This window comes from Syngnathus leptorhynchus, chromosome 15, assembly GCF_054491065.1.
Source record: "Syngnathus leptorhynchus isolate UIUO chromosome 15, UIUO_Slep, whole genome shotgun sequence".
NCBI classification, from domain to species: Eukaryota; Metazoa; Chordata; class Actinopteri; order Syngnathiformes; family Syngnathidae; genus Syngnathus; species Syngnathus leptorhynchus.
Genome location: NC_141209.1, coordinates 1,831,988 through 2,107,638, shown reverse-complemented (window position 1 = coordinate 2,107,638; position 275,651 = coordinate 1,831,988). Strand labels below are relative to the sequence as shown.

The following is a 275,651-nucleotide window of genomic DNA, read 5'->3' as shown; positions in this document are numbered from 1 at the left end:
GCGCGTCGTCGTAGCCCTCGTCCCCGGGCTGGGGGAAGTGCGTGTGGATGCTGGCTTGCGGGGAATAAGGGCCCTGCGTGGCGTACTTGGCCGTGACCGTGTGGGGGTGGATCTTGACCTGCTTCTTAGCGCCGCCCAGGAGGTGAGTGGACTCCATGGTGGAGGTTGGCAGAGGACAAACCTGCTGGACAAGTGAAGAATAATTAGAAATCGCCCATCATTGTGACGCGACCACCTCTCGGAACGCCCATCATCCTTGACATTTCAATATTCAATGGCACATGCGGTAATAATAGCCGAGGGGAGGGGGGGGGGGGGGGGTCTCAGCCTCCAAAGTCTTCTGAAAGGAAGTCAAAGCTCCAGAAGCCAAAGAGTCTGCGTATTTCCAAGCTTTTTATTGAATGAGTTTTTTATTGAGTTCACCCTGATGTAGGATCTTTGCCAATGACACGAATACAAGCGCTTATCTCGCGAGCAGGATAGACATTATTTAGAGGCTGTGTCTCGATACCAGTTTTGGTCTCTTAGGTCAAGAAGAACCATTTAACTTCTTATGGCCAATTTGCAAAATAATAAAGTCAGTGATTGCGGTACCCTCCCCATGTTGTTCCAAGCCGCGACTGCTCTTTCTCTCTCCTTCTAAAAAAAATTCATTTGTTTTTTACAGTTTGCATTTTCAATTAAAATATAAATGTCTTATACTGCAATGATTGAAATTGGAGGAAAAAAAAAAACTTTAAGTATAAAAAAAATTCTAATATACTACAATCAATAAAATAAATTAAAATAAATTCCAACTAAAATTTCTGAAGCTAAATAATAATAATGCCTTCCAAAAAAGATATTTGATGCATTACACTAGCATTTTAATTTCTAATTTCACCTTTGCACTTTTTGTTCCCGCAAAATCTAATGTCTCTGGTTCCATTTAATCATCTCCTCAGCAGCGGTTCACAATGTTCTTTTTACAATTGTGCTCCATCACCGCACGTTGCAATGGAAGGAGATCTTTTTCCTACTGCGTTGAAATATTTGTGTGAGCATGTGTGCCATTATGTAAATGTGCGTCTGTCTGAGTGTCTTGCTCATCGGGTGATCATGTGATTCTCAAGGTTAAACAGGACACACTGGCATGCGTGCGTATTGACATAACCCCCATTCTTTATTTCTTATTAGTATAAAAGACACTCACCTGCAAACAAGGCGCCGGTCATTCAGTCATTGAGCATCTTTCCATCCATTTGCTCCCCCCTCCTCCCTCCCCCCCACTTTGCCTTCATGCGGCAGTCTAGAATCAAGTGAAAAGGAGGACCACCCGGACCAGGATGAGACCGCAGAGGAGCCACCTCAGGACCGGGAGGAGGAGGAGGAGGATGTGTGTTATATGGCGACCTGCTGCTGCTCGTCCATCACTGTCTGATGCAGAAGATGCTCCGCCTTTCACAGAGAGGTAGAAAGGGGGAGGAGGGGGGGGGGGCTAATTATAGAGTCTGAGCATGCGTCGACGGGAGCAATGCAAGCTATTTGTGATTTGAACAAAGTGATTGATGAGAACAGCATGAAATATTACAAGCAAGTCACCATTTTACGAGAACATGGTCATCATATTAGAAAAAAAAAAGAACTCCTAATCTTATATGAAGTAATATAAAAAAATTACACTTTTTTTTTTTATGGGATCCTACCGACTCGATCTGCTTGACCTTATCAGTCAGCGATCAAGCTGTCACATCTTTCCTCTAGCGTGGACTGACAAACCACAGATGGCCAAGAGACGTCCAACACAGGAAGCGCTGAGATTTAAAGCAGCGCAGACGCTCAGAAAAGATCATCATCAAAGTCTAACAAGCGCTGAGGAAAAAAGTCACTGTTTTTATGAAAATGGTTCAAGCAAATTTGCGCCGAGTTGGGATTTTTCTTCCGAGCTTCAGTTAACGACCTTGGCGGAGGTCTGAGCTCGGCTGACGACTTGGCCGTTCTACTTCAGCTATTTAACACAACGGCCGTAATAAAAGGCCTCGCACATCCACGCATTCACTTTAGGCACTAAAAGGAAGAAGATCCATCTGCCGTTGCCATGGTGACCACCCAGAGAGAGCGCCACAGTTGCGGCTATTTAGGGCACGTTACAAAAAAAAACTGACGACTCTGCGGCCTTGTCGTAAGACGCTACCATGAGGGTCCTTTAACGGCAGAACTTTTTGAGAGCCGTGATGGAGCCGAGCAGAAGCCCATATTGTACTCATTCGCCGGGTTTAAAAGGGCGGAACCGAGCCAGAACAAACATTTCTACCAAGCAGATTATCGTCACCGTTCCTGAATGGAGAGGGAGGTCACGCTACAGCGGGCACTAGCCGAGTATGTCGAGTACACGGCTGGAGGCTTACATCACAACATCCAAAGAAAGCACATTTGGGCTTATGTAGCTCCTCGGGCCTTTTCTGTCCCCCGTGGAGATGAACAGAGATGGTTATCTCCACTGTAATCGACTTTGGGAGTGACAAGCTGTAATTGCAGCCTGGAAAAAGATGATGCTTATGTTGCCACGGTTACAGCCTTGCCAATGGGCACAATGTGTGTCTACTAAGGCTGCATGAGAGGAAAATAATGACTCAAAAACAATGTTGATTGGAGCAAATTGCACCCCGTGTTAGATGTTGTAGTTTATGATCACCTAAAATATGACACGCAAAGATAAAATAGGACGCTCCATTGCTGTCAGTTTTAAATAGTGTTTTCTTTTTGTCAAGTTAGCAGCATTCATTCCACAGGCTCATCTGGATCAGTGCACCGAGCTGCACGAGGAGCGCTGCAGGTGACTGTAAATTATTAAGTGCTCACATATTCTGGATGTGTGGAGATAATACTTTCATTGATTTAATAAGCACATGCTGGGGGAAAAGATATGAATAGATACCAAGTAATATGTTCAAATACAATGCGTGACACTATATATGTTTTGTAATTCATAAATAAATACAGAGCATCTGATATCTATATAGGTCAACAAAATTGACTATTGGTTCAAAAATAAGGATGACGTCACACGACGTTCGCAAAGCACAAGTAAGGCTTTAATTTTAAAATGAATGAGAAGAAAATTGAATTAGTCGCCCGTGAATGTTGTTTAACACAATGACTAGTATAAAATATATTTTTAAGGTTAAACGAAAATAAAGTGGCATAGACGGGACCACCGTCGCCACTCGCGTGCGCGTCCTCGCCCATTTTACGTGAAAGGCAAGGCGCGTGCCCGTCACAGCGGATGTCGCGGAGTGTCCGCCAGGGGGCAGCCGCGTCCCGGCGTGAGGCTGCGCCGCTCCCCCTGCACCGCAGAGAGGAAAATACCACCAGATGGCGGTTTAGGATTGCTGCTCTTCTCTGCGAGGCAAGCCTCCGCTCGCACGGGCCAATTTCCCCAATATCAAATAAGACCAAATAATAAAAAAGGGGATCGATTCGTCGCTGCGGGAGGTGACGCTCGAGCCGGGAATGGTCGTTAAAGGTGAGTACCCGGTGTTTTTGTCGTGCTTTTTGTGAGGCGGGAAAAGGGGGGTGGGGGGGAGGGAGGGAGAGAGGAAGACGGCCCACAGATTCAAGATGGTGGACGCGCTGGAAAAAGGGAAGGCTGCTGCTAAGGGAGGGGGGATGGGCGTTCGTGGCGGCTAACGGAGGCCATTGGTGCTGTTTCTCTCCTCGTCAGTTAGCCTAGCCCGCGAGCTAACTCGCCTCCCATCCCAAAGCAAAAATGTCGCCGGCGGGTAGAAGTCTCTCGAAGGTGGCTCTCTCTCCGCCGCCTCATCCGCTAACATAGTCCGTCCACCTGTCGCTGGAGTTGTCAACAAATCCAACAAGCCACGCTGTGTGACGTCTTTTGTTTGTGTGCGTGTTGCGACTCTCGTTTGGCAGCCTAGCGTGTTATCAACTGGCTTCTCTCTCTCTTTTTTTTTCTGTTTGCATCCTTTGCTTGTTTGAGTGGATTTTCTTCCATGCGGTTCTTGACCTGAGACAATTTATGAATTGGCGCCATGTAAATCAACGTTTCTGTCCAAAGCGTGTGAAGACCATGAGCTTCTTCTCACTGTTTTAAATCCCCGTGTGTCAACATCACATGTCACCATCCAAATCTTATTTCTTCTCACTTTGGGGTTGGTTGTGAAGTGTGAGCCAAATTTTGACAAGAAGGTCCCAATCCTGTTCAACTGGCCCAAAGCAATATTTGTGTTGACAGTGGAGGTCACGATGTACCTTGGTGGTTACATAACTGCTTTGTTTACAGTCAGCATGTGCAAACGTGTAAATTGAGCACTTTAAATTGGCGCTTGTGAGTGGTTGTTTGGCTTCGTCTGCCCGGCGATAAAGCCGTTCAGATAACGAATGGACTTTAAACTTCTAGATTCAAACTCAATATCGATTATTCCCTCGATTAATATCCAAATTATTGCAGTACTATCAAACTTTTCCCCTCCAGTTAGTGTTGTTTATTTGGCATTCAAAGAATAACACACAATGTTGTACATTGTAGTGTAGTATAATGTGCAATGTTTTTTTCTATTAAGCTCCTTTTTTGGAAGACGCCAGCCCAAAGCAGTTTCACTGACTGTTACAACTTTTGTCCCTTTCTCGTTTTACTTCCCTGATTGTGAGAGCCTCGCTGTGGCGATGAATGATTGATAACGGTGGGGGGGGAGGAAGCTTTGCTATTTGTTAACAATACAAAAGTGTCCCCCGGTCATTCATCACAGGTTTGACACGGTGACTGGGCGCCGCTCCAAAATGAAAACTCCTCTCTGGTTATGAAATGATTGTTGCATCTGTTTTGGCTTTGTTTATGTCTCGCTGTCAGCTTGCCGTGTCTTTTTTTTTTTTTTTTTTCTGTCGTTTTCTTTGATTATGATGTCATTCTTGTTCTGTGGGCTTTAGGGAGGCGCGCCTGCTGCTCGCTCGTTTTTCATGTTCCATGTGTCTCAGCGGGTTTGGACTGCCGACTCAAAAGCGGTTACTTTGCGTTGATGCCGTACGCGGCCGCGCCGTGAGTCATTGTTGGTTGTTTGGCGGTCGGGCGGGCGGCAGCCTCGCTCGCCTCGGGATAGTTTGAAATCAGGCCAGAGCGCGATGGCTCTCAATGTTTTCGGTGACCGCCTCCGAGCGCTGTGCTATATTGGTGTTGGCCTTACTTGAATATTGATGCGCTCACCTGCGTCTGTCGAGTGCAAAAGAAATGAAGAGCAATGCAATACTTGGTGTGTTAGACGTTATGCCCATTATAAGTCACACTGAAGTGCAATTCAATCAACTAATGCTGATATGATCTCCACTGCGATGCAATCAACAGGTCAGAGTGATCAAGCGTCGGCTAGCGTCATTTATTGATTTTTATCTCGCTCGCTCGCTGTGCCCTTTAGTTACCTAAGCACACTACAATAAATCCTGCCTCAGCTCAGCGGTCGTCTTGTGTAAATCTCAACGTCATTTGTCGTCTGCGGTGTTGTTGGCGATTTGCATGAACTCCCCGGTGCTCTTTTTTTCAAATCAGCTGACATCTGTGAAAAGCGCAGCGCTCACCACACCTGATTGTGCTGTGACGCAAGGCACATCTGTGCCCGTCCTTGACGCTCGGCAAGGAGGTCCGGAACGATCCTTTTGTCGTGTCTGACGGTCTGGGCTGAGATGAGAAAGTGCAAATCGGTCAGATAAATGTTTCTATTCTTTCCTACGAATCATGGAGCTGTGACAGAGGATAAGAAATTCCAAATTGTTGTTAAAAATGACCTTTCAAACTCAAGCATATATCCTCAAATCTATCCTCACTATATTTGTTGCTCGCTGCTTGTAGTCATGGTAACCAAATTGCTCGAGTCATCTCAACCAGATCGGATGTAAAGTATGCCGTTGTCATTCCGTGCATTTCGTCGGACGACCTTTCATTCCAAAATTGGCGACCGTTTTTAACTCGCACAGCCTTTGCATAACGCCACCAAAATACAACACGCTCTTCCAAACCTCTGTTAAGCTTTGTGGAAATTTCCCAAGTCACCCCCCATATGATGATCAAAACATTAAAAAAAAAAAAAGGAATAGAAGGTCAAGCAAAGCTTTCACTCGAGACGTAAACGGCCCCTGAGGGAATCGGCGCCCGCCAAGACAATCATTGCTCTTTTATCACACTACCAGCCTGTGCACACACACACACACACACACACACACACACCAGACAGAGTAAATGTTCTTTTTGCTTTCAAAAGACGGCTTGCAAGGAGCATTTTAACCAGATTAGGACCGTGTCACACGGGAGATCAGCCATTTGACACACACACGCTCGCAATCACACGGCCATCTGCCGCCGCCGCCACAAACTACTTACTGTACCCTCATTCTTTCGACTACACTCAGTCTGGAGGAGGAGGAGGAGGAGGGGTGAGGAAAGATGTAGTGACAAGATCGCTACTGAAAAATGGAATCCCTGCTTCCGCCAAGCACACACACAAACACTTTTGTGAGTGTGACTCAAAGATACATTATAGGGCGACTTGCAATTATTATTTTTTTGCCTTGAATAAAACATTTCCTCTTTGCAATCACACAGTTGGGGACGAACGGACGGCGTCGTCAGGAGCGTGAAGTCACGTGATGGTTTTACGCTCCCGCTCGCATTTTGCCCTCTCGCTGATGGATTTTGCAGATTTGCAGCAGCTGCCGCTCTCCCGCAGTCACAAAGCAAATAAGTGTCAGAGAAGGTGATTCAGCAGCGAGAGCCAGGGCCGAGCCGAGCCGGGGCAGAGCCAGCGCCGAGCCAGCGCCGAGCCGCCTCGCGTGATTGATGCTGCTGTTGTAGTAAAACGCAAGCGGGCAACGCTGTCACGCTGACATTGTTAAAGCGCCCTGAAAAGATAGCAGCTGCGTGGCTTTCAATTAAACAAGTCCAAATTTCGTACTTAAGAGGCGAAATCGAAACGAGCTTTTATTTTACGATTCATCGGTTTTCTTTTTTATGTATACATAGGGACAGAACTCGGTACGCTGGTCCCGCTGTCAATTCTGACACGCAAAACGGATATCTGGTGCCGAAGTTTGGAGTTTCCGTCGTCCGTCTTGTCAAATTGTGCATCAACAAACAATAAAAAAAAGTTCATGAATAGATCAAATCAATGACTTGCTCAACTGCAGGCAGAGCTTCAGCCTGCTCCGTTTCCACATTCTCACTGGCCCGAAACGCAAAATAGTCTGAGCAACCATTGACCCGCTAGTGCCTGAGGCCAGCGAGCCAACTAGTACTCATGTTCACCAAATCTATTTCAATCCATACGTCGCAGTCTTGCTACAAAACAGCTGAGAACCATTTAGGGAAATTTACACCACAAAAATAACGCTAGTGACAGTCCAAGGTAGTAAAGGGGGGGGGGAATTACCTCATTTGAGCTCTCCACTGGATACGTTGCCACGGAAACCAGCCTTGAAATAAGACATATGTGCACATCGGTGACTTCTTGTACCATTTCTCTCGATTCTTAATTTGGTTTTATATGCATAGAAGCGGCGCTCGCCGATGTAAAATGATGACGCAACTCAACATTCATGCCATAATGTCTTAGCAAGCTACACTTAAAAGGATTTTTCTGTTTGTGCCACTTCTGATATGAGTCATTTTGCATTCTGTCTTGTCTCCTCTTCCCCCCCCCCCCCCCCCCTTTCTGTTTTTTTTTTATTTATTTTTTTTTATTCAGGAATACACTTGTTCCAGACGTTCCAAGGGATAGTCCAGCAGGGACGACACACACAAGGTGCTCGGCGTAATCACCTCGCCGTCACCACTCATTAAACTCTTGGCTGTCTGCAAACGCTGCAACAACGGTTTATAAAAAAAAAAAAAAAAATCCTCCAGTGTGTTTGGATAAGACTTATTTTTTTTCCCCACACTTCTTCCGTTGCCTTCTGGCGCTAAGTCGTTAACAGCACACAAGTGTGACTGAACCCGTAAAGCTCCTTTTATGGCATAACACACTTTTGCAAGCGCCAGTGATGATGAAGCACACTTCTGCCAGGATATATATATATATATATATATATATTTTTTTTTAATGAATACGTTATCCAATAAAAGGAAGATTCAAAGCCATAAAATGTGGACAGTAAAATAAGTCATGTTTAATCATCATTTGTTTGGCAAAGTGCAACAAAATTACTTTGTTGGTTTTTCCCAAAAAAGTAAAACACTAAAATAATTTTTAAATATATATTTATTATTAGACAATGAATTTGATCTCTTAAGGAAGGTGCCATAGCGATAGCTCGTCTTCATCACATTGGTGTTACCAAATTTGACACACTGCCAAAAGCGTTTCACTCGCCAGAGGCTGAGCTGCGCTGTGTTTGTTCCACTTCCACGCTTGGTCTCTCTTAACATATATCGTGGATATTTCTTTTCTGCTCGTAACACTTTCTCCATATTATCTTTTGAGTAATGTCGCGCTTGTCATTAAGGCGCCGGCCGTGCCAAACTAAACACGTTGAACAAGTTTTCCCTGCTGGCGTTGACAGTAAGGCTGCTGCTAGCGAATATTTTGCAATTTCAATAGATCACAGAATAGTTGGATTAAGTCATTCAAATACTTTTCCTTTGTTAGATATATATATATTTTTTTACAAAAATGCAAAGTAGCAAACTATTTTCTTCTCGATAAAATATTTATGAGATTTTGGGCAAGTGACATCAGATAGTAAATTCAAAATTTCAAAATTCATTTCAAAATTTGTCAAGAATACATTTTTTTTGAATGAAGCAGCCCTCCCTCCCTTTCTTTTTGTCAACTTGGTCCCTCCTGTCCCCACTTGGCACCCAATCAAACCAGCTCTCGGCGTCAGGCTTATGACCCTCGCCTAGTCGCCATGGCAACGAGGGCCTGCCTCCCATAGAACACGGCGTGCATGTTAAGTGCTTTCTCGGAGGCTCGTTGCCTCGCTCGCTCTGTCTTGTGGGTGCGTGCGTGCGTGCATTCTCTCACATATGCACTCAGGGCTGTCATCGAGTATTTCAAGAGTCGATCAATTCAATGATTCAGTATTCTTATTATATTTTTATTGCAACATAACCCCCCATTTTTTTTTAAATATTTGTTTTTTATGAAAACTAAAACATGCATTCTTTTAATACATTGTTGTCTTGACAAAATAATTGACAGATTAATCGAGAATAATTGTTGCAGGCAACCTCACATAACATATTCTGAATACAGATTTTTTTTTTACACCAAATTCGCTTTGGTTTGTGTCTCATTAGTGCAATTAGTGACAAGACCAAATTTTATGACTAAAAAGCCGACGTTATAGTGTAGTGACAGACAATCCCGCTATTATTGTCACATTTCAAAAGTGAGAAATGAAACTGAGGTGCGGCATGAATGGCGATGTCAACTTTGGTGCAGTCCTCACAAAAAAAAGAAAAAGTATGCCCCCCCCCACACGCATTTCCTCTTCCTCAGTGTGGACGTCAGCACTGGGAAAAAAAAAAAAAAAGTGTGTTTGTGTGCCTTCATATTGAGATTGTGACGTTGGGTCGGCTGAGGGCGTCTGACTCATTTGGGTCACACTCGAGCACCGTCGTCATCTTGAGAAGTCGCTTGAATTTTGATGCATGCAGCTCGTAGTCAGAGTATTGTAAAGAATGATATTAAATGAGAAGAAACAAGTGTCAAAGTGCATTATGAGAAATTTTGTATGCTGACCTTAATCGGCGCCCTTTATTCTTAAAATATGTCGGCAATATACAGTAATCCACCCAATAAGGATTTACCTGCAAATAGTAAACAGAAACCCCCATATTTATATTAATCGTAGTGACGGCCGAGTTCCGATATCATGTATCGATACGGCCGATATTTGCCTTATTTCGATCTGATACCGGTCCCCGATACGAAAGCGCCCTATTGTGGCCAATCAAACAACAGAACGTTTTTTTTTTCTTAGCGAGCTGGGAAAAACTTCTCGATATATGCCCAGTAAAATGCAATTTATGTAACTCGTCAATTGTGAATGAATTAATGTTTCTGCTATAGCCATGATTGTTCATTTACGGTTAGCATTTATACGTGTACCAAGTTCCTCTTTTACAACTTTGCATTGACATTTCACGCTGTTCAAATTTGCATTGACATTTCACGCTGTTCAAATCCTCTTACACACCAAACAGAAACACACACACACACACACACACACACACACACACACACACACACACACACACACACACACACACACACACACACACACACACACACACACACACACACACACACAGTCTATGCTTGGCAGATTGGGAGTGTGTGTGTGTGCGTTCTCACTTCTTGGCTTGCTACGTCTCCATATCAACAGTGTGTGAGCGGCAGTATTTAAATCCACACTCTCTTAGCCTGCCCCCTACTGTTGCCCAGACCTACTTTCAAACACACGTGCATACACTCACACACACTCTAGTGCTAAAAAAGTGCACGCCTGAAGTATTACAAGCAAACCCAACCTCACTTTAATTTAATTAGCTTTAATTAGCATTCTGGAATTTTCTGCAACATGTTTAGCTCAATGATGGTCCTCTTGATGGAGTTTATGAAGAGACCGGGGGGTGAAGGACTTTGTGGCTCATACTGCTCGCGGTGGTTGTTTGGAGATACTGCGCCGAATTTGTGCTTGCGCTCTCATTAGCATAAAAACAGGTAGACATTTCATATGATCGTCAAGTCTTCACGGCTTTGTGTCTGCGATGGTAATTAAGGTGCAAATATTGACCAAAAATTCAAATGATTCCACAAACATGCTTTTTTTCCTCTTTTGGTTGAAGTATGTCTTGTAAGATGGCTGCCTTTTTCAACATTGAATTCATCTTGATCATCTTGATGTGTGAGGGCCAGCAAACTTTTATTGCCTTTAAAATATCTACTCAACTCTTGGAATTATTTGATTCTGTAGTTCCTAAAGTGGCCAGTTGGTGTCATCCTCTCTTTATACTTTGTCAAGGAAAACAGTGAACTGTCCCGAGCTCCTAAAATGATCATTTCTATTTACTAATGATCATCATCTGTGACTTCTTTATTTGCCTCTCTGCAGAAACAGGAGAGAGTTAAGAGCCAGAGCGCGGTCCGTCCTGGATTCTTTCCACCCCCTCCCGCCCCTCCGACTCTTCCCCCCCCATCCGAGCCTCGTGGTAACTTTCGGACCCGAGAGACGCGTCATATTCGGACACCTCGGCGCCGCCCCAAAGTCGCTAGGATGATAACGTCAGAGCTTTCTGTGCTCCAGTGAGTGACGCTCTCACAGGAATGCAAATACTGCACTTTGATACCTTTTGATAAAAAAAAAAAATTCATGCATTTCCAGAGACTCGTCCAATGAGTCGGGGGCCACGGATGCGGTGGGTCTCAGCATGGGCATGGCGGACATTGAAGACCCCGAGGTGAAGGGCAAGAAGAAGCGAGGGAGGCCCGGCAAGCAAGCGCAAGTGAGACAAAAATATATTTTTTGGTATTTGGATGAATTTTCAGTACGATATATCTAACCGAATGTTCCTTTCCGCGCAGACGGCCAATAAGAAGCCCCGCAAGATGCCGGTGGACAAGGGTGTGGGCGGGGCCAGGGGGCGGGGCAAAGCCAACGGCGTGGCCCAACACAACGGCGACAGCTCGGAACCCATCACTCTGTTCGAAGTGGTCAAGATGGGAAAGAGCGCCATGCAGGTGGGATCGACCGGCACCAGCGTGACAAACGTCTGGAGACGTTCGACCGGCGGCTAAGCGGACATCTTTCCGTGTGTGTTTTCAGTCCGTGGTGGACGAGTGGATCGAGTCGTACAAACAGGACCGAGACTTGGCCCTGCTGGATCTCATCAACTTTTTTATCCAGTGCTCCGGGTGCAAAGGCACGGTCAGGATCGAGATGTTCCGCAACATGCAGAACGCCGAGATCATTCGCAAGATGACCGAAGAGTTTGATGAGGTAAAAAAAAAATAGTCTCGCTTCTTTTTTATTTTGATGATTCCACCCCCTCCTAAAAAGACGCCGTTACGCTCCGCAGGACAGCGGCGACTACCCGCTCACCATGCCGGGGCCCATGTGGAAGAAGTTCCGCTACAATTTCTGCGAGTTCATCTGCGTGCTGATCCGCCAGTGTCAGTACAGCATCATCTACGACGAGTACATGATGGACACCGTCATCTCGCTCCTCACCGGGCTCTCTGACTCCCAGGTCCGAGCCTTCAGACACACGTCCACGCTGGCCGGTAAGGAGACCAAGGCCTGCTCAGAAAAGCAAGCAAGAAAAAAAATTATTATTATTATTTTTTTTAAATGATTTGCCGTCATGTGTCCTGGCCGCAGCTATGAAGTTGATGACGGCGCTGGTGAACGTGGCGCTCAACCTCAGCATCCACCAGGACAACACGCAGCGGCAGTACGAGGCGGAGCGGAACAAGATCGCCGGCAAGCGGGCCAACGAGAAGCTGGAGCTGCTGCTGCAAAAGAGAAAGGAGGTTCGTCAAAACGGCAAACTTGCACCGCGTTCATTCTTTTTGCGGGAAACCTATCGAACGCCTTTGTGTACCGGGCAGCTTCAAGAAAACCAGGACGAGATCGAGAACATGATGAACTCCATCTTCAAGGGCATATTTGTGCATCGCTACAGGTGAATTTTGACAAATTGAAATGAATTTTGACACGTTGAAATGAAAACCGCCGACTCCTCTTGGCTCGCAGGGATGCCATCGCCGAGATCCGAGCCATCTGCATCGAGGAGATCGGCGTCTGGATGAAGATGTACAGCGACGCCTTCCTCAACGACAGCTACCTGAAGTACGTCGGCTGGACGCTACACGACCGGGTGAGTCGAGCTGAGAAAACCCGGGGGCTCATTCCGCTCACATATTTTGCTGACTTTGCGCTCTTTGTCTTCCCTCCCAGCAAGGCGAGGTGCGTCTCAAGTGCCTGAAAGCTCTGCAGAACCTGTACACCAACCGGGAACTTTTCCCCAAGCTTGAGCTCTTCACCAACCGTTTCAAGGTAACGCCGCAAATGAGAAGTGTGGGAAAAGCCTTTTTTGGTCATGCCCCCCCCCCCCTTTTTTTAGGACCGTATTGTGTCAATGACGCTGGACAAGGAGTACGACGTGGCTGTAGAGGCCATCCGACTGGTCACTCTCATCCTGCAGTGAGTAAACCTTGAAGGACAGACCACGTATTGGCCGAGGAGATGCAATTCAAAATCAGTTTTCCACCTTTGCTTGTGCTTTTGTCGTCCCAGGGGCAGCGAGGACGCACTGTCCAACGAGGACTGCGAGAACGTCTACCACCTGGTCTACTCTGCCCACAGGCCCGTGGCCGTGGCCGCCGGCGAGTTCCTGCATCGCAAGTGAGCCCGCACTGACCTCACGTGATCTGGACGCAAATTTACCGGCTGCCGTCTCGGCTCAATGTTTCCCCCCCCCCGTCGCTGCCAGGCTTTTCAGTCGGCACGACCCGCAGGCGGAAGAGGCGCTGGCGAAGCGCAGAGGCCGAAGCAGCCCCAACGGGAACCTCCTACGCATGCTGGTGCTCTTCTTCCTGGAGAGCGAGGTAACTTTGGAGGCGCTCCGGCCCCGCTTTTTTGAAATCACACGATCATTGTTTTTGCTTGTGTGCGCGTAGCTTCACGAGCATGCGGCCTACCTGGTGGACTCCTTGTGGGAAAGCTCCCAGGAGCTCCTGAAAGACTGGGAGTGTATGACCGAGCTGCTGCTGGAGGAGCCCGTGCAGGGCGAGGATCGTAAGACGCGCTATAATCGTCTTTGGATCGTCGCCCGCTCTCTTGCCGACTGTCAATGTCCGTTCCTTCCCCGCCAGTGCTGTCGGACAGACAAGAGAGCGCGCTGATCGAGCTGACGGTGTGCACCATCCGGCAGGCGGCCGAGGCACATCCGCCCGTGGGCAGAGGCACTGGCAAACGGGTGGGTGGCAAATCCATCAAGTTATCCATCCTTAAGATTTGTTCCGTTCTCTTCATGTTGATCATCTCCGTGTTTTCTGTTTTGTTTCCGCGCGCCCATCCAGGTGCTAACAGCCAAGGAGAGGAAGACGCAAATAGACGACAAGAACAAACTGACGGAGCACTTCATCATGGCGCTGCCCATGCTGCTGTCCAAGGTGAGCCAAGCCGCTCGCCGGCGCCGCCATCCCATCGACCCTCCTCGTTCTCCCCGCAGTACCAAGCCGACTCGGAGAAAGTGGCCAACCTGCTGCAGATCCCGCAGTTTTTCGACCTGGACGTGTACAGCGCCGGGCGCATGGAGAAGCACCTGGACGGGCTGCTCAAGCAGATCCGGCTGGTGGTGGAGAAGCACATCGAGATGGACGTGCTGGAGGCGTGCAGCAAGACCTACAGCATCCTCTGCTCCGAGGACTACACCATCATGAACCGCGTGGACATCGCCCGCTCGCAACTTATCGACGAGATGACCGATCGCTTCGCGCACTCCGTGGAGGACCTGCTGCAGGAGGTGACGCGGCGTTGCTCGCCGAAACCGACAAAGCCACGTAAACTGTCAACGTTTTTTTTTTTTTTTTTATTAATCGCAGGCTGAGGAGGCCGACGACGACGACATCTACAACGTTTTATCCACCCTCAAGAGACTCACGGCCTTCCACAAGTAAGACTCGATGGATTCCCATTCCGACGGCACTTGCGACCTTTTTCTCATCTCGATGTCTTCCGCCGCCCACCTCAGCGCTCACGACCTGACGCGCTGGGACCTATTTGGCAACTGCTACCGTCTGCTGAAGGCCGGCATCGAGCTGGGCTCCATGCCGGAGCAGATCGCCGTGCAGGCGCTGCAGTGCTCCCACTACTCCATCCTCTGGCAGCTGGTCAAGATCACCGAGGGGGCTCCCAGCAAGGTAAGCCACGCAAACACTCACTCCAAGAGACGGACTTTTCCCGAAACGCTACTCGTGCGTGTTCGCGTAGGATGACTTGCTGGCCCTCAGGAGAGTCGTCAAGTCGTTCCTCGCCGTGTGCCAGCAGTGCCTGTCCAACGTCAACACGCCCGTCAAAGAGCAGGTACCGTTTCAGAAAGCCGCTTCCCGGGTTTCCGATCTCCTCACGCCGTCCGTTCCGCTCAGGCCTTCATGCTCCTCTGCGACCTGCTGATGATCTTCAGCCACCAGCTGACGACGGGCAGCCGCGAGGGCCTCCAGCCGCTGGTCTTCAACCCTGACGGCACGCTGCAGAACGAGCTGCTCAACTTCGTCCTGGACCACGTCTTCATCGACCAGGACGACGAGAGCCAAAGCATGGGTGAGGTGGAGCTTTGAACGAGGCGCCGAGGGGCAAAACGCACAATATTGACTTTGATGGCCTCTCAGAGGGAGACGAGGAGGACGAGGCCAACAAGATCGAGGCCCTGCACAAGAGGAGGAACCTGCTGGCAGCTTTCTGCAAACTCATCATCTACGACATCGTCGACATGCCGGCGGCTGCCGACATCTTCAAGCACTACATGAAGGTTTTTTATTTTTTTACATTTTATCAACTTTTTTTATCTTTTTTCAAATGATCACGTGTGTGTGTGCGTGTCTTTCTTACTGTCGTTCTTCAGTATTACAACGACTACGGCGACATCATCAAGGAGACCCTGAGTAAAACCAGACAGACTGACAAGATCCTCTGTGCCAAGACGCTCATCCTCAGTCTGCAGCAGGTAACGGATTCACCACAAGGCGCAAATTGGCTTCACACCGACGCAGGTTATTGACTTTGTCGTACGCGCTTGTAGCTCTTCAACGAGCTGTTGCAGGACCAGGGCCCCAACCTGGACCGCACGTCGTCGCACGTGAGCGGCATCAAGGAGCTGGCCCGTCGCTTCGCCCTCACCTTCGGCCTGGATCAGATCAAAACCAGGGAGGCCGTGGCCACGCTGCACAAGTGAGTTGTTAATAACACTAGTGGGTCGGTGGCCGTGATTTAATTTATTTTTGTTATCGTACTAATTTTCTTTTCTTACTCTTCTATTCTTCCTCTTGTCAGAGATGGAATCGAGTTTGCCTTCAAGTACCAGAATCCTCGAGGACCCGACTTTCCTCCCATCAACTTGGCCTTCCTGGAGGTCTTGAGCGAATTCTCCTCCAAGCTGATCCGCCAAGATAAAAAGACAGTGTAAGTGATTTTCCAACTTTTGAAAGCAACTCGGCCATGTACGTTACGCACTGTAGCTAAACGCGGCGCATCCCACCAGTCACTCGTACCTGGAGAAGTTCATGTCGGAGTCCATGCCGGAGCGGCGGGAGGACGTGTGGCTGCCGCTGATCTCGTACAGGAACAGCTTGCTGACGGGCGGTGACGAGGACCACATGTCGGTCACGTCGGGCTCCAGCAGCAAGACGGGCTCCGTGCGCAGCAAGAAGGGTCGGCCGCCCCTCCATAAGAAACGCGTGGAAGGTGAGCTCGGGCAGGATAGGATGCTCTTAGAAATGTCGTTTTTATTTCTTTCACTGGCAACACTTGCTCTCGACATTGCAGAAGAGAGCAGCAGCGTGGAGGGCTCGTGGCTGATGCGCAACGACACCTTACAGACGTCCGGCGCGCTGCCAACCCCTCAACTCACCTCCACCGTCCTCCGAGAGAACAGACCCGCCGAGCACATGCCCGACCCCGACTCGGAACCCGGGTCGGAGAACGACTTTGTGCACAAGTGAGCGAGGACGCCGGCCAGCCAGAGAATCTTCTGGGCACCTTTTGCCAGTCTTTGACGAGTCACGCCTTCAGCCCTCAGATGCAGATGTCGTGGCTCGGCCAGCAGAAGATGGAAGAGGTGAGCAGGAAGGACCGCATGGCCGTCAACTACATCAAGTCACGAAGCAATCAGGGCGTCCGGCAGACCGTGTAAGTTGGACCACCAAAAAAGAGAATGTGTCGTGGCTGCGTGGGCGTAACGCATGCGCTCGGCTTCAGGCGCGGGCTGATGGAGGATGACGCCGAGCCCATTTTCGAGGATGTGATGATGTCATCGCGAGGTCAACTGGAGGACATGAACGAGGAGTTTGAAGACACCATGGTCATCGACCTGGTCGGTGACGACGCGTCACCGTGCTTTTTGTTATTAGTCTTGATGAAAGGTTGAGTTTAAATTTATTTTATTTTGTAAACCCTGCCAGCCGCCATCGAGGAACAGACGCGAGCGAGCAGAACTAAGACCGGACTTCTTTGACTCGGCAGCCATGATTGAGGACGAGTCGGTAAGCAATAAAAGACATTTTTTGAAGGCTTTTTTTTGCTTGACTTCCTCTTTAAAAAAGAAAAAAAACTGATTTGTGCATCCAAAATTGAGGGGTTTCTTCTCCCTTTCCAAATATTTATTTGCATGAACGTTTTGTGAATTTGTGTTTGTACAGGGGTTCAGCATGCCCATGTTCTGATGGCCGCAACGGTTACAAAAGGAATTGAGAGAGAGAGAAAAAAAAAAGCGCCTTCTGATCAGGAAGTCAAAGGACAGCGGTGGTGTGGTAGATCCACGTGAGCTGTCAATCACACTCCTTTCCCAAGAAGGTATTGTACAAGTTCTTCACCTCTGGACACCTGCTCTTCTTTCGCGTTGGACAGTTTGAAAAATTGTTGGCCGGGTGTTCCGTTCTGTACAGCCCCGTGCCCCTCCCTTCTCCTTCCCTCGTGTTGCACTTTGGTCCACCCACATCCGTTCAAACAAAGAGTGGACGTCAAGTCTACATGGTCTATATCTGTGGTCTTATCACCCCTCCTCGACTCCCCCCCCCCCCCCCTCACCTCCCTGTTGCGCTCTTGGAGTTACTCTGCACACAAATAACAGTTTTTGTAAAGTAAAAACAAAAACGAGAAAAAGACATTTCTAATTCTGTAGCTTTAGTACAAAAAGTTTTAAAACCAAGTGTTTGTACAGCGTTTTCTTCTCGAATGTGTATTCTTGTTTGTTGCCAAATGGTGGCCTACATACAAACATTCTCTTCTGGATCTTATCCCGATCCCTTCCCTATTTTTTTTTTTTTTTTTTGGGGGGTCCTGTCCCTTCCCTCACTGCTTCAGTATTTGCTGTCGCTCCCTCGCCGCCGCAGACAGTGTTTGATTCGTGTCGGTGCATCACAAATGTGGTTTGAATGTGTCTTCGGGTTTTTCTTGTGTAAATATCACAACGGTCCGCGGAGCCCTAACGTGCTCTCAAAAGCCTCTTTTTGTTTTTTTTCTGTCGACCTTCAATTGTTTTTACGAAAATAAAACGTGTACTCAATTTACCGAGTTGTGATCATCTTTCACCCCAAAAATATATCTTAAGTGGCATTTTAGCAGTAAAAAAGTAAAGCAGTAAAATAGATTGGCCTATATTTAAATCTTAACATAGAAACGAGGTCAACATCGAATTTTTTTTATAGTTTACAGTAAACACTCTTCAACAACAAAAAATCAATGAGGTCTTTTTTTTTTTTTATTAAAAAAGCATTAAGTCGTGTCAAAAAAACCTCGATTATATTTTCATATTGCATCTCCTTCCCAATTAGACAAAAAATCCAGTTTTATTAAAGTTCACTATTTATTGTATTTCAATTAAAAAGGCACCATTTCTGTTTGACCTAAATCCACACATGAGGAGTGAAGTTGAAGGTAGAGGGAGGAGGAAAAAAAACAATAAAAATATTGATACTATGAATGAAATTCTTCAGGTGATAATGACAAGAATGCCATTAAAAAAATTGTACAGATTCGATCTGGGATTGACCTGCTGATGTTTTATGTACTGCGGGTTTCCAGTGGGTCGGGAGGGGTGATGCAATGTTTTACAGAGGAATGTTGGCGTGCTTCTTCCAAGGGTTGACCTGCTTCTTGCTGGCCAGCACTTCCAGGTCTCTGCAAATCCTCTTGCGCGTGGCGGACGGCTCGATGATGTCATCCACGAAACCTGCCGTACAAGTAGGGCGGAGATTTCTGTTTCGGAAAAGTTTTTTTTTTGGGGGGGGGGGTCCAAATTGTTGGTGGTACCTCTGACTGCAGCGGGGAAAGGATTGGCAAACTTGTTCACATATTCCGCTTCGGCCTCGGCCTGGTTCTCCTTCCCTCTGAAGATGATCTGAACGGCTCCCTAACACACAGATATTCAAACAAAAGTCTACACACCCCTGTTCAAATGCTGGGCTTGTTCATCATTTGGATTCATGTTAAATAGCGATCGGCACGACAGCTGTTCAAGCCGTGAAACTTTGTACCTTGGCGCCCATGACGGCCACCTCCGCTGTGGGCCAAGCGTAGTTGACGTCTCCTCTCAGGTGTTTGGAGCTCATCACGTCATACGCTCCGCCGTAAGCCTGCAATGGAACAAATTCAGAATTAAAGAACGACATAAGCCGCATGCCCATCCCAAATGATCATCAAGAGAAATCTGAATGTCGTGCAGTCTCCCACCTTCCTGGTGATGACGGTGATCTTGGGCACGGTGGCCTCGGCGAAGGCAAACAGCAGCTTGGCTCCGTGTCGGATGATACCGCCGTACTCCTGAGACGTGCCAGGCAGGAAGCCCGGCACGTCCACAAAGGTGACGATGGGAATGTTGAAAGCGTCGCAAAAGCGTACGAAGCGAGCGCCCTTCACAGAAGAGTTGATGTCCAAGCAGCCTGACCAGAAAAAACCCCAAAATATTACAAGCGGATGTGACTCGTACAAACGGGAATGCGCACAAAGGCGTTGGCTCACCAGAAGCCACTTTGGGCTGGTTCCCTACAATCCCCACCGTGCGCCCGTTCATGCGGGCGAACCCCACCACGATGTTTTTGGCGTAGTCGGGCATGATCTCGAAGAATTCTCTCTCATCTGCTATCTAGCGAAGAAGGCAGAAAGAAGCACTGATTTATTTTGACTCAATGTCAAAAGAACGTTCTTTTGAGCACTTTACAGCGTGGATGATATCCAACATGTCGTAGGCCTTTGTCGACTCGAACGGGACGATGGTGTCCAGCGTAGGAACCAGGCGCTCGCTAAAATAAGAGCAGATTAAAAAAAAAAAAAAAAAATCATTCAAATGTTCATTTATGAGCCCATTGCAGTGGTGCCGTTTTGTCTACCTGGAGTCGTGACACTCCCTGACAGGCGCCGCGTCCTGATTGCTGAGCGGCAGGAAGTTGAAGAAGTGGCGCAGATGCAGCAGAGCTTCCACGTCGTTCTCGAAGGCTCGATGCGCCACGCCTGGACGAGGACCGCAACGCACACTCAACATTTTCCACCTAAGGTTCAGAATAACAAGGCAGAGGACGCCAAGTTTACCGACCGGACACGGTGGTGTGCGTCTTGGCTCCGCCCAGCTCCTCCTGAGTGACGTCTTCATTGGTGACGGACTTGACCACATCGGGACCCGTGATGAACAGGTACGACGTGTCCTGTGTGTACATGCTAGCGGTTAGCTTAGGACAATTAGCAGATGATCTCTCTCACCTTGACCATGAAGGTGAAGTCGGTCAGGGCGGGCGAATAGACAGCGCCACCCGCACACGGTCCCATGATGAGGGAGATCTGAGGCACCACCCCGGACGCCATCACGTTCCTCTGAAAGAAAAAAAAACTATTTTTCAAATCATCATTCGGTTGACTGTGTGGCGTGCAACTAACCAGGAATATATCCGCATAGCCGGCCAGAGACTCCACGCCCTCTTGGATGCGAGCACCTCCGGAGTCGTTGAGGCCGATGACGGGCGCTCCCACCATCATGGCCTGGTCCATTATCTGAATGACAACACGCAGACGTGTAACCGACGGCAACGCATCCGCCTGAAGTACTCCTCGGCGGATGCTTACCTTGCAAATCTTCTGCGCGTGAGCTCCAGACAGACTGCCACCAAACACGGTGAAATCCTAAACACCACGTTAAGCAGTCACGACCTTTTTTTTTTTTTACTGCAAAGCAACATTGCTGTGATTTACTGCTCTCAGCTATCATGACCCCTGTACTGTATACAATATTTTTTATGTCGATTATGCTGCCCCCAGGTGGCCAAGGCTCGCACAACAGGAAGAGCAGCACAATATGACTATGTCAAGTCAGGCAAGATGAATCAATAGTTTTGATCAAGTTTCACAAAACGTATGCACTAAATTCTTTGAGAAGCCCTACCTGGCTGAAGACGTACACCAGGCGGCCATTGATCCTCCCGCTTCCCGTCACCACGCTGTCACCGGGAAACTGAAGGCAGAAGACAGGCAGTGACATCACGCAACCTCAGAAAAGAGGAAGGCGACAGAGACAACCACCCACCTTGTTTTGATCCTGCTCCATGCCGAAGTCGGAGCAGCGGTGCTCCACAAACATGTCTGTCTCGCAGAAGGACTCGGCGTCCAGCAGGAGCTCCACTCGCTCCCGAGCCGTCAGCTTGCCCTGTGGGCACGCTTCAACTTTTTATTTGGCTTCACCATAGAAGCGGGCTGGCAAAAGTGACAACAATGGCAAGAGGAGGGACCACAAATGAAAATAGACCTCAGCTCAGCGAGCATCTAAATAAGTACGTGTCTTTTGATGAAATTGAATTTTGGGGTGAAGATTTCACCGCTGAGGTAGAAAACTCTGCCAGTGTTGACCATTGTTTGTATTGGGTTATACAACTTGGGTTACAACTGACTTGGGTTAAGTCACTTTTCGAGATGTCACTCAAGGCTTCAGTAAGTTTTCCGATGTTCTGTCAATGCATTACATTTTCAAACTGCATGCATTTAACAGGTCATGTAGCTGGTGTAGTCTAATAATGACGTCCCGACATCGTCCTTACACACAAAGACGTCAAAGTTAGCCGCTCTCACCCGTTTGTGTTGCGCGTCGATCCTCTTCTGACCTCCCCCGACCAGCGCGGCCTCTCGTTTCTTCTCAATGCGCTCCCGCACGGATAAGTGGCTGACCGAGTAGCATCGTTTCGCCGATAGCGTCGGCGCACCACGCTTGACCGGCGCCAGACTCCTTAACGACAGCCGAAAACCATCAAGCAATCCGCGGGTTCCCCGAACAACACTGTAGGCCGCCATCATGGCTGCGCGTGCATCTCCGGTGTCAGAGCCGAATCCATCGGGTCATACGAGCCAATGGCGAGCAATGGGCGCTCTCTTGCAACCAATTGGACTGAAGGTGAGAGTCGGAAAGGGCAGGACTTGTTTTATTTACAAGCTGTTGGGTTTATGCAGTACCTACTAAATTCGCCCTAAACATATTCTTTAAGGTTCATAACCCTTTTGAGTCATGCTTTCTTTGTTTGTTTGTTGATGAGCCATTCACATTAGAATACATTCTTCTAGAAAACGTATATAACTTTGATTTTATAGAGCAGTGCGCAAGAGCAACCAAAGAGGGCGCTGTCACGATACAGGAGCCCCATTTCTCACTTCCGCCTACCAAAAACGGTAACCACGGTGACTGGCGAAATCTCGCGCGATGTCTGTTCGCGTCGAGCAATATCTATGGAGAAGATAGAGGGGGAGCTTGCTGCGAGGAAGTGCAATTCAAATGACTGATTAAATTTCCAAAAGGCACAGCGAGCTTAATGTGTCCCTTCGCCCGGCGGCTGTTACGGTAGCTCACGCGGAATAAGCCACCACCGCCGGGGTATCCAGACCCACCCTGGCTACAAGGCAGCACGGGGGGGGGGGGGGGGGGATTTAAACATTTCCGATAGCTCTATTTTTTGGGGGGAGCTAACGATGCTAACTTTAGCTTTGTTTACATGGAGCGCGCGCCTGGTACATGGTAGCTAACTGCTAACCGAGTCTCTTTAACCACCAAAGTATTAACCGGACGCTCACATTTCACTACAGTTGAGCTCATTTTTTGGAAGATATGTTATTTATGGCTGAGTCGAGCGACTTGTTGCCCGAGGCGACGAGCCGCCGACACATCCGTGAGCGAGCGAGCTAGCTATGCTAACGGTTAGCCTCCGTTAAACAATGCTAACCCCTTGAAGATGGCTCGATAACTTCTACGTTCGTTCCGACAGTGGAGGAATAATGTGAGTAATTATGACGACGTGCGAATGAGCGTTTCCATCAAAGTGTAGTGATTCCGATATAGTTTAGATGTATTATAAATGGCTTTCTGTCTACTCTGATATTGTACTGATATAAGAAGCGTGAACAGCCTCTTTGCTTCGTGTGGATATAATCCCCCTCAACACACAAGCCGTACCCCAAGTCCTTCCCCCGAGAGGCGGCGATGAACCCGGTCAACGCGGCCGCCCTGTACGTGTCCGCTAGCCGGGCCGTGCTGCAGTGCGACCCGCGGCATCCGCACACCTTCTCGGACATGTACACGCTGCTGCCCTTCTTCAGACAGTCGCTGGCTTGTCTCGTCTGTGGTAAGCGCCTCAATGATGAAAATCATAATTTTGCGGGTGGGCGTGTGTGTTGCAGCGCTCGACTCGGTCTGCCGTCGCCCTGGCAACCGAGGACATGTGTCTCCCCCCCCTCTCCACTCCACTTGTATTTACTATTCATGCTTTATTTCGCTAGAGTAGCCGGGCTCACTTAAAATAAAACATTGCAGAGTTTTAAATATAATTGCACAATCTATGGAGATAGCTTTCCGTCCCGCTTACGAGGTATTTGCTGTTTTTCAGGCGAGCTGGTGCAGGACCCGGTGTCAGCGCCGCACCCCGGCTGTCCGCACCACGTGTGTCTGGGCTGCCGTGGCCAAAAGATGGCGGTGCGACCGGCGTGCAGCCGCTGCCGAGACGCGGCAGGCTTCCGGGAGGACAAGCAGCTGTCCCTGTTGGTGCGGCTTTACCGGAAGCTGTGCGTCTACGTGGCGCACTCGGCACTGCTGCCGTGCGTCAGCGCTAATGCCGAGTTGATGGCGCTGCTGGAGGAGGCGCTAGTGGCACCGGCGGAGAATGTGGAGTCCACCTGTGCAAGTAGGCATTCTTATACAAGTTATACAACCCTCGTTTGAGATACTAAAACTCAACTCATACTAAACAAAGCATTTTTGGAGTAATAAAAACTAACTAACCTGCTCTGTAAAGTAATTCAAACAAAATGAATTCAAAAAGTCAAAATGAACTAAAAATCAACCATGACCCTGGTAGGAACGCTGGACGGCAGGTTGATGGATAGCGAGCCTGTACAGGACCACGAGCTACTGGGCGGTGAACCCATGCAGGACGGCGGGTTGGCCGGTAGCCACCCTGCGAACCACGAGTTGGCGGACGGCGAGCCCGAAGGGGACGGCGACTTAGAGCCAGACGCCTCCGCCGCCGAGTTGTCCGTCCGCACCGACGTCGTCGAACTGTACCAGGGTGCGGGGGCGTGCAACGGAGCTCTCCTGGAGAGCCTGGAGCCCTCCTCGCCCGAACTAGAGGTGTGCGAGCTGATGGAGGAGACGCTAGCCCCGCCCCCTCCGCAGGTTCTCGCAGCTTCTGACACGGCCACCCTGGAGCTGAGTCTCACCACTGGACCCTTCACTGCCGAAGCCTTCGCCCCCGGATCCATCCCGACCGGAGCCTTCCCCGCCGGGGCCTTTGCCCCTGCGCCGGGCAGCAGGGAGTTGGAGGAGGGTGAGGTTCTTCTCCTCAGCGTCGAGGAAGTCCTCCAGACTCTGGACCCCCTTCAGCCGCCCACCGACAGCGCCCCGGACCGCCACGCCCACATGTACCTCCAGCTGGACGCCACCCACAACTACACGCAGCTGCACGCGGACAGGACTCACATGGCCCTGAGCCCCGCGTTCGCCCCTCCGCCTCTCGCCACCCCACTGCCCCCCTCGCCTTCCTCCTCCACGCCATCGTCACGTCACAAACGCAAGCGCTCACGATCGGAGAGCGACCGTGAGCAGGTGAAGCCGCTCCCCATCGCCTCCATCCTGCAGGGTCCCGCATCGCCGCACGGACAGCACGCCGCCGCGCCCTCCTTCGTCGCGCCGCCCCACGCCTACTCGTCTCTTTACAACGGGGTGGCGCCCAAGCCCGCCCGCCAACACCACCACCATCATCACCACCACCACAGCAAGGGTGCCCGCAAGCACGGCGAGCTGGGGGCCAAGAAGAAGGCGCGCACAGGTGGCAAGAGCAAGGAGCGCAGTAAAGAGCAACGGCTGCAGCTATCTGGCTGCCTGGTGCCCCCCGCGCCGCCCCGCCCCCCCTACAAAAAGCCCGTGGAGAAGAAAGGCTGCAAATGCGGACGTGCCACCCAAAACCCCTCTGTGCTCACCTGCAGGGGGCAGCGCTGCCCCTGCTACTCCAACCGCAAGGTGAGGGAATATGACCAGCTATGTTATACGCTCATCGTAAATTCCACTTTTTCCATCTCCGTGTTTAATATTAGAACTTGTACAAACCAAATGAATGTTTGCTGCGGTCACCATCTGCAGGCGTGCCTGGACTGTATCTGCCGCGGCTGCCAGAACTCTTACATGGCCAACGGCGAGAAAAAGCTGGAGGCATTCGCCGTGCCCGAGAAGGCGCTGGAGCAGACGCGGCTCACGCTGGGCATCAACCTCACCAGCATCACGGCGGCCGCCGCCCTCCGTAGTCCGTCGAGCAGCGGCCTCCGCGCCGGCACCCTGCTCAACGTGGCGGCGGCCACCGGCGCGCCCGTTGCCACCGCCTTCCTGTCGGCCAGCAGCCCGCCAAGGGATCCCACCTACGAGGACAGCCTTGAGCTGCTCATTGGCTGAACCCCATGAGGAGGTGGGCCAGATTTTTTTTTTTTCTCGGTGCTTGTTGAATGTTTCGGCTGCTCGCCACCCCTGCCCCCCTGAAGGGGGCGCACTCTGGCAGCTGTTTTTCTTCTGTGGTGGAAAATGCGCAGTAGCCGGACTAGTGTGGGTGTGCCAAACCCTCCTGTAACGGTGCCTGTGTGTATGTGTGTGCGTGGGTGTGCTGCTCTCGACCCCCCCCCGACATACAGCACCCTTGAAGGCAATAGGATCCCCCCCCCCTTCACCCAATACTCTCCTGCCACAGCCCCATGGCTCCCTTTTTTTAATCTGTACCGCTGAGCAAGCAACCGTGACATGGAAGTACTTGACTAACATCTAGCGTCGTTAGCACTTAGCGTGAGACACAAAAACTCCCAAGGTGCGTCCAAAGACAACACTGGCGCTTCTGTTAAAAGCCAAGACACGAGTTGTTTTTAAAAGTTTTTTTTTTATCTCTACCCCAACTCCCAAAACAAGAGTATTGTGTGCGATTGTGTGCGTGTGTGTGCGAGTGTCATCCTAATGCGTCATCACTGTATGGGTCCAGTATGCGAGGGACCAACAAGATATTTATCGAAAACCAACAAAAAAATAAATAAAAGACTAATAACGGGCCACAGAGTGAGGAGGACTCTCAGCGCGAAATCAAGCAGCTCTCCGTTGGTAGCGGGCGCGTTATGACCTCACAACCATCAGCATAAATAATGTAATCTTCCCTATATGTGTGCGTTGATGTGTGTCTTTTGGGGCATTACTTGAAGCCGGATTAGTTTTAGGTTGTTGTTTATTTTGTATCGCTAAAATCATTTGAAGATGAAAACATTCACTGCCGTGACATGGACTCGATCAGTAAGACAGACACGTCAATTAAATGATAGTTTTTTACTTTTTCACTGGTGTGTGTGTGCGTCTCTGTGTGTGGCTCCTAAAATGCTTTCCAGACAAAAAAATGAAATTGCAATGAAAAAAAGGAATGTTAGCTTCCAGTGTTAGCATCCATCTGTTAGTTTCCAAAGCTACCGCTAATATTAGCGGTGAGTCCAGCCTTGGCTTGAAACCTAAAGTTCGTGAGTGACTTTAGCTTCCACAGTGGCTTGAGCTTGTATCCTGACAAACTCAAGGCATCGCCGCTTTTCTATTCGCGTACGTAAGCAAAAGCCACGCTTGCCGCCATCGCAGCCGTTCCGCTTTCCAGCTGCGGGGGGGGGGGGGGGGGGAGCCCTTGCGGCTTATCCTCACTTGAGCACATTTTAGCACGCTGACTGTTGACTGTAAACATGAATGGCTCATTATCTGCCTAGCGCGCCGCGTGATCACGACAGCGTGATTTAAGCAGTCAATCCCGTACGGAGGCTGCGGACCACGAGGTCCCGAGCTCGGGTCTAGCCCACCAGAAAAGTCCCAAAGTAGCTGGCCCGGCCGTCCGCCTCCACGGTGCTGGCGTTGCCGACGGCCACAAAGAGGCGGTCGTCAGGCTGCAGGAAGGCCGTGCCGGCCTGGGTGAGGGAGAACATGCCGGGCTCTCGGCCTCGCGGCCAGCAGGCGCTCCGCGAAGACTTCATGAGCAGGATGGGAGCCGTGTACGAGCTCATCTACGCAAACATCGGGACGTTTTTAACGGGTACAGACAATCAGACTTGTACCGTGATTCGGACCTTTTTATAAATATACTGGACCAGCTGGGCCGCTTCTTGCTCCTCGTCTGAGTTGTGCTCATGTTCCTGGTCCTTGCTCCAGGTGGAGGAGAGCCTGAAGTAGGTCTGCGCGTAGATGTAGTAGAGCCCTGCCCGAGGCACCAGCAGCTCTCCCCCTCTTAGCTCCACGTTGCGCAGGAAGGACTCTCCTCGGCGTCCTTCCCACGCCGTGACGCGCTCGCCCAGGTAGCCTTTGTGGCGCTTCGCACCGTCTGCGAGACAATAACGTCAAGCCAAAACCTTTGTATTGTCAACAGATCCCACCCCTTACCTTCTTGCGTCTGTGACCATGAAGTGGCGGTCACGTGGGCCGCCACATCAGGACGAACGTGGCCGTCGGGAAGGAAAGGAAGGACGTCTGTCAGCTTATCTGACAACCACACAGTCGCGTCGTTTTATTGAGGCTGAAAAGATCATTCCTATCGGCCTTGGTAACACTCTTACTTGTCACGCCGGGAGACGTCTCCTTCTCTAATCTCGCCGTCATCGCCTGCAAAATAAAAGAAGGAATTGACCAAAAAAAATGAACTCCATCCAGAAGCGTGTGTCTAAGGTAGATGTGTGCCTTGGCCACCAGGGGGCAGTACTTTGTTATTATAGGACTGCAAAAAAATTAATTGCAAGATAGGTTTTGGTTCGGATAGAATACGATCAAACCTCTTCAATGTGGTAGCGGAGTTGTTGCAAAACCTGCCAGCAGGGGTCACTCGTCTTCTCATCGGTGGGGAACTGGAAATCGACGTCAGTCAAACACGACATGCTCCCCCCGGAGAAACTGTCCTGCATCTAGTAGACATGAAGCGAAAGTGAAAACCACAACAGAACTTGCTCCGGTTAAAGCTAGCTAGCGGCGTACTTGAGGTTGAAAAAAAAATAAAAAACGATAAAATACCACTGTGCTCTTTTTTTAGCCCCTTAATGGTTGAAGCCATGCGGTTGTCAGCATAGCCATTCAGCGAAAGAGGTCTTAGCCAAGGGTCAGTTGAGCGGAGGAGGTTTTTTGGGGGGTAAAAGTGAAGATTGTGCATGGAGACCCCCCGAGGCGCCGTCTTTCCCAACATTCCAGATTCCAGACAACAGTTCAACCTTCTGATATTTTTCTACATAATGCGACCACAATCACAACACAAAGAAACTCTTGTAGTGATTATATATATAATTGCTTTTAGGAGATATCTTGACATTCACAACATATATTTATTATCTTCCAGCCTTATTTTGTTAAAACAAATACTAAATGATCACCTGTCGTGTACTTCAGTTCAATAAATTGGTGCCTTCATTTGGAAAATAATTGATTTACTATATATTGGGGCCCGACCGTTTAAATGGCTGATATCAGTCATGCAAAATATTAATCTGCACACAAAAAAAATCATCTGATTCAAACAATTAGTTAAATTCCAATTTATGCGACTTGGCCACCGGAGGGCAGTATAATCATGTCATGGAGATGCATGAAGACTTTTACCACTACGACTGCAGTGAGGATAAAGAATATATGTCTGTATATGTGGATGTGGTGTTATGGTTCTAATATATGTTGCTTAAAACCAGCACACCACGCTTGTCGTTAGCATGTGGCGCCTAAGCAAAACACTGCCCCGTTTCCTCCCATTGTCGGCCGGCACACCGCGAATGTTGGCAGCCGTTCCGCTCTCGCATTCCTGCTAGATGAAGTGCAACTTTTGACAGCGTGTTTAATCCGTTCCACACCGAGATCGTAGGCAAAGCTCCCCTTACCGTGTGCAGGACTCTGTTGAAGAAGACCACGCTGAGCACCAAGGTCAGGGTCTGCACGGCCACGGCGGCCAGCACCAGCAGCCAGAAGCATTGCGGGGAGCCCCAAGAAGCGCTCATGACCAGGTCCAGAAGGCGCAGCCGCTTAAGTCGAGCAAATGAGAAAGAGGAAAAAAAGAGAGGAGGAGTAGTTGGAAGATGACGAGGAGGAGGAGTGTTAGGGGCCTGCCTGCCTGCCTGCCTGGCTGGCTGTCTTATTGCAACTGCAAGCCGGCCCGGTTTCTCTGGAAATTTTAAATAACTTCCAAAAATAGATGTCAACAAAAAAGTCCAAGTGAGTCATTAAAGATATATTTGGCAGCTTTTGTTCATTTTCAAGGATTTTGACACATTGGGGGATTGTTTAGAAAAATATTACCCAAGATGTGTTTTTTTTTTTTTTTTGGAACATTAATCATTTTATTTTTTCGTTTCAAAGCATTTGTAAACATACTTTTATATTTTCATTATTAAAAAAAAATAAATAGGCAGCACATTCTCCTCCTCCTCGTAAAAACCGGGTTTCCTCTTATTGATTCAATGATCCACAGCCAAATGACCCTCTCTATTGTTTGGCAGGTCATCGTACTCTCTGACACGAACAGTGGATACCAAAAGTCGGCACACCCCTGTTTAAAAAAAACAACAACAAAGACCCGTTTCACCATTTATGTGAGCTGTAAGCTTTACGTGTTTTGAGATGAACGGGAAAAAAATGAACTGAAATCATGTTTGCAAAAGTGTGCACACCCTCATACGTTTTTTTTTTTCTCAAATTTTAACAGGTCATATCAACGGTGGGGACAGTTTGATCTTATTTTCTCTTTTATATCACAGAAACTTGCCATTTGAACAGGAGTGTGTATACTTTTTTTTATCCACTCAACTTGAAAGTAGATCCCGACGTAATAAGTCAGGGCCTCAACGTTATTGAGTGAGTCACTTCCGAGGTCTGTCGGGAGGGAAGGAGGTGATAAGCCAGGAACGTATTCCCCTCGGGGAGGGAAGTTGACACCCTGAGAGAACCCCCGCGTTTTCACACACACACATTGTGGGAGCGAGTTTCAACGTGTGTTGCAACGTGGAAAACATCCCAAAGAATGAACAATATGAACGCTTTAAAACAAGTGGATAACATCGTAAAAAATTTGCAGCACCTGTGGGATGAGCAAATCGGTCAGCATTTTTCTTTTATTCCTTGAATCACTCCCCCTTAAAAATGTTGAACTGAATTTTATTCTCCATTATCCAAACAAACAATGGAGCTCAATGTCTTTTCGCGCTTTGATATTTTTAACAATACCTAATCCAAATATTCACGCTAGTAAGAGAAAATACTTGCCATTAATATTCTGTTATTAACATTTACATGAATTACACAGCCATAATTGATATGTCTATTTATCAGCATACCAAAAACGTTAAGTGTCCCTTGAAACCAAGCGGAGGCTCCCTCTTGTTACATTCGGACATCTTTTGGCTCATGTCCAACGAGACATCTTGTTCACAAATTGGATTGGAAGATTGCAGGAAGATTCTTTCCGTTACCTCCCCCGAGGCTCGCTCTCTTCCTGGGAAAGTCACGGAACACAAAAGATTCCTTGACTCTTTGCTTTGTCGACTGTAGGAATATTTTCCCCATTTTGATTGATAGAACAGAAATGCCACTTTAAAAAAAAACATTTGTATATATCGTTTTTTTTTATGATTAAACCAGAGTACAGAAATATATCTTATTATATTTTAATACTCAAATGTGAATAGTAAAGATCCCCTCGACTGCAAAGGCTTTGCACCAAACGAGGTCGGTGTATTTTTTTCCTCAAATCATCTTTACGCCTACAAAAAGTGTTTTATAATATCCATTTATTGATCAAATATATTTTGAGATGATACATTTAGAAAGATGAAGTAGAAGCCCCTACAAGTTGTCGCGTAGCCACCGGACGTAGTCCGCGAAGGCCCTCACCCCGACGTCGAACACGAAGGGCCATATGGTGAGGCTGAAGCATGCGTGAAATCCGTCAAAGTGGTTCTCCGTCGTGACCGCCACGCCGGCGTGGCTCAAACGCCGCGCGTACATCAGCCCGTCATCTCGCAGCACATCGTGCTCGCATGTCATGATGTAGGCCCTTGGGCACTTGGCCAGAACCTCGGGTTCGGCCAAGAGGGGCGCCGCACGCACGTCTAGCAGACCTGGAACCTCATCCAGAATTCCTGCGTGGGGCAAAATTTCACATTGAGTTGACTTTTGCAGTTATACCGCCCTCTAGTGGCCAAGGTGCGCACGCCATTAAAAACTCAATTGTATTGTGTATTCATTCATCTTGAAATGAATCAACATTTCCATACTTTCCATCCTACGCGGCCCCTCGCCACGTACTGGCAAGTAGTCATTGCGCTCCTTCGGATGAAGGAGGGTGGTCCAATCCAGGCGAGCCATCAGCTCCGGCGCCACCTTGGAACTGTGTTGGTTAGCCAAGAAGTGTGACTTAAGGGACAGGTCGGCGCCCAGGTATTGCAGCCAAAACTGGACCATGGCCGAACGGTTGAGGATGACCATGTCCCGGTTTTGCTGATAGGACGGCGTGTTGAAGTCCAGAGCCTGAAGGACCGGGTAGATCAAAGCCTGCACGCTGAACTTCACCCTCATGCTGTCGTCCAGGGCAATCTGAACAACGACACATCACATTTTGCAGAGAAAAACTGATTCAGGATTTTGTTTTTTTGTGTGTCTAAATGTTCCCGCCTTACCTCTTGAGCGATGGCGGCCGCCAGGTTGCCGCCGGCGCTGTCCCCCGACACGGCTACACGCCGCGGGTCCACGCCGTACTCGGCCAGCACCTCCGCGGACAGGAAGTGCTTGGCGGCCGCGAGGCAGTCCAGGTACGGAGTCGGGAAGCGGCTCTCGGGATACAGACGATAACTTAGCGGTGGGAACGAGATGTGCGGGTGAAAAATAAGAACAACTCTCGGATGGGTTGAAAGTTGAAGACTTACTCGACAGAAACCACCACCATGTCGAGTTCTTTGGACATTTTGCGGCTGCCTTCATCGTACGCGCCGTCCTCTGGGGAACAACACACACAATTCAAAGATCTTTAGGATTTTGGCAGAGAAGTGTGCTTGAACAGCATCTGACTTGAAGGTAGAGGTTAGGGTCCCTCAGGGATCCACTCGAAGCCCCTTTATCTTTGCAATAGTGATGGATGGAATAATGATGAGGAAGAGCGACTAACTGGGACTGCCGTAGGCCCAGCCTCCTCCATGGATGTAGAGCAGACCCCTCCTCAGCCGCCCTTCGCCTTCAGTGTGGGGCTGGTAAATGCGTACGGGGACACCGTCGAAAGCCACGTCGCTGACCGCCAAGTAGCTCGCATGGGGCCCGGCTGTCAACTTCTCCAGGCCCTTGGAAGTCCTTCGGCTGGCCGTGATGTGGTGGCCCAAGCCCAGCCACTCCATCACACGCGCCTGATGGGGAACATCATTATTTCTTGATTCTTTTTTTCAGGAAATTCAACATTGGCTCGTGTGCCCATATTGTCGGCGTGGTAGCCTTTCACCTGCAAAGCTTGTGACGCAACGAGGAGCAAAGGCGAACATTGACGGGAAGGAAGTTAGTGATGCAAACCTGACTTGGCTTTCTCAACGTTAGTACGCAAAATGTTGCTTTCTTCACTTAAGCTTTATTGCGCAACGGCTTCTATTTGTGGTTCGGATTGGAAACCTGACAAACTGATCTTACAGCTCACATTTTTATTTATTTATGTGTTTGCTTAAACATAGGCGTGTGTTTGTTCACTTTTTATGCAGCATAAGATGGAAATTTTACATAGCACGCATGGAACATGTAAAGAAAAGAAAAAAAGGGTTGAGGCAATACCGGGAAAATAATCAATCATTCATATGCCATTGCAGGGAGTTCTCGGTTTACAACGGTCTTGCAAAGCAACCTTCAAAATGCATTTGATTATTTGACAAATTAGCCGTGGGCAAGAAAAAAAATGCAAGACAATAGACAATTTCCAGACTCAATCCCTAGAAAGCACATTTTCCATCGTCATTCCTTAAAACACAATCCGATTTCTTCTATTTTTTATTTTTTTTTTAACTCACCAGACGTATGACAGTCTTGATCATGTCGTCTAACAGCCAAAGTTTCCATTGCTGCCGAATAGCACCAGGCAGCGGCTTGTACAAGCACAAGCAGAAGCGCACGGCCGCGGCCAGCGAGGCGGCGATGACCGCCGACACCAACCACATCTCGGCGCTCCGGCTGATATGAGTGAGCAAGGTGGCGACAGACAAAGACGAGTGGCCAAACCAGTTTCAAATACTTTTGCAAAGAACTTTGTAATTACTCCCGTGTTCAAAAATTAATTCGAATAATTAGAATAGCTTGAGGTAGTAGTTTTATAGTATTTCAAAATCCACGAGTTTCTGTGGATGTTCATCTGGCTTTTGGCATATTTAACGAGCTTCATTTGACTTTTTTTTTTTTTTTTTTACCTGACAGCTTTTATTTGAAAATGTACAAAGGGAAACATCCGGGACTTTGACTTTAAAAAATAGTTGCAATATACGTTGTCGCCACACGAGGGCAGAATACAACTGTTGATCGGTTGATTTGATTTGATTCGACTTTTTTTTGTATGAATCTTTTACTGGAATATTTATGCTTAACACCTTCCACTATAATGTATTTGGTGTATTTCTTAATTTGATGTATTTTCTAATCTTTTTCAAGGCAAGTTCGAAAATGTTTTGGGTTATTTTATTGCAACTTGCAAAGACATGCAAAAAGACTGGTGTGGTCCATAAAAATGCGATTTTTTTTTTTTTTTTTTACAACAATGCCAGCAATAATTAGGGGTAATAAAGCGGGTGCCACTCTTGCACTCCCTTCCCACGAGTTCACTCCAGTTCTGCGTCCCTGGTGATTTCCCTTGTGAGAACATAAACAGCGACCACGAGGGCCTGACCCCGGCCGGCCACTGACGGATTTTCCAAAACAAGCTCCAGCGGGACGGCCCGGCCGACCGTGTCAGATTAACCTCTGGGGCTCCCGGAGGAGGTGCACTCCAACATTTAGATACCGAATACTCTCATAAAGTCGGCTAAAAAAGGAAATCCAAAGCGAGGGCGGTTGGACTTTTGGCCGAGTTGTGATGGCGAACAAACTGTGTATTTCATGACCTCACTATGTTGGCAAATTTTGTTTTCCTACATCACATGTTCTTGTCTGGCTTTTTGTTTCTACATGTTCTCATCAGCGCCGTTCCTCGTTTCAACCAATCAGTTGCCTCGTCACTTTGCTTGTTGTTACTGCCCTTTTTCTCCAAGTCATGACATGGTGAGTCTTTTCCTTGTTTGCTTGTTACAGTACTTTGCTATTGAATGACTTTTTTAATCAGATAAAAAAAAAAAAAAAAAAATGAAGTTATACAAGCACTTTGACCTGTCCCAGCATGACGTGCAGTGTTTGTGCGGCTATATTTGAAACCCTAAGCAAGATCCGTTTCCCGAAGCTGCAAGCGGATGCCAAAAATGTGTCCGAATAGGAGAGTCAGCGGAATGCTAGGAGTTTAAACTTGAATGCCATATATACGTGTCTGTCGAGCATAAAAAATGGCGTCTCCTTGTAGTCTGCGGTACGGAGGCCCCAATTTCAGGGGCGGCCTCGACTGGAATTACACTTAATGGTCATTTAACGCCACTAAATACAGGAGGCACGCGCTCTGGGTTTCTGTTTCAGGCTGCCTTGCGAACCCCCCCCCCCCCATTTTTGCACTCAGAAATGAATAAAAGTCTTTGAGGATGACTTCATTCAACACCCCATCAAAAGCAATTGGCATACTTCGGTCATCAAGCGCAAAATGGGATTTGAATTTTCTAAAATCCAATTTTCTCTAGTTGACTGAGTGAGGCTTTGAAGCTGAGTATTGTGCGACCATGCGGGTTATTGGGGAAAGTGGTAAACAACTTCATTCAATTGACTGGATCAAACATGAGACGAGGAGTAATAAATAAAATAAATAAATAAATCATGAATTCAGCACCGGAGAATTGTGGCGGTCGCATGATTTGAAATTGGTTGCACGGGGCGGCCGAGGGTGTTAAAAAAACGTAAATTGGCACGAACTGTCAGGATTGTCGTCGTCGTCACCGGAGCGGGCCTCACTGCTAACACAAATCTGGGAAAATCCATCCGTCTAGGTTGGGGGTCGGACATGAGGCCGACTGCATGCCTCAGCCCTGACCTTTGACCTTGTTGTGCCCGGGAGGAGAGGGGGGGGACATTTGGAGCTGTGAAAGTCATCACAGGGGGAGAGTTGGAGGTTGCTGAGAAGACACAACATCCAAGCTTCCTTTGCAGCCCCCTTCCCAAATGGGATAGCGATGTTGGGTCAACCCCCACCTTAAACTGTCAACCTCCCCGTTTGGCTTCAGCTGCTGCGCAGACAGCACGACAAGAAGCAGCTGTTGCGGCAGCAGCACTGCAAGCTGACCGGGATGCGCTTTGACATTCCAAACATTTGGAGTTGAATTGTGCCTGATGTTTAGGGGGGGCGTCAACGTGAAAAAAAAAAATGGATACAACGATGAGGCCAAGCAATTAAAATGCTGTCGACTTCAAATACGCGCGCCACGCCACGCCACGCCACGCAGCGACCGTGTTGTCCCTCTGCTTTGCGCGTATTTGTGTCATGCGAGGTGTCCTCAAGGCGAGGTGGCGAGTGACGCTCTCTGTTGCAATTTATGTCAGCAGCTTCCATTTCAGCTCATTGTCATCCCTCTGGAGTGTTTTTTTTTTTGGTGCTATGTACACAAAGTCTGCAGCAGCACTCTTCCTAACATGTTTTTTTTTTTTTTGCAAATGTATTTTCACTTGACATGAATACAAAGCAATTGTGAATGTGTCAGCAATGACTAAAAGTCTTTAAATTGCCAAGCTGACCAGCCTGTCCGTCACTCTCAACGAGCCCCCGCCCCGACGCGCTGCACACGGGAACTCCCCCTAAGTTCCCCCCGGTTCTCCTCACTCTCACTCGGCCCAGTCGCTCCAAGAGCTGTCACGCTCACAAAGGCTGACACGGAAACAAGCCCACCACGCGTGTGTTAGGTAGTCCACCCTCTAGTCGGGCTCTGCCGGTTCGCCGAGGATCTCCTTGCCGCTCGATTTTGCAGGTTTGCGGCGGTCGTGACTCGGCCAAGACAAGGAGGCGGCGGCGGCGACGGCGGAAAGAGCGAGCGGCTCGCCGGTGGAGGTGAAGGACGAGGTGGGGGGACAAAAAAGGGGGAAAAGGTAAGCGGCAATTTTGTCTTTACATTCCTTTCGCTCTCAAACTTTGCGAGGGGCTTTTTGCCATTGATTTTGAGGTTCCGACAACCAGGTTAGGTTCCCCCCCCCCCCAAGTGTTTAACCCGCCGGCTCTGACTCATATTTGTGCCCGGGTTGAGTGCGTGGAATTCGGCGTGCGCGCAAGCTCCCCCATGACTCTGTGGGGTGTCTCCTGTTGCGTTCAGGTAACTTTGGACATTATATTCTCACCTTGTCGTGATTGATCGGAGAGACCATCCCACGTTTATTGCATATCTGAATATTCTCCTGCAAAAATTGCTTGTTTTGTTGCGCCTGAAGTTGCACATGTGTCGTGGTGGGTTTGGATGCAAGTCGTATAAAATCCCACTCTGTTTCACCACACTCGAACGCCACATGGAGTTAAACCTGCAGGTGTGTCCGAGCGTCACATGCGTGTTTCCTTCAATTATGTTGTTTAAATGATGTGCGTGGGTGCATTTGCGTGCATGCGTGTGCGTGCGTGCGCGCGTGAGAAGGGATGTTTGTGGCGATTCCTTGTCAGATCCTGTGAGGTGGGGGTCAGTCACTAGGTCTCCTCTCTGGAATTCTCCTAGAATAGATTACAACCCCCCCCCCCCCGTTTGCACACACGGAAAATGAGTGACATATTCAGCCAGCGCATGTTCCGGAAGGAAAACAAAACTGGCCTTTGGTGACTCTCCTTCCTGGCATCTTCATGGATTTGTCTGTTGAGATGATGGGAACCTACCTCAGTGTGTGTGCAGTAATTTGAGCCTGGCTGGACCTTGCAATTGTGAAGGCCACTCAGGCTGTGTGTGTTCCTGTTTAACACATCAAGATCAAAGTATCAGTAAAGTGCTGCCGTGCTGTGTTTAAGGCTCGTTAGTGGTGGGAAACGACATGGAAACAAGCATGTGAGTTTGTGTACAGAGCCGCTGGCATCTTTTCCTTAAATCCACAATTTTAAGAGACGGAGACCCAAAAGATGGCCGGCCCCAAAGAATGGCGACCTTCCTATCTGGATTTGTTTGCCATGCCACTTTTCCCCTTGGCCAGCTCCCTTCAGGAGTGTTGGAATTTGGATGAACGCCTAATAAGTAAAAAAAAATAATACAGTATGTTTATTTACATGATGACATAACAGCTAACTTGTTGCGACGTATTTCGGTGGCTAACAGTTGTTATGTAACGTCGCCCGTAATGAGGGAATAATGTGTTTGAACTCAAATGGACACCGACCGCACCCTTGGGATTAAACCAACACCCTTCCCAGATTTGTCATTTGTCCAACACATTCACATAGTTGCTCCAAACAATGTGTGTTTTGTCAATATGTCGAATTGTGCCACCCGCTGTGAATTGAACGGGTAACGCACACACACACGCGAGCGTTGCGAAGCTGTTGCCTTACTCATCAGCGTGGAGCACAAGGTGATAATTGTGTCTGGCGTCTTTCGGGGACGTCGTAGTCATTCACATTTCCCAGTAGAATGTGTGTGGGCTCGGCTCGTATTCCGTGCACTGCTGCTAAAAATGAAGATGTCAAAAGCTAAGTTACAGTGTGTGTGTGTGTGTGTGTGTGTGTGTTGGCTGTCTAAACACAGTGGCTAATCATCTTCCGTGTCAGCAAGAGATCTTTGTTTACATTTTTTAGCATTGTGTTAAATGAAATTTTCGAGGAAGAGTACCATTTGGGGCTATTTGACTTTTCTCGGATCATGACACACACACACACACAGACAGAACATAGGATGTGTACTAAGCTCCAAGACACAAAGGGGTGATTCATACGTGTGTGTGTAGGAGGTTGACTCCTTGGCTCTTCCTTTTAAATCACCTTCAAAGGGCCGTGAGATCTGCTTTGGGAAAAACGCTGAAGGAAAGAAAGAAAGAATGAATGGATGGAAATAGGCTGAGTGAGGTAAATAAAATAAAAAAAAATAATCACTCACTGTTCCCTCATTGACTGGCTCCATTGTGGCGGCTGCGCCGATTGGTCGCCGCGCTTCTCGCCCGTCCCTGCACTCTGGAATGCGTTGCTCTCGCTTTTGATTGTCTTCTGTTGTCCACACTGGCTCTCTTTGTCCACACCACACACACCCGCAGTGAGTATCTGAACCCAACATTCCTCCCACTTCGGCCTGCACTTGCCAAGAAGGGAAAGAAAAAAAAAAAAGAAGCAGTAAATAGCAGTACCATTCACGGTCATGTTGGTGTGGTTTCTCCCTGGCCCCCACTTTAAGACACGGCCGGCTAAAAATATTTTATTGCCGTTTTTTAAAAAAAAAATTTATGAGTCTTACTCCCTCTGTCGCTTTGTGCGCGCTTATTACGTCTCTCATGCATAAAACATCATTTCCTATGCCTGAAGACAGAAAATTTTCCTTCCATTGCGATTGATGGAAAGTCAGTTACTGTTTTACTCCAAGCCTGCGGGTGTCAGTAGAGTGTTTCTAATTGACAGTGTGAATTGCCCGAATTTGTTTGTTGTGGCATCACAGGGAGATCAGAAAGTAGTTTGTTCATTTTATAATTAAAGAATAATCAAGTTAAAGTATCACAAATCGTGATTTGAAGCAAACATCGCTGTCTTCTGTGCGCTTAGCGCTAGCCAAAGCTAGCAGTCCCAAAAAGCGAATTGAATTACATAATGTGATTGTGTCGCTCACGGCTTTTCTCCAGTGGACAATTCAAACTCTGTTCTGCCTATTTATTATTTCATCTCGAGCGCAAACATTTGAACGAGTAATTTCTGCAAAGTACCGCAACGCTGTCACCTTCAGATGATGTCAAGCTTGCCCCTGCTTTGAAGGAAGGAGCGAGGCCGATGGAAGCCCCCTGGCCGGGCCTTACCACATCCTGAGTTGTGCAACAGACACGCTGCGAGCGTCTGGACTAAAATGACACCGGGCCACGGACTGCTTTTACTGCCCGCTGTGGCCAGACCATTCGTCTCATTCTCCACCGCAGTAGCAAAAAAGGAAGAGTGATACAACAGAGTAGGAAAGACCAGTAAATCTACCATGAAGACCGCAGAGGTCTTCGTCAGGCTTCGCTTTTCTTTCTTATGCCAGTCAGCATCTGAGGGCAGCTTAAGTACATTCACACGTGAGCCCGACTTGGAGTCCCGAACCTTTTCAGAGGCTTTTAGTGACAAGATGAAGACGTGGCTTTAATGAGTTCAATTGGCTAAAGATGGCAGAAAGGGGCCTCGAACGCACGCTGTCGACAAATGGCGCGGCAATTATTCTGCAATTATCCGCACGCACGGGGAGGCGTTGAGTGGTTAGTTGAGTATACGCTTATTAGTTTTCAGGCGTGGAATATATGCTGGTGATTTCTGACAAATGTTGGAGAAAAAATAAATGGCAAAATAAAAGACATGTCCCATTAAATTTAGCACAAATGGAAAACATTGTTGTGCACCGAGATGTTTTTTGCATTTAGTGGGAATTTCATCAATGCATCCTTGAGGTTGCCATGGTTGCAGACACTACCGGAACCCCCCCCCCACTTTGAAGGCTGGTGGGTGAGTCATTTTGGAGGCTGACGAAATCTCCTTTTCTTCTTTTTGATGCCATCAAAATGCTTTCACTTTCAACAGGTAGATTTTCCTTTTTGGTCCTCGTATGTGCGATGAAGACATCTAGCTGTAGTAGTCTTGACAAGTGGATGAATCACGCTGTGTGAACTTCCTGAAAACGCAAATAAATCACGCCTTTGTCAATACACACGGTCCTTCTACACAATTTTGAAGCTCTTTGGTGTTTTTTCATTTCAACCCAGCTGTTTTCTCAACTGTGTGACATTTGGAAAGTTTCCTTTAAAATCCCCTCGACATTTGCGTGGAAAAATTGTTTCCCCTGCTTCCCACCCACCCAGCTGTTTTTAAAAGGAACCGCGAGAGAGAACCGCCTAATAACAGTTTGCCGCTTATCCACATTCTCAACTTCATGTTTGTTCCACACTGGATGAGTTAGCTTAGCCTTGTTGCTAGCTCTTCAATTGCTAGCTAACTGTCCTTGTCACACCACAGGATAATCTCTCAAGATAATCTTTCAGAGAATTTCTTTACAGTGGGAATACTCAAGTTTGACCTGATAGCCTCAAATTACTTTAAGCTAGCGCTAGCCAAAACAAACAAAACAAAATTGCAGCTCCTGTCGCGGGAAATCGTTAAGATTGAATTTCTTAAAGACAAAGGAGTTTGTTATTGTGTGGATTGTTGCATTGTAAGGAAAATAATTTCAACTCCGCCCGCCCACATCACGGCTGGCGGCGTGTTTTTGGATGGCGGGCGACTCATCTGCTCTGCCAGTTGGTCAACCGCTCGCGGCTGAGCCAGAGCTGCGGGAAGCGAGTACGCGGTTATGCCGGGGCTGCGTACCGACACCCGTCACAACGTAGTTCTGGGATTTTACGAGCTAAAATGCCAGCCACCCAGTTTTTTCTCGCAGGCCTTTTTGACGGCCTCTTAGTTGGAAGGATGAAGGAACAAACATCACTTGGACGGTGTTGATGTGGTACATGTGTTGTCATGACTCTATAATTTCATCTTGGTCGCGTTGTGATTATGCAGTGATATACTGGAGACAATTCAAACTTGCAGTCATGGGAACCAGAATATAAAATAGTTTTCTGGGTCCTTGTTTTCTTCTTGTGTAGGCCCTGACCGTCGGAAGCCATTTTTGCTTTTAGGGTCCCGGCGGATCTTTAAGAAGTCTTTACCGGGAAGTTAATGAATCTAAAAATAAAATCTTAATTGCCATTGAGAATATCTTTGAAAAGGTCTTCAAAATTGTCCAATTGAGACCCAAGCAGGTGTCCTAAACGTAGGCCACGCTGACTAATAAAGCTATTTTGATCTTTGTCCTTTACCGACGTCAACATTTGATGATCATCTGGAGGATTGGCGATAAAACCGGAGCGCTCTAGCCTGCTCCTCGCTCGCTGCTTTAATTGTTGTTGACGAGAACTAGCCCAGTTGGAGAAGAGTCTAAACCAAAATAAGCAGCCTTGAAATATCACCAATTTGTCTCGGCATAAGTTCAAAGCATACTTTTAGCGCCGAGCTCCATCTTTTGTCGACAAAACTACAACTTTGAGACGGCGGTCTGACCTTTAAACCTTTCCATGTTTGCAAAACTGCGACCAAACTTGACTGTCGCGGCTTGTGTTTATGAATCCACGTCACGCCATCAAACTCATTGAAGGCTTTGCCTGTCAAAGTCATTCCAAGCATTTTGGAAGGCTTTGGGCCAGCCAGACGATTCCAGTGAAAGCGAGAGAAGGCGATCTAAGGTATCCATCATTTCGGCTGAATCAGGCTACCGAGGCTACCTTATCCTCTCTGGCGTCAGCTCCTATTTATAGGCCCCCAAAATGTTGACCCCCACCCCTTCCCCAAACCACCGCCTCCTCCTCTCAGGGCTTGAACGTAAAGCTGTCGTATATATTAATCACGCTCTTGAAGGGGTTGCCAGACGAACCGCGTTTTCCCTCGGGGGGTTGTTTTCGTCTGTCGCCGGGCGCTTAGAAATTCGGCGCTGATGGATCGCATATAGGAAAAGCGTCGACGTCGCTTCTGGAATGTGAGTACAAGACGGTTTTGCTTTTCCTATTATCGGACGTCGATGGGCTTTGTCAATGTTAAAACTTGCCCAATTTAAAACAGTTCAAAGAGTTTTGGGCTATTTGTAGGAATTCCCCCATGCTCCGCAGTCTCCACTTTGCTGCAGCACTCCGTTTCCTCAAAAGTGAAGTACAGGAGGCCGTTGGAAAAAAGCAAGCACCCAAACGATTTCCTTTACCATGTTTTTGTAGACAGCTGAGGTCAGTCGGCACTTAAAGCAAGAGTTCCATTGATCTCCATGCGAAGCATTTGAAGAAGCTGAGGTCATGTTGTTTGAGCTAAGCCATATTTTTCTCAACTCGTGCATTTTCGAGCCAGGATGGAATGGATTTTAACGGACGGGCCCCTTTGCTTCATTGTTGTGGAGTGAGCGCCGGACTCCTTTGCATTTTTGAAGTATCCGCCTTGGGTTCGCATTACACCGAGCGTGCGAGATGGCGAGTCGTTCGTCGTGAAGACTCGACGATTTAGCCCTTCTTGACGTTATGCTAATGTTGCAAGTTTGAGACACAAACTTTGGTGTGAGTGGGTGTTTTGTTTTTTTGTTTTTTTGCTCCAGCCGCGTGTAGGCGTTGGAATACTGTGTACTCGACCCGGTTTATATGGCCTTCAATAAAAAGTCCAATTTTAACACACCACAATTCTTTTTAATCTTGACACACAAATGTGCATATTTGAATCATCTTTTTTTTTTTTTTACTTGACATTGGCTGTGGCGATCCATAGTATGTTTTCCGTGTGTGTGTGTGTCCGTTTGCAATGAGTCACTGGCGTTGCAACCATTGTCTTTGTTCTCCTGTCACGCCAGCCCACTATCCTTTTCCTCCAGGTGTCAAAAACATGCCAGAAGCGTGTTTGCCTCCTTGTGTGTGTGTGTGTGTCAGTTCCTTCACTGGCATGTACAGTACATACTGTATCCCCCCCCCATGAGATCACTATGCTGAAAGCAGGCATGCCTATCGAGTGTGTGTGTGTGTGATGACAGCAGAGCCCCCCCCCATGTTGTGTCACATTATGGACGTCCAATAAGCCATCTTCAGACATAAATCTTTGCCATTTGTAGGGCCGCATTACAAACAGATGTGCGTAGCCATCAGCGCTCTCCTTTTACTGGATGCTAGCCGTGATTCCGTCCAAAGCCATTTGCAACATAGCTAGCAAGTTAGCTTAGCATTCCTGCAGTGAGGAAAACGCCAAGACTCGGTTACAGCTCCACAAGGATGCAAATTTTGTTTTTGTATTTTGGACCAGCTCGCAGCTGGTTAAAATAATAGCGCGAGCAACTTGATGGCGGTAAAGCCGTTGATGCATCCTCGACACCCGATTGATGACATTTCGGCCAAATCTTCCTGCACGTAACGTGGACACCGCACGTCCCTTCTTGTGTGTCTTTTCATGTGCTTCCTTTCTGATGTCTATTTAATGACACCGAGCTCAAGCTCAGCAGATGGCAATTAGAGCGGGCACAAGTCGAGACTTTTTTTTTTGGGTGAACAAGCGACCGAGATGAAATGCGGCTGACGATGAAAGACTCAAAGTTCCATACAAGGCAGCCTACAAATGGTTACAATAGAGACGCACACAAACGCACACATCCTCTGTTACTGGGCTATTTTCTTCCCCGGTGTTTAGAGGCTATTCTCGGACCAGTGTTTGTGCATGTGACCTAAGTTGCCCACCCTCCTCCTCCTTGGCAAAATGTCCGTCTGGCTTTTCATCTCAACTTCTGTATGTGTGTGTGTGTTTTCATCACAAGTGAGCAAGCCCATGTTGACACCTTCTGCTCCGTATCACACCTCAGCGTCTCCAGCCCCTGAAGGGCATTCCTCATCTTTTTGTTCTCGAATGATGGATTTTTGGAGGACATTTTCCTCCGACATTCGAAAGGCACCGATATATTATTTCCCGGATTGCCCGATGCCGATCCAATCGTAAATGTCTGAAAAGTTTGACGCCGTCGAGGTGAGAGTCCCGATTTAGATGAGGGTGCTGGAACATGATGGCTCTCCTCGCCGTCTCCGTGACAACGGGCGGTGGCGACAAGGGGTTTGTGGTTAGAAACCCTAATCTGCTCCTCGTATGACCCTCTGATGGACGGCAACAGCAGTGTCTGGCTTCACTGGCGCAGTCTAAACATGCACTTATATGGATTCTAATTCATTTCTGACCACGTCAGAAGACCTATTCTTCTTTCTTTTCTCTCCAAATGTCGTGCAGACGTGGTGTGCCGTTTTTGAAGAGGCCACTTGCGGATGGCCGCGCTGGTTTTTGGGACTGGAGAGTGTCAAAAGTGAGCTCTCTGCTCATTTACTCAGTCAGGGAAAGTTAGAAAGGAACTTGGATGCACTTGAAAGAAAAAAGCTTCGTCAGCAGTCTCGAAGAGCCGTTCATAAATCATTTTTAATCAATAAAAAAATAGACGGACGGATTCATGTTTATTTTGCTGTTTCTTTTTTGCACGCGCTATTCGTGCGCAGTCGCCTGCGCGTGTGTGCCTTTTAAGGCTTTTCGCGATAAGAAAAGCTGTGAGTCAGGCTGCCTAAAAACATCCTTTTCCTTGCTCGCCCTCCTCACTTCCCCAAAGAGTAAATTTGGTGCGTCTATCCGATCCTTCGGGGCCGCTTGCTCATAATGAGGTGTGGAGCTATTCACACGGTCTTTCTCCAGAGGCGTGCGCGTGCGCGTGCGCGCGCGCGTCTCGGGCTTCATAATAACGTCTCAACTCTCGTGCACAGCAGTTGCTCGGGTGGCTTCCAGCGTCCCGTTTACGCATGTTGATTTATTATGTATGGGAATGTGCTGAGTCTCGGGAAGAGAAGAATGAGAGTGAGACAAATGCCATTTTCAAGCTACTGAAAAGATCATTTTCTATGAGCTACAATTTACATTACCCTTGACTTTAAAATGTGACTTGGGACAGATGGAGTTTTATTGTCTTGTTGCTATTAAGAAAAAAAAAAAAAAAAAAAGAAGCCCTATGGCAAGGCATATGCTAGCAATCGGTTTGAAAGGTTTCAAATGTGTCACGTCGCAGGTATTTGTCCTATTTTATAGCTCTGTGATGACTAAACGATAAGAATTTGGATTTTATTGCTCATCAGCGTGCACATTTGATAGTCCTATCAAGTTTTTGCAGTATTCACAATTGATAGACTAATGAGTCCCCCCCACCCCCTGCATATCCCCCCCAGGTCAGAGAAGCCCAACACGAGAGGCTGGAGAAACGAGAGTGACGGCAGACTTCCAGACGCAACATAAGCGGAGCGAGAAGAGGGCAGTGGGCCATCTGCTCTCGCTCCCCTGCTATTCTGCAGCTGTGGCCGCCGAGTCAGCAACTACGTCTCGGCTGCCTGGGGACTTTTAAAAGGAGGAGGAGAGAAAGGATTTCTTCCAGCCAGCCACGGACCCGCCAAGTCCGGAGCCATGCTGAAGCCTCGCTGGCAGCGCCGGAGGCCCGCGGGGGCCCAGCTGGATGTTCCGCCGCCACCGCCGCCGTCTTGCCTCGCTGTCATTAGCGGATAACGAGCTGCCACGGGAGAGGAAGCGGAGAAGCGACCCGTGGAGCCCAGAACCAGAACCTCGCAGCTGTTATTGAGATCCCCATCTTCACAACGGGACTTTTTAAAAATTGGACATTTTTTTCTTGTATGCCCTGACGGATTAGTTCGGTGACATCGGTCACCATGGCGGCAGCGTACCGTGTGGTGGTGAGCAGCGTGAGCTGCTACAACAGCGTGGTGGTGGACCGACGCAAGCATTCTCACGCTGTGCACTATTGCTCGGGCCCGTGCAGGACGCTCTCGCAAGGGCTGGAATGTTCCGTGGCCCATCACGGCACCTGCTCGGAGCTGCTGGTCGCGCCGGACTCGCCCGTCAGGTGCTTGAGCGGCCAACATCACGCTAGGACCAGTGACTGCGGTGCTCTGGAGAGGGCGGGAAGCAATGGAAATTTGTATATCGGTGAAGAGGGCAACGCCTGGCGAGGAAAAAAGTTGCCCATTGGCGGAGGATCGACGGGCAACCTGAGCTGCGGCACCTACGGAAGTCTCAAAGACATCACGGAAGAAGCCATCAATCTGGCCAGCGGGAAGCTCAAAGAGTTTTCCTTCGACAAGCTACGTCTCTCCTCTTCCAGCCATGTCACCTTCCGGAAAGGTCGTAAGGTCCGCCCCGACTCCTTCAGCCGTCGCTCCACCGATCTGGAGATCATCTACGGCCACTTCAGCTCCAGTAACGCGTCGACAAACGGCGCCGCCGTCCCGCCCGCCGACGAAAACTCTCCGCCGCTTTTTGAGACGAAATTGAAGGGCGGTTCGTCGGCCGTTACGAAACTAAACGCTTCAAGCGGCATCGGGTCGCTGGAGCAAAGTGTCAACACTCTGGCTTCTCTTTACCGCAACACTCTCGGGGAGGAGAACTTGATTGCCCGTCTGCTGGAGAAAACGTGGGGCGAGGCGGCTGCCGCCGGCGGCGGGGAGGACATCCGCGCCTGCCTCGACATCCTGCTCAAATGCTCGGAAGACCTGAAGAAGTGCACTGACATCATCAAGCAGTGCATCCGACGCAAAGCCGGCGGAGGTCCCCAGGATGGAGGTGCCAGTCCCGACAGCGTGTACCGGGCTTTGATGACCCAACTCAGCATGTATCTGAAGAGACTACCTTTGGAGCTGGAAGGAATCGGAGGTGGCGGACAGGGCGGCGGGCACGGCGATCTGACGGAGCTGGTCAACAGTCTCCACTCGCTCCAACAAGCGCCCTTCTCGCCCATATTCGGCGGCGAGCAACCTCCGCGTTACGAGGACGTGGTGCGTTCGCCTCCCAACGCAAAGCCCGCTCCTCACGTTTCCGTCCAGAGCTCGCCACCCAAAGCACTCACCAACGGACTCCAGCATTCACATCCCCCTTCACCCGTCACGCATCACAACCTGTTCCCCGCTCCCGTCACGAGTTCTCCGTCCAGTCCCACGCACTCTCCGTCCCGTCTCGGAGTCTCGCCGACGCCGCCTCCGGGATCCCCCATGGAGGCGCTTTACATCGAGGAGGAAGAAGTCGATACAGGTAAGACGTCTGGACGGGTCGCATCTCCCAGAAACAAAATACGGAATTCATTTCTTTCTCGTTTAGACTCGTGCGGCATCGGCCACACCCCCGCGAGGCCTTCGACGAACGCTCCGGCGCACCGGAACGACGACATTGACAAACTGCTGATGGATTTGGAGAATCTATCTCAGAGCATGAGCAACCCCAGGAGTACCGAGCCACCGCTTCCGGTCAAAACCCGCAAGCGAGGCGGCGGCGGAGGCCTTGGGATGGTGTCCGCCGAAGCTCAGCCCAAAATCTCCCAGTTCCAAAAGAAAACCAGCCACCCGACAGTGAACGGCACCAGTTCCAAAGCCCCTCAGGGAGAGAGCCGCAATGTTCTCGCTGGTGACGAGCCGGAGGACGGCGCCTTACTCTTGAGAATCTTGGAGAGCATTGAGAGTTTTGCCCAGGAGTTGGTGGACTCGGGGGCGGGGAGCACCGGGAGCGCCGAGAGGAGCAGCGGCAAGGAACGCGAGGTGATGAAGCTCCTGCAAGGTACGCTGGCCTCCACCGGCAGGCCCGACGTTGACGGTTCCGCCGGACAAATTGATCCGGCAGACCGTCCGGCGGAAACGGAAACCGCTCCGGCCGTACCTCCAAAGCTCTCCGCCCGAACACCCTCAGTTCCGCCTCCCGTCACGCCAAAAGTTGCGGACGAAGAAGTTCGCACGGCGACGTCCGCGCATCCGCCGACCCCCGAGGCCGCATCGGCGAAAACAAAGGACGGTGTTTCCGAAGCCCCTTCGCTCCATCCCAAATCCTACCTTGCGCCTCCTGCCGGTCCGGGGAACGACGCCGCGCTCAAAGTCCCGCCCACCAGCCCGACCGTGGTCGTCGAGAGAGATCCGGTCGGGGACGTTCCGGCTTTGAGGGAGACGGGCTCAACTCTGCTCATCCAGCAGACTCCCGAAGTGATCAGGGTGAGCGTCAATCCTGTTATTCTCCTCTCCAGATTTGTCGTGTTACGAGAATTTTTGTTTGTAATTGCTGTTGGATCGTTGACCATAATTGATAGTTACTGATGAATAGCGGTAATTAGCCACTCGTCGGCGCTTTGACGCACTCAACGGAATGAACGTGAGAGGCTTGAAATATACATTTCGGGCTTTCAAGCCATCCCGCCTCATGTCCTGTTGATGTCAAAACATTTTGGAGGTTGTCATGGTTACTGACAGCCAGAACTCAATAATAACAGTACCTGAGTGCATCGTTAATAACTGATTCCAGGAATTTGTCCAAATACTGGATAAGTGTCCCTCAGTCACCTCCGGCCACGTAGTCAGCCTGCGATGAGCCAACACTTCACCCTTGCCATTGGCCCGCATGCTTCGAGTATTTTGGGCGTGTTGAGTAACACTTGTTGCCGTGTGGCGCCGCGACCCAATCGGAGGCGCTCGATGGAGGGTGCGACGCCTTCGTAGGGGGTTGTCTGTTGCCACCACCGGTGTTAAGTGTATGCTTAGCCTGCTTGCTCCCCTGGCGGGTGGGGGGGGGGGGCACCTAAATCTGTCCGCCCCCCCCCCCCTGTACTATGGCATCTCGCTAACAGACTCGCTGTCGCCACAGTGTAAATGGACCTGAGCGTGTGCCACTTGCCTTATTGTGTTTCTCTCCTTCTGTTGCCATGCTTGAAATATTTCCCAAAAAATAATTGAGTTTTATTTTAGGTCCATATTATTCCCTATATCTGGTTACATTGCCATTGGATTTTTATGAGTCCGAATCCCCTGACCTAAACCCAAACGGCGCCCGCAGGCGACGTCAAATTGGAGGCAGGCTCTTCTGCTCGGCGGGAGGTCGTAAGCGGAGCCGCCGCCATGTGCCCGTGCTTCACATTTGTGTTTTATAGGCGGGCGGGAATCTAAGGAGGCCTTTTAACGATTTGGCGGGCTCACTGATCCGATTTAAGTGCGCCCCCCCTTCGTTGGCCGTGACCCTTAACTTGATAAGGCAATTTTGGCGCCTGTACATTTCAACACAGGCAAAGGTGTCACGATGTGCACGTCAACTCCAAAAAGGCTGATGGCTCTATTAAGACCAGCGCTTCTTCAAATATATACGTATGAAGGAGAAAATTGAAAGAGTTGAGTTCCAGATTCTCTTTTTCCTTCTCCAGCCTAGTCAACTGTTGACAGCTCAGCCCGCCGCGTTTTGGCACAAAGGATTTTTTTTGGGGGGGGGAGGGGATGAAAGGGGAGCTTAGGAAAAGTATGCCGATAGGAAGGTAATAACTGTCTGTCAGAGAAGGCACGAGGAGAGGATTTGCACAAAAATAATTTATACAGGCAGGGATATTAACGGGTGGAGTCCACGTAGTTTGGGGGCCGGGGTGGGGGGGGGGGGCTTTCCAGCACTCTGCTTGGCTGGAGGATGACATCACTCCTTCTACAGGAAATGAGGTCACAGGAGGAACACGTGCCAAGTGGGGGAAGACGCTTGTTTGGATTAAATGCGCAAGTTCAAGGCCCGGCAAGCGTGCTTTGTAAAGAGACATTTTTATTAATTGAAGGAAAATGAAATTCTGGGTCCAGACCAAAATACTTGATGGATTTGTGTGAATTGGAACAACCCTTACTCACAAGGACAGAGAGCACATGAGCTCTTTTCCAATGTCGGTCACAATCCAAAATTGAGGTGCAACACTTGGCACCCGGCCGGCGCTCTGCTCGTACTGGTAGCTGTTAAGCCGCTGACATCATCGCTCGGCCCAGCCCAACCCGTCCCGGCCCGGCCCGTCCCGGCTCGCCGCGCCCACTGCAGCCTGGGATGTCCTCCAAACGGCTGTTCCCACTTTAGCGTCAAACTTTTTTTTTTCAAGCGAGTCACCTTTTCATCTGGAAGCTTTTAACTCAGCTGGAGGCTGTGTTACCATGGCAACTAGCAAAACATGTTTTGGAGCATCAGAGGTGGGAGGGAGGGAGGTAGGGAGGGAGGCTTTGCGGGACTCCCCCACTCTACATGATGGGACTCCCTCCCAAGAGCTCGCTGTTTTGGGAAAGGCGTTTTTATTTTTTTTACAGACAAGCAAAGTTGTGATTGTACAAGCAAAATATTTGACCTGATCTCCATTCGGGTTTTCTCTTCACTGTTACAGTCAGATTGCGACTCACTTATAAATGAGATTGAAAGCCATTTATTGCAAATAATAATTTAAATCATATCATATTTGTTTCGTATACAGCATTACAAATTTAAAAAAATAAAATAAATACAAGAATAAGTGGTTTGGAAAATTGACGGATGGATAGAATTTAGAATTGTGTTAAAACATAGCCAGAATTTGTTTCTCGGTACCAAGTGGTCGTCTACTGCCTTCTAGTGGGTGTTTCAAAACTAGTCGGTCTGGTCTTTAGCTCCATCTAGTGGACATTCTGCCAAATAACAACAACCAGATTAAAAAAATAGACGACGTAAAACACATTTAAAACAATCAACTTCACGTTGAGATCATTTTGAAAAACCATGTGACTTAAACGCTTACAAGGAACTTATCATATCTGCTTTATTTCTGTTCCCAGATACTCAAACTTTATTTGGAATCTTCCTTGTGGCTAATATTTCAAGTTTAAGTCGACATAACGTGCCACAATAAAGACATTGATTTTGAATGAAAGCCCAACCAGAAATTTGAAGGCATATGTGGAAGCTCTCAGACTTTAGTGGAGGCTGTGGAAAATCTTTGCTTGCTGACTAGCGGGCGACAACCACAACAAACCTCTTTGATGACTTTAGCGTTTCCCGAGCGTGGTTTCGAGTCGTCTGAAGAAACCATCAGCCTGGCCTCCATCTCCCCGATGGGTCGTTGGTCCGTCTGGCTCTCTGGAAAGCCAAATGAAAGCCGTATTATCATTAGATATGAACCACAAATCCTTTTTGACCTTGAATGCCTTTTTTTTTTTTTCATCTGCACTCTTTGCCCTTGAGGTGATACCTTTTAAAGTGTTCAATTTGGAATACTCACTTGTAATGCTAATTGACTTCCTGTCTTTGTCATTGCCTGGAATCTGCCTAGTAGCGCCCTAGGCGAAAATAACGCGGATCATTTTACACACAGCCGCCAGGCACTCCGAGCAGGTGCTTTCGGAAGTAGCACACAATTCTCTACTTCCCTTAGAAGTGGCGCACACAGTTGGCACTGCGGAACAGCTGAACGAATATTCCCCATCATGCGTTCAATGGGCTGACTCGCCTGTCGCCGTATCGCGGCGTGAAAAGTGCGCACCTGTCGTCTTGTCCTTCTACGACTTACGCTATGATCGTATTCATAAAAACAGATTTGGAGAAATATGATCATCGGTTAATGCCCTGCCACATTTGATTCATAACTATTTTTCCTTATATTTATGATCAAGCAAATCAAGTCACGTGCAGCATTCCGATAAATAGATTTGAGTCGACGTAACGTCCTCTTTGCATGGCGCTCGTTTGTTGATTGTCACAAGATATTGGGATTCATGTTTCCTCCTGCAGCACATCAGGAAAAGTCTGTTTGTGTGCGTGTGTGTGTGTGTGTGTGTGTGTGTGTGTGTGTGTGTGTGTGTGTGTGTGTGTGTGTGTGTGTGTGTGTGTGTGTGTGTGTGTGTGTGTGTGTGTGTGTGTGTGTGTGTGTGTGTGTGTGTGTGTGTGTGTGTGTGGGATTGGTATGCGACCTTGGCTTCAGTACAGAGTGGAGTTGTTCCAAAGTATTCAGCAGGGGTGCGCACAGCGGAGTTACCCGAAAAAAAACACAAGGTTGTATCTGGAAAAGTCACTAGCACACGTTAGATATTTAAATTTTTTTTTAACCATGACCGTAAATATGCTTACAAACAAATCTTTAATGAGTCATTTTTGCATCAACTTTGTCCGAAATGTTGCTGTGACCGCTAGAGGGCGCCAGATTATCCGCTAAACTCACTTGTGCGAGAAAAAAAAAAAAAGAGGGGAAAGGTGTTTATTCCTTTAGCAGATTGCGAGAAGGTTGTTTTTCTTTTGGAATGTGCACACAGCTGCATCGCAGACATTTGTGACATTCATTGGACATTTTATTAGGTACACTGTCTAAATCCAAGGGAAAAAAAAACCCATAGTAAATCTGTAAAAGTGCTCATCATGGTGAGTAAGGCAGTAATCCAGTTTCAGGAGCAGGTGACAAAGTTCCTGGAACTTTACTGACGTGTCATTCACTGATTCATCACGCCGTCTCAAAATTACCTCTTTGGAAATAGTTCCTCTTTGATTGCCCCGCCCATTCACATGGAAGTGGCCTTTGCTGAATGGGGGGGGGGTCTCAAAACGCCGCCCCCCCCCTGCCTCCTTCTCAATCGGTGAACTGCGTGTTGCCCGACTCTAGCATGGCTCAAGTTTCTCGGTGCGCTCGGTTCTGAACCTAGCTTGGGACTAGAAAGACCTGTGTGAGGGGGACACTGCAGGGTTTGCTCCCCCCCTCGGATGGTAGATCATGCCCGGGTGGTCTTCTTGCAGCGGAACCTTGCATACTGGATTACTACCACAGATTCCGGAGGGAAAGATTCTGGGCTACTTTCTGGAGCTTTTTTTTCGGAACCCTAACTGGAGTTTGGCGGGAGGGGGCGTTTTTGCATGCGGAGACCCCCGACCATGATGATCAAGGAGACGTCATTGCGCCGGGACCCCGATCTGAGGGGTGAGCTGGCCTTTCTGGCGCGGGGCTGTGATTTTGTCTTGCCGTCGCGATTCAAGAAAAGACTCAAGTCTTTTCAGCAACAGCAGGAGCAACAGGTCAGACACGCAAAACAAAAATGTATCCAATATCTTGCTGCTTTTCTCATGAACGACATGCTGGGAACGACAAACTATTCTGAGGGAGATACCAGCAGGTTATTAATAGACGGGAGGCGCAGGAATAGAGTGATAGAATGAATGGGGGGGGGAGTGTTACAGCTGTCAGCCTCAATATGTGCAAAATGGCCACTGGAAGGAAATTTTGCAAGCTAACAACTTCCTGTTTCATGTTTGTTGTTTTGCATCTACTAGATACGATATTTCGCATATCACGCTCCTCATTTCTACTTCAGGTCCAGTCCAAAGCGGAGAAGAAACCCGGCACGCCACCCCCGGCCCCCGCCCAGGCGTCCACCGTCCCGCATGCCCCATCGCACCGCTCGCCCAGCCCGCCGCCAGCAGCTTCGGTGGTCATCTCCCCTCCTCCTCCTCCTCCCCCTCCTCCTCCTGCCATCAACATTCCCAGGTTCTACTTCCCAAGTGGGCTTCCTGCCGCCGGCCCGCCGGCCAACCACGACGCGGCCGTCGCCGCCATCGAAGAGACCTTCGCCGAGTTTGAGGAAGAGAAAGCCGACATTTACGAAATGAGCAAGGTCGCTAAGGTAATGATTGTAACATGCGGGTGATATCAAAAGTCTAGATTTATGTGATTTACGAGAAAAGGTCAAAGGACAAATTGTTTCCCCCCCACAGGTGTGCGATTGTCCACTGTACTGGAAGGCGGCCATGTTCTACGGCGCCGGCGGCGAGAGGACGGGCTTTGTCTCCGTTCACTCCTTCATCGCCACTTGGAGGAAGTAGGTTGCATTTGCGGCCGATCGGAATCGAAGTGGCGGAAATGCTAACGCGGCTCGGCGCTCTTGCAGGTTGTTGCACGGTTGCCACGACGACGCCTCAAAGTTTGTCAACCTGCTCGCCAAACCCGGCTGTCAGTACCTGGAGCAGGAGGACTTCATTCCTCTTCTGCAGGTCAGCTCTTCTACTTTACTTGATGTCAGCCTCCACAATAAAATAAACACCTTACCATACCTTAATTAGCCGTTGCTGATTTTATTGACTATATATTGAGTTATATTGAGTATATTTTATACGGCATAGACTATTTTATTTTATGTCAAATTATTTTAAGTCGGTAGCAGTCTTAGTAGTATTTTTAAATGATATTTTAGATTTAAATTTTCATTAAATATTACAACTTGTCTTTTTTTATTTAGGACATCGTGGATACGCATCCTGGACTCACATTTCTAAAAGACGCACCCGAATTTCATTCCCGCTACATCACAACGGTAATTGATAAATAAAAAATACTAAAAGGTTTACGTGTGTGTGCCTGTGCCAGGTGTGATGCTTTGAAAAACATCATGGAAACTCTGATGGCTAGTCATGCCTCGTATGCAGCACCCCCCCCCCCCCATGGCCTCTTCCATGCCCATATTAGGACACTTCCTTCCGTGGAGTCCAGCTCACCGGTTTTATATTCATGTCTGTGACACATTAGCTGCATGCTACGTGAACCAGGAAGTGGCTCAGCGTCATTCTGAAACTTTTTGAATGGATTTTAAAATGGACATTTGGTTTCTTTCAAAAAATGAATTTTAAAGAACAAGTCAAGTCAAGTCAAGTCAAGTTTATTTGTATAGCCCTAAATCACAAGCAGTCTCAAAGGGCTTCACATAGACAATCAATTGACAATAATTCTCAAAGCAAGCAAAAACCAAAGAATATTGGGAACATTAAATCCTATTTCTAATAGTGGTGTATTACTGGCAGGTCATCCAGCGGATCTTTTACGTGGTGAACCGTTCGTGGACGGGCCGCGTGTCCATGACGGAACTGCGGCGCAGCAACTTCCTGCAGACGCTGGCGCTGCTGGAGGAGGAGGACGACATCAACCAGATCACCGACTACTTCTCCTACGAGCACTTCTACGTCATCTACTGCAAGTTCTGGGAGCTGGACGGCGACCACGACCTCTACATCGACCACAAGGACCTGGCCCGATACAACGACCACGGTGAGACGCTTTGACACATTTGTCACAAAATGGCCGCCTTTGTTTACACGCACCGTCCTCTGCTGTCCTCCCTCAGCGTCCTCCAACAGAATCATCGAGCGGTTGTTCTCGGGCGCCGTGACCCGGTAAGCGTTAAACGGGAGCAAGTGAGCCCGATCGCTATGACGACGGAATTAAAGGTGTCTGTGTGATTGGTCGCCAGGGGCAACACCGTGCAGAGAGAAGGTCGCATGAGCTACGCTGACTTTGTCTGGTTTCTCCTTTCTGAAGAGGACAAGAAAAATCCAACTAGGTGAGAATGAGATTTTTTGCCTTTTTTTTGCGGCCATGCCAAAAGCTAAGTCACCATTCGCCTTCCAGCATCGAGTACTGGTTCCGTTGCATGGACGTGGACGGCGACGGCGCTCTGTCCATGTACGAGTTGGAGTACTTCTACGAAGAGCAGTGTGAGCGCATGGAGCGAATGGGCATCGAACCGCTGCCCTTCCAAGACCTGTTGTGTCAAATGCTCGACTTGGTCAAACCAGAGAGTCCGGGTAAATGTCAAGTGGGACGTTTTCCCTCAGCCACCCTTGCTTCACCTTAACACGTCACGCCATTTTTATTTTTTTGTCCAGGCAAAATCACGCTGAGTGACCTGAAGCGTTGCCGCATGGCTCACATCTTCTTTGACACCTTCTTCAACCTAGAGAAATACTTGGACCACGAACAGAGAGATCCCTTTGCTGTGCAGAAGGTGAGCACAAATAGTGGGCCATTGTGGTGCAAGTGGCCATCATTTTGTAGCAAGGAAAATTTTGCGGGTTTTCTTATTAAAACTCACGTGGCCCTTCCAGGACCTCGACAGCGACGGTCCAGAGCCGTCCGACTGGGATAAGTACGCCTCGGAAGAGTACGAGATATTGGTGGCGGAGGAGACTGCCAACGAGCAGATTCACGAAGGGTATCGGCGCAAATAATCTCCTCTAATCTTCATTCAAGGAGTTTGATCAGCTCGCTAAAGTTCTGAAATGTGATTCCAGGTCATTTGAGGACGACTATGACCTGGACGATCTCCAGGTGCCGGCTGAAATCGGGAATAAGATGGAAAAACTGGTCATTTCGGATCTGACGGCGTGAAAATGGCCATTGATGGATGCGCTCCATCCAAACGGACAGAAAATAGAATATGGACATCCGTTTTATGATGATGACTCTTTTTTTTTTTTTTTTTTTTCCCCCTCAGTGAAGATGGACTCACAACAAAACGGATGAGTGAGACATTGATAAGCTCTTATAGAAAAAAAAAGCTATACAGAAGACGAATGTATTTTATTTTTTTTATCAAACATTGACAATCATGCGCAGACACATCACATAACACGCAAAAAAAACTAATTTACTCAAGTCTTTAGGTTTTTTTGCATGACTTTGGAAAGATTTTATTAACATGTAAATGTTCATGCAATATTTTTAGTGAGTTTTTTTTTTTTTTTTTAATTGCAATTTTTTTCATAAAATGTATGCAAAATCTAACAAAAATATTTTCACAAGGCTTAATAGATTTTACCTGAAAATGTTGACTGAAAAATTTGGCCCAAACACACTTTTTTCAAAATTTTTGCACGACTTTAGAGATTTTGGCTCATTTCTGAATTTGGGGGTTTATTTTATTTTTCAAAGAAGCTGTTATTTATTCTTTTATCTTATCTTATCTTTGTTGTTGTTGCCAAAGAAATTTTATTTAAGCTCTTCATTGCAACTACACACTCACCGGACACTTTATTAAGTACACCTACATAGCCTTCATGTAGCCAAATACAGTGTTAGTGCTCTTGGTTTATTACGCGAAATGAAAAATAAAAAAAATCAAATTATAATGTGCAGGTGAACCAAATGCTGTGTCCAGGGAGTGAGTGTCAATTTCAGTCCCTTTAGTTCCTATTTAATATCCACAAATGAACATGTGTGTAAATATGCCTTTTATAACAATTCTAATGCTCAACATGCACAGTGCAGCTACACAATATCATGAAAAAAAAAAAACCAGGTTCATTGATGCGTGCTTGTTGTGTTAACACAGCTTAGAGATTGTGTGCTTGGGAATCTAGAGGTGTGTGTTTATGGCTTTGTGTCCATTTCTGTAGCTACATAGCCACTGTAAATGTGCCTGGCTATGTCTTTATTGATCATCATTATTATTATTATTATAGTAATAATAATAATAGTAACAAGAAGCCATTTTAAATGTCTTTTTTTTTACATGATTTTTATTGCAGTGCCACTGTGTGGCTCGAATTCAATTTTATCTGGTGTGTGTGTGTAACTGACAATCATTACGACTAACTCCACACAAGCACACATTGGATGTCAGTTATGTCAAGCCATGTCAGGACTTTTATTCTGAAACTACTGTGAGAGGAAGTGAGTTAGCCTTTATTTGGATGAGCTTCCTAACATTAGGGTTTGTGTAGCAGGCATGTTTTTTTTTTTTTTTTTGGATTCCCTGTTTAGTTTGTGGCATTGGCTGCTTTGGTTTGAAGCTCAAAAGGTTCAAATAAAGACATTTGCGAACGAGAGAGTCATTTTTAAAATGTCCAATAAAGTGACGGTTTACAATTAAAGATGCAAACACCATCTCCCCAAAAATTCTCAATAAATTCCCAACATTTTTATTGGGTTTTTTTTTCCCCACCAACATTTTTTTTGCACATTTTTCAATACAAATTGAAATGTGTGTGTGATTTGCATGCATATGCCCGGTTGAGTCACTCCACACTGTTGCCGTGGCAAAGGCACCCAAACACACCAGGACAGGAAGTGGTAAGCGTGGCACATTGTTGCTTGTTTTCCCCACACAGTCACATTCTCCCACTTCCTGCTCACACACAAGCCCAGTGGCGAGCCAGCCAAGGACATTCCGCCAGGGTTAGGGTTCGCTGTTCTGGGTGACGCCATTTAGTGGAATTCCGAGAGGAAATTTTGGGGGTGATTCATTTGGGATGATGCGTCTTGAAGAGTCATTTGTTATTCACAATTTGGCTCCGGTAATACGCATACTTTTTGCTATTCGCAGGCCGGCCCAGTCCTTGCCCTCGTACCCAAATAATCTTTTTAAAGTACACTGATACATGTTTTCTACACACACACCAAAAAAAAATCTGAGAATATAGAAATCCAAATGTACTTAAATATATAGGGGTTGTACATTTACAATTTAGTTGTCATAGATTTCATCCCAATTGATTTTGCTTCTCATCACAAACTTTAGTCAGTCCTCCTTTAATATTTTACACGCGTTCCTTTCTCATGACATGTCAACTCGGGCAAATCATGACACCATCAATGACCTCATCATTCCATCAACGGGTGAAGCTTGAAGGTCGGAAAAAGGCTAAACGTGTGGCCCACCAAAACCAGAGAGAGAGCGAGCGTTACATGCCCGCTCTTGCTCAACTCTTCTGAAGTGAAAATTCCATCGTCACCTCCTCGCGCGCGTGCACGTACAGCGTGTGCACGTTATCGTCCATCGGCCGGTGGTCCTGCATGATCCCATCCCAGCCCAGCCCCTCATAGACACAACACGTATGCAAATGCACCCCAGCCTGCAGCTGGCTCACAACTCGACTATAAAATACTTTTTGGTGGTCAAAAAGTACAATTTTAAAGGGAAAATCAGGTCAGTAATTGTTTCAGTATTTTTGCATGGCAACAGGTTTCTTCAATGTTCATGATGACTCCTTTCAATATACATAATGAAATATATACACAAACTTTGTTGATCTTTCTCCGAACCACAACGCTGATAGTGGCTTTCAGTAGGCTATAAAAATCTCCGCTCCAGGCCGTGTTCCATTTAGTTGAAAGCGACTCTGGTGATTACAGGGAGGCGAGAGGCTTTCAAGTTATAAAATGGTACGAGAGAGCAAGAAAGAACGAGAGCGAGCAGCTGGCTCGCTGTTAAACATCTGGCGCTCGCTGACGTTCCTAGCCAAGACCTGCCTCCACAACCACTGCCCCTCCTACTCAGCACTAGAACTTATCCAACATCAGTTTTTTTCTCATACTTAACATATCAGTTTGAAGGTTTTCACTAGAGTTGAATCAGTACTTCTACTGCTGCAATTCAATGTGTTGCTCCTGCTGCTGTGACCGCCCTGACCACCAGGAGGCAGTATAATACAGTCGTGCAAACAAACACATGTCATGCCGTATTAAACGTTTTTCCATTGAGGATAAAGAATATATGCGTGTTAAAACTGTGACGATCGAAGCTAACTGTTAGCATTTCGATGGCATTCTTCATTCTATATCCACATGAAGCTAGCAGAAATTCCTAAAGCAATGTTGTTTGGTTGTGTGCAATATGTTTTTCAGGTGGCTTGTATCTCAAGATGACCCTGGAGTTGTTCTGTTTGTCAGCTCTGTCTTACATTTCGCCACTACGTCACTGGATGGTTGCCCCAAGTTGATGCTTTTGAGGCCCTTCCCTGACTCATCTGCTTTCATTTATCTGCTGTTTGAGTGTGCGAGAAGCAGCGATGGAAAATGTCGGTAGCGTACTCGTAGTTCATCACATTTGAACGTTTTGCTTCAGCCAAGCCAAAAATGTTCTCCCCCTCCAAAAATCCCCCAAAAGATGACATTTTTTATTTGACAAGGAGAAAAGTTGATGAAAAACAAAACAAAAAAAACCCCAACATTTCATACAGCTGATGCAAAGTCCGTTTTTTTGTTTTCCGTAGAAACTTCTAGTCTGACGAGTTGGAGATTTGCGTTGCGCTTTTAGTGTGTGTCAGTACGGTAGGGGCGGGCTCTAAGCCTTCCATGTGCGTGGCCCGTTTGATTGACATGGCGGAGTCTCGCTCGCACTAGTCCGCGTCGCGCCGCGCCAGCAGACAGGCGAGCAGGCAGGCAGGCGAGCTCCGGAGCCTGGGAATTAAAAAAAAAAAAAAAAAAACACGCACACACGCACTCATCGCCACCATCACCACGACGAAACGCAGCCAACGTCGCCGTCCGCTCTCCACGTTGTTTCATTCGCAGTGAGGTGAGTTTCAACTCTTTCTCAACAAAGGAGGCCATGTTGGAGAGGGAAACTTTTATAAAGTGCGTGCGTGTGTGAGTGTGTGTGTGCGTGTATATATGTGTGTGTATGTTGGTAGCGCTGACGCCGGCAGTCTGAGCCACTTGGCCAAGCAGCGTCCAAAAAGGAGAGCGGAAAAAAAAAAAAAATGTCACTTTTGGCTGCACTTACGCGCTTTCGAAAAAGTGCGTCAAAGTAGAGTTTTGCAACTTTTTCCACCGCCAAAGTATCGTTTTGCTGACTTTGGTTTGGATGGAGAGTGAGCAGCAAACTTCAGTTTCTACTGCTAAATCTCTGTTTTGCTTTGCATTCAAAAGTGAACAATCCGAGTCGTAGATGCTGACGAGGCGATTAACTCGTTTTTGCAGCAAATGGCTTTTTTTTAAACCAAGCAGAAATGTCTCGTAGCTTGACGTAAAAATACTCTTTTATCCCTCACAAATTAGTAACATATCCCCCCCCCCCCCTTTTTTTTAAATCTCTGATATTTCCTAGTGATATTATGGAGACTTTGTTGCTTTTGGGTCATTTTGTGCTTCCCCCCCCTCTCCCTGCACAATGAGGCGTTTAGGGAAGGAAAGAAAAAAAAAGTCTCCACTCCAGCAGATCCTAGCATTCCTTCCAGCCAGCCTCCCCTCTCTCTCTCTCTCTCTCTCTCCCTCTCGCTCTCTCTCTCTCTTTTTTTGCCTCCACCTCTCAGAAACGACTACGTGTCTGTTTGTGCACCAACACATCTTCCAAACTATCGAGCCACATTTTTCTTATTTTTATTTGTCATTTTTATGCTTCTAAAAAAAACAAAAACAAATCCCCAAAAAGTGGAATACAATGCACGCATGCACACACGCGTGCAGTTTGATCGTATTCCCAAAAGTTTGGAATCTGATTTATCTATCGATGACCCCCCCCCCCTTTTCCCTCTTGCTTAATAGTGGACTCTGGATCCAGGGGGCACGTTGGAGAAAAGAAATGACACGCACACGCAGATTTTTGTCAGTGCAGAAAGAGAAGAAGAGAAGGAGAAATCTGATCCCAAATACATGACGTCACATGACATTCCTTTAGTGCAAAGCTGATGTGGCCGTTTTTTTTTTTTTTTTTAGACCTTTTACTTTGCTTAGGAGTAAAATGAGGGGACGGGGAGTGATGATAATCTAATAAAGTGATAGTTTTTCTCCTTGCGTGATTATTTTCGGACAGAAAATAGTTATTCGTATTTGCCGTCGTTTCTCAAAAGGTTGACAAATTGATGTCTGCTTGGTATAAAGTTACGGTTGTCTGCTTTTTGTTGTCGAATTAGGACAAGCTAATCGTAGCATGTGTGTTTTTGTCTCTGTCACGTCGGTGAATTGATAAGGATTGAAAGTGAGCAGCAAACATTTGATTTTATGGTGTCAAATTGTGCTTTGGCTCAGGAGACGGCTTTAATTGACAACTTTTTGTCATACTTTGGCTCCGTATGCGATCCTCTAAGTGGTACGCTAGCTCCCACTAGTGGTATGGGGCGGAAAAATAAAATCAAAGTTTGTTTTGAAACATTTACTTCAATGTGCAATGTATACAAATTGATCCTTTACATTTATTCATGTTCTCATATTCAATCGTAGCGCCACGGCGGCTTACGTACAAAAGCTACTTTTTAGATGTCGAGGTTCGAAATATTAGGAACAACTGTGATGACATTTCGATGCACCTTTGCTCCACGTGTACTCAATGTTGTGGCCACTTAAGTGTAATTAAACTTGGCCCCGTTTGACGAAGGCGTTTGTGTGCCCCGGGGCGATTCCATTTGACTTTCTGCAAGCTTTCGCGCCACTCTTATAGTGATGTAAATAATCCCCCTCCCGCCTCCGAGTGTTTTCCTAATGTTAAGCCTCAGCGGCCTTTTGCGTTTCTGCGCAATCAGAATGTAAACAAAGCGTGTGGAACGGTCCAGAAGATGCCGAGGCAGGAATGCTGGGATCTTAATGAGTGCGATTTTTTTTCCGTCCTCTCGTTTTGGTTTGCGGCAAAGCCGGGAATGCGTACAGCTGTCGGATGTACGTGGTGTTTAAATAATAATAATCCCCCCCCCCCCATTTTTTGGTGTGTGTTGCCCGTAAGAGCACAGAAGCTGTTGTTCACGGTGGAGTCGTATTTCGGTGGCCTTTTTCTTCCGTGTGCATAGGTCAGCGGGTTGAATAACACTTTATATAAGTCAATGACCTGAGTTCCATAACCGTTGCAGATTTGTCTCCCAGGTACAAGCGACCTCGCTCGGGCTGTCTGAGTGGCAAGCTTAACATAGATTTTTATAACAAGACAAAAATCTTTGACTATTTTTTTTTTTACTGTTTTTTTTTTATTTTTTTGTCCAGCAATTTGACAAGAACCAACAACTCACATTCTTCACATATTCAACAAGTAGACAAGCATTTGGCTTTGTGGTTGGAGTTTCTAAAGCTACGCTAATGATAGCATAGTGGCGCTTGTCAAAATTCTGTAACTTATTTGGATCTGAAAAGCAACAACCTTAACGCATCTTCACATAGGTCGCATTTTGCCATCACGATTGCCACCAAGGTCACCGACATTTTTTTTACAATCCAAATTTCTTTTCTATCTCTGCTTGCAACGTAGTGACGGGCTTCATAAAACCTTGTAGAGTTTTCAAAGCCTTCAGTTTTGCACAATGCAACACGTGAACTTGTGCTCTTTCCCCTCCGGCGTACACGCGCAGACGTATCCCGCGGAGAAGCGGACACAAACCCGCTCTATAACGTAACCCGACTGTGCTCCGCACGCACACAACGTATATGTTATGCGGCCCTCGTGGGGAGCTCTGGAAAAGTCTGCGCGCCGCGTGTTTGTTTAAGCTGCTAGCGGCCGCTAACTGGCGTCTATTGAGTCGCACATGAATGCCAACCTTGATTCCCCCTCATCAAAACATAACATCGGGGCTGATAGAAGACGCCAGGGTCGCCGTGCCCTCGGGAACCTTTGGCTACTCATCGCATCGCAGAAATAGAAGCTCAGCACTTTTGTTTTTACACCGCCCCCCCTCCCTTTTTTTTTTTTTTTTTTTTAGAGCTAGACTTCAAAGAGCCGCGACTTTTTCCTATGTATACAAACGTCCCGTTTCTCTCCCTAATATTGTAAACAGATCAGTCTAAGTCTGTTTTCTTTCAATTTTAATCTTTTGAGAATTCTCACAAGAATAAATTGGAACATTGTGAGAATGTATTTCTACAAATAAATGTGGCATCTAGAATGAAATCGTAAATTCTGATAAATGTTCCAAAACTATGGAATCTCCGAAGGGACATTTGAGGGAAAATTAACTAGCAATGTTAGCATTGGCTAGGTGTCGTGCAGGTAAAAAACGGGGTCAGGGAGGGGTCGAGGCTTGGAGCGCATGGCCCAAAGGCGAGCAGCGCTTTTGTGTTGCTTGCTTGTGTGTTGTCCGAAAAGGAAGATGTAGCGGCTCTCAGATTACTCGGGCAAGACAAAGCTTCCCTGCGTCGTGTGTGTCGGGGTGTGTGTGCAGTCCCCCCCCCCCCCCCCCCCCCCCACCATTATCTTTGGCCACCATCATGTTTTGGCTGTAATTGAACTTATAATAACTCGGGGCTGATCGATAAGGCCTTAAAATAAAATCTGGGCACAAATTTGTCCTTGTAATTGATTCCATCGCCTTTGGTAACGGAAAAAGGAAATGCCGACGTTCCAAATCAGTTTAGCTTGATTTCTCGTGTTACCAAAGATGCCAACCGATGATATTTTAATTTGCGCCCAAAAAAACAAAAATGTTGTTTTGACTAATTCTTGTTTTATATGTGGAACTTTTTTTCTTCTTTTTTTTAGCCTGTTGTCTCAATCTCTTAAGGATTTTCAACCCGCAGGTGTCATTGTGGGAAAACCTGACCCAAATGTTGCAAACTGGCGGGAGTTTGGTGTGTGTGTTCTCGATAACCTCGCTGGTGCTTTCACTTTCCACTTCCCAGCATCCTCTTGCGCTGTGTTGAAGTATCCCAGCATCTCATGTTTGCTTGGCACCGAGCTGCAATGTTTGTCCTCCTCCCCCTCATCCCTTCTTTCTTTTCGGGTCCATGATAGCAAGCCCTCCTTCCCTCGCCCCCCCCCCCCTTGATAATTTCCTGCATTGTTGACCACCGCTTCAGGAGGAGATAAAGAGCAGCCTTTCAACTTCCCCCCCCCCTCCGTATTTGAACATGAAAGCTCTTATGAATGAGTTTATTTGCGCTCGACGACTGAGAGCGGGACGATAAAACCTCCCCAAAGACTTTTTATGAATTAAATGACGGAGGGAAGGAGGGGTGTGATGATTATTGCTAGCAGATGACTTGAAAAGAATGTGAAAAATGCACCATAAAAGGAAAATGTCACGTTTCTCTCGTCCCCTCCCATTGGAACAGCAGATATTAAAAGTCTACACACCCCTCTTTAAGTGCCAGGTTTTTATCATTGGCAAACGTATTTTCCATAACTCAATTGATTTCTTGAAGCAGGAATGTAAGCGACTAAGATAGCGTGTTTGCACAATTGTGCACACCCTTGAATAACGGAATCACGCCACTCAAAGTCCAGCTCAGTCAAAGATGTTGATGAGTTTAACTTATTCTAAGATCAATATAATCAATAGTCAACCGACAAGTTGCACAAGGGAAATTGACATTAGCACGTTTGCATTAGCATGTTGCTAGTTGATCCCTCCAGACTTTTTATTTTTTATTTTATTTTTTTAACTGCGTCTCTGAAGCGTCAGCAGCCGGTCGCCATCTTCCCCCGCTCGCTAACCGCTTATTTTTCCAGATTATGCGGCGGGATGAGTGTTTATGCAACCCGTGTGTGCGTGTGCGTGTGCGCGTGTGGAGGAAGTAGGTGTTATTGAATGTAAAGCCACATGTTTTATTGCGTGTCAGCCTCCCCCTCTCAGGCATGCATACTGGATTGCCCCCCCCAAATCACCCCCGCCCTTGTTCACCCCTCCCATCCTCACATACCTGTCATTTTTTCCCCCCCAAGTCTTCTCCTTGAGCCTCTTTTGGCCTTCAGCAGGTCCTCCTCGGGTTCCACTTGTCTGACGTTGCCCCGCACGACCGTACGAGATTTGGATGGAATGATTTTCTCGGAATATTTTGGTCGGTTTCCAGCAGCCTTTCGTGCAGCAACTCTGACAGCTGTCAATCAAATTGTCTCCTCATTTTCATCTTTGTGGCACAAAGGCTTTCCAAATCCATTTTGTTCTGCTTAAGTCCACTCAGAAGCGTGAAAATAGAGTAAGATACCTGTCCCCCCCCCCAGCCCCCCCCACCAAGTCACACACACACACAGGCTGGCGGAAATACACACCCACATCCCCGAATGACTGTGTGAAATCCTGAGGCTGATTGGGGAGGAGGAATGCAACCTTGTGACCCCCGGCTGTGGGGGGGGGGGAGGAAAGGGATGGGATGTGGGTGAGGGGCGGGTACAAGGCGTTCGTCCGCGCTTGTGCCTGCATGTTTGTGTGTATCTGCATCAGGTACGACACATTATGGACAGCAAAGTCCATGTCACTAAAAAAAAAAAATCTGCTTATTCATTTCAACTTGCTTTTTTTTTTCCATACATAAACACACACACACGCGCACACACACGTGCATAAAGCTACACTCATTCATAAACACAAGTAGCAGTAGGAGGAGTTAGTCATAGACTGAGGCATGTAAAGGACCATTCAGGGTTTTCTTGTTCAAAGCTTGTCTGTGCGTGTGTGTGTGTGTGTGTTCTCGTCCGTCAATATTGAATTGGGATCACTTTTTATTAAAGAGGCATTTTTCTTTGTGGGAACATTTTGCCTGGTCCACGCAAGAAAAACTGCTCGTATGTGTGTGTGTCTGTTGTCGTGTGGCATTAGAAGAAAAACATATTTGTGTTGTTGTGTTTGCTGGTAATTTGGCCTTTCCCATATTACAATGTTTCTTTGTGAGTTATGGATGGAAGACAAAAAAATGCTATTGTGTGCACAATTATGTTCTTGTCTTAGTGTGGTACATTTTTACCAGGTCAAGAAAATGGTTGTGTTTGTGTTTTGTTTTGTTTTTTCTATCGAAGTGTGGCACGACCTTTAACATCCCACTTTAGGGCACAAAAGAGAAAAGTATGTAAAGATGTTCTTAGTGTGGCACCACGGGTTTATAGAAACACCCAAAATACTCTTATGAGCTTCTTCTACTCTTCTAGACTATTTTGTGTGTTTCTCAAGTAACTGCGACTCGACAAGCTTTTTTCACGGCTCATAAAGCCGCGCGTGTGTGTTCTCGACTCGGCATCTTAATTAGGAGCCGTGTCACGGAGGCGCGGCAAAATCATTAGCCTCCGTCGTTTCCGCCTGGCCGCGCTGCATAAACGCCACGGAAAAGTCCAACCGTCATGTCTGGCCGTAGGCGAGGCTTACGACTACAGTAACAGTACACTCTCCGACCGAGCGTATCGGTTACATCCAAAGGCACACGCAACGGTGACGTTAGTTTTGAATGACGGGGCGAGGAGGTCGCTGACGGCACGTCTCGAGGGCGAGGAAAAATCTTTTTTTTTTTTTTTAATGGCTTTCCAAAGTTATGGCGCTTGGCTTATTTGCTGGAGGCACAAACTTACTTTTTATTCCCTGCAACTGTAGATGAGAACTGGACACAGCATTAGGTACACCCAAAGACTGGAATCCCTTTGTAAAAACTTCAATTTAGGGTTGCAAGTTTTAATCGATGATTTTGTCTATTCATCGGTTTCTGAGCGCAAGAATCGCTCCGCTGTGATTGAGCTTGATCGTGAGCGCTTGGCAAAATCCAAATCGTATATTGCAAATATGCCGAGTGTGCACTCCTCGTGCTCAAAACGCTCAGCTGGGAGAAGGATTGCACACACACACTGTATTGTGTGTGTGTATTTATATTGTGTACGTGCGGTTGAGCGTTGGAGCCAACGCATGCATACCTTTGTGACTATTTCATGTACGTTTGTGTGTACGTGGATTGAGGAGGAAGTGGCCGTGTTTGTTTAAACTGCGCACGCTCACCCATGTGGGACAATTTAGCGGGAATGAGAAGCCGCCAAAGCCACTCAACCGGACCGCTACCCCAAAACACCTCCTGAATGGGCGGTGGTCTGTTTTTTTGACGGTTCCGTGACGAGGGCAGGTTAAATCTGGAAGTAAGGGCACGAGAGCAATGGGAGGAAAAGAAGGCCGCCAACCTTGTTAGTCAAAATAATGTGCTACCTTGACGATTCCAAGAAGATTCGTCGTTCCTTTGTGAGAACGATACGACAGAAAAGAAATGGAGTTTAGATGTTTGGAATTTTTCAGGTGGTATCAGAAGCCAAACAGTCTGAAGTTTGTGTAAAGATGCGCCTCAATGCTAGCACAGGGATTTCAAGTTTAGCACTGGCTTCTGCCTACGCTCGCCAAATAGTGAGCCTGAAGTCAACGAGGGCGTTTGGGATTTGAATGCCAATGGTACCCAATAAAAAAAAAAAGGAAGAAAATCTGGAAGCAGTGAAGAAGATTTAGAAGAGAAGTGAGTCACGGTCATGCGCTTGTGCTTGTGGGAGAGTCGGCACTTCCTCAACAACAACATCAACAACACCTGTCGCACGCCGACTTGACAATAATGATGTTTTCAAACATGGACGCGAGCCGTGAAGAAGAGTGTGTGTGTTCAGGGGGGGGGGGGTCATTTGTGTGTGTGTGTATCTTGTCTGATGTAACAGCTGGAAACCCGACTTGCGATTGGATAAATGTTGTTAGGTCACTTTGTCTTGTTGTCTTTCGATTAAAATTGGACTCTTCCACGCCCACCGGCTGACCTACATTCCTCTTTTCCTTTTCCTCTTTTCTCGCCTCCTCATCTCCTGACCTAATCTTCATCTTCCTCCCTTCTCCTTCCTTTTCTCCTAGCCTTCTTCTCATCTTTCTCCTTTATCCGTTTCCCCAACCTCTTCCCCTTTTGATGACATCATTGTCGTGATTGCAAAGCGATGGCGACAAAGGACTACTTTTGTCTCAATGAAGCTCCTCGACTCACTAGGAATAATTTCTTGCATATTGCGTTAATTTCTAATATAGGTTTGGAAGTTGATCCGGCCCTTTAAATGTGACCAAAGACAACAGCTCTTAATGTTTCCATATGTGTGTGTGTGTGTGTTATGTAACTGTGGTCTCTTCCTGCCAATGAGGCCGCCGCTGCCTCTTCTTCTTCTTCTTTTTTGGAACCGCCAGCAGCCAGATGAGGCCCCGCCGACGGGCTTTTTCCCGGCAGCCGGTTTGGAGTCAGGGCACCGTGTTTTAACAGGGAGCAGGAATGCAAGGGAGGCGGGGTCTTTCCAGGAAGTGCATGGCAATAGCCAGGGATCCAGGATTCTTTTGGTTTCCCTGGAAAAGAAAGATTTAAGTTGGATTCCCTGGAAAAGAAAGATATGAGTCGGAAGATGCATTAAGCATTTGCCTTATCAATATCTCTATAATTTCCATTGCATTTGTTTTGCTGTTTTTGTTACCCCAGAAATTGCTGAGGTAAATTGTATTTTTTTATTATAACAATAATGAAATATGAAATACTCTTTAAATAAATATTTGTAAATGTACATGTATATCTATTTATTTTTTTCTCAAAATGACGTGGACTATTCATCCTTTTTGATCAAAGGTTATGTGATAATAAATGTTATTTATAGCCATGAGCTGTTTTGAAAATATCACCAAAGTCACTTTGTCATCTGTTGTGGTTGATGTTCCTCGAAAACCGAGCTTGATGGGAGCACGACACGCATGGCTGCTTGTTTAAAGGAGGCAGAGAAGTGCTGCGGAGGTTTTTTTTTTTTTTTTTAGATTGGGATGCGTCCCAACTCGCCGCCCGCCGCACTTTTCAGAATTCTTTGCATTTAAAAAAAGGCACCTGAGAGGCAGCAAATGAGAGAGTGAGCTTAAGAGCAAAACGCTATCAAAGAGTCATCCAGGGAAAGTATAATTGCAACTGAGACGCCCTCTAATCTGCAGCACAGCTTCGCGAGGGCCGTCCCGGAATGTTCCGCTCGCTTCAAACTGAACCAGCCAAGTAAAAAAAACGTTTCTTTTTGGTAAGGTTTTGAATTGACCATTTTAGCTCCACCATGGAAGTTATTTTTGCATTATCACAGGTTTGTTTGTATGCAACTTCCTGGTCACACTTCCCTTCAAAGCTGTCTCTTTTTTTTTTTTCTTTCTCAGGAATAAGAAGACTGTAAAATCATCAAGATACGTTCACACTGCTAAGCCAGCAATGTTCCTTTGGCCAATTTTCAACTTTTTTTCTTTTTTTTTCCTGGTGTGAACAGTAAAAAGTCAAATGTGTGTGTGTGGACATTCAGTTCATTCAATGTTGGGAAGGCTTTGTAAAGATTAACAGTCACTTCCCTCATCCTATTTTAATTTCCAAGTCACACCCTGTCCTCAGGTCACCTCAAAGTCTAATTACGGAAAGCTGTTTTTTTTTGCTTTTGGCTGTGCTGTGCCTGTGTTAAATCCAAAATCTGGGTTCTGTTAAAGCAAAGCTTCACTGTATTTTTTTATTTTTTTTTTACTTCACACCAGATGCTGGTGTCATCCAACCTTCTTGAGACATTAGTGTAAGTGCCTTCCTTCTTCCTTGTAGCTAAAGCCAATTCCCGCCTGGTGGGCACATTAGCATGCAGTCAAAGAGCGACAAATTCTTGTTCATGGCTGGAATGTGTGACGTGGACCCCCACCCTTCTTCCCGTCTGACCGAATGCCCAAAAAAAAAAATCCCCAGCAGTTCACTTTCTTTTTTTTTTTTTTGTCCACAGTCACTTTATTGTCTCGTTTTTTGTATGAAAGTGCAAATTAGATGCGCAGCTGAGCGTCCAAATTACAGTCGTGACATTTTCCCGGGGTGCACAAGGTTCCTTAAAAAGCCTTCGTCATCCTTTAAAAAGAAACGTCAAATTTAAAGCTACATTTCGGTGGTCTTTAAATGCACAATAAACACAAGTGTGTGATTTGGCGCACTAACAGCGGTCATATATATTGGACGGGGTAAGGAAGAGAGAAGAAGCTGCAGTTTCCCTCCCACACCTGATTGGAAGTAGCGAGAACGAAAAGTTGCACTCCTTTAAAAATCTGGCCTCACTTCTGAAGGAATGTTTTTGTTTGGGCTTCCAGCCATATCTCGCATCGCTGAAACATTTGGAATGAAAAGCAGAGACGCTTCAGATGCGCTTTTGTCACGGCCGTCCGTCTTTGGACCCCGGCCGGAGAAGTTGCTTGTTGCTACACGGTGTGATTGTGTGTTTGTTTGTTGCATTCCGTTCCTCACCGTGGACGACCACGTATCATTCCTGCACACACACACACACATGCACTTGCTGAATGCAAACACACTGCTGCTGGCCTATGTGGGAAAGCTCTTTTATAAATCCTCCCTCTGTCTTGCCCAAGTGTGTGTATGTGCGTATGCATGTGTGTTCACTTCAGCACAACATTCCTTTCCACCCTTTTTTGCCCCCCCCCAAACCCATTTCGCTGTATCTCGATGTCTCCTCCACTCCACCTCTGTTAAGAAGGTACACGCACAATCTGAGTGTGTGTTTGTGTGTGTGTGTGAGAGAGACAGTGAGTCCCTCCTTCACTGAATACCTTTTGTAAAAGGAGCTGGGCTTGAATGGGAGTGGTGTCAGTGGCAGTTTCCCACCATATTTAGCAGCTCCGCCTTGCCCCCTTCTTTTTTTTTTTTTTTTTTACTACGCACACACATACATGCTAAATTAGCAATTAAATGCTAACCCAAGAAAAAATTGTCAGATGATAGGGAATTCAAGGGACTTGAATGCACACCAGGCAGGTGTCATGTCTATGCATTTATGCTGAGGCCAATGGAGTTCATAAAAGATTGAGGAAAAAAAAAAATATATATATTTTAGTGTTGTTAATTAGCAATTGAACATGATTGTAGGAAGATGTTAGGGTGTTGATATTGTGTTGCCCCAAAGATGCTATTCGTTAGCCCATCAATTTTGCATTAGCTTTAAGCTAGTGGGGGCAAAAATTGCAAATTCATCTCATTTAATGTTCATCTCAACTGGAATTGGCATTGAATAGTCTCTTTTTTGATGAAGAAATATCCTGCCAAACCGCTTCTTGTTGTGAAGCGAGCCGAGTCGAGCTTCCGTTTATCATTTGCGCTGGGTGAAGAAGTCATCAGCACGCCTCCTGGAAGGCCACTTAATGGTGGCAGACACAACAAAATGAGATTAGAGCAAGTAACCAGACAAAAGCTCCCCTATTCATTTTCAGGCTAAGTTGGACTTAACCTTTTTCGTATTTGCTGTAAATGCTCTTAGAAGTGCCAATCAAAGCTCCTTACACATCTACGTGCACTTTTGTTTTGAGAATCTGTGTGTGGCGGTGCTCTTCAAATAACTTTGCTGCAGTAGCGGAAACGTGGAAGCTAACTTAAAAGGTGGTCTATAACTTCTTTCTCCCTTGTGTCTCTCCTTCGTCTTGCTCTTCTTTTTCCTGGCGGCGGCGCGAGTTGTGTTCCCATCTGTCTACGATGTGTCCTGGAAGCTGCATAAATGTGTGTGTGTTTTGGAGGCTGGATGGCCAGGCCGAGCTGGGAGCGGGGCTCGGCTGGAGAAAAACACTTTGCGGTTGGAGCGCAACTTGGGAGGTGGAGCCAACATGGCAAGGGTGATGTTGGCGTGTGCATGCGTGCAGACGCGTTTATGGGTCAACAGTGCGAGCCGCAGCTGTGGGATCTACTAACCCTTTGAAGACCTCGTCGGTGCAAAATGCGTGGCTTTTTTTTTTTTTTTTTTTTTTACAATTATGAATAAGAAACAAGTTGTGATATTGTCTGTCTGTGTGTGTTGCACCACCGTTTGTGTTCAAATATCCAGTTTTTTTTAGTTTGACTTCAAAATTGGAAGACCTGATTCTCTTCATGTCAGATTGGTTTGTTTCCGAAGAAAAAAAATCCAAAATCTAACTCGCCATGGCGATACGTGCGCGTGATGTCAGGGGAAATACATCCAACATGACTTCCTTGTTCATGCATGTGTGCCTGACTCATATGTTTGTCTGTACTTTCCCAGGTAGGGCAGTTGAGTGAATTTCTCCATGAATGTACGTCACAATGATGATGACAGACCAGATTCCACTGGACTTGGCTCCGCCGCCTCTCCTGAACGGGGAGGTCCCGCTCATGCCGCACATGGTTAACGGTGACGCAGCGCAGCAGGTAAACACTCATTTGCCCTCACCCTCATTCTGCTCATTGTCAGATTGTCCTCGGGTTGCAACATGCACACAAACACGGTCTAAAGAAAGAGTGGTGCTCCTCAAGGATTAGGCCTCACTAACCTAGAAAAACAAGACAACACACACAAAAAAACGTGCACATTTTCCGTGAAGATAACAAGTAAAATGTCACATTTCCACGATAGTGTCACACGAAGATCGGAAAAACACACACAGCAACACTCAGCAAAGTCTTTTCAAGCTGAGTCATATCCTGTAGGGACACTGACATGTTCGTTCAGTTCTAAAATGTCTATTTTTAGTTTCATTACAAAGCGCTTGTGTGACGTTGAGGTCCCCCAAAATCTTTTTTCCTGACTTTGTGCGTGGAGCGAGCCACGTCGTCCCGGTGTGGACCTACCTCCTCTCCCTGCTTGGCGGGGGAGTTTTTGGCCGCGGCACGCTAGCATTTAGAGTTTTTATTTTTATGTGACTCCAAATCCCTGCAGCCTAAACTTAGTGTGCAACCAGAAATGGAGACCAATCATTATACACTTTTGTGTGTGTGTGTGTGTTGAGTCTGGCGGCTTGTCCGTCATATCAGGAGTCGAAAAACTTTTTAAAACACTATATAGTAAATGTAGAATATGGGAATTTTAGTATATTTTTTAGTGGGAAAATTAAAAAATATATATATATTGAATATTTTTTTTATCCCAAGGTGAATTAATTAAGCTGCATATTGTAAATAATACCCTGCAGTGCGTGATTTTTTGGGGGGAATATAATAAAATTGGAATGATGTGAGTCAGATGAATGAAGTAACCACGTGTGGAAATAACAGGCAAGGAGGAAAATCCAAATAGGTTCCTGTGCGAATGCTTTAAGGATTCACACAATGACGTAAACGCCAGCATCTGCCGTTAAGTAGCTCCATCGGTCCACGCTCGGCCTCCGCCCACTCGGTCTGGCGGAGGGGTTTTCTCAGCCCTCGGCGAACGCGGGTCACCCCGTAGTCGACTGCGGTTCCCATAGCAACAGCAGCCGCCGCTGCAATAGCAAGCCGGCGGGGCAGGAAGCGTGCCATTGTGCCTGCGTGAGGAAGAGGAGCGGCTCGGCGATGGGCGAGCGCGCCGACTCCCGAGGCGGGATATGACTGTTATTTTTCCAACGCACCTGTAGCATGCCATGGAGGGTCACCTTTTTCATGTCTACAGCCACGTGTGCACGCTCAACCATCCGCACGCCGACAACATGACGGTGGGGCGCGCCGCCGCCGCGCTTTCAACGGCCGCGTTATGTCATCGCCGCCTTTCAATAGATGTGATGTCTTGCCGCTCATCTGAACTTGCCTTTGTGTTTTGGACACAGGTTATCCTGGTGCAGGTGAACCCGGGGGAAACGTTCACCATCCGGGCGGAGGACGGCTCGCTGCAATGCATCCAGGGTGGGTATTCTTCGCCGCTTGTCGTGTTGTCATAGCGATACGTGTACCTTGGTTTTAAGTTCACGCTTCGGTTCACAAAAGTTACCATCTGTCATAAAACGACACCGGCGTGACGTTATTATATTTCAAAGTTGATTTGAATTCATTTTCTAATTCTAATGATGAAATAGAAATAATTGCATACTTAACATTTTTTAGCCAGACGCTGAGCCGCACTTTGGTTTGAGCATTATTTTCACGTCGCCACGGCAACCGTCATTGCAAGCGGACATTGTGTCCATTCAGTACAATGGTGATAACAACAGTAACGTCTTTCATGGCGTCGCGCACGTCAAAGTCAAAGAAAGTCTCGCTCGCTCTTTCTTTGTGCGGAGGCGGAGAATAAAAAAAGTGTAATGTAAGCCGGGGATTCCCCTTGCATCACTGCGTCTCATGTTGATGATGTCATCGGAGGATTGAAAGGACTCCGTTGTTCCGTCTGGCTCGGCTCCGAAACACACCTGACCCCCCTCGTGGACCACCCCCCTAGTGTCCCACACCCATGTGCGATATACTAACTAATTACAGCCTCCTGCCCTTTTCTCCGCCCTCAAGGTAATTGACCCCCCTCCCCCTTTAGAGTGGGGGGGTGGGCGGAAATAATGCCAAACAAACATACCTCAGGGCGTAGGATAGAGACGGAGGAATCCGGCCGGGGTGGGGTGCTGGCTCGCTCCCATCGTCGGCCATTTTGGTTCCAAATATCGGCATCAATGCCTGGAAATGAAAAAGAGGTCTGCCATTTCTCCAAGCCTTCGTGAAATCGTTTTTGCGTGTCCCCTTGCACGTATGAACACATCCTGAGGAATTGCAGGCTGAATGGGTCCTTCGTAAAAACTCAACTCCTTCCCGGCGTCTTCAATACTTCTGAGCACAGGTGAATTATGAAACGTTTGCCCTCCGGGTTATGCAATTACATTTTTGAAAAGGGGCTCATAAAATAGCATGTTGGCTTTAAAATCAGTTTGAAGGCAGCTGCCTGTTATTGGTAATGAGCTGCGCTTAACAGATTTGTGTGTGTGTGTATCTCATGTTTTCGTAAAAACGATTTTGGCTGCGGAACATTAGCAAACATACTAAATCGTAGGTTTGGCTTTGCCTTGACCGACGCTGCCAAACACCACCTTCTATTAAACCTACTGACCTCCTTACAGTCTATGTGTGTGTGTTTGTGTGTGGCCTGCCATGTTAATAATAAGTGCATTCAAAAGCCCCCCCCCCCAGTAAATTTGTGAAAACATGCAGGCAGACACAATTTGGACTTTTTATGGTGTGTGGCAGCTCACACAAACATCAACACAAAGTGTTTTTTTTTTCTATCTTCAAGACAGGCTGAGGCTTGATTTTTCATGCGTCCTTTTGTGATGTCATTGAATGCAAATATTTTGAACAGCCCCGCGTTATTAATAGAACAGCGACAGGCAGCTCCAAGGCGTGTCGTGCTTTGGCTTGAGTCATCCGACTTTTTGAACGGAATTATGTCAGACATTTTTGACGCCCACCAAGTCGTGACATGTCGTAAGATAGCGGCAAAGCACCGTTTTGACTAAATGAAGCTCAATACGATAGATTGTCTTGTCACAAGATGGCGCCAAAGCGCTCATTTTAGATTAGACATGGCGTTTCGTGAGCTGTTTAGCGAACGACACGAGAATTTGTGCTCATTCAATTCAAATCGACATCGCGAGGAACTCCAAATAGGAAGAAAAAAATAATCGCACATTCAATCGCAAAATTTAGCGGGGTTAAAAATTCACATCCGCAACAACAAGAACAAAGTTCTGCTTGACGGAAAAGTCTCTCCAGGCCAAGGCCTCCATCCTTCTGCTAATTAGCATCGGCACCCAACCTCAGCTCATGGGGTAGCCCCAACTCCCCCATCCACCCATGAACCCCCTGAGGTCCCCCCCCCCACCACCACCAAGACAATTCCCCAGAGCTTTCCCACACTCACATCAAAGGGCAACAATCTGGAGGGTGTGTTCCAGCACCACACTCTGGAATGTGCTAGTGTGTGTGTGTGTGTGTGTGTGTGTGTGTGCACGAGGCCTTGTGTTGGTTTACTGTGTTGTTTGCTCTTTGTTGGACTTTTATGTGGGCTGATGAGGCTTGAGTGTGTGTGTGTGTGTGTGTGTGGGGGGGGCAAGCGGGAGATCGGTGGTGGTGATGGAGTGCAGGTAACGACGGTCGAATAGCCAAGATGTGACATCATCATCATTAGCATCCCCGGGAGCTCGGCGAGATGGAGTCAAATCATTTTCCGTATTTGATATGAATTAATTGACAGTTAACGGCGTCATAAAACTTTTTAATATATTTAGCCTTGTTCTATTTTTGTTTCACACGGCTGGCTGATGCTTTTTTTTTTTTCCTGAGTCTGCACTTCTGCTCCTCGGTGGCTTTGGATAGGACGTGTGGAAATAGCTCCTTGAGAGACAGAGAGCCATTGTGGAGAGTCTGGCGCTGCGTGTTTGGATGGCGCTCAACACGCTTTGAGCACGTAGGATGAGCGCTACTGGTTCCCATTGCGTCCCGGCAGGCATGTTCGGCATAACGGGATGCGTCCTATAATCTCTGAGTGGCACAAGCCAGTAAAATAAGGCATTTGAATCAAGAGAGGCAGATTATTTTGTATTTTTTTGGGCCGATGCAGAAAAAAAATACCTGATAACCGATTAATCGAACAATTATTGATGAAATACATGTAAAAAAAAATCTTTTCATGTGCTCGCTTAACGCTTACATCAGCAACATATGAAGATTTGATTGCTTTCCAATATGTAGTCCTTTAGTTTGAGTCTTTTATGAACAAGGAGTTTTAAAAAGTGCAATAGCATGCGGAAAAAAAAAGCCCACAAAAATCTGCAGAAAGATTTTGGCCGCTTTCCAGCATTTAAATTGTCCGTGATGTAAATGTAATGATGTCACTTCTTAGTGGGCCGGATAAAAATAAAAAAAAATAAAAAAGTCGCCAATTGTATAAAGAGAAGGCCGCTTAATTGTTGTCCCCTGCCCTGCCCTGCCCGGCTGGGTTCTGCTCGGCTCTCGCTTGTGAACCCGATGCCCTCGCCTCGCCAGGCATGAAGAGGCAACGTTACGCCAGGCGAGTGGAGTGGAAAAAAGAACGACACAAGGAGGAAAGGTAAACAGAATCCGACCAAGCGTGTCTGGTCGTGTCTGCCGCAACGCGGGCGAGGCCGCTTCCTCGTTTAACGCCGCTGACCCCAAGCGCCGCCACCGCCCACTCGCTTCGGACTGGGCGGATGTTGCGAGCGCTTCTGGCGCGGAAGACGAGTAGGAGGAGGTCTGTCTTCATGTGTGAGAAAAAAAGGGGTGAATTTTCCACAAGGAGAGAGAGAGGGAGGGAATCTTTTCCAGGGATGAAATTCCTCACTGGATTGACGTTCAGGGTACAGCTGGGGATGTTTGCCCTGCTCATCTTGTTTTAATTCCGCCCCACAACATGCTGACATTCTTTTGAAAGTCTTTCTGCTTAACTCTTTCAATGATGGCGAACAAAGTTTGGGGAATTCTCGACAGTCGCCGCATGCAATTGTTTACACCGTGTCAGCTTTCCGTTGGCCTGATTGGACAAACGGATGCGTGTGTGTGAAAAGAACTTTATTGTTGTTCCCCAATGGTCCACATCATCTGTGCCGTACATGCTGAATGTTAGACGGAGGAGGAGGAGGAGGGGGGGTGGCGGATTTTGGGAAAGTCCCCGCTCAACGTGGACTTGGATCCACTCCATCCCGTTTTGGAAATCGGACAAATTGGTGTTGTGAGAGCGGATCGGACGCTCGCCTTTGATCAAACTGGGAAAAAGCGGAGCCGCAAAGTGGCCGTGACTCATCCTGAAGGAATTTGGGTTGTCGGGGGGTACAAAAGCTGCTCTTTTTTTTTTTTTTACTGGGTTAAGGTTTGAAGAGGAGAAGCAGGAAACGATTATTGGACTCCTCCGAGTGTGTTTACTCGCCGACAGCTGTTGCGCCTCCTCGCTAGACGCGCCCGCCTGATTAGGGGATGGATAGAATGAGTCACAGGCCGTCTGGATTGTGTACATTGGGCCAAGTGGGCCGAGTGAAGTGCGTCGCACACTCCCTGTCGTCCGGCGACACTCCCGCTTGAAGTTTCCCCGCCAATGAAATGTACCGCCAAAAATTCTAATCAAAATTAAATACTTCTTATATGCCCAAGCATGATTTTTTGGGCCAAATTTCCACAATTCAAACAAGTCATTTGAAAAGTTGCAATTTTACAAGATGATGTAATATGTTGCATAATATTAACTTTTGAAAGGCACAATTTTGCGAGAACTTCACGAAAATCCTCATTTTGTGTGTCTGTGTGTGTTGTTCCAGGTGTGTGAAGTGTAATTTGTCAGTGTAAACTACGCAAATGTCAGCGTGCTCCAAAAACTCAAGTGTTTGTGTGTGTGTCAGCGGGACTCCTTGAAGAGTTGATACACAAGTGTCCAGGTGTTGCGTTGCTTTTGTCTACATTTTTTTTTTTTTTCTTATTCGCAGACATGTTTGTCTTTGTGTATAAGCGCCTTCATGTGTAATTGTGTACACACATCTGTGTGTGTGCAGCTGGGCTAGTGTGTGTGTGTTTTCTGAGAGAACAAAGCAGAGTGGCTAAGTCCCTCCAGACATGACGTTGCTCTACTCTGGAGCGGACCCAGCAGCAACTAGGTCGGCTTGCAGAAATCCTCCTATGGTGGGGGGGCTCAGCGAGTCGGCCCCCGGGTGAAGGCGCGTGCTGGCACTCGCATTTTTAAAAGGCGTCGACACAAATACTTGACATGCTAATTCGGGTTGTCCCGATCCGATCACGTAATCGGAATTCGGAGCCGATGACCAATTTAAAAGCCGATCCTTATCGGGTGAAATACGATTTTTCTCTATGAGCTGTTCATTTTGATGGTTCATATTTAATTGTAGTCTAAAAAAGTCATTTGGTAATTCTAAATGATGTGGCATTTATTTCTTTTCCTTTGAATGAGCTTTTTAATTGTAACTTTGACATGCTTGAAGGGCAGGAAACCTTCCATTTCCTGAACTGCACCTTTCTGGCAATAAAGTGCCCACATCACATCATATCCCCAATAATAAAGTGGATGACTTGCATTTGAGTCAACACGGCTTGATTTCCTAAGAGGTCCCGCCGTTCAATTTCAAACCATATGACTTCTGCTGCTTCCATGCAAAGAAAGCAAAATCCATCAACTCCCTGCACCTTGAAACACAGTAAGAAAAATACCAAATTGACATTTTGCCTGCTAATTGTTCCCTCGGCTCACTTACCGCTCGACCGCAACCGGAGTCCCGGAAAGTCCGCCCGGCAACCGACCGCCGATGACACGGCGATGAGAAGCTCATTTTTATGGCGCGCTCATCGTGCTGATTCAGTGCCGGTGAGGGCACATTTTGTTTCAGTTGATAACGAACAACATAAACGATGACTGGATTATTAAAATAGTTGTGGATTAATATGATAATCGGTTCTCAACCAATCGTCTAGGTCATGTTGTCTCCTATGACGCGGCTCTTATGAAAGTGGCTTAGGAGCAGGAATGTGCTTACACATACCTTAACCACACACACACACACACACACACACACACACACACACACACACACACACACACACACACACACACACAGCAGGTAGTCTGCCACGTTTGGTGTTACTGTAAGCCCCCCTTTGTGCAAACTCCGCAGGTTATGATTTACATTCCCAAGCTAATCGGCGACCCGCTCTGATTACATGCCGACTGCCAACTTGTATTTAGAGAGAAAAAAAAAAAAACTTTATCGGCTCTATTGCCAGTTTCACACACACTCTTTTACATTGTTACCCGGGGCAGTGGCCCGGACAGGAAGTCCCCCGCTTCCTCCTCGGCTGCCCCCGCTTGGCCGCCCGTCCGCCACACCCCTCCTCGCCTCACTCAATTGCGTTGACCTGGAATGTGACGCTAATATTTTAAAAGTTGTCTCCTGTGTTTCCGGCTTTGGGTTTGTGTTTATATTTGTTTTTGTGGCATGTTCCTTGACGACTCACCTTTTATTGCGGGGACAATTTTTTTTTTGCGCGGATGTCCTAGTGTACCATGATTAAGAAAAAACACACAAAAAATAGCCCACTTTTTATTTATTTTATCTTTTAGCTGGTCTATGCAAGAAAAACACAAGTGTGAGTTTTTGTGGGAGCGTCTCGGGGCTCTAGAGGACAGATAACATTACCCTATTGACGCTTACATAACTTCCAGGCAATGCCACGTCACAACACACACACACACACATTGGCTGCACTTTACCTGCAATGGCAAGAACGGTTCTCACTAACACACACAGTTTTATTGAAATCCAAGGTGCTCATTGTTGATTTTTGTGAGATATCCGCTACTTGTTGTCAAATATGTTGTGCAAAGTACTGCAAGTGTGTGTGAGAACGCAATGGTTGCAGACAGTGTGAGGGTCGTTCTGGGTTCCCGTGTGTGTGTGTGTGTTGTGATTTGGGGACCCACTGGCAGCTGGCTTTGACAGCTGCATCATGGGAAACATCTGATGAAATGTTACATCACCTCCCCTCTGAGTGTATGTGCGTGGAACTGCACAATACTTCATCATCTCCACTCAACAAATCCTCCATATTGGAATTCCAAGCGGATTAGGCACAGGAAGTTGCGTGACGTCACGTTAGCATCGCGCCAGCACGCCGTTTGTACGTACACACATCCATAGCGTACAAGCAGTCAATTATGTGCAGCTTTGCTAAATGGCAGGCATGTGGCTTACAGCTGTGTGTGGACGGGAAGGCCAGCTCACAAAGAGTGTCTTGTGTTTTTCAGGGGGGGTTATCGGGCCTGTTGGGTCCGGTCCAGGGGGGCCATGGATGGGAATGTGTGTGTGTGTGTGTGTACTAGAATGCGTGTGTGTCAAGGAATGCTGCTGTTTGTCGAGCGAAGAGCACAAGGCTATCTGCAGGAGAGTGTGTTTTGGGGTGTGTGTGAGCGTCTTCTCAATGAAGACTTTCATACCCGTCGCGGCGGCGTGCGAGTCGACGGGACTGAAGGAGGTCTGTCTGTGCCGCTACCTGTGACCTTCTCACCACACTGACACACTTACGACACACACACACACACACACTCTCCCCCTTGTGCGAGTGTGTCGGACCTGACTGGAAGGAAAGAGGGAATCATTTTGGGATGAAAGAAAGCAAAAGGTGGAGGCTGAAGTGAGTAATATTGGAAGGATGTGACTAATGGCTGGAAGGGGAGGCAGGTAATTCCTGAAAATAGGAACCGTGACAGACGAAAGAAAGTGCACAGTGATGAGTTATTCACAGGAAATCTAAATTGATGCTTTTAGAAAAATGATTTTTTTTTTTTTTGCTACCCGTCACTTGAACTACTTTAAAGACGCCACAAAATTTTGGGTGCGTTTGGTGTCTGCATTCCCGTCGTGATTTATTCCACCAGCGTTCCCATCGGCTTCCCCAATGACTTAAGCAGCCCATCGCGCAGAAGATGGAGGAGGAGATGCTCTGTGTGTTCAGGGAAAGGTGGAAAAGTCAACATAGTTTGAAATCTGCTTCTCCTATTAAATACATTGGCAGCTTATTTCTGGTTATCTGATATTGTGACGGCGCTATAGCTTGTTTTCTGGACGTCGTAGCCACTCCACATGGATCCATAAATCTGCTTGCAAGTGATTATAACATCATTGTGTGACGTGACATTAAATATGGCGTAGTACCTTGATTGCCCTGTGAGAGGAAGTGTGGTGCCAGACTACGGGAAAATCCAAACAAAGAAGACCAGGTCAAGAAGCTGGGCTTATTGAGTCAATGTTTTTGATCTTTGCAGGTCCCGCCGAGGTCCCCATGATGTCCCCCAACGGCTCCATCCCGCCCATCCACGTGCCACCAGGATACATCTCACAGGTTGGTTTGCAGTGTTATACTCCAAAATGATCATCTGCAAAATTGCAGCATTATTTCTCAATTATCGGTGTAAGTCACAAAAAGCTCAGGGCTAAGCATTGATCCTTGAGGGACACCGTTATGACGGGATGCTAACTATCTTACTGCATTACTCGCATCACACACATTTTGAATCCTCCCAAAATGATACCACATCTGGAGTTTTTGAATGATCCGCTTCATCGTCCTTCGATACGCTAAGCGTCCGTTGCAGTTAATACAACGGAGGCGGGCCCTTGTTTGCTTAGCTCCGAGGAATGTCTCATTACCTACAAACAAATAGCATTTACAGAAGCATACGCTCAGTACTAGTTGGGTACAGTGTGTGGTCTGCATTTTGGCCACTGGGAGGTCATTGGCTTGCCTTGTGCGCCAAGTGCGAGCGGGAAACACTGTCACTCTTACATAAACAAGCCTGATGGGGGTCAGAGGCACGTACGCAGGGTGTTATTGACAGATTTTTTTTTTTTTGCACAAAATGGTTGTCATGGTTTGTGTGTGCTTTGTGTACTTTTCAGCTGTTTGTGTGTATTACTGGTAAATATTGCATGAGGTCTGCTCCACATGTAGTCATGCTGGGACTTTGGCCTCTGTAAACAAAGAGTTGGAGGAGGAGGTCGCGGCTGTGTGTGTGTGTGTGTGTGTGTGTGTGTGTGTGTGTGATTTGTACAGAATGGGTTTTATCTTGTTTTTCCTCGCCCACTTTACCGGGAAATACTGAATAATTGGCTAATCAGCCAGGGCTCAATATTTGAAACAAGCAAATTTCAGCTGCCTTTTTTTTTATGCCTATTTTTCCATTTTTTTTTACATACATTTCCATATATAAACTGGCAAAAAAGTTTTTGCTGATTTTTCTTCAGTTGCTAGTTCATCCAATACCTAATATTGTAAAGCAGTCAAATATTCATCCTATAATTGATATTTTATTCAGGATATATTTTTTAATTTTTTATTATTATTATTTAATGAATACATCATTTTACTCTGTCCAATTTTGCCTAAGAAAAAAAATCCATATTGGTTTGTCATGTTTTGGCTCCGCTTTTCATTGTGTGTTTGTTTTGGGCTTTTGAGTGTGTATGCATGTGTGATGATATTGTTATTGTCTAGTCGAGATGCCCCCCCCCCCCCCCCCTCCTCTCCCCCGTCTCTCCGCAGGAGTTGTGTTTTTTTGCTCCCGGCCTGGAATGCCGGGCCTGTTGGAAGTGCCTCAATAGTTGCAATGTGTTTGCACACACACACACGAGGCGCAATTAAAATGACGGACACGTTTGTGCCGCAGGTCCTGGAAGATACCACCGGGGTCCGCCGGGTGGTGGTGACCCCCCAGTCTCCGGAGTGCTACCCCCCTTCCTACTCCCCCGCTTTGTCGCCCACGCATCACCTGCCCCCCTACCTGGCCCACCCGCACTTCATCCCCAACTCCCACTCCTTTTACCCGCCCGTCAGCCCCGGCGAGCTGACTCACCACCAGTACTACCAGCACCACCTCCCCCCCATGTATGGCGACCCAGGTACCCACGTCCCGAGCAGGCGCGCCGTCTTCCCGAGACGGTTCTGGTGGGGCGCTAGCTAGCGAACTGGCGAGCGTCGCTAACTTCCACCCTCACCCTCCCAGAAATCATCCCGGTGTACGGCATGTCCAACTTCATCCGGGAGGAGACGTACGGAAAGCCGCAACCCAAAAAGATCAAGGAACAGAGGCAACTGGAGCGACAGAACCGTCTCAATTCGCCGCCCTCCACGCTCCATAAAGGCAGCCTGGGAACGGCCCATAACGGTTACAGGTGACCGCGCCGGTCTCACTTTTTTTTTTTTATTCGACTTACTTTTTATTAATTTGAAATGTTTCCAATAGCGGCAAGTCCCACGCGCCGTCGCTGGGGTCAGGAGTCGGTAGTCCGGGCGGCAAGAAACCAGACAGGCGACTTCGCAGCAGTCCGCGTAACGGTGAAGCGGAGGCACACACGCAAGGTAAGATGACATCATACGTTTTTTTTGCTTTGCGTGCCCGACCGACCTCGGCGACCCGACTCAAACGTAGTTTGTCTCTCAGGGATGGTTGAATGCAACCCAGGGTGGGAAAAAAAACCTCCGTCTGGCTGGTGGCATAGCTATCGCTTTACCCCCGGCCACAATACACGCCTTGTTGGTCGGTGCAGGCGTGGGCTGCGCATGCATACCTGTGGTGGCATCTCACTGGATGAAGGAAACTTTGTGTCGCGGGGATACGGCAGCTTTGTGTTATCACGGCACGTACATGCAAATACACAGAAGTTACACAAAATTCGAGCCGTGTCGTGCTGGCTCATGTTTGATCAAATTGAGTCAAATCCAGTTTGAATCGTCTCCTGAGTGTACTGGCCCTTTAAATACACGCACGCCGTTCATTCAAACAGACAGTGCGCGGATCCAGATGAGGCACGCCGGCCGAGAGAGTCGAGAACGCACGCACAGTGACTACGTGATGTCTCAGCGGGTCGTCAGCTGTCCCGGCTCGGCCCGGCCGGGTCTCAGGGACACGATGGGGATCGGGTGCACTCGTGCGCGTTCATAAAAAAAAGTTCATCTTTGAATCTTGGAAAAATACAAATCCCCAGGATGCATGCCATGCCCGCGTTGGTGCCAACATGGCATCTTAGCTCCGCCCCCATCAAAAGCCAGTTCAGCAAAGGTCCCGCCCTTTTCGCCTCTTAGAAACAGATGTGGCCCCGCTACTCTTCCTCCTTCCTCATTGTCTTCATTTCCACCGCAGATTGTTAGAAACCGGCTTTTCGGCAGAAACGTGGCCGTCCGGCTCCATCGGCGAGCTGAGTCCTTTGCTCTGCAGAAATAGAAAAAAAGCTCATCTTTACTCCGCTGATGTCATCTTCATTAACTGTACTCACCTTTTGACCAAATCACAAGTCATGCTTACATATTAAACCCCCCTCGTCTCCACTTGATGACCCCCCCCGGAGGTCCAACTTCTTCCTTGTTTGGATGTGCATCGCCATGGCGATTATCTCATCCCGGGCCGAGTTCCCACAAATTCCAAATAAGGCCGATGCGGAGGAGGACGAGGGATGTAGGAGGAAATGACACGGACAAGATGAGAAATATGAAGGGAAAATGATGACATCATATGTGAGGTCATACGAGGACGCCTGCTCCCGTCAATCACGGCGCAAGTGACCCTTCGGCTTTCGAGTGTTGGTGCGGCAGCTGAGCTGAGCTGAGCTCAGCTGTGTTTGCGCGCAAGGAAATCCCGGGGATTTTTTTTTTTTTTTTTTTCGGGACTGTAGATTATTTTTAATCATCCTGTTTATTTCTTTCAACCAATTTGCTGGATGTCATAAATAACTGGCAACATTAATCATATGACGTGCCATTGAGTATTCTATTTCAATTTATTGTTAGTGTAATGATCATTTGTGGTCAAAAATTAAAAAAAATGATTACGTTTTGGCATGATAGTTTTTGGTAAACACTTCATAGAAAAGGCATTAAACACAAATGAGGAGTTTGCAGAGGATAAAGAATATATTCCTGTCTTCAGGTGTTGCTTCACCATTTGTGTTCAATACCTGTTGCATAAAGAGTTCCAACTCTAAATGTTAGCCCATCAATGGAAGGGGGGGGGGGGGGGGCTATCCTAAATCAAAGTTCAGCTGGCGATGAACATCCTGAAGCCTATTCACTGAAATTCATTTTTCTGGCCGCAGCCATTAATGCTTCTTCTGAATATATCATCATTCATCCTGGGCTGAGCAGGGTCGGATGGGATCAGGGTTCCGGGGAAAAGCCAAGTCCCGCAGTCTCGCGACATACAAAGAATATTTGAATGATTATGCCCCGAATGCGTGACTCAACTTCCCATTGCAGACGTACTGAACTTTTTTTTTTTCAAGTCAGCAAATTCAAATCTTGTGTAGGAAGCCAAAGTGCACCATGACGAGCACCGTTGCGGGCGTGTGTGCGCGTGCGTAGTGTGCCCGTGCACCCCTCAGCTGCATTTTTCACATTTTTCACACCCCCCCCCCCCCACCTCCAAGCCTTAAAGGTCTTTTTCTGTCCCGGCGCAGACAGAATGCGAGCCGGAGCCTCAGGCCGTCATCCTGGAGGAATGCGACCTCCTCTTCTCTTTTGATTCGTATTTTTTTTTAATCCAATACGCAGAGTGAAATGTGAAAAGGTGCGAACACCGATAAGACGTGGTGTGCTGTCAGTCATCCCGGCGTGATTGTGCATCCAAATTCCAAGTGAAGTTGATGATTTTTATTTTTTTCCCTCCCCCTTTCCGGCCAAGTTTATTTACAGAAGTCAGGATGCGGGAAGTTGATCACATGTCGGATCATGTCACTTTGAAGTCATCTGCCAAGTGAGATATTAGCCCATGACTCATTAATATTCTAAAAATATAAGAAAAAAAACCCCCATCATGATGTGCTTACTATCTACATTCAAGCACAGGCCGATATTTGATTCTGGTTCCGTCTCGTCTAGCCTGCACTTCCCCCGAGCTATTTTTTTTTCTATCCTTCTTCCCTAGTTCCCAAAACCTTCATCTTTTTCCCCATTTTCCTACTGCCAACGTCTGTCCTCGCTTATCGTCTTACACTCAGACAGGATGTGAGGTCAGACGCACGAGAGGAAGTGTGGGCAGCACATAAACATATTTGTGTGTGTGTGTGTCTGTCGGGCTCCTTGTGGTTCTTCTGCGTATAAAAGAGTTTAGCAGCTGGTCTCATCGACCACAAGTCGCAGCTCTCGACATGTTTTGTCTTTTTCTTGAATCCACTCAATCTTTTACTGATCAGCGCAAAATCCCTATGGATTATTTTTTTTGATTGATTTATTGTTGTACCCGACTCAACATGGTCTATTTGTAAATGTACCTAATTATGTTTGATTTATTTGTGCAACCTATTGTCAGCAATTTGCATATCTTATTAGTATTTTCTGTGATACTCTGAGACGCCACAAGAGGGCAGCAAAGCTCTAGCTGATAGGAAAGGCTTGTTCTTGAACTTCTCCCCCCTGAATCTGCAACAAACCCACAACCGTAATGACGAAACAGTCGGCAACTATGTGTGTGTGTGTGTGTGTGTGTGTGGAGTTTGACAGGTAAAATGCATACAGTAGCTTTGCTGTAACTTTTTAGAACACACACACACGCGCTGACGTAAAGGGGAGGTCAAGTTGAGGTTGTGCTTCCATGACATCACGGTTGCCATGACTCATACGTGTCGCTCCAGGCTCCTCCGCAAACACACGTTGTGATTTACAGTCGCAAATGGAGAAAGCAGGCGGAAAAAAATCTTCAATTTGGAGAACCCCCTCGTGGATGATGTGACGAGAAGGGGGGGGGGGGGTCGGTGGTCCTCCCGTCTCGTCAGCATATATATAATTAACACACATTACATATATTTATGTACATTACATTAGCGTTGCATGCTTTTTATATGATGGCACAGAAAAGTGTCGATTGTTTTTTTTATCGGGTTTAAAAGTAGAAATTAACCCAAATATGTTGTGTGACTTCATAAAATGTCTTTTTTTTTCTCCTCCCTCCAGATCATGACTCAGAGACGAAACGCATTCAAGACGTGCTCTCTACAATCGACAAACCACAGGTCGGTGTGCGCAACCTTTCCTCTTTCCTATGTGTGCACGCGTTCACTCGTTCATCAATCAGCTCCTTGTCTGATGCGTTCATTGCCGGCACATGATATTTTTTCCATGTTTCCATCCTGTCTCTGTGGCTAACATGAAAATCAGATGTTTATAAGATGGAAAAAAAGACATTGCAGAATTGGATTTTTCTTCCCTGGTTGCAAGGGAGACTGCAGCAGTACTTAAAAAGGCCACACGAGGGCGGTGTCCGTTCATCTAGCCATCAACTCGCGTCAACAATCTCAAATATCTCATTAAATAGAAGACACTGAGAGCAACAAAACAAAAAACTTTAGAAAGTCACTGTAATTTTACTCATTATTTATTTATAAGGCTCGCAGACTTTCCTTGGACTTTTATCTGGTTTGGTTAAAGGCTCAATGCAAATTTGTTCTTTTTTGTTTGAGCGTAAACATCAACTGGAAGAATAATTAGGGAATGAGTGAGGGATTTCAAACCTAGCCGTAATATTTGTCCCGTTAACGCATTTGTGTATTTGTTGGTAGGTGTCCAACCTGCAGGCCCGAGCCGTGCGCCTGTCTTGGGCGCCCCCCGCAGGCCTGGGGAGCCGACACAGCAACGGCATGCCCGTGTCATGCTCCTACGAGGTGTCCCTCTCGGATAAAGGACGCGACGGGAAATTTCGCCTCATTTACAGGTAATTTCCATCAGAAACCAAATGATTTGGCTTGAATTGTTTGAACTGATTATTTATTTTTTTGTTGTTGCGTGTAAAAGTGGCGAAGAACTGGAGTATCATCTCAAAGATCTAAGGCCGGCAAGCGAGTACCACGTACGGTAAGTACTCTCCTCCTCTCACAAGAAAAAAAAAGGTCATTTCTGTCGCTGGAGTCCACCTTGGTGACCTCGACCCCCGTTTGCCCGGCAGGGTGTGCGCCACGTACAACTCGGTGCGCGGCTCGTGCTCCGAGACGTGCGCCTTCACCACGCACTGCAGCGTCAGCGTTCCCGACGTCCCGCTCGCCCCCAAACTTTCCCACCGCACCAAAAGCACCCTCTCTTTACAGTGGAAGGTAAGAACAAGCTCCTTTTTTTTACTTTTGAATCCAATTCTTGTCAGCATCGGTTTCATTGTTTGGTCACCATCAGCTGCCCAATGAAAACGGACCCAAAATCACAAACTACCTGCTGGAGTGGGATGAGGTGAGTGGTCACATTGATGGATTTCTTTCCCAGATGATTCTGGTTTACGAACGGTGTGCTGGCTTTTCTTTTTGTAGGGAAAGAAGAACAGCGTTTTCCGAGAATGTTACTTCGGGAGCCAGCGACATTGTAAACTGACGCGTCTGTTCCCTGCCTGCGCTTATACCTTCAGGGTGGCGGCACACAACGACATCGGCACAAGGTAAGACAAAGAATAACAATTCCAAAAAGTGGATCGATGTTCCTGAATTATTTGTAGGGCTGTAAACCAAGGTTTATTCGATTCATCAATTAATCTGTCGATTAATCATCATCAATTTTTTTTATTTTAATTGTAGTTTATTTTTTAAGATTTTTTTTGTTGAAGTTTTGAAAAAACACAATATTTCTTCAAATTGAACAACACGATTGGGTTATTTTTGGTCGTGCAGCGGCTTCAGCCCTGAGGCGGTGTTCTACACCATGGGCACGCTGCCGGCGCTCCCTCTGGCGCCGCGTCTGGTTCGGGCCGGCGTGTCCTGGGTCACCCTGGAGTGGGGGCGACCCGAGGGCAGCCCCGGCGAGGAGCAGCTCAAATACACCCTGGAGATCCAGGAGGACAACAGCGTGAGTGCCCCGCCGCCGTCGTCCATTGAGGCAACGCGCTGAAGCGTGTAAGGGGGGGGTGTGCTAACATTCGCAAATGAACCTCTCCCAGGGAGCTGACTTTCACCCGAAGTACACTGGAGAAAACTTGACCTGTACTGTACAAGGCCTGAAGAGGAGCACGCAGTATAAATTCAGGGTGAGACACATTTTCTTCAAAATTAAAATTGCTGTATTTGAGTTTGATTTTCCTTTTCCTTTTTATTGGACCAAATATATTTCATGTAATTATTTTTTTCCAGTATTTTTAATTGAACCCAATTTTTTGTGTCTCTCGCCATTTTGCAGTGACACCATTGTCTGCAATGGCACTATTACCAGTCTCTGCATGCGCTTTTCTGTAATCATATATAATCACACGCGGATATAAAAAGCAGCGTTTACAGCATTGCCATTATGTTCACATTATGATCCATCCATCCATCCCTCACCTAACGCGCAAGCTTCCTATTTAATTTTTCCCCTCTGTCCTCTCTTCCCTCTCTCTCTCTCTCTCTCTCGTGGCACGTAGCTGATTGCGTCAAACGTGGAAGGCAAGAGCAGTCCCAGCGAGGTGCTGGTGTGCACCACCAATCCCGACAAGCCAGGCCCGCCGTCCACGCCGTGCGTCGTGGCGTCCACGCCTTACGCTCTCACAGTCACATGGGGTGAGTGAGGCCTGCTTTGTTTAGAAAAAAAAATAAATCCCCCCACCCTACACCACATTACTATATTATATTATATTATATATTAATTCTGTGTAACAATACATAAGTATTTTTAATATATTTTTATTCTATTACATGATATGAATTCTGTGTATCAATACATTTCGTTTTATTTTACTGGCAACGCTTTTTGGTGTCCAGCGTGCGTCTAGCTGACTCCATCTTAATCCCAGCAAATGTTAATCGCGTGTCAATTAAAAGGAGAAGTATCTTGTTGTGGAAAGCAAGACCAAATTAAAATGTACTTAAACAGTTTGTCTTCTTGTTTTGGTCGCGTCAGATCCCCCGCAGGACAACGGCGGCTCCGAAGCGCTCACGTATTTGTTGGAGATAAGCGAAGGATGCTCGGAAGGTACGCACATGTTCTATAATTCTGCAACAACATCATCATAAAGCAATTGTCATAAACGTCCCCACCAAAGAAACATCATCTATAAAGAGCGACGGATTCACTTTTTGTCATAAAGCAAAATTCTTCATCCCTTGCGGGACGGGACGGCTTTAGCGCTGACTAGGCTCGTCGAGGACACTGCGTAGTGGTCGGCTGAACAAAATCTTCCCCGCTAAGCAAGTTTGAAATGTCGTGGGAAAAAGACGTCCTCCATAAAAACGATTGCGCCACACTGTCCGGGTACGACGCGGGCATCAAGAACGTGTGGAATTGGGCCTGGTTGGAAAAACAGGTGGACGGCGGCCCGCTCTCCGAGTTCATTTTCAAACACAAAGAGCCGGGAAAAGCGCTTTGCGGTCTTTGCGAGGGGAAAGTCATCAACTATGGGGCAAAAGGCTGGCTGTCGCTCAAGCAGCACTGCGAGGGAAGAAAGCATATGGAGAGGAAAAAGATCAGGAAGCAGAATGGGGAAATGCCCGGTGAGTGTGCATTCGGGGGGGGGGGGGGAAACCCTCATTATCTTGCACGTCTTTGAAATGATTTTAATTTAGCCATTGACATGCTTTATGAATTCTTGCCATTTGATGCTTTTCTATTCAGGCTCCAAAAGCATTGTTCAAATTAATATTCTCTCCATTTGAAAAGAGTCACTATATTTTATTCCATGGGCATCCATTAAAAAAACATATATATCTGACAAAAGAGCTCATTACTTTCCATGTCACAAAGATGCTTGAGCATGCCAATACGGGTGTTTGTGTGCAGCCAACCAATGGGAGGTGGCTTACAGCGGGCCGGCCACAGAATGCGTGTGCGACCGCTTGGCGCCGGGGAGCATGTACCGCCTGCGTGTCTGCAGCATCACCACCGGGGGGCACAGTCCGGTAATATTGCCTCCGGTATGATTTCAAATAGAATTTTTTTTCCCAAAATACTAAATACATTTGTTTCTCCTCTAGTGCACTGTTGGCGTGCCGGTGCGCACGTTAAGCGTTCCGCCAGGGCCGTGCCAACCGCCGAGGATTGTGGGTAAAGCCAAGCACAAGGAGGTGCAGTTAGAATGGGGTAAGCGTACACACACACACACAAACACACACACAGACAGAGCGTTTAGATGCTTGATTATTTGATTGATTGCGGCGAGGCAGCTTAATTACCCTCTGGCTGCTTGTTGCGTTTCCTTGGGTTGCCCTAATGGATCACTCGGTCAAAGCGCGCTTGGCACTTAACCGAGGCCTCATTTGAAAAAATTAAGCGGCATCCGGCTGGCGCAATTTTCCCAGAACGCAAACGAAGATCTCCTTTTAGTCTATTTTAATACGACTCCAGATTGCCACGATTAAGCGTCTGCGGGTGAAGGCGACCTTTGGTGCACTTGTGCTTTTGCTCGGCAAGTGTGTGAAATTGCGTTACTTTTGCCTCTATTATAACATTGAATTTCACATCAGAATTTTACACCAGATACATTTTTAGATTTTTTTTTTTTTTTGTCATTCTGCAGACTCCCCCGCCGCCGATGGCGCCAGCGAGGCGTTCACATTCAGCCTGGAAATGAGCGAAGGAGACGCTCAGCCGGCTGAAGTGTTCCACGGGCCGGAGCTTCAGTGCACCGTGGGAAGTCTGCTCCCCGGCGCCACCTACAGTTTCCGGCTGAGGGCTGCCAATGAGGCTGGGGTGAGAAAAATCGATCACAAAAATCGATCGTAAAAATTAACCCACGTTATCATAATTAAGATAACTTATTTCAATTTTTTTTTTTTTAATAGTACGGCGAGTACTCCCAGCCTACAGTGGTCACAACACTAGCAGGTCCTCCAGGCCAGTGTGGGGCGCCGGTTATCGTTCTTACCAGCAACACCTGCGTGTCGCTCAACTGGGAGGTGAGACACATTCATGGGAAATTGGTTTTGCTGCTATAAATTGCTCAACAACTCAAGAGAGCATTTTTTAAAGTTTGTTCATGTTTTGTCAGAGTCCCGAGGGTTCGGGCAGCGACATCTCCGAGTACGTTCTGGAGTGGGGCCGGGAAGACGAGCCCATGGAGCTCATCTACTGCGGCTCGGCCACGCAGTGCGAAGTGTCCGATCTCGCGCCCGCCACCGGCTACTGCTGCAGGTTACAGGTGAGTCGGTGTCACGCTTACGAGCGCCGAGAGTGCAGTTGCTTTTTTTGGTTCGCTTAGACTTAAGAGTTTTTTGCCCCTAGGCTGTCAATCAGGCGGGGGCGGGGCCTCACAGCGAGCAGGTCAGTTTCCAGACACCGGCGACCATTCCCGACACGGTGTCCTCGCTCAGCCTCCTGGACCTGCCGGCTTCCTCGGAGCCGGGTCAGTCGCGCGCCACCTGTCTCCTCCTCAAGTGGGAGGAGCCAAACTGCAACGGGGCGGAAATCACCTCGTATATCATCTCTATGGATGAGCGGAGCATCATGGTGGAGCCGGCGACCAGTCACCTGGTTAGCGGTCTGCAGCCAGACACCGAGTACAGGTCATTTTTTTTCTGACTATAAAAAATATTTTTCATGAATAGCCAGCCATCTGTTTTATTCTATGAAGGCCAGAAAAAAAAGAAGAGATTTTTAACTTTTTGAATGAAGGTTTCGATTAATCGGCAAATAAAAATAGTTGTCGATTTGATTTGACGATTGCTTTGTTAAACCAATTCATTGTTGCCCGTATTTGACGGATGCACGTTGTTTCACTTAACGGATTCTTCTACATACCGCGGTTTGTAAATCGTCAGTTGTACTCAGCCACTTAATTTTTACATTCATCAGAACTTAGCCCTAATTGTGTTTTGAGTGAACAAAACAAAATTGGAATGGTCATGGAAAATATATGATATTTGAAAAAGCCAAACAGATCAAACAATGATCAAAGGAAATTGTGGCCGTAATGTAGTTGAGGACAGCCCGGGGGATTTTTCAGAGAAAATCATTTTAAGCCTTCTATTGGATGGTGGCGGCGGGTGTGTGCGCTAAATAACCCAGCTGAATATAATGTGCTGTTGTTACCATTTGCAAGTTGTGTCATTACCTGTACCAGAGCACACACGTGCCTGCCTGCCGTGTTTTCATCCCGGGCTTGTTTTGTTCCCATGTCACACTGCCCTCTTACGTAATGACCCCCGATGATTCACAATGGCACAACATGGTGTTTGTGCGATGAGTGTGTGTCCTTCAACGTGGTAAAGGTGCTAGTCCCTGTTTTGTTTGCTGGATGCTAAGTGTCTTCGCCAGGTGGACAGTTTTTGAATGGTTAGGAGCCATCACTTATTCATTAAACAGACTACAAATGTGTTTATTTAAAAAAAAAAAAAAAAAGCAAACAAAACACTCCAGCATCTTGTGTATGTGTATAGAGAATGAAATAAGATGATAAAAATGGTCCGTTTGGTGCACATGTTGCCTCTCATGGCCAGATGTTTTTTTTTTTTTGTGTGGCTAGGCCGCGTGAATTTCAACCAAAGGTCACTCATGTCTGATTCTAAATGCCACGTGCGCTCCTGACGCAAGATGTCCGCTCCCCAAGATAATCACAATGTTTTTTTTTGGGGGGGGGGGGGGTAGAACTATTTCCTGATTTTGTGGATTCTTGCGATTTGTTTTTGTGTGTGTGTGTCGATTAATCAGTCGATGAATGAAAGAAATCGGCAAAAAATCTGCCTTTTTGGTGTGAATTACTTCTATCGTAGTGTGCTTATTGTTGAAGTCTAAAAACAAAACGAAAACACAAAAGATGAGCTATTCTATGGCTATTTTTAAAAAAGCAAATATCGATTAATCGGTCAAGGCCTAGAGATTCGCACGTTAACACATTTGTCTTTTGACGTTTAGCGTTCAGATCCAGGCGGTGAACTCCATCGGCTGCGGCCCGTCCTGCCCGCCTCTGCTGGCGAGGACGCGGCCGCTCCCGCCGGCCCCGCCCCCTCTGGAATGCACCGCCTCCGGGCCGCAGAGCGTCAAGCTGAAATGGGGCGAGAACGCCAGCAACCTTCGCTCCTCCCTGCTGGCCGAAGACGTGTACTACACGCTGCAGATGGAGGACAAAAACCACAGGTGGGTTCCATCTGCAGAAATCCAAGTCAACAATTTGAATGCAAACAATTCCAAAACAAATTCAAGGCGATTTTTTTTTTTTTTTTTTTTTTCAATCTCCAAATTGTACAAATGTACCTAATGCAATGACCAAAGTAGTTACCAACACTTAGCCGCCTCCACCCGCTGCTAATCAATGAGCCAAATGTCAATACTACACAGAAAGCCGACGAGTTTCTTATTAGAGGCTCGGCGTGCGCGCTGTAACCAAATGTACCACAGATGAGTCACGTTAAGGTCCAATGAGGAGATGAACATGGGTGCAGATGAGCTCGTTTCTATTAAGGCGCCTCTTAAAAGGTCAATGGCCACCTCACTTGCTCTTTTGGAGCTGTTCTCAATCACAGCGGGATGTTTTTTTTCCAATTGGGTTGTTCGGCGCACGACTTTCTGCCAAATATGATTTCTGTTGTGATTTTTTATCACTCTATATCTGACCTTGGCAAAGGTACGAATCTTTTCAACCCCGAAACAACACGTCGGTGACAATATCTCCTAACATATGGAATGGCCCGACGTAAATAGCTGAAATGTAATTTTCGAGTTTTGCCCTGGCCGTTTAATATCCTTCTTCCCTTTGCCTCTCTGCGCTACCTCATGCATTTTTATTCCTGTAATCGCATTTTGAGAAAATCGACTTCCACGGTGAAATCCAATACAAGAGCCGTGTGGCGAAAAACTGCAATCATTTGGAATAAATCTTTTGATAGATTGTTGAATCAAATATTTTCTCCCAAAAATATCCATTATTATTTAGTCATGACAAGGTTGTTATATTTATCAGCTCGTTCGTTTGTCTCTGATAAGTGTGCTTAATAAAATGTCCAGTCAGCGAGTGACCATGATGTGTATTTGAAGGAGCACAACATGTTCTGTCCTCCCCTGGCTTCACTTCTCATTACTGGCCTTCGCAATCCAGCATTGAGATTTTTTCTCATTTCTTTTTGTGCTTCCCGCCAGCGTGACCCAGACTATAAAAGCTTTCTGAGATAAACAAAAACAGACATTTGCAGGTTGAACCCAATACTGTAGTATAGACGATAATCACCTGATAAAGGTAAAAACATCTTTCTGCCGTCCTTTTTTTGCCCTCTGGTGTTATTGCGGGTTAGTCACACGAGTCGGGTCAAGGCCTCGTTAAATGCCTCCCCCTGGATCGAGTTAAAGTGTTAATCGAGCCACGTTCGGTGGACTGATGATGATGGATCGTTACCAGATGATGGATGGCGAGAGCCCGCAAATTCCAGGCCCGTTATTTTTCATCAGGGATGTGTGTCAAAATAGAGAATATACCGGAAGAGTGATCAACGAAATATACAAAAGTAGACAGTTAAAGTAAAGAACAGGAAGGGCCTCAAGGCTCAATGCCCTCACCCCTTTTGTTTTGAAAAGAATCGTCCCAGACCGCACTCCGAAGCCACAAAGTTATTTTCCTGCGCCGTCAGGTTCGTGACCATCTACCGGGGCCCCAGTCACACCTACAAGGTCCAGCGGCTGACCGAGTCCAGCGGCTACAACTTCAGAATACAGGCCATCAACGACGCCGGCGAGGGCCCCTTCTCGGACTGCCACACCTTCTGCACCACCAAGTCTGTCCCGCCTGCCCTTAAAGGTAAAAAAAAAAAAAAAATAGGAATTATGTATCACAATGAAAAAAATCTATCAACTGCTGTGAAGGTTCTTTTTCCACAAATTGCAGCCTTTGCGATTAGAAATGTCAATTTGAATTCGATTCCACACTCGAGCGCTATTGATTTTTGTTGTTGTTGTTGTTGTAATTGTTCACGTGACAGCGCCGAGGGTGCACCAGCTGGAAGGGAACGTGTGCGAAGTCACGTGGGAGTCCATCCCACCCATGAGAGGGGACACCGTCAGCTACGTGCTGCAGGTGTTGGTGGGCCGCGAGTCCGAATACAAGCAGGTACACACGCACATGTAGGATAAAAAAAAAAAAAAAAACACACATTTTTTAGCAGTATAATTTACTATTTAGTAAATATAAACTCTCACGCGGGTCAAATGAATGGAGGATCGGCTCATTCATATTCTTGGCAAGCATGTGTTGGTTTTTTGTTTGTTTGTTAATGTCCTCAGAGAGCAGCAAAAATAGCAATTGTGTATTGATGGACAACATAGAAAATGAAAGCGAAAGTGAAAGTGCCAGTCCGAAAGTGCAATAATTCACCGTCGTCGATTTTGGCCGCAGATTTATGATCGACCGCTGAAAAGCAGTGGCGCTTTCAACTGCTGTGCTTGTGAATGACTCCTTTGTATATAGCATTCATTATTCATGAAAATATAACTATTTTTAATATTCATTAACATTGACTTGTTAATTCATTTTCGTTTCACTTTTATGACGTAGTTGAGTGAGCACCGAGCTTTGAAATCAATAACTAATCGTGTTCTAATAATTGTAATTAAAAAAGAAATAAATCCATCATCGCCCAGTTTTGGCCTTGAGCCCAAAAACAGTCAATAAGTTGCAAATGTCAGACTGCAAAAAAGTCTGACGACATCATCATTGTGCTGTGACAGGTGTTTAAGGGCGAGGAGTCCACCTTCCAGATCTCCAGCCTGCAGGCCAACATTGACTACCGCTTCCGTGTGGGCGCCTGCCGCCGCTGCCAGGACTCGTGCCAGGAACTGTGCGGGCCGCTCAGCCCCTCGTCCCATTTCACGCTGCGGCGCCAGGAGGCCTCAGGGGCCGGCGGAGTGGCGGGAGGCGGAGCCTGCGCCGCCTTGGCCGGCCCCGGCCGAGGCGCGGCGGCGAGCCTGATGTCCAGCGACGAGCGCTTCGCCGCCCTCATCGTGTTCGTCTTCGCCAGTCTCTCCATCCTCATCGCCTGCATTCTGCAGTATTTTTTGATGAAGTGAGGGAATCTTTTTTTTTTTGATGTTACAACAGGATAGAAAGAGAAAGCAAAACCCAAGAGAAACGTTTTGTAACAGATTGTCAAGAGAAACACTTGAGACGCTCTTCTTTCCCCTCCTCAAGGCTTTTATTTCAGTGTTTGCTTTTTGTAGCCGAGCTGTACCTCCACGCTGAGGGCAAAAAAAAAAAAAAAAAAAGAAACTCATCCACAAGCCTTAAAATAGCTGTGAGCAGTCGCTCAGACTGACTTACGTTTTTTTTTCTTTTTTTATATTCCATTAGAGGACGTGTATATTTCCTGGTTCATTGCCTTAATTTTGTTTTCTTTGTTTTGTTCGCTGCAGTCTTTATCCACTCAGCCATATTCTAATGTAAGCATTCAAAGCTTTAGCCGCGCATAGTGGATGACACACACACACACACACACACACACACACATGCGCGCGTGTCATTGACAATGACTCAATCGGTGTCATGTGCGCAGCCGCTCCGCTTCTTAACGCTCGCCAAAGTGATGCAATCCACGTGTGATGTAAGATGCTGCTATCCTGTGATGTTTTTTTTTTGTTTTTGTTTTTTTGGTAGGATTGAAAACCAGTTATCTAATATAAAATAGAAAATATATATATATATAGACAGAAGTACACACACACATTAATATCCACAATTGCTGATTCTGGATCAAATCGGGAAGCCAATCGGGGCATTAAACTGGATCGCAGCTTACCGGCCTTCCACCCCTTTCACGCAGACATCCTGCAAAATTGGCCCACCATAACACCGCTTTGGCCTTTTACAGGGAATCGAGGGGATCATCGGAACACATCAAATTGATTTTGGCACAGCGACATGGCATTCTGACAATGACATGCTTTGCACATAACCGTCCCCAATTTCCCACTCTGCTTTTACCCCACTGTGAAATTCCTGGCAGTGTGAAACCGACTTTCACACAGAGACCCAGCAAAATGATGGCAGCAGAGCCCTAACACGTTTATCCACCTTTGCCTTTCACACGAAACCCAGCGAAGATAATTCCCTGGGGCTTTCGCACTTTCACACAGAGCTCCTGCAAAATTGCCACGTCAGCTTTTGCCTTACACACAGAACCCAGTGAAGAAAATCAATATTCTGCCTCTTTTTAGTCCTTTTTTTTTTATCCCACTTCTGATACACTGGGCATTCCGAACGCCATCCCTCTAATAAACACAAAGCCAAGGTACACAGAATAAAATGGAAGCCACACATGAGGCCTGTAACGTACCTCAGGGAAATTATAAAAAAAATTGAAGGAAAAAAAAAAAAAAGGTCCTTTAACTCTGTTGTTAGGTTGTTTTCACTGGAACATCAATAACGTTCCTGGGTCAATTTGACCCGGACTATTTTAAAGGATACAAATGCATCCCAATATAATTCCATTGCAAAAAGTCAACTTTAAAATCGCTCAATTTCAACCTGGTCATGTTGTTCCCGAAAGCATTCCATTAAACACCAGTAACGATTTTAATTGAAAATGTTAAAATAAACTATTTTAATTGATGTTGATAGGTTCTGTGGCAAAATATTTGTACTCAATTCAAACCTGAGCTATGGCTAAAGGTCCAAAATACAATATAACGCGTGCTGAACTGTTTTCATTGCTAATAAGTACAAATGAACGTTTTTGTCAGTAGAGAAAAACTATAGTTGATTTTCAAAATGGCTCAGTTTGATCCATAAAAAGCTCACGAATAACTCTTAATCTGTAGCTCATTAACTTTAGTTTTGGATCTGAGTCAGTTTGAGCCACAACATAACAGGAGAGTTAAAAGACCATCCCACTTCTTTAGTTGCCGCCGCCGCCGCCGCCGCTCAACCTTCTCGTCTTCCTCTCCACTTTTTGCATCTTGGTCCTCTTCAGATCCTGTGCCTTGTCAGCAAGTCGCGTGGTTTACTCACTCAAATTTTTTTTTTTTTTTTGCCAAAGTCAATGGGAAAATTATGGTAGATTTTTTTTTTCTAGTTTTATTTATACTATATATTTGCATACAGTACTTTACAATGCCAATTACAGTGCAATCTTCATTTATTTATTGTTTAAAAAGATTAAGAGACAAGTGTAGTTATATACTAATTATTTTTTTTTCTTCTTCCTCGTAGCATGTTTTTTTTGTTTTTTTTAAGGCCAGCATTCCTTATTTCTCAGTAACCCTTTTGAGTATTTCACTTACAGATGTTGGGATTCCGCAGTTATGAAACTTGTAACCAAATACGTATGTACTGTTTTGTCCTTTTTACTTTCATCTCTCGTTTTGGGCGACGCTCGGCTGAGTCGTCATCTGTTAATGCTTCGAGAAAGACATGTAGCAAAGACAAATGTGCCTGCCTTGGGCTTTTTTTCTTTTTTTTTTTTGTTTTGTTATTATGAAGCTTCTGATAATTGTTTTTTTTTTTTTTTTTTGCCAAAGTGCAGGCTTCACTCGATGTACCGACCAAGGGTTCTGTGATCATCTGTAACGACACAGCAGCATTACTATTACTGAAAAGGACAAAAAAAAAAAGACTTGATCTGTGATTATTATTTTTTTTTTCAATATTGTTTTTTTTTGGGGGGGGGGGGTAGAATGAAATGTGCCATTGTCCAAACATGTCGCCCCCTAGAGGAGAGGAGGATAATCTCGTACCGGAAGTGACTGACATAAAGACGAATTTAAACAATCACACAAGCGACGAGCGCAGGCAGGCGAGTTTATCCACCAGTTCTTGTTCAGCGTAGCAAGTAGTAGTGTGTTTTGTATCCAGTATTTTTTATTTTATTTTTTGCTAAGATGATATACAGTACAGAGATATCTATAGAGGTGATAAGTACATTTGAAGCACTTTTATATCACCACCACTTTTATATTGATCTAAAACACTACTGCCGGGCTGTTGACGTTGGTCGCTGGCGTGTTCTATTTTTTTTTGTCGCCGTGTCAACCCGTGTGGGGTTCACCTGTGCTATTTAGATGTTAACACATGTTCGGGATATTGGGCTTTTGGATGAAATTTCAGGATGAACCTTAAACCTTCCAAAGACTGCAGAAAAATAAGACTGTTAGTTGTACACTTGATCTATTTTAGATTCATTAAAAAGCCTGATGAGAAGAATTTTGTTGAGATTGCCAGCAGCCCTGTATCAACTAAAATAGCTCCGCCCCTGGACTGAGTTGCCCAGAAGGCCAATTTAAGTGTGATTTAGGTTCATCCTTAAATTTCACGCAATGTCTCTAATAACTTTTTAGCCAAGTTACTTCCCTATATTTTCCTATATATGTCCCATCCGTAAATGGCCCTATAACTTTTTTTATTCCACTTCAAGAAACATGAATACAGACCCTCCCCAACTCTCTCTCACACACACACACACACACACACACACACACACACACACACACACACACACGCCTGTGCCTTGTGATTTTATATTTGATTTCAATTGTATGTTGTTGTTGTTTTTTTTTACAGTGACTACATATTTTTATTTTGACTAAACAATTGGCCACAGAGTGCGGAAACACTAAAGTGCAAACAAATCAAAACATGTATTTTTTACCTCACGTTTTTAAGAGTGAACATTCCAGGTTGTCATGGTCTACGAATTTGAGAATTTTTTTTTTTTTTTAAAGAGGAATTCATGCATTTCTTCTAGTATTGTAAATGTTAGACAATTTCATATGCATTATATAAAAAAAGAAACTGCCATATCAATTTTAATGTATAGATTTTTTTTGCAAATACTACACTATGTATGTAAGACGTAACTGTATCGGTAGCGTATATATAATATATTTATGCCCAATAAATGTTTAAATTTTTTTTCTGACAGAGAGCACCGGTGTTTATTTTGTTGTTTGCTATGTTTCGTTTGCACTTTTTTCGAGTGGGTGCAATTTTAACAACATGGAATCAAAATGATGTTCATACACGTTTAATCACAGCTAGGCATCTATTTACAGCAACAAGACAAAAGCTGGACTTTTTATTTGAACAAGCCACAACGTTAGCCGCACAAAATTCTGTCTTTACAAAGATACAGAGCATATCATAATAAATTTGACACATCTCTTTTGATAACATTACATTACATAACGCCGTCACAACATGGACACAATATCAGTTCACAGCTTGGTGACAGAAAAATGTATAAAACTAATATTTTTCTCCCAGCAGATTTGACATTGAAGTCATTTGAAATCTGCCAGGTGTAAAAAAAACTAAGGATGTTCAATAACACTTTTACAAGTATTCACTCAACAATACAGAGTAAATATAAGATAAGATAGAATTTTATTGATTCCACGACGGAGACATTTGTTCGTTTCTACTGCCGATTTATCTTTTTGCCTGAAGTATCGATGGCTGATATCGGCAGCCTCCACGTGTACTCGATACCTGCTATTTGTACCTTCCTCACCAAAACTGTGAGTCAATTTCTGTGGCGACCTCCTGACAGAGTGAAGTTTCTGCTTTTTTATCAATAACCCAGGTCCGCTTTGGTTTTGTTTTTTCACCCAGGTTTAAGCAGGCCGGATTTAGAAGCTGACGTTGGATTCCATCCCCACCTCGGTCACCGCCTTCAGCGTACTGGCGGTGCGGGTCCGAGGTAGCTTTTGGTCGGCGAGGCCGAAAAGTCGCGCCGCCGCCCCGCGGTACTTCCAGGACATGGTGTTGTAGAGGATGGGGTTGATGGCGGCGCTCAGGTAGAAAAGAACCACCGACAGCAAGCTGCAGTACTCCGACAGGGCGGACAGCAGAGGGGACGGCGCGTCCAGCGAGCGGGACTGCAGGTAGCGGCACACGTGGAAGGGCAGCCAGCACAGGACGAAGGCCAGAACCACCACCACTGGAGAAGATAGGTCACATTCAATCACGTCACAATGGAGAAAAGCCAGATATGATCGATAAGACCCACCCAACATCTTGATTGTCTGCCTGTTGCTCCTGTCCCGGTGCGACCTGATGTTGGTGTTCCGATGTCTGTGCCACAGGCGGCGGCCAATGAGGCTGTAGAGCACCGTGAGGCAGAAGACGGGCATGAAGAAGAACACGGAGCTCAGCCACACCATGGCACCCATCAGGCCCGACTCCACTGCATAGTGTGTCATCTTGCACTCTCGCGTATCCCTGTACTCGTCCACTTCCATCCCAAGAGCGTCGGTGTCATTGGCGCCGAAGCCCAGGTGGTCCCGCTCCACGCCCACCATGACAAACACCGGCCCGGCGCTCAGCAAGGACACGCACCACAGGAGCAAGATGAGCGAGCGCACTCGCCGCTTGGTCATCAGAGTCTTGGCCTGCAGCGGGAAGCAGATGGCCACGTAGCGCTCCACGGAGAGCGCCGTGATGCTCAGGATGGTGGAGTAGGTACTCGACTCGGACACGAACTGGAAGAGCTTGCAGAGCGCGTCGCCGAGGCGCCACGGCCGGTAGCGCCACATGCGGTAGAGGTCGAGAGGCATGCACAGGAAGATGAGCAGATCCGACACCGCCATGCTGCACAGGTACAGATTGGTGGTGGTGCGCATGTCACGGTACTTGCTCACCACCAGGATGGTCAAGACGTTGCCGGTCACGCCCACCACGGAGAGGAGCGAGCACGCCACGGTGATAAGCGTGAGAAGGCGAAAGCTGTAGAAGTTGAGCGGGGGAAGGTCCGAGTCCTGGCTCGGATGGGTGATGTTACTGCTCTCGTCCCAAATGCAGTTTTGGAGGAGGCACGAGGAGACGTTGGGTCCCTGGGGCATACTGACTCATTTGTCACGTGCTCTCAGCGAACCACCCATCGTTTTCATCACAGAGATGGTTTTGGAGAGCAACCTGCCGTGCGTAAAACCAAATCCAACAAGCTATGAAAGGCCCCCCTCAATAATCTTTACACGCGGAACGCCGTCAACTTTTGTTCATACAGTCATCAACACAATCTCATTTTAAAGGAGTACCAGTCGTGCGTAAAATCAAACCTTCAGTGACTGTCAGCCCCGTTTAGGAAACCAGAGTCAGTTTTAAACCAAACGCCACGCAGCTCGAACAAAACGTGTCAAACTTAACAGAGAGACCCTAATGACAAATTTCAATCACGCTACTGCTTCTATTCCTGTAGTAGATCATCCCCAGCGAACCCAGACTATTTTTAGGCCGTTTAAAAAAAGAGCAGCAATCGTGCGTAAAACCAAACTCCAGATCGTGGAAATGTCGATCGGCAGCCGTGCGTAAAACCCCAAATCTGAGCCTCTCGGCGTACAGAGAAGGTGTGAAGTCCATTTAACGTCCCCAAATCGGTTTTAACAGAAATGTACATTCATTCCGGACGTTTTCATCAGTTTGGAGGTTTCACGAATCACCTAAAATGCACCACAAAAAGAGAACTTGGACAAGGTAAAAATCGTCGTAAATCTCTTTCAGTAATCCACCAAAACGCATCTTGGGGTCCAAAAGTCACCCAAAGACAACAGCCATCGTAAAAACCAACATGATGGGAGTGAAAGGAGGTGACAATTTGATCCGAGCCACGAGCACTAGGTAGCACCGACGCATCGTTTGCATGTCGCATGCGTTGGGAATGTATCAACAAAGATGAATGAAGTCTCCTTGTTGTTCTCTGCGTGCTGCGCGTCCAGCATGTGCTTGTTTGAAGGTGGTTGCACCAAAACAACATGAATCAGGTGAGCATGTGCAGAGCTGCAAGGGAGGGAGGCGTTGGATTGATTGATTGATTGATTGATTGATGGATGATGGTGCTGTGACGCCATCTACTGGCTATCCTGCAAAAAGACTCAATTCCAATAGGGAGGGTACACCTTTTATTGTCGGATGGACTGACTCCTCATCATGCCCGAAGTACATACTGTTATCACCGTGGCCTTTGCCTTGTTTGCTGGAGGGCGTTTTCTATATTTTATGAGCCGCAAAACGGTGATGCACGGCGAACAGGGAAGGCATTCGCAACACTGACACGAGGAAGGGGATTTATTTTTTAAAGGACACTTTTCGTCAGATATTAGGTATGTTAGCTGTCCAGAATCTTATGTTTGTGTGTGTTTGTTGTGAGCAAGAATCAACTGTCTTGTCATTTAGCTTTTAGATCCACCCACGGATGGCTTTTAAAAAGCTATATGCATTCATTTCTTTTAGTTTTATTCCTTTAAGTGTGTATTGTGTGGGGGTTGGATTGGAACTCGTTTTGTCTGAATTGTTTCTGGAACCCGGCGAGATTCAGGTTGAAGTTTAAGTTGCTACTATAAGTAGGCCACTGTGTAGCATTCTACATTTTGTCCACACGGTGGCGTAAGAAATCCGCTACGTCAATACAACTACTGTAATTGTTTGTAAAAACCCAAATAGTCTCCATATGATGTATAATAAAAATACAATATGGTAAAATGATTACTTAACTGTGGATGTCTTTGTTACTATTTTTATCCGTAGAAAAAATAACAAAACTATTCTAGTAAGCATAGCCTCTTAAGTCAGTTAGTATAGAAATACGTGACTTAGCAGTATTGGACTAATTGTGCGTTACTTGACATATAAACAAAATAATTGACGAATCACAAGACATAATAATGCTATAATAACAGTAAAGACTGGAGGCCATGACGTCATTACAGCAGGCACAGTCTTCTCCTTTCCCATTGGCTCCTCCCAATTACTCGGCATTTGATTCCTATGGAGGAATCACTCCTCTCTGGTTGGCGGAGAATCCGGACGATGCCGCCTTCTCCGTTGTGATTGGCTACGAGTTTCTCGTCTCGCCTCTGGAGAAATGTTTCAGACTTGACTGTCTTTACTGGCTTGTTGACTGTCACATACACTTTTACTGACACCCGCAAGTGGAGGAACAAGCTTGCTCTTGTTTCTTTCTTTATCTTCGTCTTGTATTTTATTTTTTTTTTTCAACAAGTGGACCGAAGCAAAGCAAACATGTGGACTTCGCGTCCACCCAGAGAGCAGGTCGGTGACGTTTTACTCCCTTTTCTCGTTGTTCTATTTGTGTCTTTTGAGGTGTCACTACGAGCTTTCAAAATGGACACCCTTAATCGCCCAATTTTTTTGGTCATAATTGTTGACTTGCTGCTACTGTTGTTTTGATGTTTCTTGTGTAACACTGACGAAGAAAGAGTGGGAGAGTTGTGTAAGATTCCACAGGTGTTTGCTCCATCGCGCACGCACACATATTCACACACTGGGAAAGAGAATTTGCTGGAATGTCTGAGGAAAGCTCAAATATTGTTCGAACATATTCTTAATTGGTCCTCAGGCCTTGACAATGTTATGTTCTCCCCCCAACAGCATCACCCCCAGGTGTTCCATTTTTTCCTATTACAAAGACAGGTGGAACAGTGGAGTTACGGTTTGGACATCCGGCTCACAGTTCTATGGTTCAAGGTTCGAATCTAGGCGTTCTCTGTGGAGTTAGAGTTGTGCTTGAATGGATGTGCAATGTGGAGTCTAGGAACTTGGCCTAAATGTTTTCCAGATGTGCAACTGCAAAATGTGTGCAGCCTGGGGAATAATTCTTAAAGCTTCTCGACCGCAAAGAATTTTTGACTGTACACTGTCCAATCGAAGCTGAGAGGAAAGCGTGTTGCGAGCCCAAAATGATATGCTGGAGGTTTATGTACAATTGAGAATCATTCCAATATTTAGCAACTGTGAGTCAACGCGGTGTGCACAAGCTCACTAACTTGCCATGCAAATATTAAGATATGGTAATGAAACAAGTCACAATGCCTGTCAAAACGTAACATTTACTTGTATTGCCAGATCTTACCTGTATAAAATGATTAAATAAGACTAGAGCACATCAAAATTACTCGCCATGGACTTGTTATAGGTCGCATTAATGGTGGGAAAAGTTTTGAAATGATTTAACTTGGCCTCATTTCTGTATATCCTCAATATCCACATTCTTTCAATATCCACTGTACAAGGAATATAAAGCCACCGTTAGTGTGTGCCGAGCAGTTTCGTTCTGTCCTTTCCTAAAACAGAGAGCTTTTCATACTGTCTCCTGTGTTCACAGTAAACAGGGAGTGTCCCAAAGTTGTGCCAGGCTTTGAATCTTGGCTCCGGCTCGGTCACCGTGACATGACTGAGGGCCCGGTCGCCCAAAAAAGACGGCCGACCATCGGCACAATGGCGCCTTGTGTTTGCGGCGCGACGGTGACGAGCATGACCGCTCCCTCGTTGTCGCTGGCGCCTCCTGGAGCGTCCCTGTCACCCCCAACCCCCGTGGATTAGATAATAGGCAGCTTTAGTGTGGGCAGAGAGAGAGGTGTCACAGACCTCCTCTCTTTCTGCCATCTGCGCCAGGAGGAGCTTGGCACCGCACGCTCTGTTCGTGCTACGTTGAGGAGCTCTGCATTGTATCGACGAATCAATGCGTGATGCTCCGAGTGATTCTTAAAGCGCGCTTACGTTACCACTGGTGGTACGTGGCCTCCCCCTGCTGGTACGAGAAAAAAGTACAGTAGCTTCCAGTCCCATTATTGTTCTTTTAGAACATCCAGAACAACATATTCTTGGGTCCCATTTCATTCTGCTCGGTCAGAAGTGAAGGCGCTTGGCACCTTCCAAGTTTCTGGGCGCCGCCAGGATGTCCTGAAGCCCCACGGCAGAAACACATTGTGCAACTGGGTTGATCTATAAACATTCCCGCTGTTTCACTCACACTCTCCTCAGTGAGATCAAAAGTATCCCACATACATGATAGTGAGAAATGTCCACAAGTTCGCCATGTTCGGGGTCAAGCAAAGTCTTTTAAAAGGCTCTGCAGAGCGTAGCCAGAGAAGCTTTATTCTCGGCGTCCAGCCATCCTCCGCACGTCTTCACCCACTCAACATGTTTTTTTTTCCCTCCTCTCCTGACTGACGAGTTCCAGCGCGTGTGCATTTTAAGTAAGTGACATTTAAGAAATGTTAATATTCATGTCTTAAAAACATCCCCATGACAACGGGACAGGAAGCAGGAAGTCACGGAAGGGAGCGATAAATGGTACGATTGTACCTCCAGGTCGCACTATTTTGTGTGTGTACATGCAAACATGAAGACCTTTTCTGGAGTTAACCTCTGAGCGGGTCGTCCTGACGGGAGAGCACGGTTATTCTTAGAGCTGAGAGATAACGCAGCACTGTCAGAAATCATGGAAACTAAAAGCACCTCGCTCTCGTTTTATTCAGTTGGCAAGCAAAGGAGATAAGATGCAAAGATGGTCATCTTGCTCAATCCATTGAAAAAGATCTGCTGCGCTTCCTCATACTTTTGGTTCTTCAATCCCACAGAAGTCACTCTTTCATCTTTATTCGCTTCATTCTTCTGCTACACGACAACGTTGCGCAATAGGAGCGGCCGCTATTGTTTGAGATTGTGTCACTCAAAGTGATCAGCATGGCTTTTACTAACAAATATTAACAAGTGTGGAAGAATACTAAGTTGAACTATGAACACTTGCTAACTGTGACTACAACTACCGCTAGTCGTTAACAATGACGAACATTTCTAACAGTCACAAACTAATTACAATTGAGCCCTCTTACAATGACAGCTAACAAGCATTAACATGTTACAAAGCGCTAACAACAACTACTCATACCCATCAATAAGCGCTAATGACCACGACGAGAACTACATTGTGGCTAAGAATCATTTCTAACGTCTGCCAACAACTAGCAAAATATGATCGTCCATGCTCCATGCTAACAACAACTTCTAGCAAGAATTTCTACCAAATCCAACTAACAAAAACCAACAAGAGTTTTTGTTACCCGTTGGCCATAAACACGTTGAATAAACAAATGTTCTAAATGAATGAAGACTCTTCAGACGGTCGGCGCGAACGTGCCCGAACCTGTCGGCGACTGGGGAATGTTTACCGTCAAGCTGTTATTTGTTGCCGTTTTCTCTTGTGTGACCTTTACTGCTCTTTCTAGCCAGTTCTGGGCCTTTTGGAATTTGGATCTTGAACTTGTGCGTTCATATATACGAGTCATTACACTCCTAGGGGAAAGGAGTCATTGTAATTCCAAATAAGTGTTGAAACAGCTCAGGCACTCGTTTCCTTCAAATTCTTTTGTTGGTTCTTGCCAATGAGACCGACACGTGATATCCTCCCGTGTTCCTACTACCTTTCCCATGAATCTCGTGTGTTCAAAGAGTCTTCGTATGTCTTTTGCAGACAAGTAGTCCGTATTCTTCATCTTAATATGACGTTATGGAAAAAGGACGGCCCATGAACGCAAGTTTTAAATGATTTAGGAGATGATAAATTCTGTTACCAGTACACCCCTTTTTTTTGTGAGTCAGCTGCTGTTCCTTTTTTTTTTTCTTCTTTTTTTTTCTTCATTTTACTAAGGTTGGATTCTGTAATGTACATTTGTTTTGGAAAAAAAAAGCAAGTTAGGCAAGTTGGAGAAACTTTGATGTCGTTGGCGTCAGTGTGCTCATATGAAAATAAACGGAACTGTTTAAGCTGCTTTGAAATATTTGGACGTATTTTGTACGTGTATTTGAAAATACTTTTCTCAATATGTGTACACAACTCAAGTACCTGCTTGTGATGCTTAAAATTTCCCCCATAATAATGACAAATAATACCAAAGAAGTCCCAATTTAACATTTTTTTTTCTTGCATCATAACACACACGTGGGTGTTGCAATCATTACTGTCGGCTCGTTAATGACGCCGCGTACTCGGCAATAATATCCTATCTCTGACTCATTCGGGCGCAGCCGCAAATAAAAAAATCTCACAGACCGCGCCAGCTGACAAAGCCTTCAAAAACGTGGAGTCATTTTCAAGTTATTCTTCTTGAGCCTCGCGGAGGCCCGCCTTCTACGTTTTGGTCACCGTCATGTGTCTTGTCATCTCTTCTCAGGCACGCCCTGCTCTGGGCACTAACGCCTGCTGAGCATGCTGGCCAAGGCTCCGCCTACGAGCAGCAGACTCAATCTGGTAAACGCCGAAAGTTCGGACGTCACGGTGACGGACGGAATCAATATGGCCGATCTTGTGGAGAGCTTGGATACCCGAGAGCTGGACTTCGATGAGGGGGAGGAGGTGGACTACGAGGGAAACAGCCTCGGTACGTAATTAATATACAGCCGGAATATTATAAGGGATCCCTATTTTTATTTTATTTTACTTTTTTAATGACAATACCCTCCGATACCGAGCACCGATACTTCATAATGCCGTTACGTCAAGCGGGTGTACAAAGCGTGGAAATCTTGGAAGCAAAGCCGAGATTCTTCAGCGTAGCATCCCACTCAGCGTTAGCGACTCTCACCCACTACCGCCGCCTTCTCTCCTACCCCAGGGGACTGCCGCATCCCGTTCTCGGCCGTGTACGCCACGGTGGGCTTCAAGGAGGCCAGCGCCAAGGTCTTCCTGCCCACGGTGCCCATCACCGTCCGCATCCTGGAGGTGGAGCGCTTCACCACGGCGCAGGATCGCTTCAACCTGTCGCAGCACCGCAGCGTCAATAAAGTAGGAAGCAGCCGACGTTTCAATGCCGCAAATATTCCTGACCCGTCGCCTCCGCGCAGTCTCTGCCCGCCGTGTTCAAGATTGAGATGAAGCACGGCGAGTTCACCTGGATGGTGAAGAGGAAGGAGAAGCACTTTATGGATCTGCATCGAGAGCTGCGGACGTACAAAACCTTCATGAGGATACCGCTACCGTCCCGCAGGTGGGGCCTGCCCACCTCATCTGCATATCGCAAGCAAAACCACGCTGAAGTTTTATTTTTTTTAGTCGGTATTTTTTGTATTGTAAAATATATCATTTATTTGAGTCAGTTATTTCGGAGCGGTTGTAGTGAATATTTGAGTTTTCTCAAATGGCATTCCATTTGAAGAGCATGCCAAGGCCAATTGTTGACTTAACATATCAAACTGGTAAAACTTGCTTTTCTCAATCGTCAATTGTCTACTTTCACTCCTTCCATTTTCACACTGTGTCATGATTACATTGCTTATATTCACAAGATTAACATTCACATTTTCAAGGCAGCCAAAATATCCACTTGCGGACCTTTTCCACAGCTCGCCGTCCACTAGCTGAAAAACCACATACAGCTTTTAATAACATCCGTCCCGTGTTGTTGACTCAACTTTATTGCGTCTGTGTCACACAGTTTGACAAAACATTTCTATTCTCGCTAACCGCAATAGCTTGCGCAAACACCCGCTCGGCCACGCCGTGCGCCGCGACAATGCTTCGATTGAGCAATCGTAATGAAATCGCCTTGTGTCGCAGCCACACGGTGAAGAGGAGGACGGTGAGGAAGAGCGAGGTGAGGGAGATGCCCTCGCTGCCCAGGGGCGGAGGCGACGAGCTGGTGCGGGACGAGCAGGTGTCCAGCCGGCGGGTACGTGCCGTGCCGATGGCTTGGTGATAACAACACGATATTATTCTTTCTTCTCAAAAATCACTGCATGTTTGTGTTTCTCCAGAGACAATTGGAAGACTACTTGAACAAGCTGCTGAAAATGGCTTTATACCGCAAATACCACCACACCGTGAGTATCCCGCTTTTGTAATCTGATGAGCGCATTTATGACTGCGTCGAGATTCAAACGTCTTTTCGCAGATGGAGTTCATTGACGTCAGCCAGCTGTCCTTCATTCACGACCTGGGCCCCAAAGGACTGTAAGCCATTTGGCTCAGCTTCACTTCAATACACTGTTAAATCAAATCATTTCAATGTTTAGGTGCGTGATTGAAATTGCAATGTATGTTGTTTTTATGGCAGGGAAGGGATGATCCACAAGCGCTCCGGGGGTCACCGTATCCCCGGCATGAACTGCTGCGGTCACACTCAAGCCTGCTACCGCTGGTCCAAACGGTTGGTCACTGGCATGTTTTGTCTTTTTTTGCTCTCGCTGCCTTCTTCTCTTTATCACAGCCAAATGATTATATGAGCATTTCTACAATGTATTGCGAGAGCACACTCACACACACACGCAGAAAATAATCCCACACATTTGGAAGGCTTCGTCAAGCCACCTACGACGACGTGATGATTTGCTTCCCACAGCCCGCCTCTTCCAAAAAACAAGCAACATAAAAAAAAAAAAGAAAAACACACACACACAATGATGTGGCTACTGCTGCTGATGATGAAGATGACGAAGATGATGCACATTTGTGTTGTGTCTTAGGTGGCTGGTGGTGAAGGACTCATTCCTGCTGTACATGAAACCCGATTCGGGGGCCATCTCTTTTGTGCTGCTGGTGGACAAGGAGTTCAGCATCAAGATGGACTCCAAAGACACAGAGACCAAACACGGGGTCAGGATTGACAGTCTTTGCAGGTGGGTGCAGGTGGGCGGGCGGGCGGGTAGGAGAATGTGTTTTTAGATGAACAAGGTGAGGTCTTGCTCTCGCAGGACGCTGGTGTTCAAGTGCAGCAGCTACAGACACGCCCGCTGGTGGGGTCAGAGCATCGAGAACTTTGTCCGGAATAATGGCAAGACCTTCTTACGCGATCACCGCTTTGGATCCTTTGCGCAGGAGCAGGAAAACATTCCAGCTAAATGGTCAGTGCAGTCTTACAAAATGGATGCCATTTTGAATTTTGGTTACACGTGAAACAAATTCATACAGACTAATGTTGCCATGCAGGTACGTGAATGGCAAGACTTACATGGAGGACGTAGCCGATGCCTTGGAGGAGGCCAGAGAAGAAATCTTCATCACCGACTGGTGGTGAGTCTCGCGGGCTTTTAGTTGCCAAGCATGTCTAACTATGCTGATGTCAGCAGAATTGTTATGTTTAACAAGCATCGAGTGGCGATACCGAGTGTAAGAAACCATGTCTGCTGCTACAGGCTGAGTCCAGAGATCTTCCTCAAGAGACCTGTGGTGGAGGGAAACCGCTGGAGGCTGGACTGCATCCTCAAGCGAAAAGCCGTAAGTGAGGCCGCGGTCGCTCGCCGACTTCGTGAGGCGCTCGCTCGATGATCTTGCTGTGTGTGTCGGCAGCAACAAGGAGTGCGCATCTTTGTGATGCTGTACAAGGAGGTGGAGCTGGCATTGGGCATCAATTCGGGTTACAGCAAGCGAACGCTCATGCGCCTGCACCCCAACATCAAGGTGATGCGCCATCCAGACCACGTGTCCTCTTCCGTCTACCTGTGGGCGCATCACGAGAAGATCGTGGCGGTCGACCAATCGGTCGCTTTCGTGGGCGGGATCGACCTGGCGTACGGTCGCTGGGACGACAGGGAGCACCGGTTGACGGACGTCGGCAGCGTGACCCGTTCCGTGGCGCTCGAGCAGGTCAGACTCGCACACGCGTATATAAAATCCAAAACGTCCTAGCGCTGGGTTTGTTCTTCAGGCCGCTTCCGCCAACGCTCAGTCCAATAAGGCGGCCCCGCTCGTGGACGGCGTGTCGCAGAGCAACGGTCGGGGGACGCCCGCCGCAGACCCGGCGGAGTTGCCCAAACTCAAAGGCATCGGGCGCAGCCGGCGCTCTCGCTTCAGCTTGTCTCGGCATCTGCACAAGCACGCCCTGCAGCACGGCGACAGCGTCAGCAGCGAGGACAGCTCGGGTGAGAGCAAGCGTCCTCTCAACTCGGGATATTTGTCTTTTTTTTCTTTCCCTTTATGTCTGAGCGTGTGTTTATGTTGACAGGGAGCGGCTCGGTGCAAAGCCTTAAAACGGGTGTGGGAGAGTTGCAGGGAAACACGCGCTTCTGGCATGGAAAGGATTACTGCAACTTTGTCTACAAGGACTGGATCCAGCTAGAAAGACCTTTTGACGGTGTGTAGCACAAATGACTGGAAAGAAAATGACAAAACAAATCTTAAATTGCATTTTTATCTTGAATTTAAAAAAACAACAGGAAAACAAATTGAAAAAATAAAACACGTTACAAGATTAAAATGGAATTTTATCATCTCATCCTCTGGGCAGACTTCATCGACCGTTACACCACTCCCAGGATGCCGTGGCATGACATCGCCTCGGTGGTGCACGGCAGAGCCGCTCGCTCCGTGGCCCGACACTTTATTCAGCGTTGGAACTTCACCAAGGCAAGGGGAGCATGCAAGTACTGGAGAATCATAACGTTTAAGTAATGACACTGCCCCCTGGTGGCCAAGGCACATACACCAGAGGAAACCACAATACTGGAATGTTTCCACAAGAGAATCATTGACAAGAGGTCACCATTACGTGCCTCGCTACACACACACACACACACACACACACACACACACACACACGCACACCGGTCAATAAACACTCCCTCGTCAGAATTCAAGGAAATGTCTCACTGTAAGTGTGTTGGAGAAAAAAAAAAACACCTTTACTTTCCCACTCATGCTTTCCGCTGCAACGTGAGGTCACGCCTTCTCACCCCCGCCAACCTCCTCCTCCAGATCATGAAGCCAAAGTACCGCTCTCTGTCTTATCCCTTCCTGCTGCCAAAGTCTCACGCCACCGCCACTGAGCTCCGATACCAAGTGCCCGACTGTGTGCGTGCCAAAGTGCAGGTAAGGGAACCCTGCCAACCCTCCACTGCAACACAACAACTTTGATGGAAGGCTTGGGAGGGGGGGGGGGGGGGGAAACATAATAATGAAGAGTACGAGCTCCTGCCTTACCGACGTGGCCGCGAAAGCTGCTGGAAGGACACAAAAGGGAGTCTGTGTGCCAAAAGCAACATTACGTAACCACAAAAAAAAAAAAAAGCAATACACCCTTGTTTGTCCTTCTTTGTACCAGTTCGGAAGTGTAACTGGACACTTTTGCTCACAGTTTAGCTATCTGAGCTTGCTAGTGAGTGTTTCTTGATTAAAGAAGATCTAAAAGCCCCCCCACCCCTCCCATATAAGGTCTTGCGCTCAGCAGCTGATTGGTCGGCCGGCATAAAGTACCACGAGGAGTCCATCCACAACGCATACATCCAAGTCATTGCCAAGAGCAAACACTACATCTACATCGAGGTAAAAAAAACACATGATCAAACAGGAAGTACGGTACTGCGGAACGATTATATTTGACATCTTCTTTCTCCTCTCAGAATCAGTTCTTCATCAGCTGCGCCGACAACCGCACGGTGTACAACAAGATCGGGGACGCCATCATCGAGAGGATCCTCAGAGCGCACAAGTAAGTGTTGACTTCAAAATATCTGGACAAAAATGATCCATTTTATATTTTGATCAGCGAATGAACCGGATGACATTGGCTCCTTGTGTTTGTGACAGAGAAGGCAAGAAGTATCGCGTGTACGTGGTGACCCCTTTGCTTCCCGGCTTCGAGGGGGACATCACCACCGGCGGGGGGAACGCCATCCAGGCAGTCATGCACTATAATTACAGGTGGACCACAAGCACGATGGCCTTAAAAGCGTCCGAACTAACCGTATCTCTCTCGTTTTGCTTTTCAGAACCATGAGCCGAGGGGACTACTCCATTATCTCCCAGCTTAGGAAGGAGTGTAAGTTTGTGATGACCTCGGCAAAAAAATGTAAAGAAAGAAAAGCGTCGTCGTCTTTGAAAACCTCGCTCTCGTCCCCGCAGTGGACGACCACTGGATGAACTATATCTCCTTCGCCGGGTTGCGCACGCACGTAGAGCTGGAAGGCCGCCTGGTGACGGAGCTCATCTACGTGCACAGCAAGATGCTCATCGCCGACGACAACACCGTCATCATCGGTGCGTTGCCGCCGTTTTGACGCCGTTTTGACGCCTTGTCCACCGGTCCAGAAATCTGTCAGCACTCGCATAAGATTCAACTTTACACTCTTACCCCACCTGGTGGCGAGAAAGCGCCAAGACGCGGCAACCGTTGGATTATTTCCACTTTCAGGCTCGGCCAACATCAACGACCGCAGCATGCTGGGCAAGCGCGACAGCGAGGTGGCCGTCATCGTGGAGGACACGGAAAAGGTGGCCTCGATAATGGACGGACAAGAGTTCGAGGCCGGCCCGTACGCGCTCGGCTTGCGTCTGGAGTGCTTTCGGTAAGAGATTTACTTCGTCCATCCCGTCGGCTCGTCTTCATTCGGATCTGCCGGACCTCATCTCGGCTGATATGTTTGTCTATTAATTGTAAATGGTATAGGACGATCCTCGGCGGACACGACGACGCAACCATCGATCTCTCCGATCCCATCAGTGACCGCTTCTACAAGGAGGTGTGGATGACCACAGCGGGCCGGAACGCCACTATTTATGAAAAGGTACGGGAGATCACGTGACACTATCGCGGGACCACGTGTTCTGACATCGCCCTCTGCGCAGGTGTTCCGCTGCCTTCCCTCCTCGCTGGTGCGCAACATGTCCGAGCTGGAACAGTACCAGTCCAAGCCCGGTCTGGCCCAGACCGACCAGGCCCGCGCTCAAGAGGAGCTGCGCAAGATCCGCGGCTTCCTAGTACAGTTTCCTCTGGACTTCCTGTCGGAGCACAACCTCATGCCTTCGGTGGGGTCGAAGGAAGCCATGGTGCCCACCGAGATATGGACGTAGGACTTTGTAAAAGCCGGATGCTGCTACGCTATCTCGCGCTTGCAGCGTTTCCAAGGGTAATGATGGGATGCCAGAGAGAGAGACGCTTTGTTGCAACAAAAGGGGACCACAATACAAGCCACAATTACCGAGATGTGTTGCCATCTGTTTAGTAGACGTGGTTGAAATTTGGTCGCAAAATCTTGAAGGAGCCTGGGAGATGGTCAAAATGGCCACTTCAAAGCAAAACAGACAACATCCTTGATGATTTTGGGCACGGGTTCCACGTGTCATACATGCCTACCGAATTTCAAGTTGCTCAGTGGATTTTTGAAAAAACTTCCACACGGCACTGGAGCGTAAAGCTCCTCAAAACTTTAACAAGGCGTTATGTACTGTCCCCACCTTTATGACGTCATTGTGCTGGAACGGGGTGATTGGGAAAGTAGTAGTCACATTTTGAGACAATCTTTCCTCATGTTATTCCATGTTTTGTCCGGCAGGTGGTGCTGATTTACAAGTACATCTTATGTTTGGTTTTTTTTTTTTTTTAACCAAAGCAAACTCCCCTTTCAGACATTTTTTTTCTTATTTAAAGTAAATGCTCCCTTTTAATTGACAATGGACACATTTTATTGTTTTTAATCTCTTTTAATGCTGTGGAAGATCATTTTGTATTGAAACGTAACATTTCATACCCCAAGGAGCCCTTGACACTCCCGCCCAGCCCTCCTTCCAATGTGAATGTTAAGAACCACTCTTGGTATTTTGCAATGTCAGCAGTTAGAACATAAATGTATAATTAGTGACAATTCATATGTGTGAAACAATAACGTCCGCTTTGACAGTGCTGGAAAGTTGAGCTTGTTATTCGTACAGGTAATAACCTCCACTAATGATCGCTTGACTGGGACCACCAACTATTTTTTACATTTTAGCACCTTCAGTTTTGCCTTCTCCAATTTGATCCCTTACTGTATGATGAACTAACTGTATTTACACGTGACAGTAATAATCCATATTTACGGTCAGTCAGCTGCTTGTTTTATTTTATTTTTTTAACGATGTGTAAAACATAACTGAATTACTACGTCAATCTCTCCTTTGCTCTTAATAGTTTTGTACAGTCCCATGTCGAATCTGCTCAGTTCACTGGACTTAAAATGGCAAACCAATAAAATTGATCACTTGTTCATAACAAAGACATTTTGAGTTAGTATGTCACTGGAAATTGTCTGAAAAAAACCATGATTTTTATTTTATTGATTCATTTTTAAAATTTACATATAACAATAATAATAATAAAAGTGACTGATTAAAAACAGAATTAAAAGGTTCATCGTAACTATAACATAATTTCAATAAAAATATACGATATAACCCGGCTTAAAAAAAGAATGGATTAAGAAAATACAAATAAACTTGATTCAATTCAAATAAAAAATATATATTTCCATTGTAATATAATGATCTGATATATTTAAATTGATCAAATATTTTAAATAAAAACAACAGACATACTGATCGTCAAGAAATGAAAATTCCAGTATTAATCTGTATTTTAAATGTTTTAATATAAAACAAATCGAAGAATACCTATACTGAACTGTCTTTCACACTTTATTATGGTTTCCGATAATAATAATAATAATAATAATAATAATAATAACTCGCAAGTCACATGACGCGTTGAAAGTGCGAGACTCCCTCCTTTTTCGCCCCTCCCTTTCCGCTCTCCATCCGCTGGCTGTCTGTCACCGCACACGGAGCGGCGGCGCGGCGGTGGCTCACAGTCACACACTCGAGCCGACCCGCGAGGCAACACGAGCGGCTTCTGTTTCCCCTCCGTCCCGCTGACATGAACCGGGAAGCGCTCGCCTCGCTTTAACTGGAGGTCGCCCTGCGGAGAAACATTTAACGCCAGGACCACCAGCATTACCTTGGAGCTTTTTTTTTTTTTTTCATTATTATTGAGCTTTTATTTATTTTTTTCATCTTTCTTTTTAGTGTGACTCCGCCATGGCGAGTGAGTCCCCGGCTCGGAGTCTGGATGAAATTGACCTGTCTGCTTTGAGGGTGAGTTCTTACTACTTGGGTGCACCTGACACAGGAACCAGCAAGTGCATTCAAAGCCAAAAGTGTGTATTATACAAGTGCTGTGTGCGCTGGGTACGTTTTTCTTGCTGACCTGGATCCTTGCTAATGCCCCTTAAACCCACCCGAACTACAAATTGTACATTAACATTGCAAAAACATGCAACATGATGAAGAAGAATTTCAAAACATCTCATGAAGCATCCTCAATGTTTCACTTCAATTGATTGTGCTGGACCCGCTTGCGATGCCGGCTTTGGCCACTAGGGCATAGTAAAATGCAGCAATGCAGATAAAAACATTTTCACAACTATTGTGACAAGCTGCTGTCATATTAGTAGTTTCTTTTCCACAAAGGATAAAGAATCTACGCACGTGTATGTCATTTTCTTTGGACACGAGTTGCCTCGTCACTTGTGTTCAGATATCCGTTGCGTAAAAAGTTAGAACAGCGACTTTGATCCTAAGTGTTAAAGCATCAATTATAATTTCCTTTATGTGTTAAGATGGCGGTCAGCTAGCTGTTTGCCGCTAACGCAATAATGAGCTGGTGCGCACACATAAACCAAGGACAGAAGCTCGGCCGTTTGCCTCTGACACATATGCTGGCTTTTTAAACCCAAATAACAACAACCCCCCTCCCTCCACACACTGTCATCTGAGTGTACAGTCATCCACGGACTAGACAGGAAGTAGGTCAGCTGCATGGGTCTGATGCGGGGAGGTGGGGGCCGGGGGGGGGGGGGGTTGTGGTGGTGGGAAGGGGGTTGTGTGTTTTTTGTCTCTATTTGCACTCAAAGATGCAAAGAAAGCGAGTGGGAAGCACAAGTGGATTTTGCTGCTTACTGCCGCTGTTAATCTTGTAACTTTCTCATGTTTGCTATCGAATTTTAGAGGCAGGATGGCACCCGCCTTCCAAGGTTCTGGGTTTGAATCTCAACCCTGGCCTTTGTGTATATATGTGGCTAATTTTAAAACCAATTCTGGTATATGGTGGAATAATATCAAATATTCATTCACATAATGCTTACAACAGCAAAAATATCAATTACAGGCAGATTTTACAATACTGTTTTGAGACTTTTGGTCCAAAGAAAAAACAAAAAACACTCGTCGAGACCCCAGACCCAATAGCCATCTCAAAGCCCGCTGCCCACCGAGGCCGCATTCCTCGGCACCGCAAACGCCATGGCAACGGGGCCACGGCAGCGCCCGGGGGCTTACACAAGGCTTATTCATGAATGGCCGATATACTGTATGCGAGTTCTTCCTCCTCTTCGCTCAGCCGTGACGTCCCATCTCCGCTTGACCCATTTGGAACCCCCTCCCACTACTCCGTGATGGACCACCAGATTCAGATCCCGGCCTAGAACTTGAAACTCAAAGCACTTAGCGGGTGAGCCGGATCACAGTCCGGTTGGACATCCTGGAAGGAATCTGCCAATCGGGCCCGACGCGGCGGGCAAACTCTGTCACGGCTTGTTTTCTGGTAAATGCGTGATTAAGACTCGATTCCCGTGCGATGAATAATGCAGCGGCGAGATGTGGGCGGGATGTGCAGGGAATTTAGACCGGGTGCCTCATCACTTTTGTCTTCCGAGTGCAGACCACCAAATCCCACTTTGCCGCCCGCCATCAAGACTGCGTCCATCCTCTCAAGGCTCTTCGATTTAATCCGCCCCACTTGTGTGTAATTCATTTTCCCGAGACCAACAAGTCGATGCGGCGGGAGGACGAGGCTAAAAACAGACGGGAGGAGTTTTTAAATAGTGCTGATTCGACATCCAGTGAGGTTTCTAATGTGTTTGTTCACAAGCATGAAACTAGCTTTTTATTTTTTTACTTTATTGTAATAATTTTATATAAGCGACATGAGGAATTAAGCTTCACAGATTTATGCATCAGAGTAATAAAAACTTTCCAAAATATTTATGAATTAAAAAACAAATGTTCTAATCACTTATTTCACAATAACACTTTTGCTTTGCACATTTGACTTGCTAAAACGGCCCAGCGCTATTTATTTTACAAGATTTATTTAGGAGAAAAAAAAACCCACTTTAACTTGACAACCCCCTTGAATGAGAGCCTTAGATGGACTTGAGAAGGAAGCCCGGGTAGAATAGCGGCTATTGTTGGAATGCCGTAGCAACGGGCACCAGATTGGAAGAGGGAGGTGTCCATGTGTGTGTGGGGGGGGTCAGCAAGTTTGTCACACTTTCCAGTCCGGTCTCAGCCGCCTGTTGCTTGCGTGTCACCTTTATTAAAAATCCTCACTTCTTTGTCATGAATCCGTACGACCACGCTAAGTGGAATGAGCCTTTAACGCGCTCCTAGCAACCACTGTCAAGGAGCCCCGCGTAAAGACTTTCACTTAGCGTGTTGGCGTGCAAAGCGTCTTGGCTAATTAACTCGGAACTCCGGAGGAGCTGTCGGGACCCGGCGGGGACTCTCTGCTCGTAAAGCGAGAATGCAAAATGTCTTCGTGTGCTCACCGTGAGAACGCTTCGGTTTTTACGTCCCGGCTGATTGAAAATTCGATGAACACCAATCACATCGATTATTCTGCAGGAAATGACAGAAAAATGCATTCCAATGTCAATGTTAAAGCCTTAATCACCACCAATCGCCTCTATTAGATGGTTAGCTTATCTGTTGTAATCAACACATGCTATTGTTAGCTGTTATTGTTAATTTTACCTTCGCTCTGGAAAGACTTTATTTCACTCAATTGCCACAACTTTCCGTTTTTACATGAATACCTTCTGTGTTTATGCAAGAAATGACCTTAACTGCCATCAATCGGCTCATTTTCATAGCTGCTAGAAATAACAACCCTAAATGCTAAACGTCGCCATGGTTCTAATAGTGGTGTCTTCTCAGGACCCTGCTGGCATCTTTGAGCTTGTGGAGCTGGTTGGAAATGGCACCTACGGCCAAGTGTACAAGGTAAGACCATGTCCATTTTGTGTGTGTGTCAGGCAAGGAAGGGGAAGTGTGCCCGCGTGAAACAGGAAGTGTCTGCGCTCAGCTGTTATTGTGTCGCAACATCGCCGTTAAATCTGGTCCGTGCTGGAAAGTCACAGCTCATTTACTGGCTACTGACTTTTCATGTTATGCTGCCCCTGGTGGTCAAGGCGAGCACACCCGAATGAGCCGTTTCGATTCTCACAAACACCAAATTGAATTCTATATCGACTGTTAAATCATGTTGGTTGCAAAGAAAATATGATTGTCACCTTTCCACACTTTCCAGTGCCTACTTTTTTAAATTCTTGCACAAACAAGCTGAGATACTTATTTTTCCACATGGTTTATATAAATAAATAAATGGATAAATAAAAGCATCAACACTGGAGCAACAAAAAGAAAAGCACTCTATTAAAAAAAAAAAAAAAAAGGCTCCGTCTTGGCATCCATAAGCCCAAAGAGGATCATCATCTTGTGAGCAGCTCAATCTGAGAGTGTAAGAAGATAAATTGACCTTCAGTCTGGTGGATATTAGTTGGGTGAAATGCCGCTGCCGCCGCTGAACCATTTTTAGACTCTGAGAAAAGGAATATACTAGACTTAATTCTCTCCGCGCCGATCAATGGAACGTCCAAAGTCGATGGAAGGGCCTCCGATCGGAAAAGTGCCGATCAAAAGATGAATCCAACACGGCCGTGACGATGAATCGATTCATCTCGATACACGAATCGATTCATCTCAATACGTGGGCCTTTTAAATCCAAACCACATCTCCGATTGTGTGCTCCTTTCCATGTGACGTGAGATCATTTGCGCTTTCCTTCCTTATCAACGCTCTTTCCATTTACCCCGCTATCAATAAATAATCAGGTTTTTTTTTTTCTTTTCATCCCTTTTGGGGGAGCGAGGGGGGGGGGCGAAGCCTCCCTCGTGAGCAGTTCTTGAGCGAGCAGCCGACGGCGTGAACGTATCAAATAGATGCACTCTATAGAACTTGCACTGGCTGCTCTAAAAGGCCCATAAATAGAGAACACGGGTAATGGTGAATAATTCAAGGCTTTCTCCTTCTTCCACTCTCTCGCTCGCTCGTACTTTCTCTGCCGCAACACCTCGCACTTCTCGCAAGAAAAGCTATCTCAAACATGTTTGGCTAAGAAATCAAGAAAAGATACAGCCCCGAAATGCAGCACGATTTCCCCCCCCCCCCCTCCTCCTTTCCACCGCAAGACGACTTATTGATCGGCTAATTGATTAATTACACCGCCCGCTCGTTCCCGCGGGGGAAAGTCATCTCTCTCTCCCTTGATGGGCTCCAAGGACGAGTGGCGAGCGCGACCAATCGCGGCCGAGCGGCGTGAAGGATGTCGCCTCGCCCGCCTCGCCGTCCTGTTGGCTTTTAACACGCGTCGTGCCAGTCGCCTTTGCATAATTCACACGCTTTCTCCATGCGGCAACGAAGCAACCAAAATGAGAAAAGTCTCATTCTGACTGATTTTTTATTTTTTTTTATACTTCCACTTTCCATTATTGGACAATAACGCCAACTTCCCACACACGAATCCGACAAAAAAGTAGATTCCCCAAATAACACCTTGTAATTAGATGCTGTCACGGAACAGCAAGAAAAAGCGTCCGCCTCTTGAAGTCTCCTGACACCGTGTCGTTTTCTGCCCCCGTTGTCGTTTTTCCACACGTCGGCGCTTGCATGAACACACACGCACGCACGCACGCACACGCTTCGCTCTCCCGAGTCCTTATGAATGAGCCCTGAACCGTGACCGAGGTGGATGCTGCTTGTTACCGTGGGAACAGCAGATGTGCCGATTCTCCTACGACGCACCTGCCGGCGCATTCATTAGCCCGTTTTACCCAAGGCCACGTGGCCCACTTACCCACAATGCACCACGCGCGGCCGTCACCCGGTCAATTAGCCGCATGTGATGCCCAGAACCTCTTTTGTTGTTGTTTTTGCTGCAATACAACACACGCTATACCGCAGAGTCGCTAGCTGACCTCTGGGTTTGACCTCCGGCGCCACGGGAACGTGACGCCACTGTGCCGAATCCACTCGCCGCCACCCTGGTCTTCTCTCCTCTCGTTTTTCTTTAGCCCGGTCTGCCGACGTGGGCGTCGGGCAAAACGTTTGTCATCGGGCAGGGTTGACCCCGAGTGAGGGTTAAGTGTTACTAAATGAGCGAATGAGAGAGGTAGTGCACTTGTGACCCGATGGGTCTGAACCAGTTAGCGAGTCGCTGATGCGCTAACTAGCTTGGGAAAACATGGCGGCAACACCTTACAGCTAACAGGGAAGTGGAAGAACACCATTGCTGCTGCTGTTCGAGTGTTACTCCTTTGCTAGTTACGCTAAAAATACATCACGGCTAATGTTGCGCCGCATTGCTAATTATCTTGCCGTAGCGTGAGCGGTCGCTGACAGTAGGGGGGGGGGGGCGGTGCAGCCCGCCGGTGACTGATTAGACTTTCAGGAGGCTTTAGCAGATAACATCCTCAACACGTGCCGCTTGTCTGCTCGTACACCGACCCACACCTTTCGCCATCAATAAAGTAAAGCCAGAAAAAAAAAATCGCTCTCTTCCTTCCAAGTCTCTTCTGTTCTTCCATATTGTCACAGCTCTCCCTTTTGAACGCGTCTCTTTCCCTTTCCTTTTCCGTGAGCCGCCTCGGGCCGCCTCTTGTGTTTCCTTGGCAGTATTAGATTGGAATGGAGGCCTTTGTCACTTTTATTTACTGCTTCACTGATTCCACAGCAGTGTGTGTGTGTTGGGGAGATTGCAGGTGTCTGCGGCGAGGTGTGCTTGCCACTTTGATTGCTCCCTTATTTCTTTGCGTTGGGCGAGGCAGAACAGTGTTTTTTGGGGCCATTGGTTTGGCCAAAGTGGCCGTAATTCCCCGGCACCTGCTGCAGAGCATGATGGGAGTGAAGGTCAACGGAGTTCAGTGTTGACGCTCCGGGGGGTGAAGGCTGAAACATTGCTGTCACAGCTCCGTTACGCTCAGATGACTTCTGCCCTCTTTTCCTGTCGAAAAATCTGATGAAAGTCTTCCGACTCCACTCGGCTCTTTCGTTGGCCGCTAGCTAGCTTGTTTTTCTGGCGCAGGTTTCAGGAATATTGGCCTGTAAAATGACCAAAATAAAAACATTCATCTGTGAACTCATAAATGACTTTGTCTTAAATGTCAATTTGACTTTTTCCCCTCATATTTTGGATGCCTTTATGGCTACTGAAGTGACACACTGTTGACTTTTTACGCTTGGCAAAAGCAGGACTCGCAACATACATTTTTATAGTCTGTTAGCCTTCGCAAGCTAACTGCTACATCAATACAATACATTAAACAATTAGCAAGAAGCTAAGGCATTGTTTTACGCTAACAGCATTTACAGTTGAATGCTAATAAATTTCCGATACGCTAATGTTGCCATATCGAGCGGCCCCGCGTTGGGATATCGTTCAGCAAATTATGATCTCATGTTTTTGTTTATATGCGTGGATTACCAGTATGGCATGGATTAGGATTAGGATTAGGGCATAACCCACTTCCTCTCTTGACAAAGAGTTACTCGTCGACAGTTTAGCCAGCGCAAGTGTTCATTCATGTTTTTCTTTTTCTGGGTCGTCATTTGTGGGGAAATGCTTTGCATTTCTTCTTCAAATTCAAACACCATTTTTTATTTTTTATTTAGTGGAATGGATTCATGGCATCAAACTTTGTCATCATCCAAACGTCAATTCCTTTGCTTCCTTCCTCTTCTCTCTCTTCCTTCCTGTCCTCTGCCTCACCTCGCGTCCTAACTTGTGTGAGGGGACAGCTCTTTCATGCAAAGTACACACCCGCATTGTGTGTGTGTGCGCGTGCACGTGTGTTTAAATTTTATGCCCGGCCAACACTGTTGCTAAGCTACCACAGGAAGTGTCCTGCATAGTAAATGTGTCCTGGTGATAGTGTGTGTGTGTGTGTGTGTGTGTGTGCGCGTGCATGCGTGTGTGTGTGTGTGTATAACTGACTTGGCAAGGGCACGGACACTCGTGCACTTCAACAATCAAAACACACACACACACACACACTCGGATATCCAGCAGCAGGTTATATTAAGGCAGTGGCAGGCATCCCAGTCACACATGAGAAAGAAATCCTTCCTTCGTCCTGCAGCCACCAGCGCATGGATTGTATATGTGTGTGTGTGTGTGTGTGTGTGTGCTATCCTTAACCTTCAACTCCATATATGCTAGCAGGGCACATCGTAAAAGTGAATCATCTCATGCACACATTGAAGTTCATCTTATGCATCCCATGGCACACACACGCTAGAATTTAGACCAGCTAAAAGCAGCTCTCGCTTGTGGCAATATTGCTGAGGTGTCTTGTGCATTTTATTGCATTCATAACAAAAACAAAGTATCGCCATCATATTATTCATCAAGAATAAAGAATAAATCGGCTGTGTTCGCTCCCACAATGGCGCAGATGGCCATTTCTACCACGTGGAGGTTTTGTCACACTGCAACCAAATGTCAAATTTCCAAAGCTAAATTGTGAAACATTTACGTTCCCGTCATTGCGTGTGGGCGGAGCACGGCCGTAGTACGATTTCTACTCTGACTCCCACGGTATCGACTCGCGTGGGCCCGGAGGCTGATTGGATATCAGTTGACTGTCAGCTTCACAAGCGCGGCCATCCGAGCGGAAGGCGCTTTTCCGATTGGCTGCGTTATCACGCTAATGCACCTGGCCTGCCAGCTTCGTCGTTGCTTTTGGGCAGCTGGCGTGACTGACATGTTTTCCTCTCGACACATTTGATCAACAATAACTTGAACGGGACTCCGTGAAGTTCGGCGCCGGAATCAGGGCGGAATCAGCTGCTTTTTGTTTTGCTCATCCGCACATGAGCAGTCACAAAAGGAGATGTGACGCCTGGCTTAGCCCGGCCCGCCCCGACCTGACCCGGCCCGGCGTCACATCTGCTCGTCGCGCTCTGAGCCTAAGGTTGTTTTGCGGGAATTAGCGTCGGCGTGCGCCGAGACGTCGCCTCTGAGCTGCGACACAATAAGAGGGGCTCGGAAATACGAGCGTGGCATTTAGGGACGGAAAGCCAGCCGTAATGAAAGAGGGGTTAAGAGGGTTGGATAATGAGAGGGAATCAGCGGGATAAGAGTGAGAGGGAAAAACTGGAGATTTAGGTCAGAGAGTCCCAAACGGAACGGGCGGAGGATGGGGATGAGCATCAGAACCACTGAATGGGACCAAATAATGGCCAAGATTAATATTGTGTGTGATGTCTATGTTTCAATTCAAAACAAATATGTCTGACTTTCTGTTCAACCCCCCCAAAAAAAAAAGATACTGGCAGGTACTTTGGTGCCAATCCAAAATCAGATGGTTGGGCTTCGGAGCAGGCCTGCCCCCTGACGGGTATCATTCTTGTTCCATCTGGCACACGGCGAGATGAATTTCAAGCCAGGCGACGCTGGCGGCTTTTGATTTTGCAGATTTGAAGGTCACGAAGAGGACATGTCCGCGTCAGGGAGACAGAAAACGCTCTTCATTTTTTGTCGACTTAAGATGCTAATTGTCTTCATTGTTTTTGCTTTACGGAAGACAAATGGCTCTGCCGATTTTTCGACATCACCGGCGGGGAAAAAACAAGGTTGAACTTGGTTAAGGACAAGTCAAGGCAGATCTGACTGCTAAGAGGCCGCCATTCTTTTTGTGGGCCGCCAACAAAGCCGGCCCTTGTGCCCTTGGAATTGGGGCACTCTGATCCTAATGAGCAATTCTTGCCCAGATTTTCCTCTCGTGGATTCTTTCAGCGTGAGAACAAGAACCATCCAAAAAAAAAAAAATCCTGCTGGCTTTGCTTGCCGCTCGATTGTTGTCGTCGCCATCGAATCTTAACTTTCATTTTTGGAAGAGTTACACAGAAAGATGAAATTGGACCACTCCGCCTTTTCCGCCTTCTTTTTATGAATCGATGGCTAAGCATCCGAACCTTCCACGCTGCTTTTTTAACTGGGGCAGCCCCCCTCCACTTTGGCTTCTTCTCACAGTGACCCATTGGTGGAAGCCCCCAGGGGGCGCTTTCGAGTTCGACCCCCAAAACGCCATCTGCTTTTGAGCAATTCCTCCAGTCGTATCCTTGTTTCACTATAATGTTAACCATAACAGTATACGATGAATCACAATTGCATTCTGGGAAATATCGGAATCAACGTCTGGTCCGAGTTCACTGTAACACGTGAACACAAAACCGGCATATTCATTAGTTCAATCCAGACGAGTTAAAGTGATGCAATTTACGGTCTTAGCATCTTTAGCCTCGTTAGCATCATCTGCATTGACCCGCTTCGGCTTCCGGCATACCCCGAGGCTTGGGGTAACCTCGATAAGCTGCCGTGATACCTCTGGCCCAGTTCTTGCAGTCATTTTCTGACTGACTGAGCCATCGAATCAGAATCGTCACAACTCAAATGACCTGTTGACCGAATAGCACAGACTGGCAAGTCGGCATCAGTGGATCCTGGGGAAAACATTTGCATTTAAAAAAAATAATAATCCGAATTTTATTCTATTTGTTTCCCTTTTTTGTCTTTCTGCAGGGTCGCCATGTTAAGACAGGCCAGCTGGCAGCCATCAAGGTCATGGATGTCACCGGGGTAAGCACACGCTCAACACACACACACACACACACACACACACACACACACACACACACACACACACACACACACTTTCTCTCACATAAACCGCCAACTCCCACGATTATACCACCGTGTCATCTAATTAAGAGCGATGAGTCAGTGGCAGCGAGGAAAATGAGGACAAGCCCATCGCCATGGTAATATTAGCTGCTGCTATCAGGGCAGAAGTGTGGTCTCAAGCGTGTCTGCAAAGCAGAAGAGAGGGATCTCAGTTATATTTAGAGACTACACTCACTACTCAGCGCAACCATGAAGCAAAAAAAACATCAGTGGCTTTCTTTTTTGTTTTTTTCACCCAGAGTGCCTTCGAAATTGCTGGATCAAAGCCGTATCTTAATATATGGTATTTATCCTCAAAATGCATCCATTGGCCTTGTATCACCTGGAGACAATGAGATGGAGATAAACCTGTTTGTCATCCGTGAAAAAACAGTGGGCCTAAAATTGATCCCTGGGGAACACCATAAGTCATTTTTATGGGAGTCGTTGCTTTCACCACACGAGGATGGGAAAAGTGAGTGAAGTCCTGACATGTTGGCATTCCCGAACACATAATTAAAAAATCCTGGGGGGGGTCGTTCGCTGGCCAACTGTGTTCTGCAAATTACTAATGTGTTGCTTTTTGCTTTGTGTGTGTGTTTGCGTCACAGGATGAGGAAGAAGAGATCAAAGCGGAAATCAACATGCTGAAGAAATACAGCCACCACCGCAACATCGCTACCTACTACGGAGCGTTCATCAAGAAGAACCCCCCGGGGATCGACGACCAGCTATGGGTGCGCTGTTGTTACTCAACTTCAGATGGGGAGGGGCGGGGCACATGGCGCTCATGACTAAACCGAAGGTATTCCCACGCTACTCGGAGCTCAGGATCAGCGCGTGTGCGTGTGTAAACAAGGCGAGTCGTGAGCCGTTAATGCTAGCAAAAATGCGACGCTAAGTTTGGTTGGAAAAACAACGGCGGGCCTGTTGTCCTCAATGAATGACCTCCTCACAAATTCAATTTATACTGTGGTGATGAACAAGGTGACGGCATCCACCTTGTTATTTTCCGCAGCTGGTCATGGAGTTCTGCGGCGCCGGCTCGGTGACGGATCTGATCAAGAACACCAAGGGCAACTCTCTGAAAGAGGATTGGACGGCCTACATCTGCCGAGAGATCCTCAGGGTGAGCGGCGTTCGGAGTTCCCGCGGCGACCAGATGCTCATCTGGCCCGTTTGTGCTGACAGAACTTTGGCTGGCTGATTACAGTTTGATACGACTGCTTTCCTATTCAGACGCGACAATATTTTTAAAAGCTTTTAGTGAGGTGCCGGTCGAGGTCCTCTTGAAAATGAGCCTCTTTCCATCCTGGTAATCATCTCCACTTGGCTCATGGCACTTGCGTACTACACTGTGAGTGTGTGTGTGTTTTCAGGGCCTGACTCATCTCCATCAGCACAAGGTCATCCACCGAGACATCAAGGGACAGAACGTCCTGCTGACGGAGAACGCCGAGGTCAAACTAGGTGGGTGTCGTCGCGTAAAAGCCACTTGGCGAAACGGCCCCGCTGATTGGATGGGCCTGAAGTGTGTGTGTGTGTAACTTTTGGCTTATGGCCATTTACGACGACAGTCTGCACACTTTCATTTTTACCTCCCCGCTGTAAAAAAAGTTGAACAGGCATCTTAATTGATCTTTTATAGATTCGTTCGTGTTTATGAGTCAAGACGATTTTTGATTGTTGTCATCAAATTTTCATCTATTTTTTTGGGACTTAGTTCAGCCCGTGTACCCCGTAGAATGATTTATATTCTCGTACATTGTCGTGCGTAGTGGACTTTGGCGTTTCGGCCCAGTTGGACCGCACGGTGGGAAGGAGGAACACGTTTATCGGGACGCCGTATTGGATGGCGCCCGAGGTGATCGCCTGCGACGAGAACCCCGACGCCACGTACGACTTCAAGGTGCTTTGAGGAACTCGCGTGGGACGTGTTTGACGTCTTGAGGGTCACCTTCGGAATTAACGCGTTGCTCTCTTTGCAGAGCGATTTATGGTCACTGGGCATCACGGCCATCGAGATGGCCGAAGGAGCGCCGCGTAAGCCACCGTCCGTCCGTCCTTCCGTTCTACGAGTGCAACGACCGCGATGACATTGTTCTCAAAATCTGTCTTCAAATCACTTAGCAACAACAACAACAAAAAAAGGCATCAAAACAAATTATCCAGAGGCAGGAGTAAAAATGTATTATTGTGACGTTTATGACCCATTTTGAAGACAGCAACGCAGCCCCCAGCACACTCAAACTTTGTCACGCAGTAAACATCCAGCGAGGAGCCGTTTTTTGGTAAGAATTTCATGTGTCACCCCGCAGCGTTGTGTGACATGCACCCCATGAGAGCCCTCTTCCTCATCCCGCGGAATCCCGCGCCAAGACTCAAGTCAAAGAAATGGTGAGAAATGAATTGACACACGCTCGTTCTCCGGAACATTCCAGCAGAAATACCTGAACTGTCATTGTTGTCAGGTCGAAGAAGTTCCAGCTGTTCATCGAGAGCTGCCTGGTGAAGAGCCACGGCCAGAGGCCCAGCACCGAGCAGCTCCTCAAGCACCCTTTCATCAGGGACCTGCCCAACGAGAGGCAGATCCGCATCCAGCTCAAGGACCACATCGACCGCACCAAGAAGAAGCGAGGCGAGAGGGGTGAGAGAGAAGTTGTGTGTTATCTGAAAAGAAAGCTTGTGATGCTCCATAGGGATGAATTCAAGTGGTCCAAGAATGGACCCTTGTGGAACTCCGCACGTGATTTCACTTCAAATCACTGATATGCTCATTTTGCCACGGGAGTGTAAAATAAGAATCGCTGTAAAATCCATCGGGAAATACTCTGATCATTTTGTAGTTCTACGTAAACAGAAACAGGCGACGGTACGAAAATGGATTTTGAAACAAGACTCGTTGCAGCAAAGTAGCCCCGAGGACAATTTATACACACTTCCAACTTTGTCACGCAGTAAACATCCAGTGACAGACCTCAGTTCCGCTTTCAACGAGCAAATGATGGCCTCGCCTCGCCGCGCCGCCGCTGCGTCATTCCCGAGCAGATTAATCGCTTCGTGTCACAAACGCTGTAAGCCATCTGATGATGTATAGAAAGTTTTTGGGGTGTGTGGCAGAAGGTGGAAAATAATGCTTGAGTTGACTGAGGATTTGGCAAGGTCAGAAAGGATTAATCGAGCGTGGGAAAAAAAGACGGCGGTTTTGATCTCTGCGGGTAACTCCACGTGTCTCTCTCCCGACATCAGACGAGACCGAGTACGAATACAGCGGCAGCGAGGAAGAAGACGAGGAACGAGACACGGGTGAACCCAGGTCAGCGCCGGCCCGCAAACAAACTCATCGAACACAAGTTGAAACGCCACGTCGTCCTCTTCTCGTATAAGCTCCATCATTAACATCCCCGGCGAGTCGACCCTGCGGCGGGATTTCCTGCGCCTGCAGCTGGCCAATAAGGAACGCTCGGAGGCGCAACGACGGCAGCAGTTGGAGCAGCAGCAGAACGAGGAGCACAAGCGCCTGCTGCTGGCCGAGAGGCAGAAGCGCATCGAGGAGCAGAAGGAGCAGCGGCGCCGCCTGGAGGAGGTCGGTTCAAATTCGGAGAGGCCGCTCGTTGTCGACAATACTTTTAGAATTTCATTTCTCCTGCCTTGGTGCCAAGTTGTCCAATGAAAAGTTTGTTTCCACAGCAGCAGCAACGCGAGCGCGAGCTGAGGAAGCAGCACGAAAGGGAGCAGAGGAGGCGATACGAGGAAATGGAGCAGCTCCGTAGAGAGGAGGAGAGGCGGCATGCGGAAAGAGAACAGGTTGCTACCAGCTAGAGTCTTCAAAAAAAAAAAAAAAAGAGCCCCTAAGAAAGTACAGCATTCTTTTGTGGTGTAATTCCAATGTTGGCCACTAGAGAGAAGCTCAACATGTCGTTCTGTCAAGCTTAATTTGAAGGTAGAAATTTGTGCAAACAGTCATTATTTCTAGCTCGGCCTACTTTTTTTCTGAAGATTAGCAGTTTTCTCCCATCCTGCTTTTTACGCCTACAGGTTCCTTATATTAACAATCATGCATGTATTTTGTGAAATGAATTTAATAGTTTTGAAAAACAAAATTGCTCACTCTACTAACACTGTACAATTTGCTCTCAATAATTTTGAAATGTGCGTTTGAAGACCTTAAAGAAATCCGTGCTGTTTAAAAGCAATGCCTTGGAGCACCACCCCTGTCCCTGTTCCAGACCATCTCCTCCTCCTCTTTCTCTTTCTGCATCTAGATGTCACTAACGCTAACATTTCTCAACATTGCTGCTGTTTTATTTTATTTTTTTCCCCCCCTCGCACGCTGCTCAGGAATATATCCGTAGGCAACTGGAAGAGGAGCAGAGGCAGTTAGAGATTCTCCAGCAGCAGCTTCTACAGGAACAGGCGCTCCTGCTGGTAACCTGGCTCAATGTTTACACGTCCAGTGCAGCATCCTTCAGAGGGTTCTTTTTTTGTTTTGTTTTTCCACCTCCAGACCAAGCATATTATCTAACCCGAGTCATCTATCCCAAGTTTAGCCCGGGTAGTTAGTGGAAATTCTGGCAGTCTTTGTTCTATGTCCATTGAAATGCATTTTTGCTTTGCCTTCTTTCATCCGCTCATCCCCCTTCTGAATTGTGCTCGGTTCATCCGGCTGACGTTTTGCCCTTATTTTTTCCTTCCCTCCAAGGAGTACAAGCGCAAACAGGTGGAAGAGCAGCGGCAGGCCGAGCGTCTGCAGAGGCAACTCCAGCAGGAACGGGCCTACCTGGTCTCGCTGCAGCAACAGCAACAGCAGCAGCAGGAGGGGCGGCAGGCGGAGAAGAAACAGCTCTACCATTACAAAGACGTCCTCCATCCCAACGACAAGCCGGCCTGGGCTAAAGAGGTTGGTGATGAAAAGCGCGCTGAGATAAGATAGTTAACGCTTTCAGAACTTTGACTCCCAGGTGCAAGCGCAGGTTCAGCGCGGTAACCCGCCTCGCTCGAACCTGCGCCATCATCAGTCATTCAATCAAGCGCCTTCATCCCCGGCCCGCCACGGCCAGGCCCGAGCTCAAATCCCTAGACGCACGCCGTCCGTGGGCGGCCAGATCCTCCGCATAGCGCTCGACTCCGAGGTGCCCCTCGACCCGGGGCTAAAGCGGGAGATAAGTCAGCAGGTCAGGGAGTTGAGGGCTCAGAACCGCAGTCAGAGGAAGCGCAGCCCGACCTCCGTCAAGGAAGACGTTAAAGCGCCTCGTAACCCTGAGAAAGAAGCTTCCGGTCCCGTGCCGCTCAGACAGTCCAAGTCCCCAGGCAGGCCCCTCTCTGCTCCCAGTCACGCTGACATCTCAGATGTTCTTACTAAGGCCCCAGCGCAGGTCCAAAAACTGGTCAGTGCTCGCCGCCACCCGTCCGCACAACTCCGCCGTAGACTAGAAGAAAACATAGCCAAAGGTTTTTCTCAAACTTTTTCTTCTAGGTGACAATGCTAACATTTCTCTGCCTCCGTAGAACTAAACAAAAAGCTGCCATTTTGTTTCCCGACTAACAAAATCCGTCACTGTAGCTGCGTAGAGCCGCATGCGTAATGTAGCTGTGACGACCCAAGTCATAATCTTAAATAATCCCCCCCGATAGATTATGAGCTCGTGAGGATTTGTAAAAATCCTCCCAGGGGGATCGTTCCCGTTGCGCATGCGACGTGACCCCAAGGGGGACTGAAAGAAAACAGCAGACCATGACGCCACTCTTGCAGGCTTTTACTTTGATTCATTTGATTTGTAGTTTTTGGCGAGTCGTCGAAAAAGCAGGTCTCAAACGCCCCCGTCGTTGGGCTGTTGAGTGACGGCAGTGTGTGTGTGTGTCAGGTGGAGGAGAGGTCTAAGCTGAACAGGCAGAGCTCTCCGGCACTTCAGCCCAAAGTGTCGAACCGGATCTCCGACCCTTCCCTCCCTCCCCGATCCGAGTCTTTTGGTAGCGGCGGCATGCAGGCCGCCCGAACTCCACCCGTCCACCGTCCCGTTGAACCCCAGGTGTGTGTGTGTCCTTGTCACGGTCTCCCTCAGTCCTCCTTTATTTTATTTCTCACGGTGCACTCTGTCTGTATTTCCTTCTTCTCAAATTTCGGCTTCTTGTTCTTCACCTTAGATGGCCCACCTGGTTCCGGTCAAGACGCACTCCGGCTCCATGTCGGGTTCTCAGTCCCTGCAGGACCAGACGGGATGCGCTCTGAGCGAGGGCATGGTCCTCAGGCCTGACATCCCCCGCCAGAACTCTGACCCGACTTCTGACGTCCAAAGTCCACCACTTTGTATCGCTGAGCGAGAACGGACCCGGCTAAGAGAGGAAGACCTGACCCCCAAGCTTCGAGAATCCCAATCGGTAAGACCTTCCTTGACGCATCACCAGCAGTGAATGAACTACTATGTGTGTTCATGGTCTTCCCAGATCCCTCAGAGGACCACCTCCATCTCCCCAGCCTTGGTCAGGAAGAACTCCCCCAACGGCGGTGTCGGTTCCGGGCCTCGAACAGGCTCTCAGTTTACACGAGCAAGGTCTTTAGGCTTTGTCCGGGATACTGCACACAATTTTATTTTCACCCTTGATCTCTTCTTGGAATATCTAACTTCTCCATATCTCCCCGCTTTAGTAACCCAGATCTACGCCGTTCCGAGCTCTCCCTGGACGCCATGCTGCAAAGAACTTCCTCCAACTCGTCGTCGTCGTCCTCGCCTTCGTCCCAGGGAGGCTCGGTGGAGAGGAGAGGTAGTTTTTTTTCTTCCGCTCGTAATTACCAGATGTTCCCGATTGTTGTAGTTTTTCTCCCACCGACAGGTCAGAGCAGGCAGGAGACGTCACCGTTGGGAGCCAATCAGGAGGGCAGATCCAAACAGGAGGAGGGCCGCGAATCAAGCCGACCCAGCAGGCCCGCGGTGAGTCCCCGTGCACAAACACACCTCCAAGTTTCTTGCTCAAGTTTAGAAAATTGTTTTGGCGAAACCTTTTCTCTGCCTCCCTCCATCCTTCAGAGCTATAAGAAAGCCATAGATGAGGTTAGTGAGCCCCTTTTTTCCTCAGTCGTGAGTGCCCCCCCCCCCCCAGGATGGAATGTGCGCATGCGTCACATCAGCCATGGAGCATCTGTGACTATCTCCCAATCCGTCGTCATGGTTACCGGTTGCTCAGGTGGCATGGCCTGGTTTAGCACGTCAAAGAACGTCTCCACCTTCACGACCGCCTCCCCATGTTGTCCTTTCACTCTTGCGGGAAAAAAAAAAAGAAAGTTTTGTGACGGTTCACTTGGAGTGTTGGGAAAAAACTTGTGTGTCTTTCTTTTCAGGACCTCAGCGCTTTGGCTAAGGAACTGCGAGAGTTGAGGGTCGAGGAGGGGAACCGGCCTCCGGTTAAGGTGCGCTCGCCAGATCACGCTAAAAATCAACTTATTTTATCAATTCAAAAAATCATAAGCGCTTTCTTTGCGACAAAGGTGACGGACTATTCTTCGTCCAGCGAGGAGTCGGAGAGCAGCGACGAGGACGGCGAGCCGGTGGGACACGACGGCACCGTGGCCGTTAGCGACATTCCTCGTATCATGTGAGCTGGGCCATCTTGTTTCTGCTTTGTTAGAAAACGCATCATTTGGACTTGAAAATATTTTTTTCATTTCTGCAGGCCAGCCGTGCAAAGCAGCGGCGAGTCTTACGGAGGACTGAGCGAGGGGGCGGAGCCCTACAGCAACTCCAAAGATGGCACGCTGGTCATGAGAGAGGTGACCACCGACATAACACGTCAACACCAAAACGAGACCATCTCCGACCGCATTTTTTATTTTTCAAGGCCGAGGAAAAGAGGAGAGGCAGCCACGCCGAGAGCAACGGGTTTGGGAATCACGGTAACCACGGCAACCTACCCGACCTGGTACGGCAGAGCGGCTCGCCCACGGGCCCGCCCACCGCCCTGCAGGAGTTGGGAGACATGCCCGAGGTCCTTGAAACGCATTCAATCGCACTCCCGCTTCCAGAAATCCGAGGACACGAACGGCATGTTTTCCTTGTTCCGTCTCGCAGTTCGGTCTTGGCGGTTGCAAAGCGTCCTTCACCCCGTTTGTGGACCCCCGCGTCTACCAAACGTCCCCGAGCGACGAAAATGAGAACTCGGCAGCCGGTGAGGGTTTATCTCCGAGTCGATGATCCCGAATGCGTCGTCGTGACCTTCGTCCTCTTGGCTGTGGCAGCCATGTTTGCCAGCGAGCTGCTGCGGCAGGAACAGGCCCGCCTCAACGAAGCCAGGAAGATCTCGGTGGTCAACGTCAACCCCACCAACATCCGACCGCATAGCGACACGCCCGAGATCCGCAAGTACAAGAAGCGTTTCAACTCGGAGATCCTTTGCGCCGCGCTCTGGGGTACGTCTCGAAACTTAAGCTCCGCCCCCTCCATCCAAAAAGCTGCGTTACCTTACCTTGCTCGCGTGCCTTCAGGTGTGAATCTTCTGGTGGGGACGGAGAACGGCCTCATGCTGCTCGACCGAAGCGGCCAGGGAAAAGTTTACAACCTGATCACCAGGCGGCGTTTTCTTCAAATGGACGTGCTGGAGGGCCTCAACGTGCTCGTCACCATATCGGGTAGGTCAGATTTAGAGGCGTGGTCTGTTTTTTACGCAGCTTCAAAACAAACTCGCGGCTACTCTCAGGGAAAAAGAACAAGCTGCGCGTTTACTACCTGTCCTGGCTGAGGAACAGAATACTGCACAACGACCCGGAAGTGGAGAAGAAGCAAGGCTGGATTACCGTCGGAGAGCTGGAAGGATGCGTGCATTATAAAGTTGGTAAGCGGGAGCTGCATGGATTGTAGCCTAGCCTAGCCTAGCCTAGCGAGTCGTCACTGCACTCGAGGACTGGAGAATGCTTCTCATGCGCGTGTCATGGTTTCAGTGAAGTACGAGAGGATCAAGTTCCTGGTGATTGCCCTGAAGAACTCGGTGGAGATCTACGCCTGGGCCCCCAAGCCCTACCACAAGTTCATGGCTTTTAAGGTATGGGGGCTCCCTCTAGTGGTGCGTGAAGGGATTTTTCAAAACGCATGGAAAAGAGCACAGCGCGCTTCCGTTTGTTGCTCGGCAGTCGTTCGCCGAGCTGCAGCATCGTCCTCAGCTGGTGGACCTGACCGTGGAGGAAGGCCAGAGGTTGAAGGTCATCTACGGCTCCAGCGTGGGCTTCCACGTCATCGACGTCGACTCGGGCAACCCGTACGACATCTACATCCCGTCACACGTAAGTTGGGAGTTATCTGAGCATGATTTCAGGGGATATCATTTTGTCCCGTAGTGACAGCTGTCAGCTCTCCCGCAGCTTGGCGTTTTGGCTCGTCTCTTTGCCGAGGGCGCTTAAATAGTTGTCAGTCCATCACTGGTCACACGCGGTGCGCTAATTTGGTCTTCAAAAAAGATTCGTTTGGCTTATGCATAAAATGATTTGATTTATTTTATATTCGAAGCAGGGACTCTTGAGATCTCCAGCCATGGCATAATTGACATCCGCCTCCTCTCTCTCCTGCCAATTTTGTTTTTCTTTCAGTGCGCCAAAGACACCAAGGTGACACGCTGCCCTCCGTCCGTCCGTCCCGACTGTCTTTTGTGTAGATGTACAGATAGATGTCTAGCTCATCAAAACGCCCCCTAGTTGAAGCGCACCTAGCAGTCAAAAATAACGGAGGTGATCAAACTCATCTCGCCCCCTACAGCACAAGATAAGAATTGCAGTACCGCGAACTAAGAAACGTCAATGGAATAGAATTTATTTCACTTTCATACTTGAAAAAAAACGTTTTTTTGTCATTTTTACTAAATTTTCCCGTAATTTTCTTGGGCTGAGATGAGTTTTGTCGCTACTCAGTCGTGTGTTTGTATTGAATTTCTCCTTTCATGTTCATATTGTAGCATTTTGTTGTTGTTGGCTACCCTACTAATCCATCTCGTGTTTTGGTCTACATATTTTTAAAATGCATTTTTGGCTTTTGTCTTCCCGAGATAATAGTTTGAATGAATTTAAGAACAAGCAGTTATGAAGCTAAGAGAAGACGGATTAGCAATCACAAAAAAAGTAAGGTGTGCTGAAAAGCAAATAATTGTGAAGCTGAGAAAGTCTGAGAAAAAAAACACCTGCAAATCCTTTTTTTGGTGTCAAACCCAAACGTATTACAGGAAGCTTTTAACTACGCTTATGCCTCAGCGTCAACAAACCTGCTTACAGAGGATTTAAAAAAATAAATAAAAAATGGCTTAAATACCCCACAGGGATATTTTAATCGGATCGGATTTACGATTACATTTGACGGGTTTTTAACGCCCTCCGATGTATGTGTGCATTTGTGCGTGTTAGATTCAGAGCCAGGTGACGCCGCACGCCATCGTGGTGTTGCCCAAGACGGACGGCATGGAGATGCTGCTGTGCTACGAGGACGAGGGCGTCTACGTCAACACTTACGGCAGGATCACCAAAGACGTTGTGCTGCAATGGGGGGAAATGCCCACCTCTGTTGGTAAGTGTGTGTGTGTGTGTATGTGTGTGTGGGGACATTCAAGGTATTTATTGTAATTGGTTTTTTTTTTCTCGTTCTGCAGCCTACATCCACTCCAATCAAATCATGGGCTGGGGCGAGAAAGCCATCGAGATCCGCTCGGTTGAGACGGGCCACTTGGACGGAGTCTTCATGCACAAGAGGGCCCAGAGACTCAAGTTCCTGTGCGAGCGCAATGACAAAGTACGGGCAGGAACAAGAACTTTTCTCAATGAACAATGAGGGTTGAAGTAAAGTGCAGGAACAAGAATTTTGACCAAACTCTGGAACAACAACTCATGAACTCAAGTTTGCATTGCAGGAACAATGACTTTGCCACAGCAACCTGCAGGAACAGGAACTTTGCTGAAGGCATGGCAATCATTTCTCTCTTTCTGTCTCTCCTCAGGTGTTCTTTGCATCGGTGCGCTCAGGAGGCAGCAGTCAAGTGTTTTTCATGACCCTCAATAGGAACTCCATGATGAATTGGTGATGGCCCCGCCCCCTCGGTCCATTGGCTGTTGACCTCTTCCTCCTTTTTGCACACACACTTTGTCCGCTCCTCTTCCTCCTCCTCCTGCCGCTTTGCCCTCATGACTTGAAACAATCACCTACAGGGCAGCAGAGGGACCACTTGATCTTCTCCTCTTCTTCCTCCTTCTCTTCCTCCTCCCGCCAATCCAAAAGATGACGTCCGCGTCCCTTTACGGCAAAAATCGCACTCTTCCGACCAACCTCCTTCACGGCCTCCCTCCTTCCGTCTCCTCTTTGTCGTCTTTCCACTCTTCAAAGGTGCTGCATCAGACTTGAGCTGTCAATCAACAAAGAGCGTCTGTGTGAAACTTTACAGCACACGCCTGTCCCCCCCCAAAAAAAAAAAAAAAAAAGATGTGCATACATAATTCCGAGATTGAAATCTCAGTGAGGGGGGGTCTACGTATTTTTTATTGTAGTTGCGTTGGATTCGCGCTAACACATTTGGAATTGTTTGGTTAATTATCGCTAGTGACAGACGAGCTAACGAACACCTCAAACCATGTCGTCGTGTACTGTACTAAAAAAGGCTGTAGATGCACAACAGGCTAACGCTTTAGCAATAAAGAGCCAAGCGGTCTTCCCACTGTGCGCCGACGTGCGTGCGTCCTTTATGTGTGTGTGTGTGTGTGTGTGTGTGTGTGTGTGTGTGTGTGTGTGTGTGTGTGTGTGTGTGTGTGTGTGTGTGTGTGCGTGTGCGTGTGCGTGTGCGTGTGCGTGTCCCAGTCATCACACTGAGGACTCGCAGACAAAACTACTGTAACGTTTTATTTTTGCCGTGTGTTTTCATTTTTCTTTTTTTTTTTTCTAATCATCCTGTTTGAGGATTTGTTTTGTTTTGTTTTGTAAGAGACACTGGAAGAGAAATAAATGCAAGAGTAGAGCCATGATGCTGCTGCGTATGTTCTTGAGTTGGGGGGGGGGGGCAACGTATAATAATGAAAAGCTCCTTGTGTGTTTGTCCGTTCGGGTCATTACACTGAGGACAGAAATGTGAGCGTCAGACTTTGGCCACCTTGTGAGTGTATCATTAACTAGATGGAGTGATTGAGTTTGCTACTGAAATGTGGAATTTTGCCACTTGTATTAATTAAAAAAAATAAAGTACAAATTTGATTGACACTTCATCCATTTTTTTTTTTATGCGATGCTGGCTTGTACAAATTTCAAGTGTACCTTTGGGGGTTTACTTCTAATATCCTTCATAAAAATGCAATTCTGCAGCATGCATGCACATTGGACATTGGACATTGATCATTAGCTCCCCCTCCTCCCCACTGAAGAGCTCTGGTGGTGGGTGACATACTATGGAGCCGGGAAAGGTAATTTCACATTTATGTATCGTGAGTCATAGTCTTGTAAAAAAGGATTCACTTTCAATATTATTCATTGTTGCAGGAGCTGACGGCCACGTTGGGGTTGGCCGTGTTCACGGCAGTGTTGGGCTCTCTGCAGTACGGTTACAGCATAGGAGTCATTAACGCCCCGCAACGGGTGAGTAGATCTTAAGTTGTCACCTGTCTTTGAAAGTTAGAAAATATTTCAAAACAATTTTCAATGTCCCAATAGTCTTTTTAGCACTTTGCTTACTTTTGACAGTGGTGTCAAAACTGCAGCCAGGGGGCCTTTTGTGGCCCATTGTCTATTTTTAAGTGGCCCACAACATACTGTACGCTAAAAATGATATTTGCCCTGAATACATTTGTTTTATAGAGCTTTTGTAATTTTATTTTTCTTAGAGCAGTAAAAATAAAAATAAAAATCAAACTCATTTAAAGACAAAATGCAATGACTTGATTGACTGATTTTGGTGTGTTTGATCAACCAAATTCAGTGGCTTTGCATCTATAGTAATTCAAAGTAAGTCTGGCTGTTAATAAGAACTTCACGTTTTGATGAACAAGATGCTGACTGTTGTAGTTATCATTGACGACTTTGCAAATTTTTTGCACGCCAGGTGATCGAGAGACATTATGGACGCTCGCTGGGTGTGGAAGCCGAGCCCATGTCGCTCAACGACAGCCGAAGGGCAGACGGCGCGCAAGAGCCGGTCCATCCGGACGTGCTCATGTACTGGTCCTTGTCTGTGGCCATCTTCTCCGTCGGCGGCGTGCTCTCCTCCTTCCTGGTGAGATTCGTGGGAGAGCTCAGAGGCAGGTGAGGAAGCAACGGAGTAAAAATCCCAAATGGATCCATAGTCACCGATCAGGAATAATTGTTAGTGTCCAAACAAATGGTTTTATTTGATTGATTTTTTTGTAATGAAGTAAGTCTGGTGTGAATATCAGGGTGAAGGGCATGTTGATGATCAACGTGCTGGCCATAGCCAGCGGGATCCTGATGGGACTGTGCAAGATCTGGCGGGCTCACATCATGGTCATCGCCGGCCGCGCCATCATGGGCTTCTACTGCGGTGAGCCGCCTTGCATCATCTCATCATCTCAGGCTATCATATGTTTATGCGTGTGTGTTTTCAGGCTTGTCGTCCGGCCTGGTGCCCATGTACATCGGCGAGATAGCGCCCAAAGCTTACCGAGGAGCCTTGGGGACTTTACACCAGCTGGCTATTGTCATTGGCATCTTCATCAGCCAGGTAGGAGGGGGGAGGGGGCGTTCCAAGCCACGCATCCATGTTTCTTCATCGTAACACACACGTCATGGGCAGGTGATCGGCTTGGACTTCATCCTGGGTAACGACGACATGTGGCCCCTGCTGTTGGCGTTGTCGGGAGCCCCTGCCATTCTACAGTCTTTACTTCTGCCGCTGTGCCCCGAAAGCCCGCGCTACCTCTATATCCTTCTGGGAAAAGAACTAGAGGCTCAGGAAAGTACGGAAAGACACTCCCGACAAACCCCTATTAAATAAAACAAAAGTTTGACTTTTGCACGCTCTGCGGCAGGTCTGTATCGCTTAAAAGGCCCGTACGACGCGTCCGCCGATCTAGAGGAGATGAGGCGGGAGAAGGAGGAGGCGGACAAGGTGCCTCGGGTCTCCATCTCGTCTCTGGTTGGTGTAGCGCGCTTGGAATTTTTCCCCCGTGCTCTTTTCCCCGCATATTGACACAACTCTGGTGTATTGTGTCCCAAGATGTGCTCGTCGGTGTACAGGCGGCAGCTCTTTGTGGCGCTCGTGATGCACTTGTCTCAGCAGTTGTCGGGCATCAACGCGGTGAGTGTTCTTATCTTTTTACATTTGAATCCCTTCAATGAATGGTCCATTTTCTGTTGTTCAAGATCTTTTATTACTCCACGGCAATCTTCGCTCGGGCCGGCGTCAGTCAACCCGTCTATGCCACCATCGGCATGGGCGCCGTAAACATCATCTTCACTCTGGTGTCGGTGAGTTGCTATTGATGTAGCTACAGATCTGTCTAGCTAGTTTTGTTGGTTGTAGAAATGTGTGGCTATACTTCATCCGCACTACTCGTGTGTTCCAGGTGGCGCTGGTGGACCGGGCCGGCAGGCGAACACTGACCCTGGCCGGCCTGGGCGGCATGTGCTTCTGCGCCGTGGCCATGACGGTCGGCCTCAAGTTCCAGGTTTGTCCAATTCTGCCCTGGGAACGAGATTCCGATACCACCGGGGTTGTCGTCTTTCCTTGCAGAGCGAGTACACCTGGATGAGCTACGTTAGCATGTCGGCCATTTTCCTTTTTGTGGCCTTCTTTGAGATCGGGCCCGGTCCCATTCCGTGGTTCATCGTAGCCGAGTTGTTCAGCCAAGGGCCCCGGCCGGCGGCCATCGCCCTCGCCGGCTGCTGCAACTGGACCAGCAACTTCATCGTAGGCATGACCTTTTCCTACATACAGGTAGGAGCCGTAGTCTGGACAAATCTGTTTCTTTTTAAGAGAGACTCCTCACTGTTAAATTGCCTTTCAGAACTGGCTGGGCGCGTACGTCTTTCTCATGTTTGCTGCGCTGCTTTTCGGCTTCACGGCCTTCACGTACATGAGAGTGCCAGAGACCAAGGGCAAAAGTTTTGAGGAGATCGCCGAGCTTTTCCGAAAGGGTGGCAAAAAGGCGCCGCACGACGCCAAGAGCGACGACGTGGAATTGCAGCAGCTCAAAACAGCGACGCATGCTTGAGGGACCTAGCGTGTGCAATTTGTGGACAAATGGTTTGCAAAAGATATTTCAGAGTTGGAAAGCTATTCATCAGTTGAGAAATCTGCAATAAGTGTGGGAAAACTGCCAGAATTGAAGAATTTTTGTTGCACAATTTCATCCTACATTACGGTATTTGCAGACCTGCCGTTGTCGAGCAAGCTATCGTCACTTGGAGGTTAATACCTAATGATTTGAGAGGAGCCTCTGATTTTACCTCCAACTTGTCAGTATTACTGTCTTGAGCTTTAAAAGGAACATTAACATTATTAAAAGCGACATTAACAAGGTGCGTGGGGGTAATAGTTTTTTCTCTTAACAGCTAGAATTTTACCTTAGCACACAACATTATTGTAATACAAATGTGACTATAATTTGGTCGTCACACCTTCTTGTACTTCCCGTAATGTTACATCATATTCTTGTGCCGTTTATTTTTCCTCTCTCCATGAGATATTTTAACTTAATTGGCATTTGATTTTCAAAAGGCTTGTTTTATCTGTTTGGATGTTTTTCTTACCTATTGGGACTTTCTTGTCGTAGTTTCACTTTTTTACATTGATACATTTTGTAAATTATTACTTTCCCTCCTTATTCTCATATGAATGTATGCTCCTTTGTTGTTTACAGGATATTTACTTTCCTTGCATTTACTTCATTATTGTAATCTTTAGTATGTGAGGTTTCTTTTACTGTAATCATGCTGAAATATTTTATGCATTTTTTTCCTAATTAATTGCTTAATGACATTACTAGAACTACCTCATTGTGGTATTATTTTAGGTGCAATTACGTGTTTGACCAATTATTTGATGATAGAATCCAAATTAAAAGCAAAATGAATACATAGAACAATCCATGCATGTACCTAATACTTTATTTAATGCACTCATTTGTACTTGAATTAACAACGGAAGTACAAATGACTATTTTATTGAATGAATGTGTAAAAAAATGACTTTATTCAAATAGGGCTACAGGTACGCAACAAACGTAAACGCCATTTTTTTTGTCACCTGCCCAAATATGGTCACGAGCTCCACTGACATCTTAAAGGTGATTGGCTCCACCCATCGCACACTGATCACGTGAGCGGTTACCTGCACTTCCGCCATATAAAAGATTTTACGCAAGCAACTCGGGTTCCTTTTTTCTTGTGGCGTCAGCAGTTCACAAAGGTAAGTTCACATTGTTTGTATTGCCAGTCCACAAACGGATGTATTTGCTCTTATTTGTGAATTTAAAAAAAGACTGCCGCGAAACCCTGTGCGGTTAATGAGTAACTTGGCCCGGAAGAGACTCCATTTTGGGAAAGCTAATATTTAGCAACTCGTGTCACGTCTTTTGGGTGTGGGCCACCGTGGCAAAAACGTCAATGTGGCTTTTCCTACACGACTAGCGGCCATTCTACCGCCGTTTTTATTTTAAACCTTCCTCAATAACCCCCCGTGATATTACGATAAGAAAACACAATTACACCTTTGCAAAAAGTCTTTAAATGATGTTGTTTCTAAAGCATACCTGCGTTGAGATGAAGACCATTGACGGCTGTTTCAGGTTACACAGGTAGCAATCCCTAAAAATTAAAACAATGAAAAAACGCTCATTTTGGCCCATGGTCGCCAGTATCGCCACTTTTATACGTCTAAACACATTTCGGCTCTTCTGACGTCTTAACGACACCACTGTCGCTTTGGGGACTTTATTAGGACTCATAAAATAAGACTATATTCATGGGAAGGTATGCCATATATATGCATGATTGCTTTTCTTTTTAATTTCACCTTTCTAAAAAGATCACCCATTGTGTTCATACAGCAACATAAGCATGGAAGAAGATTTTGAGACTGGCGAATCTGGGGCATCTGCCACATTCCCTATGCAGGCCTCTTCCCTGAGGAAGAATGGCTATGTCATGCTTAAAGGGCGTCCCTGTAAGATTGTTGACATGTCTACCTCCAAGACTGGCAAACACGGCCATGCCAAGGTAAATCAAACACAAATGTCAGCTGTCAGTGTCCCTGCGTGACCCCAACACCCACAATGCTCACAACAACAGAAGCTAATCTTTAAAAAAATGATGTTTATAGGTCCATCTTGTTGGAATTGACATTTTCACTGGCAAGAAGTATGAAGATCTTTGTCCATCTACTCATAACATGAACGTTCCCAATGTGAAGAGGACAGAATACCAGGTGGGATGTTGGCTCGGTTGGATACTTGCTCTTTTGTCTTGAAAGAAGATCTAAACCCAAACATTTCTTTTGTGAGTGCCCCGCACAAATCAAAACTACAGTATTGTAGTTCAAGTACCGCTTACAGAGTAAGAATTCAACCAAATCGTCAAATTCAGGCGACAGGGCAATGTCGCCCTCTGCTGGCGACTGATGTAACTCGCAATTACGCATGCCAAAATTGTGGATGTCACGTGACCTACCCCAGAAAACAGGTTTATGGATTCTCTGCCTGCTGCACGTTGGCAACGTGACCCCCGGAACCTCAACTTGCTGAAGTGCTCAAGTTAAATACCTAGATAGTTACAATTTCTTTGTCCTGGAAGATTTTCCAGGCCTCTGAAATCCTTAGCCCAGGGTTTTTGTGTGTGTGGTCACTTATGTGGGCATTTTTTTGACGTAAAGATGTTTATTTTTCTTCTTTTGGGCGTTATATTAGACACACGTGCCTTGTTCCTAACAGGGCGTGTCACACCTCTGTGAGAACGTGATGTACAGCAAACTTGCTAAACAGGTTGCCTCTTGGCTAACAAGTCTGCCTGACTGGTTCCTCTCGAGCAGTGAATCAGTGAAAGGGGGGAAAAACCATAAACCCCCCAAAACCAGTGGCTTCAGGAATGCTTTCCTCCCCTGCAGACATGAATTTGTCCAAATAGTTTTTGTTTTGGGGTGATGCAGCAAACGATTTCCGTTCTCCTGAAGACGTCCCCTGTTTAGACTTTCCGTGTTTGCATTGACGTATCTAGGTTCTCGGTATGAACGATGATTTTTTGAGCCTGATGGACGACTCTGCCAACACCAGAGAAGACCTTCGATTGCCCGAAGGAGAGTTGGGCAAAGACATTGAGAAGAAAACGCAGTTTGGGGATGAGTTTTTCGTAAGTTTCTTTCATCTCGTTTTGCATGTCTTTGGGAAAGAAACGAGTGTGGCTCGATAATGCCGTTTTTTTTTGTGTGCTTTTCTAGGTCACGGTGCTAAAGGCTGTCGGTGAAGAGCAAGTGATAAGCACTAAGGCAGCGGCCAACAGTTAAGCCGAGCTCTCCTTTTGCTGCTGTGCTGCCTGCCCTCGTTCCACATTTCTGGCGCTGGATTGAGGCAGCCCCCCTCCTTTTTGGGGGGGGGGGGGGGGGGACCCTGCTATTTGGGCTTCAGTGTCTGCAGCCACTGAAACTAGCAGAACATTTTGCCCAAATGTTGGGCTTTTATTATTTCATAAAAGACAGTTCAATGTAAGACTGTTCATAGATATATGAACCAATCCAAATTCTTCAGTTTAAAATCTTTAAAATAATAGGCTTTCTTTTTTTTGGCAAATATTGAAACCTCTCTAAGTAATAATTTAGAAGTTAGACATCGTAGAAAAACAATCCAACGCTTCGCTAGCTAATACAACACAGTCAACGAAGCGGGGAGTCATACTATAATTTTTTTTGTTTCTTCATCATTTTAGATAGCGGGTGAAGGGAGAGTGCTACGTCTGTTTTGTATGTGGAATACGTTTGGGGTGAGTGCTTCGTCGGATGTCCTTATTACCGTTGAACTGTTGTCGCAGTGGATTATCGGACCTTGGCCGAATGTTTACATTTCTAAGCCAGAACCGATGGGGAGAATTGTCTTTCAGTCGTTTCTCCATCGACTGCAAATATTCTTAATGTTGCGTGTCAAATAGACTGTTTGAAAGTAAAAAAAAAAAAGTTTTTTTAATTTTATTTTTTTAATGTAATCAGCATATATGCAGTGTACTATTTAATGCTTCAATATAATTTTTATACAGGTTTTTTTTTTTTTCCCGTTAGAGACAAAGGAACATTACTGACGTTACTGATATCACAACATAAGGGTGACAGCCTAGTTCCCCCCCCCCCAAGTTCAAATAGGTAGCTCGTGGACCAAAGCATGCAAAGGTGGTTCAGGTTGTATCTTGTCCTACTTTGTTGGAAATGCTGCCAAGCCTGCGTCAGGTGGGTCGTGCTAGTTCCGCTTTGCGCAACCTCATCCCTGCTCTGCTAGCCTGTAGGCCTCAACTGTCCTAAACGACAGATGCCCAACGCTTTTCATGCAAATTTCCTAGGAAGTTCGACCACTTAAAGGCTTTAGTGACATTTGCTCCCTAAATCCTGCTATTTCTCTTTTTTTGTAGCTCTGACAAAACCCGTTTGATATTCTGACATGAAGCGGTAACGATAGAGATGATGGTTTTTCTCAGGGTTTCCTTTTAGTTTGCCAGGCAACTGTCAAGTGTTGTTTTGTTTTTCAAGCCAATTGTTGCCTTGGTGCATCTTACTGTTACTTTGATCCGACTTTGGACGCCATAGCATAGGTTTTTTTTATTGCTGCTGTACTGTTTACAATTGAGACATCCCAAATACTCTATCCTTGTTTGTTATATCTGCACGTGGTGTATATCTGTTGTTCGGGTCCACATTTTCCTTCGACTGTATTTGGTCATAAGGACTGAGTGTTTAAAAACAAACATGTCAACTGTATGCCGTACTGGGAAAATAAAGCTTAATTCTAATTACTTAGTATCTCTAGTTTTTTTTCTCTCTCCCCCCCTGTAAACGTAAAGGTACTCGAATCTGACCTCTAACCTTTCTCCTTGTGGTTAAAAAAGCATGTGATCGCGCAGCTGTCCACTAGGTGGCAGTAAAATGACAGGTTCGTGACAGCAAAATCATTTTAGACCACTTGAGTCTAATTCAAGGCTCATTTTTATGTGGCCCGTGAAGACAAATTGTGCATCAAATTCGTGTGTCATTACTAGAATTGTAAATTGTCTTCACTTTTAATGTCTCTTTTTTTTAAATATTTGACCAGTTTTTACTCGTCTGATTTGAAAATGAGTTCTTTGTTTGTTTTGTAGCTTTTACTGGATATAATGAGGTGCTCATACATTTATTTGGGTTGACAGTCATAATGGCCCTTTCGAAAGAAGCTATGACTAAAAATAAAAAATGACTTTGACACCCCTGTTTTAGACCTTGAGCGCAAATGTAATAAAGGAGCCACCACATGCATCCAAAGCCCCAAGGTTGAAAGCACATCAATGGCCCTTTTCATGACCATTTTAACAGTTTTGTTTTGTTTCTGCAGAAATCCAAAGCAGGGGGCATGTTTATTGTAGTCGGCGACACCTGTGATATTGTGGCTTATCATGGTTTGTTGGGAACAGGAGGAGGATAGGCCAGCTTGAAACCTTCCCAAGGTTTCTTTCATACGAAGGGAGGGTCATGAAGTCACCGTTTGACTGGAAGCTTGCTGATGCTTCCTTTTACAGTTGACAACAGTTGTGTCACTTTGTTTGTCCGTCCAACTTTTCTGTGTTTTCAGGGATACATTAGTCGACTGGTTGTAGTGAGAATATCCATAAATGCTGTCCCACATGTGCAAAAGTAGCGCCAGAGGGCAGGGGCTTGTCATGAAGTTTAAAAAAATAAAAGCGGCTCGGGTGGTTTCTTATTGGAAACAGATGAGCGTGCCTTGTGTAAAAAAAAAAAAAAAAAGACAACAATGGTGATAAAAGAAACTTTGACAGGGACGTAGCACACCAATAATGTTAGCTTGTTCCTTTTTCTTGATACAAAGATGTCCTAAGTATATCAAAGCGGATTGACGGCCGAGTCAAGGTCTTCCCACCTTATCCTGACTTTTTGAGACTTGATTTTTCTTCTACTTGGAAATAAGCTTTTTTCTTGTTGATTTCACCAAGAATATAAACAAACAATTGGTTACTATGCTGTGTACTTAGAAAGTAATCCAATGAAAGGTCATTTTAAAATGCATACATCTATTTGTAAAATGATATGCATTTTTAAATGATATTTTAGTCAATGTTTTTAAAATGTCAAAAGGATTTTAAAACCATCTAACATATGAGAAGTTTGTGTATGTTTATATTTGACAAAGACAAGTCAGAGGAGTGTTGCGAAAATACTTGATGCGTTACTGTCATCGTCTTCCAAAACATCTCTCGTCAGCTCTCCTCCTACACTTCCCAGGAGAGCACCACATGACCAACGCACAATTGACACGCTCATCTCTTGGAAACATTTTTTTTTTTTCTCTCATCGTCTGTCAAATAGATGTTTTTTAACACTTTGCGATAATATCAAGGACGTGCTGATCCAGACAATTTGGCGGCGAGGTCGCATTTCTTTAAGCATCAAAGGTCTCTAAAGATGGATTTCACTTGATGTCATAAAAATACAATGTATACACGTAGGAGAACAAGTGTGCTTGACAGAACATAAAAGTTAAAGAAAACTGAAATAGCAAACAATTATGCTTTGCTACACTAAGTTAAAACAATGCCAAGAGACCAACGAGGCCAGTTTAAATCGACTTGCAGGGCCAAGGCCACAGGCACAGCTACAGGGGGGCCTTGCAGGGCCTCTGGCACCACACAATGCTCGACAATGCTGGCCCACAACAGCCAGTTAAGAATGATCATAGCCTGGACACTTTGGACCAGTAAGAACTCACAAGAATGGTGATTGAGCAGAAAAAGCTAAGAGAAGAGCTCAAAGGCCCAAAATAGCAATAAAGGCAATCAAACCCCACAAACAGTCAGCAGACTATCAATCTAGCCCCGACCTGTTCAAAGAAGCCACTTCAAAGTCCAAAGAGGACTTTGTCAAGTTAAGCACCATTCCGTGGGCACACTAGCCAGCCGGAGTGCCACGATCACGACGTTTGATCGTCCCAGTCCGGCAGGGTCTAAGTGAAGCGGAGGAAGCTGACCTGGCCCTAAAGCAATCACGATGACGGGCCACGAGGAGTCAAGCGGCAAGCTGACCCCGGTAAGCGGCTCCCATAAATTCATCCAAACGAGGCCCACTCGAAAGCACCTATCCGAGCATTGACCCCCACCCTCCAATATATTTTTATTTCTCCATAAAACATGACGTCAAAGTTTGATGATCATTTATAGGATTAGTTGTAAAGAAACCTCATCATTGGTACAGGTGACTCAAGCAACACGCTCACCCTGAACATGCTTGTTGTTGTTTTTTCGGGTGTGTGGGAGGATGTAATGCGGCGCATATGTGTTTGTGGATGCAAGAGGACTGGGAGCGGCTATGAAAACAGTGTGGGACGAGCTAGGCTAGGCTGGCTGGGTTACAACCAGCAGCCTGTTAGCATTGTGTGAGATAAGAACTCCAATGTACAGCAAATTGGAGAACTGAGAGTGTGTGTGTGTGTGTTGATTTCAGGAAGTGGTTTTATCTGCTCGTTCCAATTGAAAACATCTTGTTTTCCGCTACTGTGTGTACAAGAAAGAGACAATGTGTGTTGTACAGGGAGCACAAACACACGCACACACATAGAGGGAGCTCGCACCGCAGTGGTCTTGCTTATCTTGGCCTCGTGTCTGTTATCCCGCCCGCCCGCCCTTCATCCTTCGGCCCCGACTGAGGGGGGCCCTCTTCTATCAAAGGTCAAAGGTGAAAAGTCTCACAGCGCTTTTGGCTTACTTATTTTCAACACACGCTCTTCTCCCTGTTTTTGTGCTCTTCCAAAATGTTTGATGAAGGGCCGTTTGTCTTCTTTCAAGTGTTCAGTTTGGAGAAAGTTCTTTGACAAAACACCTTTGTTTAAAAAAAAAAAAAAGAAGTGATTGTCTGTTGTCATGCCTGAAAGGTTATTTATCTATTTATTTGTTTATTAATGAATTAATCCCATCCGCAGGCCCGCCTTTCACAACTTCACTTCCAATCGAGCTCGGCCCCGATGACTCAGGCGCACACAGCGACCAGCGGCCGGCAGTTTCCGGTGAGCTCCCGTCACCCCCCTCCGGCGGGATACGTTAATCACTTCCTGCCACGGCGTAATCCAATCAGTTGCTTGGGCTACCGCCCTTGATTAGATTTGTAAAATGCACAACATGCAAGTGAAGGTAATCCTTCAACTTTTGAGTGCGTGCACATGTTAAGAATGTGACAAGTCAAAAGTAAGACAAAAGGAAATGGAAATCATCTGTTGCCAATGTGACCTTTGACCCCGGCAGAGAACACGACTCGGCACTCAGACAGCTGCCCGTTTGCCCAACCTGCAATTGGATGCCAATACAATCTGGAAATGATTTTACTCATCTTATATTTCTCTGAGCGAGAATTAAACTAATGCCCCCCAAAAAAAACATTTTTGCGATGTTGATTTTTGTTTGTGACTATTGAAAAACGTAAACAAATAATTGTGGAGAAAATGAAGGGTTGTGAATAGAGTGCATCCAAAATGTATTCACATCACTTCATTTCTTCCACATTTTGTTCCTCTCCCAAACGAATGAAATTATTACTACCTGGCAGAATTGTACAGAATTGTGGGTTTGTTTGTTTTTTTTAATTGAATTTCTGGAAATGTATTTTAAAAAAATGTGGTGAAAATGAAATGTTGCGAATACAGTGCATCTGGGATGTGTTCACATCACTTCACTTCTTCCACATTTTGTGGCTGCAGCATTATTCACAGTTTTCCTCAACAGTGAAGAAAATGAAGTGTTGGGGGATACAGAATATCTCAAATGTGTTCACATCACTTCAATTCCTGCTGTCCTGCTCTCCTGTCATCCTCCTTAAAAGCGCCATCTTCCGAAAAGTTGTTTTTCGGCGGAAGTGACCAAAGTGTTGTTCCTTCAGAAGCTTTTAATCTGTGTGAGTCACGCTGACCGCCAGCAGACTCCCCTGACGCCTCCCTCCCACGTTCAAATGGCCATACCGGAGACGTGTGTTTTGCTGCGTATGCCATTGTACAATGAGTCACGTCTGCTGACCTTGGATTTCCCGGAAGGGTAAACAGCTTCTCTGCTATCGTTTGCCACTTGCTGGATGCTCAGCTGGCAACACTTGTGACTAAGTTTCAGCAAAATGTGGAAGAAATATGATGACAAAAAGGCTCGAGCAGCGTTAAATAAAACATCCGACAGGCGAGGTGCAAATGTCAACCTCATCTATTATAACTGAACTTTGAATTGCTTCCACTTAAAAGAGGAGACGCACTCAAATGTGTCTGATTTGTTGCAATCGTCTACACGTGAGCCAATAGACACGGAATCAGAGTCATCGTTTTTTTTTTTGTTTGTTTCACAAAATCTTCTGTTAAGCCGGTCAAATGACATTTTAAATAAAAGAGCCAGGAGAAATTTGAACCATCGTGCCATTCTGGAAATATGATCAACTTAATCTAATTAGATTGATGAAGGCTTTCTTCTTTGCGTGAACAGGCCGTGCTTTGTGATCCACAATAAAGCATGCGAGTGTAGATCACGTTGGACACACATACAGAGCTGATGTATGCCTGTTCCGCCAAGGGTCAGCAATGCCCTGTGGCCCGGTGACCACATCAGACAGCATTGCATTATGGGTACTGGCACTCAGGTCGCGCAGCTGTCTCTTCGCCAAGGGCACATCGGGGCTCGCCAGTCTCCACACGCGACGTTGAGCGCGTCACCGCCGTAGTGGGAGCGAGCGCACGGCTAACTTGCTCCGTGCTAATTTGTGTTTTGAATTATTGCTGAGGTCATGAACAGGATTTTTATTAGCTGTTGGTACGTTTATTGCGTGAAAGCATTTATGCACTTTATACTCATAATTTATGATTACAATTTCTCATTTTGATTTCCCACTAAGAACAAATGTCTATTGACTGTCTGTGGCTTCATTGGCCGATCATATCTCATCCACGTGATGATTATTTGATGAGAAAAGCCACTGAGGACTCTGACGGCTCCTGCCTTCGCCAATGAACATCAGTCAGGCGTAAGCCGCTCAAAGCAAAAATGTGGCCACCCCATCCCCCCCCCCCCCATCCGTGACCTTTAATATTCACCGCCCAGGTTGTTTGTTGCCACGGCTACACGTGTGATCTTATTGATCGCCATCACCGCTGTTAAAAATCGCATGTGGCTTCTGAGGCCTCGCCCCGGATCCGCTCCGCAATCGGTCGCTTTTTTCCCTCCGCCCGCGCCCCTCCCTCGCGTAAAAAAATTTCTTGTCGCGCGTCCGAGTCATCCTTGACGTCGATCCGCTCGCCGGCAAACAATCGGCGTGCAAAATAAAGCCCGTCGGCGCGCGGACGTGCGTTTACGAGCGCGCAAATCGCCTCATCTGTGACAGCGAATGAAAAAAAAATCCACGCGCAGCTTCATGAATGATTTAAAGCTTTTTGCATCATCGTCCCCTCCCTCCCTCCCTCCCTCCCTCCCTACCATGCACTCCTCCTCCTCCTCCTCCCCCTCCTCTCTCCTCTTCCTCCAGCCCAGAGATGCTGCTGCTGATGCGGGCATCGTCTCATCATCCAGCCATGCCGCAGTGAGTCCCCCACGTTGACTTCCTCCTCTCCCAGCAAATGTTCACTTTTTCTTGACCTTTGTGCTTTCCACCCGACCGCACGTGGGGGAAACGGCTGAAGGTGATGCTGCAGCGGGCGTGTTTTTGTCCGCCAGCATCAGCAGCATCCGGATACGCTCTCCTCTCCTCACCTTGACCGGACAGAAGGCACAGTGAGGCGGCATTGGAGTGCAGCAAAACAAGGGTGGAACCTTTTTTTTTTTTTTTTTTTGCACGCTGGTAAGTTGCATGGATGTCACAATACCTCTATCGATCGCGTCCTTATAGCATCCACGTGACCATGTGTCACAGTGCAGAAGTGGGCTAATCCCTCATGACGTGACGGTGCCCCCCCCCCTTCCCTCTCCCTCTCCTTTTCTCTCTTTTGCTCTTGCTCTATAGACGTCTGCAAACCCCCCCCCCCACATTGCACAGCCACCCACGAAAAGCCACAGGTGCTCATCTAAAGAAAAGAAATCGGTGGGTGGCGTAGTGGTTTGCACGTCTGACTCAGTACTGATGTTCTGGGTTTGAATTTGAATTTTCCATACAGAAAAGCATGCATTCATAAATAACTTTTGTTGGATCCAAAAGGGGTCAACTTTTTTTACGATATATATTTTGCCCAAATTGAATAAAACACAAGTTCTCTGATTTGAGATATTTATCGGGTTGGCTGGTGGCTGTCATGCAACGCTATAGTGATGCTAGCTGGGGTTTAAATCTGACGTCATTAAACAAGGGATTAAAGACAGGAGGAGGGTTTGGAATTTATTATTGTTATTTTTTTTTTGTATTTTTATTGATCAAAACGTCGTCATCACATTTGATGATGGGGAACTGAGAAAAACAAACATGAGGGAGTGGAAGCCGAGGATTATATAACAGACAAATTTAGAAACGACAGATTGCGCGCACACACACACACACACACACACACACACACACACCCTCACACACACCCTCACACACACAGTCCCCGAAGACATCCTGACATCAGAGTGCACTTTCTGGTCTATGGAGCCGAGGTTGCTAACATTGCACATCTCACACTCCTGCATTTTTCCCCTACTGTGATTGCCCCCCCGCCATCTTGTTGACACATTGTGATGTCACACACAAACACACACACACCTTTATTGGTTCTCTGGCTACCCAGCTCTATCCCATTGTCTGCGCTCAGAATTGACGTCAGCTAAAGGCTAATGCCATCCACTTCATGCACACTCACAAACGTGTGTGTGTGTGTTTGTGCATGCATGTGTTTGAACAGTCCAGCGTGGGCCAAACAAAGCAAGACAAAAGTGGCAAGGGCAGGCAGGTGTTCCATCTGCTTCCCGCTTTGCTAACAGTGAAGATAAAGGTTGGCCTTGCCATAAGCCAAAAGAGCGGCGGGAGGATTATGTCCCAAAGATAAACAAATGTGCCATTTACAAGCCAGGTACAAAAGCCTCCCTTTCTCAGGGCACAGGTTATTTCCTGAAAATTCCCTGCTAGTCCTCAACACTCAAGCATTTGAATGAAAAATGCCACTCCGGCCGGCCTTGAAAATGTTTTTATGGCAGGCAAACAAATTGGTGCACTCAAACGGGAACAGCAATCACGGGCGGAGTGGTTGATATTACAGCCGAGTGGCGACGAGCGTGTGCGGCTCCTCACTCGAGTGTTTGCTCACCAAACTGGGTGAGGTCAAGTGAAAAGAGGAGACCACACGTGCAATTTGGAACTAATAGTCCTCTTCTTCTTTTTTTCCAACCGCAAGCATCAGGTGCACATTATTGTATTGAAACCACCAGATTGAGTTCTTTTGCAGACTAAAAAACTTTTTAAACTCTGATCAAAATGCAAAAACTATGAATGTGTTTGTATTTTTTTTCAGGTCATCTCTCACCATGTGGAGACCAAGACTCCGGTGAACCGAGAAGAGACCGAGAGTGACATCCCCCAACCTCCACCCGTCAAAGACAAATTTCTTCCTGGACTACAAACTGTGGGCATGAGCGGCCTGACAGTCAAGCTGGACCCCCGCCGGGTCCAATGGGGAGCTATGTGGCACACCTTTACGTCACGCGTCTTGAGGACCAAGCCCGTGGAGTCCATGCTGGACTCTGCCACGTCGGGCACGGGCCCGCACGGCACCCGGCTGGCGCGCGTACTGTCCACCGTGGACCTGGTGTCGCTCGGCGTGGGCAGCTGCGTGGGCACGGGCATGTATGTGGTGTCGGGGCTGGTGGCCAAAGAGATGGCCGGCCCCGGCGTCATCGTGTCCTTCATCATCGCCGCCGTGGCCTCCATCTTGTCCGGTAAGAGAGTCGCCCTCCTAGGCGTCAATCGGATCACGGTAACCTTCAGCTCCGTGCGGCAGGAGTGTGCTACGCCGAGTTCGGCGTTCGTGTGCCAAAGACCACCGGCTCGGCCTACACCTACAGTTACGTGACGGTGGGCGAGTGCGTGGCCTTCTTCATCGGCTGGAACCTGATCCTGGAGTACCTGATCGGCACGGCGGCGGGCGCCTCGGCGCTCAGCAGCATGGCCGACTCGCTGGCCAATCACAGCATCAGCGGCTTCATGATCGAGCACATCGGAACCCTCAACGGCTTTGGTGAGTGTGAGTCGGTATACGCATCGTTCACATTTTGCCACGTAAGGAGATTATTAGAAGACAGGCACGATCGTTTCCCAGATGGTCAGATAAGTGGGGAGCAGTTCATGTTTTTTAATTGCAAAACTGAAGGATGCGGCGGACCGGTCGCCTGGCAACACACGTATCGCATCACCCGAGCTCGGCCCGGCTCTTGTTTGCGCTGCGGCTCGGTATCGGCGGCAAACATTGACTGGAACACCTGCCGTAGTGTTGAAAAGCAGCACCATAAAAAAAAAAAAAATGGTGTGATCAGGTAAAGGAGAGCAGTCGTATCCGGACCTGCTGGCGCTGGTGATCGCGCTGCTGGTGACTGTGATCGTGGCGCTGGGTGTGAAGAACTCTGTGGGCTTCAACAACGTGCTGAACGTCATCAACCTGCTGGTGTGGCTTTTCTTGATGGTGGCCGGGCTCTTCTTTGTCAACGGGGAGAACTGGGACCACGGCAGGTTCTTGCCTTTCGGCTGGTCGGGGGTACGTCAATTATTTACGGTTTGTTTGTTTGTGCAAAAAAATTTCATCTGGTTTGCTTGTCGCCGCAGGTGATGCAAGGCGCCGCCACGTGCTTCTACGCTTTCATCGGCTTCGACATCATCGCCACGACGGGAGAGGAAGCCAAAAGTCCCAACACGTCCATTCCGTACGCCATCACCGCCTCGCTGGTCACGTGTCTGACGGCGTACGTGTCGGTAAGTTGCCGTGGAAACCGCACACCTACAGCCTGCCGGGCTTTACGCTACAACCGTCTGAGTTTGTGACTCTGACGCGTCGGATGACGGTTGCCAGGGGCAACGGCTGCCTCAGAATAAGAAAGGGCCAATGCTGCGGCAAATCCAGTTCACTGCATCCAGCGCAATGTTATGGCACCGCCCTTGTCCACATGCTTGATCAATTGCTCTTTTGTAACCATTTTAGCAGGACAACCAGGGGCGGCGCTACAAGGTGGCCAGGACGGGGCCACCCTGCTGGCCACCTCTCATCTAGGGGGCAATTTTCATAGCTGTGTTTTTTATGTTTCCATTTTATTTCCATTTTTCACATTGTTGTTCGATTGCTTGATCATGAATTTGCTCGGTCCCCTGTTGCCGGCAGGTGTCCGTCATCCTGACCCTGATGGTCCCCTACGACCAGATCGACGCCGACGCCCCCTTGATGGAGATGTTCGCCGCGCACGGCTGTATGTTCGCCAAGTACATTGTGGCGGTGGGCTCCATCGCCGGGCTCACGGTTTCGCTGCTGGGCTCGCTCTTCCCCATGCCCAGGGTCATCTACGCCATGGCGGGCGACGGCCTTCTCTTCAAGTCAGTCTCCGTATTGTTTTTCGGACCTCTCAAACTTCTCAAATGTTGACTATATGCGTGATTGCCCACAGGTTCTTGGCCCGCGTGTCTTCGTACACGGAGACCCCCGCCGTGGCTTGCGTGGTGTCGGGCTTCCTGGCTGCGCTTTTGTCCCTGCTGGTCAGCCTCCGAGATCTCATCGAGATGATGTCCATCGGCACGCTTCTGGCTTACACGTTGGTGGGTACAAAGCTAATTTGGCTAGGATGAGCGATGGATTTCGGGATGGGTTCCGTGTCCTCGCGCAGGTGAGCCTGTGCGTGCTCCTTCTGCGATACCAGCCCGAGGGCGACATCCACGGCTTCGTCAACTTCCTATCCGAGGAACAAAACGTCAAGAAGAAGGAAGGTGTCCTGGCCGAGTGCGAGAAGGACGCCTGCTCGCCGGGCCGCGACGACCCGGACGAGCCCACCAACACGTGCGGTGCCAAGAACCTGCCGTCCCTGGGCGACAACGAGATGCTGATTGGCAAACCCGACAAGAACGCCTACACCGCCGGCCACCCCAACTACGGCACCGTGGACATGGGCAGCGGCATCGAGGCCGAGGAGTCGGAGGGCGGAGCCACCCGCCGGCTCAAGAAACTCCTGGGGCCCCGCTACTACACCCTGAGGATTCGACTGGGACTTCCGGGGAAGATGGACCGGCCCACCGTCGCCACGGGGAAGACCGTCACTGTGTGTGTGCTGCTGCTTTTTGTCTTCATGTTCGCTTTCTGCTCCTTTATCATATTTGGTGAGTATCTTGACTGTAGACATTATTTGTCTCTTTTGGATTTCAAAAGTCATTTTGCATCCGCTGTCCAGGTGCGAGCAGCATCGGGGAAGGCCGCTGGTGGGCTGTGCTCCTCCTGATCTTGTTGGTGGTGCTGCTGGCCCTGCTGGTGTTCATCATCCTGCAACAGCCGGAGAACCCCAAGCGGCTGCCCTACATGGCGCCCTGCGTGCCCTTCGTGCCCGCCTCCGCCATGCTGGTCAACATCTACCTCATGCTCAAACTGTCGGCCATCACCTGGATACGATTCTCCATATGGTGCCTTGTAGGTGAGTTGAGCAAGAAGACCTTTCTTTGTCCTTCAGGAAACGCGAGGATCGCTCACTCTTTGCGTCTCCCCGACAGGCGTGCTCATCTACTTCGGCTACGGCATGTGGAACAGCACCTTGGAGATCACGGCTCGGGAGAACGAGGCGCACGCTTCCACCTACCAGCGCTACGACCAAGGCGTGGACGAAGGCTTCTGCGGATTTGACGACGACTTCTACCCGCCGCCCGAGCTCACGTCGGGCCCGGAGGGCAGAGCGCCGCAGGCCCAGCCCGAGAGCGATGGGACGCCCACACGGAAGCCAGGTGCCGCCTTGGTGGATGAGGACCCTGTGGATTTCTGAAGGGATAGAATTTTTTTTTTTTACTGCCTGGAGTGGCGGGAGTTTGGTGCAAGCGGGCATGGCAGCATGTGGATGTGGGCGTGTTGCTGTTTGTGTGTGCACTCTGTGAGCCAGATTGTCCCCCACTCCCTCTTTTGCAACGTCCTTCGCCAGTTTGTACCACCAAAAAAAAAAAAAAGCCACCTAAACACTGATAGCTAAGTGCAGACATGGCGGCAGATAAGCGCGGAAGCGGGCACCATGCAACGCTGCTCACTTTGCTCGTTAGCAAAGAGGACAACAAGTCACAAGAAGTCAGCACGTCTTTATCACAGTCAAAAGTTCAGGACAAAAAAAAAAAAGACGTTTTTTTTTTTTTTTTTTAATCAAAGGCCGTGTTTGCTTGAGTAAAAATTTAATTCTTTTATAGCTGAGGAATTTCAATTTTTTTTCAGGCTTGGTATTTATTTATTACTATTATTGGTATTTATTTGTTAGAATTGAGTTGATACTTAACCAGTTAATTTAAAACTTTCATAAAAAAATTAATTAATTGAATACTTAACCAAATAATTCACCAATTATTCACTTTTGGCTAGTATTTGACATGATGTGAAGTATGATATAAATGTTATTCACAAGACTATGAGGAGCAGGCTTGGACGTTGTCACACTTTGTACTCTGAGTCACTTTGCTTGCGATAGTGCCTTCATGTTCCGCGATGGGATGTTTTGTTTTTATTGTTGGGTTTTGTTTGTGTCTGTGTGTGTGTTGCGTTCTGCATGTGGCACGATGTTTTGAATTTGTTTGCGCTCGCTTCCCTCCCTGTGCGTGCATGCCTTTTGAAAGAGACACTCGGTGCTGCTTCCTGGTTGCGTGGGAACCTGAGGAATTCCGAAAATTCATGTTGGCCGAGAGAGCAGTTTGAGTCGAAAAAGATAGCTTGGATGAAAAAAAAAATGGAGTTCATTTTAATTTTCCCATTTTTCTTATTGGGGCCTGACCGATTAATGGTGAAGTTGATTTGATGAGCCGATATTAGTAGCGTGAAAGTGCGTGAGATTTTGTACCTGAGATTGTATCAACTCAAAGCTGCAGCGTCAGTATGTTTTTGGCTTTTTGTTGACATTTCTTTTTTGTGGCTGGTAGTGTTCACAGTGTGCCCCTCTTTGCTGCATCTGTTCCCTTTTTGAAGGTGAAGCCTTATTTGTCCAATGCACTAAACCTGAGGATGCCACGCGAACCTGACCTCTGGTGATTGCAAAGCCCCGCCTCCTTCCAGTATGTGACTGTTTCCCAATGCTCATCTATGTAACCTCCCAACTCAGCCAAAGGCGGTCGCAGCTCAGTCAAAATAACAATAAATTCAGGCGTGGCCGAGCCTGAGATGCTGGATTGTAAAAAGTTGGCGTGCGTGAAGTGTTAAGCATGTTATCCGAGCTGCATGCCAAAAAAAAAAAAAAAGCGTTGTACATTCACACCGGCTCCACTTTTCAGAGCCACATAAGCTTGGAATAATTATGTTTAAATTTGATGCCATTTCTGTCACAGTCCAATTAATAGAGAACGGTTAAGTGTAGCGTTAAGGTGTCGTTGAGTCCAAAACACTTCCAAGTATTTTTCTACAGCGATTTCCTGGAAGTGAAGCTCTCACCACAAGGAGGCCTGACTGGAAAAGTTTATTTTTAACAACAGTCCTTTATATGAAGTAACAAATCACAAGCAAGCTCGGATAGCAGACAGTTGAGAATATTTTAATATGATTCTACAAGACACAATCATCTCTGTTCCCCTTCTTCTGCGTTTCTTGTTGTCCCTCACACAGTAACAAATAGATATCCCATATTTGGTTGTTCTGGTATGATTTATTAAAAAAAATATATATCTTTTTTAATTTTGATTTTTTTATGTGTGTGTGTACGTGCGTGTGAGTTAACTTGCTTTCAGGTGCATTTTGTTTTCTGCTGAGTTGTGCTGGTGATGTTTCATGCAACAAAGAACGTGATTTATTGCAAATAAAAAAAAAAAAGACAAATGTGTGGAAAAGTCATTTCAACCTCATGACATGAAGTTCACTTTGAACTATGGTTAGAGTATTTAAGGCTATTTTTTTTCATTAAAAATCTGAAAATGGCGATGTACCTAATGGAGTGTCCGTGTGACGTCACAGATCAACCAGCCAATCAGAAAGTGGGGGGTTGTTTGGGTGTGGCACTTTTCACTTTCATTTAAATTTTGACCATGATTTTTCCCTAATGAAGTGGCCTGTGATTAGGTACACCTGAAAATGGCGGTGTACCTAATAGAGTGTCCGAGTGACGTCACAGATCAACCAGCCAATCAGAAAGTGGGGGGTTGTTTGGGTGTGGCACTTTTCACTTTCACTTAAACTTTTTCCCTAATGAAGTGATTAGGTACACCTGTGTCCGTGTGACGTCACAGATCAACCAGCCAATCAGAAAGTGGGGGGTTGTTTGGGTGTGGCACTTTTCACTTTCATTTAAATTTTGACCATGATTTTTCCCTAATGAAGTGGCCTGTGATTAGGTACACCTGAAAATGGCGGTGTACCTAATAGAGTGTCCAAGTGACGTCACAGATCCAACAGCCAATCAGAAAGTGGGGGGTTGTTTGGGTGTGGCACTTTTCACTTTTTGTTAACTTTTGACCATGATTTTTCCCTAATGAAGTGGCCTGTGATTAGGTACACCTGAAAATGGCGGTGTACCTAATAGAGTGTCCAAGTGACGTCACAGATCCAACAGCCAATCAGAAAGTGGGGGGTTGTTTGGGTGTGGCACTTTTCACTTTTTGTTAACTTTTGACCATGATTTTTCCCTAATGAAGTGGCCTGTGATTAGGTACACCTGAAAATGGCGGTGTACCTAATAGAGTGTCCGTGTGACGTCACAGATCAACCAGCCAATCAGAAAGTGGGGGGTTGTTTGGGTGTGGCACTTTTCACTTTCACTTAAACTTTTTCCCTAATGAAGTGATTAGGTACACCTGTGTCCGTGTGACGTCACAGATCAACCAGCCAATCAGAAAGTGGGGGGTTGTTTGGGTGTGGCACTTTTCACTTTCATTTAAATTTTGACCATGATTTTTCCCTAATGAAGTGGCCTGTGATTAGGTACACCTGAAAATGGCGGTGTACCTAATAGAGTGTCCGAGTGACGTCACAGATCAACCAGCCAATCAGAAAGTGGGGGGTTGTTTGGGTGTGGCACTTTTCACTTTCACTTAAACTTTTTCCCTAATGAAGTGATTAGGTACACCTGTGTCCGTGTGACGTCACAGATCAACCAGCCAATCAGAAAGTGGGGGGTTGTTTGGGTGTGGCACTTTTCACTTTCATTTAAATTTTGACCATGATTTTTCCCTAATGAAGTGGCCTGTGATTAGGTACACCTGAAAATGGCGGTGTACCTAATAGAGTGTCCAAGTGACGTCACAGATCCAACAGCCAATCAGAAAGTGGGGGGTTGTTTGGGTGTGGCACTTTTCACTTTTTGTTAACTTTTGACCATGATTTTTCCCTAATGAAGTGGCCTGTGATTAGGTACACCTGAAAATGGCGGTGTACCTAATAGAGTGTCCAAGTGACGTCACAGATCCAACAGCCAATCAGAAAGTGGGGGGTTGTTTGGGTGTGGCACTTTTCACTTTTTGTTAACTTTTGACCATGATTTTTCCCTAATGAAATGGCCTGTGATTAGGTACACCTGAAAATGGCGGTGTACCTAATAGAGTGTCCAAGTGACGTCACAGATCCAACAGCCAATCAGAAAGTGGGGGGTTGTTTGGGTGTGGCACTTTTCACTTTTTGTTAACTTTTGACCATGATTTTTCCCTAATGAAGTGGCCTGTGATTAGGTACACCTGAAAATGGCGGTGTACCTAATAGAGTGTCCGTGTGACGTCACAGATCAACCAGCCAATCAGAAAGTGGGGGGTTGTTTGGGTGTGGCACTTTTCACTTTTTGATAACTTTTGACCATGATTTTTCCCTAATGAAGTGGCCTGTGATTAGGTACACCTGAAAATGGCGGTGTACCTAATAGAGTGTCCAAGTGACGTCACAGATCCAACAGCCAATCAGAAAGTGGGGGGTTGTTTGGGTGTGGCACTTTTCACTTTTTGTTAACTTTTGACCATGATTTTTCCCTAATGAAGTGGCCTGTGATTAGGTACACCTGAAAATGGCGGTGTACCTAATAGAGTGTCCGTGTGACGTCACAGATCAACCAGCCAATCAGAAAGTGGGGGGTTGTTTGGGTGTGGCACTTTTCACTTTCACTTAAACATTTTCCCTAATGAAGTGATTAGGTACACCTGTGTCCGTGTGACGTCACAGATCAACCAGCCAATCAGAAAGTGGGGGGTTGTTTGGGTGTGGCACTTTTCACTTTCATTTAAATTTTGACCATGATTTTTCCCTAATGAAGTGGCCTGTGATTAGGTACACCTGAAAATGGCGGTGTACCTAATAGAGTGTCCGTGTGACGTCACAGATCAACCAGCCAATCAGAAAGTGGGGGGTTGTTTGGGTGTGGCACTTTTCACTTTCATTTAAATTTTGACCATGATTTTTCCCTAATGAAGTGGCCTGTGATTAGGTACACCTGAAAATGGCGGTGTACCTAATGGAGTGTCCAAGTGACGTCACAGATCAACCAGCCAATCAGAAAGTGGGGGGTTGTTTGGGTGTGGCACTTTTCACTTTCACTTAAACTTTTTCCCTAATGAAGTGATTAGGTACACCTGTGTCCGTGTGACGTCACAGATCGACCAGCCAATCAGAAAGTGGGGGGTTGTTTGGGTGTGGCACTTTTCACTTTCATTTAAATTTTGACCATGATTTTTCCCTAATGAAGTGGCCTGTGATTAGGTACACCTGAAAATGGCGGCGTACCTAATGGAGTGTCCAAGTGACGTCACAGATCCAACAGCCAATCAGAAAGTGGGGGGTTGTTTGGGTGTGGCACTTTTCACTTTCATTTAAATTTTGACCATGATTTTTCCCTAATGAAGTGGCCTGTGATTAGGTACACCTGAAAATGGCGGTGTACCTAATGGAGTGTCCGAGTGACGTCACAGATCCAACAGCCAATCAGAAAGTGGGGGTGAGGGCGGGTCATCAAGGGAATCCCAAGGCGTTCCCAGGTCAGCTGAGAGACATAGTCCTGTCGGATTTTTGATTATTTGATTTATTGAAAAAAAAAAAAGGATCAGTGTCTGTGTGTGTTTTTTTGAAGGATTAGTTTGAATCTTTTATTTGCGTTGACAGTCATAATGGCCCTCCGAAAGAAGCTATGAGTTTGACACCCCTGATATATCGTAAGACAGTAAAATATGACCATCTATAGTAAGGCTTTTCTTCAGTAAAAAATGACCATCTATAATAAAACATTTTTTTTTTTCATGAAAAAAAATAGACCATGTATTGTAAGTCTCTGACAAACAATTTAAGACATGACTGGCATCTGCACAAAAAAACCAACCAACCAGAAAACAGTCACATGTAATACAAATTTCTTTTTGAAAAGTTTATGATAAAAAAAAAAAAAATCAAAAACAAGAGTGTGTACAAACAATAAATAACCCCAAAGAAAGAGTTTGGGAATACTGACTGTGTTTGAGCAAGCTGACCCAACAAAAATGGCAAACAATACAATTGAAATATACTTTAGCATATATTTGCAAATATAAAAATGTCATCCACACACAAACATCCAACACACTTAGTAATTAACGCGTTTTTCATTTGACGGAAAAAAGTCCGTCCACTTTGACCTCATCAGACATGGACACTCTTGGTGTGGTTGGGAGATGCCGACGTGGCGGCTGGCGCAGTGGCCTCCGGCCCCATCTTAGAAAAGTAGACCCTGCCGTGGTCCTGGTACTGCCGGGACGCCGGCGATGAGGAGCAGCAGCTCAGGATGACGCCGGCCAAAAGGGACAAGACCACGCCCGCCCAGCCGGCGTACAGCGCAAAGCCGAAGGACATCACCTGCTCGTTCAGGTTCTCGCCGATGAAGAACCAGATGGTGGAGAGCAGCCCGCACAGCCCTGATAATCAAGCAAAAAGAAAAATGCTGACGGCACTGGTAGATGACTATCATGGTGATGTCCCAATATTTATGGACTTGGCTAAATGTCATCAATAGGATAATGATGATGATCAATAGGTGTTCCGAACATATCAAGGCTTACCGGCGATGAGCATGAGGACTCCTCCGGCGGCGGCACTCTTGTTCTTGGAATTGTGGGCGCCACTACCAAGGCGGATGCAGGGCATGGAGGTGGCCACCATCACCATGGCAACCAGGCCCAAGATGGAGGCCGTGACCATCAGGGCACGAGTCACGTGGGCGTAAACTGTACAAGACAAATGACATTGACAATAAGAGGAAATAAGATGAAGCAAATTTGTAGAAATATAACATTTGATGACTCGAATGATCTACAATAAATTCCTAAAGATATTAATTAGCGTAAAAGGAAACAAGAATGCCTCCCTTCCAGAAATAGATTTTTTTTTTTTTTTTTTAAACATATAAGCATCAGAGTGATTTTATACCAGGCAGGTCGAAGATCTGGAAGGGTAAGCAGGTCTGCATTCCGTTGGAGGCGGTGGAGGAACATTCGGCCCAAGGGCCTTTGGTCCTCACAATGTCAAACATCCTGCAGGCGGACAGTTGACTGTGCCTGCACAGAACAAGCCAGTCGTTGCTGGCCGTGGCGATCAAGATGCCCAACCAGCCCAGGAGGCCCAGCGCAAACCCGCACAGCAGCGCACCCAACCTGGCCATCAGATCTGAGGAGCTCAAAATCCAAGTAATTAATCCAAAATGCGGCGCCGTTGTCTTGTGAGGAGTGAAACTTCTCAGAATGAGATGATGGCTTTGTATGGATTTTGGTGAGGGAGGAGACAAACCCCAAAACAGAGCCCAAACTTTTCAGTCAATCAGAGACTCATCCGTCATCGCATGCACCGCCTTCAATCAAGTCAGACTCCGAAATTGCTGCCAGGTTTGTCAACCTGAGGCTATACTGCCCCCTGCTGGTCACATTGGGAACAAGAGAACCAACGTCATGTGTACTGCCAACGAAATAAATGAAATAATCAATCAATCAAAAAACAAAACAATTAATTGAATAATCAAATAAGCAAATAAAAAAGAAAAGAAAACATAAATAAATAAATACATCAATAAATAATTTAATAAATAAAAAGATGAAGATTTACCTACTTGTGTAAATTTGCCGCAAGCTTACAAAGTGTTTTGCAAAGAATATAGTACACAAGGGTTTCAAATTAGGATCTTTAAACGAGGGTTTGGGTTTCAAAGTAGCGTCACAACTTCTAACGGTGTTTATAAAATTGAGTTTATAAATTTTTTTGTGCCCGAGTAAATACTTTGTAGCCTTACATTTTGCCACAATTGAAGTCTTCTGTGGTATGTGTTTATCAGGTTCATTTTTCATTTCTTTCAGAATTTTGCTAGAACAGGGGGTAATCCAGCTTTAAGGTCAGGGCCGCGTTGCGTGCTTATCAAAACTAGTCCTAACCGGATCTATAACCCGAGTTTAAAATTATAAAACCTCAACCTGAGTTTGAAACCTCAATCCGAGTTATACACAAAAAAATCTTTGAAATGCTTGAAATCCTAAAACCAGTTTGAAATACTTATTAGAAACCATAAGCTGAGTTTTGACAAAAGAATTCGGAAAATGGCAGGTGACGTCACCCTGGGAGGGAGAAGGAAAAAAAACAACAACATTACCCAGAACGCCTTGCGAGATGCAACTTAGTATATCTTGGCAGGGTCCGCGCCCAAGATGTAACTCTTCGTCTCGGACCCCTGACAATTGTGCGCCGGTGATACTACGAGGAAAGGTGAGTGTGTGGACTTTTATTTCTTCATTAAAACCTTTTGGGCGGTCTGCTTTTGCAATGTTGTAGATTGCATTCTAAATACACGTTACATACTTGTACATTTTCAGACAAACCATCCATCACGCCAGCAGGCTTGAAGCTTCCCACTTGGATTTTTTTTTTTTTTGACATGATGGCTGGAGTTTCAGTGGCACTGGATAAGACTGTGCAGTTGTTCAGGCTTGGGCTCACCTTCCTGTGCACATTGGGCTTCTTTATCGTCACGGTCTCCACCGACTTGGTTCGGATGTGCGTTCCCCCTCCGGGAGGCTGCCAGAGTTTCAAATTTACTTTGGGCATGTGGAAGCAATGCCTCTGGGTTCGCAATGATTCCAGCACTTATTGTCGCAGATGGGATCAACGACGTATAACCTGTAAAAATAAACACACATTACCTACAAAAAGCATTTATAATTATTTTTGAATGTTCTTTAGTTTTCCTTCATTGGCATTTCTGCTGTGCAGCGTACCCCTACTGGGTTCGTGGACTGATGGTGACGGGTACCTTCTCGAGCCTGCTCACCTTGGTGATGGAAGCCTTTCTCGTCCTCTTGGTGTTCAGCGCCTGTTTCAGGCAGTGCCGCTGTCTGGGCACCTTCTTGCAGGCGCACAAGGACAAGTGCGTTGTGGCCGGAAGAATCCTCAAGTTCATTGCTGGTAAGGCACTTTCTCCTCCCTAAAGCAAATTCAATCTTCAGAATATGAAATAAAACTAAATGTCATTTGAATTCATTTATTGTTGTTTGTGCTCAGGACTGTGTGGGCTGTCTGCTCTGGCGTGGTACCTCATTGCCGTGCACCGGGATGAATCGGTGATTGAGTACGGAGCCAGTCTGGTGCTCGGCTGCGCCGGTGTGGGCGTGACACTCCTGTCCGCCGTCTTCTTCACCTTGGTTGATCACTGCGCCAAGCGTCGCACACCTCGAGACGAGGGCACCGACCCCGATCCTAACTCGAAGGAGCCCACAGAGCTGTTTGATCTCCCGGCTCCCACGTTGGTCTTGGCTGGGCCCCCGACATCTGATGAGGTCACAGCTCATCTGTGATTTTCTTGAAAGTCTCCTGAAGTGGGTACTAACACATAAATGATGAATCCATTTATGTTTTCTAACTTTAAATTGCACACATATTGAGAGTTGCCCTGCTATAGCTACAAATAAAAAACAGCTGTTAATAAATAATTGTATTCAATCATTTGTGAAGGTTCATGCTGTCTAAAGTTTACTATTCAAACAGTTATTTTAGTCAGACAGGGAAGATTATTTCGACCTAAATGTTTTGGTTATGAAAAGTTGTTGTTTTCTGCAATATTTGCACGTCTGGTACATTAGATGGACATAATGTAAGGTACAATTTGGCAATTTGTGAGGTCTGCTTGCTGAACATCCCCAAAACCTTTCTTGATTGTATGAGCACTTGTTTTGATTTTCCATAATAAAGTTTTTCACAAAGAAAATCATGTTGTTGCTGCTGATATTGTCAGAAACAAGTAAATAATAATGACAAGAGTGACTTCTACTGGCCAAATATGAAAATAACAATCTTATTTTACAACTGCTACATTTGCTTTTCAAGGAGGAAGTCAAATTTTCTTACAAAAGATGAAATACAACTGCAAATCACATACCACATAGAAAAGCAGCACAAACCAAAAAAATATCAAAAAGAAAAAATAGCTTCTAGGCTTTATCTGGCCATGACCAGTTAGGGCGTCCTGTCCATTGTTTTGATGTCGCTGTAATAAAGCTTTTTGTCTTGACACATGTGCTTTTATGTAGAGGATAAAAGCGTGACTTTGCATCTTGCTACATGTATGTCACCACTTACACAAGCGGAAGCCTGCAGTGAAGATTCCAAAACCCACTTGTAAGTGATGACTATTAATCATCATATCTTAGGTGTTTTTTTATTATCCTGGAAGATATTCTTTTATTGTACAACCTTTTCTTGATTCCACGTTTGGTTTGATCATTCTTTGTAGTGTATTCAGTGTAATGTAGGATTTCCAAAATAGCATCCTTTGGAACCAGGATTTGTAATATCGATATCATTTTCAGGCATCATCTTAATACTTCAAGGTTTTTGTTTCCGATTGATAAGATTAAAAATGTGTATATCTTTCAGATTAGTGTTGGTGGAGTGGCAAAATGGAGCAATGCAGATTGATTTTCCTCCTGTTATCTTTTTTGACAGGTACTCTTCCCTTAACAATGTTTTTCCATGTCCCACATAAATACTTTTGCTGGTGTGTGAGCATATAGACTAAAATGTGCATTACCAATGATTTGTGCTACAACAAGGCAAGTTCCTATGTAAAAAAAAAAAAATAATAATAATAAATAAAAAATCCATATTTATATAGATTTGCTTGATGATGTCAGCACAAATGATGAGTTGTATTCTAATAATATTTAATATGGCTAACTAAACTTAATTGTGTCACAGCTTTTCAATGTTTGAACAGCCACTTTGATGTAACCACCCAAAGCGCGTCCATTAAAGAGGGCTCCTGCATTGAACTGACGCTACGGTCCAAGGGCGAGCTCCCTGGGCATCCTACCAACTGGATTTGGATGAAAGACTCAAAGTGGAACACCCTGCAGAACAACTTCACCGGCACAGTCATTCTGAGCTCCGACACCAACATGTGGCCCGTCCACCCGCACTTTGGTGGCCGCGTAAAAGGTCCGGCCTCGCTGCCTGCCCAGTGGCATGTGGGAACTTCATTGATGGTCTCGATATGCAATCTCACCATACCTGACAGCGGCAAATACAGTTTTGTGTATGAGCTCACCGAGGATGAGGCGTCATCATGGACAGAAGCTTCTGCTGTTGTCAAAGTGATAGGCAAGTGGTCCAATCATTCAAACAGACATCATCTGGGTTTGGTTTACTCAAGTCGCTCGCCATTTCATTTAACATACACTTCAAGTTCCAGCACAGCAATTTCAACAACTCAGACACAGCCTGCTATTTAAAAAATAAAAGACAAAACATTCTGTGACTTGGGTTCTATGCATCTATAAAATTTGATGTTTCCATTTCCATTGAGAGCATTTCTCTTTGTAGACAATCCCTGCCCAGTCCAGTTTTTTGAACTGCCAAACATGGAGGAGGGAGGACAACAGGGACTGTGGTGCTTCTCTGCCAACGGATGTTCCTTACAATTTCTGGATGACAATCTGCCGATCAAGTTGATTGAGCTGAATCCTGGCCAGATGGGTATGACGACGCTCGTAGGTGATTGGCAGAATGATGGCGCAGAGGTTGGGTGCCAGGCGCGTGGCAATACCGACAAGTATCTGAGGACGTACCAGCCTGTCACTGTCAAATGTAAGAACTTCATCAGAAGTACACACTACAAAGTTATCATGCAAGACAAGGCAACTTTATTTATCTATGGCGCGTTTAATACAATTCCCCATTTCAGACAGCCCCAAAATCGTTCACGTGCGATTACTTGGAGGAGTCAAATACTTCCAAGAAGGCGACGACATGAAACTGGTCTGCACCGCTAACGGAAATCCCGCTCCCACCTTTGAGTGGTTTAAAGATAACGACTCGGAGTTGCTGGCCGAGGGGGGCGTGTTGACTGTCCGGTCCGTCAGGCCCCAGCACAACGGGAAGTATAAGTGTGTTGCCAAAAACGAGCACGGAGAAGCGTCGAAGACTATTGACGTCGACATCAAATGTGAGTCCATTGATGCACATTTCACGTACGGCATTAACAGCGCCCTTTGGTGGCTTTAGGTCGCTATTGCACTTTGCTTAGAAACAGGCCTGACCAGGCCAGTTCATTCAAAAGTCATCAGGGAATTTTTGGAATCATTTGGCAAGGATTGAATTATTTAGCACATTCTACTTCAATTTTTTGCGTCACCTCTCTAATCTTGTAAACATCCATCGGTCCGCTCCACACCTAAACGCAAACGTCTTTCCAGACCCTCCGTCAATTGACATCACGATCCAACCTTCTCGGACTACGTTCACTCTGGACGAGGTCATGACCCTGTTTTGTGAGGTGAAGGGTGGAAACCCCCGGCCCGATCGCTTCGCCTGGTATAAAGACGACCAACTGGTGGCGTCTCAGCAAAATTATACGGTGTCGGCGGTGCGCCGCGAGCACACGGGGCGCTACACGTGCGTGGCCTTCAACAAACACTTCCAGACCTTGAAAACGACGGCCGAGCGTCTCATCAACGTGGAATGTGAGTCCGGGCGCCTCGGCGGGCCGTCACGTGTCCGTTATGCATCTCCTGTCTAAATCTCGTTGCAGACCTGGCACGGAAAACCAGCCTTACCCTCTTCGGTTCCACCACCACGGTCAAAGCGGGCACATCGGCCCTGTTGCTGTGCTCCGCCGACGCCAACCCCGAGCCCAACAAGTACGTCTGGTCGGTCAGCCAAGACGGGATGTCGTGGAATTTGTTGCCCCAACACACCGAAGAACATCTGCTGCTGCGCGAGGTGTCGCCGAGCCTGTCGCCGAGCCAGCGCCCCTGCTACAAGTGTCGCGCCGTCAACAAAATCGGCCCCGGCGAAGAGAGCAAACCGCTGTGCATTCAAGTCATATGTGAGTCACGAAACACATTTTTTGGCCTTCCTTAAGGCTTTTTGTCTGTCTTAAATTGTTTCTCATCTCTTTCATCCGAGTCCGTCCGACAAAGCTCCTGCTGTCCATGGCCGACAAGGTCCCTGAAAACAAGCAGGTCTCCGTGCACTGCTCGGTAGAAAGCCTGCCGCTCTCCACACTTAGTTTGAGCAGGACGTCCATGCAGTCTGTCGCCACGAAACTCAGCACGGAGGCACAAAACAACATTCTGTCCTACAATTTCACGGCCACCTGGGAAGACGGCGGTGTTTACGCCTGTGAGGCCGCCAACAGCTTAGGAAGTGAAATTACCCACAAGACCCTGGAAGTCACATGTAGGTCATCGTTTAGCCAAAACAAGAACCTGGTGCGGTGAAAAACGGCATTTTCTCATTTGCTTTTATATCTCTGCCAGATTCTCCCAAAAATGTGGCGGTCAAAGCTAGTCCGTCCTTGGCGGTCCTGAAAAACCAAACGTTGACGCTGCAGTGTGTCGCCAACGCCAACCCGCCCGTGGAATCGGTGATATGGTGGAAGGCGGGCTCCGTCTACCAAAATGTGACCGAGAAACGAACCTTGAGGCTGACGTCCGTCACGCCTGCCGACGCCGGCGACTACTCTTGCACGGCCGTCAACGAACTGGGCTCGGACAAATCACCCCCAGTAAAGGTCAAAGTCCACTGTGAGTTCAAGGTTGACATTATTGAATAAAATCCAAATCAATATTTGAATGTAATTCAAATGACATATTTTTCTCAAGACGGTCCGTCCGAGCCGGTGCTGTCCATGGCCACCAACGTGATAGAAGGCGAGCCGGTCTCGGTGTTCTGCTCGGTGGAAAGCGAGCCGCCCTCCATCCTCACCCTGACCAGGGTGTCCAACGACTTGCCGTCCTTGTGCGCCACTTCCCGTGGCAACGCCGTCCAAAACAACACGCTGTCCCACACGTTCACAGCCACTTGGGAAGATGGCGGCGTTTACACCTGCAAAGCCGACAACGGCTTAAGAAGACGAAGCTCGCAAAGGACTTTGCAAATCTCCTGTAAGTCTTTGCTGTCATTCAAACATTCTTGAGGAAAATGTGGTTGTTTGAAAATGAGTGAAATGTGTCAGATGCTCCCAAAGAGGTGGCGGTGAGAGCGCAACCTTCTCTGCTGGTGAGAGAAAACAACACGTTGACGCTACAGTGCCACGCCCTCTCGTCCCCACCTGTCCACTCGGTGATGTGGGGCAAGGTGAACGGCTCCAGCTACCGAAACGTGTCTCGCAGTCACACTTTGACCATGACGTCAGTCACGCCCGCCGACGCCGGCTTGTACGGCTGCACGGCCACCAACGAGCTGGGGTCGGCCAGGTCGTCTCCAGTGGAGGTCCAAGTCCACCGTGAGTTTTAAGCGCTAAGAAGGAAATGCCAAAAAAGTATGAATATAGCAACATCGATTTTCTTTTAAATGATTAATTTGGATGTGTTTTTTTTAGAAATTCTCAAAATGGCAGAGAAAGCAGCGACGTTTGACACGGGTGCGTCAATTTGCATCTTCAAAGTTCATTTGATTCCACGCACTGGCACCTTTTCAATCAAACCAATCTGTTATGTGCCCGTAGCTTGGTTCCTGGAGTTCATCGTCCCTCCTTTTTGCGCATTCATTGTCCTGGTGCTTATTGTCATCTTCAGGTAGTTTTTTTTTTATCCCCATAAATGTTTAAATTATTCCCAACGGAGGCGAGCCTAACCCGAAGGCCGCTTCCCAAACCTCTGCCTAACACCCAACACTAGACAGCTAAATGCTAACATTAGCCTGTATGTCCACCCCGTCATTGTCCTCCCTGTCCACATCAGTTTGTCATACGTACGCAGGAGGCGAGGTTCCCAGGAACGAAAAAAACGGGAAGCTCAGTTGTCCAACATTGTTGCTGAGGAGCAGATGGGCGAGTTGAGCACTGATAACCCGTGAGATGTCGTTCTCCCTCCCTACGGTAGATTGCTGGATATCAGACGTTGCCTAACTTTGTGTATTTTCCCCCAAATTCAGTTTCATCATGTGCGAGATGACCCCCGGAAAGGTGAGTCATTCACCATCCGGAGGTTTGCATAAAAAAAAGTCAGTCAGATGGAAAAAAAAAAAGTGTTTGAAAGCAATATGTTTTCACTTCTTCTAGGTAAGAAGAAAAAGCAACAGTCTAGAAGGCCCCAATCAGCTTAAGCTGAAGACCAGGCGGCCGTCCAATTGGGCCGATGGCGAAAGTGACGACATCCCCGTGGAAATATGCATCTGATTGTTGACTCTGCTTGCTACAACAGCACTGTCCTGCCAAAAGTCCCAATGATCATCATCACACACACACATCTGGGTGTGGTGAAATTTGTCCTCTGCAGTTAACCCATCCCCATGTGATTTTGATATACATGTAAAAAGTTCACGTCAGACGTTGACGATGATTTCTGGACAGATGTTTGTATCCTCATCCAATGTTGTAATAAAGAATGCAAAGTGTGACTTGTTGCAAATGTTGACCTGGTTGAGCCTATGCGCCAAAAAAAAATTACATGTCCAACCATTTCATCCAACACAAGAGTAATCTTAATTCTAATGTCTTCTAATGCAATGCAGAGGTCCCAAAATACATTAGTCATGGTTGAATATTGGTGATGCGTTTGAGAATGTGGATGACTTAGTGTACTATGTCAACTGAACCAACAGGGGATGCAATAGTCAAACTTACGTTCCTCATCCTCCGTGATGAGGATGAGTAGATACAGATAGAATTAGTGAGAAATAGAGACGATGGATGGATGGATGGATGGATGGATGGATGGATGGATGGATAGATGGATGATAGATGGATAGACGGATGGACGGATAGATAAAGACAGATATATAGAAAGAGAGAAAGAGCTAGAACCAGAGAAAGATGGAAAGATAGTAAGAGATAGATAGAAAGAAGACTCCACTTCCATATGGAAATGGATTTTAACTTGGTGCACCCCATGTGCCAGGACGCCTTCTCCTTTCACCACCGCCGGGGGTCTTAAATCCCGCCATTTCCCTCCATGTCATCACCACGGTTACAATCCCGTACTTATTTGCATAATATTCCCATTCCCTTGCCGCCTCACTCCCCCCGCATCAGACAAACTGCGACGAGAATCATAGTGGGATATGACCCGCTTACTTCCGCCCAACTTATTCCCCGATCTGTGTGCGTTGAGATGTATTGAGAGTCACACAGGCCGTCAGGAGGGAGAGGTGAAGTGTGACGCCGTCCACTGCCTTGAATGGTTGACCGCAATGTGTCTTAGTCTACACACGCGCAACAATGATGTATTTACATAAAAGCCGGCGAGCTGATAAAATCATCGGCGCTGCAATGTCAGCGCGCCGCTGAGCGAGGGCTTAAAAGCTAATGTCGCTAACGTGGCTTCAAAGCTGCCTCTGGTTTAAGTATTAAGCTTTAACTCGTAGTAAAAAAATGCATAAACTTAAAAATATTTCAAAAAGAGATTGTAGGTGGAGAGATGTGAAAGCATTTACACATTATTTCCATTTTTAGTTTCAACTACCTGGTTAGGCCACATTTCAAAATGGGTATGGAGAAAAAGTTTCATTCGAGAGGAGACTACGGGCTAAACTAAGTGACAATGACAAATTGCATGTATTGACCGCAAAAGAGATATATTTCTTCCTATAGGAGACGGAGGGCACCTGCAGCCAACTGGAGACTATGGAGTATAATTTCAGGCAGCCTCCAGAGCTGTGCTAATGCTATTATTTTTATTTTACCTCAGATGAGGCAAATGTAAGAATAAGGCCTTCAGATAATGAAGAGTTGGATGAGGCAAATGTTATCCAAGAGGAGATTAAGGGCCATTGTAACAATATGGAAACTACAGAATATAACACTGCATCTTCCAGACCAAAGGTAAACTAAACTAATATTAGACAAATGCTATCCAAGAGGAGATTAAGGGCATCTGGTAAAGGAGGTCCGCATTCTATCGAGTTTCTCACCCATCAATGATCACTCGTCAATCAAAACCGGACACACGTTCCGGCATAATATACGCGAGGGCCGCCACAAATTATTTACGAGCTGGAGATTGAACGAGCTCCGTCGGGTGCCGGCGGGGCCCGTTTTGCGCCATCCCTTATTGCAAAAGAGACGCTTCCAGACGTTGCCTCCGGCCAACAAATATCAAGCAGCACTCATCCAAATGACTTGCATTCAACTCTTTTCTTTTTCTTTTCACGAGGGAGGGGGAGGGAATCTGACGATTAGACACGCTCCTTTCCAAGACATTTGGATGAGCAGATGTCTGAGGAGAAAAGGAGGGGGAAAAAAAAAAGAAAAGAACAGGGCAAAGTTATTTTATAGTCATTTGGCACTTGTTTTTGCTGACACTTTGAGAAAAAGCTCCCGTAAAAATGTACATCTGCAGTAACAAGAGTCCTAAGTGTGACTTTACAACACACACACACACACACACACACACACACACACACACACACACACACGCACACACACACACGCAGTGTTGGTTGCATATTGCCGCTGCGCCAGCCAAGTCATCCTCTTGATTTGTGGTTACTTTCTGCGTCACAACTCAATGTGTGTGTATGTGTGTCACATAGCTCGCCTCTCTCCAACCGTGTCCGCCATCAGTATTAATTAGCATTGCTAGCTGTCGGGCGGCGCCGCAGAAGTAGCTTCGAAAATATGCCACAAAAGAAAAATAATTCTTCCAAAATTGGGGGAAAAGTAATGCGTCAAATAAGATGGCACTGGTTAGCACTAAAAGTTTGAACTTGAATTTTTAACTTTAAGTTAGGGGAAAAAAAAGTCTCAATAGTGATTTTTAAAATAAAATGCCTGACAGGAAAAAATGATTTGATAGCAAAAAAGTCATATATTTTTGGAAAAATTGGGGAAGTTAAAAATGTTCCTTTGAAGTATAAAAAATATGCCATCAAAATATCTGCGTTGTTATGCAAAAGACATAATAAGCAAGATGTGAGCGCTCAATTTAGCAATAAGCTCACAGATGTTTCTTCCACGCATTCAAATTGCAGCGCAGCTTGCGGGATGAGATGCTACACAACGTACATTTAATGTGCTCAATTAACGCTTTCACGAGGACCCCATGGTAGCTGAAAGACGTGCGTGTGTGTGTGTCTGAGTAGCACCTGCAAGTAAATGTGTTGTTTTTAATTGTGTTTCACGCAGTATGCGCTTAATGAAGTCATCTCATTAAAGCTTTATTAATGGCCCCAAATATGTGCATTGTTTACCCACACTGTATGACCACTATGATGCGTGTCGCTATGGCAACAGACGCATCAAACATCCAATTCCATAGCGGGCCAAGCTGTTGCTGTTACAACCCCCCCAAAAAAAAAATTGGCTGTACATCCGGAAGGTCGCCCACTAAATCCTGGAAAGCTTGTTATCGCTGCGTTTCTACCTGACATGTTGGCAAGCATTTATTGACCCGCATCGCATCGATTGGAGCCGATGATGTCATATCAATAATGTTTACACACACACACACACGCACGCACGCACGCGCACACGCATGAGCAAGGCTGACAGATCTTGACGCTCCATCGGTCTGCAACGCTTTTTTAAAGAGGCCAATCGACTTTTCTTTGAGCGCTGATGCTCAAGGCCCGCCGAGCGTGCGAGATCCAAACAGCGGCGTTCCTCTTTTTTTCTTATTTATAGATATATTTTCCAGATAAGATTAGCGCTAATGGACTAGCGTGGCGAGGGGAGTTACTCAACGACCCGGGACGATCATTACTCATGTGCCTCGCTTTGCTATTTCTCAATTAGAGAGCCTGACAGACAGCTAGAAACGGAGAGAGACAAAAGATTCTGCGTCCCTATTGGGCATTTTTTGGACAAGTCAAACTCCTGCAGCTCAGTGAAGATTGAGTGCGCTATTGTTTCTCTCAGCCCCGCCGTGAACTTATCTGACTCTCCTTAGGGTTGTCTCATGCTTATCTACCACAAGTTGTGTAAAAAAAAAAAAAAAAAGCCCAATTACAAATTGACGTCTATAGCCGTCAATGGCAGTGAATGAGTTGATTTTTTTTCACGACGTTGACCGTACGAGTGCCTGGGAATATTCGGCGAGAGTGGGAGAAAGGCGGCCATCAAGTGAACCGCCCATTCATACTTCAATTTCATGGCTAGATCCTTCGTCCACGTGCAAATTTGTGTGTGTGTGCCTGAGCAATATTCCCATTTGTGCAATTTGGCGCATTCTCCTTTTACGCCTTTCAGCGCTCTCGCCGGCCGGCGTCCGAAAAGTTGCGTGACCTTGCCAGTCAGCAAGGTAGTCAACCGCGGCGCTAGGGCTCCATGTGCGTGTGCTGCTTAATGTGTACACGAGTTCTTCTCTCCCATCTTGTCGCTTTGATTTTACTTTGGCCGCAAACACTTCAGCCCCTCCAGAGATGCCATGATGAGAATTTGATTGAGGTTCCAGTTTACACACACGCGCACGCGCACACACACAGCTAATAAAGCTCCCACGGTGACGGCCGACCGCACCATCTCACTTTCAAACGTATTTAATTAAACCTGGAAGAATGTACAATACTTTTATAGTCTGTGGTTGGATAATACTTATACAAAAAAAAAAAATAAAGAAAAAAAAGTTTAATTTAAAGAGGCCCTGCGGCAAAGGTGCTATTCCCTGTGTTGTAATTATCCAGGTGACAGTTGAGTTGTTATGAAAAGCAAGTGTTGAACATTTTTCAATGTATTATATGTTCTGTATATTATATTCATACAAACGCAGCTGTCTCTTCTTCCTCAGAAGACGACATAAGTCACCGTTTTACTATCTTGCCCGTTTTGCTTTCACTCTAAAGCGTGTCAATTTGGTTCATGTGCCACAGTAATGGAATTATCGTATGTAAATGCAAATTGAGGCTTCCTATAGAATCCAAGAGATAGCAGTGGAACATTTCTCACACGCCAGCTTTGATAAGCTGACTTTGTGGCCATTGTGCAGGCAGCAGTGTTTTTATTCCTTTCGCCTTCGGTACGCCGAGGTAGAATTTAAGGAGTGAAGACTTGGAGCGGGTGTGGCGGTTGTTGTCTGAAGAGGAAGTAATAGATGGACGGATGGGAGGGGGATGACAAAACGATCCGAGAGGGCCCCGGCGCTGACACGAAAACCGCCGCCTGAGTCGGGGCTTTCTCAAGGACTTTTTGGTGATTCACCGTTTGAGTCGGGCCTGCAGGGAGTTTTTTTCCGGGAGAGGCTGAGAGGCAGGCGAGCAGGGGAGCTGTTCAACTGAGATGAACTGAAGTGAGAGGGGAAAAGGGGGGAAGAAGAAGAGGAGATGGATTGATGTGTGATACGGAGCAACAAAAGGTGACACATTTGCAGATTAGCCCCCTAAAAATAGCGAGCGAGAGCTTTTCGTTTAAGTCGCTGAAGAGGAAACCGGCGCTGATATTTAATGAGAACTGCGTGTCAAAATGTTTTGTTGTCCCGACAGAGCACTTTGGTTGCATGTTCCAGAGTTTTTTAACAGTCAAGCGGAATTCAAATCGTTCACTACCAATGACGGCTTGAAACGTCAAAGATTCTCGGCACAGCTCCCGTGTAGACCTCATTGGGAGGGAAGCAGGGAAAAAAAAAAAAAGATTTGCTCAGGGTGGCGATTCCTGGACAGTTTTCTTAACTCCCTCTAATTCAAATTTAACACACAAATGCAATCAGCTTTTTTTTAAGACCTCAGGGAGGAAGTGACTTTGCGCCACCTGTCGTCATTAAAAAAAAAAAGTCTTTGTGAAGTGGCAACCCAAAGACTGAGCGAGAAAAGTTTGAACACCGCGCGCAGAATTCCAAATAGCCGCGTTAATCATTTATGACCGACGGAATTTCATATGAAATCGATGAAGTGTCAGTTTCGTTTTTTTTTTTCCCAGGCCTCTGCTTAAGTCAGCAGCGGCTTAGGCTGATAACGACGGGCGAGCCGAGGGCCACCGGCTGCTTAGCCTCTGCGCATGTGTGTGCGTGCTGACACATGCTTGCCTGCAATTGCAAAAATGACACGCTGTGTGCATGTTTGGCTGGAGTCGGGAGAGAGTGTGCACGTATGCTGATGTGCACGCATGTGTCAGCATATGAATTGCCCGTTAAACCCGAGGTGATTCAGGCAAAAGTGAGAAAAGACCACATTGCTGCTGAATTGGCCAAAAATAAAAATACTATTACTGCCACTCTCGATTATTTCCATAATCGGTTAATCGGATTTTTTTTTTTTTTTTACAATGTTGTCTTTTTCAACTCTTTTTTTCAAATTGCCCAAATATGACATCCCCAATGCTGACACGCTAGCCCTCTTTTAACGGTTTCCATCCGAGCTAGCTAGTCATTTGTTTAAATAAAAGAGTAAGAAAAGGAAATGTCTAGATGCGAAAATGGTTCTCTGAATGAAAGCGCGCCGCCTCCTCATTCCGGGAAGTACCCGAGGCAACAAAAAGCAACAATCATTTTGCGGGCGAAGAGCGAGAGGTCAGCTCCTCCTCAAGTCGTAATGGCGCTAAGCACATTATATTGCTTTTAGATGATTTAAACATTTTCCTCTCCTTATGCAGCTTCCGGGACAATCACTTGATTGCTTGCTAAACACTTGCAAATCTTGTTTATTTTCCGTCGAGATTCATTTAAAAGCCCCACGTCTGCTCATCCTCTAGGGAGTCATTCATTTTATTATGAAGTCTAAATTAACATTTGTGGCCCTTAATAAATTGATGGAGTGATTCATCAAATATGAATATTGTTAATGTGTGCATGTTTTGGCCTAATAAAGCGCGCGCCAACGTGCTATGTCTGACTCCGCAGCAATTAATTGGCACGCGGCAGTAAAAAGTGCACTTCTACTTGATATTCTTTACAGTGGCAGAAATTCCTCTCTTTGATGCCAAGATGTTCGGAGGCGGGATTATTGATTGCCGTTAACTCCATGTGAGGAGGAGTTATGCATGAATAAATAATGGTTTGAAGTTTCTAAAAGTAGTTTCACCTGGTGTTTAAAAAGATACATTTCTTTTCAGATTTTTAAAAATAGACCCAACATGTCTGCTGCACACTTTGGTCAAATTTCCGCAAGGAACAGGAATTGCAGCACACATTGCACACCCTATTTCTTGTCACGCTGAAATTAGCCTGCCCAATGAGCCAGCAGTCGAGCCAATGGCGATATTTTTAAATTCATGTAATTTTGTTGTCATTGACCTGATGTACCTTCCCAAAAAGTTCAAGTTTGCACTTTTCGAGTGTTATTTTTGTGAGTGTTTCTTTGTTGCTTGAAAATAGATCTGGTGAGTCTGTAGCTGTTATGTAAATCGGCCATCTTGTTACGGCAGAGTGGTGTGGAAGCGCACAAGGACTGCAAAAAAGCCAGGTAACAAAAGATTCACTTGGTTGTTCAATTTCACACTTGATGGGTGGGCACCCAACTATTTTTGTACAAGATATTAAAAAGTCAATTTTCTAAAATATGTCCCCTGGCTCTCGTCCTCTCGCAGGCGCGTTACGGCCCGATGCGCGGTTCTACTTGCGGAAGCCAAGCCCGGAGTGTGGAGGAAAAACCAAGTGGCCGTAGAGACATTAAAAGCATGTCAACTTGGGGAGGAAGCGCTTCATACACTTGATGGCTTGGGGGGGGGGGGGGGGGGGGGGCACTAATACCCCCATCTTCCACCGCCGCAACGATAAAGTTACTGAGCAATTAAGTGCTGCTAATCAGAAGCTAACACCGTTAGCTAACGCTCGTTTGTGAATTCAACAAAACGTACCCTTTGATTTTGACCAGTTTACGGTTTTAGGCCCTCAAAAATATTTTTTACTGTGGAGGCATTCACTCCAGTGGATACAAAATATACAAACAATTTAAAAAAAAAAGTCATAATCACAGTTTTCATCCATGGGAATATTCCTGCTCGGGGGCGAAATAAAAATGATGACGGTGACACGAACAACCTCAGAAGAGCGTCGTCGTCTCCCGGCACGTCGTTTAAAATGCATCATAAACGTAATCCATCTGGCCGGAGGCCTGCTAATAACTTTATTGATACCCCTCGGTTGCCGTTTGCGGTGTCGAGACTCAAATGAAGCGTGTCAAGTCTTTTCTTTGTTTTGAAAGAGAAGCGACCTTGACGCTGTGGATGAGCAGAAAGTGAGACCGGTTAAAAAGTTATTGATTTGAGGAAGAATACATGTTTGCTTGTGGAAAATGATGCTACTGCGATCGATATTAATCAGTTGTCAATTGAAGAGATAAATTATGATTATTTTTGGAATTAATGCTCCGCCGCGGACGACAAATGGTCGATTCTCTTGGCTTTTTTGGCGTTGTTGTTTCTCGAAGGTCCTCGGGCCCGCCGGTGCATTTCTCGTGGCTTTTTGAGTGACGGCTAATCGATGATTGCAATTGTCTTAAACGCGAGATAGAGTGAGGCCTGCAGGTGATGCGAATGTGTGAATGCATTTGGCGTCTCGTGACTAACTAAGTTCATTGAAAGATTCCAACCAGACACATTTTGACATAACACGTTCACTGCCATTGACGGCTATAGACGTCAAAGATTCATTTTTAACGTCCTCCACCCAGGCTGGGTTTGTTTGCAATATCTTCCTGATTAAATGTCCGTTGCATTCACAGTATTAAAATCAAGCCGTGAAAATGCACAGTCTGTGCAAGTACGCGGCCCGAACCTGACGGCGCATTCCAAATGAGTTTACTTGGGGAAGATTATTTAAATCTCAGCGTTTTGCAGAAGTGAAAACACGCAGCCACGGAAAGGTAGCGCCACTCCACAAGCAATCCGCCGGTTTGAAATGAAACCGGTTGTTATTTTATGTTTTCAATTAATACAACCTCCCTCTAATGCCTTGTGTCAGTTCAATGAAGGTAGCCGGAATTGTTTTTTCTGTTCTCATTTCTAGTGCTCATTTATTCTGCTGCTATTCGTTTTCTGTTGTTGATTCTAAGTGCACGCTTTTCAAATAAACCCCGACTGTTTCCTTTATTCCCGCACCTTTGCCATCAGTCACTATCAGGGCGCCCCCTACGGGCTTAGAAAGGGGGGGGGGCTCTTATTGGATCTGCGTGTGTGTTTGAGGATATTGACACCAGCATGAGGACAGAACCAGCCTGAGGTTAAAAGAGAATAGAACATTTTCATTTCTTGGGCCATAGCTCTTAGGAAGAGAACGGCAGGAGCGCTAAAACGGCAAAATGACAGCGGCCGAATCCGGGATTAAAAAGCTTCTCATTGGTCACCAATGTAATGGAAGCATGTGTGGGAGACATTTTGGCCAGTGTGAAAGATTTAATTTGTATATTCCGCAGTGGTCTCCCTTTCCCTGGCTCAGCATGTCCAACGTTAATGAGACAAACAGGGTCAACCTTTTAAGTACTTAGCATCCACATCATTAGATCGGAGCGCACCCAAGCGATACGTTGGATCAAAAATGATGCTTGTTATAACTCTGTTTTTTGTTTTACCACTCATGGCGGCGAGGGGGACCTTATGTTTTCATTTTAGGCAAAGTGCTTTTTAGAGGCAGGGAGATTGAAGTCTTTAAAAGGTTTCTAAACAAGTCAAAAAAATCCTACATATGTTTGCAATGTTGGAAAAAAATATGTAGATATTTTTCTTATTTAATAAATATATAATGAATTGTATGCAACTCATTATATATCGACTATAGGGGGCCGATGAGTGTATCAACAAAAGGGTAAGGGTCTTGCTCTTATTCATGTTATCCGTTCCATCAGTAGAGATAAATCTGGCTTTCCAGACCTTACCGCCTCCGGGGTTTGATAAAAAAAAGAAAAAACAAATACCCAAAAGAACATGAAGAGTGGAAAAGAAAAGGACACAATCCAGCCGAGAAACGTAAAAGATACTCAAAGGCTCAGCGTGTATTTAGAGGCACTGCACAGAAGTGGACTCAGATAGCAGGATGAGAAGGAGGAGTTGTCCAAACGGAGGAAGAAGGAGATAGGAGGAAGCGGCCGCCTGTTGACCTTCGCAGGACAAGCGAGGGACCAACGACGGGAATTTATGCGCGCTCTCACTTTGTCTTATTGGTTTAGCCAAGCTTATTTGTGTGCGCCATTTGTATGCACCTCTGAGCTTGAAGGTGAAGATGGAGGGATTCCCCTTTCTCTTCTTCGACTTCCCGCCCGCCTCTTTACTCCATTACAACACGGGCCGTTATCTGATGCCGCCGCATCACCTGCGGTTCACAGCAATTATCGTGCCAGCCGAATCTTTGGAGGCCTTATCAACAAAGCCTGTTGTGGCTTAAAAAGGTGACGTTTATGGAAAAGGGACTTTATTTGCCTCTCTGGAGCTGTAACCAAATCGCACGCCCCCTGGTGGCCATCCCGTACCGAATAACTACTTTCCCCATTACCGTCGTCATTTTAACGAATCGGTCGCGCGACTCACGATGTCGGGGACATAAATATTCAACGAGCAAGTTTTTTTTTTGCCACATGCCGTCTTTCCACAAAGTCTTGTTTGCATCCGTAGTGGCGTATGATATACGAGGCGAAATGCGAGAAAGCTGAGCTTGCAGTCTGGCTTCATGGGGAAACATCTGCATCTATCCCGCCATTTATCCCCGTGGTCATGAAAACCAGCAGCACAGAAGTCATTCCAGGAGCTCGGAAGGAGGGAGAGAGGGAGGAAGGAGAGAGGAATTATCACCAGCACAGACTGATGGCTTCAGATGTCTGGCCATGAGGACAGTGGAAGATTTAGTATGCGGCCACTGACAAAAAAAATGGAGGAAGAGCAATTAGATTTTTTTTTTTTTTTTAAGCTCCTAGTCCACATGAAAATGAGGACACCGAGTTTAACGGGCGATTTGTGTGGGTCATTATTCAACCCGACAGGGTGAAACCGGACTCTCAAAACCAGATCTAGCACAAAAAGAATCCCATTTGCCCCAAAAGAATGTCGGAACCCCAAAATCAACAAAAGGAGAATTATCAGCAAATTGTGCAGTAAAGCTGTCAACACTGATTGATGATTCCCAAAGCTGCTTTTCATTTCGTCAATCAATACGGCAATCCTGCAGTCGTGGCATCCACAATGAAATGATTCTCCTGCAAAATCTCCAAAAATCCAAGTTACAGTATGAGGTGGACCTTGCTTCTCGTGCTAAATCCAGCTGCCGCTATAGAAGACGCTTGTATGGATTGTGCAGTAAAAGTTAGCATTAATAATGCAGCGGCTCACCTAGCTGCCAGCATGCTAGCTCAAGAACATTCCAATGCCGCCTTAGTGGGATAGTGGCCCAAGACTGATCTCCAGACCACCTGTTTGGTCTCAAGTCATTTCTACTTATCTCGGTCTCAGGTGGACAGACTTGATCTTGTCTCTGGTGTGGTCTTGACAACAACACTGAAAATGGGATTTTACTTTTTGTTCAAGGCACGCCTGACCTCTTGGTCGAGCTCTGTCAGGCGGCCCAGAGGGCAACTCAAAAACATCCCGAGAGGTCTCGCAACATCCCCATTAATTCCCTCAGACATTTCATCTTACAAGAAGCATCTGGAAGGCACCAAAGATGAACATTAAATGGAAAAAACAGGCATGGCACACGTATGAACAAGGTTGGTGTGCTCTCTGCTCGTCCTTGGGCAATATCATCACAGAGCAGATCAATAGAGACATCACTCACAATGGATGGAGAGAGACACTGAGAAATGTACACGATGAGAAGAGAAGAGGGGGATTGTAGCAAAAAGATGGGAGGGGCAGAGGCTGGAGTAATGGATGGTGGAGGAAGTACTCACAGGAACGTAGCATTAGCTCTAACGTGGGGAGAAGAGTATCGCAGAGGGAGAGCGGCCAGAAATGCCGACGAAAGCGTTTGAAGCAAAGAAGTTGAAAAGGAAGCAAAGCGACAATGGGGGGTGAAGGGAGCGAGAGGATGGGGGAGGCGGGTGAGGTGAAGGTGGGGGGGGGGGGACAGAGGAGAAAGGGATGAGTAAGAGCAAACGAGCGGGAAAAGATGGAACGCGGGGTCAGGAGGGACAGATTCACTAAGTGCGCTAAATGAACGTGATTCCGAAAGGAAGCAAAGCGAGACGGGCGGACACACGGATTAAAAGTAGAAATGGAGGCAAAAGGTTCAAATGTGAATTTGGGTGCCAAAGGACAAAAGAAGACGAGTAAAGCCGCTGATTAAGCCAGACAATAGCTGAGCCGGCAAAATAGATTTGTGGTGCCGACGCGACTCGTCGGGGACGCCCATCTCCGCCGGGACGACGACTTAAGCGGCAGAAATGTTACGCAATCAAAAAGAGGAATCGCCCAAACGAGAGAACCGCGACCGTGACACCGGGATGAACTTCAGAAAGTCACACGGCGGGAAAGCCAAAGGGCCCCGCCGCGCCTCGTGGTTACTTTGAAGATGAGAGCAGATGGAAACAAGGAAGCTAGACAGTCCATCTTGGCCCGGCCCGGAAGATGCCTTGTCCGCCTGTCAGCGCTTTTATTAGCCGCTCCCATGTTAATGCATTAACAAACGGCCTACGAGGGGGAAAGCGGCTGATTAGATCTGAATCCATCAAAGAAGACAAAGATGAGCCTCCATTAGCCTCTTAAAGTAGCGCTCATTACCAGCCAGCTGGCCCGCGTGGACTCGGCTCGGTACAGTCTTCTGCTGCCGTTACTTTTCCCAGGCAGCCCATCGCGGCTGATATCAAATTCATGTGATACACGTTCATCGGCGACACATAGTGCCGAGGCGCCCTTGACGCCGCCGCTAAAGGCCGCCATAGTGAGCTATCGTCGCGGCTAACATTTAGCCGGGGACACGTTAACCCGCCGAACTCCTCATGTAGATATTCCGCAGCGCCGCCGGAACGATCCGCTCCAGGAATATTTCACCTGCATCACTGCTCAGTGGGTATTTTGGAGAGTTCGGAAAGAACGTCAGTGTGGTGCTAATCGTTGTAAATTAGCAATAAATGGTATTCAGATGCGCACCCGCAAGGCATGAAATTAAAACACACTCAAGCACGTGTTTTTTTTTCGGGGGTCATTTTTATGTATTGATTTAAATCTCCACCTGCTGTAGCGTGACTTTTAGCTGCAGTTAAGTAGCAAGAAAAAAAAAAAAAAAGATGGAAAGGGCAAATATTGCTGATCAAAGACAGGGATGATGAAACGAGCCGCCAATGACATGAAATGAAGCAGCTTGAAAAAAAACGACAGAAGAAAAGCAAGTCAGGCCGACTTCAACTTGGCCACTTTTTTTTTTTACTTTTTTACTTCGCTGGCGGCAAGATTTTGTCTTTTGACCTCAAGCTAATCGTTTGAAAATCATTGCGATGGCAGGCTGGCTCGCTTATTTTAATGCCCCATTTTATTAGCCAGTCTGGACAACTTTAGTTGTGTTTCAGCTTGCTTAGCATATATTAGATTTTTTTGTTGATTTCAATTCCATATGGAATATTGATTTGAAATTCTTTTCTGATAATAATTCTCTCCTGCCACTTCTGAATACTTTTTTCAAATCTCTGTCAGCACTTTGTTTGACTGTTTCCCGACCGGGAAAGGAAATCCAAGAAATTATAATACTCTTTTTTATGGCCTCATTTACTTCTGGGCTCCACCTGCTCTTTCAGAACCAATTTACGCACTTCTTTAATGTGCTGCCGGGTTCACTAGCCAGTCACAATTGTTATGGGCCGCTGTCATTTTCCGAATGATGCCCGCTAGAAATACGTTGGACACTTTTGCCGTCGAGAATTGGAGATAATGAAGCGTTTAGTTACTCATACAGTCGCCGCCGCCGTATTTGCCGTTTTGTTTATGCTAGCTCGAGACTGAATAATTCATCCCATCTACCTGCCATGCTGCGTGAATAATAAAGCCCTCCGTCAGTGTCAAAAAAACGGGAACCACCGAGGGGGTTGGGGGATTTCCGGCCGCCAATAAAATGGAGTTGGTGGCAAAGTGAGGCTGAATTGAAGTCAACGTCAACAGCGCCCATGTCACTTTTTTGCACACAAACAAATTGCCGAGTCGACAAGGAGCTTAGTTTCCCGAGCATGACACAAAGCTCCCTTTGATCCGCGGCTTGTGAGCATTTTGCTTTTTCAACTGTTTTTCTTGCCATGTCAAAAAAAAAAATGAATGAAAGAATTAAAGCCACTAGCTCGCGGCCTCTTTTTCAAGGCTAATCGTCTGTATTGACCAACACGCTACGAATTTCCGGCTAGTATTTTGTGCTGGCTTGTTATAAACGATACAAGAGAGGAAATATTTATGAAAATATATGATGCCAATGATTGAAATCCAAATGTGCATTAAATGTTAGCTTCATGCTATGTTGATAGCTAAAGGTTCCAATCATGGCGTGACCTGCCTCCACCCCGCAAGTCTCCCGGGGAGGTGAGCGAGAGGGCGTACACGTTCAAACACTTTCCATCCCCGTGTTGGAATGAGGAAAAAAAACAAAACGGTCTTCTAAACGTGATCAGACACTCAAGAATGTCGGCACTAATCAGCGGCGCTATTTTGTCATTAGTCATCTTGATTCCATTAAAACGGCGCTTTCTTTTAAAGCTCACCTTGACAGCCTTAATAGTTTTGTGAGCTCAATCATGAAAATGCTAATAGACTTTTTTTTTTCCTTGAGGATTTTTTTTTTTTTCAAAATGCAACTAAACCAAATTCAATTGGCAATGTAAAATTTGGTTGCCATAAAACAAAAAAATGTTGCTAACCCCAGTCCGTCATGGAAATTCAGATGCTCAAATCATTATTTCACCGCACACACACACAATCAAATATTAACGACAAACTTTTAAAAATACATTCTAAAACACTAAGGTTGCCTTAACATTACTTTGCTTGGTTTTAATATTTCATCCTGGTGTTCAATTGTTAACATTATTTTTGGGCAAAATAATTCACTGCTAAAAAGCATTTCTTTGTCGTGATCGTCTGACTGTGTTTGGATTGTGCTTCTGTGAAATTTAGAATGTGCTGATGTTTTATTGACGGGAACAACGCTTACGTACTAAAAAAATAAATAAAGATGGACCTGTTTGAGACACAAAAACACGAGGCCGGTCAATGCTTGTCAGTTAGCGCAAGCTAAAAAGAAAAGTCTTGCTTCTAATAAAACAAGACAGCTTTGAATTACATCATCAATAAATGCCCCAAAAAAAAGAAATTATTTTTAAAAATGAAGATTGATGTTGATTCCCTCCATTGTTTATATGAAATAAACTTAACAATCGGATAAAGATTAAGGCCAAAACTCTATACTTCAAAAAGTCACCTTGATAGTTCATTCATTTAATGAATGAAATGACATCTTTTGTGGGAAGTGTTTTGTTTTTCTCAAAAAACACAGACGTCACTAACGACTGTGGAATCTTGAGTGCTCAACACTAAAGCAACATTTTGATTTTTTTTTTCTTACTCAGATATTTGCTGCATGGTACAATTGTACAGTTGTTATTTTTATGCACCTTGCAAGCACCTCTTGGAGTTGCAGCCAAATGTTATGTGAATTATTATGACAACAAAGGCGATCCTGAGATTCTGAGATGTAGACGCATACAGTCATTGTAAAAGAAAACAAGTCTGAAGTTTGACGGAACTATGGATTCCCCCCCACCCCACTGCTGCTGCCTCCAGATAAGTCCGCCTGCACGGACGAGTGTCTTTGTATATCAGCGGGAGCAGAGGATGAAAGCAACAGCAGCAAGTCAAGTCATGTTGTTAATTTGTCTCAACACTAAAGACACAGCAAGCAGCCGGGACAAAACTCCACCCCCCCACCCCCAAAAAAAAGCACTTCCGGCTCTTTGCCCTTTTGTGAGCCGGCTCTCACCCGCCTGTGACCTTTTGTGACGCCCTCCTCCTCATGTGCCAACTTGGAGTCTTCCTTTGCCTTGTCTTGTTAGCGAGGGTTTGGCTCAAATGCGATACGAACGGCTTTTTGCCACCGAGGTCTGTGCTGACAGATTACTGAGGCTTACGTTTGACACACGGGCACATATAGAGCACAGGAAAATGTTGTTGACTCGCCCCCTGGCTGGAGCTTTGTGTTCTTTAACTTGCAAAGTTGCACGTTTTCTGTGTGCGGGCTAGCAAAAATCATCTCGACAATTTTTGAAGAAATTGCGTATGAAGGCTGAAATGCTGAATGGAAAAAAAAAAATACTGAAACGTACAATGATGTGGTATGACATTGAGAAATTGAATTCAAAGTATTTTAGTGTGTCGCTGGCCGTTTGGAATGAATAGGAAAGTTTTGATCGTAATTAATTAAGCGTGTCAAACGAGTGTCAGTAACATAAACAGACTGCCAGAGGTCAAAGGTGATGATTGAACAGGAGAAAACTTGTCACACATGCGCACACACATTCACACAACAACAACAACAGCCCCGCTAATACAGATCAAGAGCTCCTTTAATTGGCTGCCTGACGCCTGCTTAATCCTATTCATTGTATTAATCCCGTACACAATCCAAACAAGTCCTCAGGCTAAGCGTAGCAAAGAGCGGCAACAGTAATACATCCGCGCAGAAGAGACACCTGTGTACAGTTAAATACAACCTTTATTCCGGGACGGTCCAAGGCCGCCGCGTCCCAGCGGCGGCGCTAGCAATCACACTTGAGAGCGCTAATAAGCGACCTCCTTGACAGCCGTGGGCTGCTGAATTCAATAGCGTCCAATGACGGTCCTCCAGAGTCCACTTTATAACCATTCAGAAAGTATTCACACTGTTTAGCTTTTACCATATTTTTAAATTTGTTTCATTCCAATATAGTCCCAAAAAAAAGAAATGTGACACAGAAGGTTGTTATTGGACATTTAATGACGCCTAATACACAATAGGCCTTCATATCCATGCAAGGGATTAAAAAAAATTTGAAAAAAATGCAAGCGAGTCACCTTGCCTCAAAACAAAAATGATAAGCGCAATTATTGTTTTCTCTCGAGTTCTGCTGGTTATTAAATGTCATTTTCACAACTCGCCGCGCCGTTGCGCCTCGTTAATCTGCAGCTCTTCGTGCGTCGGAGAAAACGATTTTGGGTTTCTTCGGGAAAGACAAATACAAAGACACGCCGGAGTCATTTTGGCAAAGTTAACCGAAACGGATGCAAACCGTCACGTCGGTTTCTACGCACTTGACCTTGAGGTGTATGTACGATTTCAATGAAAAATTAATGAATTCCACCCCGATTGTGTTGTCTTCAAGTTGTTACTTTGCCAACTTCCAACTTCACCTCTAAAACTGCAGGTATCATTTAACTCGGCACATTTAATGATGCTCAGCATTGTTTCTGGACTCGGATCTTAATTTGTGTAGCATGGACCGTTTAAAAAAAGTTTCAAGGTAAAGGAGCTGAAGTTTGGAGTATAAGAGGTTTACAGAGATTGGACATAAGATGTTCAGCAGTTCAATCATGAAGGGAGACATGTTAGTTTCTCTGCAGCATCTAAAAGCCAATGAGATTTTTACATTGTAGTGTTACCTTTTGACCACCTATTGAGATCAAATGACAAAACTAGCGCAGCCAGCTAGCTAGCTAGCATGATACGCTGTCATGGCAAATGGGACTAAAACGCACAAAATTACTCAAATAGGATCCAAACCAAAGTTGTTAGCCTCCATAAAAGCTGCTCGATGTCAGCTTGAGAGTTTAAAACGGGCCGGCAAAAAGCTAGCAAGACGCTAACGTAGCAGTCTACCTGAAAGTTCACGGAAAAGGCAAACAGCCATTGCTAATCCTGGCTGAAAAGAAGTGCCAGCAGCAGGCGTTTTGGGTCTCACTCTAAATTTTACAAGCTTCGAAGGTGTTCTGACATTTGGAATCTCTCACACAAACCTTTTGAACAGCACATTTGACATTTTGTGCTACAGCGACCTAACGTGGCACAAAGGCAAACCTGGCAATAAACTCAAAACACACTGTAATATTTCATCATACGGCACACAATTTATATTTAGAATTTTTTTATTACCTCACTTCAACAAGTTTAGCGTGTGCGTCTGTGTTTGTGTGAAGCCATTGAAGATTAATGCTGCTGCTTTTGCTCTCCACGCACAAAAGCCCTTCTGTTAGTTTTTCACCTTTTTCTGCACAGGGAGCAAGAAAAAAAGAACAAAAAAAACACATTTTGCCACAACTGTCTTAGATTTGTCACTAAAGTGGGCCGCTATCACACACGCAGAGTCGCCCAGCAGGCTGTGAAATGACTTTGTAGGTGTGCGACTGTGCCTGAGTGTGTGTGTGTTCGCAGGTTGTAAGAGGCCATGGGGTGAGGCAAACAATATCACTGAAAGTGTCACTGTCAGAGACAAGCTGCCAATGATCAGGCAACCACAACACACACACACACACACACACACACACACACACACACACACACACACACACACATACGGGTCAAACGTTCAGCTGAGAAATTGAGTGAACGCCTCTGGTCGAAAAGCTAATTTGAATTTACTATAATCCAGAATTTGATAAGGATCCAATGGGAAAATTACATGAAAAGCGTTTATTATTTGTTATTTATTTAGGTTCATTAAAAAAAAATAACATTTATGTTTAATGAATGTAACAAAATATATGTGAAAATATCAAATAAATATAATAAGCCATATTGCTGCCTGTGGGAACATCCATTCCTCATGAACATAAATAATCCATCGAAAAATAAAGGAAAAAAGAACCCAGGTAGACATGAAAAATCTGTAGATGGGAAGTCATGCATAAAGAAACGTACGCAGATGAAAGCCTGACATTCTTAGGTGAACCTCCCAAGAATCGCCAGCAGCTGTGTGCACACTTCACATTCCACTTTCATGACTTGGAAGGACACGCACATGCACACGCACGTGCACATGCACACGCATAGCCAGCCAGCGCTGTCCCCGGCCCAAATTAGCATGCGTACACTCCACCTCAGCTTTATTGCAAACCGCCGCTGAAAGAAAAAGACGCCCAGTAGCGAAGTGGGAATATAAATCTCAGCAAAATATTTTGGCACGCCAACGGGCGGCCTATCAGCATTACGGCGGCCAGCCTGGCAGCGCGGCCTGCAAGTGCTTAAACGTTGGCTGTTATCTCGAAAAGGAGAGCCCAGTTCAATTGCGACGCTTTATTTTCTTCAAGAAAATACACTCTTCACCCTCCCGAGGAAGGAGGCTTGCAAAAATGCCAAATATGAACGCCAGCGTGGTTGGCAGCAAGTGAACAAAGGTTAAAAAAAAAACTAAAAAAGAAAAGAAATGCTACAATGCTAGTCTGACTTATTCATGGAGCAATGCCAAACATAACCCAAACAGAAAGATAAATGAGTTGATCGACTTACTCGATGACCCGATTTGAGCGGCCAGTGGCCACCTTCTTTCTCGACAGGATCTGATTGGCTGAATTTTGTCTCACCGTGACGTGCTAAGAAAGAACAAAAACATTTCATTTTAGAATTGAGATGTGTGATGATTTCACCAGCTCGCTTGACTCAACAAAATGCATTTAGTTATTTTCCGATTTGACTTTGTAATATAAGGTCAAAAGGTTGCGCTAGGTTAAACTACCAATATTGTGTGCATAAACCTTTGACTCACTCGAAACCGTTTCAAGATCAATTTTCCAGCTTTCATAGATTTGTTCCTCAACACTGCTCAGCAATCAATTTTCTTCATAGGGAAAAACTAAAATTATACAAACATAGCATGTTTGAAGCAGCATTTTAATATTCTGACAAGCTTTTGTTTTTTACATGCAACGTTTTGGACTGTACCTCAATGATCAACTTGAAAAACAGAGGTCAGCAATTCCGGTCCTCATGGTCGGTCAGCCATGTTTTAGGTCTCCCCGGTGCAACACAGCTGATTCAAATGATCAGCAAGGTATGAAGAAACTGGATAGGGTTCCCAATCATTCGAACCAGGTGTGCTGCAGCAGGTAGACATTGAAAACATGCAGGACAGCAGATCCTGCAGGACCAGAATTGAAGACCCTTCAAGAAGACACTTGTGTTTTTCCATTTGTTTTATTGACTCTAAAATGACTGCAACAAATAATTCCTGGACGCTTGACTTACGAGTGCAATAGGTTGGCGAGATATGAAGACGTGCTTCGAGTTCCGTCCAAACAGGATTCTGCGTGCGGTTGTGAATGAACAAAACCGCTCTGTTACTCGCCGAATTTGCCATTAAGATTCAACAAGAAGCAGTCTCCGTGAGAGGTTACATTATGGCGGGCGGGCGGGAGGAAGCACGCATGCACGCACGCATGCACACTTCCACACATGCGCGCGCGCGCTGCACGCACGCACACAGCTGGCGTGCCTGACGCTCCAGCGGAGAGCAGAAAAAGAGCCGGTCCGCTCCGAGCTCCGAGCTGCGCGTCTTTTTTTTCTTCTTCCCCCTCACCCCGTGATCATTGAAAGAACTTTACGGAGGTGAGACGCAGAGTGCGGAAGAATAAGGCAATCGGTCGGAAGGGGTGGAAAAAGAAGCATCCTCAAGTCCCGGTAAAGCGGTGGAGCCGGGAGCCAAGGGGGAGCTATGCCATCTCCCGCAGAGTGGAGCCCAGTCCTCCTGCGTTGCGTGTCGGAGCTGCAGCATGGTGCCCCTCTCCGGACCCTGGACCCACCACCTTGCCGCCGGGGGACCCCCGCGCCTCCTCCTCATCCTTGCGCTGCTGCTGCTCTGCGCCCTCTCGTCGCAGGAGCCGTGCACACTGCCACCGCCGTCGTGCCACATCCTCGCCCGGATTGGACACAGCGTGCGCCTCGGCGCGCTGCTGCCCGCCCGCCAGCCGGCCCGGATACAGAACGCGCTCAACCGCGCCCTAGCTAGCCTCCGGCACCAGAACGCCGCCGCAGCCGCAACCTCCACCACCTCGGACTCCACCGCCACCACCCCGGGCAGCGGCAACCCGGCTCGGAGCCTCCCGCTGCTGCCCTACAACCTGAGCCTGGAAGTGCTGGCTCGCTCCCCGGCCGGATGGGACCCTGCGTCGCTGTCCCGCTGCGCCTGCCAGGAGCTTGTGGTGCGCGGGGTGAGCGCGGTGCTCGCCTTTCCGCGCTCCAGCGAGGAGCTCGTCCAGGTGGAGTTCCTCTCCTCTTTCCTGGAGACCCCCTTCATCTCCATCCTGGAGGACACGGAGCCCCTGGTCACTAAGGTGCGTGCGCATGAGTCCATTTTATTTGCATGCCACTCTGCTCCAAGCTGGGTTTTTGTCTTTTGCAGTTTTTAGAGGCTGGTTATTTTAGAAAGTGCACTAAAATCAACGTGTTCTCGGAAACTGCAACACAAATAAGCACATCGACGACTAAAATCATTTCAAGCAATGATTCCCAACTGCTGTTCTAGAAACTATCAGCAAATGAGCCTCTTGCTGTGAAAATGATCTCTGATTATTTATCTATGCCAGCGACGTATACAGACATGCAGAACAATCAACTACCCGTCCACAAGATGGCAGAAGGCGCAATTGTCCACCTGTTGCCGTTTGAATGATAACCGAGTGGGCCCGTTTATGAGGAAATGAAAAAGAACCTTTTATGACTTTGGAGATTTTTTTTTTTTTGCAAATGTAAATGTGCCGTGGCTCAATGACAGGCTCAATGGGCATTAGTGTATTCAAAGTGATGAGATCAACTTCATGTCCTTTCAGTACCGGTTGAACCTGCAGGCACCTTCACATGCGTGTTTAATATCTTCACTTTGCACTGAACTCTCAAGACCCTCCAGCAGAAACCTCTTTATTTACTGTACTCTTATTATTCCGTCAAGCTCTCTCTGCAAAGTCTTAACTGTGCGTGTGTGTGTGTGTGTGTGTGTGAGTGAGTGAGATTAGGTGTTTAGCTTCCTCTCCCAGTAAATCATTCCAACAGTTGAGATGGAGAAAGATTGACGCTGCAGTGTCGTGCGGCGCCTGCTTCCTGTCGCCGGGTGTGTACCAATATTTATGTGTTTGTGCTGTGTGGTGCACAATTTATGGATAGGAGTCACTGGAAATGCCCAATACCTCCAAATGAACACAGGAATTTTCTGGGGAAAATGCATATCTCAGAATTCAAACAAAACCTGGACTTCAAATTGTCATTAGGCAAATCCTGCAAAACTTCAGCTCAATGAGCATCTCAAGGATTTGTAGCTGTAGCCGTTATATAAAAATATGTGGCGGGGCTCCAGAAAAAAGTAAGACCGATTAATCGTCTGTCCGACTCGATTGAATCGACCAATGTCTATTTAATAAGAGACGTTTTTAAAAAATCGGCAATATATACAAGTAGACACACTCCAAAGAAGAGGCAACACAAGCTGACAGCTAAAGCAATGAGAACGGCCGAAGATGAACTTTAGTCGTATCTGATTTCAATAACACTCACCTCAACGCGACGATGAGGTCACTTGGCGAGGGACGGAAGCGAGAGGGAGGGAGGGAGAGTGAGATAGAGAAAGAGAGGTGGGAGGTGTGAGATGAGGAACACGGCGGTAAAGGGTGAGCCAGGACACAGCTGAGAGCTTCCTCCATGCAGCTGCAAGGAGGACTTTGAGCTCTGCGGGATTCTGGCACACAGCCGCAGGGCAAAAGAAACAACCATCACTCTTTCACTTTCTTTGCGCATCAGCCTTTTTTTAGGCTTGCGAGGTTTTTGGGGGGGTAGGGGCAAAATGTAGTACAGCATGTCTGCCCCGTCTGCAGACATCTGCCATTTCGTTCGACAGCGCCCTCTGCTGTCTAGGGAAATTGACGTCAAAGTGCCGTCAACATTTCATGGCTCATGTTTTATGGATTTTGTCCCCCCCCAAAAAAAAGTTACAGCCCTGTTACCATCGATGCTAATTTGGATCCATTATTTGGGCGTTTTCGCATGATGTGTTTCAATTTCAATTCGCAAAAGCTGCAATTTTAGAAATAAAATAATTTTCACTCGACAAGTTATCGGGTAAACAGGGGAAGTCTCCAGAGTAAGCGCTGTGGGAATTTCCGTCCGAAAAGCACACACACACACACACACAAAACAAATAATCGCCAGAATTTCCATAACTCCTGGGACATTCTCTTCTTGCCCAAAGAAGCAAAGAAAACAGCAACCGTCTCTACATTTTGGACCAGTTTGTGAAGGAGCGGATTTTTGGCAGACGGGATTGCTCTGTTTCCCTCTGCCGCCGCGAGAATCCTGCAGATTGCAAATGGAATTACATTTGTGTCCTCCGTGTTTGTAGTCAATCACGCTGCAACAACAGGCTTGGCCTCTGTCGAGCAAACACACTCCGTGTGTGTGTAGTGTGTGATCAGCCCCCCTGTTCACATCAACGACCGCTTTTATTTGGATGTTTATGAACTCCAAGCTATTTAAAACCAACTTTGATCAAAAACAGGAGGTTTTGGCCACCGGCGATGCAAGAACCAAAAAAACACGTATTCGCCGCCTTTGCATTCCCATATTCATGAAGTAAAATCCGAATCACAAATTGGCTCCATCGGTGATAGATGCCAAGGTTGGAATTCTGCATGTTGAGTTATGTATGTCGTTTTGTTCCACCATCACTCTTGCAAGCCCTTATCAAGAATCCGACGTGCAAACTTCTCGTTAATGTCAAACCGGGACAAAGGCAGAAAAGGACAGCCGACCGAAAAGATGCTCGTCTCTCCTCAATCTGTGAAAGGATGCATCCCGGCCTGCGAGCGATTTATTCCTCCCCTCCCCTCCTCTTTCTACTTAAGCTAATTAGAAGCAGTGTGTGACCCCGAACTGTAAATCTCCGCTGTCTATCTTTTGACACAGAGGACGCACTGGTGTTAAAAAGTGTAGAGGGGCGAGGCGGAGAAAACCGAATCAGGCTTTTGAAATTCCCACTCGGGCAACGGAGTGATATTTGATGTTAAAGCTGATGTAACCTCTATTCATCCCCATCCCCGAGTGAACGAAAGCCCTTTTCAAATCGACCTTCCCGGCCTGTACGTAAACCGCGTGTGTCGCTTTAAATGAAATAAATAAATAAATAAATAAATAAATATATAAAGAATATCTTTGCAATCTCGACGCTTTTGAGCGCGCCCTCGGCGAACACCTTTTGACTCGCCGATATTATCGCTAAAATCGTTTCGGTGGTGGCGAGGCCGCGTCGGCACGCGGGGAGGGGGAAAAAAAAAAAAGCTTCTTCCTGATTTGCTAAATGTGATTAAGCGGGAAGGCCGCTGCAGCAAGAATTCATTATTTCACCGCCGAGGATTTGTTCTTTACCGTCTCCTTACGCCCACACTTGCACTTAATACTATTGAAATACATCCTTGAAATTCTTCACAAGGCTTCATTTCACAGTCTTAATTTGCGTATGATTTGCCTTTGTGGCTCGTTGGCTGCGACTTTTGTTTGCGCGCTACGTGGCAAATATCCTTTCTGTGATCTGGTTTTATATTATAAACTGAGGGTGGTCAATCGACGGCCCGTGGGCTTCGGATCCATACGGGACGACAATCTGAGCAGGGAAAAAAACATTTTACTTTAGCAGTAGTTAGTTTTAAGTTGTAGTAACACTGTTAGCCACTAGATGGCAAACATCGCTCAAGAATGCAGATTGATTAACGTATTAACTATGCTGCTTATTTGCCGTTGGGTGAGGTAAAGCCCCTGGGCGGCCATCTTGTGTTGCCGCTCGCTAAACCCGCCTGACTTTTCACGTTATTTTCTGTCATTGTGCACGTTGCCATTATGAATAATAGCAGAAGTTGCAAGTGACAGCGGGAACGCAAGGTGGCTGCCTTCTGCGTGGGAGAAGCCATGCATGCATACATTGAGCCCCATTTTAGCGATTTTGCAAAGATGGAAAAAAAAAATCACATTTCGCACTAAGGTGATAAAAACAGAGTATGGCCTTGGATGCGATAAAAACCCAAATGACTCCCCACCTCTGATTTAACCCGACGCCTTTCACCCAGCTGTAATTTATTTGAATGTAATAATTAGGACTTTTATCATTAATCTGGGAACTGCTTTTCCTCTTGCGCGTCTCCCTCCATTCAGTCATCCTTTTATTATTATTACAGGCTTTTTAATGACATGCCAGCACTAGTAAAATGAAAATTATTGGGGGAAGAAAAAAAAAATCCCTTGAATGAAATGACATTTTAATCCGTAGACCCCCGCAAAAAAAAGACACACACACACACACACACACACACACACACACACACACACACACACACACACACGTGTTGCATATCTGCGTGTAGCACACACGGCGCTGCCGCGCAGTGCTATGAGTTACTAAGCCTAATGAGGCTTTACAAGCCTGCTGCCTTTCACATTTTCTTTCAGATGAGGAGGGGATTTGCTCCACAGCCCAGTAAGCGCCCAGGAGTTGGAAGGAGGGTGGTGAGAGTAGGGGGAGGAAGACCCCAAGACACGGGCCAGAGCCGGAGCCAAGTGACATTTTGTTCCAAGCTTGCCACTTAACTGCAAACAGCTCAGTGTCCCCCCCCCCCCACACACACACACACACACAACTTGTTTTCGGGTTTATTAGCGGCGTGGTGACAGTTTGGCGGCATCTCGACAGCGTTAATGGTACAGCGCAGGGACGGCAGACAACGTATTGTGGGCCAGTCTGAAACCCTTAGTTCAATTTTCTCTGTTTATTTATACAGATTTTTTTTTTTTTTTCTTTGTGGAGCATCTCCGGAGTCCTTTCACACCAGCAGAATACTTCTGTATCTTACTGCAAGCCGCAAGCAAACGGGGGACCTAAATGGGAAGGAAGTGATGAGATAACAAGGAGCACCTGAACACTAAAGTTAAAGGTCAACCAACACAGACGCACACGATATCGAGCACCACCAGGAAGACATGAAACAACATTTTAAATCAAAACCAAACTCGGACGCCTCGTGATACATATTGGGGAAAAAAGTAAATCATGTCTTAAAACTAATCAAATTAAAGATAAAGCATACAGAAAACAAATCAATTAAAATATAAACTAATAAACATCGGCCGATTGATCAGTAATCCATATTTATAGAAGTCTGCATCAGCTTTAAAAATCAAAACCTTACCTCTCGTTGATAAAGACCCATGAATAAATTAAGTTGAAGAAAAAAAAAAAGTCATTTTACTTCCAGTTTTATCTGTTGTAATTTTTTTATGGCAACCGCCATGCTTCTGATAACGTTAAAGTGTGCCAGCTTAATTAAAAAATTGAGCGAGCAAAGTGTAAGCAAAAATGGAAGGAAGAACTAAGGATTAAATCGTTTGGAACGAGCTGGGCAGGAAATGAGGGACGAGATGCTGATGATGATGATGGAAACACAACAAGCGAAGGAACACAACGCATGGATGGAGGAATCCGAAGTCGTCGTGAGGAAATGAGGCATTATGAATCGACGTGAGGATTTGCGAGGGAGGAAATTATCACTGCAGTACACGGCAAGTAAAAGGCTAGATAAGGAATAAGAAGGTGGATTAGCCAGCTCCGAAACCAGTAAAGACCTTATCGCTTGATAAAGTCACGAGAGGGAGGGAGGGAGAAAGGCAAAGCATGAATGACAATATTGATGAAATATTACGTGTGGCCAGTCGTAAATTGACTCGTAAAACACAAATTTCTTTCCCGTGGAAAGAAATTTAGATACGGAATCATGGAAATTATTTCCACAGCATCTTTGGTTAAAATCAAGCAAGGATCAAGAAGGACGTTTGGTTACTTACTGAGCTGTGTATTTCTGTTGTATGCAAATTAGTTACTGCTTTTTAACTGTGACATGAAGGAACATATTGTCCTGTTGCAGAAATCAAAATCCTCCTGGACAGCTTCAAAAATGGGTGAAAATAGCACGGGAGTGCTTGAAAGCAACTTAAATTGCAGACATTCAACTTCCACGACCTATTTGTCTTAAAAGTGAACATATTATGTTTTTTTCCACACAATTTGAAACCCTGGAACTTAGGGTTCAAATGGATTTACCTTCCCTCGTTTTGAAATAAGTTCGATCGCCAGTATCATCAAAATATCTTGCTCAATTTTGAGCCATTTTGTCCTTGGCCTGGTCATGCAAAAAGTGGAAGGAATCAGCAAAGGGACCTCGCGGTTATCCAGAAAGAACGTCAACGATGGCTGGAAATTATCGCAGGAATTCCAGCAAGTTTTTCCTTGCATTGGACTTTCATCCAAATGTGACATTTAAAGGATTAGCGGCCGATAACCTGGCCGCTATCTTTACCAACAGCGCACACATCCATGTGGACTTTGTGCTCTACTTCCCCCACATGCATCCGAGCACAATTCCCTTCCCGAGAAAACCCGTGTGCGTCCAAGCGAGGCGCAGCACGGGCTGCGGAGGCCAGCTGCTCCGTCGCGATAAGTGCTGCGAGCATCCGCGACTCCCAGAGGTCACAGGTCAGAGGCGAGCAGACGGGGAGGGTGGGACAGGTGATGGAGACATGTGCCGGGCCTGGAATTAAACAGATACCCGCAGATGGCGGCGTGCCCGCTGCCGCGCCGCCGATGCCAAAAAAGACAGGTTAGCCCGAAGGGAAAAGCGGGAGAAACAAAAAAGCAAGCCGTGCGGAAGAAGAACAACAGAACAATGTTTACTACGCACGTATGAAGACGGAGTCTTCTGAATGCTTCCCCCCCTTTAGTCCAAGGGAACATATGGGAGACTTGCTATAGGAGATGAAAGGACCACTAAGCTACAGGGACACAAATCTGCCACATCTGTAGCTTTGCCAGATGTTTCACGGTGATGTCTCGGGGTTGTAGACCTCACCCATCAGTTGTGCAACGACTGAGGAATGATCTTGAAGTGTGAGGAAACTCGTACATGATGGATGAGGAAATGGCTTGGAAGTCAAATTTGACCCAAAGGTAACATATACACATTGAACAAAAGGGGTTCAAGGATTGACTCTTGAGGTACTCCATATGTAATGGCCATTCACTCCGATTTGAAACTTGCAGTGACAAAATAAATTCCTTCCTCAAGTTAGGATCTGAAAGTTCTCCATTCAACTCCAAAAGTCTCATCCTGAATGCAAAGAAAACCCCGTCTCGACCATGTCCGGACAGTCTTCCTTGACGTGCGCAACAGCTGATTTGGGCCAGTTCAGCATGAGTTAGTGTTGAAAAAAAAAAAATGGCATCTTAATTGTCTACAGTACGATGACCCACTTTGGGAAACATAATTTGAGAAGCAACAGCTTTAAATGTCACTGACGTGGGTAAAGTACTGATTTTTTTTCTGGGATAATTGATATTAAGTGCATATATGACACCATAATTGGTGTCAATCGTATCATATTGGAGTCAATTATTTCGGAATTGTCGACTACGCGATGGGCCGATTGGACAAAAAAACTGTCAGAGGCGGAATTTCAACTCGAATGAGCTAAATGAAAATTTCTATTCTGGGTAATTGGTATAAGTGTCAGGAGCACAAGCTAATTGGAGTCAAATCGTAATTGCTGTGAGTAGAATTTTAAACAAAAACACTGGGATATCATTTGGCACGGAATAGCAAAGATTTGCTTTCGGGGGCAGTTGGTCGAATTTTTGTAATCGTAATTTTGTAATCGATGTCAACCTTCTCTCAATGGAAATGAAATCGATGGGATTTAAACAGAAACATTCACGAACAAATCACGAGTCATCCGTCCGGCGGCAGCCATCCGGCCGTCCGTTTTCGACCGCTCATTCTGATCAGCGTCGTGTGAGCTGAAGCCCACCCATCGTGAAAAATCCAATCTGATGTCATGTCAAACGTGGGAGACAGGCGGAATAACGCAAACAGACGATTACGCATGCACGCGCTAGCTGAAGCATACAACAATAAAGCCAATGTCCACTTTTAGTGGGCATGCCACTACAAACAAAAATGGCCACCGCACTCTGAACTGGAGAGCAACTAATGAGGGAGAAAATTACAAATGATTACCGATTGTTAATCGATTCATCGGCCAGTAATAGCTCTTTTTGATGAGTACCACAGCCACCATGTGGTGAAGTTAATATTTTTGTTTACCACTCCAAATGAAGGTGACTAGCTTAATGCCCCGGCCACTTTAGAGATTTAATGAGTATTAAGAAAAGCGAATAATAATAGAGGCCGCCCCCTCGCATCCAGTCAGTCAGATTTCAATCGACCTTGCAATGAGCTCGGCAAGGCTCATTAAGGCCGCTGCAAATTTAAGCGCAGCACCTTAAAGTAACTTGGAATAAACTCTGAAGAAATAGTAAATTGGAATAAACTCTGACGTAAAACCCTCGGGCTAGCTTTGAAGTTTTCGTGTTTGTGGCTTGAATCACAACTGGCAACTATTCCAAAAGTTTGCAAATATTTTGTGTTGGGGGGGGACACCTGATTACACATAGGGCCCTTACACCTGAATGGCAAGGGACCCCAGACGGCTCCAGGCACTGCAGTTTGAGAACCCCTAGTCTCCCGTGTGTCCTCGCACATTCATAAATCAGAGCAGCAGAGACGTCCCCAGACGAAGCACTAAAAGTGACAATCTGACATTCATACGCCCAACATCTCGGCGCATAAACGCAATTTATCAGTTGCAGATGCCACGCTGGCAGATTGAAAATAAAATGGTGGCGAGCACCAAAAGGAGGGTTAAAGCCCAACGATGAATAAGAGACAAAAGGAAAAGAGTTGAAGACAAAAAGGAGACGATGGGAGTTTTCAATCTTTATTAGCTTTCACGGCTGAGGACAAACTGTCCTCCGGGTAGTGCTAAAGGCCGTTACACTTAATAATTCACCTTAACTCAGGTGAGCTAAAGTGTGTTTATCTTTCCATTACGTGGTTTCTTTAAAACAAACAAACAAAAAAAGCCAGTGAAGAACTGCTTGAATTACTTTAATGCATCAGACAATAAGATTTATTTGACTTTGCCAGCGCTGGGCGAGAACACAACAAATCACTGAGGAGCATTTAGCTAAACAAAGCAATATGAGTGTATTGAGCAAACACGAGAATCAATCACATATTAAGTAGAAGAGAGGCAAAAAAAATTTGCACAATAGAAGCAACAAAGATTTTCATTCTTACATTTCAGACTGTCCGATTTTGGTCATTGAGCACGGGGGGCAGAAAGGCATAGGTAGGGCTTCGCCGCTGTGGGCGTGGTCACAGTCAACTTCAATCATGCCCAATCGAAACGGTTTCTTTTCAATCTAGTGAGCTTTGAGGACACGAGAAAACCATGCCAGATTGATTAAGTGGCCAGGAATGAAATGACTAGGATGAATGAGAATGTTTGTAGGGATCTTCCAGGAGACCTGCCCTATAAATGTACCTCTCTGCATGCAAAGTGAGTCCTTATCCAGATATTTTGGACAGTTTTATGGCCCTTTTTATGTTTCTTGGGTAAACATGAAAACCTTGACTTTGTCGTAAAGAGAGAGAAATACTCCAGACACGACTTTGTCTCCAGGTAGAGTCCAGGCACAACTTAAAAATACCCCAACAGAAGGACTGGATTAAAGCAAAGCTCAAAGGAAGGGTGCCAACTGTTAACTGATGAACGTGATGCTCACCGGCATCTCGAGGAAAGTCCCTTTTGTGTTCCTGCCAGGTCCCAAGAGGAACGCTCGTGCCTGACCGTGGTGGAATAGCGTGAAAATCTCGTAAAATATCATCCCTGAAGAGAGGACGCTCCTAAAAGTGTTTATCGGCTGACTGTGGGCCGTGAAAGCAAATTTAAAAAAACATCACAAGTAGGACGGGATTAAAGTAAAATTCAACACAGGGAAGAAAGACCAGAAAAAATCGGGACCCGGTATCTCCACCGTCCAACACAACAACAACATTAAAGACGGATGAAGCGCTGATAAACACTTGATTTTCAATTTACTCTCCAGCAGACTCAAGTAAAACTCAACAAAAGCCTCCAAACAAAACGCCATCACCAAAAAGGATGAGATTAAAGCAAAAGCTCGACACAGGTGGAAGCACACGAGGGAGCCTGCGAGACAGGAACTCGACGGAGACGCCGACCGAAACTGAGCGCTGCCGACGGTGGCTGATTAAATTGACAAGAGGCAGATGAAACTAATTAACTTTGAGCAAGCGTGAACACAGACATGAGTGGGAGGTACCCTCGCAAATAATCAAACGGAGCCTAATTAACCTACAAAATCCCGTTTTCGCTCATACGTCATGAGAGACCTTTGTTGTCAAAATATTTGACTCCATAGTCTGAGTGGAAATAACTTTGGATTTTGGAAAATTTCCAATATAAGTCTTGAAGCGGGTCACATCTGACTGGACCATACTTCCTGAGAACCACCCATATGAGAGCCAAGGCAGGTTTTTGGCAATGTGACCATTTTGGTGGCTATATAAAGAGCAGCTAGCTTGCAGCAGTCTGGCTTAAAGGATCCCTCCCCGCCTTCGCCTTTGTCACACTCAATCAGACGGTTTTGACCGGAGCAGTCGCGACCCGCTGGTCGTCGGCCAAAGGCTTTTCCCAGCAGTGCCCCGATACTCTGCCAGTTCTCGCTGTTCATGTTTTATCGTCGATACTTTTGATTAGAATTTTTCTTCTCGGGCTCTGCTTATTTTCCAAAGTGGAATTGTCCTCCCCGTTGGGTTGCAATGCAAATCTCGGTTGGAGTCTGGCGGATGTTGGAGCCCGCCTCCAAAATGTGTACTTTCACTTTGCATTTCTTTTTCTTATTCGCCTAACTTGAACAAGATATCGAAGGACAGTTGCTGCACGAGTGGAAATATATTCTGAGGCGATAGCTCGACTTTTTTGGGCGATAAGCCAGGCAAGCCTCATAACAAATGGATCCCTTCGGTACCTGAACACTGTATTATTTAATAGCATGGCGCAAATCATGCTTTGGTACCCGCCAGCGGTTTAAATGATGAAATCGACACGTCGACTTGACCGTTCTAGCTTGAGGTCGATTAATCGGCAGTGGCGTTTTAGCAACAACACGGACGTTAGCTGAATCTGCTTTCGTTTAGTTTTTTTTTTTTTTCTGTCTCCTAATCTTATTATGACTTGGCTGTTTTGTTGAATAGCTCAGGTCCTTTTTTTTCTTGTTTTTATTCCAAAACATCCCTGATGCAGCTTGACAGCGAGGTCGATGGCCGCGTCTCCGGGATGCAAACTTCAATCGATAAACTAAGTATACCCCAAAAGCTCAGTGTTGACGAATGTGACAACTTTCTGCCATCGTTTAATTGTTCCCAATGTGGCTTTTGACCTGTGCTTCCATCTGTCTGCTAAAAAAAAAAAATGTGTCTTTGGCATCTGCCGGCTGTAGGTCACACAGTGCGACCTGCACACCGACCAGTGTTAATTCCTTTGCTGGCACTTTAAAGGATGAAATATTGATCTTGGCTTGGACAACTTATTTTCCCGCTTTGTGTAAATCACCTCGAGATTGACAGGCCCCCTAGACCAGTCGCTGTCTGTTTCCGTTGAGTGTGACTTGATCAGGCCGCACAACAAAGAATCTATAGTACAGATTAACACCATTTACTTAAAGACACTAAAAAAGTACTTTTTTTTTTCTTGCCTGACCGGTAATTATATGCAATACTACTTTTGATAACTTGGCCCGGAAAAAAAAGAAAAATCTCTGCCCACTAAGTAATTTTCCGAATTTAAATTGCATTGTGTAACCTTTTGAGCTATGGAATATACACAAACGGTGCAGCAGCACACGTAGACAGGCAAAATAATTGCACTCAGTCAGGTATTCTTTATCCTCTGCAAAGAACTAGCAAGATTTAAAGCTGCGCTGATGTCAGAAGCTGCTGCTTTTTCAGGCTGGAAAACCTTTTCACCGCGAATAGCGTCAAATATTTCTCTGAAATAAGGCCGTGGTTGGATAAACATCCTTCTTCTCTTAATCAGTCATCATTGTTTTGAAAGTATAATAGCAACAAATTTGAATGTTGTCACTTCTCACCAGCGTGAACAGTGGATGATTTCCCGCCCCCCAGGCCCAAATGACGCAGCTGCATTTTTTTCCCGCCTTATGATTGCATGTCTGCGATTGAGCGCGCCTAAGTGATTAGTTTTGCCGCCACGCACGCTACTCGCATGGAGGCTTATTATCAACGGGAAGGCGGGGGAGGCGTACACGGTGGTTTCCAGGCATTCAGTCCTGCGGCTATTTAATTACGAGGGCGGCGGGGCCCCCCCGGGGGGGGCGGCGTGCCTACAGCTGTTCGCTAACAAAGTCCGCCGAGCGGCCCCCGGATTGATCGGAAGCTCTTCAAGATGGCCGCTGTTTTGCCTGGCCCAACAAAACGTCCGCATCACGAGCCAATAGGTGCTCGCGAGGACAATGGCAACAAAAGGGAAAAGAAACTTTGCCAAAGCGTTGTCGTATCGAGGGAAGCATTTGCATAAGTGGGTATTAAACCACGAGCCAGTGGACAGAAGCGATGGCTCAAGTAGATAAGACTTCCTTTCTCCCTCTACTACCCGGGCGAGTTGTTTATTGCTTTCGGCGAAGATTAAAACTTTCCCTGAATTGTGAAGCGCAGGGACGTCTATATGGTTTCTCGTACCGACGGATAAATTCAGTCGTCTCCCTTGACGTCAGAAGCGGATGATCCGACTTTAGGCTCCGCCCCCGACTGCTCGGCAGCCACCTGCAGAGATATCCCAGCGCATTTCTAAAAATATCTGTTTGTTCGATCGCCCACATCTCGGATCCAAAGCAGACATCTCCCGTCAACTCCTCTTTACTTATGTCGCAGCGTGACAACTTTTCGATGATCCTTTCCTCCACCTGTGAGGCTTTTTGGGAAGGGATGAAGGGGGGAAACCGTGGGGAAGGAAGACGTGGATTAAAAGTTGACAGAGATTCCACCGCCTCATTCATTTTAATGTTTTCTATCAAGTGTCCTTGATAGAAAGGCGCTTTGACTCTGATCATCCGCTTTGATTCGGGCGTCAAGGCCGCGATACCTTTTAAGTGCCTCGTCTCGCTGGCGACTCTGTTCCGTTGGACTTTTAACAACGTGGACCGAGCGCTGGCGTCTGTTTACAAGCGGCGTCCTGTCCCCGCACGGCCGCAAACACACACATAATTTTGGGTGTTTTGTCGTTTACGGCCTAAAACGCTTTTATTCTGCCAGTCTTTCCAAGTCCTGAGCGTTTTCCCCACCAACAAACAATTATTTGCTGCTTTATTGTTGTTCACCTTTTATTTCTAATTGATTTATTTTCTCACCGTCAAACTAGTAGTCTTGCCCAGAGATGTCTCACTTTTGGGTACAACTTCAGCACGACTGACTCTGCGATGGGTGAATGGCATTGAGCGCCATATTTGGTCATGGCAAGCATCCAACGGCGACGTGACTTTGAATTGAATTCATCCCTGTGGGCCAGATGCATTCTTTCAATCTTTAGCCTGTTGTTTATGTGAGCCTCCGCTCTAATTTGCATGTTACAAAAGAAGTCACATTCTTTCAGCTTGTTGCTGATCTCTGTGGAACGTCACCAAATGGTCCAAGGCAAAACTATTCATGTGTACAATCGTGGCCGAGGCAGACGCGCCGCAGGTGCATTTGTCAAAAGCCTCAAGCTGAATATGTTTTCATTCCCCATGAGGTCACCTTTTTTGGAAAGGTGGTTTATTCACAAAAGCGCAACAGGTGAGGAATTAGGCTATTGGAGCTTTTTATAAAGGGTAAATAAAATGGTGGAGAGATTTTTTTTTTTTTTTTGGGTGGTTTCCAAGGCTGCTTTTTGTGTTGACTCCGATTCTAATTAAGAAGAGCTTGACGCTTGCTTGAGGGAAAAATGGTCTCCACTAAGATGCATTTTTAGGCTCATTGTTCAGTTGAGAAGCGATTAGTGAATGAATGAGTGAGTCAACGTGCGATGACGGAGTGTGAAAAATGAAGAAATGATTGATTTGATTGGTCCAATCGTGTGCATTCTAGAATAATCCGCAGCTTGTGGAAGTGGCAGCTGTCAATACCCAGTCACGTTCTCCAAACGTGACCTTGAAAAGGCCTCTTGCAGATGGGAAACGTGCCAATCCTTCAGGTTGTCCTAAACAGCGCAAGTCGTGTCGTGCGCACGGGGAGGGCCATCAAAACTACAGCGACGAGCGTAGACCATAAAGTGTGGTCTAAATGTGCTTCATTAGAGGCACACAGACCATTAAATAAGGAATGGAATTGCCGACGGGAGCCAGTGGACCGATGCCAAGGCTACCTGCATTCTAATATAGCGTTTGGACCCGGCTGTAACGAGCGTTCCAGTCAGACTCCCGTTAAAGTGTATTACCAGCGTACTCATTTTGCTCTCGATATATATATACTTTAAATTTAAGTTAGCAGAACAGATCGCGTGGGTTGTCTGTTCTCCGCTGTCCTTCCTTGTTCATATTTTGCACGCGTATTTACTCTCCGACGTCGGGATTACAACTGTAATCATTCTCGTAATAATTATTTGACCTTTAGCCACGGTAGTTGTTAGCCAAGTTAAATGTACCGCTATCAGCATATCGCTAAACTGAGCTACGCTGTGTTTGTTTACGGGGTAAAGCAAGAAGCGCTCCCACTTCCTGTCACGTGGCTAAAATATTTTGTGCGGAAAGTTATACCGTTTGTAATGACGCCACACTTAATAACTGAAGCTTCTTTGCCATTATAGACTCGAGCCATGGTCGCTAGCCAGCCAACACTTATAGCATGTTGGGTTAGCATTATCTTGGTTGATGGGAAAACCAGGGAGGCCTGGTTATGACTTGGCAAGTTTGGCATACAGAGAATTTTTGCGACTTGCGGAGGTTAGAAACCAAACATCCCGTCTTATTAGCTAGCTAACAATACAAGCGTTCTCTTCCTTTTGGAAGGTGAGCGATGTCATCTCTCCAGATTTCTTGGCCGAGGACAGTGGGACCGCTTCCAGACTCATTCCCATCTTTCTTCTCCCTTATCAAGCCTTGTCCTCTTGTTTTCCCATCTCTTTTGTTGTTACTCCATTCTCCTCGCGCTCTCGCGCCCGCCTGCTATTCAGTTTTTTTTGTGTGTTTGTTTTACAGCGCTCGCCCTCTCTCGTTTGCTATTATCGCTTCGCCGCTGCTCATTTCCCCACCTGCATGGGATGGCTGCTGAGAGCCAGCGAAGAACCGGCCGCGGATAATGCGCCCTCTTTTCCCAGAGTAATGTAGCCACACCGTGACAGGCCGGGAAATGGAAATCACTGTTCACGGTCGTGCGCTTGATTCTCTTTGGTTCTCCTTTAGTGTTCCTGCTTAGCATTTATGCTGCTGCGGGACTATTTTTAGTCCCTGTAAAAAGATGACCACCGCACGTACACACAAGCAGAGCATCTCTATTGTAACTGCAGATGGGATTGGGTCCAATTTTTTTTCCAAGGTGGAAATCTGTTTTCTGCCTCTGCCATTGTGGTTTTTACGATTATTGTTGTGATATTATGTACTTGAACGAGGCCTCGGGGAAGTTGCTTTTGCTGCCGTTTTCGCGGGGATGTGCAACGGTGACACCTAGAGGAGTGGAGGGTTTGGACACCTTAAAATTTGCCATTCTGGTTTGGATTAGAAGGTTAGACTTTAGGACCGGAATGTGGTTATTTGCAAAAACCTGTTACTCTTGCTTGTTGAATAAGACGAAGGAGCTGATCTCCAGGTTCCTGCTTTTTCCTGTTGTTTTCCATCCTGCTGAGCAAACGGATCGGTACAGAGGCAGCCAGGCATCGACCGCCTTATGTTCAATAATGAAAGATGTGTGAAGTTCTGATCCGTAAATGTCATTTTATCTCCCGGCTATCTTTCAGAGTTCCATCTTGGCTCCACGTGTCTTTCCAGACTCCCTCTTAGGTCGGACGCTTAATCTGATTCTAAGCGTGCTTCCAAATGCTTCCTACCTCCCAGACGTTTCCCCCACCTGCCAGCGACGTGCCTCTTCTTTCCCCTTCTCGGCTTTTTAAACATGAGGACACGCTCGGCAAAGACATTGATTTCTCTGCCTCCTTCTCCAAACCTGACGGATGGCCCAAAGCATCTCCCGTAGCTTCCCCATACCCCCCCCTCTCCCTTCTGAGCTGGCGGCCTCCTTACAAATGTCAGCTTGTGGTAGCGGCCGGGAGACTGTAAGAGGAACGGCTGCTGTTGGCGTGGAGCGAGGATTGAGTGTAATGCAAAGATTGCAGTCGGGAGGCGGGTCTCGCTTTGTCAGAATGCTCCACTCCAAGAAATGTGAGTGACGGGAGCAAGCGGTCCGACAACATCATAAAATGCTGCATCATCTTGATGTTTGAGTGTTTGGCTCCAATGTGAAACGCCTCGCAACAAATCAAAACCTTCTTTTCGAGACCACAGCCACAAATCGACCTTGGGAATGCTCGGCCTATATCACGGCTCACCGATCGCAAATTTACAATGTTTGCTTCGGTGAAGGACTTGAACTATAAAGCAAATGTTTTTCTGTGTGTGTGGTCTCGCAATAGCGCCAATTTTCAATTACCAATGGGATAAGTACAAGCATCAAACATATCATCGCTAAACATATGTTAGCGTCTATGCTAACAACGCTAATTTGCTGTTTTCTACCTGATAATAACAAGCTGAGAGGCAGATTAGTGTACTATTGACAATTACTCAAAAGTAAGCCATTCTTTATACCCAAACGGTCGGTTTGGTTACGAAACGAGCCGACCGACACGACAGGGCGTCCAATTTCACGCGTGCGACAGGAAAAAAAAAAAGTAAGCTTGAAAAGAAACGCGTGAAGAGCGTATAATCGCTAACATAATAGCAGCTCGTGCGTGCTCATGCATATTAGAAGCAGTCTTGGCATAATCTGCCGCTGCTTCGGCAACTGCGCACACACTTTTATTGTACACACATCTCCCTATTTATTATTTTGATACGTTTCATTTTTTGGGGGAGCGTACATTATTAATAATTCATCCCTTTTGGAAGCCTGAAAACAACATCTCGGGAGATTAATGGCAAATGCAACCCACTTCCTTCCTGGACCATCTCCCATCATGCACCTGTTCCCCGTTTACTATGCCGGGGGGGATGTCCGGCCATCTCGCGTGACCTAAAACCGAGTTAATTAAACAGCACGCGTTAATCACGTCGGGGTCGTTAATCTGGATGTGATTATCTATGATATTTTCTGAGTGATGTGATCCTCCTTAGCCGAGAGGACTCACACACACACACACACACACACACACACACACACACACACACACACACACACACACGTGCGCGCACTCCTGCTGCGAAGCAAATTTACATTTGCTGACAAGCCGGCGCTCGCCGCTCTTTGATGCCCTTTACATGTTTCACTCAGCATCAATCAACGTTTACAATGGTAGCTCTTCATTTTCGATTGCCAGCGAAACATGGCTTGTGATAAAGAGGCACTGCTTGGGGTGGGGGGGGGGGACGTTTACAGATTCCCCATCATTACTCTTCATTTTGGCAGAAGCGTGCGGGGTCAGATGTCACCGGGCATCTGAAATGTCATACAGGCGATACAAGAAACTAATGAATAGACAATATGAAGCCCTGAGGCAGATTATTACATGCGCTTGATTATCAATTCTGGAATGGAGACCACCTCAGGTACGAACACGAGCGCTTACACCGTGCCAAGCGGCTGGTACCGGTTTTGGCTTGCCTCCGTGCATGCAGTCAACATCCAGCGACTGATAAGCTTCTATCTAATCCCTTTATTTAGCAGCGGAATGGCAACGGCTCCCTCCCAGCTCTATATGGGCCACCCTTTGCGCCTTTGTTGATGATAACACCAAGTTATTTCCCATCACTATGAACTCCTCCAATTATACCCTCTAGCTAGAAGCCTTTAATAGCAGATAAGTGATTAGGACCTAATGCAGAGATTTGCCCCATTTACTTGATGCCGCAATTAATACGCAAGCGGTGGTACCGGAAAGTCAGATTAGAGACTTAATTTTCCCCGTATCCCAAAAGGAGGCGGCCAAATGGCCAATGATGGTGTTGTGATTACATTTCTGCAGAAATGGGGGGGGGGGGGCGGTCTTCATTTATCATCGGGGGTCGTCCAACTTTCCCGCTTGGTATCGCAACTATCTGATGGCATTTTTGGTCGGGCTATTTTTCCAATCAATATTTTAGGCTCCAAAGAGGGAGTTAACTTATCAGCATCATGTTGTTGTTGTTGTTGTTGTTGTTGTTGTTAAGCCACTTAAAGCAGACATATTGTGCCGCTATCTGGGCAGCTAGCAAATGACTTCAGAACATATCTGTGGCATGCTTTCCTCAAAATACCCCAAGGATCAAGAATAATGTGCAAAAAAATTTCAGCTTATTTCTTGCTATAGTTACACCCCATCAACTACTAGCCCAACAAGTAGTCGGGACTTTGTAACCATGACAACACGGGGCAAAGAACTTGCTTAAATAGAACGGCCTGTCTGCCCTAGCGTAAAGGAACCGACTGGATGAAAGTTCTTTTGGAAAAGAAAAACAACATTTCAATCAGGAATAAAAATGGATTCTTGCTATTAGCGGGGAAATAGGGATCAGGCTGATTAACATGTGTCCACATAGATGAATATCATTCATTATATTAACATATAAAGATGATTTGAGCAAATTTGTATTCAGAAGCTTGCATCAAAGTGGTTCGCATTAATCAGTACTCAAGTAGTAGCTCTCAGTTTCCAAAAGTTTATGGACACCTGGTCCGAACATTGTCATTGTTTTAAAAAAAATAACGTTTTTAAGTGACACCCAAACTTGAAGGTGGAAAATATGGAATTGTGTGACCTACATTTTAACTTAGCTTAGACTTGCGAACACAAACTTTAGATACAATTGCTGATTGGCGGCAACAAACGGCACCAGTTTATAAAAACAATTTTTGAAAAAAAGAAGCTTCCAGCATTCAATCACGAGTTTGTTTTCAATTCAGGTGCTCCCAACACTAATGAAAGAATGGCGCCCTTTACTTCTTGCATAAATTCTCGCTTGCGGCTTTGTTAAGGTAGAGAGTGCGCTGTAAACAATTCGATTAGACCTCAGTGAGTGAGATGAGTCATTAAAATGACTAACGACACTTTAAGAAGAAGACACGGCCTCACGGGCTACGCTAAGTGCATTTTTTTACTGGGGGGAGTCATCATACTTTTTTTTTTTTTGTTAAGCTAATTCCCCGCGAGTACGCTAAGTATGGCATTTTGAATCTCTCACACACAAACACACAAGAAATGTTGATTTAATGGATTCCGTAAGCGATCGGAGTGACGGCTTATTATCCTCTGCTTTTTTTGCTCGTTCTTATGCAGGGAAATTTTATATTTCGCGTGGGGGGGGGGCAGCAGCAGCTTTATTGACAATGGAGGACATCAAACTGGAGGTTGGAAAATATGGGTTGTCATGCTTGTTTTCTTCCAGCCAGCCTTTTACAGCAACACACTCGGAGAGAAAAAAAAAAAAAGAAGAAATCCAAAAATAATATGACAAGCCAGCGAATCATGGCGCCACCTGTAAAAAGACGGCTGTTCTGTTATCCAGAAACATTTTGCCTCCCGAGAGCTATTTACCGCAAACTAGCCATTAGCATGCACCTTTTCTAAATGCACGGCTGTGATGAAAAGCACAGTGTGACGTGAAGGTCACCGGTTTGAATCCCGTCGCCGCAGTAAACACGAGTGCAGCGGTGCCCTGATATATTTGGAAATGTTTAAATGTCAGCCTACGTGTTGCATTCAAGAAAAACACACACTCTCTGCAAATCACCGCAGGATAAATAAACTGTATATTTCCCCTTTATTGTTTTTTTTTTGTTTTTGTTTTGTGGTTGGTTTGTTTTACAACCGTGGCTGAAAACAGAAGCCCAACTAGCTTTGATTTGTGCCGAGACCGTCCCTGGAAGTAATCCCACACTGAAAGTTAATCATCGGAACAACATTAGCCCAGTTTATTCACAGTTTAATAACAAACTCTGCTAATTGCGAGTCCGCAAGATGGATGCTTGCCTCTCCGTTTCAGCTAAGCGCAGCCAGCAAAAAAAACAAAAAAAACATGACGAATTAACCAAACCAATATCGTCATAAAATCCTCTTGTACTCCAATATTAAAATGCCAACAAAGTCATAAAACATTCGAACTTTTTTATTTTTGAGATTTTGTGCGGTAAATGTACCAATAATCCTAGATGGGCTCCCCCCTAGTGGTACAATAAGAACTACTGAATTATTTTTTCAAACTGTACATAAAAAAATCACGAGGTTTTATTTATAAGATTCATGAATATTATGAAATATATTTCTACTATATTATGATTGTATTTATGTAATATCAGAACATTTCTCAGATAAACCAACAAAGTTTACCTCCCTGCTTTGTTTCCACGAGCTCCTCCAGCTAAATATTCCGTAAAGACTTTAAGTTGTGTTCTCCAGTGAGAATTTCCAGTTCTTCATCTTTGGTGTCCAGCCAGCCTTCATCGGCTCATCTTTCTCACGGCGCCCACCGTCAGCACGGCGGGTCGCAGCTGCACTAGCAGGTGCCGTGTTAGTTTGTTTTCAACATCTGCCAGAAGGGCCTGACTGTTGTTTTTGGCCCGTAACGTCTCGCACGCCTCCCTGGTGTTTTGTCTCCTGATCTGTTTTGACGTCGTTTCGCAGATGTTCGGATTTAATGGGCACGAACGGGAGGGGAGATATACGTTAAAATGCAATTAAGACAGGTCGCTATCAATTATGCATTGTTGGGAGACTTCTTTTTGGGGGTTTTGCTGTTTTTCCAACCCAAATCACCGCTCGGGCGGTCGTCTCAATGACAGACGCGAGCTTCCTATTTAAATTTGTCTTCTACCAGGAGGATTTGAATCTTTTCTTGTGTCTGTTTTAAATCACCTTGTCGGCCCCATTTTCTCATTTCTCTGACGAAAACGAAACCCCGGTGTCACGAACAAATGAGAAAGTGCGCGGGAACAGATTGGTTTGCTTAAAAAAAAAAAAACAGACACGGATACTGTAGCAGACCTCAAGGACATTTACACACTGGATTTCATTGCCTTTGCATGTGTCGTATGCGCCGTACAAAACAATTTTCCGAGGTGAGGACAGGACGGCTGATACGTTGTTTCGTTCTCGTACGTTTTCGCCGGTCGCTGCTCTGATATCGTGTCGCATCGTAACCAAATGTGCTTATCAGATGCTAATGTAATACGCGTGTAATCTGAAATTAAGATTAAAGGAAGATTAAAAAGATTTCCAGAGGCAAATCCTGCCGTGATGTGGTAATACAAGTCCATTGTTTAAATGATTTAAATCTAAAAAATGCTCTAAAAGTACAAATGGTCACCAACGGGGAAAATGACATTTCCAAGATTCTTGAGTGTACTATTGAGTGAGTTTTGGGTCCAAGATTGCTGTGGTGTCCCAAATAGTGATCAATAAACACAACGATTCCCTTTGAGCTTGATTTGGGTGCAGAGTCTGCTCAGTTCCGACACTGCGAATAAGACTATGAATGCTTGCCTGCCTCCATGTTGCCTTTAATGGACTTCTGAAGAGTCCATTTTATAGTCTTCCTTTCCCCCAAGTCATCTGAGAGTCTCCAGCTCCCAACGTATAGAAAGTGACTTGACAGAAAATGGACCGGTTGATTGTTTCAACAAGTTAGCTAAAATGATGGAGTGGTATCAAACATCAAGCTAATCCAGGTCTTGACCCTGATTAGCATTGTAGCTAACAACAAAGATAAGGCATTTGGATGTTTTGGTAACCTCAGATAAATTCACAAGCTGACCGAACCGGCCGTGACATTAGCCCGACAATCTCGTCGCTAACAGGCCGCCATTTGTCAAACGCCTCCCGGCCCGCATTCAGATTAGCGACTAATGGACTTTTTTTTAATTTTTTTTTATTCCGTCTCTGTCACTCATGCTCCTGATTTTTTCTTTTCCCTGCCACGTCCCCTAATTAGCCCCCTTTTGATGTCCCGCTTTGTACGTGAAATCATTCACTCTTCCCCAGCCACTCCATTTCTTCCGTCATTCGCCGGACTCATGGAGATGGATGAAAGGCCGCTTCAGCGGAGAGCGCGCGGGCGGGCGGCCGGTCGCAAATATCCAGGCGTCGAGTCGTTTAGTCACAGCCCGATCATTCATCCTGGGTCGTAGCCCCGCATCGCCATCATCCTCGACTAGATGCGAACACATCGCCGCTAAATGGCTTCCATCGCTCGCTTGTCTTACTTGGCCGGTCCGAGTTCGTGCCCGGGCTACGAGATTCTTAAAGCGAGAGCCCGACACATTATCCCACCCACTCTCAAGTCACTCGAGTGTACTGCTGTGTTTTTATTAGAATGAATGGGAAGAGTATGATGGTCACATATGGGCGGCCGGTGGATGAAAGCCGTCGCGCTTGAGGAAAACTCTTGTTGACTTGCGATTTGTTTGAATTTTCCCGTGACTTTTTGACCCGCGCAATAAACTTATTTTCTGGGTGGTGCGAGAAGTTGCCGCCATAAGTGTTAGCACTGAATTTATTTGGCAACAAATGGCTGAATGAACTTTAGGCGGTCTTTTCCTGAGAACTCTTGCGACTTTAACGTTAGTTCTAAACTCTCTTATTTCGTCACGAGTCACCCATCAGGTACCCACAAATACCTCAAGGCCCCTCGAAGATCCCGACATCCCATTATAAGCGCGTTGCGCCTTCCGGCTCCGATCCCCGTAGGCTGAGTGTTCTCGACATGGCGTCACTTTGCATCTGAGCTCCGTATCATCCTTCTTGCTAAACTAAATCATGTTGTCATCTGGCCGTTCCAAGCCAGCAAGAGGCTATTTTCCACCCTGACAATCCCGGCAGCAGCCTGGAAACACCCAAAACAGCTTATTTTCTCCCTCCGCCCCCGCCACCTCAACACGATGGCGTGATGATTACCGCCAATGCTCAAAGCTCATCTTCACAGCGAGCGGGGAGTTATGATCTGGAAAATTGCAGCCCCGACGGAGGGTCTGGAGGACGTCCGCCGTGCAGCGCCCATTATTGACAGATGTACGACGTCATCGGACGCCGGTACTGTGCGGCACTCGGATGAATCCGCCACCAAAATGCGATTAACGGAGGGCAATCACGAGTCAGATTAGTTTTCCTCTGTGCACCGGGATCACTTGGATTCCCGGCGCTCCGTAATAGTGGCGGAACAAAGTACAAATACTTTTTTTACCACCCTTAAGTCGATTTTGCAGTTCTACGTAGACGACTGTGCTTAACTAAAAACTAAACGGAGATTGAACACATGAGCATCAACGGAGTGAGAGGCTGCTTGCTGATGCAGATCCATTCAGCATTTTTTTTTTTTTTTCGCTGTGAGCTCGCATCTCTGCGAAAGGGACGATGAAAGGAGCTCCTGACAAAAGCGACGGCGAGGCATCTCTGACATGACAAGCCTCCCACGGATGCCGGCGCTGCACTCAGCACTCAAGAACCGGCCCGGAACGGTCCGAGTCAGTCACCCTCCCGACGTCAGGAGGCTCGTTAAAAGCCAATCCGCCCGTCATGAGCTCATCCTTTCTTTTATTTTTACTTAGATTGACATTCAAGTCAGCTGATGAATGTTAAAATCTTGACGTTGAAACTAGGGTTAGAGAAACATTCATGCAGAGAAACATTGCTATCTTGCTATGCTATGCAACTATTAGCATGCTAGTACGGCAAAGTGCCTCCGATCTTCGAGTAATTGATATATAAATGCCAGAAGGTGGCAGCAAAGCAACACGAGAACTCCTCAACGCACTTCAACCCAGTTGCTTGACACTATGATGCCACAAGATGGAGCCAACATAAATTTACTAACGCAAAACCATAATTCTGCGGGGGTCTACCGAGATGCAAGACAAAACGTAAACCGCGTTCGAGATTTTTGTACTCGCGTTGCTTTCTCGCTCTTTGTTAGCGTAAACAATTGCTATCAATTCTTAGTGAAAATAATGCAAGTTGAGTCTTTTACATTCCCCTGCATACATTTTCTGCTTGTCAGCTCTGTTGCATTCATGCGCTATGTCTTCCCAAAATGCATCCTCCAGCTATTGAATATAATTCGATTAATGCCAAACAAAAGGGCCTCAAATACTTTCTCAATTACACGCAAGCCCTTATTTCAATTATCAGGTTTGATTGGTTGGATTCCCAGTGTAGCTTCTTGTGACTGGATTGCAAGCATTACTCTCACCCTTCCTCACAATTTGGAGTGCTCCTGTGTAAAATATGAGCCTGGAGGAACAAACAAGAGCCTGTCGTCATTTACGGCTTTACCCTCCATCACTCAGGAGCACTGTTTGTGCGTGCGTGCGTGCGTGTGTGTGTGTGAGTGTGTCTTTTTTTTTTTTTTATTTGGTGTTTTTTTTTTTTTTTTTACAATGCAATGGCGTCTTCCTCCAGCATACAGGCTCCTTACCTTTAATGGACTCTACGCACTCATAGCCGCCAGCCGCCGCCGCCAAATTGTCCCGGGCAGCCTGAGCATCGGGCGTCCATTCGGTCCAATCAAACGTAATTCAGAGCGTGCGTTAACACTTTCCGTCTGCTGTTTTCCGTCCTCTAACTGCCACCTGACGCGCGCCAGACGCCGCAATCTGCTCCTCATCTTTTTCAGCGTGCCATCAACGCATGGGTGCCCAAGTCAAGATTCTTTTTTTTTTTATTTGGTTGTTGGCAAAATTGTGCAAATCACGCTTCTTTTCATTTTGTGCTGTGTGGAGCACCTCACTGTGAAATATGATGTAATACATTTTCACCGCATGAATAAGAAGCAACAATTTGTCAGTGAAACTCATTTAGTGCAGCTTTCAAACACATTTGTTGTTACTATGACTACACAGTTCGTGACCGAGCTCCTACACACACACACAACAAAAAACGGTTGCGCAAAAAAGTTGTCAGTATTCAACTCGAGCACCCCGGAGATGTTAATGACAACATTATTATTTGCATGCAATTACACATAACAACTGTGTGGTCAACTGAGGCGGCCGCCTGAAATACGGCGGCGTCAATGCGTCAAGTTGCGCTTAATGAAGCTTGTTTATTTGGATGCATGGGGACAAAACGATGCGCTCCTTCGACAAATTAGTATTCCGCAAGTGTGTCGATTTGTTTTGTCTAATATCCTCTTGTGGTCTGCCGATCGGATCAAATTCCACTTGCCTTTTTGATTGCTTTTCTGAGTTTAGAACGGGGGGGGGGGGTGATCATTTTGAACACGACCTCACAGCGCAGAATAATTGCTCAGGATAATCTTTGAAACATTTGAGAATTGGGCCTTTGCTGAAAACTCAACACACCCAGGACCAAAGGATAAGATCATCTTTCAAAAAATCGTCATATTTGGCCTGATTATCAGGCTGTGCACTTAAGATTCTTCACTTTGTTGTAATTAGAAAAAAAAAAAAAGATTTATTGACCCACCTGTTGCTTTGACAGGTCCTTGAAAGTTTGTTTGTTTGGGGATGATAAATTTGTTTTGATATTAAACCCTCAAAAGTAGACAGTTGCATTATTTTGACTTGTGAAATCAGATTTTGCGCCCCGCTCCGAAAACAGACACGCAACACCTCTCCATCTCATTCAAGCTGCAAACAAACGCTCAGCCCTATTTTTTTTTTTCTTCCTTCCACAAGTGCGGATATTAAACCTCACATATCAGTCTTGTGCGTCCGTCTTTCATCACCAACATATATTTACAGCCGCTATCTGGCGCGTCCCGCTGCTCGTACACCTGGTGAAATATTAATGTGCTTGCTGGAGTGTTGTTTTGGAATGCTGCCTCCACCCTTTCAATCCAGGGTTCTCCTTCCTCATCACCAGCTTTGTTTGTGGTCCGAGGAAGAAGAAAAGCAGCTATTCACAGGCCCGGGCAGCCGGCCCATACCCAGAGTGCCAGGGCGCGCGCGCGTCCGTGCGTGCTTGTGTATTGAAGTGAAGCTCCGTTGCGCGTCTCCAAGCTCACCGCCTTTGCCCTCAGCGTCCACTCGCCGGCTCTTAAGGCTAAGCTTCCACTTCGTAGCCTTTAATAAGCTCTCAAACTACAGGTGTCTGCGACTCGCTTTGTGTGTCGGTGTTCCGAAATCTATTTTTGTGCACGCGCACGCTCGCGCATCGGGTTGAAGCTTTACGCGCCGACGCCTAAATAAGGAATGAGTTTAGTAACCGTGAGTCGCTCCCTCGCGCTGTGATCCGTCACGGCCGTGTCAGACCGCTTGATCGGCCGAGTCCGGAGATCCAAGTGGATTTAGCGTGCGCAACCCCTCCGAGACGCCTGAACCTGCAACGGTTGGCCATAATGGAAAGAAGAAAAAAAAAATCACAAAGCATGTGATTTCAACATCACTTTTAGATTTCTTGATTATGTGTGCAGAACATCTTCCATCAAGTCCAGCTCATCAGAATCATGGCTTGCATCCAAGGCTGCTAATTTGCGTGAGAAAGGGCGTTGCACTTGATTTTACACCGGAATAATGCTGACGTTCCCGCTCACTTGCTTATCTTGCATTCTTCCTCGGAGCCTTTGCGCTTGCCGATGGAACTTTTACCTGAGAACGGCGGGAAAAAAAAAAAAAAGAGGAGTATCATGCATACAGATGCTCGGAGGTCAGGGACATTTAACGCACTCAGCTAATGTTTAGCAGCTTGCTAATGTGCTAACCTTTGCCACAGTTTGAAGACTTTTATACGTTAAGCAAGGGCAACATTACAGGAATATGTATTGGATATTATCTGTGGAAAAAATAGAAGGAAAAATCATGAAAAATGTTTTAAACATTGTTACAGTCCACTTGCATCAGGCCCCAAATCGATCCCAACCAATGATGGCCTTTTACATAATATTTCCATATTTTTTTCCCTAACCTTGGCTTGTGCTTTTATTGTTTTCAACGTTTTTTTTTTAAGGTCATCTTGCAATATTTTATAGTATGGGCCAGAAATCACATCTCCTCTCCACTATACCTGCTCCATTCATTTTCTATCTGTTTTTACACGGCAGCTGTGCATTTTGGGCATGTTTGCGAACATTTCATCGAGCGCCGTAAATCACTATGCGGGGCGTAAATATTATTATTATTATTCCAGCCTGTGCTCTTGAGAACTGGAAATACTGGAAACAGTGGTGATCTTCTCACTTCAAACACGTCCATCTTGTCCCATCTTATTTACACACTCTGAGAGGATGAATTCCTCCCCCTGCATTAAATCAAGCACACTTCAGTCATTTTTTTCCCCCCCCTCTTAAGAAACTCGGCAGTGGGTGGGCTGCGTTTGTTTACTCCCGGGTGGGACATTTCCATTTGAATGAATGTGTCCAATCTGCACTTTTGTGTGAATTTTTCATCTTTAAAGACTCGCAGGTGACATCCGAGCAGTGTGTGTGTATTGTGCTTATGCAAGCGTCGCAAATGTGCACAACGGGCGTTCAATCATGCCTTTTTACGTGGACGCTTATGAAGGAACGTGTCAGCCGACGTTTGTTGTTGCGCGTCGGGTGCATGCTAATCCCGCCGTCCAAAGGCTTCAAAAGATGAACTTTGGTCTTCTTCTATATATGAAAGATCAACCTTGCCCGGAGCGCCGATAGCATGAAATATTGTCAGCATCCCCAAAGGAAGGCGTTGTTGGCGGGTGGGGGCGGGGTGGGACTTCCATCTGCGTTCAAGGACAACAGTGTTATCCAGTTTGGAAGGGTATGAAACGAGCCAGTGTTGTCGCAAGGGTGTCGGGCAGCGGACGCGACTGTCACCCCGCCAAGCCGCGGCAGATTAAACGCACGTAGCGAGCAGTTTGCCTCAAACCGATTGGTCCTGAAAGAATCAAAGACTGGCCTATGTTTTCCCATCATACTGGAAAATGAATGGTTCCAGTAAAGTTTAGTCATCCAAATGCGTGTGGTGAGGTTGTTTTTCTCTTTGGGAAAGTCATTTGAATGCCATAGATTCTATCATCGTGAGAGAAATCGGAATCAGGAACGATTAATCGTAGTACATGCACATTTTTCCAGTGTGGAATTTGTCTGTACTTGCGTAGGTTCGTATCGACGATCAAGACACGGCGTGCCTGACCCAAAGCTATGGAAAACCGATGGATTGAAACAGAAGAGAAATGTTTAATAGAAGCCACAAAATTGTCTTGACACCTTGGCGGTATGAAATTAAATTCTTCAGAGAGGCTGCTTCTGATTCTGCACCATCTCGTCTGCGTAATAGCTCAATTGCAGTTAAAAATGACACCCACTCTTCTGGTAATAACAGTTTTCATGTCAGGTGTGTCCGAACCTGAAATTATGTGAGGATTGCCCGAGGAAGGCTCTGAGGAGTGACGATTTACCAACTGACATTGTCACCACACGCTATACTCTCCTCCCGAAAACCGCAGTCCAAATCCGGGTCAAGACACCACCGTGCCACTATTTCCCTTCCCTGTGACCATTTTCATACTTGTCTTTCCTGTTCTCCGACAGAACGTCTTCCACCTGCAGATGTCGGCCCGCGTGCCTCCGTCGTCGTTGAGCAGCCTGCTGCTCGCCGTCCTGCAGGCGGGCGACGGGGACCGTGGCAACGACGGGGAGGACGGCGGCTGGCGAGGCGCGGCCGTGCTTTGCCCCGGCTGGGAGGAGGGCAGCGACGGTCTGCTGTCCCACCTGCAGAGCCACAGTGGGGCCACCTGGCACCTGTGGAACGTGGTCAATCTGACCCACGTCTCCAACGGCGCCGGCGAGGAGAGGCGGGAGGACCAGAGGGAGGAAGAGGTCCTGCGAATCCTCTCCACACGCTTACTCCGGGCCGCCTCGCCCGTCTCCAGCGTCCTCCTGCTGGGCTCGGACCCAGAGTGCCTCTCTTCTGTGCTTCGGGTGGCCCAGCGGCTTGCCCCGTCGTTGCCGGCCCTGCAGTGGATCATGGGCTACCCGCTGTCGCCGGACTCCCTGCATACCTTGGGAGGCCCCCTGGGACTTCTGGCTTATGGGGAAGTGGGGCGCAAGCCTATCAGCTTCTACATTCGCGATGCGCTGCAACTGATAGGCCGAGCCATCACGGTGGCGGCCACGGCCAGGCCCGACTTGGCGTTGATACAGAACATGGTCAACTGTTACGATAAAGCCACGCGACGGGAACCACCTTCTTCGGGACGATATCTGTCCAGGTAAACCATTTCTGTTGCTTTTTCTTTGCTTCCAGTAGATTCAAAAACAAAGCTCCTGACAGCTCCAGCGGCGTTCCTTCAGCCGCACATATTAACATTTCCCACTTAAAGCCGAACAAAGCTGCCATCTTGTCATGTTTACACAGTTCTCGGTCTTGATGCAAAATTGACGGGGAAGGTTTTTTTTTTTTATTCCTAAGAAGACACAATGGATGAAACGGCGTGTATCCTATCCTCATCCCACTGGAGGAGGATTTGCATCAGGAGTGACGCCAGCTCCAGCTGAGTATCTCATCAACAACATAATCGCCAACCGGAGATTCCCCATCGTCTGCAGTTAAACTGAGCACGGGGTCGTGCCAGAACAATTTTGATCAGGAGGCTCCGGGCTAGAACGAGTCGAGAGACTACAAAGCAATATGAACAGATGACTCGGTTGCCTCAAGTGCACCGAGACGTCCGTTGAGCCGTCCGTGGCGAAGACTACAAAATGACGGGACCTGACATTTACAACTTTCCGGGCTAGAATCAAAGGTGAAGACGAGTAAACAAGAACCGGGAAAAAAAATCTGACGTCCCTAGCAGGGAAGGCAAATAATATAAAGCAAGAGATGAAGGTTAATTTGAAGGCCGGGGAATGGGGCGGTCAAGGTACAACTGGGAGGGGGGGGGTCGCTCTGAGTCACCACGTCAAGAATAAACTTATAGTCTTCAAAAGTGGAGAATGTTTGGCTACGCTTCTATTTCAGCTGCCTGTAATAATCATAAAATACGCCGTTGCTTATTCCCGAGAGAGCATTAAAGAGAAAATACACTCGTGAGGACGCGGGAAGCCGGGAGGGAAGGAAGGAAGGAAGAGAAACACAAATTAAGTCACAATGAAGTTGAAGCAGCCTTGCAAAAAAATAAAAAAGCAATAAGGTTGATGGAGAAGAATCTGAAATCGCCGCCATCTCGCCGGACAGCGAAAGATTAAAAGCCCTGAAAACAAGCTCTGTCGGGAGTCTTCCTTAAGGGGAGTAAACTTTCCCTCCGGAGGAAGATGGAACGATAAGAGGGAGAGACGAATGCCTGAGACTCTCTTATGGAGTCATTACTTACCAGCGCCGCTTTGTTGACATTCAGTCTTGAGCGCCCCGACCGACCCGCCAGGTACGATTGACGGGAAGCCATCCCTCTCGGACGCTGCCGGGGATGCTTAGCGACCTGCCCCGGCGCGTCGCCTCATCCATTAGGCCTGGCACAAAAACATACTATGAAGGGGGGCGAGGCTTATACTGACATTTGACGTTCAAAAGTGGGGAAAAATTTGCAAAAAAAAAAGAGATCTGCACCCTGACAAAAAAATGGAAAGAAAATCAGGACCAGAGACCAAATCTGCACCCTGAAAAAAACTGGAAAAAACCCTGAAACAAAACCCAACAGAGATTCTACACTTTGAGGAGATTTCATTTCGTTGTCGCATTGAGGATAAGAGCGTGGCCCGCCTTGATGAATCATCTGTCTTTTAGTATATGATGATTCAGCCGTGCTATTACCAAGAGTGATTTCAGCATCCCGGGCAGGGGAAGCACTCGCACTTTTATTGTCAAGCCGGCTGATGAGGAAACATAAGCGGCGGCCAACGACGATGACACCAGCTGCATTTGGGATAAGTTTTTTTTGTGCGAGACAGATGATATAAATTGATTATTGCGCCGTCGGAGTAAATAATGACGGCGGCAGCGGCGGGGGGCGAGAAAGAAACCGTCGGAATTCGCAAACGGAAGACTCGGAGCTGAGGTTAATGACCCGTGTGATCAATCTAATCTTTTTATTTCACAAAGCATATCTCATGCTTAATGGGGAGGGCATTACATTCCACGCACGTCGATATTTTTTCCACGGGAAAGACCAAAACGAGGAAAGACGAGGTCATCTCCCACCGGGGATCTTCTGCAGTCCGTGCACGGTTCAGCGACGCGGTGATCCCTGAATTCTTTAACATTTCAACAACCGGGCCGTAGCGTTTCCAGTGGCCTGACACCAATCCAGATCCGATCAAACGTGACTCAGATGGGTCCGAGTGGAGACGCCGCCCCTCCCAAATGAAACATGAGATGACATTGCGCCGAGTCGGATTGCTCATCCTGATCTATTTCGTCGTGCGTGGAAGCCATCCATAGCAATACCACGTCGGACGTTTTTCAATTCGGAGAAGACCCCGCACTGCTCCACATTAACTTTTAATTATGACTTTCCGGGAAGATTTTTTTCAATTCCCCCAACTGAGATGACTGTCGAAAGCTCCTCGATCAGAGCGTGGCCCACTGCAATATCCTTCTTTAACCTTTTGATTGCTATTCCTATACGTCATTTGCTTAAACTCGGATGTTTATTTTTCCAGGACCGACTGTTTAGCGCAAATGCCTCGCGGTTCTGATCGGGGGTTCTCGAGTCTTCCAATGTGGTTCCTCCCACATCCCAATAAGTTCTTGGCTAAATGATTCCTGATTGAGACATCCTTGAAATTGGTTTGAGAGAACAGAGATGCTTTTTACATGCATATTAGCATCATTAAAAAGTCTCAATTGGCCACAGATGTGATTGTTTGTAAAGGTGACCCTTGGCTAAAGGGAAACTCCAGCTCACCCGCACCCCTAATGAGGCCAAGCACGATGGAAAATGGATGTTTATATTCCCCTGACACCTTCAACCGAGTCTGTTTTGAACCTCTCGCAATGTCATTTTATGGATATGCGCGAATTTTCTGAGCTATCGAAATTGAATTTCCCCTTGGTGATAAATAAATGACCATCGCCACCCGCTATATCAAAATTCATCGCTCGTGTCGCGGCTATATTGAAAATTTTTCAAGCGATCAATTTTTTAATGTTTTTTTTTCTGTAAACATACTAGCAGTAATGCACGCCACATGTGGGAAATGAGAGCCGCGGTGGCCGTTGCGTTTTTTCAGTCGTTTATTGAACAAAGGGAGAGCAGTAAAACGCAAGCAACGTTATGTACAGTAACATTCCAAAGTCTTTTTTTTATTAGGTTGTGTTTCAATGCATCAGTTTAAAGTTTGTGCAAAGGGTAAAACAATAAAATATATATATATATCTACAATCTATATCCTCTAGGTTTTTCTCCAACACCTCCTTCACTGGTGCCACAGGGCTGATCCAGGTGGACGCCGACCTCTCCAGAGTTCTTTCCTCACAGCTCTTCCATGTCTGGAGCCTTAAGAGGGGCGCCCTGGGTCAGCCGGCCTGGGTAACTGTCGGCCAGTGGTCACGAGGCAGGCTGGAATTGGAAGGCGGCGTCCAGGGCCTGGTGGGAGGCTTCAGCAGCAGCCAGGGTCAAGGCCTCGGCGCCGGGGTGAGGGGAAGTGACGGTCAAGGGGATTTTAACCCCGGGGGACGCTGGAGGCCCGGGCTGTCTGTAGAGGGGCATCGTCTGCGGGTGGTCACCCTGGTGGAACACCCGTTTGTGTTTACCCGCGAGGTGGACGAGGACGGGTTGTGTCCCGCAGGACAGCTCTGCCTGGACCCCAGGACCAACAGGTCGGATGTGATACAAGGACTGTTCAACCAGTTGCATAACCCAAACACATCAGCAGCAGATTGGGAAGGCAGTGGTAAGGCTGCCGTCAGTTGAATTGCCTTGCCTCATCAGAATTCAGCTCAGGTCCTCCTGTCCGCAGGCCTTCCAGAGGATTTGCGTAAGTGCTGCTACGGCTACTGCATCGACCTGCTGGAGAAGCTGGCGGAGGATATGGGCTTTACCTTTGACCTCTACATCGTCGGGGACGGGAAGTACGGGGCCATGAGCGGCGGCGGCCGCTGGACGGGCCTGGTGGGCGATCTGAGGAGCGGCACGGCGGACATGGCGGTCACCTCGTTTTCCATCAACTCGGCCAGGAGCAGAGTCATCGACTTCACTTCGCCCTTCTACTCCACCAGCCTGGGCATCCTGGTACAGAACGTATTTGTATTTCTACATTCGCGAGTGTGAAACGTTTTCAACACCTCGTCGGCATTCGCAGGAATGCCGTCCTCCACCCCCGCCGCTTCATTTTACCCTTTGGCCCCTCTCATTCCACCAACAGAAGTTCATTAGCGAGTGAATAATTAGTTTCGCTTTACGCTGGGCCTATTAATTATGGAAATTCCAAAAACGAGCGGCAGTTTAAGACGCCGTAACGGCTCAGGGAGGCGAGCCCCGAGACACGCCGCCGTTATTCGTTTGATTTGTTAACATCTCCCCGTGCGGCTGACACGCTGCGATGTATAATATGATCTGACGGTAGGGTCCCATTTCAGAATAAAGACTCATCTGCCTGTAAGAAAAGCAAAAAGAAAAAAAAAACTCCCTTACCCTTCCAGAGTCGTCATATTGTGTAAAATGGAAAACCGTGGATGGGTTTTACAAGCTAATTATGGCTGGCTGTGTTTACCGACAAGACACCTCAGGCTGGTGGTAAAAATATGAAGCAGATAGTCAAATGGCTCTCTCAAGGATTTCGGAGGAAAATGGTGCACAAAGTTAGGCGCGTAACTCCGCTATTTTACAGCCCAGTGAGCACTACTGCATTTGCAGAGACGCTGCCAAAATGGAATCCCTGCCAAGGAAGGAGTTAAAACATGATAATAAAACTCACGAAAGCTTTTTTTTTCTCTCTCTCTCTCTCCGCGTGACCTTCTGTCAAAATAACATTTTTGCGGCTCTTCCAGGTGCGCAGTCAGGACACCGCCGCCCCCATCGGCGCTTTCATGTGGCCCCTGCACTGGTCCATGTGGGTCGGCATCTTCGTCACACTGCACCTCACCGCCCTCTTCCTCACCTTGTACGAGTGGAACAGCCCCTTCGGCATGACCCCCCACGGGCGCAACAGGGTTCGAGTCTTCTCCTACTCCTCCGCCCTCAACCTGTGCTACGCCATCTTGTTTGGCCGCACCGTCGCCACCAAGGTAACATTGCAATCATTTCCTTGATGGATGGGAATTTTGTTTTCAAGCGGCTGAGAGCTGAGGCAATAGGACAAAAGCAGTTAAGGTAATTCGGGAGAGGATTTAGGGGACTTTTTGCGGCACGACGAAAAAATAACCGGGGAGCAAAGAAGATTGATTGAGGGAGAGCTTGGACGTTAGGCAGTGATGAAGTAAGGAGCCACGGGGAGGATAATGCAAGGGTAAGTGTCTCCACGGAGATTGGAAGAGTTATGACCGGTGTGATTGGGATGGATGAAGTTGAGAGGGGCGAACGGAGTGGAGGTCAACTCTCCAAGAGAAAGTTTCAGACAGGTGAAGATCCAGAAACTAAGAGGAGAGCATGACGAACCACGTTGGGTTTTGAGGTTAATCGGCTCAGCGGAGATGAGGAACTGACCCGGGAGAGACCAATTTTCTTGAAAATGTATCACCGTTATGATTTACCGGCAATGTTCCCTGACGGATTTGAGGCTGAAGTGAATAAAACATTGCAGTTCCTAAAAGTGAGCACTTGTGAGAAAGGTGACGAATGTAAAACTTGATTCACTTCAGTCCCTCAAAGGTCGGTCTGCCCGGTGCAAATGTCAATTTAGATCCATTCAGAAAGTCCTCTTGACATGACCCAATTGTCTGTCTCGTTAAGATCTTCGGACATATCAACCTGGAAGTTATTTTCATGGTAGACTAAGAGAGAATTGCTCAACCAGGTCACGTACTCGGACTCGGACTGGTCTCTCAGTTGTCCTGGGAGCACCTCGGTATCCTTCAGAGACTTTGACTTCTAAGCGCAGGAAATTTGATGACTAACCAGATAATTTTCGTTCAAATCTCGTCACTCCGGTCTTGGTATGTGAACCTCGCCGAACGCAAGGTCGTTTTCAATCCCTGTTTATCTGTCTGGAAAGAAATATAACGACCGTTCGCAAATCCTAAAATACAACATCAATGTCCAGCGCCCTGCCGTGAGTTGGCAAACCATCATAATACCTTCTCGAGAGAAAGGCTCGCAAATGACTCGGGGATGAACGGCAATAGAAGCCGAATTATTAGGGAGACCTTCGCCTAATTGAAAGGTCGAGTCTTTGATCCTCGCTGATGAACAGATTTGCCCCCATTAGCAGCCCCGCCTCCCCGGGAACACATCTCACCGCACTGCATCTGAGCCAAACATTCACTTTCTTCGCTAGCCCGTCATTAAAAAGCTGCCAAGGAATGCTTTTAAATCCAATTAGCTGCTGTAACTTACACTTTCACTTTGGACTTCAAACAACATTGGAAAATTTGAGCCCTGACTTTGGCTGTGCGAGCCCAAGGGCATTTTAATGTCATTTCAGTTGACACCAGAGGGCGCTATTGGGCAAAATGGCCTCTCTTACGTGAGGTGGATTTTAATTGGTGGAATAAATGATTGGTTTTCAGAGGTGGGCGTAAAGCACACAGCAGCCGCTTCCACCATCCCCGAGGCTCATGTTTCCGAGGCGCTTCCTTCTAAACAGCTCCCCGTTGTTGGATTTGCTTTAATACGCCCGGCCATCTTTTTTTCAATTAACTTAATTGGGTGCTAATGTGGCCATTGTAAAGAGGATAGAGAGCTTTAAGTGTGCAACTCAACTTGTGTCAATACTTCAAGTGTCTTTTGAAGAACAAAACTTGGTCCTCACTTTTTTTTTTTCCATTGCCCCACCCCCTCCCCGTCTTCAGACCCCTAAATGCTGGACGGGTCGCTTCCTGATGAACCTGTGGGCCATCTTCTGCCTGCTGGTGCTCTCCAGCTACACGGCCAACCTGGCCGCCGTCATGGTGGGCGAAAAGACCTTCGAGCAGGTGTCGGGAATCCACGATGACAAGGTTAGACTCAAAACAGCTTTGCGTTATCGTTCAGGCTACCAATGTGTTTTATTTTTGGGGTAGCTGCACCATCCGTCGCTGGGCTTCCGGTTCGGCACGGTGCGGGAAAGCAGCGCCGAGGATTACATGAAGAAGAGCTTTCCCGAGATGCACGACTACATGCGGCGTTTCAACCAACCCACCACCCCCGAGGGCGTGCGCATGCTCAAGTAAGGCCAAATTATGAAACGCTATCACATCGGCATCATAATTCAAAGCGCTTTTTTATTCTTCTATCAACAAGCAAACAAAGATGTCACGCCTCCTTAATGGAAATCTTTATTTAAAAAGCGACACACGCAAGAAAAAAAAGCTTGTGCAAAGTTTGCCCTTGATCCCGGATGAGAACGGCAACGTTGTGTACAGATGAGCCTCTCCGATTGCCCAAACATAAGAAACAAACAAATCTCACCTTGAAGCGGGACAAGGTGAAGACTGCACCGATGATCAACTCGGAAAGTTGCTTAAAGGAGCGAGAGAAAAAAAGGTTATCACTGAGTTCACTTAAATGGTTCAATGAAATTATTTCAGGTTTACTGCATTAATTGAGACGCCCCCGCTGGAATGATAACGGACCTTCCAAAAAAAAACAATTAATTAACTGAAAGCTCACAAAAAAAGTGGAACTTTGGAAAGGAGCAGCACGAGCAAAAGTACGAAACCTTTCAATTGTTTTCAGGTCTTTATCATCAGCATATTTAGATATGATTAAGATCAACCTGTTCTTGATTTATTGAGGCTGATTCCGATAATTGTAAAATTACAATAATTGATTAATCGGCAAATAGGTTTTTAATGTGCTTATATTTTCTTTATGCTGTAATGTGTTTTTTTTGTAATAAATTTCTCCAATTTTTGCCGATTTTAAAAGAGCTAATATTTTCCGATTCATCTGTCAATTTTGTCCGAAAAACACATTTGACCAAACTGTAACTTGATTTTTTTTTATTTATAAGTCGGACGAAGTGAGTAAAGTGTGGCAACTTGCTGACAGAAGATGAGAACCTACACAGGCCGATCGAATGTCCGCACTGCGTTTGAGTGGGAAAAACAAACGAGAAAAATAAAGAAAACACAATCGGTTCTTCGAGGACGACAAGTCCCCCGGTCCGGCCCTTAAGAAGAGGAGGAAATAACCATCACAGGCTTCCATCCTCCATTTTCTGCACAAGGTGAAGCATCGGGTAGCGCCCGCCGGTTTGTGTTTATGTCTCAGAAGAAGACCCCCCCCCCTCCCCTCCATGTTTCTTTGCACCTGACAGGCCTCACTAGAGGTAAACAATAAAACACTGCTGCTCTGCAAGCACAGCAAAAAAAGAAAAACTCTGGAAAGTCAGCCTTTTGTCTGGCGGAAAACATTGGCAAACTTGAAGGGCGATTGAAATGACATCGCAAGTGAAATATTTGCACATTTTTTGGATTTTCGGGGTTCTGACTCGACCCACACGCGACCTCCATCGTTGTCGCATGAGCCTAAAAGTACTTGATAACATTTTTGTCTATTGTCTAACACTAATATGATTATAATCCAAATTATTATGAAATTATATTGATGAAATAAATTAAACTGGTTTAACATATCTACAAATTATGACAACATATTTTTGAACAGTATATTTGAAAAAAAAACAAAAACGTTTATATTGGTTCATTTGTTTTTGTTGTTGAAATTTGCATATTGGAAGACATGACATAATCCCGTGGACACACAAAAACCGCTTAGCGAGTTTATGAGAAATGTAAACGTGGGCTTTCATGTTGTTGTCCTTTCCGTAATAATTGTTTCCTCCTCAGCCTGCGTCTGGGCCACGTTTGGACGCTTGAAATCCACTTTGTTGCGCTGACACTTATCTCCAGCCGCCCGTTGTTCGGCGGCAAAGAGGAGCGCTCTATAATTAGAGGTCAATTAGGTTCAGGCGGATCAATAAGAGGAGGAGAAGAAGACGAGTGTTTGGCAGCACGGCCAAAGTCTTATCGGGCTGCCACAGAGGCTGGCGGCTTAGCTAAATGATTTACGTGTTTACACGAGGATGCACTTAATGGTGTCCGCTTTGTATTTAGGTTTTCTAGCTGCGTTTGGAGACGTCGCATGTCAAATTCATATGATGCCTTTTTGGGCCGGATGATTCGATTTCTCACTCCAATATCTCATTGGAAGATTTTTTTTTTTAAATGAATTGATTTGTATCTGTGTGTAAGGACGGATCCTCCCAGTCTGGATGCCTTCATCATGGACAAAGCCCTGCTAGATTTCGAGGTGTCCATCGACGCAGACTGTAAGCTGCTGACGGTGGGCAAGCCGTTCGCCATCGAAGGTGCGCTCCAAACACAAACTTTACAAATTTTACATTATTTTTCTTCATTATCCTCTATCATAATATTATTTATTATAATATATTTTATAAATTATATATTTATTCTGATTATCATTTTATCTGTATTTATTTTTATTTATTTATTCACATTTCTTTGGGGTGATTTTCAGCACACATTTGAATTGGATCGTCATTTGGGTACAGGTGGAGGGCAAAGACTTGTTCTCCGATCCAATCAGTATATGGATTTATAATGGATGATTTATTTCTTACATACAGCATGCCTCCAAGAATGTGGGTCAACATGCATAGTACACACACACACACACGATAAGTAATGTGTCCGTGTTGGAGCAGGAGCTGCACATTATTCATCGACACACGTGTTCTATGACCACGGGCCACCTCTGTCGAGCTGCATACACCTTGACGTATGTACACACACACACACACACACACACACACACACACACACACACACACACACACACAGAAGGATGGTGAGGATCAAATAGTACGTTATCTCCGTGAGTGGCAGTAGTGATTCACCGCATGAACTTGTACTGCGGGCTAAAAGTACGCGGGCGTCATCTATTATTCATTTGCAACGTCCAGAACGAAACAGCGAGTGACCTTTTTGGTAGGGGTCATCCTCCGCCTTAGCTTGACGTCATTCAGGGAACTGAAAGTAAATGCTTGTAACTTTGACGCCGTCGAGAAGACGGCTAGGTTTGAAAACAACTATAGTGATGCATAGCCGCCAGTAGATGGCAGCGCTGCCCCATTGTAGCCCCGTTGCCTTTTACAATGTGGTCTCGGTATCCCATAAGGCAAGCGCCGCTACTGGACTTGATTAACTGCTTAAAAAGGCATACAAAGACGGGAGGGGGGGGGGGCAAGGATTACACCATAAACACGAGCGAGAGAACAATAAAGCGCAAACCTGGCGGAGGCGCTGGAGATGTAGCCCGCCTTTCATTTGAGTGATAAAAGAGGCGCCCGGCGGAGTCGCCTAATCAAGACAAACCTTCACCTGGTGCCGGAGAAGCGAGAGCTCGGACACGGTCGGAATTAATGCTATGATTCGTGCTTGCTGCTCAAAGACGGCGGACTATCGCTCCTCGACCCCCTAACCACCCCCCCACCCCTGCTAGGCTGCCAACAGGCCCATTAATTATGTTGCAACAAGCAGACCATCGTGACCCTTGTTGTTTTTTTCAGGGGCCGCTGTTGATCAGGCTGCTCGCGTCTCGTCCACTGACGACTTTTAAACGTTGAATAAAATGCAATTTGGCCTTTTCGGTAACTACTTTGGAAACTTTGTATGTAGGATGCATCAGGAAAACAATCTTCGGTGTTTTAGATGTTTAATTGTCTGCTGATGTTCACGTGAAGGTTGCTCAGCTGGAGTCTGACTTTAAAAAACAACTGCGTAAAAACCAGCAGAGCGATACGTTCCCCGTTCCCAAAACAATTATGAGATCATGTAAGACGATATGAAGAAGTATGGCGGCGATGTTGCTCTGCAAGTTGATAGTCACAATAAATCATCGCCACGCCCCGTTTGGAGATAAAAAAAAATGGATGGCGCTGTCTGGCCGTCAGCGCCTTCCTTTTAAGTGCTTCCTGATACTTGGGCGTCATCGATAAGCTGTCGGCGACGTGAGCAGAAGCGCAACCGCGGCCTCGTTTACGGACGACTGTCTTTGCCGGGCGCCGCCAGACACTTCATTAGGGACAGCTGCACCATTTGATGGAGCCAGTTGGTCGACGCAAGGAGACATGACATGAATGCGGACACAATCCAACAAGAAATGACTGCGTCAGATTGAGAAGTGTTCCTAATAATTTGACACGTGTTCTTCCCCCGTTAGTGAGTCGGCTGATGAGTCTTAAGGGACATTTATGCGGCTTTTATGCTCCATAAGGAACGAGAAGTTGCGTCTCGCTCGCGTTCCATCATTTGTTCAATTAATGGCCGCGCCGAGGCTGACGGCGATTACGGAGGAGACGGCACCAGACGAAGCGAGCGGGAGATAAGAGTGCCAGGAGAAAGAAAGAAAAAAAAGCCACGGAATGATGAAGATGAACATCAGACTGAAGATGCAAGCAGAGGACGCCGCACATTGTGGCTTTAAGACAACAAGATGGCAAAACGTCTTCCCAGCCAGCAGACAGCTGCTCAATATTTCATATTTGATCACGTGTAGCTCACGCAGGTTGACGTTGACACCAGATGTCTTCCGTCATAGCCGTTCATCATTGGACCATCGCCAGAAGGTCATTCCGTACTTGTTTGAATCCGAGAAAGCGGGCGGGGCTCCATCTCTCTTGCCACTTGCAGATTGTCTTCAGTGAACAACCGTAGCTGGAAATACAAAATTGTGGCAAAACTTAGCTCTGGCAGGTTTGATTTCACCAAGCATGCTTACAGAAAAGGCCACCATGTTGTACTGACCTCCCGAGTGTGTGCGCTCACGCGCGTGTACTCAACACACTCGCTTGCAAAGTGCTCGATTTGGATTCCGGCTGAAGCCTCGCGAGCCAATAAATCTTATTTCAGAGAGCATCTGCCCTTTAGCTAATTGAGGCCGCCCGACTGACCGCTTTGGTTTCACGGGAACCACCACAGCGGGCCCCCTTCCACGTGGCTGTCACGCCCTGCCAGAGAATCGCTGGACACACGTCAGACAACAGTTGGCCTCCACCGAGGCTGAATAATTCGCTGTGTCCTGCAGAAGTCTTGGGTCACTGTTACTATAATGAGCAAAGGAGAACCAGGAAAGCAAAGTCCAAAGTCAAACTGGAACACTTTGTGACATGCCGAGAACAAGTCCAGGCAAAGACCTGGAGGAGTCCAGAACAAATCAAGGCCAATCTTTCAAAAGCCAAGACAAGACTTTGAGGGCTAGAGGCAGACTTTCTGAGACAAGACCAGGACCTGAAGGGGCTGGAACTGTCTTAGTCTTTGAGGGTTTGGACTGAGTTTTGAAAAATCAAGACCAAGGCTTTGAGGGGCTGATACTGAGTCAGGATCAGGTTAAGATCAAATTGAGACTAAGGCCAGTTGAGACCAAGTCAAGATTTGAAGGAATCCAGATCAAACATTGGGGATCCAGTCCTCCCATTCTCGTTTTGCGTGTCTCTCTTCCAGGCTACGGCATCGGCCTGCCGCAAGGTTCGCCTCTGACCCGCAACGTGTCCGAGTTCGTCAGCCGCTACAAGTCGGACGGCTTCATGGACATGCTGCACGACAAATGGTACAAGGTGGTCCCCTGCGGGAAGCGCGTCTTTGCCGTCACTGAGGTAAGCGGGCAGGATGACAGCGGCGGTGGCGGCGCTGGTGGCGGACTTGAGCCGTCGTCTTTAAAACGACACGTCTCGAAATAATCCTCCCTTTGGGACGCCGGCTAACTGTCACACGCAAACACACTGACGCACAATGACATAGTCACGGTCTTCCATTTGGTTGCACCGATATTGTTTAGCCGTAGTGGTGATGTTGGCAACATTGATTCGACAAATCTCAAAGGATGAGAAACAGCGCTTTGACTTTGAAAACTCAACCTCCAACAACCGCTCGTCCCTTTCGGAGACGAAGGTTGTTGTCGGGGTTAATTTCGGAACAATTTGGGGATTTAGTGCCACGTTGCCCTCTGGATGGAGAAAACCTTAAGCACCTGGCTGAGAAAATGTCCGCGTCAGCACGCGGCTAATTGCACAGCCAGCATGGCAGAGTCGTTGCACATATTATTATTATTAGCTCGGTGACGGGAACCTGATGAGAGCACTTTAGAAGATGCTACCGACCCATAAAGATGTCACACGAGGCGGGCAGGTGTGTGTGTCCGAGCTTGAGGTTCCACCAAAGCAAGTCAAGACCAACCTTAAATGCTCCCTCCAGACGCTCCAGATGGGCATCCAGCACTTCTCGGGCCTGTTTGTACTGCTGTGCATGGGGGTGGGCGGCGCCTTGCTGACCTTGGCGGGCGAGCACACCTTTTATCACCTGGTCATCCCGCGCCTCCGGAACAGACACACGCTGCAGTACTGGCTACACACCAGCCAGGTGAGTATGCACACACACAATCTTGTGCAAGTACATCAGCCTCTGCAGTTATTCTTTACGGTAACATGCGCTCTCTACTGTCACAAATCTGGTATTGCAACTGGTATTTTCTCCGATTGATGATCTTTCATTGATGGAATCATAATTGGCACATGCTAAACATTTGTAATCAGGTTTATTTTCTTTATTTTCTCTGGGTCTAATCCCGTTACACATGATTTATTTTCTTATTTAAGTCCTATAGTGGTGCGCCACAGTCACAAAATCAACAAAATGGAGATTGGCTTGTAAAAGTCACGCATGCCCCGCCTTTTAATGAGAAGCCTTTGGCTTGGTTGGAGTTATTATTAGTAATTCAGCAGTAACAAAAACATCAAGGTTTCTTGCCCCCCCCCCCCAAAAAAAAAAGGGCAACCCCTCAGGGCAGCCTGCAGCAAGCATCCCATAATCTGCTCAAATATCAAAGCATCACATCTGATGTCTCAAGTGAAACGCTCCCGTGCCTGTTCCTGCACGTGTGGAGGAAAAGTCTCGAGCTGCCATGTCGCATCTCCACGTGTTGGAGCTCGAGTTATCTTCCCAGGTAATGTGATGTAAATGAAAAGCGGGCGTCTTGAGTTGTCACATTTAAAGCTGCGTGACCGGAATAATGGCTCTTCATAAATTCATCTCTCGATTCATCTCGGAGCTGATGAAGTGATCAGTCTTCTATTGTTAAGCCTCTCTTGACAATTTTCTCCTATGAGGCCAAATTAATGTTTTGAGTGCACTTATTCCAAGGTATTGGCAAAGGACGTCAATACCAGACACCAAAATCTGTCGTTGAAAAATTCCTCCTCACCAGTAGTTGGCGCTATGTGGCAGTATAATTGGCCACCCTTAGAATTTTCGGAACATTCAGCCCCCAACTTGCTTGCCCAAAAAGACATCAGGAAGTCGGACATTTTGGTTTGAAGAGGTTATTTATTATTCCAGCGGTCCTTCAAAGACAAACTTGTCCTCGAGATTTTGACTGGTCCCAAATTTCAAGCACGTATGGCAGCCAAATAAACGCAGCAAAGATTTTGAGATTTGTGTCATTGTGTGTGAGCGTGGCGAAGCAGTCGCAATAAATCAACAAATACGTCAGTGCCGCAAGGTCAGACGGGCTTCAATATTGTCTTTTGTTTTTATCGTTTTCCTTTTTTTTTTATTTGTTTCATCATTTTCCAGAAAATTCACCGAGCTCTCCACACGGCGTATGAAGACGAAGGCAAAGAGCTGACGGGTCTTGAACAAAAGTACGTTTTGCTTGACGCGACATAATATTCCGAGATGGCGGCTAAACGCTGCTTTCTTTATGGTGAATGTAAACAAGTTGCAAAGGAATGTGAAGCTTTTGTTTGGTTTTTGTGATATGGTTCTTCCATCTAACTTGGACTCTTCCTGTCATCAACCAGCGCCTCCTCTTGCATCTCGGACAACTGCAGCCTGCATAGGAAGCAGCATCAGCAGGCTCCCCCGCCGTCTCCCCCCAAATCCCTCCCCGCCGCCAGCTCGGTGGCGGACAGCGGTAGCTCCTCGTCGCCGTCCCACGAACCCAAAGAGAAGCGGGTGCACTTTGACCTGGACACCCTCCACAGCTACCGGCTGCGCACCCACACCGCTTCAGTGCGGGGACGCCCAGGCATGGTGGGCAGGCCCGGGCTGGGCCTCGGCGGTTTGGGTCTCCCCAGCCTGGGGAATTTGGGCCTCCAAGCCAACGGGGGTCCCGTCTCGGCGCTGGCATCCGCGGGTTTGGTACTCTCTCCTTTGGGGGGGAGGGGTGGACAGACCAGCTTGTGGGAAGGGGAACTGCAGGAACTCCAGGAGAAGATCGAGATCTTCCGAAACCAGCTGAGGGAGGCGCTGGCCAGGAGGGCGGAGATCCAGACCAGCCTGGAGCGGGAACGCAGTGGGGCAGTACGCCGTGACACTAGCCTGGAACGGGAACGGGAGCGGGACCGGCTGAGAGTTCAAACTATCAGCACAGACAAGAGCAGTGCTCCTCAGCCCGACAGAACCGTCCAGACTCTCAACAACCAGCCTCAGCAGGCCATTCCTGGGAACCTCACGCTCGGGAAAATGGGCCCGCTGAACACAATCAACACCCTGGACCGAGGGCAAGCCCCCCAGTTACGCTCGGTTCCCCTCCCAGCGGAGGATCGGACCGGCCAGTCGCGTGCCGCTTCTTCCGCCAGTTTGGACCGAAGTCGGTTCGGCCAGCACGGCGCCGCGCAGTCGGCCCGGAACACTCTGAGCCTCGACCGGCAGAAGGCGAGCCTGACGCACGTTCTCAGCACTTTGGACAGGACGAGATCCAGCCATTCGGACGCAGGGGGCGGGGCTTGAGATTATTTGAGGTCATCTACGCTGGAGAAAAAGTGCATAGCCGCGGGAAGACAGGCACGATGAATTAAAAATATTAACAGCGGACTCATTTCTACATTTTATTTTTGGACCATGTCCCTGAACACTACGCATTTATTTTTCTCTACTATCTATTCCAAGATGTTTCGGTGCTGTCAAACGTACTACAGTATTGTCCTGCACCGCTAGAGGGCGCTCTTGCCCTTCTTCCCGCAGCTATGGAGCCATTTTAAAGTGAATAAGGACAATGGAGAAGCAATCTATTTTTCAAGGGGGTAAAAAAAGAAGGCCTTTGTGGATTCCTTCAGTCCATTTTCTGCTGATCATGTGCAATACCACTGCAGTCCTACCACTTCCACGTTTGGATCCGAGGACAACGCTCCAAGGCCATTCAAAGTGGAGAAGCGGTGCAGCTCGTAACTGACAAGGACGAGAATATATTTTACACTTAATGACAAAAGCGCTCCGCACTAAAACGTTGACGCGAAATCCGTTTCATCCATCCACTTATAGACAAATTGTAACCACATTTATAGAGATTTTATGATATGGACCATTCCATGTTTTGAAATAAACATTTCTATACATACGAAAGGTGCCCGCTATCTCACTTTTGAGTTTTCAACTTTGTATTCACAACATCTGTGCGATGCTCAGTGGAATTCGACCGAAGGACGTGACCGCAATTCATGTCCCCGTGATAGCAATGCAGACGCCATTTTGAAATTGTCCTGTCTGTTTTTGTTGTGTGTTTTGCATATTCATCACCAAATGAGGACAAACGTTTACACATTCATGCGGTGTGGGGACCAAAACACAAATTGCAAGGAATATCTCAACAGGTTTGTCTTCAGGTATTTATAGCAATGAGAGGGCAAAGGTTAATTACATTCTCAGTGTGTGTGTTTTTGTGAATTAATTGTCCTCATTGTTTGAGTACAAATGGTTATTTTCCATGTTAGAGACATCTACACCGCTGTGGGGACCTCAAATCTGGCAACCTAAAATGTTTAGCATTAGCATTAGCATGATGTTGTAATGGCGGCTTTTTACCACCAAGTGTCGCCCAAGCAATGTGTGTTTTCTAAACCCGCTCATCGTAGCAATTGTGCAGTAATTGTCCTGGAGTGTGTGCTGTGCATCAGGCAAGCTTGTGTGTGATTTACTGTCCTACTTTACATTTAAAGTGCAGATGATTATTCGCCGATACGGCCCATTGGCCCCTCGTCCCTGTTGTGTTGTGCTTGTTGTCATGTGACAAACAATGTGGGGACTTTGTGAGTGTGTTGGGTGGCCCTGCACAAGGTGATCAATTTACAAGGCAATTGCAAAATGTTTGTTACACACTCACAAAATTGCTGCATGTCCCTGTGAAGTGTGCGTGATCTTGTTTTCTTAGATTGATTGGGACGAACCAAGTGAAACCAATATTAATTGTTATATGTCATGAATTTTCAAAGTTTCTTACTAATGCCCTGAAAACGCTTACGTTAGGAAACTGGATGTGTGAGCCGCAGTCGAGAATAATTGTAATCAAAATTATGAATCCCCCAATGTACAGCTCCCCCTCCGGCAGAACCCACATGCACAACCAATTACTCTTGAAATTGGCTCAATGGGAAAGCGGGCGGCTCTGGCAACTCGATATGTTTTATTTATACGTTATGTTATATGTATCTGCCTTTACCAAGATGGCAAAGCTTACTTTTGATTGGCATTCGGGAGCACCCCCGCCTCTCATGTTTCCTTCGTGGTGATGAGTTTATTAGCTCTGACCAGCTGTGACCAAGCAAAGGCTCTTATTGGATGTCCTGCCCATGTGTATTTGCTAAGGTGGGGGCTGCAAGGGTGTGTATGAGCCCAGGGAGACCTCCCGACCCCCCCATCCCAACCCGCCCCTTCACAGAGAAACTCCCTGGCAACCGCAGGATAAATGTGGCGCCCCCATTCATAGTGCGGGGGTGCTTTTTTTTTGGGGAGTAGTGTCTTGAACCACTTGGGAATGTGCAGATATTAGCATCCCGTCTGGCGTTGTGTGTGTGGGAATGTGTCACACACACACACTCCAGTTGTAACACTGATACACCAACCATGTGGATGTCTTGGAAACATGTTTCGGTTTTAAATGACAAGGAATAGGTGATCCATACCAGTTTTCTATTTTATGTATGATATAGATCATCCATCCGTCCGCTATCGACGCCGTTTTTCTCTCTCTTGCTCTTCTACGCATTTTTTATGAAATCGCTGCTCTGTATGGAGTATAAAAGTCCTACCAGAGCCCAAAACTACTACACTTGTCCTTAACGTCACAGAAAGGGGGGTCCACGTTTTCTCCGTGGTGCACGTGGACACGCCCTTCAGGTACCGACAACACACACACACGCATGTGCATTGCTTCTATTGATGAGAGTCCGTCTTCATCCTCCTCTTCATCCCACGCTTGTACATCCCTCTGCCACCACCCCCCTTTTTTTTGGTCTCATGGAAGGAGAAGAAGTGTGGAGCAGACTGTCTCCTCCCCCCACCATCAGCGCACCACTCTCTCCTCCCCCTTGCACCCCCCGCTCCCTGTCTCCTGCCCCCCCCCCCCATCTCGTTCCTGCCTTTGTGACTGCGTACCCGAATAAAACTGACACCGGAGTGCTCACCGGTAAAAAAGCTAAGATGAAGATTCCTACTTGAATTATTATTATATTTTATAACCCTGTGATTTGGAATTCTCAGGAATATCGAGAGGACCGCTGGATGATAATAGGAGAAGAAGGGGAGGATCGGGAGCCCCACCCCCCCAGCCTGCACCACCACCACCACCACCACGGTGGAAGCACGTGAAGATTTCACTCTACAATCGGCGCACATTTTGGGGGCTTTTGTGCCATCAGCATCCTTTTGCGTCATCCCAGCCAACGTTGATCCCAATTCAGCATCCACCTCAACTGGGATTTGGCATTTTTTGTAGGGGGACATGGACACGGATTAAAGGGACGGACGGGCAGAGTCGCCAAACTGGAGCAGCACGCCAGAGCACGCCGGGGGGGAAGGGGGCGACGGGACTCGGTGAATTCACGGAGCCCCCGGGATAGAGGTGAGCGTCTGTGCGTGTGCGTGCATATGTGTGTGTGTGTGTGTGTGTGTGCACGTGTGTATACATTTCCATAATTGATGAGCTCATTGGCAAGTTGCTTGATGCCCTTCATTAGCTTGCTTTCATTGTAATTTTCACAATAGTCCTTTTAGTCGTTATGTTGCGGGTGGAAATGATCCATTTAAAGTTGGCAAAATATTTCAGTAAAACAGGGTTGCATTTGCTCAGCTGGCCTCATTTTGAAAACATAATTTGCATCGTGATTATTTACATCTCTTTCTGCAAGCCACAGTGATATCTTAACATGCAGCGGGTCAAAATGACCCCTGAACATTGGGGATGTCGCTTAGAAACGCAAAATTCGATTGCACGGTTGAAGTCTCTTCAATTTCGATTCAACTTTCCTGCAAACTGAGCCAACAGTACAGCTTGTGTGCTAAAAATATAAAACAACTTTCAATTACGTGAAAAAAATAAATGGTGTTCCGATCTCCTGTTTCCATGCCATTGTGGCGTTCCGCAGGGAAATGCAGCTCTGAGGACTTTTTTTTTTGCATACTATTCTTCTGCTGTCAGCCTTGAAAATAAAAGCCCCCCCACCCATGTCGGTGGTCTTTTGGGCTGTCTGTCACACTGACATACCGTCACTCCATCCACACGCAGACACACACAAGGTTAAAATCTTATGGGAAGTGCGACCGACATTTTGCTGTCACATGCATGCAAAGAGCCTGAGAGAAACAAAACCTGTTTTGGGAGATAAACAAGCCGGCCCTCCTCTGCAACCAAGGCACATTGTGTGTGGTGTGATGTGATTTACAGGGGGACAGCTTTAAGTGTTTATCTGAGGGGAGCCGGTCACTGAGATGAGACTGGAGAGGGGGGCTAGGGGGGCTTGGCTCCGACTAAGCAGCTTTTCCACCACACTGGAGACTGTCCATCCATCCATTCTAGCATCCTCTTCTAGCTGATATGTTGCTCAGTGGACAGAAGGAAGGCAAAGGGAAGCAGAAATTGAGATCTTTCCCCGGCGTGTGTGTGTGTGTGTTTGTAAATATTTCAACGTGTTTGATGTTCCATGCGTACCTTTGGCTACGATTCCCGCTTGAGGTCATGTGATGGCCGGCAGCCTCAAAACGCAAGCGCTCACGTGTTGGCTAACATTTCTTCTAGCAGCTTGCGAATGGTCCCACTCCAAGATGACGTCCCCCAAAAACCGAAACAAGAAGAAGCCCCCCAAAGACAGCATGACGCTGCTGCCATGTTTTTACTTTGTGGAGGTAACGTCAAGACCGGCCCAGAATGGCAATACGAGCTGGTGCTTCCATTACGTTGTTGTAAGAAACGATTTGGACTTGCGCAGCTCCCCATCGTACTGTCTTCGTTGGTGTCGCTGTACTTCCTGGAGCTGACCGACGTGTTGACCCCCGCCGTGGTGGGCTTCCGCTGCCACGACCGTGACCTCTCCATGCCCTACGTGGAGACGGGCGACGAGCTCATCCCGTTGCTCATGCTGCTCAGCTTAGCTTTCGCTGGACCTGCCGCATCGGTAATGGAAATTATTTTTGGTTTGGTTATTTTTTCCCTTTTACATGAAGCTGCTAGCATGTTGGTGTTCCCGTTTGAAAGTGGTAGCACAAGCAGAACATCAACAATACAACCGCTAATGACGACAACAATTCAATCTCCTCTACAAGAAATGCGTAATCAATAGACGGCATTGCTAAATGAACACTTTTGCACAGAGCTGCAGGCCTCCTCAGTCAATTCACACACACACACACACACACACACACACACACACACACACACACACACACACACACACGCACGCACAATGTTAATCTATCAGCAGTATGGAGAGAAGCAGCAAAGTCATCCATCACTCTGACTAGAAACGATCAGCAACATCAATAGTGATCAGCCCTAGTTTTGAATTCAAAAGAAATGCATGTTGGCTTTTTTTTTTTTTAATTTCCTGGCTTTTGTCCACAGATCATGATGGGGGAGGGCCTCATGTACTGCATGCAGTCCAAACTCAAGAGCTGCCCCAAGACGGAGGGCAGCATTAACGCCGGCGGATGCAGCTTCAACTCTTTCCTGCGTAGGACCGTGCGCTTCGTGGGTCAGTAACACACCTCTTTTATTTCTTTTCATTTTTCATTCATATTTATATTTCTTTTGTCTTATATTTTTCTTCATTAAAGTTTTTTTTTCTTTTTTGCTTTTATTTTATCTCATTTTATTATTCTTATTGTTTTTATTATTATGATTATTTTATTTTCCAATCCTTCCTACAATTATTCATTCACCCCAAAAGAAAACTCATCATAAATGATATGCCCTGACATACCTGATCAAGTGTCAAGGGAGGTTCACCTAACCTGTTTTTGGTAGTCTGGTAATGAACTAATTAGCGGCGTTTAACGAAGGATGACCAAGAGCTTAATCGGCGTGATATGAGAATAAATGTCTGGAGGCCAACCTTGATGCTCTGGAGTACAAATGGAATTGCTTTTTATCAGTTTGCTTTTGTCTGTGCCTTCAAGTGACAAAATAAAAATGTTGTTTTTTTTTGTTTTTTTTTTGAAAGTCAGAGATGACCTTGATGCCCCCTCCCTTTTCCTCAGGTGTTCACGTATTCGGTCTCCTAGCAACGGCGCTGGTGACGGATGTCATCCAGCTGGCCACCGGCTACCACGCCCCCTTCTTCCTTACCGTCTGCCAGCCCAATTACACGGTGCCGGGCGTGGCCTGTGACAACAACGCCTACGTCACGCGGGACATCTGCATGGGCAAAGACCAGTACGCCATCATGTCGGCCAGGTAGGACCAGAAGCACTACAATTGAACATTCTAATACTGAGCTAATATGCAAAATATTAGTCCTTCTCACAATGAGCTATTGCTACCTTTTCGTGCACAACAATGGAGATTATGGCTAATGCAGCTAAAGCTAATCCCGCTGAAAATGCACAGCGCCTCATCCAACAAACCCCCCTGACATGTTTGTTGTGTTGAACAAACTGTATTTTTTCATTGACTGCGATCTGTTTTGTTTTTTTTCTCCCTTGCAGGAAAACATTCCCATCCCAGCATGCAACACTTTCCGGCTTTGCCGCCGTATACATTTCTGTAAGTGGACTTTTTTCTTGATTTGCTCTATGTGAGGAATCAAAGTTGTGTCATTCAGGAAGGCACAAATATTTCCCCGTGTCTGCTGTGTTGCAAAAGTGCCGACAAAGCATCTGGAAGTGTCTGCAGACTCAGCATTCTTTCACTCAGCAAATCATGTGCATTCAAGCGCAGATTCACAAACTGTCGGAACAATGCAAAACGCTTATTTTCAAGATGGCTGAATCATTTAGACACGCAATGTAAGGCTCAGTCTCAGTTTTGTCGCCACACGTGTGCCCTCAGATGTACTTCAACGCCAGCATCGGCGCTACCACCAAGTTGCTCAAGCCGTTGCTGGTGTTCGCCTTCTGCATGGCGGCGGGCCTGGCCGGCCTGACGCAGATCACCCAGCACCGGAGCCACCCCATCGACGTCTACGTGGGCTACCTGATCGGAGCCGGCATCGGCGTCTACCTGGTCAGTCTCTGCGGAAAATAACAATGAAATAACAACAATAAAATAAGAAAGAAAATATGAGAAAAGAATGATAAAAAAATCAAGAGCATCAACTTTGTCTTTCCTCTGTAGCCATCATTAGGCACAAGTGGGAGGATGCCGGCTCTTTGAATAATGCGCTTAAGCTGTTTTTGTCCTATTGTGCGCGCCAACACAAACTCTTTTATTCGTCACCTCCTCTTACTTTTTCCTCTCCCGGCGTGCTATTTTTAGCCTTCCTTATTACGGGAGCGACAGAGAGAGGAGCAGTAATCGGATAAGAATTCGCCGCAGCAATTTCCCACTCGAGTTTAGGGAGGAGAAAGGGACCAAGAAGAAAAAGGAGTGTTGTTGCAGATTTTCCCGCTTGTCGTTTACGTTTTGAGGCGGAGGATCTTTTCACTTCCTGTTAAGGAAAAATTCAATGTTAGTGACATCTGCTTTATATGACAAAGTAATCTATGTGATATAATAAAAGAAGTAGCCACTCAACAATAGAATCGCTCAGGCTTATGTTGCTAGGCAGATTTCATAGGGCTCAATCAAAACTGCCCCGTAGCCCAGTCACAAAGTTTTCCTCATTCTTCAGTATTAAACCAGACCTTTCCCCTGATGCCTGTGCCTGTCTCCCTCCAGGCCGTGTACGCGGTGGCAAACTTCAAAGCGTCTGAAGAAGACGCCACGCCTCACCCCAAAATGTCGTCGTCGGCCCACAAGGACACCCTGAGGGTGCTGAATCAGCGCAGTCACGACTCCCTCTACAGGAAGACGCCGCGGGTGTCGGAGAGCCGCGAGGAGCTGGCCGTGGCCATGGGTTCCGGGGCGCGCAGCAAGGTGAGGCGGGAGAAAGCCTCCCTGGCTTCCCTCAAGCGAGCCAGTGCCGACGTGGAGCTCCTGGCCACCCGCGGGCCCATGGGCAAGGAGACCATGGTGACGTTCAGCAACACTCTGCCCCGGGTGGCCAACGGAAGCAGCCCCATTTCGCCCTCCGACGAGCCGCCCTCCTCCCAACGCCATATGACCTTCCACGTACCCCTGGACCCCCAAAGATCCCGACAGCTGGTGTCGGAGTGGAAGCAGCGCTCTCTGGAGCTGAGGAGTCAAAGCTCCCGGGATGAAGATGAGGGCGAGGACGGGGCTGAAGAGGCAGATGCCAAAGATGAAGGCGGCGACCAGGGGGTGCCGTCTTCCCTCTACCCTAAAGTGCAAGCCAGCAAAGGCACTGCAACACCCACCGGGGCCAGGATGGTTGTGTCTCCTCCGCTGGTCCACATCCCCGAGGAGGCCACGCGTCCGCCGCCCGTCTCCCCCAAGAGCGCCAAGACCCGCGCCAAGTGGCTGTCGCTCACCGAAGCAGAGAGAAGTGCCGCAAAGGAACCCAGCGTGGGGCCCATTGCCGTGTCCACGCCTAGAGTGCCCAACACGCACCCTGCTCAGCCACCCGCTCAGCCAAGAGTCACTCAGGTAAGGTCCAGCTACAAAATCAGAATCGTCTTTGTCTCTGGTAGTATGACCAACACGAGTACTGCAAAGAGTTCTGCCGGCTGAACTTTGCTCGCCCCTTGCAGGTGATGGCCATGTCCAAACAGCACAACCACGGAGGCGGTCCCCTGGAAGGGGGCGGCTCTTCTTCCGGCGGCGGCTCCAACTGCTCCGAGTCGCCCTACTACCGGATCCCTTCCGACCGGGACAGCTGCACGGGCAGCAACCCGGGCAGCATCGCTGGCAGCGGCAGCATCGTCACCATCGACGCCCACGCCCCCCACCACCCGGTGGTGCGGGTGACGGCCTCCAACGGGAAGCCGTGGGAATGGCGGAACACCATCAGCGGCAACCTGATGGCCGGCGACGCAGCCGCGTTGGACAAGCACCGCGGTGTGCTGCGAGGGCAGGACAGCGCCCCGCTGTACCGCGATTACCGGACGCTCCCGGTCAAAAAGGAGTCGCTGGAAACTCCGGAGCTCCCGCCCCCGCCGCACCACACCGCCTCTCTGCCACCCCCACCCCATCTGCTGTCACCCCATCTCCCGCCGCCGCCCCCTCACGCATCCCTCCTGTCTCACTCGCCTTCTCAGGTGTCTCCGCTGCCCTCATCCTCCCCCTTACCCCCTCCTCCACTCCCGGCCTCTTCCATGCCGCCGCCTCCCCCTCCCCACCCCTCGTGCTCGGCCATGCTCCCCCCACCGCCGCACCCCGACCTGCTGGTGGACGACCACATGCTGTCGCGCTCGTCCACGCTGCCCCGCCGGCCCTCCGTGTCAGCTCGTAGTCACGCTGAGCAGGAGCACTACTACAAGGCGCTGCAGAACGAGCGGATGCTATAGTGCAGCGGCCCCCAACCTGTTTTGAGTTTCACGTAAAGAAATATTTGGCATGAAAATTGAATCTTAGCATAATGACACTCTGCGTGTGTTACTTCTATCCAATCTTCAGCATTGCAGAAAATCACGATTCACAAAGGTTAGGGTACAGGATTAGGGTTATCTTCTTGTTTTGTTTTTTCACTCAGCCAAATGGTTGCGGACCGCTGCTACTTTGGACAGCCCATCTTTCAAAGACTCCGAAAAGGACACGTCGGATTGTGAAGGGTGTTGACAATTGTTTTTTAAAGGACTTCCATTCCAGGATGGCATCTTCAAACTAAATCCGCGGGAATACTTCAGCTAAACCTATCCGATGTTATTCCGGCTGTCAGCTGTCAGGAGAAGAGAAAGCAGATCAAACACAAGAATTCCCGCCCGGTCGCCGCCAGGGAGGGAAAAGCGTCTGCAGCTGAAGAAGGAGATAGCGCACCAAAAGGCCTCAGATTTGCTCAATCTGCTTTCCTCCGAGAGGGCGACGAAGGACGGGGAAAACAAAACAACCGCGGGCAACGCCAGCCTTCCTAAAGATGACTGCGGCTGCTTGTCGGCTGCCGGCTTTTGTTTACTCCGCTAACGACTTTTTGTTGTGGATCTCTTAACTTCCGAGCCCGAATCCTTTTGGGGAATCATCTCACTCTAATGACGTTTGATCCGTGGGAGGAAGAAAGCTGCACCCGATCCAGGTGTCCTGGAATGGCTTGTGGCCTCAAACCATTCACCACATTCACTGGATGCAGCCAACTAGCTTCGACTCCAGTCTGTGAGTCATATGTAGGGAGTTTCAGGGATGCGTTCAGACTTCATGATTGGGCCAGACAGAATCATCCCTAACCTTCAAAACCTTAACCGTAGATGCTACCCTAAACAACACCCAATCCTAAACCTTAAAACGTGAATCCTAACCTGAACGCTGGACTCTAATCCTTAAAACCGTGCCATAAACGCAAACCGGTTCTCATCATCCAACAGCAAACCTTAGCTCCCAATCCTGATCTCCTAACCTTAACCTTGAAGCTAAACTCCAGAACTTCACATGTGAGCACAACGTCAGTCGACACGCTTATTGTGACAAGCGTTATTCAGGTCTCTGGACTGGGGAGAAAAACAACAACAAACTTGTGTCATTTTTATTGATCAGGGGCAAATAGTCTGGATAGGTCCAGTTCATTGGGTATTTGTCCAGATGCCAAACTCATCACACCATACATCTGACTTCTTTTTTATGACATCAAAATTTGACCATTGTAGCTATACCATAAAACCATCAGCATTATCTATACGCTGCTTTTGTTGGAAAGTGGTGCTAAAAAAGTCACAATGTAAAGCCAAATTAATGCAAACTAAAGTGAACATCAGAAAGTGAAAATAATTGACATTATTTGTCTGAAATAAATATTACCTGTACATTCCGCTAATTTTATCATCTCAAAAATAATGATAAATGGGCTTGCCGCTCAACGTCCATTCTTTGCATTTCAACTTTGTTGTGTGAAATTAACTTTTTAGTGCAAGTTGTTACATCCAACATCCGTCAATAAGTGCTTTATATTTTGGGATATTTTCATGAACACGGACACAAAACATTTTTTTAACAATTCCCTGACGCTATTTTGTACAAACGTGTACGAATGGAATGCATTTGGTGTGGCGCTACACGCGAGCCTCCTTTCACTAGAATGTTTCTTGTTAGTAGGATTTTGCACAAAAATTGCACATAGCAGAAAACAAAACAACATTTGGTCATTTATCTCTTATTATTTTGCAATTAAATTATTTGTAAGAAATTAATATAACTTAGTCCCAAATTCCTTAAGACATCATGTAACAATATAGATTCAAAAATCTATTGAGCATTTTGTTGTGTTTAGCTTAACTTTGTGTACAATTTCCTACTAAATTCTGGTGCGAGTGCCTCACTGTTGCATAGTGTGTGCGTGTGTGCGTGTGTGCGTGTGCGTGTGTGTGTGTGTGCGTGTGTGTGTGTGTGTGTGTGTGTGTGTGTGTGTGTGTGCGTGTGTGCGTGTGTGCGTGTGTGCGTGTGTGTGTGTGTGTGTGTGTGTGTCTGTCACGCTTACCTTATTTAACAAGCCATTGCTGCATTTTGTAGTGCTTTTGAGTATCACATGGCCCATTTTTAAGTGTTTAAAAAAAACCGACTTCCTTCATATTATTATGACTGCTGTTCTCGATCGCTTCAGCCTTTTTTTTTTATGGGCTACGTTTTCTATCTGTATTGATGTGTGACAATAATAATAACCTTGAATAAAGTAAAAGAAATTCTTAACTCGGGCTCCATGTGGATATAGCAATCCTTCACGTGCGCGCGCCAGCTGCATCCCCTCGGATGCGTGTCATTGTTTGGCCCGTGACATCAGTCAGTCGGGTGGATTTTTGCTGCTCCGTGCGTACAGATTTCACAGATTTCATTTCTGCATGTGTGCACAAACAGTGTGTGCATTCACGGCTGAGGAGCAAAGAGCCGACGGTGCAGATGGTGTGCGGGACAGAGGCCTGAAGATGAGGTCAGACAGCCTCGCCGTGACGCATGCTGTGAGCACACGGCAACAAGCATTTTAGGCGCGCAGGTTTTTTTTTTTTTGTAGCCCCCACCCCATCACTCGCTTGAACATAAGCTAATTCCGTACGTCTCATTTTACTTCCCGCTTGTCATTCCCCAAGTGAGGAAAGGTGATACAAATTGGGTCACCGCCGTCCTTTCCCATCAGCGAAATCAATACAAGGAGTCATTTTGCATTTATGTATTTATTTATTTGGGGGGGTATTTTTAGTGCCAGGAACAAAGGCATCAGTGCTGTCTTTAATGACGAACAAGAGCAGTTCTCTAAATCAGCGCTACATTCTTTTCCCTGTCGGCAATTTTCTCGACAATAGTATCGAATCGACGCGCTCCTGAATACAAGGCGACCCGACCCGTTCATCCGGCACGCCGCGGGTGATAAACGCCCTATCGATGCCGTTCCGACCCATGTGGAAGCAAGCTTTTTTTTTTCTTTTTTTATGGGTTTCTCTTCACCTCGCAAGGCACCTTGCTCCTTTCAAGAAGTTTCATGATCAGATTTACACCAGACAGTAAACGTTTTGTAATTTTTATGGGGCAAGTTCATTGTGCTAGAGTAGAGGAGAGGTCAAACGTAGGGTTAAGGTTAGCAAAGGTGCAAATGTGTACTACAAAGTCTTAAATATTGTATGTTTCAAGTTTGTGTATGAAGAGAAGAGTTCCATCGTATTTCAGCTTGATTGAGCTAATGTGATTGTGGCCTCACATGCATGAGTAAGACTGTACAGCGCTTGACTTCAATGTCCCGCAGGCTTTACAGTGTGCGCTGATACACTGACACAGTTATCAGAGCAAAATAATTGGGCCCGGGCACGATATATTTGTGTCTACGTATTATGTCGATGACCGCTTTCATGCGCCGCTTCCCCCGTCTCTTACGTTACAGTCAACAGAAGATAGCAAAAAGGTGCCTTCAGACCGCCTGTGGAATTTGGGGGAAAATTCAGTTTCACATAGCAACATAAAATTTGCTGGGTAAGTAGAAAATTCTCCAAAATCCAAAGAAAATTGAAGACGTTGTTTTGGGCCTGTCTAGGAAGCATGTCAGCTAGACCTGCCGCCTCCACGGAAGCTTTTGGCAGAGGTTTGCGCTCTCACTTGAAAAAACATCTGACCCACTTTTGCTACCCGACGTTGGGGGGCGGCGCTGTCGCCATGTCGTGATCAAACACGCACAAAAAAAAAAACTAAGGAGTCGTCGTATAAACGCAAATGACACGGGAGACTTTTATGTTCTTGGTTGGCAAGGGAGCATCGTTTTAATAAGCAAATCGGAGCGCGGGATCCATCTCGTTTGTGCCACAAACTGACTGAAGACACAGCGAGATGTTTCTCATTCTTGGAAGATTTCCTCAAAAAAAGAAAAAGAAAGACAGTTGGAGCAGGCGCTTGCACTGACTCATCCAGGCTGATGAGCGAGCGGCGAAGACAAAATGCAAACAACATGGCTGCACAAAGAAAGCAATGAATCCAAATGATTATTTCTCAGCTATGCTAAAACATGCAAAAGCTTTGGCCCGGGGATTCACACAAATACCAAAGCAGTTGTTTTGTTTCATAATTTGTCACGCGTTCCCCTTTTTCATGTCATTAGGTTTTCATTTCCACCTGTTTGGCGTGTCGACCAATCAACTCCTTCCAGCCACTTGTATCTCGTCCAGGTGTGACAGGAGGAGACATTTTCTCACTTTTCTGGGTCCTTCATACCCACCTCCTTCAATTTTCCCTCATCTGATTTGATGTTGGGAGGGGGCATTTTCATCTTTTTCTTCAACGTTTATTCATATTCAGCGAAGCTTCTGAGGGGGGGAGATAAGAAGCCGAGTGCTGAGCTGGGCCCGAGGGCCGCTGGTCGGGGGTCGTATATATTCGAGACGTAAACACCTTTGAAAAAGCATCAAATACCTCTTCCCCGGCACGTACGACTTCCCTGCGCTGTTTGTCAAAAAAAACATGTCTGACCCTCATCTGTCAACAGCGTTTATCGTGATTGTAGGGGGAAAAAAAAAAAAGCCGTGTTTGTGTGCAGTCAAAATGGCCGAAGGGCGTTTGATGATGCGCGCACACTGTTTGTGATAAAACCCGCTCCAAAATCACGTCCCCATACCGAACCCTTCTCCATAAATCCCCTGCACAATGCATACCAGCCTTCTCCTCCGCCTTGCCTAGCTCCCGCCCACACCCAAAGACTCCCTTTGTTAGAGCCAAATATTCAAATTTCAAGAGAGCAGACTTGGAACTTCAATTTCCCACTCGCCGCATTACACTTGGAGATCTGGAGTTGCCCTGACAGCTAAAAAGGTCAATTTGGTTCTGCAAGGTAGCACATAGCAGCAGTGGTTGAAAATCAGGTAGTTTCATGCACTGGCGGAGATAGAGGGGGTGCGGCAGGGGCATTGCCTCCCTGACAATCAAATGAATTGAATCATCTTTCATTGGAGATATGCGGCCACTACTAAATGATCTTGTTTGGAAAAGTAGTAGTGCAACCTGATTGGACGACAAAGTGCTTTGCGATGATGCGGTGACGTAACCTCACTACCACATCACGGCTTTAATGTAAACGAACTCATCTTTGATAGTCTGGGTGGGGAAAATGTCCAATATTTTGCAGCTTTTACATTTAACCTAAAAAATAAAAAAAGGCTTTCCTGTCGGATGTGAGCAACGCAATCATGCTCCTTTGAGGTATGTTAAAGAAAAACGCACACATATAAATAATAAGAATTAAAGCAGCTACGAATGTGCCCTTTGAATGGCATATACTCAAATGATCTTCGTTGAGAGATTTAATGTGCCGTATAGTACTTTCTGGAAAAAAAAAACGACATTCTTAAAGCTTTGATGTGGCTGCGTTCTCAATCAACCAATTCGCGTTAAATTAGTTAGCGCTGAATAACCCCAAATTATGTTAGGCTGTTCTAAGTAAGCTTTTCTTGACCCCATTTCAGTTGCTTGTCTATTGCATTTCTCAAAAAGATTTTCAGTCACAGTTTGAAATGATTTAGTCTCATATGAACAGGGTGTGCAGATTTTTCCTATCCACTGCACGTTACTAAAAGTAAAAGTAGGTAAATTTCCACCCTGAGTAGCAGCAGCAGCAGTAGCAGCATGGTTGCTTGAACTCTGGCTCCCTCTGCGGGATATTCAACGCAAGTGCAAGTCTCCTTGCTTGATCTCGAGTCCAGAAGAATGAAACCCCCCCAACTCAAAATGTCCATTTATGTAAAAACGAGCCCCAGAAAAAAAAGCATTATAGATTTTTTTGGGTGTCACACTGACGAGCGTGTTTGACATCTTGGTCCACCAGAGGGCGATAAAACCTAAATTAAACGTATTTACCCCCTTGTTTTCCAACCAGAGCCGCAGTTGATCCAACAGGAATCCTCTCTTGGATGAGCCCAACAGGAGCAGCGGCATCATAAGAAACGCCTTATTATTCCGAGGGCCCTCCCCAGCCCTCCCTCCTCCCTCCCCCTCCCTGTTTTATCTCCTCCCCCTCCTCCCTCCTCTCCTTCCATCTCCATTTCACCTCCTCTCCCTCCCATACGCCATCCCTCCCTCCCTCCCATCCTTCCTCCATCCCTCCCTCCCTCCCTCCGCACTAACGACATTACAACCTGCTTGCAAACCGCCGCCCATGCCCGGAGCTCGGCCGAGTGCGTTGAGGCGCAGAGCCGCGGGGGTGTCGCCACCACAGTCGGCCTGAGAAGCGCGCACGCACCCGGACGACCACCATCACCTCCAGGACGAGGAGCAAAAGGAGGGAGGGCAAGGAGGAGGAGGGGGAGGAGGAGGAGGAAGAAGAGGAGGAAGCTTTCTAAGAAGGAGTGGAAGGAGGAGAGGGAGAAATAAACACCACGCGTGTTTTCTCCTTTTTTTATTTTTATTTTTTTTAGCGCGTGTGTCGGGGGAAAGAAGAAGGAGGACGGGATCAACCACCGGGGCCGAGTAAGTCGTGATTTTGCTTCTTTTTGCTTCACACCCTGCAGTACCGGGGAGGGGGGAAAAAAATATGATTCAACTGTGAGAAAAATGAAACCGTTAGATTTATGATTTGGCCCCGCCCCATTTCTGCATCCGACAGGTGTAACCGGTCATGTCTACGCCCGTTCTCCATCATGTCAAATCGATCTGTTGTGAAGATGTGCGTGCGCGTGCGTGCGTGTTTGTGTGCGTACACGTCTCAGCATCAGCACCAGCAGCAGCAGCCTCATCCCTTTTATTTTTATTTGGAGTTGGATGTGGTGATGATGCTGACTGTCTTTCTCGACCAGTCAGTGTGCGTTGTGTTGTGATGTGAGCAGTCCGCCGTTCCAATATGGCGCACCGTGTTGGCCATGACATAGCCCTGTCTGGAATCTCTGTGTGTATTTTTGTGTGCATGCGTGCGTGCATACACTCCCAGGCTGCTGTGCTCGGGCCGGTACAGTACACCGGTATGCATACGGTATGGTACGCTGTGAATGTGGTTGTGAATCCGATTTAAAAATACATTTAAAAAAAAAAAAAAAATTACATGCAGGTTCAAGGATACAACTATGCAGCTGTCAATTGAATCTGTCAAAAATAGACACAAATTCGGGATTGAGGTCAATTCAACACAATATCTAAAAATCAAAGTGAACTCTGCATAATGTCAAAAAAAAATCATCTTAAAATGATTGCTAAATGTTAGCTTGCTAGCATAGATGCTGCAAATGTGAAGCTTTGAACAAGCTCCTGGTTGTGGCCGTTTTGCGGCTGGCTGATTGGACCAGCAAACAAGCAGTTTGTTTTACTCGCTCCCGTGATTGCTTTGTTAACACAGCAGGTGCGGTCGACAACACCAAAGTGCTTGTTTTTCTTTTGGTGTCTCTTCCAGCCATTGTCTCTGCACACGTCTTTTTTTTTTTGGGAGGCGATGAGAGGTAATTACAAACACGCCCATTGCATCCAAATTACCACCAAAGCAGTTTCTATTATATTAGCAAGGTTAGCAAGGTTGCAAACTTCTTTAGACGATGCAGAGCAAGGTCCAGATTCTTTTTTGGGGCGTTGTTGAAGTGAAAGACCCTCAATTGGATTCGTAGACTTGTTTTTAAATATTTTTTCAATCTCAGTGTCACTTTGTCTTGGCAAACAACGTATTGCCATGGCAACAGTTGAGTTAATAAAGCAACATAGTATAGTAGTGATGTAAGATCTTATAAGATTTAATGTGGCCCATCTTGTTTCTTTCAGTGCCGTGTGTTTCTACTAATCTCTTTTTCTCCTGGATGGTCACATTACACACAGTCCGACCCGTTCCTCCCTCTCCCTTTTCCACTAACTGCTTTGTCATGACATAAGTTAAAGCAAGCGAGCATCACTGTCTTCTGGAAAGTGTCATTTTATCTTCTCCGGTCAATTCCCCCCCCACACTGGCGCGCACTCATGATGATCACCCGTGGCCTCCATCAAAAGGCCTATTGATGCAAAGCCAAGTTTGGGTTGAACTGGACACAACCTCAGCTTCACACACACAAACATGAGCAAACTGAGCAAAAGGCGCAAGTACATAAACACTACTCGAGCCTTTTGAGAACCTTTCTGGGACGCTGCTAAAAGAAGGCACCTAATGCTTCCTGTCGGAGGGGCTTGTCTCGTTAATGCACTGAGCTTCCTAAATGCTGAATGGCCAAAAAGACCACACAAGCACTTTCAGGTAACGTATCCACTACAATAATGCAACCCGGAGGACTAACGTGTCGGTGGAAGGGGGGGGGGGGTCTGAGTATTCGAAGGATTAGTCCGGAAGGACTGTTGAAGAAATGCAACAAAAATTGGATGTAGCACTTTGTTGCGCAATATAGCTGAGCCTGTCTTATGTCAGACGTGACTTCATCTGACTGTCTACAAGAGATGTTCTTCACGGGCCGTCTCTGAGGTGGCGCCCTCTGACCCCTTCAAACGCTATCTTGCTCGAGTTTTGATCGTCGCCACTTTGACCTGAATGTGTGACTGGCCTGGGACAAGAATGTGTGTGTGGAGGAAAGGCCATTGTTGTCTTTATTATTTTGTCGGGCCCGAAAGGAAGGAAGACGAGAGCAAAGTGCTTCTCCATCGGTGTGAGACGCTGGCTGGAGATTAGTTTCCTTTCTCTTGTGATGGTCATTAAGCTTAAGAGTTATTTTGCTGTCATGTGTAGTGGAAACTTTTTTTTCCTCCTCTACCAAACACTTGTGTGGGATCATCTATTTTGGAGAAGCAAAATAAGCAATTGAAAAGTAAAAAATTGCATTTTGCACCTCATCAAAATATTTTGACTAGAAAAATGAGAACGTTTTTCCGAGCCACCGAGAACAAAAAATGTGTTTTGATGCCACCTTAATGAACTCCAAATTAACTTCTCCTCACCACTTGATTGCAAAAGCAGCACTCCCGAGCTGAGCTGTTGATTGCCTCTCATGCACAAGTCTCCAGTTAAAAAGTGAAGTAGCCTGCTTTTTTTTTTTTTTTTTTTTTCGCCGGTTGATCGTTCCACTCGACCGCTTTTAATAGCATCCCTCGTTGTTTGTTTTGATTTTCTAATAATACAAAAAATGCCCCCCACATGGCTGCTGCAGCTCAGGCATTGAAGTGTTTACTGCCTGCTTGAGTGCGTGGGTGGACACGAGCTGTTACAGTCTCCACTTGGTGCGCCAGTTAAAAATAATCTTTCTGTTGTCCACCATTTTATTTTTTCATGAATGAATAACTATACGCCGTGCCGGAGGAATTAGTTATTAGCGGCAAGCTGGTGGGTCCTTAATGTGCTCCTTCCGGTAAATGCTCCAAAAACATCGGCTGCACTCATCGGGGGAATCAGATCGGTCATCAGTCAGCTCTCCCGCAACGGACCTGCCTTGACATATTGACAAAATACGGCTTTGTTGGGTCAGGAGCACTTCCTGTTTATCGTCAGGTTCGGCTCATGTTTATTTGAGCTTGATGTCTTGAATGTTCTGATAATCTTTTCTAGAAATCACTTTTTTTCTTCTGTGTACTTTTTGTGATGTCTTTGTTTTATCTCGTGTCAAAAATGCGCCCGGGTTCAATAAAAGTTGCGACGCCTTGAGCTCAAATGTTTTCCCACAGCGGGAGCATTTATGGAAGGCCGCAGAGGCGCGCATTGAAACTGTGGGAGTGCGCGCAGTTGCATGGGCGGCGGTCGATCAGATGATTTTGCTCATGTCCATGTGACGCTGCACAGCAGAAGGCCATCTTGTGCCTTTGAGTCTGTGTGTGTGTGTGTGTGTGTGTGTGTGTGTGTGTGTGTGTGTGTGTGTGTGTGTGTGTGTGTGTGTGTGTGTGTGTGTGTGTGTGTGTGTGTGTGTGTGTGTGTGTGTAGATGGACAAAAAAACAACTCAGTGATGCATGTCTCACACATAGTAACACACACTTCAGCTAATAATTTGAGGCTAGCTCGCTGGCTCGCATCCCATTAACGCAAATTTATCACAAGAGTACATTGAGTCATTCAATGAAAAAATAATCTTAACATTTGGACGATTCAGTTGATATGTTCTAAAATGTGTTACACCAAAGACAACAAAAGCTTTCCCAACATGATTTTGTGCAGGAGCCTTTTTCCTTACAGTCTGGAAATCATTACAAGTAGAGCAAGAATCTCCTGCTGGCACATTAGCATGCCTCCACAATTCTCCTGCGCTGGAAAGCATCCAAAGCAAAGCAACGCGTATCGAACTTGTTGACAGTTTGTTTGTCGTGAGCGGCTATGCAGCCAGCAAACGCTGAGGTCAGCAAATGTTTGCTCAACCAACATCTCACTCTCTCTCTCTCTGTCTGTCTGTCTTTCATTCCGCTTTTAGGATGGATGAGGTGTCGCAAGAGGAGAGGCTCCAGGTCATCGCTGTGAGTAGAAAAGCAACACGGAACTTCTCATTCGCAAAAAGCTTTTACGTCCTGTCTCCTTGCGCCATTAGAGGACATCAAACGCTAATGCACTCGCTCACTGGTGCACTCCCTTTCTGTAAATACTTAAAAGATAAATAGAACTGGATATAATAAAGATGTGAATGGGGTTTTTTTTTTTTAAACACACAATCATTATTAACACATTAATGATTTTCCATTTCTAGAGTGTGAATTTTGCTGCATGCTTTGAATGCTAGTCTTGATATTCATTCACCGCTAATTTGTTTATAGGAGAAAAGGAAGAAGCAGACAGAGATTGAGAACAAAAGGAGGCAGCTGGACGATGACCGGCGGCAACTCCAACATCTCAAGGTACGCTCCGATGAGCGCAAACCAAAAAAAGTCACCTCCTTGTTTTGAAAACAAAAATCCAGGATGCTTTCACTTGATATGTATTTATTCACAGTACATTGTGACTAGAACAGAAGAGAAAGCATTTTGACATTCAGCTCCTTTTAACCGCTAGTGTGAGGTAAAGTCACGCTGAGCCGCCAACCTTTAAAAAGCTTCAATCCAAGTTTATGATACACCAAGGCTTGCCGCCTCCCGGGCGACGGCGCCCACCGTGCGAGTCGGGCTGCGACTCCCAGCCTCGGCAATTCCTTCTACCCCAGTGCGTTAGTTACGGAATGTTCCAAATGGACGGCAGATAACCCCCCCCCCCGCACTCACGATGGCGTCTTCACACACTCGTCATATCAAGAGGCAAGGTTCTTGTCAGCGTCAACGCTATCAAAAGTGTTTGGGCAGGTTGACGATAAGCAGAGGTGGCAGCAAGAGTGCTTTAATATCACATTTTTTGGACTACCTTCGGCCTCACATTGCAAACAAATCGCAGCTAGGTTCAGATTTTTCAAACGTGATTCAAAGTAAAATGTCGTCATCGAAACCAAACTGGTGGAGTCGTTGCTAATGCAAAGATGGTGACACGAGTTCATCTATTTTCAGAAGTCCTCTCTTATCGCGTTTGTGTGTGCGGTCATTGTGTAGCTCAACGCAAGCCTCAGACAATGCAGACGGCTTTGGCAGAGGAAGCGTAGCTTTGTCCCACTCCTGCCGACAGGAAACGCCTCGCAGACAATTGACTCGACATTGAAAGTCCTGTCATACGTGACAATGGAAAGAAATTTGTACTAGCTGCAGCAAGTCTTCAAAGCCTGGCATCTCATTTCAAAAGTCTTGCGCCACGTGGTGTATTTATGGCACGTTTCCTTTAAGACCCCCTCGCAAATGGCAAGGTACTACTTTTGTCCAAAAAACAACAACAACCCCATAGCTGAGGCATTAGTATGCTAGCTTTCTTCTAATGCTAACACATGATGGGAAATGTGTTGCTATAGTTTTTTTAAGTAACTGGTATTTGACTACAAACAGTTCAATAACACATTTAGTCATTCAATAAAACAGCACTTAGTCATAAATTATTTATCCTCTGTGAGGAGCCGAGATGCCCCCAGTTGGCTAAGGTAGGCAGAAAAAAACATTGTATTCTTTTCAAACCTATCTAACTGAGTCATTCATGTTTTGTGCAGCATTAGGGTGTGCTATTTTTTGTCATTTAAGATTGCGATGAGAACAAAGTAGCGACCAGTGCTTGTTTGCACATTTTGGGTGTGTCACTAAAATGACATCATCATCAAAAGTGGCCTGTTTTAATTTAATGGAGATATATGCTAGCAGTTCTTTGCGTGCGTGCGTGTGTGTCGCAATTACGCTTTGTCTGCCACGTTTGCTGCTTTTTAGAACAATGGAGAGACGCACAACTTTACGACCCTGCTCGTCTATGAGCGAGTGTGTCTGTGTGTGTTAGTACATCACATGATGTCATCTGTTGGCGGTGTAGGGTGTGGCCGGATTAAAACGGCAGTGAGCGAAAGAGGAGAGAGAGCGAGAGGGGCTTTTTAGATTCCGTGCAGGTCTGGCAGAGGAAAGGGTGTTGAATTACTGTATGTGTGTGTTTTGTATTCTCTGTTAGTATGACACCACCCTAGTCTATGATTTGCCGTCTGACATAATTTAAAATGCTCTCACACATGACTCAAATGCTCTCATACGATACTGACACCTGGTCACACCACATGTGAAATGTTGCTGCCGCACACACTTCTAACAAAGGTATTTCAGCACATGACCATAATTCAGTGTGACGTGCGGAATGATTTTAGATGAGCGTTTGTGCGTGTAGAGAAGATTGAGAGAAAAGCACTTCCACGGATTAAAAAAAGCTGCTGATAAGAAATGGCGGGGATCAGCTCTGACATTTACCACACTCCACCTTCCCAGAAAGTTCACGAACTGCCGAACGCATGCAACAGGGCAGGAAACAGAGGAAGGGGGGGGGCTGTCGAAATTCTCTTTGCATCACGGCCGAGGAATTCACAAGTTTTTTTTGTACCGACGGGGGTTGGAAAACGCTCCCAGCTGCCTTTGCTTACGGCCTCTAGAGGTCGCCTGTGCGTCACTTCCTGTTGGAACAGCTGCAAAAAAGGCCCACCGTGGTTTATATTTGCAAGACATAACCATGAGAAATATTTGTTTTTGTATCTGCAGGAGAGACTTAAGATAACAGCAGGAGAGCGTTTGGAAATGGATGGAGAGGTTCAAGACGCTTTTATTTATTTTTTGTCCTCAATGGCAGCGATCTTTAATTGGCCGTAAAGATTTTTATAATAATAATAATACATTTCTCACTTGACAAATAATAAAACTGTGAACTGAGCGTATGAGGATTTTTTTTTTTTGCAAATGTCCCTTTTTGCTCAGAATAGATCAATTTAGTGCAATCTTTAGGGAAAAGAAAATCAGAATTATCAATCATCCAAGACGACTGTCGACTTTTGTCTGTGCAGTCCAAGGCTCTGAGGGAGCGCTGGTTGTTAGATGGAGCTCCAGCCGAGGAGGAGACGCAAAGGCGTCTGCAGGAGGAAGAGATGAAGACCAAAATCTTGGAGCAGGTCATTTTCAGGTCAGTGTTGAAGATAAACAGTTTTTTTGGGGAAGGGGTCAGTCTGCTAGCTTAAGTCGAATGCTAACATAAGCACTGATCAGCATTATGTTTCAGTACAAAAATGTGGAATCAATCAATAAATAAATATATTTTCCTTTCTCAATCTCACATGGAACTTGTTCTATGAGACAGGCTGGAGCAGGAGATTGAAGAACTGGAGACAGGAGTGCCAGCCAATAAGGGTGTGGCCAAAGAAAATGGAGGTAGGTGCATCGCGTTGCCACGGCGATGTGCAATTAGAGTGGAAACCATAGCAACTTCCTCATGTGGCTACTCCAGACAGAGCGAGAGCTGCTAAAGGCCACCAGGGGAAGGGGAAAAAGTAACGGCATGTTTTGTTTATGAGTGTGGATGGGTACTTGTGGAACAAAAAAGAAATGAGTTAGTATTGTTTCAAATTTTGGAAGTTTGTTTTTCATGGAAATCACTATTGGAGGTTCAATCCACACCCTCTGACTTGCCGTCTCTGCCGCCCCCTGCAGGAGAGAACTGCGTCGTGCAGACCCCCAAAAGAGAGGCGGCCGGGATGGAGGCCAAGCTGCTGGGCCCCAGCCCCGAGCAGGCCAGCGCCGACAACCCCGTCACGCTCGTCTTCATGGGCTACAAGACGGTGGAGGAAGAGCAGGAGGGCCGCACGGCTGCCGCCGCCGACGGGGCCGACGGCAACGTCAAGGCCGAGTTTGTGATGATCGAGGACGGGGAGGCCAAGCTGGCGGCGGGGGCCGCCGACGCGGCCACCGAGGACCAGGCGCCGCCCAACGGGAGCATGGCCGAGAAGGAAAAGGCCGAAGGGGTGGAGGAGAAGGAGAAGAAGCAAAACTGCAAGTGCTGCGTGGTCATGTGAGCTGTGTGTGTGCCTGTGCGTGTGTGTGTGCGTGTGTGTGTGTGTGTGTGTGTGTGTGTGTGTGTGTGTGTGTGTGTGTGTGTGTGCGCACACGGGAATGAATGTGCGGGCTTGTGTGCCATTGCATGTGTCTGTTTGCAAACGCGTACTTTAGCTTTGTGTGAGTGTGTGTGTGTGTGTGTGTGTGTGTGTGTGTGTGTGTGTGTGTGTGTGTGTGTTCAGAATGTATGAGCGGTGTGCGTGTCAGGACCGTACAATGCCAATTCACCACCTTCGAGAGCCAAAACAAGCTCCAGCTCCAACTAACAACAACAAAAAAGAATCCACAAAGACTTACAAGTACTCAGCCTACTTTACACTCGTATTTTGACTTTTGGTTTCTATTGATAGTTTTCTATTTTTCTGTCTATTGTGTTCCGTATATCTTTGTTATTGTTATGATTATGGGACTGTGTACTGTACTGTTTGTTGTTATTGTTGGAAAGGGAGGAAATATCTGCTAGCTCTCTGGATTGTACCACTATCCCCTCATTGGGGGGAGGGGGTGACCTGGAATACTAAAAAAAAAAAAAAAAAAAGTCATTCATTGTCCAAACAAGACACAGATGCTTCGGAATATATCTCTCTGTAGGCCTAGCTAACTATTTATCAGCCAATTTCATATTGCAATATTGTCCGAGATATTATTTTGAATAGTATTTTAATATATTGACTTGAAATTACGTTTTATACAGTGTATTTATTTGTTTTTTGGGCAGTTTTGTGAGTAATCCATCATGGCCACCACCATTAACTTGCATGTAAACTTTGTGTCATTAACCAGCGCCGTCTTTCGCTGACTTGGCTCGGACTTATGCCGACTTATGGGTTCAAGTGGTCAATTTCATCTGTTTTAAGAGATATGATCCAAAAACGTTTTTTGCTTTTTAAAATGAGCAATGTCTGCATTACAAAACTGACCATGTACCACCTTAAAGACAAAAGAAATCTGAATTGTCACTTGAACCATACGGCAACCAGAGTCACGCGAGCCACCGTTCGATCACAATATATTCCATAGATGCTTCCTGTCACTACTATATGTGGTATATATATATATATATATATATATATATATATATATATATATATATATATATATATATATATATATATATATATATATAAATTTATGTACATGAAAGTCACAGCTTTTTGTATTATTTCAACTGTTTTGAACAAGTGAGTTGCACAGCTGCCCGGGGGAGGGAAGGTGTCGTTCCCCCCCCCCTCACCCCTTGCGGACAGTAGACTTGTAGCACTGCATGAAGCCTCGCAACCGTGTGAACCGTCTCGTCACTGTTATGTCGTTTTTGATGTGTGCGCAATCACCCTTTCAAGTGAATGTAAACGCCAGCCTGAGTTCCATCGGGATGTGCTGGCCCCTGAAACGAGAAGAAGAGGAGTCAGGCTTTGTGCAGCTCACGCTTAATGCTTTTTGTGTCTTTATCAACCAAATAAAATCTGTTGCTACTGTAAAATTGCCTTTGTGAAGCACTGACTGCTTTATTTTTGGGGGGATTCGGTGCATTTTTGTTGATTTCAACCAATATGTAGTTAACCGATGCTTGCTTCAGTTGTCGTTTGATTGCAAAGTGCGGTTCGGTCGATATGCCGCTAGACGGCGCATGTGTACCGTTTTTAGAACTTTTACAAAAACGCGCGCGCGCACGCACAAGCGCGCGCACACTATGCTGAAATCAACATGGACTTTGGAGCTGGGTCACTTTCAGCACCAGCTGCTGTCCAGTCCAGTATAGCTCAAATATATACATTGAACTGACATGATTGGGCGTTGTCATATTTACACATTAAATTGAACACGATAAATAGTTGAAAGACGATTGAATAAACTGTTTTCATCATGATAAACATTCATATTCAATATCTTGCGTGACACGGATTTGGAAGGGCCCCCCTGATGACACGCTCCTAGTCCTTCATCACGTCGGAAAGTGTAATATTTGTATGATAAAGTTTGACACGAGTTTTTAAACTTTTGGAGTCCAGCGACCCTTTAGTATGTGGTCCTCTATTGCCCTCAGTAAGTCCTCATGAAAAAATGATTATGACGTCAAACAAAACCAGTTAGTGTACCTAATGTTTTGGCCGACGAGTGGAAATTTGCCGCGGCCTTGTTATTTTACCCTCCCGCCCCCTTAACGAAACTGACGTCCGTCTTGACCAATGGCAGACCTGGCAGCCATTAATTCCCGCCTCCTTTGGTCTCTCGAAGGCAAGTGAACTAATCAGCGCTCGCCTGCGCGTGTTCAGCCATTTTGTAAGAAAATCAAGCAAGTCTGCCGCCCTACCTTCGCCTCAGACCTGCATTTTTTTTCTTGTGCAATGGACGGGTGAGTTGTCAAAGCAACCGCTTTCACGACGCCTTTCTGTCTACGTGTACATCTTCCGCGCGGATCACGTCTTCGAGCGTCTCGTGGATTACTCTTCGTGGCGTTTCTTGTGTTCCGCTCGCTAAAGTTGTTACTTAAATTTACTTTTCTCTCCCCTTCGTCCTCCCCTCCGCCTCCCCCTCCTTCGCGCACCGTCACCCAAACATGCAACAGTTAGCTGCTAGCCTTAGCCGTTAGCCTCCGCTAATCGTCGTCAAGTTGTTGAAAAATATATTTTATTTCATATGTAGACTGGTTCTTAATCACGTGAGAAGATACAGCAGGGGGACAGTAGTTAAGCGTATGTTTGTTTCAACTACGCCGTTCTTTTTTCCCTTCTTTCTTTCTTTTTTTTTTTTTTACGAGCGAGTTAACTTAGGGCAGGTCGAGCTAAAGCAACGTGTCTCATTTCCGCATTCATGTTTTGTGCGGGGAGTCAGGGCCATGTTGGAAGCCACCGATGTCTTCGCCTCCCAACAGTTCGCCTTGATTGAATCCCAGGGACTTTATCAACCGTCGTGGGGGAGCCATATCAAAGCATAGTAAGGCGACTTGATGGCGTGGCGTTTGATCGTCGAGAGTTGCTTCAAAGTCGCCTGCTGCATCTTGCTGTTAATTTTGTTGTTTTTTGTTGTTGTTGTTGTCATCCCCCCCAACACCCCCTTTCTTTGTCGATCACCTGGATTCGACAGTTGGAATGGCTTCCGTGTTGAGTGCACCCGGAGTGCACTCGTTTAACTCTTCACCTTTGTCTCTTTTCTCGAGATGCTCGGTCTGTCATCTAAAGCTAAAAGTTTACTTTTGTCTCTTTTTCCTGCAACCTCATAGCCGCCTAGACGCTGACTTGTATCCTCTGGGATCCGGCTACGTCCCTGAAATTGAGTAAGAAAATTTAATTGTTTGTCTTGGTCTGAATTTGGTCACGTTTTGGCCCAATTTCCCACTGACAAACTCCTCGTGTTGTCTTTCCACAGCAGTGTCCATGACATATCAGTCGGCACGAAGGTAAGCATCCGATCTCTCTTTGGAGCACTTACAAATGCACTTGAGTGGACTCTTTTCTAATCAGGCGTGAGACTGAGTTGATCATATTTTAGTTCTTACTGCTTTTACACATGAGAATTGCGATCTGGGTTGGCCTTTGCAGTCGGGGATGGGTCAAGTATTGCCGGCGGGTGGGAGGGATATTGCTGTTTTATGAAGGCTTTGTTTTGTTTGTGTAATTCTTGTGCGTTCACCCGAGCGCCCTCCCCCCTATAATTATAAAAAGTGCTGTCTAAAGCCTTTTTGTAGCGGTCGCAATTTATCTTTCATAACATACAGCTTGGTGTGCGCGATTTGAAAAAGAAGCTTCCTGTTATCTTGTGGTTGTTTTCCTGAGGAGCGTTTTTGACCTTCCTTGCAGTTGAAGATATCTTCATAGCTCTAATCTAAACAATATAAAAACTTCAATCTTTATTTCTGATCCTATTCATCTAATTGCAGTATTGTGCATTTAAGAAGCCAGTTTTTGGTTTTGGGCTAGTTGTACAAAGACCGTGTCAAACTTCAGAGGACCAATTTCACTTTTTGGCTTCTGCGGCTTTGTTGTTCTTATCTTTCTTCCTCGGTAACAGCACCTGAGAAGAAGAACCGCGTAGGTGGCCCAATTGGAGGCAATTTAGCATCCATTGTTTGGCAGGCCAAAGGTCTGCGTGTCTGTTTGAACAAGCCATCGGTCGGGTGCGGGCCTTGGATGGGACAAGCCGCACCCTCCCGCCTTCCAGCCGAGCCAGTTTTTCAACATAGCCGCACCGATGGCCGCGGCGCCGCTTGTCTTTTATAAATAAGACACCAATGCACGTCGCGTTAGGGATTTGTGACGGCGCCCTGCTTTGCTGGAATCTTGTAATTATTCGTCTGGGGAAGCGCGTCTGGAATTCCACGGTCACATTCCAACCTCCCCCAAAAGCTCCCTGGTGAGAGCCCCCCCCCCCCTTCCCGTTCACCGCAATGGCAGATGATGGGGGGGGGTGCATACCTGTGCCTCCTAGAGATTTTTGCTTTTCACGCTAAACAAAAAACCACGCCCAAGGTTTACCAAGCAGTCAAAATGGCCTCTCGAATGTGCCGGTTTAAGAGGAAGCGACGCAATATATTCAGGAAGTGAGCCAATTGTGCGACGTCGTCATCAAGGTGACTATTAAGCTGTCGACGCAGCGAGATGGAGAACAAAGCCGACAACTTCGGGCTCGTCTTGCGCAATTATGTGGAAAACGGGAATGCGTGGCGTTACATTGTACGCGCATTGTAACCTCTTAGCTCCGGAGATATAATTAGAATGAGGAAGTGGAGGGAAAATACCATGAAGCATGTAATCATCAAGTCCCAATGAGGGCGTTAAGTCGAAGCCTGGTAGCAGGCTTGGTCTTGCTGCTGCCCTTCCTGTTTTCTTTTTCTTTCCTCCTTCACTCCTTCTGTTGAGCGATGATGTGATGTCATCTGCTCACAACTAGTCAGGGCTGAGGCATGTCCTGTTTTTCATGACCAAACATTTGCATGCTTTCCAATGCCACGGTGAAAATATGTTTAGTTGTGTTATCAGTATAAGCAATAATGGGTAAAAAAAAAAAAAATCTAATTACAGTTATTACCTCTAACATTTCACTCAATATTAAATTCACTATTGTTTACATTATTTTATTTTTGAAATGGCAAGTCAGGTACGCGCAGCATGCAGGTGTCACAATGCCATTGTTTGGCCGTTGCGGCGGTATCGAGTGTCTGGGAAGTTCCCGCCCTGCGCAAAGCAAAGGTTCGGTCGGCTTTGGCGGCCGGCTATGAAAAGAATGCTCGCAGACCTGCGCGACCGGTTCCGTTTTAAAACGACTGCGAGGCCTCTCGAAAATCCCGGCAAGTCCTAAGGGCTTCCATATGTTTATGCTCTGCCACGTAACAATGGCCCCCAGTCTCATCCGGAACAGGACCTTCATTCATTGCGGGCCCCCGTTGTGGAGCTTAGTCCGCTGAGCCACTTCTTGTGACTGCTGTACTTCATTATCGCCGGGCCATGTGAGCGACATTGAATGGTGGTGGTGGGGGGGCACTATCTTTCAAATCCAGATGGAGTCACTGTGTTTTTCTTTTTCACGCAATACCTGTTTGAGAGTCAAGATTGGAGACTTCTCGTCGATGAAAAGGAAACAAAAAAGAAAGACAATGAGAGAATCAAGCCCACGGTATCAAATGGCAAGCCGGGCGAGCATCTCATTGTCAGCGGCCGGTCGGGGTTTAATGTTTCTTCCTCAAGGCTTGCTTTCAAGTCTCAGGTTACGGCACGGCCTACCTATAGCACACAACGCTCGGGTAACGCGAGAGCCGCGCTCGCCACCTGCCCTCCCGCGCACCCGCATTTAAGTCGGCCTTTTGTGTTGTTTTGCTACAGAGAGGATCCGACGAACTCTTTTCTTCCTGCATCTCCAACGGGCCCTATATCATGAACTCAGGTAGGGGGGTTGCCATGGAAGGAATTTTTTTTTGGGCTTGCTCATTTAACCGTCTGTGTTGTATGTGTTGCCACGGCGACCGATCCATTATTCAGGGAGGCCGAGAGACGCCTTTTCACTCCCCTGATTGTATCTGTCTCTTGTTTCCACTCCACCCCCCCTCGCAGCCAATGGCAACGACAGCAAAAAATTCAAGGGTGACGTCCGCAGTCCCGGTGTTCCGTCACGCGTGGTTCACCTGCGCAAACTGCCCAGCGACATAAACGAGGCCGAGGTCATCGGGCTCGGTTTGCCCTTTGGGAAAGTCACCAATCTGCTGATGCTGAAAGGGAAGAACCAGGTAACTGCCATAACATCTTAGCCAGTACCAAGCATGACTCTGAATTTTTGTGTTGTCACATTGAGCCTATTTTCTGTCATTTGTTTGTGCTTCTTTGTGCTCCCGCCCTCCCAAGGCCTTCCTGGAGCTGAACAGCGAGGAGTGCGCTCAGACCATGGTGAGCTACTACTTGTCGGTGACCCCCGTCATCAGAAACCACCCCATTTACATGCAGTACTCCACCCACAAAGAGCTGAAGACGGACAACTCCCCCAACCAAGTGGTGAGATGCGCGCAAGACGCTTTATGCTTCGGTGCACTCGACGTGCCGCTAAGAAGCGTGTCTTGTTGTTCCCCCCGCGCAGCGCGCCCAGGCTGCTTTGCAGGCGGTCAACGCCCTGCACGGCGGCGGCGGCAGCATCGCTGGCATGGCCATTGCGGCCGACGCCAGCGGCCTCGCGGGCGCCACCGCTCAAAGCCCCGTCCTGCGAGTCATTGTGGAGAACCTCTTCTACCCGGTCACCCTGGACGTACTGCACCAGGTACGTGGAGAACGCCCCGGTGCCGCTTTGCTACATCTGTCATACACGCCTGCATTTAATATGCGTGCCCATCTCCGCTACCCTCAGATATTTTCCAAGTTTGGCACAGTGCTTAAGATCATCACCTTTACAAAGAACAACCAGTTCCAGGCACTCATCCAGTATGCCGACGCCTTGATGGCACACAACGCCAAAGTAAGATCAAGTACAATCGAGGCAGAAGAATGGTTCCCTTAATAGCTTTTAGGTGCGTCCGAGTCCACAGCTTTAATCCTGTTCGCTTTTTTTTTTTTTTTTGTCATCTCAGTGTCTTGACGGGCAGAACATCTACAACGCCTGCTGCACCCTCAGAATCAGCTTCTCCAAGCTCACCAACCTCAATGTCAAATACAACAACGACAAGAGCCGCGACTACACCCGCATGGACCTGCCCACTGCCGACGCGCAGCCCACCTTGGACCACCTGAGCATGGCGGCCGCCTGTGGTAAGAGAAAACCAGTATTTTTGGGCTACAAATGATTGTCGGGGGCACCACCTTTGTGAGCTGGATGTCTTTGACAGTGTTGCCTTTTATTAATGGAGACCCTCATCTTTTTTTTTTTTCACAGCGCCAGGTATAATATCTGCCTCGCCATATGGAGGCGCTCATGCATTCCCACCCACCTTTGCCATTCAGCAAGCAGGTCAGTGCAGAGTCTTCGCTCCACCATCTCTATATTGTCAGTTGAGCCGCGTACGATCGTATCCTCTGGATCCGTTTGCTCCTCCCCTAGGTCTTGCAATGCCCGGCATCCCCAGCGCCTTGGCGTCTCTGGGCGTCGGGCACGGCAGCATGGCGGCGGCAGCGGCCGCTGCCAGTCGCTTCAGCTTTGCCGGCCTGGCCGCCGCCGGCGGCGGACACAACGTCCTGTTGGTCAGCAATCTGAACCCGGAGGTCAGTACACACTCACGCGGCTTTTTGAGCAGACTTGAGAAGGCCGTGCAGCGTCGGTGTGGCCGGCTGCTCGATGGCGCCCCCTACACAAACCAACCTTTATTTACTTTGATGAGATCACTCCAAAACAGGCACTTCTCTTTCAGGTCCTCTTGTTTGTTTGACCAAACCTGCTGCATCTCTGACCTGCCACTTTGCTCACTGTGAATTTTAAGTTTATTCAATTACACTAACTTCTTGATTTTGCATAAATATATAAAAAAAACTTGCCATTCCATACTTTCATTTTTTGTCCATCAGTTTGAAATCATTCTTGAGTTGTTTGGAGAGACAATATTACTTTTGACTGCTTAAAAATACACCTTTAGATGATTTTTCTTTTTCTGTGTAGCATGTGTTAGTGAGCTGTATATCACTGGTGTTAAGTCATAACGTTAGGATGAGCTAAAAAGATGAATGCCATTTGACAGCTAAATGCATTTGACGTGATCTGTAGGCGCAGCGTGTGATTGAAAAGTACATATTGTCTCTGCCTTTTTCTGTATTTCATTGTTAATCTTTTTTTCTCTTCTTTTTCTCCTAGTGTTCCCCATAGTGACAGTGCATTTTAATTTAGCCAGTTCTACTGTCTGAAGCACTACATTTCTTTGTGTATACTGACCTTGTTTTTTTTACTTCTTTTCTCTCTCTCTCCCTCCCTCCCTTTCTCCTCTGTACCTCCCCCTCCTTTTTTGTCATTGTTTTTAAACCCCCCCCCCCCCCCTGTCCAATCCCGCCCTTACTTGTACTCTTGCCAACTCACTGCACGGCCAAATGACCAATTATTCCCTCTGTCCTCCCGTTTTTTTTTTTTTTCTTCCCCTCTGTCCCCCTACCAAAAAAATCATGGCACACACCAAATTGGACACCACCATCAAATAATCTCATCATTGGCACCCCCAACGTTTTTTTGTTTTTTTTTTGCCCATATCGTCAACATTCACTCATCACTACCATCTCATCACCCGCCCCCTCCTCCCCTCGTCCTTGTTCTCCTCCTTGTCCTCTCTCCATTCTCTCCTTCCACCATGGTACTGTGGCCTTCCCGTGGACCTCGCTGCCTGTGGCCTGCGGACATGTCCCGACTCCACTCCACTGTCCTCCACTCCTCGCCTCTTTTCCCCTGTACCCCGACCCAAATCCCCTCCCACCCCTTTTTTTGGCCCCGCTGCTCCCCCTGCTGTCTCTAAAGAGCGTTACGCCACACTGCCTCTTTATTCTTTTCGGTACGTTATCATCCTTTCATCTCCTTTTTTTATTACTACTGTTACCTGGCAAGGTGGGCATGTCTCGTCTCATGTTATTTTGGCTTTGTTTTAGCTTGATTTTATTCATTATTTTTTCTGACCCCACTGATGGCTTCTCATCAGCCAAGGGAGGGGGCGGGGGTGTTTTTGTCTTTTTGGGCGGGTTTAATTTTATGTGTGTGTGTGTGATCTGGTTTGCTTGACATGGGTTTTGAGAGACGCGGAGGCTGAGAGTGCCACTCAGACCTGCAGCATTTCATTTTGGAACTGCTGTTGTGGTTTAAAACTAATTTGTGTCTTCAAAAGAGCCCCGTGTGTGGCTGATTCATTTGGCTTTTACATTTTATTTTATTACAAGTGACATTTTTTCAATCCTCTAGCAACAGAAAAAAAATGAAATGCTGCAGCTTTAAAAAAAAAAAAAAGTGAGAGAGCTTTGGGATGATGTCCTTTGTAGTTCCTTTAGTGTTGGTTTATGCATGTGTAGTTTTACTCCTGCACGATTTTGACTAGATTGTATAAGAATCAGCGTCACGCCAAAAGCAATCAACCCCCTTAAACCTACTTTTATTTCCTTTTTTTTTCCCCCTTTTTTAAATCTGCCCTCCCCCCTCAAGGCATAGCTTTTCAAATTGTATTCTACAACTATCCTTTCTTAACCAAAGGCTCCTTAATGTAGGCTTAGTTTGATTCCACACCGGATTGAATTTAGTTCAAGCCTCAAATCAACACGCGTTCATGCATTTGCCCGTAGATTCCGTAGCATCGTTATTAAAATCGTGTTGGCTGCTGTGATTGGCTGTGTGTGACTCTTGATACCCAGTTCCACCGAGTGCCCCCTCCCCCCCCCCCCTCCAATGACAATGTGCTCATATTCTCCAGGTGTGTACGGCGACGTGATGAGAGTCAAGATCCTGTTCAATAAAAAAGAGAATGCGCTGATCCAGATGGCAGATGGCACTCAGGCTCAGCTAGGTAACGCCACTTCTTTCTTTTATTGAGGCCGGGCCGAGCGACGATGTTTAACGTGCCCTTTTGCGGCCTCAGCCATCAGCCACCTGAACGGCCAGCGGCTCCACGGCAGGGCCATCCGCGTGACGGTCTCTAAGCACACCACGGTGCAGCTTCCGCGAGAGGGCCAGGAGGACCAGGGCCTGACCAAGGACTTCAGCAACTCACCGCTGCATCGCTTCAAGAAGCCCGGCTCCAAGAACTACTCCAACATCTTCCCTCCTTCTGCCACGCTCCATTTGTCCAACATACCGTGAGTCGTTCTTGCCACATGAAAAATGCTTTGAATCTCAGTGGAATAAGAAAGTGGAATGGTGAATAAGAAAAACACCATGAGCGTACATAGGGATCCATATGGAAGCTCTCAACTTTGCCCCCAACATTCAGGCCTGCTGTGGTGGAGGAAGACCTCAAGAGGCTTTTTGCCAGCTCAGGAGCCACAGTCAAAGCCTTCAAGTTCTTTCAGTAAGACCCCCACCCACCCACCACACACATTTTCAGAGACTTCTCGTTTTGAGGCCAGGCATTGAGCCCATTTCTCCTCTTGGACAGAAACGATCGCAAGATGGCCCTGATCCAGATGGGCTCGGTGGAGGAGGCCATTGAGTGCCTGATTGAGTTCCACAACCACGACCTCGGAGAGAACCACCACCTCAGAGTGTCTTTCTCCAAATCAACCATCTGAGTGCCTTCAGCGATTCACCATCTCGATTGCAGCCCGTTCTGCGGCTCGCGCAATCGCAGGTTTCGTGGCAAGTTCCTTTCAGTCATCAGATCAAAGTCTGATTTATTTTTTTCTATTTTCTTTTTACCTTTCCTTCTTTTATATATATGAAATGGCACCGGGTATGTTAATCGGAGAGACCGCTATTTGGTTCATTATTATTTTTTTGTCTGGGGCAACAACAAAAAAAAAAAAAAGTGCTCTGTCTCAAAAAGAAAGTTTTGTGATTCAGGGAAAAGCTTCCTTCCTCATCTGAAAATATTTTAACCTTTTTACTTTTAAAGAGCCCCTTTCAATATCCAAGTGACACGTTGACGAAAGCACAACCCATTTGGAAATGGGCTCCTTTGCGAGCTCAAGTGCAGGCAGCTGACGAAAGCGTCACTTAAAAGACCAAATTGCCTGAAATGGCCGCCGCCATCCATACCCCACACACTTATGTAAGCATTCCTGTAGCAAAGTCGCGTGCGCCCTGCCAGTTTGGCCAGTCGGACGCGATGTAAGGCAAGCCCCCAGAAAACTTTGTGCATTTCTTTTTCTTTTTTTTTTTTTTTTTTTTCTAAATCTCCTAAGTGCTGTTTTCTTCACGGGATGCGCACCACTATCTGTTTATCGACTTCACGGTCTTTTGTGCCTTACTCCCCCTTCCCTCCCCAACAACCTTTCCGAGCCGCTCGCCTTAAGTGTCACTCCGGCTTCGGGGGAGATGGCGACTCATTCCACGAGAGAAAGAGAGAGGAAGAAGAGAAAAAAAAAACACAAATGTTTACCTAGGGAAGATTTGTGTGCATATATCCCGATACGTATGTAGAAACTATGAATGTAAGACCAGATAGGCGATGCTCGGCCGTGTTGTAGCGCTCGCTCCTATTAGCTGTCGTGTCGCAGGCTCGTTTTACCTTACATTCGATTATATGTAGACATCTATACATATTTACATTTATCTATATTTCTTTTTTCTTTCTTTTTTTTTTTTTAATGTTTAGCATTTATGTCTAGCGGAGTGTCTAATAGTGCCTTGAGGCCCGCACACTTCCTGGTCCAGCTCCCTTTCCCCCGCCCCGTTTATGACCGTCGTTTACTTCTTTCTCGTGGTCGGGTAGTTTGTTTGTTTTCATTGTCGGTGGTATTTTTCCCAGCCCATCCCGCTCACCTGATTGCTAACATTCAGTTTGACCACCAAACTCAGGTAACGGTACCTGTGAAAGAACAGCTGCGAGGTGTCGTCTTTTCTTTCCCCTTTGCAGTCGAGGTTCTTTAGTGCACTTTTTTTTTTTTTTTCAACACCACCTCGCAACAGATCCCAAAATGTCTTAAAAAGCATCGTCACATTCCCCGAGTGCCTCCAGCACCGGTTTGACACAAGCCTTTGACCACTGTATAGTTCCGAACCAGATGTGCGCGCACACACATAATCACTTGCCTGTTTTGTGTGTGTGTGTGGTGTCTATTTTTGTACAAGATATGCATGGTTTAACAAATGTAGCTGCAGACAGACAGTTGTTGTTCTTGTTAAGGACCAAAGTACCCTGTGAGGTTTTGTCGTGTTGTCTTTTGAGACCCCCCCCCCCGTGCCTTCGTACAGTTAGGTCCGCCCTCTTTGTATTTCCATGTAAGTGAGCCCCCCCCCCCTCCATTACACGTGAGTCTTATTCCTCCCTCCCGTTCCGCACAAACTTAAAACTTTGTAGCTCACTCAAAACAAAGGCCTCGTCGCCTTTCCTCTGTTGCCTTTGCACGGACATGCCTTAGTCACACAACTTGAGGCGATACTGTATCTCCGCTCCCCCGATATGGCTTTAGAATGGTGTAGATGATGATGATCACGCCGCCGCCACCTTTTTTTTTTTTTTTTTTTCTGCTTTTTATATGGGGGTTGTTGTTGTTGTATGACATGACACAGGGCTGACGGTTGTATATATTCATGTTTTTGTACCACACAATCATTTGGATAATATTGACTTTACGTTTCCAAACGTGTATATTTTGATATGACAGTACCAGACCTATTAAAAGAAAGAAAAAGAGCTCCCCCTTCGTTTGGGAGATTTCAAAACAAGACATTAAAACTGGTCTGAACACACGTGTCTCTGTATGTGCCCCCCCCCCCTCGCCACCATCTTGTTCTTGCTACGCTGCATCTTCTGCTGCCTTCAATAAATCTTTAGTTTGTTCCTTCTTTCATCTGGCCTCATTTGATTTCTGTCTCTTCTCTTCCTTCCTGTGGAGCTCTGATGCCTGGTTAACATCTTGTAACATTTTCCGCCATCACCGTTTTACTACTCTATTTTTATTTGTTGAATCTTGCTGCATTTCCAACTTCACTCATCTTCAAATGTAGACTGGCTTTGCCGAAAGGTCTTGAGGGAAACTGCATTTTTATCTTTGGTCCCGTGAAATTTCAACT

The 275,651-nt window shown here is 46.6% G+C and overlaps 21 protein-coding genes and 1 long non-coding RNA gene across 43 annotated transcripts in view; 15 read left to right on the top strand and 7 right to left on the bottom strand.

The window, feature by feature from the left end:
- Positions 1-184, bottom strand: part of slc35g2a (solute carrier family 35 member G2a) — a 1,383-nt gene extending 1,199 nt beyond the window's left edge. The window contains exon 1 of the mRNA XM_085931463.1: positions 1-184. This exon is cut by the window's left edge and continues 1,199 nt beyond it. Within this exon, the coding sequence (XP_085787589.1) occupies positions 1-157 (157 nt within the window). The 5' untranslated portion in view covers positions 158-184.
- A 3,091-nt stretch (positions 185-3,275) lies between these two features.
- stag1a (STAG1 cohesin complex component a) lies at positions 3,276-18,272 on the top strand. Its single transcript, XM_085931459.1, has 31 exons — positions 3,276-3,505; positions 11,098-11,288; positions 11,368-11,488; positions 11,568-11,723; positions 11,809-11,982; positions 12,062-12,266; positions 12,364-12,515; positions 12,594-12,667; positions 12,739-12,862; positions 12,943-13,041; positions 13,109-13,188; positions 13,282-13,389; positions 13,478-13,592; positions 13,665-13,782; positions 13,860-13,963; positions 14,067-14,159; positions 14,219-14,512; positions 14,592-14,662; positions 14,741-14,909; positions 14,980-15,072; positions 15,135-15,309; positions 15,378-15,517; positions 15,611-15,712; positions 15,788-15,936; positions 16,039-16,167; positions 16,247-16,449; positions 16,531-16,702; positions 16,777-16,893; positions 16,963-17,077; positions 17,166-17,246; positions 17,403-18,272. Exons 2-31 carry the CDS (start codon positions 11,260-11,262, stop codon positions 17,424-17,426), a joined length of 3,786 nt encoding a protein of 1,261 aa, XP_085787585.1. The 5' UTR covers positions 3,276-3,505; positions 11,098-11,259; the 3' UTR covers positions 17,427-18,272.
- A 173-nt stretch (positions 18,273-18,445) lies between these two features.
- Positions 18,446-22,246, bottom strand: pccb (propionyl-CoA carboxylase subunit beta). Its single transcript, XM_085931462.1, has 14 exons — positions 21,814-22,246; positions 21,275-21,394; positions 21,134-21,202; positions 20,818-20,874; positions 20,632-20,745; positions 20,458-20,568; positions 20,294-20,402; positions 20,091-20,211; positions 19,922-20,003; positions 19,723-19,846; positions 19,435-19,643; positions 19,239-19,337; positions 19,015-19,114; positions 18,446-18,934 (listed from the first exon to the last, which is right to left on the bottom strand). The coding sequence occupies exons 1-14, from the start codon at positions 22,033-22,035 to the stop codon at positions 18,813-18,815; spliced, it is 1,659 nt and encodes a 552-aa protein (XP_085787588.1). The 5' UTR covers positions 22,036-22,246; the 3' UTR covers positions 18,446-18,812.
- On the top strand, positions 22,218-26,581 carry msl2a (MSL complex subunit 2a). The gene is made up of 4 exons (XM_085931460.1): positions 22,218-23,351; positions 23,613-23,906; positions 24,081-25,240; positions 25,361-26,581. Exons 1-4 carry the CDS (start codon positions 23,210-23,212, stop codon positions 25,664-25,666), a joined length of 1,902 nt encoding a protein of 633 aa, XP_085787586.1. The 5' UTR covers positions 22,218-23,209; the 3' UTR covers positions 25,667-26,581.
- Positions 26,582-26,980: 399 nt separating this feature from the next.
- LOC147044967 (tumor necrosis factor ligand superfamily member 10-like) lies at positions 26,981-29,268 on the bottom strand. Its single transcript, XM_085932273.1, has 6 exons — positions 29,128-29,268; positions 28,042-28,170; positions 27,829-27,874; positions 27,656-27,754; positions 27,346-27,596; positions 26,981-27,282 (listed from the first exon to the last, which is right to left on the bottom strand). The coding sequence occupies exons 1-6, from the start codon at positions 29,242-29,244 to the stop codon at positions 27,073-27,075; spliced, it is 852 nt and encodes a 283-aa protein (XP_085788399.1). The 5' UTR covers positions 29,245-29,268; the 3' UTR covers positions 26,981-27,072.
- A 1,763-nt stretch (positions 29,269-31,031) lies between these two features.
- Positions 31,032-33,663, bottom strand: nceh1a (neutral cholesterol ester hydrolase 1a). The gene is made up of 6 exons (XM_085932031.1): positions 33,280-33,663; positions 32,403-32,634; positions 32,164-32,233; positions 31,918-32,089; positions 31,516-31,834; positions 31,032-31,380 (listed from the first exon to the last, which is right to left on the bottom strand). The coding sequence occupies exons 1-6, from the start codon at positions 33,424-33,426 to the stop codon at positions 31,085-31,087; spliced, it is 1,236 nt and encodes a 411-aa protein (XP_085788157.1). The 5' UTR covers positions 33,427-33,663; the 3' UTR covers positions 31,032-31,084.
- Positions 33,664-36,154: 2,491 nt separating this feature from the next.
- ppp2r3a (protein phosphatase 2, regulatory subunit B'', alpha) lies at positions 36,155-57,513 on the top strand. 2 transcript variants are annotated; one of them, XM_085932582.1, is made up of 14 exons: positions 36,155-36,469; positions 45,311-47,177; positions 47,244-48,121; positions 53,237-53,545; positions 53,637-53,740; positions 53,810-53,912; positions 54,158-54,232; positions 54,717-54,960; positions 55,037-55,085; positions 55,163-55,252; positions 55,321-55,496; positions 55,578-55,696; positions 55,797-55,903; positions 55,983-57,513. In XM_085932582.1, the coding sequence occupies exons 2-14, from the start codon at positions 45,803-45,805 to the stop codon at positions 56,077-56,079; spliced, it is 3,726 nt and encodes a 1,241-aa protein (XP_085788708.1). In that variant the 5' UTR covers positions 36,155-36,469; positions 45,311-45,802; the 3' UTR covers positions 56,080-57,513. The 2 variants fall into 2 exon arrangements, with proteins under 2 accessions (XP_085788708.1, XP_085788707.1); XM_085932581.1 differs by having other exon boundaries at positions 45,311-48,121.
- A 2,295-nt stretch (positions 57,514-59,808) lies between these two features.
- On the top strand, positions 59,809-101,147 carry fndc3ba (fibronectin type III domain containing 3Ba). The gene is made up of 27 exons (XM_085931326.1): positions 59,809-59,989; positions 72,152-72,297; positions 73,668-73,743; positions 81,653-81,729; positions 83,054-83,285; positions 83,390-83,558; positions 83,630-83,745; positions 87,328-87,386; positions 87,933-88,084; positions 88,165-88,224; positions 88,316-88,460; positions 88,537-88,590; positions 88,668-88,792; positions 89,022-89,196; positions 89,288-89,374; positions 89,747-89,882; positions 90,223-90,294; positions 91,099-91,217; positions 91,293-91,398; positions 91,835-92,007; positions 92,100-92,213; positions 92,306-92,455; positions 92,539-92,819; positions 94,168-94,389; positions 95,874-96,040; positions 96,222-96,349; positions 96,967-101,147. The coding sequence occupies exons 2-27, from the start codon at positions 72,181-72,183 to the stop codon at positions 97,303-97,305; spliced, it is 3,651 nt and encodes a 1,216-aa protein (XP_085787452.1). The 5' UTR covers positions 59,809-59,989; positions 72,152-72,180; the 3' UTR covers positions 97,306-101,147.
- A 500-nt stretch (positions 101,148-101,647) lies between these two features.
- On the bottom strand, positions 101,648-103,978 carry ghsra (growth hormone secretagogue receptor a). The gene is made up of 2 exons (XM_085931841.1): positions 102,237-103,978; positions 101,648-102,167 (listed from the first exon to the last, which is right to left on the bottom strand). Exons 1-2 carry the CDS (start codon positions 103,066-103,068, stop codon positions 101,857-101,859), a joined length of 1,143 nt encoding a protein of 380 aa, XP_085787967.1. The 5' UTR covers positions 103,069-103,978; the 3' UTR covers positions 101,648-101,856.
- Positions 103,979-105,080: 1,102 nt separating this feature from the next.
- pld1a (phospholipase D1a) lies at positions 105,081-116,986 on the top strand. Its single transcript, XM_085932069.1, has 25 exons — positions 105,081-105,274; positions 109,198-109,404; positions 109,639-109,808; positions 109,868-110,010; positions 110,580-110,691; positions 110,777-110,842; positions 110,914-110,972; positions 111,076-111,168; positions 111,485-111,637; positions 111,713-111,862; positions 111,948-112,031; positions 112,154-112,235; positions 112,308-112,604; positions 112,666-112,879; positions 112,963-113,091; positions 113,245-113,363; positions 113,712-113,825; positions 114,168-114,278; positions 114,356-114,444; positions 114,543-114,656; positions 114,725-114,774; positions 114,858-114,992; positions 115,147-115,300; positions 115,402-115,519; positions 115,581-116,986. The coding sequence occupies exons 2-25, from the start codon at positions 109,233-109,235 to the stop codon at positions 115,803-115,805; spliced, it is 3,153 nt and encodes a 1,050-aa protein (XP_085788195.1). The 5' UTR covers positions 105,081-105,274; positions 109,198-109,232; the 3' UTR covers positions 115,806-116,986.
- Positions 116,987-117,528: 542 nt separating this feature from the next.
- On the top strand, positions 117,529-139,859 carry tnika (TRAF2 and NCK interacting kinase a). Of its 4 annotated transcripts, none has more exons than XM_085932631.1 (35): positions 117,529-117,860; positions 120,762-120,827; positions 127,466-127,522; positions 128,218-128,343; positions 128,625-128,735; positions 128,986-129,076; positions 129,385-129,515; positions 129,595-129,649; positions 129,925-130,003; positions 130,078-130,253; positions 130,856-130,922; positions 130,994-131,192; positions 131,297-131,413; positions 131,948-132,034; positions 132,309-132,506; positions 132,568-132,993; positions 133,471-133,635; positions 133,751-133,984; positions 134,051-134,157; positions 134,253-134,368; positions 134,438-134,535; positions 134,632-134,655; positions 134,943-135,011; positions 135,090-135,196; positions 135,275-135,371; positions 135,440-135,586; positions 135,670-135,766; positions 135,837-136,007; positions 136,083-136,226; positions 136,295-136,429; positions 136,536-136,636; positions 136,725-136,874; positions 137,982-138,141; positions 138,224-138,363; positions 138,569-139,859. In XM_085932631.1, exons 1-35 carry the CDS (start codon positions 117,804-117,806, stop codon positions 138,650-138,652), a joined length of 4,389 nt encoding a protein of 1,462 aa, XP_085788757.1. In that variant the 5' UTR covers positions 117,529-117,803; the 3' UTR covers positions 138,653-139,859. The 4 variants fall into 4 exon arrangements, with proteins under 4 accessions (XP_085788757.1, XP_085788756.1, XP_085788759.1 ...); XM_085932630.1 differs by having other exon boundaries at positions 134,420-134,535; XM_085932633.1 differs by lacking the exon at positions 132,568-132,993 and having other exon boundaries at positions 134,420-134,535.
- A 91-nt stretch (positions 139,860-139,950) lies between these two features.
- On the top strand, positions 139,951-143,653 carry slc2a2 (solute carrier family 2 member 2). Its single transcript, XM_085932635.1, has 12 exons — positions 139,951-140,015; positions 140,092-140,187; positions 140,651-140,850; positions 140,982-141,106; positions 141,171-141,286; positions 141,359-141,521; positions 141,594-141,700; positions 141,782-141,862; positions 141,928-142,032; positions 142,131-142,232; positions 142,298-142,501; positions 142,572-143,653. Exons 1-12 carry the CDS (start codon positions 140,001-140,003, stop codon positions 142,776-142,778), a joined length of 1,521 nt encoding a protein of 506 aa, XP_085788761.1. The 5' UTR covers positions 139,951-140,000; the 3' UTR covers positions 142,779-143,653.
- Positions 143,654-143,866: 213 nt separating this feature from the next.
- On the top strand, positions 143,867-147,552 carry LOC147044959 (eukaryotic translation initiation factor 5A-1-like). The gene is made up of 5 exons (XM_085932636.1): positions 143,867-143,974; positions 144,615-144,783; positions 144,887-144,991; positions 145,777-145,908; positions 145,997-147,552. Exons 2-5 carry the CDS (start codon positions 144,625-144,627, stop codon positions 146,060-146,062), a joined length of 462 nt encoding a protein of 153 aa, XP_085788762.1. The 5' UTR covers positions 143,867-143,974; positions 144,615-144,624; the 3' UTR covers positions 146,063-147,552.
- Positions 147,553-149,649: 2,097 nt separating this feature from the next.
- On the top strand, positions 149,650-160,722 carry slc7a14a (solute carrier family 7 member 14a). Of its 4 annotated transcripts, XM_085932215.1 has the most exons (12): positions 149,650-149,830; positions 150,720-150,803; positions 153,287-153,598; positions 155,238-155,661; positions 155,724-155,960; positions 156,256-156,473; positions 156,542-156,688; positions 157,092-157,300; positions 157,372-157,519; positions 157,588-158,074; positions 158,146-158,382; positions 158,459-160,722. In XM_085932215.1, the coding sequence occupies exons 4-12, from the start codon at positions 155,355-155,357 to the stop codon at positions 158,722-158,724; spliced, it is 2,256 nt and encodes a 751-aa protein (XP_085788341.1). In that variant the 5' UTR covers positions 149,650-149,830; positions 150,720-150,803; positions 153,287-153,598; positions 155,238-155,354; the 3' UTR covers positions 158,725-160,722. The 4 variants fall into 4 exon arrangements, with proteins under 4 accessions (XP_085788341.1, XP_085788342.1, XP_085788344.1 ...); XM_085932216.1 differs by lacking the exons at positions 149,650-149,830; positions 150,720-150,803 and having other exon boundaries at positions 151,342-153,340; positions 153,441-153,598; XM_085932218.1 differs by lacking the exons at positions 149,650-149,830; positions 150,720-150,803; positions 153,287-153,598 and adding an exon at positions 153,779-153,838.
- A 3,242-nt stretch (positions 160,723-163,964) lies between these two features.
- LOC147044957 (claudin-11-like) lies at positions 163,965-167,014 on the bottom strand. 2 transcript variants are annotated; one of them, XM_085931388.1, is made up of 4 exons: positions 165,512-167,014; positions 165,288-165,415; positions 164,921-165,085; positions 163,965-164,776 (listed from the first exon to the last, which is right to left on the bottom strand). In XM_085931388.1, exons 1-4 carry the CDS (start codon positions 165,517-165,519, stop codon positions 164,505-164,507), a joined length of 573 nt encoding a protein of 190 aa, XP_085787514.1. In that variant the 5' UTR covers positions 165,520-167,014; the 3' UTR covers positions 163,965-164,504. The 2 variants fall into 2 exon arrangements, with proteins under 2 accessions (XP_085787514.1, XP_085787513.1); XM_085931387.1 differs by having other exon boundaries at positions 165,288-167,014.
- LOC147044956 (claudin-19-like) lies at positions 166,452-168,102 on the top strand. The gene is made up of 4 exons (XM_085931385.1): positions 166,452-166,607; positions 166,715-167,020; positions 167,112-167,303; positions 167,400-168,102. The coding sequence occupies exons 2-4, from the start codon at positions 166,777-166,779 to the stop codon at positions 167,690-167,692; spliced, it is 729 nt and encodes a 242-aa protein (XP_085787511.1). The 5' UTR covers positions 166,452-166,607; positions 166,715-166,776; the 3' UTR covers positions 167,693-168,102.
- Positions 168,103-168,441: 339 nt separating this feature from the next.
- LOC147044955 (B-cell receptor CD22-like) lies at positions 168,442-173,740 on the top strand. 3 transcript variants are annotated; one of them, XM_085931383.1, is made up of 16 exons: positions 168,442-168,512; positions 168,771-168,839; positions 169,092-169,493; positions 169,716-169,979; positions 170,077-170,337; positions 170,588-170,854; positions 170,923-171,219; positions 171,300-171,572; positions 171,653-171,919; positions 171,998-172,279; positions 172,351-172,620; positions 172,717-172,758; positions 172,843-172,912; positions 173,078-173,188; positions 173,271-173,301; positions 173,398-173,740. In XM_085931383.1, the coding sequence occupies exons 2-16, from the start codon at positions 168,794-168,796 to the stop codon at positions 173,512-173,514; spliced, it is 3,000 nt and encodes a 999-aa protein (XP_085787509.1). In that variant the 5' UTR covers positions 168,442-168,512; positions 168,771-168,793; the 3' UTR covers positions 173,515-173,740. The 3 variants fall into 3 exon arrangements, with proteins under 3 accessions (XP_085787509.1, XP_085787510.1, XP_085787508.1); XM_085931384.1 differs by lacking the exon at positions 168,442-168,512 and having other exon boundaries at positions 168,538-168,839; positions 173,096-173,188; XM_085931382.1 differs by lacking the exon at positions 168,442-168,512 and having other exon boundaries at positions 168,540-168,839.
- On the bottom strand, positions 169,488-193,561 carry LOC147044954 (uncharacterized). Of its 5 annotated transcripts, none has more exons than XR_015068293.1 (6): positions 193,373-193,561; positions 193,070-193,265; positions 192,894-192,980; positions 192,638-192,720; positions 191,285-191,399; positions 177,787-178,553 (listed from the first exon to the last, which is right to left on the bottom strand). It is a non-coding gene; the product is annotated as an uncharacterized LOC147044954 (long non-coding RNA). The 5 variants fall into 5 exon arrangements; XR_015068294.1 differs by lacking the exon at positions 177,787-178,553 and adding an exon at positions 190,215-190,355; XR_015068296.1 differs by lacking the exons at positions 177,787-178,553; positions 191,285-191,399 and adding an exon at positions 169,488-169,948 and having other exon boundaries at positions 193,373-193,556.
- On the top strand, positions 193,157-239,645 carry grin3ba (glutamate receptor, ionotropic, N-methyl-D-aspartate 3Ba). Of its 2 annotated transcripts, XM_085931381.1 has the most exons (13): positions 194,373-194,457; positions 194,533-195,230; positions 222,768-223,447; positions 226,570-227,066; positions 227,133-227,404; positions 228,163-228,399; positions 230,122-230,268; positions 230,332-230,477; positions 232,507-232,622; positions 235,777-235,928; positions 236,527-236,691; positions 237,904-237,971; positions 238,131-239,645. In XM_085931381.1, exons 3-13 carry the CDS (start codon positions 222,786-222,788, stop codon positions 239,059-239,061), a joined length of 3,393 nt encoding a protein of 1,130 aa, XP_085787507.1. In that variant the 5' UTR covers positions 194,373-194,457; positions 194,533-195,230; positions 222,768-222,785; the 3' UTR covers positions 239,062-239,645. The 2 variants fall into 2 exon arrangements, with proteins under 2 accessions (XP_085787506.1, XP_085787507.1); XM_085931380.1 differs by lacking the exon at positions 194,533-195,230 and having other exon boundaries at positions 193,157-194,457.
- A 2,470-nt stretch (positions 239,646-242,115) lies between these two features.
- On the top strand, positions 242,116-248,103 carry plppr3a (phospholipid phosphatase related 3a). Its single transcript, XM_085932270.1, has 9 exons — positions 242,116-242,167; positions 243,344-243,447; positions 243,531-243,716; positions 244,163-244,292; positions 244,798-244,993; positions 245,245-245,302; positions 245,588-245,761; positions 246,416-247,243; positions 247,348-248,103. The coding sequence occupies exons 2-9, from the start codon at positions 243,367-243,369 to the stop codon at positions 248,101-248,103; spliced, it is 2,409 nt and encodes an 802-aa protein (XP_085788396.1). The 5' UTR covers positions 242,116-242,167; positions 243,344-243,366.
- Positions 248,104-253,258: 5,155 nt separating this feature from the next.
- palm1b (paralemmin 1b) lies at positions 253,259-264,033 on the top strand. Of its 2 annotated transcripts, XM_085931121.1 has the most exons (8): positions 253,259-253,408; positions 254,082-254,671; positions 258,554-258,596; positions 258,891-258,971; positions 261,509-261,624; positions 261,799-261,869; positions 262,149-262,506; positions 262,733-264,033. In XM_085931121.1, the coding sequence occupies exons 3-8, from the start codon at positions 258,555-258,557 to the stop codon at positions 262,878-262,880; spliced, it is 816 nt and encodes a 271-aa protein (XP_085787247.1). In that variant the 5' UTR covers positions 253,259-253,408; positions 254,082-254,671; position 258,554; the 3' UTR covers positions 262,881-264,033. The 2 variants fall into 2 exon arrangements, with proteins under 2 accessions (XP_085787247.1, XP_085787248.1); XM_085931122.1 differs by having other exon boundaries at positions 262,149-262,884.
- Positions 264,034-264,829: 796 nt separating this feature from the next.
- Positions 264,830-275,423, top strand: ptbp1a (polypyrimidine tract binding protein 1a). Of its 6 annotated transcripts, XM_085931117.1 has the most exons (17): positions 264,881-264,903; positions 265,383-265,484; positions 265,771-265,824; positions 265,917-265,947; positions 268,367-268,427; positions 268,595-268,767; positions 268,883-269,029; positions 269,112-269,288; positions 269,376-269,483; positions 269,596-269,773; positions 269,898-269,972; positions 270,063-270,223; positions 271,455-271,488; positions 272,392-272,484; positions 272,557-272,773; positions 272,908-272,985; positions 273,073-275,423. In XM_085931117.1, the coding sequence occupies exons 1-17, from the start codon at positions 264,896-264,898 to the stop codon at positions 273,203-273,205; spliced, it is 1,830 nt and encodes a 609-aa protein (XP_085787243.1). In that variant the 5' UTR covers positions 264,881-264,895; the 3' UTR covers positions 273,206-275,423. The 6 variants fall into 6 exon arrangements, with proteins under 6 accessions (XP_085787245.1, XP_085787244.1, XP_085787243.1 ...); XM_085931118.1 differs by lacking the exon at positions 265,383-265,484 and having other exon boundaries at positions 264,831-264,903; XM_085931115.1 differs by lacking the exon at positions 264,881-264,903 and having other exon boundaries at positions 264,916-265,484.
- The last annotated feature ends 228 nt before the right edge of the window (positions 275,424-275,651 follow it).

Bases quoted from the DNA above. Each gene is read 5' to 3' on its own strand.
- tnika (XM_085932630.1), top strand. From the start codon at position 117,804: ATGGCGAGTGAGTCCCCGGCTCGGAGTCTGGATGAAATTGACCTGTCT. The intron at 132,035-132,308 runs GTAACCTGGCTC...CTTCCCTCCAAG, and splicing joins AGGAACAGGCGCTCCTGCTG to GAGTACAAGCGCAAACAGGT. The intron at 136,430-136,535 runs GTAAGCGGGAGC...TCATGGTTTCAG, and splicing joins ATGCGTGCATTATAAAGTTG to TGAAGTACGAGAGGATCAAG.
- grin3ba (XM_085931380.1), top strand. From the start codon at position 193,897: ATGGTGCCCCTCTCCGGACCCTGGACCCACCACCTTGCCGCCGGGGGA. The intron at 232,623-235,776 runs GTGCGCTCCAAA...TCTCTCTTCCAG, and splicing joins CAAGCCGTTCGCCATCGAAG to GCTACGGCATCGGCCTGCCG. The intron at 235,929-236,526 runs GTAAGCGGGCAG...TGCTCCCTCCAG, and splicing joins GCGTCTTTGCCGTCACTGAG to ACGCTCCAGATGGGCATCCA.
- msl2a (XM_085931460.1), top strand. From the start codon at position 23,210: ATGAACCCGGTCAACGCGGCCGCCCTGTACGTGTCCGCTAGCCGGGCC. The intron at 23,907-24,080 runs GTAGGCATTCTT...TGACCCTGGTAG, and splicing joins TGTGGAGTCCACCTGTGCAA to GAACGCTGGACGGCAGGTTG. The intron at 25,241-25,360 runs GTGAGGGAATAT...CACCATCTGCAG, and splicing joins CCTGCTACTCCAACCGCAAG to GCGTGCCTGGACTGTATCTG.
- ppp2r3a (XM_085932581.1), top strand. From the start codon at position 45,803: ATGGCGGCAGCGTACCGTGTGGTGGTGAGCAGCGTGAGCTGCTACAAC. The intron at 53,913-54,157 runs GTCAGCTCTTCT...TTTTTTATTTAG, and splicing joins ACTTCATTCCTCTTCTGCAG to GACATCGTGGATACGCATCC. The intron at 54,233-54,716 runs GTAATTGATAAA...TATTACTGGCAG, and splicing joins ATTCCCGCTACATCACAACG to GTCATCCAGCGGATCTTTTA.
- nceh1a (XM_085932031.1), bottom strand. From the start codon at position 33,426: ATGTGGTTGGTGTCGGCGGTCATCGCCGCCTCGCTGGCCGCGGCCGTG. The intron at 32,234-32,402 runs GTTAGTCGCTCT...GTTGTTCCCCAG, and splicing joins CTGGGCCTACGGCAGTCCCA to AGGACGGCGCGTACGATGAA. The intron at 31,835-31,917 runs GTAAGGCGGGAA...GTCGTTGTTCAG, and splicing joins CGGCCGCCATCGCTCAAGAG to ATTGCCCTGGACGACAGCAT.
- LOC147044957 (XM_085931387.1), bottom strand. From the start codon at position 165,519: ATGGCCAGGTTGGGTGCGCTGCTGTGCGGGTTTGCGCTGGGCCTCCTG. The intron at 165,086-165,287 runs GTATAAAATCAC...TGTCTTGTACAG, and splicing joins CCAGATCTTCGACCTGCCTG to TTTACGCCCACGTGACTCGT. The intron at 164,777-164,920 runs GTAAGCCTTGAT...CTTGATTATCAG, and splicing joins AGTCCTCATGCTCATCGCCG to GGCTGTGCGGGCTGCTCTCC.
- LOC147044967 (XM_085932273.1), bottom strand. From the start codon at position 29,244: ATGAGCGCTTCTTGGGGCTCCCCGCAATGCTTCTGGCTGCTGGTGCTG. The intron at 27,755-27,828 runs GTAAGAGTGTTA...TGTGGTTGTCAG, and splicing joins GACGTCTCCCGGCGTGACAA to ATAAGCTGACAGACGTCCTT. The intron at 27,597-27,655 runs GTAAGGGGTGGG...ATTGTCTCGCAG, and splicing joins ATGGTCACAGACGCAAGAAG to ACGGTGCGAAGCGCCACAAA.
- pccb (XM_085931462.1), bottom strand. From the start codon at position 22,035: ATGATGGCGGCCTACAGTGTTGTTCGGGGAACCCGCGGATTGCTTGAT. The intron at 20,212-20,293 runs GTCGGTAAACTT...GTCCTCGTCCAG, and splicing joins GACGCACACCACCGTGTCCG to GCGTGGCGCATCGAGCCTTC. The intron at 19,644-19,722 runs GTGAGCCAACGC...TTTTCTGGTCAG, and splicing joins CCAGCCCAAAGTGGCTTCTG to GCTGCTTGGACATCAACTCT.
- LOC147044956 (XM_085931385.1), top strand. From the start codon at position 166,777: ATGATGGCTGGAGTTTCAGTGGCACTGGATAAGACTGTGCAGTTGTTC. The intron at 167,021-167,111 runs GTAAAAATAAAC...TCTGCTGTGCAG, and splicing joins GGATCAACGACGTATAACCT to CGTACCCCTACTGGGTTCGT. The intron at 167,304-167,399 runs GTAAGGCACTTT...GTTTGTGCTCAG, and splicing joins AATCCTCAAGTTCATTGCTG to GACTGTGTGGGCTGTCTGCT.
- slc7a14a (XM_085932215.1), top strand. From the start codon at position 155,355: ATGAGCGGCCTGACAGTCAAGCTGGACCCCCGCCGGGTCCAATGGGGA. The intron at 156,474-156,541 runs GTACGTCAATTA...TTGTCGCCGCAG, and splicing joins TGCCTTTCGGCTGGTCGGGG to GTGATGCAAGGCGCCGCCAC. The intron at 158,075-158,145 runs GTGAGTATCTTG...TCCGCTGTCCAG, and splicing joins CTGCTCCTTTATCATATTTG to GTGCGAGCAGCATCGGGGAA.
- ptbp1a (XM_085931116.1), top strand. From the start codon at position 265,246: ATGTTTGTTTCAACTACGCCGTTCTTTTTTCCCTTCTTTCTTTCTTTT. The intron at 268,428-268,594 runs GTAGGGGGGTTG...CCCCCCTCGCAG, and splicing joins GCCCTATATCATGAACTCAG to CCAATGGCAACGACAGCAAA. The intron at 269,030-269,111 runs GTGAGATGCGCG...CCCCCCGCGCAG, and splicing joins ACAACTCCCCCAACCAAGTG to CGCGCCCAGGCTGCTTTGCA.
- slc2a2 (XM_085932635.1), top strand. The intron at 141,863-141,927 runs GTGAGTGTTCTT...CTGTTGTTCAAG, and splicing joins AGTTGTCGGGCATCAACGCG to ATCTTTTATTACTCCACGGC. The intron at 142,233-142,297 runs GTTTGTCCAATT...CTTTCCTTGCAG, and splicing joins CGGTCGGCCTCAAGTTCCAG to AGCGAGTACACCTGGATGAG.
- plppr3a (XM_085932270.1), top strand. From the start codon at position 243,367: ATGACGTCCCCCAAAAACCGAAACAAGAAGAAGCCCCCCAAAGACAGC. The intron at 243,448-243,530 runs GTAACGTCAAGA...GGACTTGCGCAG, and splicing joins CATGTTTTTACTTTGTGGAG to CTCCCCATCGTACTGTCTTC. The intron at 243,717-244,162 runs GTAATGGAAATT...TTTTGTCCACAG, and splicing joins TCGCTGGACCTGCCGCATCG to ATCATGATGGGGGAGGGCCT.
- ghsra (XM_085931841.1), bottom strand. From the start codon at position 103,068: ATGCCCCAGGGACCCAACGTCTCCTCGTGCCTCCTCCAAAACTGCATT. The intron at 102,168-102,236 runs GTGGGTCTTATC...TATCTTCTCCAG, and splicing joins GCAGACAATCAAGATGTTGG to TGGTGGTGGTTCTGGCCTTC.
- pld1a (XM_085932069.1), top strand. From the start codon at position 109,233: ATGCTGGCCAAGGCTCCGCCTACGAGCAGCAGACTCAATCTGGTAAAC. The intron at 114,445-114,542 runs GTAAGTGTTGAC...TGTTTGTGACAG, and splicing joins AGGATCCTCAGAGCGCACAA to AGAAGGCAAGAAGTATCGCG. The intron at 114,657-114,724 runs GTGGACCACAAG...TTTGCTTTTCAG, and splicing joins GTCATGCACTATAATTACAG to AACCATGAGCCGAGGGGACT.
- LOC147044959 (XM_085932636.1), top strand. From the start codon at position 144,625: ATGGAAGAAGATTTTGAGACTGGCGAATCTGGGGCATCTGCCACATTC. The intron at 144,784-144,886 runs GTAAATCAAACA...TGATGTTTATAG, and splicing joins GCAAACACGGCCATGCCAAG to GTCCATCTTGTTGGAATTGA. The intron at 145,909-145,996 runs GTAAGTTTCTTT...GTGCTTTTCTAG, and splicing joins AGTTTGGGGATGAGTTTTTC to GTCACGGTGCTAAAGGCTGT.
- palm1b (XM_085931121.1), top strand. From the start codon at position 258,555: ATGGATGAGGTGTCGCAAGAGGAGAGGCTCCAGGTCATCGCT. The intron at 261,625-261,798 runs GTCAGTGTTGAA...TCTATGAGACAG, and splicing joins TTGGAGCAGGTCATTTTCAG to GCTGGAGCAGGAGATTGAAG. The intron at 262,507-262,732 runs GTGAGCTGTGTG...GTGTGTGTTCAG, and splicing joins TGCAAGTGCTGCGTGGTCAT to AATGTATGAGCGGTGTGCGT.
- stag1a (XM_085931459.1), top strand. From the start codon at position 11,260: ATGATAACGTCAGAGCTTTCTGTGCTCCA. The intron at 11,983-12,061 runs GTAAAAAAAAAA...TACGCTCCGCAG, and splicing joins TGACCGAAGAGTTTGATGAG to GACAGCGGCGACTACCCGCT. The intron at 12,863-12,942 runs GTGAGTCGAGCT...CTTCCCTCCCAG, and splicing joins GCTGGACGCTACACGACCGG to CAAGGCGAGGTGCGTCTCAA.
- fndc3ba (XM_085931326.1), top strand. From the start codon at position 72,181: ATGTACGTCACAATGATGATGACAGACCAGATTCCACTGGACTTGGCT. The intron at 81,730-83,053 runs GTTGGTTTGCAG...TTTGTGCCGCAG, and splicing joins CACCAGGATACATCTCACAG to GTCCTGGAAGATACCACCGG. The intron at 89,197-89,287 runs GTGAGTGCCCCG...AACCTCTCCCAG, and splicing joins AGATCCAGGAGGACAACAGC to GGAGCTGACTTTCACCCGAA.
- LOC147044955 (XM_085931383.1), top strand. From the start codon at position 168,794: ATGGAGCAATGCAGATTGATTTTCCTCCTGTTATCTTTTTTGACAG. The intron at 173,189-173,270 runs GTGAGATGTCGT...CCCCAAATTCAG, and splicing joins GAGTTGAGCACTGATAACCC to TTTCATCATGTGCGAGATGA. The intron at 173,302-173,397 runs GTGAGTCATTCA...CACTTCTTCTAG, and splicing joins GCGAGATGACCCCCGGAAAG to GTAAGAAGAAAAAGCAACAG.